General features: G+C 38.8%; 10 protein-coding genes across 24 annotated transcripts in view; 6 read left to right on the forward strand and 4 right to left on the reverse strand.

Annotated features, from left to right (window-relative positions):
* Nucleotides 1-1,658: 1,658 nt before the first annotated feature.
* Nucleotides 1,659-9,432, forward strand: LOC121302035 (glucose-6-phosphatase catalytic subunit 1-like). Its single transcript, XM_041231832.1, has 5 exons — nt 1,659-1,970; nt 5,689-5,798; nt 6,086-6,197; nt 7,556-7,671; nt 8,103-9,432. Exons 1-5 carry the CDS (start codon nt 1,741-1,743, stop codon nt 8,612-8,614), a joined length of 1,080 nt encoding a protein of 359 aa, XP_041087766.1. The 5' UTR covers nt 1,659-1,740; the 3' UTR covers nt 8,615-9,432.
* A 6,432-nt stretch (nt 9,433-15,864) lies between these two features.
* LOC121301985 (glucose-6-phosphatase catalytic subunit 1-like) lies at nt 15,865-26,355 on the forward strand. 3 transcript variants are annotated; one of them, XM_041231747.1, is made up of 6 exons: nt 15,865-16,166; nt 17,109-17,218; nt 17,510-17,615; nt 18,193-18,308; nt 19,516-19,987; nt 25,833-26,355. In XM_041231747.1, the coding sequence occupies exons 1-6, from the start codon at nt 15,934-15,936 to the stop codon at nt 25,870-25,872; spliced, it is 1,077 nt and encodes a 358-aa protein (XP_041087681.1). In that variant the 5' UTR covers nt 15,865-15,933; the 3' UTR covers nt 25,873-26,355. The 3 variants fall into 3 exon arrangements, with proteins under 3 accessions (XP_041087681.1, XP_041087680.1, XP_041087682.1); XM_041231746.1 differs by lacking the exon at nt 25,833-26,355 and having other exon boundaries at nt 19,516-20,700; XM_041231748.1 differs by lacking the exons at nt 15,865-16,166; nt 17,109-17,218; nt 17,510-17,615; nt 18,193-18,308; nt 19,516-19,987 and adding exons at nt 22,784-23,087; nt 24,043-24,152; nt 24,401-24,503; nt 24,774-24,889 and having other exon boundaries at nt 25,361-26,355.
* A 3,920-nt stretch (nt 26,356-30,275) lies between these two features.
* Nucleotides 30,276-49,518, reverse strand: aarsd1 (alanyl-tRNA synthetase domain containing 1). Of its 4 annotated transcripts, XM_041231745.1 has the most exons (17): nt 49,288-49,518; nt 48,909-49,022; nt 48,391-48,457; nt 47,618-47,716; nt 46,652-46,741; nt 45,898-45,960; nt 40,397-40,525; nt 39,089-39,248; nt 38,050-38,107; nt 37,136-37,292; nt 36,131-36,247; nt 35,446-35,576; nt 35,171-35,237; nt 33,877-33,968; nt 32,774-32,828; nt 32,416-32,510; nt 30,276-30,589 (listed from the first exon to the last, which is right to left on the reverse strand). In XM_041231745.1, the coding sequence occupies exons 1-17, from the start codon at nt 49,314-49,316 to the stop codon at nt 30,454-30,456; spliced, it is 1,659 nt and encodes a 552-aa protein (XP_041087679.1). In that variant the 5' UTR covers nt 49,317-49,518; the 3' UTR covers nt 30,276-30,453. The 4 variants fall into 4 exon arrangements, 3 of the variants coding, with proteins under 3 accessions (XP_041087679.1, XP_041087677.1, XP_041087678.1); XM_041231743.1 differs by lacking the exons at nt 45,898-45,960; nt 46,652-46,741; nt 47,618-47,716; ... (1 more) ...; nt 48,909-49,022; nt 49,288-49,518 and adding an exon at nt 42,735-42,891; XR_005947669.1 differs by lacking the exons at nt 30,276-30,589; nt 32,416-32,510; nt 32,774-32,828; ... (6 more) ...; nt 39,089-39,248; nt 40,397-40,525 and adding exons at nt 43,898-44,109; nt 44,643-44,705.
* A 2,717-nt stretch (nt 49,519-52,235) lies between these two features.
* Nucleotides 52,236-67,708, reverse strand: LOC121301802 (ceramide synthase 6-like). 2 transcript variants are annotated; one of them, XM_041231410.1, is made up of 9 exons: nt 67,343-67,708; nt 65,842-65,944; nt 62,646-62,776; nt 61,772-61,829; nt 59,714-59,764; nt 58,055-58,147; nt 55,174-55,280; nt 53,215-53,371; nt 52,236-52,385 (listed from the first exon to the last, which is right to left on the reverse strand). In XM_041231410.1, the coding sequence occupies exons 1-9, from the start codon at nt 67,546-67,548 to the stop codon at nt 52,314-52,316; spliced, it is 978 nt and encodes a 325-aa protein (XP_041087344.1). In that variant the 5' UTR covers nt 67,549-67,708; the 3' UTR covers nt 52,236-52,313. The 2 variants fall into 2 exon arrangements, with proteins under 2 accessions (XP_041087344.1, XP_041087345.1); XM_041231411.1 differs by lacking the exon at nt 58,055-58,147.
* A 994-nt stretch (nt 67,709-68,702) lies between these two features.
* Nucleotides 68,703-88,947, forward strand: rundc1 (RUN domain containing 1). 2 transcript variants are annotated; one of them, XM_041231550.1, is made up of 6 exons: nt 68,703-69,473; nt 71,995-72,003; nt 79,274-79,432; nt 81,402-81,600; nt 81,990-82,064; nt 84,965-88,947. In XM_041231550.1, the coding sequence occupies exons 1-6, from the start codon at nt 69,072-69,074 to the stop codon at nt 85,831-85,833; spliced, it is 1,713 nt and encodes a 570-aa protein (XP_041087484.1). In that variant the 5' UTR covers nt 68,703-69,071; the 3' UTR covers nt 85,834-88,947. The 2 variants fall into 2 exon arrangements, with proteins under 2 accessions (XP_041087484.1, XP_041087485.1); XM_041231551.1 differs by lacking the exon at nt 71,995-72,003 and having other exon boundaries at nt 68,868-69,473.
* A 2,767-nt stretch (nt 88,948-91,714) lies between these two features.
* LOC121302000 (60S ribosomal protein L27-like) lies at nt 91,715-95,687 on the forward strand. The gene is made up of 5 exons (XM_041231774.1): nt 91,715-91,820; nt 92,851-92,933; nt 93,199-93,368; nt 94,154-94,264; nt 95,603-95,687. The coding sequence occupies exons 2-5, from the start codon at nt 92,853-92,855 to the stop codon at nt 95,649-95,651; spliced, it is 411 nt and encodes a 136-aa protein (XP_041087708.1). The 5' UTR covers nt 91,715-91,820; nt 92,851-92,852; the 3' UTR covers nt 95,652-95,687.
* Nucleotides 95,688-97,850: 2,163 nt separating this feature from the next.
* Nucleotides 97,851-109,601, forward strand: ifi35 (interferon-induced protein 35). 2 transcript variants are annotated; one of them, XM_041231802.1, is made up of 10 exons: nt 97,851-98,072; nt 98,829-98,882; nt 101,051-101,137; nt 101,781-101,939; nt 102,960-103,076; nt 103,800-103,944; nt 105,795-105,901; nt 107,124-107,310; nt 108,001-108,107; nt 109,092-109,601. In XM_041231802.1, exons 2-10 carry the CDS (start codon nt 98,871-98,873, stop codon nt 109,287-109,289), a joined length of 1,119 nt encoding a protein of 372 aa, XP_041087736.1. In that variant the 5' UTR covers nt 97,851-98,072; nt 98,829-98,870; the 3' UTR covers nt 109,290-109,601. The 2 variants fall into 2 exon arrangements, with proteins under 2 accessions (XP_041087736.1, XP_041087737.1); XM_041231803.1 differs by having other exon boundaries at nt 98,832-98,882.
* Nucleotides 109,602-110,377: 776 nt separating this feature from the next.
* On the reverse strand, nt 110,378-143,116 carry map3k14a (mitogen-activated protein kinase kinase kinase 14a). 3 transcript variants are annotated; one of them, XM_041231599.1, is made up of 16 exons: nt 133,491-133,591; nt 122,590-122,833; nt 121,984-122,044; nt 121,328-121,529; nt 119,477-119,953; nt 118,835-118,969; nt 117,307-117,436; nt 116,489-116,620; nt 116,044-116,148; nt 115,451-115,614; nt 114,378-114,528; nt 113,798-114,130; nt 113,500-113,606; nt 112,102-112,240; nt 111,862-111,962; nt 110,378-111,304 (listed from the first exon to the last, which is right to left on the reverse strand). In XM_041231599.1, the coding sequence occupies exons 2-16, from the start codon at nt 122,813-122,815 to the stop codon at nt 111,140-111,142; spliced, it is 2,628 nt and encodes an 875-aa protein (XP_041087533.1). In that variant the 5' UTR covers nt 122,816-122,833; nt 133,491-133,591; the 3' UTR covers nt 110,378-111,139. The 3 variants fall into 3 exon arrangements, with proteins under 3 accessions (XP_041087533.1, XP_041087534.1, XP_041087532.1); XM_041231600.1 differs by lacking the exon at nt 133,491-133,591 and adding an exon at nt 125,152-125,430; XM_041231598.1 differs by lacking the exon at nt 133,491-133,591 and adding an exon at nt 143,010-143,116 and having other exon boundaries at nt 110,379-111,304.
* A 13,291-nt stretch (nt 143,117-156,407) lies between these two features.
* On the forward strand, nt 156,408-243,583 carry gpatch8 (G patch domain containing 8). 5 transcript variants are annotated; one of them, XM_041231323.1, is made up of 9 exons: nt 178,647-178,724; nt 186,913-186,930; nt 189,338-189,410; nt 201,459-201,500; nt 206,176-206,243; nt 208,370-208,456; nt 225,968-226,111; nt 238,388-238,518; nt 238,954-243,583. In XM_041231323.1, exons 5-9 carry the CDS (start codon nt 206,217-206,219, stop codon nt 242,684-242,686), a joined length of 4,122 nt encoding a protein of 1,373 aa, XP_041087257.1. In that variant the 5' UTR covers nt 178,647-178,724; nt 186,913-186,930; nt 189,338-189,410; nt 201,459-201,500; nt 206,176-206,216; the 3' UTR covers nt 242,687-243,583. The 5 variants fall into 5 exon arrangements, with proteins under 5 accessions (XP_041087253.1, XP_041087257.1, XP_041087254.1 ...); XM_041231321.1 differs by lacking the exon at nt 201,459-201,500 and adding an exon at nt 181,717-181,752 and having other exon boundaries at nt 178,673-178,724; XM_041231319.1 differs by lacking the exons at nt 186,913-186,930; nt 201,459-201,500 and adding an exon at nt 156,408-156,509 and having other exon boundaries at nt 178,650-178,724.
* Nucleotides 243,584-251,530: 7,947 nt separating this feature from the next.
* gosr2 (golgi SNAP receptor complex member 2) overlaps nt 251,531-266,234 on the reverse strand; it is a 16,368-nt gene continuing 1,664 nt past the window's right edge. Inside the window, exons 2-6 of the mRNA XM_041231628.1 lie at nt 264,166-264,230; nt 259,952-260,060; nt 256,970-257,102; nt 256,516-256,656; nt 251,531-254,019 (exon numbers count right to left, since the gene is read on the reverse strand). Coding sequence (XP_041087562.1) covers nt 253,858-254,019; nt 256,516-256,656; nt 256,970-257,102; nt 259,952-260,060; nt 264,166-264,230 — 610 coding nt within the window. The 3' untranslated portion in view covers nt 251,531-253,857. The remainder of the gene's footprint in view (nt 254,020-256,515; nt 256,657-256,969; nt 257,103-259,951; nt 260,061-264,165; nt 264,231-266,234) is intronic.

Here is a 266,234-nt window from a genome sequence, read left to right on the forward strand (position 1 = left end):
ATTATAGAGCGTTATTATTGAGAATGTCGAAGTATATATAATTATCGTTGCATTGTGCAGATTGGATAGCCCCCTACAGTACAGAAAAGTACAAAGGAGCACTCTATTTTTACCCTTCACAGCCACCAGCAGACAACCTCTTCCAGGCTCCTCCAATGGTTACCATACTTATTCTCTGATAACATGGTATGTATTCAACAGAATGCTCAAGAACACTTTGCTATGCAAGTAGAAAAACACAACCCAAGCATCTCCTGGTCCCGAGCAAACAAAACCAATTTCAGCTGTCAGTGGAATTTTACCCAATATATCAATACATGTTCACAATCACATTCCCCCTTTCTGCTGTTCCACAGAACCTACAAGCTGCATAAGTTAATACACCCACCACATTAACTGCCCCAGGACTATACAGATCCCTCCTCACATGCTTTGTCTTATTGCAAGCCTTTTCTTATCAAGACCGTCCTTATCTATATTAACACGCTGTGCCTGCATGTCTGTATCAGGGTCAACACCAGAACACTTAGATACACCAACTAACCATAATTTGTGTCAGCATTTTTCCACTTGTGTACATAGAATTAATACAGTAAGTATTGCTTCCAATAGAACATATTGTTGTAACTGTGTTTTACTGGCTCCAAATTAGTTTGGTTAGTAAAATCCTTTCATGCACATCCCAGATATGATTTTAATCTATCATCCTGCCACATAATTACAGTTAAACCTCCCCAATGCCTCGCCCTGAAGTCTGTCTGCAAATTGACACTGACCACATTTGGCCAATCAATAGTTTTTTTTTTTTTTGTCAAAGTTGGATATAATCGCCTTATTTAAACTCCATGGAAAGATGTATTCTTTCTAAAGGTATTACCTTTAGTACAGAGTTCTTCCATAAAGCAGAACGTGGTGGATCCAAACATCTTCATGAACACATTATAGCAACCATGTTAAAATCATTTTTTGTTTTTTTGTTTTTGTAGTTTTGTCCAATCAGTAATATTTGAAGAACACATCTGCCCAAAATTGTTCTATTTTTTTACAGTTCCACATCATGTATTCAAATAACTCGGATTCAGAAAGAGATCTCCAGCATTTATAATTGTTTGTTAATTTATCAATTAAATAACTTTGTAATTTGACCTTAATTCCCTTTGTGGGTCATACTATCCCAAATATTTATCCTCATTAGCATATAAACCATATGCTAAAAGCAGTTTATAAGTGTAAAAAATGGGCAAGATTATTCAAAGCTTCAAATAACATTTTCTTCTGACTGGTAAAAAAAAACATCAAATGCAATTTAAACGAGGAACAACTTAAGCCAAGCTCCTAAATCATACACCTGGTTTGTTTATTTCATGTTTGATACTCTTTATTCTTTCTCACAAATTGTATTAATAACGTAGCCCATATTGTATTTCCACAAGAGAGTTTGGTACCCCAGTGCCAGCAATTGGTTAATTCGATAAGGGCTGGATCTGCTGTTCATGGAGTTTTTCACTCTGTTCTCTTCTAAACATGTTTGCGTCAGTCCCACTGATGTAACTTTTCATACAATCGCACTGGCTCAAGTCCTCAAGTCCAAAGATCAATATATGTTCATGCGCCAAACCTGTGGGCCAGAGAGTATATAACTGCACAGAGAGAGCAGAGCATGCACAGTGCAGTTCTGGAACTCAGGCAAGCTTTACATACATACAGTTCATTTCTCACTGGAACAGGCTCCTGAAAAGAATGGACGCCGACATGGACTTGCTCCACAGCTCTGGAGTGAGCATGGTGCAGTACCTCCAGACCCACTACAAAGACTCCCAGAGATGGTTCCTGTTCATCTCCTTTGCTGCAGACCTCAGGAACACCTTTTTCATCTTCTTCCCCATCTGGTTCCACTTGAAGGAGTCAGTGGGAGTCAAACTCATCTGGGTTACTGTCATCGGGGACTGGCTCAACCTCGTTTTCAAGTGGTGAGTAGTCGTGATGCCACCACTGAAAGCCTGAAACTTGGGCACATAGATGTTTTTGCCTCTGAATGATGAATTGCTTTTAAATTAAATCTTTCTGTTAAAGTAGCTCATAAATACAGTATGGTGCACAATAGAAAACAATAAACTGGATATATTTAATACTCTCATTTCATACTCTCATTTAATGCTCTCATTTAATACTCTAATTTCATATTCTCATTTCATAGGAGTTTGAGGCATTCAAGCTTTTTAACAAGCCTAATTAGACACGTTTGAGGTTGATTAGTCAGACTACATATCTTTTCTACAGGTTACTTAATATCAAAGACCACAGGTAAACTTGGAATAGCTCAAACTGCTACACAAAGGGAGTCTTAAATTATATCCTGTACATACTATTAACTTAAAAAAAGACAATCTATTTAATCAAAGGAGGGTCTGGAGACTGGAGTCCCTCAATAATCCAGCTATGTGAGCTTCCTTGCATACATTTCTGCTCTAGAAGTACCACCCTTTCTCTTAGATGGCGAGGAAGTAATTCAGCCTCTGTGCAAAGTCTTTCCTTTGTCTACTCTACTGCTATATTATCAGTTCCATCTATGCAGTAATTACATAGGGCTGTTTGAATGATTAATATATGAAGTAAACATTACTTACTGATGCCTTTCACACTTTAAAATAAACTCCAGAAATAACATTATTCTATCATGAACACATACCCCAATAGTTACAAAATATGAAGTGCTGAAGTACAATTATTTTATGCTTAGTTCATGTTAAACATGGTTGAAACAAATTCAGTAGAACATTGTGTGGTATGTAATGTATGTATGCATTATTAGGAATTAACATATATTAACAAAAATCATTCATATGGTTTCAATATTGATGTATAGACTGTATTACAACTTAATACTAATAATTAATACAACTAATACTTAAAAAAAAAAAAAAAAAGATAATTTCCACTCAACTGTATTTAGAAGGGGATCATACAAATTGGTCATACAAAACGGAAGATCGCGATGACTGGGATGATTGCCTGCAATTACTCTAACAGACACTAGAGGCCACTACCGTAACGTCTACGCTTTATTTACCATGTTACTGTCTTTTGACAGAAACCCCTTTTAATCGATCTGTATTGTGAAATACGCAGCTGCATATACATTTTCAGGAGAAATACTGTTTTATTAATACAGGGAAAATGGCAAAGAACAGAAAAGACTATTATATGCCACTTCTTATTGGCATGATAGGTACTAGTTACACAAATCACTTTATAGTGAGAGGTCTTTAAGGATGAGAAGTCTACATCTTCCTTCCTCGATACAATCTGCATCGTCTGGATTTTTGAAGTCATCAGTATAGATTGATATCAAGAGGAAGCCAAAAGGCAACGAAAGTTGTTCTGTGAAATGCATCTACTTAAGCGGTAAAATAACATTCTTGATCTGTATATACCTAAATGTATTATTACCCTATTGAACTTGGTACTTATATGGTTAATACATTTTTCAATGTTTTAGTCATAAAAGCAATGTTTAATTTACATATAAGATGGTTAAATTACAAATGTGACATTAGTTTTTATAATATGGTTTGTTCTTTAACTTTTTATGATTGCTGAGATTTAAATGGCACTGTGAGGTTATTTTTTGCACTGCCATCAGCTATGAAATATTGTTTTTTAATACCATTGCAAACATTGTCTCTGCTTTTGTTATACTTTTGGTCAAAAAAGTGCTTGAAAAATGCCTGCACTCAGTTTCTACTAGCACTGTGAAGGGCAGGTTTATGGTCCTTGAAAGGAGTTTGGAAATGTGCATATGCATGATGTCCAATTGTGTTGTGAACCTAGCAATGCAAGGTCAGTTTTGAGTTGGTATTCCTAGTGTGCATTATGTTTTATGGATTGAAAAAGCATACTCTGGTCCTGGTATTTTCCTCAAAGTTATAATTCTTTTATTATTCTGATAAGGCTTGGGCTGAATTGGCTGAAATTATTTAAAGACTTGTGAAGGGATTCTCAAAGAGTTACCCAGCCTGTAACACTAGAAAGAAAGAAAACTCAAGACATTTTTTTTTTAACTTTACAGAGACGGGATTTATTGAAATCATTGAATATAAATCAGGAAAAATACTAATATAGTTAATAAGTATGTGAGCTGGAAAAACGGACAAGAAATGATGTACCCCCATTTATTTTTTCTAGGTCTTAAAATGTCTAATTTTGGATTGCTCCTACACATGGTGAATGGCTTGATCATTATATCTCACTTCTCCTTTATAATGGAAGCAGTTATCCATAACAATAGATCAAGATATTTACAGCAAGACTTTCAAAAGAGGCCAAAAAAGAACTAGGCCTGATAAACATTAAATGTTTTGGTAGGAATATAAAGAAGAGGTGGATAGAGAAATATTTAGTGAGCAAGGTGCCTTGAGTTTAATAAATGGGACAAAAATGAATACTTAAAGGAGCATTTGAATAATGTAAAAGTAAATTTTGTCTGAGTGCTTTGTGAGGCACGTGGAAAGCTATTAGATGTTTTCTACTGTTCAGCATTAATCATGCAATAAAAGTGGACATTATCTAGATTTCAACATACACATAAGGTTTAAACCAACACAATCAGACAAATAACAAAGCTTATTTTAGTGTGTGAAAGTTGTAATGCTCCACAATTTGGTCATTAATTGGGATTTTTTAAATATATTTTGCTTCCAGGTATTATGCATTAAATCATCCACATGGTGACCGAAGTGGCAGATCACCAGATGGTTCTGGTTCTTCTATAAAGACAATTCAGCTATGTTACATCTAACTATGGTCAGCTACTGGAATTGAAGAACAGCTCCTAAACACAGCACATGAACACAAGACTAGAATTATTCCATGAATATCAAGATTTATCTTATTCATGAAAACACGAACTGTATCCAATAAGTGAAAGCAAAACTATGACCCCATACACACTTGCAATTTAAGCTAACGTTTAGATAGCCAACTTCCAACTGACCCTGGAATGAACTGTCAAACCATCCAGTCCAGGGCACACTGTTCTAATTACAGTGCCCTCACAGGTCGGGAGAGAGCTTGTTAACTCAGACTCACTCGCTCTCTGTCACACTAAGGGATAAATATAAAAACTGCAGGATTGTGGATTTCAATAATGATCAATAATGCAGCGACTCGGCATATTCAGCCACCACTGTTTATTTTGCATTCAACAATATACATATCTATAGAAGTGCACGTCTTTACATTAAAATGCCAATCATTTCTTTTAGCTGCTTGCTTTTTTAATATATACCTTAAAATTGGTACTGTGCAGCATTGAAAAAATATATACTAATAGAAACATCTGCTACAAATCAAGGATTACTGTATATCCCGGTAACTATTCCATTCTGAGTGCAGGCTATCGTTCCATAAAAAAAAAAAAAAGAAACAAGCACTTTTAGGCCTGCTTTTCAGTCACATATGTGAACATGCAAAGATGCCTTAAACCGCAAATGTGAACTGGGTTGCAGTCTTAAATTTGCAGGGGCTCTGAGGCGGCACTGGGTCAGCACAGTAGTGTGAACAGGGTCTAAGCTGTAGCCCTCAGGTATTTTTTACTTTTCAGAACAAAATGATGCTGTTGACACTTGACACTTTCCCACTTCTGTCTATTTTGTAATGTTTCCGTTCTCACTGTTTGTTTCTTGACAGGATTCTCTTTGGGCAGAGACCCTACTGGTGGGTTCATGAGACCCCCTACTACAGCAACTCTTCAGTGCCTCACATTGAGCAGTTCCCAGTCACCTGTGAAACCGGACCAGGTGAGCATTAAATAAAAAAGAAAAAACATAAATGCAATGTCCCCTTGAGTATACAAATTGCCATTCTATTACCTAATCCCTTATTACTAACAGTACATTATTACTAATCTGTGGATCAGTACAGCGATCATAGGTAACTTCTCAAAATGCCCAGGAAAGCATTCTTACTTATGCCTGTGTATTATAATGATCCCTTATACTGAAGTGATAATGCTTCTGTTAGGAAAGATTTGCTGCCATTCATTAGTTACTGTGGCAGTATGAATTTTGTGCTTGTTGTGTTGCAGGCAGTCCCTCTGGCCACTCCATGGGTGCATCTGGAGTTTACTACGTCATGGTCACCTCCATTCTGGCCATGGTGCTTCACAAAAACAAGCCTTCAAACAGAATCAAAAACTGGTAAGGTCTTTTCAGATTAAGGGTCTCATTTACGAAAGGGTACTAAATTTGGAGTTAGCAAGCATGTAAAGTAGTGAGCCTAACATGCGCGATAAATCTAAATTTAGTGGATTGTGAATGTGCATGATAATATCAGAGACTTACCCATGGCCACCGTGATATCAAAAGCCTCAGCAGTCTTGGAGTATCTATTGGTCAGGAGGCCCAGAAACCCTCCTCCATGAACTGTCCTAGGACCCCCTGCTAGACATCCCCGGCGCACAGGCCTCCCTTAGCCGCTCCCCATCTCGACAGGCACCAGCCCCAGCTCCAACCCTGCCCCAAGTACCATACCTTCCCTCCCCCAGTCTGTATTTCGGACGTAGGCTATGGACCTTCGCTCTCAAAAGTTCACGCTCCTCCTTAGATCATCCGGCCTCAGCTCCAAGCATGCTGAAGCAGGCCATACAGCTTGCAGGGATCGCAAGTCACCTTCCATTTGTGCCATAAACCATTGGGTCTTACCGGCCATTCAGCCTGGTCTGCTGAGCCCGTTACAAGCTACATGAGTTCTATCTAAATCCCAAATGCAAAAAAAGAGAAATGGCTTCCTCAGGATGACAGTTTTAATCCCTTGGTGGGCGAGACCATATTCATTCTGATTACCATAGTGTGGCACAATAAAATTAGCGTGCACCATAATATGCCCACTATTTCACACAATAATGAATACAATTGCAATAGTAAATATGGACATCATTAATGTGCTCCACACTATTGCAATTATAGTGCACCATGAAGTTTAGCGCCCTTTCGTAAATGAGACCCTAAGATTGGTTATTGATTATTGAAATCTTGAAACATAAATTACAATGTAAAACTAAATTGACAAATGTTTTTGGCTTATAGCCAGGTTACTAAGGTTTGAGATGTTGCAGTACTATGTACTATTAATTGTATATAATTTAACTAACTCCTAAAACCACTCAATATTCTCCTTGTTAATTTTTTCTATGGGACAAATGTCATACATCGTTATAGTAGTACTCATTTACATTATTTGCTGATAATCTTTTAAAGAAGTGGATTTCAAAAACTGTACGTATATTTTCAGAAAAAAAATCAAGACATTCGGATGTAGGAGAAAAACCTGGTACTCAAATAACCAATTTTGTAACACTTTACAAAGTTGTGTAGTTACAGTGCAACAACATGCTGCATTACAAAATTATGGCAGCTGCAAGCATATTTTGTAATTACGCTGTATTTACACCTGTGATTTTTAAATGTAATTACTGTGTACCCACAGATTTGGTAGTACGTGTAGGTGTGATTATGCTGCTCTGTCTCTGAATGCTATCTGTGCCATGTTGTCTCAGGTGTGTCCGTGCTGTTCTGTGGTCAGTGTTCTGGGGTGTCCAGCTCTGTGTCTGTATGTCCAGGATCTTCCTGGCTGCCCACTTCCCACACCAGGTCATTGCAGGAGTCATCGCAGGTCAGTTTGCCTTTCTATTTTTGGCATTTTATATTAAAAGTACAGAAGAATTAATAGCTGACAATGCATCCTTCATAGAAAATACTTGTTTGAAGGTTGTCTACAGCAGCATTGCACTTGAATTTAGCAATCTTTAAAATAATGGCATGAGATGGCCTGAGAATTGAAAGTCTAAGGGCTTCATGCGCTAAAAGGCAGCAAATGACCAGAATTACTGCGTGGCAGGAGGAAGCCACACTGTGCACAAAAATGAAGCAGTGGTCACTCTATTCACTAAGCTAATGACATGCACAAATAAAGCGAGCTATGTGATTCATTTGCAAGTTGTCACATCACGCAAAATTATGCACAAGGTTTACACACTTTCCAACACATTTTACAAACACAAAAATAAAGAATGTTTGACTTTAACACTATACTCTTAATAACAGGTATGATCGTAGCCGAAGCTTTCAGCCACATCCAGTGGATCTATGGTGCCAGTCTGAAGAAGTACCTGCACACCACCCTGTTCCTGTTCTGCTTCACTGTGGGTTTCTACCTGCTCCTCAAAGTCCTGGGAGTGGACCTACTCTGGACGCTGGAAAAAGCCAAGAGGTGGTGCGTCCGAGCCGAGTGGGTCCACATGGACACCACCCCCTTCGCCAGCCTGCTCCGCAACCTGGGGACCCTCTTCGGACTGGGGCTCGCCCTCAACTCACCGCTCTACATGGAGAGCTGCCGAGGAAAACAGGGTCACAGCGCCCCCTTTAGGCTGGGCTGTATCGCTGCCTCGCTGGTGGTGCTCCATCTCTTTGACTCCTTCAAACCCCCGACCAATATAGAAGCCTTGTTTTACCTGCTGTCTTTCTGTAAGAGTGCAGCTGTGCCGCTGGCCACTGTGGGCATCATTCCTTACTCCATCTCCAGCATGCTGAGCCGGCACGACAGGAAGCTTTTATAAAGCACAGAATCTCTACTAATGTGGACTGGGCTCTATAAAGAATAGGCTTTATTCACCTTGTAAAATAATGTGGTTATAAAATTGCGAGCTTTTTCCATTGTCACAGAATACTCTACACAGCTCAATGACTCTTATCTCATCTTCTGGAGTGAGTGCTCTTTAGGGTGCTGTCCATAGCTCAGCGAACATGATTGATACAGACTGAAGGCTGCCAACTTTACCCCATATCATACATATCTAAGCTGATACTGTGACACAGCAAGGCATCCTAGATGCTTTTTCTACACTGAGTGACTGAGTTTTTCCCCAAGATGTCACATCTGCCAACCAGAGGACTGCAGATCAGAAGTGACAGCAATAATGGAGGGAATAATGGACTAAAACGTGGTATGGTCCCTTCATTGACAGAGGCAGCAAGCAACAAGTGAGAGACAGACAGTCCATGGGTGATGGTGAATAAAGCATTGTAGAGGCTCTGTTCTGTATAATGACATTTTCTTTAATGTTTAATTAATCCAGAAGCATTAGTGAAACATATTCGGCCAAAGAGAATGGGGTTGGCTGGCATAAGGCATGGAGCAGGCACACTTGTATATTGTTTTAAAACAAGAGTGACTTTTTTATATTTTCGGTGGAGCTCACATGCATTTGTGAGAATTTTATGCCTGTATTGTGAACTTTGAAATAGACACACTTCAGTTCTGACATCTACTTACTCTTTAAGAGTGGGCATTGAAAAAAGTAAAATGCAGAGAGATTCCACATGTCTTATAACACATTGTAAATACTTATTTAACAAATTATACAACTACACAACACTTTGACTTGCTGTTTTCCAATGAGCATGTGCTGCACAATATGGAACAGGTAGAAAACCACAAGATGAGCGCTCTGCTTTTCCAATAGACATCCATGACACTACTGTGGTTTGCTTTTTAACCCAGAAAACCACTCTAGTACTTTAGTGTGAGGCTGTTAGGAGGTATTTATTTGGGGTTTCTTGGGAGCTGTGTAAAGATTGTAAAGCTAACAGCAGTTGTTTGAATGCTCTTGTGTTTTTTCGGGTTGTTTAAATGGTTTTGCTTTTATTTTTTTGTGAACAATTATTTTTATGTTTATGTTTTACACAGAAAACAGATATACATTCAAATAAAAATACAATACAGTACTAGAAATGAAAAATGAAAATAAAGCATATAAAAAAATCAATAATAATTTATGAAATTACAGTAATATAAAGTAACAATAAGAAATAAAAATACAATGCTTTGCTTTTATAATAAAAATTGTAAAACCCACAGTTGCATTTTGTTTTTCTGTGTGTTTTCAAGTTTAGGCTCATGTGTGGGGCTGTGCTGTGTGTTTTCAGGTTTGGTACCAGAATGCATAGCTGCTCTATAATGTCTTTTTCCTATGATGGCTTTTTTTTTTAAATGTAGTACTAGAGGCGCAAAACAATTACATCCCAAAAGTAGACAAATCTAAATCTAAAACAAAATGGCCAAAATGGTTTAATAGATCAATTAAAAAAAAAAAAAAATCATATTCAAATATGCAGTTTTAAATAACTTTAGCATAACCAAGGCAGAAGTGTTAAAGGGACTAGGAGCTCTTAAAATAAACAAATCCCCTGGGCCGGATGAGATCCTCCCAATAGTTCTCAAAGAAATGAAAGAAGTTATTTACAAACCACTAACCAAGATCATGCAACAGTCTCTTGACACAGGGGTGTTACCCACAGACTGGAGAATTGCAAACGTAATACCGATCCACAAAAAGGGAAACAAAACAGAACCAGGTAACTACAGACCAATAAGCCTGACTTCTATTATATGTAAACTTATGGAAACTATAATAAGATCCAAAATGGAAATTACCTATATGGTAACAGTATCCTGGGAGACAGTCAGTATGGTTTTAGAAAAGGGAGATCATGTCTAACTAACCTGCTTGGTTTTTTTGAGGATGCAACATCGACAATGGATAATTGCAAAGCATATGACATGGTTTATTTAGATTTCCAGAAATCTTCTGACAAAGTCCTGCATAAAAGATTAATTCTCAAACTGAATGCAGTAAGGATTCAAGGAAATGCATGCACATGGAATAGGGAGTGGTTGACATGTAGAAAACAGAAAGTACTGATTAGAGGAGAAACCTCAAAATGGAGTGAGGTAACCAGTGGAGTACCACAGGGATCAGTATTAGGTCCTCTGCTATTTCTAATCTACATTAATTGCTTAGATTCTGGAATTGTAAGCAAAGTTGTTAAATTTGCAGATGACACAAAAATAGGAGTGGCAAACACTGTTGCAGCAGCAAAGGTCATTCAAAATGATCTAGACAAGATTCAGAACTGGGCAGGCACATGGCAAATGGAATTTAACAGAGAAAAGTATAAGGCACTGCACACAGGCAATAAAAATGTGCATTACAAATATCATATGGGAGATACTGAAATTGAAGAAGGAATCTATGAAAAAGACCTAGGAGTTTATGTTGACTCAGAAATGTCTTTATCTAGACAATGTGGGGAAGCTATAAAAAAGGCCAACAATATGCTCGGATATATTGTGTTGAATTTAAATCAAGGGAAGTAATGTTAAAACTGTACAATGCATTAGTAAGACCTCATCTTGAATATTGTGTTCAGTTCTGGTCACCTTGCTACAAAAAGGATAAGAGTGCAAAGAAGAGCAACCAGAATTATTCCAGGTTTAAAAGGCATGTCATATGCAGACAGGCTAAAAGAATTTAATCCATTCAGTCTTGAACAAAAAAGACTATGCTGAGATCTGATTCAAGCATTCTAAATTCTAAAAGGTATTGACAATGTCGACCCAGGGGACTTTTTTGACCTGAAAAAAGAAACAAGGACCAGGGGTCACAAATGGAGATTAGATAAAGGGGCATTCAGAACAGAAAATAGGAGGCACTTTTTTACACAGAGAATTGTGAGGGTCTGGAACCAAGTTCCCGGTAATGTTGTTGAAGCTGACACCCTGGGATCTTTCAAGAAGCTGCTTGATGAGATTCTGGCAAGGATGCTACTAACAACCAAACTAGCAAGATGGGTTGAATGGCTTCCTCTCGTTTGTAAACATTCTTATGTTCTTATGATGTTTACAATAGTTTGGTATGTTTTATTCAATCTTTTCAAATGTGGCTTGTCATCGCCAGAGTGTCTTGAGGCACACTGATTGGTTTATTAAATCTTTCCAGGACTGCCGTCATATCACTGCCTCATTGTGTATTCTGACTTCCACCAGTAAGCCTCATCGCTGCAAAATGGCATGTAAACAAACTGCGAAAGGTGCCGCTGCTTCTCTTGCTATAAAAAGTTGGAAATTGTTCAAGCTCTGAAAAAAAAAACAGAATTAGACACTGTGTTAATTTAGTTTGACAGTTTAGTAACGTTAATTTGTCTGTTATTTTATTATTATAGTTTATTTACATATGTCGATGCACAAGCATCATGACAAGTAATAAATATGTATTTATTGATTGATTCATATTGTGTCTGTTGGTAATTCCGTTTTAAAGAACACCTTGCTTGCCTCCCACAAGGGGTGGGTGGTGTTCTCTTAGCCAGAGACTACTGTAGATTAATCACCATATCTGTTTGACATAATAATGTAAACTCCCGATGAAATCGGTCTGCAATCATTAGTTTGTATCACTATCGTCAATTCAATCCAAAACAGTAGTTTATAATACCGTACATTCCACACTGATGAGAGTGCCAGATTTCTATGTTTCTATATTACAGTTTATAACAGTAGTGTGAACTACTGTTATAAACTGTAAAAAATGTTCGCCTTGCTTCACTCAGTCTTGGCTACTTTGCTCTGCTCAAACCCCGGGGAGATATTTGATGCATTCAGAGTTTTAATTGATTTAAATCGTGTTTGTAATGCCTTAGGTACTTGTCTGTCCACCCAAAGTTGGGGCACACCCAAATTTCTATTCCTAGCTACGCCCCTGATAAGATATTAAAAACAAAAAATGTTTCTGAAGTCCACTCAGTCCAAGACAATATCAGTCAAAAGGGCACATTGTTCCTTAATCAATCCACTGGTGTACATGAAAACACTCACTACTCACTTTGTTCTGAAAAACAATGATGTCTTAAGCTCCTAACCACAAAGCAATGTTCAAAGATCCCACTGGGCCCTGCTTATCACACTGATTGTTGAGGTTTTCTGACAATCATTAATCTGTTTTTTAAGCCTCATTGTTGACCTGACTATGCTGTCGTTACATCAGCGGCAGCTATCAGTATAGCAGTCCTGGCAGGCCTGTTGCTTAATGGGCTGGTTTGATAAAGATACAAATGGCCAGAATCCACGTGGATGGGGTTATAAATTGACCAATTGAACTATTTGGTGTGTTGCACCAAATCTAATATTTCAGTAAAAAAAAAAAAAAAACTCTCATGACCTACTTCATATTCTCTGAGATGTAGAATCATGAAACTCTACAGGCTAAACAGACAAATAAGAAACAGAATAAACATAGACTTTCATACCAAACCTTCCTTCACAATAGTCTTTTATTGGCATTCTTTGATACTTCAGAGCAGAGATCCTCAAACTCTAGAGTGTGCACTGTATCCTGGGGTATCCTGGCTATACCGTATAATGGGTGGATACTTTATTTAAGCTTTATTGGCTATTTTGATTGGATCGCCAATAATACTTCCACCAATCAGAGGGTTGCATACAGTACTCTTAGCGATCCCGCCCTCTGTCAGACTGGTATACAGAACAGCTTAAAGAAACGGCGGACAAGAGAAATAACGTGTTAGATATGAAAGTGGAGAGGAGAATGGCAGCTATGAAGCCAGTTTGCTTGAAAACATTAAAAGAGGACCTGGATTTAAAAAATGTGGAATTGACGATGCGATCAGAATACCAGAAGCATTGTAAAATGCCTGGTCGTAGGGCTGTTCTTTTATGTGTTAAGTATTTTTGTGTTCTTTTTTTTAGGAGGGTTTAATTAAGTAACAGCCAAAATTGTTTATGTCAGACTTATTGAAAGTCTGTAACGAAACTACTGATTATTATTGTCGCTACGTTACAGACACTACTGTTATTATAGGTGTCGCGCAGGTAACGCAACGTCCAGAAACAAAACGAAAAGTTTTTCACAGTATAAAACCGATCTGAATTTTTCAGCGCTTACTACTAGTATATTAACCAGTTTTAAATTATTTCGTCGTAAATAAAAGCATTTTCGTTTCGACTTTATTGCTGAAGATTTCACACATGGCAATACTGAGCTACAGTTACTGCATGGTAGTGTGATCGTTCCGCTGTGTCATCTTGTGAACCATACAGACCCCACAAGTCTGAGAACTTCTGGTTTAGGTAGTGCATACGTGTTATGTACTGTTTCAATCACAGAAACACATTTGACATTGCGGTCAATGGCACTGGAACTATTTTTAAAGTGGGGGTGCTGAAAGCCATTGAACAAAACTGTAACCTCTGTATATGATGGAAGCCATGCAAAGCCAAGGGGGTGCTGCCACACCCCCAGCACCCCTAGTTCCAGCGCCCTTGATTGTGGTGTAATACAGTACCAGAAGTACCCAATGAGTTGTATAAAGTTATTTCTCTATTTAACCTACAGTGCAATATAAGAATGCAAACTGCACAAACACATTCCTCTGACAGTTTAAGTGTTAAGACATTGATGCACTGCTTATAGCCAGTGGCATGCCGAATGTTTGCCAAACTCTAAAATTAGTGTTTGAACTTCTAAACACTTGAACATGGACAACACCCTGCACCTGCAAGCTAGCTTTTATCTAACTTGTTTTTATTTTACTATCCTGGTGGTATAAACCAGTACATGCTGGTAATCATTGCAGTACTGTTATCTTAATGTTGTTTATCAAACTCATTTCACTTGTGAGCTCAGACAGATTTGAACCCAAGCTTTTAGAAGCAAATGGCTAGTGTATTAACCCCCTGTGCCCATCTAGTCTTACCTTTTCCTAGAACTATATTTCGATACCATATATTCGTGTAAATATGCGCATATGCTTATGTAACAGGGGTGTTATGTTACTCTGTGGGTATCTGGTTTGACATTGAATTGCCACTCAACGGTCGAGGTTTTATTAATGATCACATAGACAGTTACAGTGAAACGTGGCCGTCACTACCAGCAATTGTATCCCTAGTGTGGAAAGATATATACAGACGTGTAGGCTACATCAAAATCCAAATACAAGGCAAAACAAAACACAGTGGAAAAAAAACAGCTCCAAAATAAAAGTTGGCCAAGCTTGGGCCGTGCGCTGCTCCCTCTTCAGGAACCTTCTCCCTGCACAAACGATTCTGTGGTGGGATTGAAATCCCTAAATGAATCCCTATCATAAACACACACACACATGATTCAAGTCAGCAGGAAGAGAAGTCTAATCTCCCAGCCCTGCCATATCTAGCACACACTTTATTTCTAATTAAACAAATCCATATTTTCTTGATAAACCCCACCCAAAATATATTATTTACAGGGGCAGGCCTCAGCCCTGCTACCGTTTATATGTGGGTATATTAACTCCGGCCCTTGAGATTCATGCCAGTCCTGGTCTTTATTCCAACCAGGTCCTAAATTAGTTAATTGCTTGGAGTAAAAACTTGGACTGTAGATCTCGAGGGCAAGATTTGAGTACCAGCGGGGTATATTCTGTTTTCTGTAAATCTTCATTATTATAATCCAGCACATGGGCAGTTACCCTAATAAAATACCACATTAAAGCCTTGCATTGAATTTCTAACAGCTTTTTTATTGGCTCTTACTATACGTTACACATAAAAATAAAAATAAACATAAACTCCAGGTAGCAATAGTGTGTCAATTTTCTAATATCCACTATAAAGACATATCTATTAGACTGATTACATTATTAAGTCATCGTTGAATTTGTGTAATAAGTACAAGCTACAAATAATGTAACAAGCATACAATATAACGATAATAGATGACTTGGTTCACCCCACAAACACCTGATTAGAATTTGATTTACCTAGAAATGTTGTCAATACTGTGCAAATAAGAATGAGTCCAGTTAATCAGTACCTGGCCAGCTGAGTTGTTTTCTACCCAAAAAGCTCTAAACATGTTTGTGTCTGGGGCCTGTGATGACGTAATTGCTCTTCAAAGCCAGTTGACGAGTCCAAAGATCAGACTTTGTATGTGCCAGGCCGATTCGCAGGATAGTATATAATGAGGCTGGAACAGATAAGTGACAAACATTTCTACACAGCAAAGGCAACAGTGGCTCCAGTAATCTCTTAGTTTTACCAATGATGGACGCTGGCATGGACTTGCTCCACAGCTCTGGAGTGAACATGGTGCAGTACCTCCAGACCCACTACAGAGACTCCCAGAGCTGGTTCCTGTTCATCTCTTTTGCTGCAGACCTCAGGAACACCTTTTTCATCTTCTTCCCCATCTGGTTCCACTTGAGGGAGTCGGTGGGAGTCAAACTCATCTGGGTGGCCGTCATCGGGGACTGGCTCAACCTCGTCTTCAAGTGGTGAGTAGTGATCTCACAAGTGGGAGTAACTGGATTAACTATCACAGCTGTTTATTCCAGAGCACAGTGTCATGGTTCTACAATGGTTTTGTACCCAGAGGCAATACTAGTATAACAGACACTGGTTCAAATTTGTTCATAATAACATTTAAGATTGTTTTTACTTCAATGTAGTCAATTTTCTTAAAATGAAAAGCAATTATCAAAATACATTTGCTGGGCAACTTATATAACAATTAAGAAGATCCAAGGTCTAACAGTTACTATAATCTTATAATCGTATGTCTTTCTGCACATCTTTTCAAATTAACCATTACACACAATCCTTTTTAGAACCATAACACTATATTAGGAGTATCATCTGCAAATGCTTAGTGGGTTATGTTAATGTTCAGGTAATGTATTCGTATATCAGTGATATTTCATGTTATATGTCATGTTATGTTTTAATTTCCCTTCATAGACACAACGCAAACTAATTTCAAACTGGAGGATATGGCTAAACTAATATGTTTCTGAACTTATATTTACCTATAATAAAAATACAGTAAACTTATATTGACCTAAAATAAAAATAGTTTTAGGGAAACATGTTGTATTATAGAAAACGACTGTAAAATCATACTAAAATACCACAAAAATGTTTTACGGTAAACATTTATATCAACTGGTTTCAAAAATAACAATTAATACTAAACTTGGACTGCCTACTTTTCTTAGCTTGATCTAAGAAAAGTAATTCTCTGAATTCAGCTATTAAATTTGAACACACTCTTTTCCATACATTGCACTTGTATAAACAAAACACTTAGGGCCTGGTGTTCAAAAGGGGCACAATAAGAATTAGTTCTCAAAATTATTTTTAATACCTGATTTATGTAACTAAATCAAGTTATTTATATTTTAAGGGTTCACTACACGACACTGTTTGTTTCTTGACAGGATTCTCTTTGGGCAGAGGCCCTACTGGTGGGTTCATGAGACCCCCTACTACAGCAACTCTTCAGTGCCTCACATTGAGCAGTTCCCAGTCACCTGTGAAACCGGACCAGGTGAGCATTCACCAACTCCCAAACTGCTACTCAAGAACAAATGTCATGTATTCTACTTGATTCCGATCTGTTAAGCTAGGCTGTAAATGTATTGGAAACGAGATGCTATTTGTATTTTACCTGTTTTATTTGCAATAGAAACCCTTGCGTGAAGTGGGATTTGCAGAAACAGTCATCTGCTATTTCATCCCCAATATCCCGCCTCTCTGAGTATACTAATGAAAGGGTTGTCCACTTTATATAGATAAAACTATGACATGCAATAATATCAGTTTCTTTTCTCCAAAATAGGCAGCCCCTCAGGCCATGCCATGGGTTCAGCTGGGGTATATTATGTAATGGTCACATCTATTCTCACCATACTGCTACAGAAACATCAACCCTCTGTGAAAAACTGGTAAGGATATTTCTGTATAGGTATCAGATTACCCAGTTTGTTTTGTGTTAATGCTCTTTGATGTACAACATGTACAACAACGTGTAAGGAGTTCATCTCTGTGGTTATCTAGCAGGAATGGCAGCTGCATCAGATACAGATGCCCGTTAGACTATCTGCAATTATACTTTTACATTTTACTGCTGCAAAGCAAAAAACGTTAAAAAACGTCCTCTTTAAGGATACAATGTTAGTCTTCGAGAGAAAGTTAAAATGAAGTTTTCTGCATGCCTTCGTTCACCACTACAATATGTGAGTTAAATGAAGATTTGAGAATGTCACTTTCATCAACAGTACATGCCAATAATTTCTTTGCCTGCTGCTTCCCAATCATTACAATCATTCTGAGCAGTCCTCATAGCTTTAAAGAGAAGCCAGGTTTAAATTATCATTTGTAACTTAAAACAATCACACAATCTTGATTGAAGTAAAAAATAAACCAGCTAAGTTGTGTACTTCAGTTTCTTATGTATTCACCCTCCAAACTGTGACTGTACTGCCCACGTCTCTGAATGCTATCTGTGCTGTGTTGTCTCAGGTGTGTGCGTGCTGTGCTGTGGTCAGGGTTCTGGGGTGTCCAGCTCTGTGTCTGTCTGTCCAGGATCTTTCTGGCTGCCCACTTCCCACACCAGGTCATCACAGGGGTCATCAAAGGTCAGTGTCACTCTTCCATTCAGATTACATTTTAAAACTATCACAATTGGGTCCAATTTGTATTCTGGCCCACAAATTCCATATATCTGTATATATATATAGGGTTGCCGAGGTCCACTTCCAGATCGTTCAGTACAGTCGTCCACACCAGGGTCATCACGAGGGGTCATCAAAGGTCTCCCCCACCAGTCTATCAGATTACTAATATATATATGATAGGCAATTGCTGGCACCTTCAGATTACATTTTATAAACTATCACATAATTTTGGTAATCCTATAATAGGCTACCTCCGATTCAATAGTTTAGAGTCTATGTGTCAAATTGTTTTGTAAAATCTCAGTATCTAATGTCGAATATTAGAATTTATATCCAACTAGTAGTTGAGGTATATGATATATATATATATCTGACCAATTTTCAATTCTGTTTAAAATCCTCAGTATCTTAACTGTAATACAGCTTTAATTCCTATGAACAGGCCTCCATTCCTAATTGTAGTCTTGTAGTCTTGTTTTAAATCTCGCAAGCAGACTCTCCAATAGAAATGTAAGAATTTGCAGCCACTTAGTAGTTGGGTGGGTTTAAAGTATTCAGAATGAATCAATGATAGTTACAAGGCAGGAAAGCGGGACATTGCCCAGCTGCACTGAGAAAGGTGTTTTTTTTTGTTGTTTTAATAGTAGACTTTTTTTTATTAGTTGAAAAGGGGTAATGTCAACGTTTAATTCATTAATCAATTCATTCATTAGCAAACGCTTTTATCCAACGTGAATTGAGTAACCATTTCCAGTGTTTTTCCAGTGTTTATTGGCTATACACTGATTTCATTTTTTTGTATCAGGGGTTTTATCTGTTTTTATCGGTTAAAACTAAAAATCAGAAGTCATAAATATATATTACTCCTTCAGCACTCAAAGACAATTAGCATATTTAATAAATTCCTCACGTATTTTATCTTTGATCAAGCATGAGCAAAGTGGAATTTTTGTAAACAACAAGTTTGTCAGTGAACAATCTTTAACAAACTGTTTCAGTGGGGAAGCAATTCAAGAAATATCACTTGTGCTCAAGCTTCTAGCGTAGCAACTTAAACCATATTTTTTTCTCTGAATGCCATATCTCTTCATACACTTGGTTGTGCCACGTAGTTATCATTCATGTATATCGTTGTTTACTTACATGCAGAAAATGTTACCTCTTACAGGTATGATCGTAGCCGAAGCTTTCAGCCACATCCAGTGGATCTATGGTGCCAGTCTGAAGAAGTACCTGCACACCACCCTGTTCCTGTTCTGCTTCACTGTGGGTTTCTACCTGCTCCTCAAAGTCCTGGGAGTGGACCTGCTCTGGACGCTGGAAAAAGCCAAGAGGTGGTGCGTCCGAGCCGAGTGGGTCCACATGGACACCACCCCCTTCGCCAGCCTGCTCCGCAACCTGGGGACCCTCTTCGGACTGGGGCTCGCCCTCAACTCACCGCTCTACATGGAGAGCTGCCGAGGGAAACAGGGTCACAACACCCCCTTCAGGCTGGGCTGTATTGCTGCATCGCTGGTGGTGCTCCATCTCATCGACTCCTTCAAACCCCCGACCAATATAGAAGCCTTGTTTTACCTGCTGTCTTTCTGTAAGAGTGCAGCTGTGCCGCTGGCCACTGTGGGCATCATTCCTTACTGCATCTCCAGCATGCTGAGCCGGCATGACAGGAAGCTTTTATAAACTGCAAGAATATTAAGAACCTCTTTTTGGCCACATATAAAAGGCCTTCAAACTACAGTCTTATATTTATCTTAGTTTTATGGTTTTTTTTTTATATATTTATCTTAGTTTTATGTGTTATTTGTGGATTACCAAAATGGAAGGCAGAAAAACAATAGCAGAGTGGAGAAAAAGACTTCTATTTTATTGTAAACTTTTATAGGAAATTAAATACACTTCTGGCACAGGCTAAATGAAGACAGTTTACAAGATAACTTGGTTATCTATAAATTTGGAGACAATAGGTCTCCTGAGCAAGTCATAACCTCCTTGTCCTCTGTCCTTCGGAGACTAAAAACCTGAGTTCCTATTGTAAGTAACTCTGCAGCAACAGTTGTGATGCACAGTTCACCCATATAGTCACTGTAAGATGCTTTGGATAAAAGTGTGTGCTAAATGACTAATTAATAATGATATAATTCAGTTATATGCTGAATGAATGAGCTGGTTTTTAACCAATTTGATTACATTTATTGTGAAACAGATGTTGTTTTATGTTGTCACTATTAAGTTGTTGGATTGAAAGTTTGTTTTTTATAATAAAAAATATTTTTGACAAGAATACTCTGGGCTTATTTGCTTGCAGGTACTATTCTGAATTAGAACATCCAATAAACGATTTATTTTAATTGTACTGAGTACGTTTTTACTAAAAAAAAATAAAAAAAAAATACATTAAGTTGCCTTTGAAATGATCCCTACAGTTTTTTTTTTTTAATATGCTTTTACTACAAAAGGCTTTTATTACAAAATGTTTAAAGCATATTAATGGTGCATTTTGCAGTTTTCCCATAGTTATACATTATACAGTAGTTATACAGTACAAAAAGAAGTATGTTTCCCAAAAACAACATTTGTCAATATAAAACAGATACAGTGAAAAACAACACTCCACATTCAAGGTTGATTGCTGTGTTTTTTTGACTCTGCAGTGTGACACACGCAGTGACACAATTCGCTGAGCCACTGCCGTCAGCGCACACTCTTCAAACTAACAGGTCAAGGGTATCTATCGGCTGATAAAGTTACCCCCATCAGTCTGCTTTTATCTGTTTTTTTATGCAACCCTCTTGTGTTTACAGAGAGGGTCAAATGTGCTACAATGAGAACAGTACAATAGTTGTGAAAGCCTTGTTTTTTACAAGATGATTTGTAAATGCTATAGAAGACAAGTATGCCAGTAACATACACCCTCACATTGTAAATTAGAGCTATCAGTATGATACAGAAGTTGATGTCTATGACATCTATCAACAATATGTACAGAATAGAATCGAATAAAAATGTAATGTTTGAATTGTTTTATCAAAATTAATTAAGATTAATTAGGGGGCCTATGGTTCCCAGAAAGAGACCACAGCAAATGACTGGTAGGCTACCAGGATGCCATTAGTCATGCAGCAAACACACTGGCTGAATAAGCCCCACCTGATGATCACCTCAAAGAACTGCTTGCTAGGGCAGGCGGCGTCCTTAGAAAAGAGTTGCCTGGACCAATTGAAGCCTCAATCGGTGAAAAATGAGCCACGACCAGATTCTCCGCATTATGCAGACCTTTATAGGGTGTCCACTGACCTGGAAACAGCAGAAGCTGTTTCCTGACTGTCCCAGGAAGACTGGGGGGGATATGGGAGAGGCAGTAGGCTTGTCGTCAAAAATCGACTGCCTTGTTTCCCCTATTGTAGACTAGGGAACTTGCAATATTGCAGTGGCCCTCTCAGTTAACAGTATAATGGCACAATTAACTGCAGGAGACATGCTGTCAGACTCCAAGTCTTCAGATGGGAATGCCAGCTCCTGTTCGCCAACCTCATCAGCGATGGACAGTATGTCCTCCTGTGGCCAACTGGCGCTTGCAGCCCTCTGGGACCACAAGGGGACAGGCAGGGCAGGAGGCTCCGAACATTCACACAGTAACTCAACGAGAAAGGTTCCTTGGTGGGAAATAGCTGCCCAGAGCTTCTCCATGTGCTCCGAGTCCGCCGATCGCCTGGACAAGTGACTCCTCTTTCTCTTCCACAGCGGAGGGGGAAGGAAAGGCAGAGCTCGAGAAGGATGAGAAAGACCGTGAGGATGGTTTTCTGCGTGGACTACTTTCCGGGTGTGTTGTCCCTTGAAACAGAGCCATGGGGGGAGGACACAAAGGGTGATGTGGAAAAGCGCTGAGCAGGAATAAAAGACACAGAGCGCTCATTAGAGCTGCAAGATAGCTGCTTCTCAAGCGTGCGCTTCGAAAAAGGGGCATAAAACTTGCAGAAGCTAAGCCAGTGTCTCCTTGGAGTGCTCTGTCCAGCCCCAGGCAGAAAAAGCACCTGCCATACTTGTCCTCAATAGGCAGACACAATGAATAACACAATAAATGTGAAATATATATTGATAGAAGCAACAATGTACTGATCTGAACAAGGCTCTCCAGTCAAGTCAATCTTGAAAGGAAAAATGGCCATGAGATCTGTGAGCACAGTCCTTTGGTGCCCTCAGGGGCAGGCCACTACTGTGTCACTGGCTCAGAGAGCAGCTTTGGCATATTACATTTCATACTTGAAAGGGAACTAACTACAGATAGACTGGACTTGTTATTTGACCTATCAGATCAATAGCTGGCAGACTGAGGTGTTTTTCACTACTTTTTTGTTTTGGGAGTGTTGTTCAAAGATCAATAGTTGTGCACATGCTGACGTCTACAGGAACGTTTAAAACAGCCCAGCGTTATCTTTAGCAGTGCTGGGACAGAGGGAGACAAGAATAGCTCCTTTATCACAAGTGCCTTGGAAGTAGAAGTGACTGCAGAATGGACGCTGGCATGGACTTGCTCCACAGCTCTGGAGTGAGCATGGTGCAGTACCTCCAGACCTACTACAGAGACTCCCAGAGCTGGTTCCTGTTCATCTCCTTTGCTGCAGACCTCAGAAACACCTTCTTCATCTTCTTCCCCATCTGGTTCCACTTGAGGGAGTCGGTGGGAGTCAAACTCATCTGGGTGGCCGTCATCGGGGACTGGCTCAACCTCGTCTTCAAGTGGTGAGTAGTGATCTTGCAAGCGGGAGTAACTGGATTAACTATCACAGTTGTTTATTCCAGAGTGGGTCAATGATGAAGTGGTTCATATCAATGCAAAAGCATAGCAAACTTCTCATTTAGTATGCTGTTTTGCTACAATGACTCTATATTTTGTCAATGTTGCACTTTCACTTGAATTCAATTACTGTACTGATAGAAAACAGAAACTAAATAATCACACAACCAAAATCCATTTCAGGTTTCAATACATCTATTACCTTGCTCAATAAAAATAGACTGACAGAAGCAAGTAACTTGAAGCAGCTTCCATACATTTGCACAAAGACTGCAGGTGTGCAATTTCTTTTTGAATCAGATGCTTTATTACTCATTTTGGAACTGGGTAGCAAACACCGTCAACAGACTCAACAATTATTATTATTTATTGTTTTAACTCAAAAACGTCCAGCTTCAGCTTTCCACTTGATGTCATAATAATTATTTTTTTTTATGGAAGTTTACAGTACACAGGCTGCATGTTTGCGTATGCCTGCTAAAACCACATTAAGTATGAACTATGGACACTAGAGAATTATATTTTAGGGTAAAATTGAACATTAACTTGTTAACCAAAAAACAGGTTGTCCAAAACCAAACAACAACATCCAAATAATAAGTAACTTGCAAAGCACTTGCCTCTCCAAGTTTCCAAACAAATACTGTACAATTTGAAATGTGGTTATGGTCTGATATTTGGACCACTGATTTGAAACCCAAATGCTTTGGGAGCATGCATGCAGAAAACAAGACATTATCAGTTTTACAGTGAGCTTCTTTAGACACACCATGCCTCTATTATGCTATGATATATCACATAAACAAAGTATTACAATTCATCGCTACACAATGAATCATTACACCCCTACTAAATGTATCAAACTCTAACATAAATGTATTAAACTGTCTATTTCTCTAGGATTCTCTTTGGGCAGAGGCCCTACTGGTGGGTTCATGAGACCCCCTACTACAGCAACTCTTCAGTGCCTCACATTGAGCAGTTCCCAGTCACCTGTGAAACTGGACCAGGTGAGACTACAACTGAGTTAAACATTTAAGAAACAAAGTCAAGTTGAAAAGCATTGTGCATTCAGTTGAAGGCATTAGCTGATAAAACTGAAAACCACCATGTAGCTGATTCTGCCTGGTTCTTAGAATATCATTACAATTGTAAACGCTATAATGAAATACTGTACTAAGAGCTTTGTGAGGAATTGATATTGTTATTATTATTATTATTATTATTATTATTATTATTATTATTATTAAAACTGCAGGCAGTCCTTCAGGCCATGCTATGGGTTCGGCTGGCATTTACTATGCGATGGTAGCTGCAATTCTAAGGATCACGCTTCAGAAAAACCAACCCTGTAAAAATTGGTAAGAACCTTTTAATTTAAGTCATGGGAAGTAAAGGGAAATGTAGAAATCACAGGGTTACAAGGTTTATAATTATTGCGACACCATGACACCTTTGTGACAACCTCTCCTGGTGCTACGATGTACTCTAATTACTTTTATTCAGATAGCAATCCAACACATTACAAAGCATTTTTGTGCTTTAGCTGTCTCCCACACTGGAGCTATACCATTGCCCACTACTTGATATTGTTTTATATTCATCACCATTGTTGTGCTTTGTTGTCTCAGGTGTGTCCGTGCTGTTCTGTGGTCCGTGTTCTGGGGTGTCCAGCTCTGTGTCTGTCTGTCCAGGATCTTTCTGGCTGCCCACTTCCCACACCAGGTCATTGCAGGAGTCATCGCAGGTCAGTGATAACATGCTTATTAAAAATCATTTTCTTGTCTTTTTATAGCAATGGGGATGATTTGCATTTATGAACTGATTAAATATATTTATGTATTTTGATCTTACATTATGGATGTAAGATTAAAGTTCTCATGATTATGCAAATGATTAAAAATGATGATGTTTTGACTACCTGAATCTATTCTTCTCAATGCTATCAGTGAGATAAGTTGTAATTCAATAGTGCACTTACAAACAACACTGATTAAGGCATTTGCTGAAATTTTATATGCTTGAAGTATATTATAGTTTATGAGTACTGAAAGATGGATGATAAATACTGTATGCTAAAATGAGGGGACAAGAACAGGGATAATGTTCAAATTTGTGTACTACTGTATATAGGAACAAGTTGAGGCTTTAGGAGGATCTGCTACAGGGTTATTCTTTCAAACTTACTGAGAATTTTCTGTGCACTTCTCTTGTGCAGGTATGATCGTAGCCGAAGCTTTCAGCCACATCCAGTGGATCTATGGTGCCAGTCTGAAGAAGTACCTGCACACCACCCTGTTCCTGTTCTGCTTCACTGTGGGTTTCTACCTGCTCCTCAAAGTCCTGGGAGTGGACCTACTCTGGACGCTGGAAAAAGCCAAGAGGTGGTGCGTCCGAGCCGAGTGGGTCCACATGGACACCACCCCCTTCGCCAGCCTGCTCCGCAACCTGGGGACCCTCTTCGGACTGGGGCTCGCCCTCAACTCACCGCTCTACATGGAGAGCTGCCAAGGAAAACAGGGTCACAGCGCCCCCTTTAGGCTGGGCTGTATCGCTGCCTCGCTGGTGGTGCTCCATCTCTTCGACTCCTTCAAACCCCCGATCAATATAGAAGCCTTGTTTTACCTGCTGTCTTTCTGTAAGAGCGCAGCTGTGCCGCTGGCCACTGTGGGCATCATTCCTTACTGCATCTCCAGCCTGCTGAGCCGGCACGACAGGAAGCTTTTATAAAGCAGACTCAAGCGTAGTACTTTTTTTTAATGTTTAGGTATATGACTTTTATAACAAATACGCTCATAAAGGGGACCAGTCCTCCTCAGATTACCGAGTAACAGCCCTAAAGCCAGCTCTTTCCTAAATCTACAGAAAATGCAGTAATTTACAGGACTCAAAGGACTTTTTATAATCTCTATTTATATTTATTCTATGTTTTAAATGGATTATTAAGAGTGGAAATTAGTACTAATAAAAGAAAATATCTTAGTATCATTTTTACACTGGAAATGTAATGCAAAACATTATTAGACAGGACAAGACATAAGACTGCCCAGGGCCAAATTAACCCTATACACAAATTACACTATAGCATATGGCCCCCAGCAGAACTGGGTCCCCTGTTTGTCTGGTAAACTAACCAAACCACTGACCCATTAACCTCAGTGGATGTTATATTATGCACTTGCTAATGCTTTTGTATTTTTTGTGCTTTTGGGACTGAAGCTTTTTTATGTCTGTGATCCATATTGCATCATTTTGTGTTCTATGTTCCCACAGATGTTTGAATGTTAATTAAAATGATCATTAACAATAGTGAGATTTAATTATTATCACATGTGTGTGATTTCTGTCGTATGGTACAAAGCAATAAAGGCATAGCCTACATGGTTTAACAAGCCTCATGCCCAGCTATGATCAAAGAAAAAAAAAACTACATAAAATGCTCAGATACATTATCTAATTCAATTTGAAGACGCTTTCTCATTATTGATAGGTACTGAAAAAATTAGTAAATTGAAAATAAAGTTAGGAAATCTCATCTTGCAATGAACAGGTTTTTAACAGGTTCCTACAATGTCGTGCACGGTGCTTTGCACATGATTTGTATCAAATTAGCTTTATACTGGGCTTGTTTGTACCCAAATATCAAGAGAAAAGCTGTTGGACACATTTTGTCAGAACAATTTCTTGATAAATTTTGAACTTGGTTCAAAACAGAGCCTGCACCAGGGGGCTAGGAAACACAGCAGGCTGCTTCACTAGCTTGTAGTGCCTTTGTGAGGAAAAGGACTATTGTAGCTTTGTAGGGTTATGTGAAAGAAATATGAATTCACTGTGTGTAAATACTCTATATCAGCCTCAAAAAAAAATCCAAATTGTGATTAGTTGTTAGATACAAACAGATTTCAAGACCTCATGCATTTCTTTTCAAGGTGTATGTGGAAACAAATAGCACTTTTTCATGGAGGTCCATATAATAAAGGCTGCCTTACATACAGATACTATAATCCAGAGTTTTGATTTTTTTTGGTTGAAATTTTTACCTACCCAGGATAATTAGCTACTGATTTACTTTCCATGCCCACTTTATTAAGACCTGTCTAGATGTGGTATTGCCCTGGTGTGGAGCCTGTTCTCCTGGCATACCCTTGTTTCCTCTGGAAGGCCTAACATGCCATAGCTTACTTCACATCGTTGCAGATGAAGTCCATCTAACAGTGGTGATGGCTACTTGCAAGACAGTAATGCAACCAGCCACCATGCCAGGACTGTATGTGAATGGTCTGGAAAGCATGACAGAAACTTCAAGCATCTTCTATGGCCAGCAAAATGTGAAATATTAATGCCTGAAAGGATTACCACTCCTTCCAGCACCATGTGGCATCTATGTCACATTGTGCCAAGGCTGTGATCAAGTAATAAATGGTGTCTGAATCTAATATTAGTCACAGGTTCAAATAGTTCATCACATTTTCAATGATTCCTGGTGGACTGCTGAGCAGAACATATTCATACCAATTGTATAATCCATGGCAGCTGTGACTCATGACATATTCTGTAGTATGAATCGTGCAGTTATAATCAGAACATGGTGTACCCTTTGACCCCACCTCACCTGAACAAATGTATAACATACTTTAAGAAAATGTGTCTTTCAGTGCCGCTTGGAACACATTTGCTGGTACATTTTAAGTAACATAGTAAGAGCACAACTATATTAAGCAATACTTGAGAGTTATTCAACTATAAAAATAGCTTCTGCCTGTTTTTATTTTTCACTCTTTTTTAATAAGCTGAATTCAACTTCTGGTGTACGGGTGTTTCAGTTTGTTGCATCACTGACACACATTCATTGCCAACAATCACTGCTGCGTTGTGGAATTCAGATTTTCTTGACGATCTTTCTTACCCCACATTTATAACGAACGTGTGTTTTTCTACCAAAATGCAAGCAATATTTACAGTAGGCTCCATCAAATACAGCAGACATAAAATATGTTTTTTTCTTTTGTTTATTTCTAGGATATATTTATTTTACTTAAAATTACCATATTTATAATTATAAAACTGATGAGAATGCTGCATGCTGATTGATCCATCAGTGTTCCAAGCCGTTACAATATCCAGCACAATGTCACGACTAGTTAGGAACAGAGGCAAATCACTGCACCTGTGCCAACCACGTATCACTGCGCCACCAAAATCAAAGAAAACGCTTGTCAAAATACCTGCTGCCGTGGAAGATACACCAAGATGTTTGTCATATCTTCCAGTTTATATTAATTTGCACTACAAACCGGTTTGCTGTTTTAATCATGTTGTTTTGGTATTTTATTTGTAGTAGGCCTACATACCAGTCATTTTCTGTAACTTCGGTCGGATCCAGTTGTCAGATATTCAGTTTTATTTTAATCCTTTTAGTTGGTATCAGCCATATTTTTGTGAAACTGACTATATTCATTTTTCACTGTGGCTATTTTAATATTTTTCGACAGTATTTACATTGCTACAAGCGACGACTTAACCACCCAATTCTCGCCTCTCAGTTACAAAAACCTCGAAATTAAATTAATACCACACTTAAATGACTGGCTTTTTTTTTTTTTTTTTTGTAAATACAATTTGACTTTAAATTAATTATTTAATTAATAATCTTCATTCCAACAAAGCATCTTAAACTAGTGTGCTGTTAGCCAATGGGACTGAATCACCTAGCAACAGTGTTAGGCAGAATATGCAGGAAGGCAGGCACCACACAGATACACAACTAAGCAAGGCTTTTTTGATAGCTATTTAAAGTCAGAAAAATGAACTGAAACACATATAGTTATATTATAATTGTTTTTACTTGACAACAACGCACCCAGGTCAGCCAGGGTGTCCTCAGCTCACCGCACACCAGCGACCCCTGTAGTCTGGTCGTGCACCTGCGGGCTTGCCTGTTAGCTGCCCGGGAGCTGCGTTGTCCTCCTATGCTGTAGCTCCTGGGTGGCTGCTTGGTGAGTCTGCAGTGTGTAAAGAAGCGGTCGGCTGACGGCACACGCTTCGGAGGACAGCGTGTGTTTGCCTTCGCCGCTCCCGAGTCAGCGAGTATTTTTTTTTTTTTTTTAAATGTATGTGTATGATTGGGGTGGGACACAAACACTATGTACATGTGCTAGACTTCCGAAACTTCTATGCCTCTCTACAAATATACCCAGAGTGCCTTTCTAGCAGCAGAGCGAACACAGGAAAAATAAATAAAAACTACTTGTCTGACGGGCAAAGTGTAACGGCAAATCTTCTTGTCCCAGGCGTCGGGCGATACGACTGGGCCACCCCTGCTTATTATTGCCATTTTGTTTTTCCTAACCTGTGTGGTCCATTGTGCAAATTCAAATACAGGTTGCACATGAAAGAGTTCAAACACCCTGGCGTATCAAACTGAAAAACATGCATCACGGGGCTGGCAATTATTAACCTGTTTATCAGCTTTTTCTCGACACGTTGTCACAGGCGGCCAGGGGTTCACTGTGTGCCTCCTTGCATATTTTAAAAAACACAGCAATATAAAATGTTTGTAATCGAAATTGTGGCTCTAGTTCCCAATAACAGCATACAGCAATGACTATGATTATTATCTGAGCCCTAACTATCCAAACACCTATGTAATCCAAACAGCATCTTTTAATCTTTCTTGTGGTGTGCCGTGGCCGTCTGCCTGGTTGTTTGATAAAATGCGCTAGTCAGCACTCAATCTCTGTTATTTACAATTCAGTACTGCATATTATATATTTAGAAGGTATATCTTGAAGGATCATATACAACAATTTCAAAATTGTAATTTGATTATCCAGACAATTAAATAACCCTAACACACCCTGGCCATAATTAGTTTAAATAATAGAGGTATCATATTTAAGTAAAGGGTTAACCTAAGCTTTCTAATACCATTTATAACTTTTGCCTATTTGATTCACAGTACCATACATTTGCAAACAGGTTCCAAAAGAGGACTTGTCTCCCAACAACTGAAACAGCCGTTCTGGATCAAGCTTCTTTTAGATAAGTACACAAAAGGTTAAACTATGATTGCGTAAATAGACACAATAATAAGTTCTATTCTATAATGAGCATAAAAAAAGGTACTTCTGGTACACTGTGGACAAGAGAACTTATTGTGCAGGGACAAATTACATAATGAAAAAGTATAGTATGCATCACAATTTTTATATATCATTACTGGTTATGGTATGGTAGAATATGTAAAGGGGTCATAGAGCCCAGCTTAGCTTCCTACCCACAGTTTCAGGACTGTTTTACTTTCGTGATTCTTTATTCCTCTGAGCTGCGATGCTGTATGTTCTCATGCAGTAACACCTCCACCTCTGGCCGCTTGCCCATCTTGTTAGCTTTACCCTGGTATCGCCCCCTCTTCCCAGCTCCCTTCCCTTCCAGCAGCTCAGCCACTCTGTGAGAAGAGAGGAATCCTGTCAATATCCTTTTAGTGGCCCCAAGAAAAAAATAACAGGGGCTGTATTTATAGAACTTTACATTTATAGGAGACTTTACCATATGTATCAACTGTGAGTGCCCCTACACACCAGACACGATGCGACAAAATGAATAGAACCTATACTTTTAATTAGTATCTTTCACACCATATATGACACCACAGGAGGCATGGAGGCAACGCAAAATAAGTAGGATTGAATTCTATTTTTTGCGATTTCTTTGTGTAACATCTAGGGAACTGAGCAACCAGAGAACAGCTTGAATGCACACCATGGTGAAGCAGTACCCAAAATGACAAAGAAAAAAAATAATACTTGCCATGGAAAAATCCCAGAGCTTTGACAAAGATTGTTACAATTATAAAGATATACAGATGAAAGATAATATATGGGAGTTCATTTCGAAGGAACTGCATGATTTATTACCATATATGTTGAAAGATAGTCAGAGAATTTCCACATTATGACGAATATGTACCAGTCTCGATCATAGTTTTGTCAATAGCTATTTTTTATAATTTGATAGATCTGCCAGCTTTCAAATCTGTCGCATCGTATCAATGTTGATTCAGGTGTGTATGGCCACGTCACTGCAAAAGTATCTTGTCACCCGATGAAAAAAATCACATTGGTGTCTTTAAAAAGGTTAGCTTTAAAAACAAAATATTCTACAATTTAGCATTTACTGTTTTTCAGGTAAGCATTTAAATATTTAGAAACATTTGTTGTTAATAAATGCGACAACTTTTTTCTCCTTTGATAAATATTATGTTAAATTGTGAAATTTACAAAAAAATAGTCAAACTAAATACTGTACAGCTGTACCATACACAAAACTACAGCTCTCGTGCTCAAGCAGGTTTTTTTTTTTTTTTAAGCCCTCAAACAAAAAACAACAAACTATCCTTAAAACAGAATATCTTTGGCAAATCATATTTTTAAGACATTCCTAAAAATATATTTACAAAATATAGCGATACAAGATACAGCGGTACCTTCGGCCTATTAACTTTGTTCGTGCATCTTTTGGCAAACTGGTTCATTAATAACTATAATTAATAACTGTCTTTCGTTGAGTGTGATGTCAGTAGCACGGCTCGGCTCTGCAGTGGAAAAACAACACCTTAACCGCACTGTGAGGGCTCAGTACAGACCCAGCGTGGCTCGGCTGTACAGTGGAAAAGAGGCATCGAGTATTGCTGTTGTGACTTTTGTACTGTTTGTAGTGAAGTCTAATTCCCAGCCTTCAAGTATTTTGTTCTTTTGTTTGAACCTCTTATTTTGGCCTCACGTCTTGATTACTTTGTTCTGGTTTGTTTTGTGAATTAAAGTCTGCTCTACGCATAAGACTGCAGCTTTCTGACTTGGGCTCTCTTTCCTGTTGGTAACCAGACTGGGTCATGACACTATCCTGTCACAACAACTATTGTATCATGCAGTCAAAGTAAAAAGAGTTTAATTTTTGACTGCTCATTTTTTTACAGTGTGAAATGCTGTGAGAAGTAGCGGCACAATCACAGTCCTGACATTTTCATTTAGTTTTGTTTAGAGCTTTTTGTGTTATGGTTCGGTATTTTGTTCTTTTCATTTCTGAAACGTTTCATTTTCTTTGACGGGTGTTCAGGTTTGTGAAACATTCCTTTCTTTCGGGTTTGGACATGGCTTTATGCGTTGACAACAGTGCAGTTTATGATGCTATGCTTGGGTAAAATGGATCAAAACACAATACAATCAAAAGACTGCAGCATTATATAATACAAGCCAGAATGGTCTGAACTGTTACCTGGGTCCCAAAGTGTCCACCATCTCTATAGGTCCAGCCAGTAAGAACAACCCAGCTTCCTTTTCGTCCCCAACAGTAAGAAATATCAAAGTGCCCTGTAAATGAAATGTGATTATGGAAAATAACCCTAGTAACCCACCAAAACTCAAAGAAATGAGAGAAACACAAGAATTCTACACAGAAGAATTCTTGGTATTTATGTTAAATGTCTTATGACAGTTATTTAAACATTCCGTTACATGAACAAATACGAACAGTCATTTCTGCCACTGAATACATTTCAAGCAGTGTTTGAATATTAAATACTTTTCCCAGCACCATACTTAGCTGACAAATAAAGACACAAAGAAGGACTGACCTCTGTGCCTATTTCATTAGCAATGATGTTCATAAACTCACTGTCTCCATCTTTCCTGCAATTACAAAAAAAGACAGCGATGTTGTGATGCAGGCAGTACAAATACACCTTTCAAGCAGGGCTATCCCAGCTAGAATGGGGAAACAATATGAACATTGTATATCGACATCACGGACATATTTTCGACCGATAATATCCAAGTCTTCCAAAACACAGATATCAAAACACAATTGCAATATCAAACATTACTGATATTTACATATCAAAAGCAAACATTTACTTTAACTTAGTGGTGCTTTGTTTCACAATATCCATGGAGAAAAACAAGGCCTTGTTATTTTGTTTTACATTCCATCATCAGCCACCTCAAAACCGAAATATTTCTATACTTCACTGTGCAGACTCTAGCCAATCCAAACGTAATTGAATCTTCAGCTGCTCTGTGTATAAATGCTGACTCACAACACCTCTAAAAGTATTAAGTACCATGTCATGCTCAGTGTTGCATTATTTTGAGATGTGTTTTGATGTTTTAAAAGTACATCTTACTTCTAATATCGAAGGTTCACACTTAAAAAATCCATTAGTAGCGTATAATGAACCACGATGCATGCATATCTCAAAATAATGCAAAACAGATGGCGAATGGTGCTTATGCAGCACGCAAATAAAAAAAAAAACCTGTAATTAGTTTCACTATTGCTCTATTAAACTGTTTCAGTTTGCATATACTGTTCATGTGTCATTATAATTACATTAGTGCATAGTCAGTTTATGCAAGTACTCTCCAAACGAATCCAATTATTTTTTCTGCTACGTGCTTGTATTGTCAAATAAAGACAAGGTGACAGCAGAAATCAGCAGAAGGGCCCGCTGTTTAGATCCTTGAAGAAAGAGAAGCTGCATCATTTAAGAGTAGGGTGTAAAGTTCAGAGTTCCAGGTCTGTTTTTGTTATCGTTTGTTGCATTACCATAGATATTATGTCTAACGCTTCTACTAATACACAATAAACCATTTTCTTTTACTTTTCATAAAACTGTTATACGCAGTTGAATTATTTATGTTTGTCAATTGCATCAGATTAGACAAGTAAACTTCTTACCTGTGTAAGCAGAACAGCTTTCCACGGTTCGGGTTACTCTTGAAATTTTGTGCGATAAGAACAGCCAAGTCTCGAAGCAGATTAAGATTGTTCTGCATATAAAAAATACGAAATGTTAGGGACTAGAAGAGGCTTATCCCAGGACATCCTCCAGTTCAACCCAGCTACTGTGAAGCTACTGCGCTTCTATTTTGAACAACCTCAGCATTTTAGTTGCTATTTTACACATTAATCATCATCTTCTGTTCTGAACTGTTCTACAGTACACCTTCTGTTTATCCCCAATGCAGTGTTTAACAAATTTTGGGAGCCCTTATGCTAGTAATCCTTGCTCTGTTACAGTACTGTATTTATTCTGACTACTACATGTTATAACTTGTAAGGTGTGTGTGTGTGTGGGAATGTGGCTGGTGCCATCATTGAATGATTAATGGTTAATGAGACTCCAGTCACAGGTGTATAAGGGGAATGACGGGTGTTGGTGAGTTAATGTCTGTGTTGGAAGGTGCACGTTACTGTACAATGCTCGGTACCTGCCCGGGAGCTTTTTGTACAGACTTTTGTTTTGGCCTTTGTGCCTGTTTATTTTGTTAATGTGTTTTCGTTTACTGTTCTGTGTTAATTAAACGTGTGCAACAGCAATTAAACTGCAGCCATCTTGGAGGAGCGGCCTGCTTGAGTGCCAGAGAGGGAGGAGCAACCTGCCCGAGTGCCAGAGGATGAGGTCAGCTGGTACACATACCTCGGCACTTGCGAGGCCTCAAGTTGGTGCGTTGTCTGTGTGGAGTGGGGGGCACTTCGTGATTAACTGCCCCCCACTCCCAGAGGAGGAGGAACAGCTGCCGGCCCAAGGGCCCAAGAAGGGGGAGTCGTTGCCAGCTGCACGTGTGGAGGGGCCAGTGTTGCTGCCAGCATTGCCGCTGCCATCACTGCTGGAGTGCCCTGGGCCACTGCCAGCTACACATCAGGAGGGCAGCCTCCCTCAGCGCTCTCCAGGCCTTGAGTTGGTGCCACATCTGCAGGGAGTGGGGAAACTTCACAGTCAACTGCCCATTCTAGGAGGAGAAGGAACAGCTGCCGGAGCACCCCGCACTGCTGCCGGAGTGGCCCCCCAGTAACATCCCCACGTCCCCCACCGGGCCGATGTCCAGGGTGCTGAACTAGCCAACTGATGCATACAGGACACTGCTTTGATCTCCTGGTACGCAAGCCCAGGTACAGAGAATGTATTTCTGCAAGTTGTTTAGCTCTCCTTTAAACCACATGCAAGTTAAAACGCAGCAACACAACCTACCTTTTGTAACACTTTAGCTGATTTCTGCAGTTTGTCTACAGCTTCAACATGGTCTTCAGGCCCAGTTCTATATAAAAATATATATTTAACAGTTACAACAAGCAAACCCAAAATATGACACAGTATTTAGCGACTAAGCCAGTGTCATTGCTAGTACTGCATCTATCTTACATACAGTATAGTAGTTAATTCAATCCATGTTCTGAGTATCTTGCAGTAAATGACCAATGTATTTATGTTGTAAAGACACTGGCTAGCATGCAATTCATACTTACTTGAGCAGGGAGGTCAATGCCTTTTCCACACTGTAACTTCTCTCAGCGTATTTTAACACCCTGCTCCCAGCCAAGAAAATAAGGTTGGTTTTGTTCTTCTTCCCTTTTTCTGTTCCAAGAATTTTTATAGCCTATGAAAATACAAGAACACTAACACAACATTTCAACCACGCTCAACGTGAGCAAAGTAATAGGCGTGCTAAACAAGGTCTTAAAATTACTACAGTACCAGCATTGTAACTCCCCACACTTCTTTTGGCTATGCTTATTTTTTTAAACTTTAAACTCTGGTCTGCAGATATTTCAAAACAGGGGAGTTTTGTTCCCCTGTTCTTTACACACAGAGTGGCGAGGGTATGGAATGGGTAGCCAAGAAATTCTGTTGCTGCCGAGTCATTGGAATCCTTGAATACCTGATGTTTTTGGATTAAACAGCTACTAGGAGCCAGACTAGCACTGATGGGTCAAAAGACTGTCCTATGTTCTCTTTCACCCAATTCCTAAACAAGTTCACACAAGGTATTTGGGCAAAATAAAATTGAGTTGTTGAAGAGAGAAGTGGCATGGCTTTATTTTAAAAACACAAAGACAAAAAAAAGAGAAGGGTTGGGTAAGAGAGAAAGAATTGCTAAATAGACAGCAATGTCACTATTGATGATTTAGGTTAATTGCGATATTCTCTTACCTGCAAGTGGCTGAGGTTTGAAACATGTGTCCCACAGCACATGTTGGCATCAATTCCTTCAATATCAATTATCCGAATGGGGCCTGTATGGTCCTCTGGTAGTCCGCGGCTTCGTACCTGGGAAGAATGAACAGGCGGAAAAGGATCTAGAGCTCACAGACGATTGCTTACAAGCTACAAGTTAATTTGCTGTTATTATCCATCCACCATGAGTTAACACAGATCTGTTCAAAAGCAAACATACTTTATGGTCAAGATTATCAAAGCCCTTGCTCCAAATTGTCATTAGCACAATTAAGAAAGGAACAATGCATCCAATAGATTTACCAAACCAAAACCTTCAGGAGCTTGTAAGTAGCCTCATGTTGTTTTGTGTTAGTGTTAGTCTTGTTTTGTTGTATTAGTTTTAGAATTTCTGTCAGATCTAAAAAGACAGTTTTTGTTTTAAATGTAGTCACCTTAAAGATATTGGCCTAAGGCTAAGCACTACATTAGCCTCTCATGGTGTTCAAGCTTGGTCCCCCCCCCCCCAAATAGAAGACATGTGTTCTGTGCCCCAATGTGTTGCATAGGATCCTAATCCACTAGGACTAAACTAAAACTAGTTTCCCTTGACCAAGGATGTTTTCAGAACCCAGGTCTCCAAAGGTAAAAAGATTTAAACACACACACACACACACACACTCTCTATGCCACCTACTTTGTTAATATGGCCTCTAGATGTGTTCACTCCACTTATTTGCTACCCAGCCTTTTGAAATCAAAGTATCCAATATGTATGTTTATTGTTTAGTAAACCCAAATAACAAGTGCACATGCAAACAGAGGGCCATCATTATCCTATAATTAGGTTAAAATGTGTATCAAATCAAGAGCTTATCAGATTACAGCCAAATGCAATCTGAAACGTCTGTAGGAAGCTAGGGGTGTATGACACACTGGCAAAACCAAGGCATATAGAGTAGACACAATCAGTAACATCAATCCATAACACCAGATATCTACCTGTTCAACAGATGGGTCATCCACCGCTACCACTTTGACACTGACAGGGACTTGTTCCCTGATCTTCTCGTTCACCGCTTTCTCTAGAGCTTCTACCTGCCCAGGCTCCATTGACGGGGTGTCAAGCTCAATAACACTGCGTTGTCGACCCAATTCCCTTTTCAAACAGCACAGAAATACTATCAATAACTACCGCATTAACTTCAGTAGTGCTCAACTAAGAAATACTAAAACAAAACATTAATAACAAACGTTTCTACAAGAAGTACTTCGAAGACAATGAAAAAGATTTAATTGAAACTGTGTCACAGAGGAAGAAACGAGAAAGAAATACTGAAAAAATGTGATTTGGAACGCTGAATTCTGATTGGAAAAATCTGTAGGAAATAATCAGTTGAAAATTCATGTGATCATACTTTCTGATGTATCATATAATATTAGAGGTGTGTATCATGACACATGACCAAAAGCAATTGTAGTCCAAATAGATCTAGAATGAGGAATACATAGGATGTATAAATTGTTTTGAATAGATATGGTCACATTAAAATCCATTTTAACAAAACAGACCATCATTAATAATCATTTTATGTTCTTACACATCAGTCGCCAATTAGGACCATCACATGTAGTATAGTGAACTGCATATAGACATCACTGTAGTATGTAATGCTATCAGACTGTATGCTAAATCAGTAGCGAATAATCCAATGAAGCCATTGGAATGCAGAGACTAAAACACTAGTGTTAATATCCCGTTTTTGCTCACAAACAGCACTGAACCTTGTTGGATTGTAATGTGAAGAAATGCTTGCACATGGCATGAACCTGTATTCAAATGGGCATCTTCTTTAATGGGACAGCAGGGCATTGTTGAGCATGATTTTCAACTTCAGGAGGAAAAACATGCTTACCACGACGTAGTTTTGAAGCCAAACATAGAGTCTGCAATGGCTGTTATTAAGTGTTGCCCTGAAAGAAAAATGAAAAAAACCCAAAGGCAAATTATTTAAGCCAAAATCAAGGACAGTAAAATGTAAAATCTTTGTAAGATCAACCAAACAAAAACAACAAATACTACCAATGCTGCAAAGAAAATTGTTTATTTTATTATTATATGACCTAGCTGTACATTATAACTTTCACAGTAAGCTAATGAAAAGCTGCTGTATGACGAGTCTGCCTTTCCACTGCGCAGCACTGCTGTGCTCAGTCACGCATTTCTTGTTGTAGATCATGCATTTTGAGCGAAATACTTTTAAAGCTTTAAAAACCTGTGTACCAAAAGGGTAAATTAAACATAATGTTGATGGACCAATAGTTTATTACCTTAATCTCCTGCTTCCTCGCTCAACATGTACTGAGAATGCTTTACTAACTGGAAAGAATGGAAAACAGCAGTACAGAGGTAACTATTACACAAGACAGGGTTTTTTTTTTTTTTTAAAACTGTACCCCTTCTGTCTGGAGGTTTCAGCTCATGTACCCCTTTACAATTTTTCGCTCTACTGAATGGTCTTCTAGAAGAATTCACCTGGGGATTTTCAGCCCCGCTGAGTTCTGAAATGCCAATCACCCTCCTTCATATTTCTTTTGCAAGTAGGAAATGTATCATTTTTTGACTCTATAGATAGGATAACCTGGATGCACTATCAAACATTATAAACAAATTCAACCAGACACTATTACTGTTAGTAAAATGTAGCCACGCCTAATAATAAATAAAAATTGGCAAAGTATGATTATTATTTATGTTTACCGGTTTATTTTAACTTCTAAAAAATGCAGAAAGAAAGTGCTTCGCTAATTAGTATTCAATTATACGACAAGTTGAAAATGGGTAAAGTTCATGAGCAGCACAGATCTTGTCAAAAGAAGTGAACTAGTACGATTATGCAATTTCTCCCAACGGTTCTTGACTAGAGCACTTCAGTAAGTATATCTGTCCTGTACCCGAGTGCTGCTGCATGTGGTTGAATCTTCTTTCCCAGTCTACCTTCATCTGCACTTCCACTCCCACCTCCAGAGGAGAGGTGACAAAATGAACCGCATCGGCACCCTGGCGAGTGACTCGCAACACAGGGACATCATTGAGGACACCCTGGTCATCTGGCTAAAAGGACACAGAAAAACACTTTTTAAAATAAAAAAAAAAAAAAAAAAAAAGAGATTAAAATTGATAAAAAATAAATGGATGAAATAGTGCTCTAATGGAATTAGTGGACAGGACAGGACAGGAAAGTACGACCACAGTCGCAATCACTACTTATTCAAAAAGCACTGTTTACATTATCTAAAGCCTCAGACAACTCTTGACTATACTGGACTACAATGACACACAACTGTACCAGTACTTGCACCAGCTTGTACTTGTACTGAACTGCTCTATAATTTGCTGTATTCTACTGCTACTCTTCATTATAACTACTTCCTGTATCTTGTACTTGATTTACTCTTATAGGTATCCACATTCATGGTTTTTGTAATTGCTCTTATTTGAAATCTTTCTTATCCACTTATCATACTTGCTACATGCTCTTAATGGAATGTACTCTTAAGCAAATATTTTTTACTATAATGCTTACTGAATTTTTACTGTATTCTTTATTTTGCTCTTACTGACTTTACCATACTTTATAACTGCTCTTATCTGTAATGTGATACTCTGTATTGTGACATATGTTGTAACGACTAAGTCGATCTGGAAAAGGGCATCTACTATGAAATAAACGACAACAACAACAAAGGTAGTTTAGCTGCAGGGACCCCAAGTGACTAATCCTCATCCAACTGCAGGGATAAAAATAAGACTTCCAGTGCATAGCAGTTTGATCCACTCCTGGTTTGGAGTTTACTAATATACCCCTGGGCTTATTACATATACACTGTGGCTATTAAAGCTCATAGTAAAATATGGAATGGCTGAAACTGCTATGAGATAGGAGACTTATTTCCATCCCTAAACAACTTGCTGCAATAGGTTTTACAGGACATCCTCAAGTTTACTCAAGTTTACATCAAAGGTTCACATTTATGTAAAAGCACAAATGCCCTTATAAAAGTTTACCCCAGTATTTGTGCTGTTTTCCTATGCATTTACCAAAGTTAAAGCTGTTTTTTTTTTTTTTTTTTTTTTAAATATGCTTTACCATACTTCGCTGGTCTTTACAATGCTTAACAATGGTTTAACATGCTTCCACTTTGTTGTATTAGAATTTGCTATGCTTTTTCCATGGTAAATATTTAAAGGTGTAGCTGTACCTGACCCCCTCCCTCTGGAAACAGTATGGTGTCCTTCAGGATGATGTTGAACCCCTTCACTTTCTCCTTCTTCCCGCTGTTGTCTATTTTGAGCTCAGCAGGTCGGCATGACACCACGGAAGTTGTAAACTGAAACCAAAACGCAGCAGCCCTGGTGTTAAAACCACACACAAAAACAGCGTACAGTAAGGTAGCACCATCATTACTGCTGTTTTATAACTTGTTATCCAGAAAGACAACACTCTGCAGGAAAACAATGTGGCATTCAAAGCGTTAAGGCTGGTTTATATTCCATCGCTCGACTGTCGTTGAAGAGCAAGAAGACCTGCGATCATCGCTGTTGTGTCGCCCGAGACAGCCCAATCCACCTTTTCCAGTGCTAGGCAAATTTGTGGATTGTGAAATTTCCTAAGGATTGTGGCATAACTGACATTGGCTGAGCCTTTTCCAATCAACTCCGTTCCATGCTGCGGGACCTCAACTGTAAGGAATCTCAGCTCCTTCTCAGAAAACTTCTCTTTTTTCCGTGCCCTTCCTCCAACATATATATTTTTTTTGGTTAGTATTTTCATGATCCACAAATGTTGCACAGTGCCTACTCCTAACTGTCACCTCTGGGCTGCAAGTGTGGCAGCTAAATAGACCAATGTGTTCATTAAGACCCTCTATCATAACTGCAGATCATTATTTGTGCGTGTTGACTAATTTGCATGGCTCTTAATCTTACAAAAGGTGCAGTGTCAAATAATTGCCTGGCAAATAATTACTTACAGATTATTGAGAAAGAAGTAATTTTTCTGATTTTCTGACTGCTTTTTGGGATTTGGGGACTGTTTTTTAGGGTTCAATTTGGGGGCATTAATCAGGGTGTTTGTTCCCAGAAATAGCCCCAGTGACATCAAAAAAAGGGTAATTTACTCCAAACAACCTCACCACTTCACCAGAATTGCTCCTGAGTACATGAGTTTTGGGTTCCGTTTGGCCCTAACCTTTTCAGGTTTTTTAGGGGGGCTGTCCCATTGAAATCCCATTGGGTTTTGGGGACCAGGTTAGGGGTATTAAAAACTGACTCTCAGGGCTGGTTTTGGGCCCGTTTATTTGTAATTTGGGGGCTGTCGCGGGCCACGCGTGCCCTCTTGGCCCTAACCCCTGTGAGTGTTTACTGATGGGTTTGCATGTGTGCAGGAGTCTTCAAAGTAACAGAGCAAGTTATGAGTTTTTTCTCTTGATTGGTTCTTACTCTGACTGTATGGTTTTAAAAAATTATTTTTTTATTTATTTTAGGTTTTTTTGGGATTTTGCTTTAACCCCCAAGTGGTATAAATCAACACACATCAGGTAAAAATAATATATTTTTTAAAGACTATATACATAGCAATGGTACACAGTAATCCACAGCTCCACGTGTATTACTGTTATTTTGTGTGTATGTGTTATTATTATTATTATTATTTCACAACGTCAATACATTTATGCATCTGCTTTTTTTTTTGGGAGAACGACATATCGATAGTGAAAAATTAGGCGTCGGCCTAGCCTTAAATTTTTACCTGTTAACTTGAATTTATAGTAAATTATTTAAAGCCATTTACAGAAATAGAAAGAAAAAAAAAATGCAATTTTCAATACTAAACATAATGTAAACTAGCCTAATTTAAATATCAAAATGTCAACAATCGTAGCATAACAATGGTTCAATAATCGAAAACGGTCATTTTAACATCGTGGCAACCCTAATACATACAAACAACTTTAACATAACGTATACACGTTATTCTGACAGTTGAAACATTTAAATATATATAGCTTACCTTTTTGGAGGGACGGGATTTTGAAAACAAAACCAAATTTCTAACTCTCAAATTACACAACTGGTTATACCTCTCTGAATTATTATCAAGTGCCGCACGAAGGTGGGGGGTGGGGGCAAGTCAAAAGGCAAGTGAATATCTTAATCTAAAATGGCCACAGGTCAGGAAATGTAGTCGAACTTGGTCCGTAAAAAAAGCATTTTACTCGTTTAAAACTTTTTATTTAAATTTCAGATGTGGTTAAGTAAAAAAAAAAAAAAACTACTGACAGCAACCTATTTGGGGTTTTGTTTGTTGAAATGTAAAATTATTTGACCACAACAGTAGTTACAATGAAATAACCAACACACAATCCGCATTAAAAAAAACAATTATTCAGATTAGTGTCTATGTATCAAAAGCAATAGTGTAGTGTATTGGTGTATTGTGTGTAAATGCACAGAATTGTATAGTGTCAGTGAGGTCGTCAGACCGGATTAGCCTGGACAGCTCGCATGCTGAATCAACGGGCAGGATTTACTGCTTACCTCTCTCATGTAGCAGTCCCTCTGACACTGAAACGCCATTGTTATTGTGAGCAGTTTTTATAGTAATAATGGTGGTGGTATTGCGTCTGTCTGCCGGTGTCTCACTGTTGCTAGAGTCACACAACCGGGAATCAGTAGCCCCTGGCGCAATGCGCATGCGTAAAATGAGATCGGCGCAAGCGCACGGTTAATTCTTCTATTGCTCGTGTAAAATGCGAGTGGCGTGCATGCGCAGCAGTCATTACTGTACTGACGTTTTTGACAGGACGACGTCATTTCTTTGTGATGTGGATGATCAGCTATGGGCTGTTTTCATTAAAAACGTGTTTGACGTGATCGCAATGGTCTTACTGCAACCTGTTGAGTTTTGCCTTGGTTAAAAATAAGTCTTTTTTTTTTTTTTTTCTTTTTTTGGTAATACAAGCCGACATAATATTATGCGCAGCTAATACAATATACTTGTCATTAGTCTAAGGAATTAATGCTTAGTGTGTTAACTGTGCAAACGACTTGTTAAATTAACGATTGTGTTGATTTGAAAGTATATATATATATATATATATATATATATATATATATATATATACATACACACACACACACACACACACACACACACACACACACACACACAAACACACAACACACACACATTGAATTTAAAAACTTTAAAGTAAATGATCACGAATGCTTTCTAATGAGAAATGTGAGAATGAATGTAACGTGGCATTGTGCCTCCTGCTGCTATGTCTAGAATAAACACAAGTCTGTAAATTATATTACAATGCATAATGTATTAGATATAACGTTATTGTTTACACATACCTGTTTATATATAGTATACACACACCACATACACACACACACACAGAAGATTGATATTGGGTTTATATACAGTAAGAAACACGGGATACCAAATTAGACAGCCCACAATATCATAACCTATGGCTGTATTATTTGGTACCCCCTATGTACTGCCTCACTTCCAGAAAGAAGTCCCTATCCCTGTTATCTGACTCAGGCTTCTAAACCCTCTCTCTGACTGTTACTTTATGGGAGCCAATGCATATTGTTTTTGACTGCGCCACCCTTAATTATACCAGGAGTAAGGAAAGCTAATTTAAATATCTTCCAAGAATAAGAGAAACAAAAAAACAGGTGGGCAGGTTTTAGCTTGTTTTAATAAATAGCAACTAGTCTACAAAACAATTTACACAACACAGTTTACTACTTGGTAGTTTTAAGAAGGGTATAACACACTTTATCCAACAAATATGTCGTAACAAAACAGTTTTGAAAAGCATATAAAACACAGGGCTGATGACTGAGCAGTTCTGAACTGGTGGGTTCTTCTCTGGTTTGTCAGCTTTATTTCCTGGAAGTTTTAAAAGAAAAAAGTAAGACACGGAAATTAAAACTCTTATTTCAGTAATCTGGCGAATCTTTCTGTCACAATATGTATAGTAACTCAACCCCACTTGCTCCTTACTTTCCTTTGCTGTCTTCCACAATTAAATCCTTATGGCTATGGAACATATTCTTCTGGGGTTTTTGTGTGTTTTTGTTGCAATTCCGTTTTAAATTCCAGAAGTGTGTAAATCCTCCCTATTGAACTGTAACATTGCTTTAAATCTTGCAAGCAAGAACAATCCTCCCTTTCTAATTGCAATCTCATTTTAAATCTTGCAAGCTTGTAAGTCCTCCAATAGAAACGTAGGAATGTGCTGCCACTCAGTAGTTGGGGTGGGTTTAAAGTATTCAGAGCGAATCAATGATAGATACAAGGCAGGACATTTAAAATCGAAAATTAGAAGCCCTATGCTCCTACCATGCTTTCACTGTGCTTTATTACACTTTGCCATGGGAGCATTTTTTAAGAGCAGGTGAGGCAGACTTGCAAACTCTTACAAGCTCCCCTCACAGAAGGAAGATGGTGGAGCTATCTTTATTCACCTTGTTGTCTCAGTCATCCTGTTGGGAAAGAAAATCAAAATATTAAAAACATGTTATTAGTACTCAAGTGCCAGAACTGAAGCAGAATTGTTGCAAATATATAGCAGTACTATGTTTCGATTACATAACACAATTCAATTAGGTGGGGGAAATGTGCTAGCAAGGGATGAGATTCCGTAGAACAGACAGTATGTTCAAACTACAACAGGATACATGGTGGTGCTTCATGCAATCAACAATACCATCACAAAAAGAGTTTGACCTTATTTCAAGAGACGGGTTAAACAGACCACCTGTATTCAAACCAAAGCTTCTGTTAATACAGTAGGTGCTGGTAAAGACAGTAAGTTACCCTGTCTGACACTGAGTTTTGTTGACATGGGTGACGTTTATTTGAGACAACTGGTGAACTGATACAGGATAGTAGGCCCATGTGCTGTAAACTGTGAAAGGTGTGCAGGATAAACACCGACGTATCAGAACTGGGGTTTGTCAGATTCACTAACCTCAAATCGACACGTGTGCTAAACCAAATTCATTTTTTGTTAAACATATTTGACTCCTTTCTCAATTTTATTTTAATTTAGGCAGTCCAAGATTAGTGCTAATTGGAGTCTGTGAAACCAGACGCATAAGAGTTACCCGACATGCGTTATGTTAAAACTTTGCTATAAGGGGTCTTAAAGTGTTGCAGAACCCCCTGCTGTGTTTGCAAGAAACACATTACTTTGTCTTTGCCATATCACATGTCCTTAGAAGAGATTGTTTTTTTCTCATGGCGAACGGTCACAGGAAATGTTGAGAAATGTATTGCCCAGTTGTTTTATGATCCATGATGTTTTCTAAATGTCAGCAATATGTTTCAAATTATAACACCGGGATACGGACATCACGGGACTCAGCAAAAGTAATGTGAAGCTTTGCAGGTTGTTCTAAACTTGCGTAAAACCTTACTCTAATTGTATGTACTGCACATTATACCTTATTTTCTAACTGTTCACTCTTTAAAAGCTTGCTGGAGTTCAGTTCCATTAATAACATCAGAACTGAAAGACAGACTTTAAGAAACTTGCCTTGTGCTAACGCTATGCAATGTTTGTCTACTTGACTGAGTTTAACCTAAGAATGCAGTTTCAAGATAAAATATCTAATCGTGAATGAATGCACTTCCACTGGAGGGTTGACTCTATCAGTAGTCTGGGACACTTACATCAAGGTCATCAAGGTCATCCATTTTGGGAGCAGACCCACCTTTACTCATGCTCTGTAACATCTGCGTGAAAAAGAGAATTCAGTGTGAGCTGAGCAAGAGGAGAAGGCAGGGACTGTATTTGAAACTGTGAGGTTAATCAAAAATGAGCAATGTGTAATTATTACATATATAACTAAACACCATCACCTTAAAAGCTGTGCCTTACTTTTTATCCACTATCTCTAGTACCCAGTTGACTAGAACAGGTGCTCCCAAACTTTCCTATCTTGCAGCCCCAAGTTTGGAAACCACTGAACTATAACACAGAGCTGCTATTTTCTAACACAGGCATTTAATATAACAACACTTTTAGTAATTGCAGCTAACAAATTCCAGATATCTTACCCATTTTGCACTTCCATTAGCTACAAAGGTCTCAAATGTGCAATGTTTAAAGAAACTTTTGCTTTAGCAAACATTTTCATTTTAAAACAGTCATCTGATTCTATCAGTCATACAAAAACAGCTTGTTATTGCCGCAAAAGAAGTGGTAGAGACAGAAATGACCCAGGAAGTGCAAGTCTAAAAGCAGGGATTTGCAAACAGAACTTTCTTTAGCCTAGTGTAGAATCAGATATAATATTTTCAAATACTAAACTGTATGTTTCAGACCTGTATATTTCTTTTAGCTACAATTACTTTAATTATATGTCAGTATCAATTTTTTTTTAAAACCGTACAGCTTTCATTAAAGTAACAGTAACAGACTCACATCAGCATATCTCTCGTACTCTGCCATACCATCATCCTCCTCTTGTTCCCAGTCTCTCCAGTTATCAAAGTCCACAGACAACCACACAGGCTGCAAAATAGAACATATTAGGATACCCCTAGACTGCAGTTTCAGCAGACATTGTGTTAAGACATGACTAACTCCAGAATATTTCCTATTAGTCGATCCACCATTTGGTGCTGCTGTAAGGAACTTTTTTGTCAAATTAAAATATATATTTGTTACAGGAATGGCTGAGTGGTGACGTGAAGCCAGGTGCAGGAACAAACACAGAAGCAAGTGTTGCAGGGCAAAAGGCGTTGTGGCGCAGTTTATTATCAAACAACAAAATAAAAGGTTTGAACAAAAATAAATGCACAGAGTAAAAATAAATAATCAAACAAAACAAAATCATGAGCACTAAGAAATACAAGTCAGGCTGGGCAGCAGCCTTCACTGATCCTTGATTTTTAGTTTCTTTCGTTCCAGATGCCTTCTCTCGCTTTCGTTCGCTCCACTACTCTCCACCCAGAGCGCAGAAAATGGCTGGCTTTTTACACAGGTGACCATCTCCCGATTAGCAACAATTAATCAATGAATGAACTCGGGAGATGGTCACCTTCTGCACAAGGGTTTTATGATGGGGCTTTTAACCTCATCCATGTTGCCAAACATTAACCAAACACACACGTCTATTCACCATCATTTACAATAAATAATTAAAATTGATTTAGCAATCACATCAAGTGTTGCAGGTGACTCAAGCAATTTTGTTAAAATTTATGCAGGGTGGAAAATTGCTTGAAATTATCACCTACCACTAGCTTGGAAATTGCCTAAAATTTGTATTGTGTTACCTTAAAATGAGAGGTTCAGACTGAACTTGGATTCAAACCTAGGTGAAATGGTACATACATTTATTAACCCATTGAATGACCCAGCCCCCTACTGTGTGGTGCTCTTTACCTTGCCTGCATCCTTCGTCAGACGAGGCCACGCCACGTTCTCTTTCTGTTTCCTCAGCATTACGTTGATTGTACGGTCATAGCGCCTCTCTCTGGAATCCTGTCAGAACACATGAGAAGATTTTCAGTTCCTTGTCATTTCAGGACAGCTCAGGTCTGTGAGAAGGATAGGGTCTTATTACCAGAGGTGCTCCCGGTATATTAATAACAACAACAACATATTTCAGCATGCAATGCACAAATTGTAACAGGCAATGTTGTGTGATGTACTGCCATTACAGAAATATATCTTTACCCTGTGTAACGGGCAGGGTTGTGTGATGCCTACAAAAATGACTACAATAGATTTAGAAGTGAGTAGTTTTTTGAGATTTACGATTATACTGTAAATTTAAATATAATATATAAATATAAATTGATAATAGCCATTTTCTATACTTTTGAGGCATAATCAATTAGGAAATAATGCTTACTACACAGGAACAAAAAAAAAAAAAAATTGTTACATAGTGTTATTATACCAGTACCTAAGGGTGCCACACTGGCAGCTTAATGAGCCTTCTGCACCATCTCTGTGGAACTCCCTCTGTCTCTGTCACTTTGTAAGTCTGAACTAAAGACGCACTTATTCTATTGAGTTTTAAAAAGATGACATATATCTCTGCAGTCTGGATAATGGTAAGGTACTCTATAAATTGAACTTTCCACATGTTTTATTTTGACACTGTGGTAGATAACAATTACAAAGTCAGCTGAAAGATGCTGTATACGTACCAGTGCCTGTACTTTATCATAAAAGTGAATCTCGTTGTAGATATTAGTATCATCTGCTGATTTACAACTGCAAAAATAAAAACGAATGTCATTTGAATGAACACTGTTAACTTCCCCTGTTTAATACAATAAACCCCAATGATGTACTTTGAATCTTCATAAGTAATCATTTATTATCTGTTTAATATCTTGTTATCGTTCTTTATCGGCTTGTTATTCACCAGGTTTAATTTCTGCTCTTAAAAGACCTTAGAGGGGTGCGCAGCTGTAATTCCTGCCCCCCGCCCCCCCCCAAGTATTTAATCTAAGCAGAACCCACTAAGGGTTTTCTATTTAATTCAAAGGCCAACATTGATTTATTTGCCTTTGGATAAAGTTTAAAATGTTAAACTATAAACTATTAACACCCCTGGAAGTAACTATAGGGTATCTTACAGAATACACATAACAGGAGATTAAACATGTAATCATTTATTCTGAGAATGTAGATGAAATCACGTCCACAAAGAATCACTCACCTGAATACGAGTTTGGTTTCTTGAATATCAACTTGGACGTCTTTACTGTCTTCAACAATGAAATTGACGTACACAAACTTTGGACGGTCAAACCACAGTGCATGTGCTGGTTGACTTAAAACACAAAAGATGGAAAGAAAAGTTTCTACATTGATTGCAGTAAAGTTTTAATAATGTATTAAATACCATCTAGTAACAATTTTGACACTCAATAGTGCTGAATTTACAAATACTAAAAGAAAATAAATTTTGACGAGGAGACCTTTTCAGTGTCTTCGTCGTGTTTGTTTAAAATGTTTTTAAATTTAAATGTTCATCTTATTTCCCTTCTCCTTTTTATTACTATCCAGTCTGCAGGTTCAAGTTTTGCTCTACATACCTGTCTTCCAGTCTGGTGATTTGGGGCATTGTGTTAATATCCAACAGCAGCAAGTTTGGATGAGAAGAATGAAATTCCGTTGAAATCTAAGCCTCTCTTTTCCTTTCTAAATCCTGCACAGAATATAGCAGCCTGCTTCCCCACGCTTTCTATCTCCTCTCTTATCGGTTTGCTATGTTTAGATGACCCACACTCAGCTGTTGCTTTCTTTTATAGCCATGTCAGGGAGCACCATGGTTATTTCCAGAGGCTTCTTTCCCTATACCCATCCTCTGTGTGAAATGGGACACCTCTCCTTCCTGGCTAGCTCTCTCTGAGTTTGCTATCACTTACTCCCTGGAGTGTCTTGGGGGTGCGCTGGTGGTAACAGCTGCCAAGTTTCTGAACAGCGCCTAAATTAAAAAAAAAAAGTGTTTGACTGTATTTGCAAGAGAAATGGTGCTTTGGGAAATTATGGCCATATTGGGCAATTCGTATTTAGGACCACTAATCCAAATTAAACTGTCCACATAGATGACTGTTGCATACATCTGAATCAAGAAGATGCGAAATTCTGTATCAAACCTCACAATTTAACCCCAAAATGACCTTTTTTCATAAAAATCCCCCTTTGCCTTCCCAGCGCAGTGAAACTGGTTGAAAATATAATGGAAGAATGTGGCAGGGCTGAGGCCCAGCACATGGAAAGTGTGGTTTTGATTTGTTTATTTTTCTTCCAGGGTTTGCTGTGTTTGGTTGCAGGGAAAATAATCTGGTGATTGGCCAGCTGCAGATCCCTAACAACAGAGGTGTCCACTCCCAAGTCCTAGAGTGCCATTCCACTCCAGGATTGACATGGAAAATGATATAATGAACTGCATGAGGGTCTGGATGGGGGTTTAACAATATAGAACAGGGTTGGAACAAAGACCAGGAGTGGAAGAGCCAAATTTAGACATCCTGCCTATGAAGCAGGCATTTGTGTCTCGAGATAATAGGGTTAGCTGACACACATTGTGCACAGAATATAGCGCCCTGCTTCCCCACGCTTTCTATCTCCTCTCTTTGTTATGTTTAGATGGCCCACACTCAGCTGTTGCTTTCCTTTATATCCATGTCAGGGAGCACCATGGTTACTTCCAGAGGCTTCTTTCCCTATACCCATCCTCCTTGTGAAACAGGACACCACTCCTTCCTGGCTCGCTCTCTGTGAGTTTGCTATCAATTACTCCCTGGAGTGTCTTGGGGGGTGCGCTGGTGGTAACAGCTGTCAAGTTTCTGAACAGCACCAGCTGTTTAAAGCCATATCTGGAGATAACACTTTATTGTAGTAAAGGATGGGGGGCAAATAGCTCTGGATTTTGACACTGAAATTTTTTAATAAAACCTGAGCTATAGGGTTTGCTGAGAGGTTAACTTGATAAATGCATGACCACGTGATGTGCAGGATGAGTCACAGTCAAGGGAGCGTAGTTTTGCTTCCTGGCTGTGCAAAGTTAAAAAGCTTTGCTGAGGATTCTACTGGGAGGATTCCATTGGCTCTGGTGCTCCCATGGGTTAGGGAGGTAGGGGACTACCACATTTACTCAAGTAAAAGTCGACCTTTTGTAAAAGTCGCCCCCCTCCACCCCATTGTGAGGGTGAGATTTGGGAATACATTTTTTCCCTCTAAATATAGGTATCCTGATGCCGTTTGAGTGGCAGATTTGCAAAAACAACAATTTTGTAATCACTTCTACCTAGAACCGTCGGACATGTCATTTTGACACAAATTACAATACAGTACATGTTTTTTTGCCTTGCCGTGTATGATTTGTTTTATTTTGTATTGTTATTATTTAAAATGCAGGGTGGACAAAAAGCTGTCCGCCATTACTGTTGTGATTTGTATTTCTGTACTTTACTCGTGAGACTGCGTGACTGTCGGCTCGCAATTATTTAATTAGCTGACAGTCACACAGATTTATTAAACTTGTGTAAACTATGGCTGAGGGGTTAACAAGATAATTAAGAGTCAGTTTATCCATCAGGCCATAATATAAAAGACCTGCAGCTTCAGCTGCACGGAGGAGTGTGTACAGGCGAAACGAAGAGTGAGCTGTGGAAACTATTACTGCAGGATATAACAATTGCTAAATTTTTTATTTGTAAATGAAACTGGCGTATCAGCGCTTTTATTACCCCAGTCTGTTGTTTGTGTCCACTGTCTTCCAGGTCTGATATCATCACCCAAGCCATCCTGCCACAAGCATGCAATAGTATTATTTGAATATACAAGCCCCACCCCCACGTCCTTCCTAGCCCACATGGAAGTATGTATTTCAATGGAAACGGGGGGTGGTGTGGTCTGATTTAATTCAATGAAACTGTTTCTGTGGTTTACTGACAGCTCCTGGATGTAAACAAACCTGGGATTCATTTATTTTATATATAGACAATGTCACAGAATCGTTTTTGCCAAATCTTGAGATGTTTGCATTTTAATTTGACAGAAATTAGAAGCATTTGCTCTGGCAACGTGGGCAACAAGGACTTGTCCACAGCAATGGAGGTGCTGCTGTTTCCCACAGAAGCACTATGCTGCAGGGTCACGCCATAGAAAAGGAAATGTTATTATTATTATTATTATTATTATTATTATGCCCCTCCATAGCGTTCATGCTGCCGCTGGTCATCGCAATCAGTAAATATAGGCTTTTACTATAAATTATAGATCGGTTCATGTTTGCTTGTATAGTCTGGCAGAGACGAGAAGGAAACATCATCTCTGCCAAACTGCATTAAACTATAACAATAAAACAAACATAAAACTGTACATTTAAATAACAATAATAACACAAAGCAACACAAATAAACAGAACATCTGGAGTATCCCATCACAGCATCCCCTGCATGCATTTCTCTGTTGCAAGTCCGTTTCAATCACTTTTTTTAGTAAATACAACACTGATGAAATTATTACATGCAATATGGTTTTTATTTTAAAAATATATATTTTATGGAATGACTTGGAATTTAGAATGATACAGGAGTCATGTGAAAGGCTCTCAGTGGCTCTTCTTGGCTTGTTCAGTCTCTCCTTCGGAGCTTTCCACATCACTGCGATCATCTTTGGAGACCTAAAACATAGAAAGCTGATTACTCTAAGGACATATTTTTGAAGTGTGGGCTATTTAATTCACTTTTGAAAAAACCTGCTGCTTGTGTTTCATTTAAATCACGTATTAATCTCTGTTGAGGATTTGTCTGAATATATTTAGTGTACATCCCTTGCATATGACACATGGCTCAATTTGAAAGTTAAAATTCAATAATATTTCCTAGTATTTCCTAGTATTGCAACAACTCTTGCCACAGCTGTCAATTCTAAAAATATGATTAAAAAGATGAAAAAACATGACATGTATGGTATATAGAGAATAGTACAAAATAAGCATATGAAGGTGAATGTTTAATTACAATGAGTTAAGTCTTTCTCCAGGGTGAATGTTTAATCGCAATGTGTTAAGTCTTTCTCCAGGGTGAATGTTTAATCGCAATGTGTTATAAGTCTTTCACGAGGGTGAATGTTTAATCACAATGTGTTATAAGTCTTTCTCCAGATAAAGGCTACCGTGTAAGTGTGGCATAAAGACGGGTAGATGAGTGTACAGAAAGCCTCAGCAACCCTCAGAAGCTGATATTCTCAGTAAGTTCAGATAAATGGTATTAATACCAAGTTTCATGACACCTGGATAAGCGGTTTTCCAGATAGATGGAAACATGCGTAACCCACAGATGGACGTATGCACCCAGACAGACACACCCTATATCCCCAGCATGTGATATGCTGAGTAACCTAAATGGATTGAAGACATTGAAAAAGACTTCTAGTTGGAACATTTGTCATTAATTGAAGTGCATTTCTAAACAGCAGTCAATGTGACCTCCCTGGATGTAGTACTGTACCTTGCCCTTGTGCCAAGCTTTAATCATCATAGCAATGATGAGGCAGGACCAGTAGATATGCAGAATCAATAGCAAGATGACAACGGTATTGATGAAATACCAGCTGGGGAACGGTCCTATCACTTCCCAGCTCTCATAGTAGATAGACCTGCCAAACCTAACAGGGAGAGAAGAGCGATTACAAGCAGTCAAATAAACCCAAAAGAAATCTGTCATGATGTGAGATTGAGATTGAGGTGCAAAACTTTATCAAATGAGTCAAGTTATGATTCCCAGCTAAGCAGGAAAATGTATTATGTCACGTCTCCAATGGAACTGCTAGCTGCAACTACACAGTGTAGATCTCACACTCAGAATGTCAAATACTTCTAAACGTTTAAACCATGGCAGTTTCTATAGATTATATATAATATATAATTTTTCATATTTTATACACCTTGTGTTTCAGTTAGCAACTATTAATTATTGAATGTTCCGTTTGCGCTGTAACTTGAAGACAAAGTGCAACCCCACCACAGCCTGCATGGACTGTGTAACGCAGGAATTAGTCAGGTCGTTTGATTTTATTTGCGGATTTCAGATTTGTTTGCACATTTACTTTGCGCATCTGTTTATTTTGTGTAGTGATCACATTCCCTGGGTCTGTCCTTTTCCGTGCTCTCTGTGGTGTGGTTTTTCTTTGTATCGTTTTGAACTTTTCTACAGACCCTAAATATGTGGTGTGTTAAGCCATAGAAACCTGATATTTACTTATTTTTAATTAAATAAAAGTGCTCTGTAAAGGCAATTTTAAATTACATTTGTGGGCTTGTGTGAGGGAACCCATACCTTGGTCACGACTTAGAGGTCCCCTACCTCTAGATAAACAAGGGGGGTGGGGGGTGGGGGGTGGTGTTTGGGGTGTATTTGACTACATCTGCAATCAGGTTATTCAGCTTTAAATTCCCCCTGCCCTAACCACGGCAGACGCAACATTTGGGACATTTTCTTTCAATCAGAGCATGCACATCAAACAATTTGACGTCAATGGAATGGCAAAGAAGGGCGCTAGGACCAGAAATACGCCCGTTACAGTTTTCCATGCAAGTGTCGAAGAAAATGTGACTGCGAGTAGAAAATAAAACCACCTCTAGCGAGCGAGCTTGTCTTGCGAGGAAAAACTTCTTAAAAGCGGACTTAAACCATTTTCCATTGCGTTTGTCGGATGTATTTTCTTATTCACCAAAGTTTTACTGAACTTAAAAATTGGATGGAAAAAGGTTTATAGTAAGAAATAGAATTGGAGCAGGTGTCAGGGAGATAGATTAATAGTTACACTACAGTGTACCAGCGGTATTCCAGGGTCGGAGTTTGTTATGAACAGGAATCTGAAATTCACAGACAGCCGTGTGTGTGAACCAGGGCTGGATAACGAAGAGCAAGCAAGTTGCAGTCACTGTGCGTAACCCCTAAAGCATAGCAAGGAGGGGGTGTATAAGCTGGCAGCGCTAGCCGTGTTCACAGCAACTTTTGTTTATAGTTTTTTGAACAGTATTTTATTTTTGCTTTTGTGCATTCCCATGTATGTCCTCAGTGCGCTGCCATCGCTGGTAGTGTCAGGTCAGTTTGTTTATAAATAAAATCTGTGTGCCTGCAGGCGTGTCAACTAAAACCCCAGTCTCGGTCTCCTGCCTGCATAGCAGCAAAGACACATACATGTCTGTACCCTGTTAGAAGAACCATTTACAGATCCTTCACACTTTACCACTGGGGGTGGTATCCACAGTATCCAGTGAAAGAACTATGTGAACCAAAACTCATTTCAACAGTGAAGGCACAGGCGAAATGTCTGTGATTGAATATATTGAGGTTCTTTTAGTAATGAAACAGAGACAAAGAAATAAAGAAAAATACACACGATAAATGTGACACTTTATAACCATACCAAGTTCTTCATTACATATTTAAAAGGCTACTTACACAAGAGGTAGAAAACCCAAGCGAGTAACCATGAAAACTACAGCAAACACTCCAAACAGAGCATCGCAGAGTCTCTGCTGTTTGCAGTAGTTGGCCATCTTCGCAGCCTGTGGATCCAAAACAAATGAATTTGCTCTAAAATCTCGAAATATTATTTAATTCATTAAAATATGAACCTTCCTGGGTTTTCACATGTCTACAAGCACATATAATCTAAAGAGACTAACGTGCACTATTTGATTTTTATAAGCTCTTTAATCAGTTAAGCAGTGATGGAATTCAGATCCGCTGCCTTTAACATCAATTCAACAGACAGCCGTGTCTGAGGCCTGGATTACAACATGTTATAAGATCTTGAAAGAATCAAGAGTCTGCCAACTTTCAATAGTAGTTTCTTTTACTCCAAAGAGTACTGAGTTTTTCAAAAAGAGACGAGCATTTGTTAAAGTTAGAGAACTGGAAATAAATACAGGCGGGATTTCATTTAACCCAGTGTAAGTAAATGGCGCTACACATCAGATGTGATGTGACAAAATCAATAGAACCTATACTATATAATAGTATCTTTCACAGCACAGGCAACGCGGGGGCAGCGTGAAATAAACAGGATTGAATCCTATGTATTACAATTTCTTTGCGCGACAACTATGATTGACCAATCAGAGAACAGCTTCAATACACATGTCCACCAAGGTGAAGCAGTATCCAAAATGACGGTGGGGAAAAAAACGATACTTGCCTTTGAAAAACAATAAAGATACAGAGATGAAAGATCATATATGGGAGACCATTTCGAAGGAACTGCATGACTTATTACCATATATGTTGAAATACCGTCAGAGAAAACTCATAATCTACACATCATGTTGTCGAATATGTACCAGTGTTGATCACAGTTTTGGCAATAGCAGCACTCATGCACTGTTTTTTTTTCTCTGTTAACATAAACCGTTTGAATACTAAAAATCACACATTAAATGACACTGACATTAAAAATTTTGATTTGTATAATAAATATTACTAAAACATGCATATTACTCAAATCCACATAGATTTTTCGGAACCCAGCTAGTTACTCTAAGTTAGGTTGTTTATTACTCCTTTTGTAACTTGAATGTTTTTTAGTTTGAGTATTTTACACTTTAGTGTAAGTTTATAATGATTTGTAGGAGCTTCTAAGTTATAAAGCAATTCTTATATGACATTCTTCCTCTAACTATTTTAGAAGACATTTCTAGTTTATCAACCTCTATATTTCTACTTTATCAACCTGTGTATTTCTAGTCCCCAGGATGATCTAGATCTACTTCTCTTACCTCCAAAAACACGTCTGCTATATCATGAAGGTACACGCAAATACTTGCAATTCGTGTCATATTGGTAATATAGCAAGATACAAATACTGAAATGGAGATCAGATGATGAACAAACATAACTAGGAAGTCCTGTGAAAGAGAATGAAGCAAGAATTCACACAGGGGCAAAGTCTTAAAGCAATAATGTTATCATACTTTGCACAGTCCTTAAACTATTAAACTGGACAGCTAAGTTTGCCAGTTACAAAACATTTATTTTAACATTGCAACACAAACAAAAAGGTTTACACACTACCTTTTCTATTAAACACACAGGTCTCCACACTGCTAGCCTATCCTTCTCACAGACTGCCCTGAACAAACTTTTTGCCCTGTTTTTTATACCTGCCTTTATACTTGATAGTCATAATTATAGGCAACCAGTCCTGTCCAGCATTTTTATACATGACCCTATGCATGCTGAGATGTTATTTACTTAATTAACGCATGAGCCACACCTGTGTGGAAGCCTTTGCTTTCAATATACTTGGTGTCCCTCATTTATCCAGGTGTTTCCATTTTTTTCCACTACCTGTAAATATATATAGTAACAAAGTGCCCCTTTTATTATTATTTGATGTATTAAGGCGTCAGCCCTCACAAACACTGACTTCTTGTAGTGTCTTTGTTTTCAAACACTTTAGCATGTCTTTATTCTTTTCAAATGCTGTAGCGTGTCTGTTTTCAAACGTTGTAGCGTATCTTTGTGTTCAAACGCTGTAGCGTCTGTTTTCAAATGCTGTAGCAAGTCTTTCTTCTTTTCAAACAAACCGTTTAAAACAGAAACAAACAAATCAAAACCAAACTTATGTTCGTGACATAACTAAACTGATATTGACCCAGTCCTGTCAATCAACACTAACTACTCCTGTGTTACCATTTCCCAGCACACATCCTGCTCTCTCCATACTCTCCATTTTCTCCATACTTTCGCCTTATTAATCAGCACACCTGCAGAGTTTTAAAGGCACAGCTCCAACATTCCCTATTCCTGACTGGTCGTGTCAGACTTGCTCCCACCCCCCTCAGTGACACACTCAGACACAGAGAGACACATTGAGAACGCTAACAGATCTGAAGAAGAATGAGTTTACACAGTTTACAAACACACATTATCTACAGAGTACTCCCATCCCCTTCCCCAGTCCATAATCAGATCTTTTCATTTTTACATTGTCTTTTGTATAACCTTCCATGAGACAAACATGTTCAAATTTTCAACAATGTATGATTTTTTCATAAAAGAAAAGACAAGCATAGGAACCACAAGCTTGCAATAATGCAAATAAAATTAGAAAAATGTATTGAATGCATTTTTTGTGAATCTCCTCTTGCACTCATTCAAATCCAATGACAGAATTCTTAAAAATGACGCCACACTCCCATAGAACTGTACCATGTTGTGTTATCTCTGGGCAACAGTATTTGAAATCCCAATGAAAGTGGCTGGCACAGTTTCTACTTGTCAAAACGAGTTAAAACTCTTATAACATGTAACTCATCCTATAGTTTTGGGTAAAACATACCTTTCGTTTTGTGTCAAAAAACTGCATGAAGATGAGGCACAAGTAAAATGATAATTCGACAATCACGTGATAACGAATATCCGGCAATAGATTCTGCAAGAGGGAAGAGCAGGAGGTGAGCAGGAGGTGCAAGTGAAATGCAAGATACTACAGATTGGGTTCAGTGCAGGATTAAATACAGTAAAATAGGGAGCAGATAAGTGCAAGTTAAACTGCATTCAAGGCAGAGCGCTACACAGTCCAGAAGGGAAGAGTTAAGTGTTGTCTGAAGAGGTGTGCCTTGCGGAGGTGCCAGAAGGTGGTCAGGGACTGGGCAGTCCTGACATCCATGGGCAAGTCATTCCACCACTGCGGGGCAAGGGTGGAGAAGGAGTGGGCTCTGGAGGAAGGGGAGCATAGAGGAGGTACAGCCAGTCTTCTAGTGCAAGCGGAGCAGAGAGGCCGGTTGGGGGTGTGCAGTCTGGGTGCTGGGTGCAGTCTGGTTAAGGCATCGGTAGGTAAGTACAATGGCCCACAACAGCTCAGAAGAACTGAAGATCAGAGGATGTCCTCAAAACCCATGAGCCAGCCATTGCCTCTTTACACCCAGGAACTCGAGAGCTGATGTCAGTGAGCTACCGACCTCTGGAGGACAAAGGCCAGACCTGCAGGTGTCAGCTTTAACTCACAGGGCTCCTGGCCAGTAGGGTCCTCTGCAGTGCGGTAAGGTGAAATACACTCTGACGATTTTGCCTCCCCAGCACCACAGCACCAATGCCATGCTTCCTGGGAAATCCACAGTGAAGATTGGCAATTTTACTCAGCCAGGATGTAACCATGCACTACCCCGACTACTTGACTCACCCTGCACACCAGATGAACCTCTCTGGGACCTGTAAATTCAGTTTAACTGCACTCCCATCTAAGAAAGTTAAATCAACCAAGAAAAATAAACCCTGCTGTTAGCTGACTCCATTTAAATACTTTTCAGTTTTGCAAAAGAGCTTTTTTCTTGCAGTGGCATTTGTAAAACTTGTATATAAAAGAATATATTTTTGTGATCTACTTTTTCATCACCTCAGTTTGTACATTTTCTTAATTAAAATGAATTATTTTTTTTAATCCACCTGTGACAAGGATGAGGTGTGTGGTGACATTAAGACCAGTTAAGAAACATAAAATAAAAGGTTGAACAAAACAGAACACACTTAACAAAACAAACGGCGCGTTGGCCAAATTAAATCGACAAACAAAACACTAATACAAACAAGTATCGTGCTAGTTTAAACCAGCACGCATAGCAATGGTTTGCTTTTAGCTTTTTAAAGTTTACTCCCTACTTTCTCTCTCGTTCTCCACTTTCAAACACACCACCCTGTGTGCTTGAAAACTGATTCTTTTTATGCAGCTGTATTGAGACTTGATAGCTAATTAACCATTCAATTGTTATCTCAGTACATCTGCATGTGAACTAATTGTGCTCCCTGTGCTTTCATACCCATTTTAATCTGCACATGGAGTGATTATGCAATCCCCGTGCCTAAATACAATTATACATTTTACATCACCTGTGCTACATAAACCACACTCCATTTACCAATACCTACACCAAAAATAACACACCACATACAACATATAAACATAAAATACACACAGGGGCCACCCCGCCACACCATTTACCTGAAAAGGCCAGTTTTCCCAGTACTGCCTGGTATCAAACACCCAAGGGTTCTGAAATTAAACACAACATCATATACTACATTTTCAAAATGCTGCTGACATTTTTACTGGAATTACTTTTTAATTAATTTTTAATTTGTTCTCCCAGTTCAAAATGTGGATATTCTTACATGCTGTACAGTAAAGTATTGACAACTTTTATTAATTTCAATATTAATATAATGCTATGATGGGTATCAATAAATGCTACTTCACATCCTGGGTAATCACTGCTTTGTGCTATCATCTTATAGCCCTATAAACAGCAATAGTTCACTGGTTCCCTTATGAAAGTTTACCACAGTAGTTTTTCACAGTAATTTAACAGTTTCCCCATGCTTTCTCCATGGTTATAGTGTGTAAATGTATCACACTTTGCTAGGGTTTGCCATGTTTTTCGGTATGCTTTACCATATATCTCTGAGGGTCACAATACTGACTTATGCTTTACATAACAATACACAAAGATAATTTACAAATGAAAGGAGGCCATTTGACCCATCTAAACTGATCTGGTTTAGTAGCTGATTGATCTCAAAGCTTCAAGCTGAATCTGAAAGGATCTAAGTGATTCTGTCTCAACATAAATAGGTGGCCCATTCCATACCCACACCACTCTCTGTGTGAAGAAGCATCTCACTCTCTCTGCCCTAAATCTATTGCCACTTAATTTCCAACTGTCCTCTGGCCCTGGTTTCTGTGCTGTGCTTAAAGTATTGATTTGGGGTAACTATGTCAATTGCTTTTAAGATTTTACATACTTCAATCAAGTCCCCCCTATTTTTTTCTTTATTCTAGTCTCCCTTTTTCATGGCTCATTCCTTTAAACCCTGGGATTATTCCTTTAAACCCTGGGATTATTCCTTTAAACCCTGGGATTGTTCATTTAAACCTGGGATTATTCCTTTAAACCCTGGGATTATTCTGTTTGCTCTTTGTTGGACAATTTGGTACTGCTTTACTGTGGTCTCACAATGCTTTGCTATGCTTTTGTAAGGGATTAACAATGAGAAGTGTTGACTGTAAAAAAAATTCACAGTTAGGCATGAGAAACTGAAGATTATTTTCTTACCGATTCATCACCTTCTATGTTACTTAAATATTTTCAAATTGATGGAGGTTCGATATGAGATTCAATTGATTGTTAATTTGGTAATTGGATTAGGTTTTTGTTCTTTTGTTATGCTTAGTTCAGTTAAAATGTTTGTCTCACATATTGTGGGAATGTTGTCATGACTTCCTTGGAGTTTTGAATGAAATCCCGCTTACACAGACAAAAGTATCTGTTGTAAGTGAAGACAGTAGCGAGGACTATGTTTTAGATGTTGAACATGAAAGTAGTAGAAAAATAAAAATGCAAAAAACTGAAGGATGTGAACTAGGAACGGAGTGTAAAGCCACTGATTGTTTTGCTGAACCTAAACAGATGAAGACCTAAATATCATTGGTAGCGATCGGTTTTCAAGCAGTACTCGGGCTAAATGTAAATGTGCTGTAAGCTTGTTTGAACAATGGTTAAAAATGAAAGAAATGCAAAAGCTGAGTTTACATGTAATGTCTGTGTAACTGATGGAGATAATGAACCTGTCCAGAAAAAAATGTGAAATAAAAATTAGAAGGGGAAGTAACTTTGTAATTATGAATTATTTGTTATTTTTTACATTATGTTAATGTATAATTGTATTACTTTTCATAATATGAAATGCTAAACTGAAATCGCTAGCCCTTTTCTAAGTGTTATGCTGGAAATGTGCAATACTATATTTAACTATTTTGTTGAAATGAATGTTGCGTAATAAAATGGTATTCGCTTTTCTGTTTAATTGTTCTGACAAATCAGCAGTTTTCTGTGGATTCGTAGCACAAACTGTGGATTCGTTAATCAACAATATATCTGCCCCGCAGGCCCCTTCTCTTCAAAACCACTTTTAGTTAGAAGATTTGTAGAACGAATCAAAAGATCAAAACATGACATCACAAACATGTTTTAACTATGGTAAACTGTAGGGTTAAACTTACCCAAATTATTACACATGTGCCAAGGAAAGCCATGTAAACATAGAAGACAAACTTCCACCTGCAATGAGAATGAACTGTGAGGAAAGATCACTTGAAAGAAAAAAAATAAATAATTGGACAAATCTCATAACACTGGATATCTCAGAAACTGGATTTGAACATTTCCTTGAACATTTCTGAGACAAATGTATTTATTGATAACTTTTTGGTATTCCGTGCTACTGAGTGAATATATACTTTCTCATGTTTGCATTGAAATCCAATGACAGAATGCCAACGACTGTTCCAAAGCTCCAAATGAGCTCGATTATTCTCTGAATTCAGCTGTTTAATATAAAGTTAAACATATTTTAGTTTTCTCCATAGATTGTACTTGTTTTTTAAGCAGAATACTCATGAACACTCATAGTGGTGTGGCTATGTCACTCACAAGGTCACAATGAAGGCAGTAAAGTGTGATGTTTCTTAAATCCGCTGTGGGCAGAGTTCTCCAGGGTACGTTACAGGTTATAATTCCAATCTGATTCCCCACTTACATTTTGAGAGCTCTTTGTGGGGCCAGAGGGGTGCTTTAAACTTTTTCTGTAAGTCACTAGGATAGAATGACTATAACAGAATATGTTCAAAGCGATTCTTAACAAAAACAATGCTTTAAAAACCTGTAATTGGGAACAACAGGTAAATGCCAGATGGCTTTATAGGACAAATGACAGCAATGACCATACCACTTTATAACCAGTTCTGTGGTATAAAGGACCACCTTATGAAGAGGAAGCGCTGTACATTATGCAGATGAGTGGGATATTTCAGATAAATCACAACCACTTTACTCTTTAATGACAGTCTGGTTTCTCAAGCACAAGCCTATACTTACATGCTCTCAGAAAACTTCTTTGCCGTGCTGGGTTTATCCTGTTGCTTTCTTAGGGCGAACCATTTATCTATTCTCCTTTTGCTCCATTGCAGCTGCCTTGTCAAAGACATTAGGTGCTTATTTGAGGGATTCTGTCACAGAGAGGGGAGAACAGAGGATTCAAGTCAGGGGCTCTGAAAGCATGGGTTCCAGTCCAGTTTAAGTCCAAAGTGAATTTTGTTTGATTATCCTTTAATAGGCAATATCACACAATTTACAGTTTTGGAGAATTATCACTGGGTCTCAAACAGAAAGACCAGTAACAGTATGGATATGGAGCCTAAACTGCTCAATCACTTCCTAAGAGGGATTCAAGTTGTTTATACAAGAATCAATCAATCGCTGCTGATTTGTAGCATTTTTGGAAAATACAATACAATTTGTTTAGAGTTTTAAAGTTTGCATGTGATAGTTTGTAATAGAAATAAATACAGTTTATGTTTTCTGGTCCCATGCTTGCAGTGGTCAGTGGAGAAATCCGTAAAGTATCTGGAGCTCACAAAATAGTTCCATAAATGTTTTCCGCTATGCACATCTATGCTCTATAACGCTCTCAAATGTGCATTTTTAAAAGAAACCCAAGTTTAAACAAGCAGGTGCTTTCATTCTACAACATACTGAGCTAGGAACCCCTTAGGAATGGAGGTTGTTGGTAAGTCTGAAATATCTGTAACTCCGAAAGTTTGTTTTCAATGGTTTTAATAAATGTGCACACCTGTTATCTACATGCCCAATGTGGCAAATAATACAAGGATAAAGCACAGTAATACAATACTCACATTGTTATGTTTCTAAAGTCTTTAAAACAGTTGTATAAATGGAAAAAGGCTACATTTAAATTACCATTGAAATCATAACTGAAGCAAAAACACAGATTCACTAGGTTAAAGAAATCTCTGTTTGCAAGCCATGCTTTTAGACCGTCTTGCATTTCCTGGGTCACTTCTCCTGGTGAGTGGAATTGACGCCACCCCTTCGGGGCTTTCTTTCCTGTCAGTAGCCAATCAGCTACTTCACCAAATGACTCGTATGCTTTCAGCCAGTAACATGCTTTGATTCAGAATACACTGCTGGGGTGAAATGACCAAGGAAGTAAAGCAGCAACAGGACTTCCTATAAATCCAGGCAAGCAAACTGAGAACTGTGAGTACTTGTGAGTTGCTGGAGTCTCAGGCTGCTGTGTCAATGAAAGTTGGTGTATCAACATCGCAGGTGCCTCGTCTTGTGATAAGATGGGATTTAATTTTTTTTCATTTCATGTAGAATTAAAAAAATTGATTAAAAATTGATTAATTTTGTTCATAAATGATGTATTTAATATTTAATCATAATGTGATGTAATTCCATTATTTTTCTTTTCATTTATAAACAAAAAAGTGTGACTAAGGTCGTCTCAACTGCCTCTCGTTTAATTGGGACAACAGTTTATTCAGGATATTTTAACTTCTCCCGAGGAGTCCCAGTTATTCTGGCACAATTTTGAGAAGGTCTAAACATTTCTGGCCCTACAGTAAATGTGCAGAGGAATCATAGCGAAACCTGGAGATAAAGGACTGGCAGCCAAATGCATCGGTTCCTTGCTACAACAGTCAAGCATTCAGAACCGGATTGTCAATCAACCAGACAACCAACTGCTCCAATTAAACATCTATTTTTTTGCCAATTATTTTTTCTCATTTTCACCCCAATTTGACTTGGAAGAGACGAAGACTGATACACGTCCTCCGGACACAGCTTCCTCCGAAATGTGTACCATCAACCGTCCACTTCTTTTCACTCTGCAGGCCCGCCATGCAGCCACCTCAGAGCTACAGTGTTGGAGGAACACACAGCTATGGGCTACTTACAGGCAGGCCCACAGGCACCTGGCCAGTCTACAGGGGTTGCTGGTGCACGGTGAGCCGAGGATACCCTGGCTGACCTAAGCCCTCCTCACCCAGGTGGCACATGGTCAATTGTGCGCCTCCACCTGGGAACTCCCGTCCACGGTCTGCAGTGGAATAGCCTGGACTTGATCCACTGATCTCCAGGCTATAGGGCGCATCCTGCACTCCATGCGGAGTGCCTTTACAAGAGGCCCCACTCGGGAGCTCCTGCGTGGTGTTAATTTGTGTTTTGCTGGTTACAAAGCTGACTAACTGGCAGCATTATGTTTTTAAAGCAGGCAGAGTTAAGCGATTGCAGTAATTTTAAGTCCTGAAATGCGTCCTTGTTAATTTCAGGGTGCTGGTTAATTATCCAGAATATCAGCTAACCATTATTGCAATATCCAGTAATCAAGTTATTGGACATTGGACTGTAAGTTGTTTCTGGCTAACTTTAGACAATTACAACTTTTCATTCATCTCAATAAATCTGCCTTTGCTTTTGCACTCAAAATATGTCCCTGTGACAGGCATCAAGATTCTTGGTGATAAATCTCCCTCACAAGCTGTGAGGGCACTGTGTAAAGGGAACAGAGTGTCCTGGACTGGATGGCCAGACAATTCATTCCCAGGATTACACAAAAGTCTGACAGCTAGAAAGGTGGCGGAGTTACGATACACTAAATCATCGAACCGGAAGGGAAACGATGTGGCAGCCACGGATTGGAGGAGCAGTTGCACTCCTTAACCAATGGGTCATGATTGACATCACAAAACAGGATGTAGCAAAATGATCTGTTACTTTGTATGGTTAATGCTGAATCGAAAGGAAAACCTGTACTGTTAGCGTGAGAGTTTTTATAATTATACTTGTTTGCTGTTATTAGACGGCTAAACACGATCTGGAGCTGTCGTCAAAGGCTAGCACTTACCTGGACACCGCTGCACCATTGTTCACAATTAACTGTATTTGCACCACGAGCACTATAGCACTCACTGTGTACTTGTGTTTGTGTTTTGTGTTACATGTGGGTGTGTAAGATCTGGACTATTATTACGGGACTAACCTGTGGATTAAACAGAGCAATACACAGGATTGTACAAATAAAACACCACTGCAACTGGATTATCATTGTCTGTTTACTGACACCGCAGCACTCCTGCACCTACAAACTGTTAACCACTTTGCCACAGTCCCCCTCCATAGTTTTTTTGAATCAGCTCATGTATCTATACACAAACAAAAATGACATTTCTTTTCATGTACAGACTATTTAAAAAAAAGGATCTACCTTTGTGAAGTCCATGTAAACTTTTTCTAGGATCACATTTGAGGGAGCCCTGTTTTTGCAGTCATCTAGTTCAAACCAAGCTGCACAGGGTTTGCAAACATACCTGTGAGGAAAAAAAAAAACACATTGTATTACTATTAAAAACGGTTATATAGCTAATTAAATAATTGCATACATGTTACTTCCATTTGCTTTAAATGTCTGGCATGTGTTGTCACATGTATGGAAACTACTATAAGATCCAAAATGGAAAATTGCCTATATGGTAGCAGTATCCTAGGAGACATACAGCATGGTTTTAGGAAAGTGAGATCGTGTCTAACTAACCTGCTTGATTTTTTTGAGGATGCAACAATGGATAATTGCAAAGCATTTGACATGGTTTATTTATTTTTCCAGAAAGCTTTTGACAAAGTCCCACACAAAAGATTAATTCTCAAACTGAACGCAGTGGGGATTCAAGGAAATGCATGCATATGGATTAGGGAGTGGTTAACATGTAGAAAACAGTACTGATTAGAGGAGAAACCTCAAAATGAAGCGAGGTAACCAGTGGAGTACCACAGGGATCAGTATTAGGTCCTCTGCTCTTCCTCTCTACATTAATAACTTAGATTCTGGTATAGTAAGAAAACTTGTTAAATTTGTCGACCACACAAAAATAGGAGGAGTAGCAATTAATTATTTTTTTTTAAACCAATATTAATTAATACTTACGTTTTATTTCTTGAGACTTTTTTCATACAATGTAATGTAACCAGGTAGTCTGTTGAAAATAAATACTCACTTTCTCTAAAATTAAACAATGCTAAACAAAACACTTTAGACGTTGAGCAACTTTTTTTTTATTATTTCCTGCAAACTGTAGATAAAACGAGAGGTTGATCTGTTTCTGGTCTTTTTTTCTGATCTTTCTGATGCTGTTTCGTTGACAAGGTGCTGTGCTCTGTAGGCTACATAGAAACAATCATAGACGTCGCGTTGTTGTTATTGAAGAAATAATATATACAGTTTCACTTTGAACGCGGTAATAAAAACAATTATTTGACATGCTGATTTTTTATATACATGTACATTTACGCCGGACGCGCACATAGAAATAGGAACACAGTTTATTTCAGACCTCGTTTCGCAACGCATGCTAATGTGAAAGCCTGCATCGTACAGTAATTCAGTATTCAAAATTAAAAAAAAAAAAAAAAACGTTGGTGTGAAAGAGCCTTTAAATAAGTTGCGTACAGTTTTGATGTAGTGTGGACAAGACCTTAATTTATAAGTTATAGCAAAGATTATGGTGTTTTATTTATTATGAATAATAATAATAATAATAATAATAATAATAATAATAATAATAATAATAATAATAATAATAATAATAATAATAATGTTTTAATTGGTAAAGGTTATCACTATTATGAATACAAAACACCTGACAATCAAGCATTGAACAACAACGATGTAAAACAACACCTAATCATGCTTTTCACATTGTGATCCTTACGTTTCGAATAAAAACCTAGAGATGAACATCGCGATCGCTGCGGGTATTATGAGGCCGAGTTCTTCAGCTTGTGGGTAAACATGATCCTCAGTGCTTTGTAAATCTGACCAGGTGATGTTAGCGGGCAGCCAGTACTCTTCATTCCAAACTGAGCACCAAACACCCCGCAACCACGGCTGCGAGCTCCCATTTAAGAACTCGGTCATATTGCACACCAGGTTCAGAAATGCGCTGTTCAATACGTCGTTGTACTAGTACGACTGTCTCACCCACCCGGTTCAAACTGCCGTCCAAGTTTTGAACAATAACACGACGTAATTAATCTGAAGATTTCCACATTTCTACGTAATAATTGTATTTTTTTTTAATCGCAGTCTTCTAATTGTTAGTATAGTTTAATATATATATATATATGATATATATATATATAGTATATATATATATATATATATATATATTATATCAACTGATTAATCTATTAGACGACTGCGATTAAAAAAAATGTACAATATATATAACTGCAGTGTACAAAATTGAAGGCATACGAAAGAAAACGATTTTAGAAAATGTACACAAAAAGTTTAAAAGATTAAAAATGTTTTGTTTTCAGGACGTTTCGGCAAAAGCCCTTCTTCAGCTGTTTAAAAAGAACTTGTTGTTCAAGAATTGTAATGATACAAATATTATGTGGATGGCGTCATGAGGTTCCCAGTTTGAAGATAAACTCTCGTTCCTTTTGTCTCCGAGCAACATTTGTTCCAAAGCATTGACTGATCACACAGACTGTGATGTCTTCAGCAGTGTGATCCCCAACACCAAATAATAAAGGGTTGAGTGTGCAATAAAACACTTTCTTCTGGATTGGATAGTGAAAGAACCTCTGTCAGATATCCTTCTGAGACTGGCTGAACTTGTGCTCACATTGAATTGGTTTTCCCTGCGTGTGTGTGTGTGTGTGTGTGTGTATATATATATATATATATATATATATATATATATATATATATATATATATATATATATATATATATATATATATATATATATATATGTACACATACTGGTACAGTGCTGGGTGAGCAACTCGTAATGTACGTCGTTCTTCATTCACCTTCAACACACCTAGCAACGTGACCATAAACAGGGAGTGGGAGGGGAGAGCGCTGAACATAGAGGTTACCCTGTGAGAATGAATTGGTGATTCACGGCCAATATCCCACGAACCTTTGGTTTAGGGTTAGGTTGTTGTTATGAAATGTTAGTTTCAGTGCCTAAATTCATCGCAGCCTGTGTGAGTCTGCGTTCTGCAGCAATGCTTAGCAATCGCCACAATAGTCAGACTTTGATTGGCCGATAATCAGGTGATAATGTGTTTTTATTTGATCCTCCGACGCCTAAACGTCTGCTGTGTCCTAGGATAAATATTGTGCATTTCCTACAAATAGTACCATAATATTGAATAGACAAAAATCGGGTATAAATCAATAAAAACCGCCGCCCAGTTTAAAAAAAAATACTTAAATATCAGCATTTTGAATAAAATAGCTCTCACTGTCATTTTATTGGTTTGTGGGCAGTGTTTCGGTTTAGCTGACGTCACCTACTGCGAAGCTTTTTCCAAAATGGCGATGCACCTGCTGGCACAGTCGTAATGACAGCAACTAGAATTTAGGTTTAGGTTTTTAATTTTCTTACGTAATAATAAATCTAACCAAACAAACAAACAAACATGTCAACAGAGGAACTGTCAACGTCGGACAGCGAGCCGGGGTTTGCCGGGGGAATACGATGGGCGCCTGTGGGAGCGGTGGCAAACTCAGAGGAAGAAAATGAGGTGAACGTGAAGAGGTGTCCCCCGGAGCCGCGGCCGGCTGGCTTTGTGCCGGCAGGAGGGACGACAGAGATGGCAGAGAAGCTCATGAAGCTGGAGGAAGAGCAGGATCTCCTGAACTCGTCCCTGCTGGCCCTCACGTCCCATTTCGCCCAAGTGCAGTTCCGGCTGAAGCAGATCGTGCACGCCCAGAGCGAGGAGAAGGAGAGGCTGTTGCTGGAGCTGGAAGAGTTCGCTTTCAAGGGCTGCCCGCACGTTTTAGGAAGCTGGTCTCAGGGTGCACGGCGGCTGGAAAACTCGGTAAGATCACAACTCTCAACCCGTAGGTTTGCTCAGCTGTCGTTGCTGTTGTTGTTATTAATCTCTGGTACATTCTCCACCTGAAAAATACAATTACTTGGTTTCTGTTTCCATACAACCCAAGACGGATTGTTTCTGAATGTAAGGGCCGCTATATATATATATATATATATATATATATATAGATATATATATATATATAAATATATATATATATAGTATATATATATATATTGCTTGAGGGATCATATATCGGGGTACTCGCTTGAGCTGTGTTATATAGCAACTCCAGTACATATATAAAGATATGTGAAACCTATGTGTAATGAGGCACAAAAGCGTTAAAATATGAATTGTATTTTTGACTTGAATTTACTGCGTAGACACGTTACAAGAAGAAAAGAAACCCGCTAGTGTGCTTTTCAGCACAAGCTGACTGGAGCATTTTCACAAGGAAGAAAAGGGGCCTTTTTGAATCGGTATGGCAGACTCAAGATTCAGCATTATCTATTCCGCCAGCTGACAGCCAGCCTGCAGAATTGTTACATAGCTTTTTAACCAACACAGACCAGATGCATTTAGTGGTTTTATAGACCTGCACATAAGAGTGGGGAATAGTTCATACTGTAGCCAAGGAAGATTCATACATGTCTGACCTGCCCTCCAAAGACCACAAAATATCAGATTTTAAAAGCAGTTTTACATATTTAAAAGTTGCAATTATAATATTATTGGTTAACATAATCTTATTACCGCGTGGTCATAACCCCTATGTTTGATTTACAGTGTTGTATGTCACAGTAACATTGTACTGTCATATACAGTTCGTTTCAGCCTTACGGAATGTCTATTTTATGGAATTATATAACCCGGTCAATGGATTTTTTAAAACAATGGATTTTTTAAAACATGGTCTTCCTGAATTGCAAGATTGAAATATAGGAACACCAGCTCTTTCAGTTTGTCTTCCAAAAGAGAACGCCTCCGATCGGACGGGACAAGATCGTACAGAGAGTTGCTGTGCTCAGCATCAGCTTTATTTGTTACTGCATTTATGTATCTGAAAGCTAATGTTTTCAAATTAGGAAGACAGTCAGCTGTCGTTGACCAAAACAAGTCGATGTCAGTTACCCCTGGCTATAGAGCGCTCTGGATCGCATTGTGTGCCACCTCCACAATGTGCAAAGCAAATCAAATAATCTTTTACTCTGTCTTTTGCTGATATTTGAACGTGGGACCTTTGTCGTGGCATTTCCTGGCAAAATCGACCAATGGTCCCTTTATCCTAAGTGTGATGCAACATTTTTTTTCTATCCTTCTCTGTTAACTGCGATATTGTTTAATATTACGCGCCTATGCGTGGTGATAAGTTTTGTGCGTAAGATTACGCGGGCGCGTAATCGCGTAATTCCTTGGGTGTAACATTATGTTTACTGCAGCGTTTCATGAAAAATAGCTTGTTTAATTATAAGAACATAAGAAAGTTTACAAACGAGAGGAGGCCATTCGGCCCATCTTGCTCGTTTGGTTGTTAGTAGCTTATTGATCCCAAAATCTCATCAAGCAGCTTCTTGAAGGATCCCAGGGTGTCAGCTTCAACAACATTACTGGGGAGTTGATTCCAGACCCTCACAATTCTCTGTGTAAAAAAGTGTCTCCTATTTTCTGTTCTGAATGCCCCTTTTTCTAAACTCCATTTGTGACCCCTGGTCCTTGTTTCTTTTTTCAGGCTGAAAAAGTCCCTTGGGTCGACACTGTCAATACCTTTTAGAATTTTGAATGCTTGAATTAGGTCGCCACGTAGTCTTCTTTGTTCAAGACTGAACAGATTCAATTCTTTTAGCCTGTCTGCATATGACATGCCTTTTAAGCCCGGAATAATTCTGGTCGCTCTTCTTTGCACTCTTTCTAGAGCAGCAATATCTTTTTTATAGCGGGGTGACCAGAACTGAACACAATATTCAAGATGAGGTCTTACTAGTGCATTGTACAGTTTTAACATTACTTCCCTTGATTTAAATTCAACACTTTTCACAATGTATCCGAGCATCTTGTTAGCCTTTTTTATAGCTTCCCCACATTGTCTAGATGAAGACATTTCTGAGTCAACAAGCAGTATAAAATAAATAAATAAAATAAAAACATGTCGGGATTGGTAATGATTTGTCGCAATTAACATTTTATTGCAGCCAGTTTTCTTATCTGTCTTCAGGTAAAAGTGTCCTTTTCAAATGAAATGATAGCCAGTAAAATCTTAGTGAAGCTAGACTTCTTAGACTCCATTTACATTTTGGTAAAGTTTGAGACATTTTTTTCTGAGACGCTGGTCAAGACTAAGGTATCTGTTTAGTTTTACTGAAGGGAAATATCAAGTTAACAGTAGTTGTGGGAGGCAATGACAATGTTGCAGTACAAACTAATAAAGGGCAAGGCGGTGGGTTTTGACACGTTGCCAAGTATACTGAACTGTAACCTGATTTTAAATGTTGTTTTTCTTTTTATTCACATGCTTTACTTTTAGGAGGATTTGGTAAGTACTTTTCAGAACATTGTTCTGATTATTTGTATTTATTCTACTGGAGCTTGTGCACAGTTAGTGATGTGAAGATTACATTTTCATGCATACATCTGCTAAATGTTAAATAATTGCTTTTTGATATTTTCAATATTAAAATGCTTGGGGCTGAGTGCCCAAGCAGTTAGTAACCTGCCATAGGCATTTGAAGTCCAGGCTAGATGTTTATAAATGTAAGAGCCAGCATCATCTAGCCCACAGGAGTGTATTGCCAACAATACAAAATAAAATTGAATCTTAATTCCGTTCATTAGATGGAGCAGGCTCTTACTTTATAAAGACACTGGTTAGCCAGGGTATATACCGCTACTGAACTTGGCTCAAAGCACACAGAAAATATAAAATAGCTAGAGCTTGGGTAGATGTACTGAAAAGCTGCGCAGGTCGCAATAGTCTCAAACCAGTTGCAAACAAGTCACAAGTCTAGGTTGAAATGTACTAAACAAGCTCAGTGCTGTTAGTGACTTTTTAGGGAATGCTTTGCGGCAGCAGTTTTTCTTTGCGGTTCAACCTTAGATGAGTGTGTATTTATGGGCTTTCCTGGAGGGTTCTCAAATATTATAATGAGATGTACTAAAGCTGCCGGGAGTTGTGACATTGCAGTAATACTTAAAACATCATAACGTGTCAGTGTGGCACCATGATCTATTTTGTATTAAATGTCTAGGCTACTAAGTACGCCAAGTTAAAAATAATAATTAAAAATATATTTTAGGTTACCGGTAGCCATAAAAAGAAAGTATGCTAGGTATTCATTTTGATTTTGCTGTTGTAATGTACTATATAGGCTTACCTTAAAGATTTATATTTTTAGATACTGTAATGTGTAGCCCCAGAACACATTGTTATTTCAGTGCAGTGATTTATACATTTAAAATACACTGAGCACTATAAATGTATGTGTATGAGATTTATTGTATTTTTTTTAAACCCGACACCTCCTAATGTCGGACAGACACGTCTCATTTAGATCATTTGGTAAGCAACCAATGGTTGTTTAAAATGGGCGTCTAATGCCCCCATTAGATCATCGTTCATATATAAACAATTTCTAGCAGTGCCATAGGGGGTTAAAAAGAAAAGACCCTTGCAACGACGAGGCAGTCGATTGTTTTGCAGAAGGCAAAAAAAAGTTTGCTGGAGCAACCATTAAATGAAAAATGTGATAAAACACAAGCAAGCGATGCCATGGCTGGAGTTTAATAACGATAGTGGTCACATGACTGGTCTCCAGCCTCTGCAACGGTAACGTTTGCTAGCCGCTGTTACAAAACCGGTACATTACGTTAATGAGACATTCAAACAAACAAAATGCCAAGTAGAAGCTTCACGACAGGCAATGGAGAGTGTAGATAAGTAGAATAATAGATACGTCAGAGGTTTTGTTGAGCAGGTTCGCAATACAAATTATTTGCCTGAAGCAACACTAGTGTGAATGACGATGCAGTTAAATGCAAAAGTGCCTTTTTTGCCCTTAAAAAAATTATAATAATATTTATTTTTATATAGCGCCTTTAATAGTGGACCACCATCACAAAGCGCTTTACAAGATATGAGACGAGGGTGTGTGAACTATGCATCAGCTGCAGAGTCTCTTACAACAACGTCTCACCTGAAAGACCGAGCACAAGGAGGTTAAGTGACTTGCTCAGGGTCACACAATGAGTCAGTGGCTGAGCTGGGATTTGAACTAGGGACTTGCTGGTTGCAAGCCCATTTTAAAATTGACTGGAGCATAGGGGGAAAATCCCCTTGAATCCCTGAAATTCAAGCCCTGAATAGTATAAAATGCTGTATGAGTAATTTAAAGTAGAACCCTTCATAATGATCCCAGTGTGAATATGTTGATGGGACCAAATGGAAGTATTGGAAATCAAAGAGTGTTTGTCCACAGGATGACAAATTGCCATTTGCAGAATTAGCCTCCTTGATTTAGATGAGGCTTATTTAAATTGAACAGCATAAATCATGGTCATGAAAAAGCGTATTTAAGGATTCCAGGGGAGATGGAAACTCTTACCATCTGCACAATGAAATCAGGCTGTAAATATAATGTTGCTAAGCAATCCAATCAAGAAGAGGGTGTGAAGCACAGGTCAGAGAATTTCTGTGTGGAACTAAAGATGGATGTGCGTGTTTTTCTGGTAAAGGTTTGCTTTCTTTTTCAAATCAACTGACATCCTTTCGTTCTTTGTATTTTTATTGTTTGTTTTGTGTCTTCATTCAAAATGTGAAGCCATATGCGCGCGTGTCAATATACAATAAGATCTAAGCTTGATATACTGCCACTGTTTAAATATTAAATATTTAGGAACAAACCTGGCATTGTACTTGTTAAATTAATTGGACCCTGTCACACTTTGTGCTGACGTCAGACCAGGAAGAAAATGGACACGCAGGCAAGTACAGTGGGGTGAGACGCTAATGCGCTAGTTTCTTTATTAATTAAATCACCGAAACAACAGATTAACAAAATAAAAGGACTATATAAAACACTACAAACATTCAAACAACCAAAGCAAATGCTGTGCGGTACAGTGATCAGCTTGGCAGCAGTTGCTTATAATTCATAGATCTCTTGTGCTTACGTTCCACGTCTGAAAACTCAACTTTGAGCGGCTGATCTGCTCTTTTATACAGCTGTGCCTGGGCTCGATTGCTTGCTGATCATTCAGCTGAGCTCAGGCACATTCTACACGTGAAGTGATTTGGCAGGGAAAGTCTCTGCCAACCTAAAACACCTATGAACACCAAACATTCACTTTAAATAATAACAGCACACAAGACAAAATACGCACAGGCACATGGTCTACCCCACCACAGACCCGTATAACTTTATTTCTCAAATTTTTTTTCATACACTAGCAGACCTTTTAGATTGTGTTTGGGTATATCTGATTAAACCCCCCTTTTTTTAATGCAAAGTTTACAAATAATTACAAGCCGTGATTATGAGGACCCTCTGTGTGCGCATGTGTAATGGGCAATGTTGTGTGCCATTGCGGATTCTGTTCCGTTGATGAGATGAGGTTAAAAGCTAATTCAGTGCATCATTTTTGCATGGTGGTTAAGATGCTTGCACCAAGCCTCTGCCCTGTCTTTTGATTTGAACCCCTTTCCTATTCATACTGCAATATAAGTCACATATCAGAAATATATAGCTGCCATCCTGCGCATAAAACACCACACCTTGTACCTTTTGTGAAAATGCATCAGCCTGTTAACTTAAGTCCTTTAAACTTTGAAATTGACGCTAGTATTTCCACAACACAGCACCTAAAGGCCTACACGCATTATTTAGATTCTGGACTGAACCATGTTGTGGGGGTGGGTTAAAGTTATGTTTTACAAAAAGTATTTTACATTTGAAAGCTATTTCTGAGTACAAACTTTAATTTGTGTGAATTGTAACAAGTTGCAAATTGCACATTAAGGGATACCCTGCAGAAGACATATTAATGTATATCTAAATACCCATTGGGAGATTTCATACATAAAAATGACTAGTGCCTTTTAGCCTCAAACCTTCATAGCATTTTGAAGCAAATAAACAAGTAAAACGACAGTGCTGTCTGGTCCTTTACAGAGAAAAAAGAAAGTAATAGCAGTGAGGCACAGGAATAGAGGGTGTAACCCGGTGTCCACAGAGTAGCTCTCAGTGCATCTGCTGTAATAAACCAGAGTGTAACCCTAACCAGTCCCCTTACAGCACCCTGCCTGTTGTGGCTGTACAGCCAGAGGCTGCGCTTAATTTCCTGTTCATGCGTTCCTGAAACACACAAAGCGTCCCTTCCATCAAATACTAAACGATCAGTTGTTAACACAAAGGCTAATAAACTCCAAGGATGTGCATTTTAGTAGATTTACTCCGAGCTGTATCGTAGTTTAAACAGTCTGTCTGTGTCTAGATATACATATGAACACCAGACTAGTCAAGTCCTCAAACCTCGAGCCTGTGTCGTAAAGGGTCCGACTCCTTGACTTCAAGTTCCGAGGTCCGAGTCCATGAAACAAACTCAAATAAAGTCATTCAGCTAGTGGTAGATGTTTAGAGAACAGTTTCCCTAACGGTTATTGTTTGATATCCCTCAGGGAAAATGCACAAGTACAAAATAAAAATGCAAAAATGATTTTTCAAGCTAGATTATTCTATTCACATGTCTTTTTCAACTTGTCTGTCTCTGTCGTCTTTTCTTTTGGAATTGGAATGCTGTTTGAATGTACCTGAAGTTTATAGAAAAGCTTTAAGTTCAATTTTGTGGATGTTGTTTTTCACTTTGATAAAAGCCGTGATCTGGGCTATAGAGCCAGCGTAGAGTTGAAATGTTACATATTCAGAATGTGGCGTGTGTACCAAAACTTGACTTGTGTAATGTCAGAAAATGGTACGCTGTCAGATTTTTGGTACAGGTGCAATCAATTGCGATCTCTTGCCAAAAAGTGATACATTTACCATTAGTTATACATTAGGTTTTTTTGCAAACTTAAACTGGAATCAGACAATTAATTAATCTAAAAAGAAAAGCAATTCACCACAAAGTTGCACAAATAAAAACAAAAATGTAGACGAGCCAACGTATTGTGCAGTACATGTTTAACGCGTACCTGAAAATAATACTAATATTTAAGCGCTGCTGCGCAGGTTTGTTCAACAAAAATATGAAAACAAAACACAAAATAAAGGTTATAACAAAACGATCATGTACCACAAAAATGAACACATAAAAGAACCCTCACCCAAGCAGTGCTATCGCTGTGAGGTACTCGGACATTTCAGAAGCACGTGTCTTTCGCCCGACGCTCTCTCTAAATAGAGTTCTTTAGCTCCCTTAAATACTATGTGGCCAGGGATCATAATTCAGTCAACACCTGGCTGCATTCTTTATGTGTATTTGCCAACCACCACCACAAACACACCCAAAACCACCAGGGTTGATCTTAATTTCCAGCCCTGCCATATCTAACACACACTTTTTCATATTTACACTTTATATTTAAACACGAAAATGTCTTGCTTGTAAAATTGATTGATTTTTGTTTTAACCCCACAGTTCCATTTTTGTAGTAACATTAATATCATGCTTTTGCTTTTATTAATAATACTGAAATTAACTCTAAATAAGCAAATCAAGTTGTTACATCACAAAGACTACAAAATGTTAAAAACACAGTGAAGTTGTCTTGGGCATCATGATTGTGGTATGTTAGTCACTACATCCTGCTCCTCCTATTTCTATTACAAATGTTCTGCTCTTTAGCCAAAGAGAACAATCCTATCTTCTGATAACTTTCATAACTGGTGCCAGCAATGTCTAAAAGTAAATATCCTTCTTAATGCTGCGTAAGTCAAATATGAGGCTTATTGCTGCCACCTACAGGTCTGGAGTGTTTAATCAATTCTGTTATAGTCTAGAACAGTTTTTATTTATTTATTTATTTTAAACAAGCAAGTATTTTTCGGTCATTGCTGCAGTGTAATAGATTACCACGAATATGTACGTCTGCATCCCTTTCCCATTCTGTGCTTCCCGTGAATGTGCTTCTCTCTGAATCAACGCAGGGTCAATGAACTCTTAAAACCAAGCTGTACATAGCTGGTGTACATCAGCAGTCTACGGTCACCAGCCTGGTAATGGCGCTTTGCAGTCTGTGAGAATTGCACAAAACACATTTCACATCTGGGTTTCTGCTGACCTTGGTGAAATGAAGAAGAAACGCAGATTTTAACTATTAATGCGCTTTGTCTCGCACCATGTATCATGCTCAGACATACCATTCCTGGGCCATGAGGGTGCAGAAATGGCATCTCTGTTGCCATGGCAACTCTGACAGCATCTCAAGCCAGGGCGGGGCTTGAATACCACCTGCAGAGGCCTGTGGGTTTGCTTGCAGTGCTGTTGCGATTGTGTCCTGAACTATCTTAGGGTTTTCTTTGTTCATGAATAAAGTTCTTTTGATTAAAACTTGCCTGAAAAAGACTGCCTGGTTATTTCTAAGAAGAAAACAAACCTTACAGGGATCCTGGAAAACAATAAAAGGGGAATTGCAAAGTACAAACAACACAATAAAAACATGTGTGGTTCAGACATAACCAGTGGCATAAAGAGATCAAAGAATAGCAGAAATAAGACCTGTATCTACAAAGGTTTGCAGAAGTATTCACTCCCTACCAATAATGTCACATTTTGTTGAATTACAAATTGCAGCAATTACTGCTATGAGTCTTTTTGGATAGGCCTCTACTAGCTTTGCACAGTAGGATGGTAACATTTTTGTGCATTCTTCACATGAAATTCCTCCAGTTCTGATAAATTTATTGGTGACTGTCAATGGACTGCAATTTTCAAGTCCTGCCATAAATTTAAAAAAGTCAGCACTTGACTGGGCCACTCAAGAACATTAATTCTCTTCTTGTTCAACCACTCCAGTGTGGCTTCGGACTTTTGCTTCGGATCATTGTCCAGCTGAAATGTGAATTTTATGTGAAGCTGCAGTAGCAAAGGGGTTGAATACTTCTGCAACTGAGATTAATCTTTTTCTCTATAAATCTTATTTATTTATATTCTATATGCATATGCAAAGTAGTTTGTGTAGATTCTACTTGTAAAGTCTAATTTGAAAATGTCGTGGCATACGCTCAGGTGCCAACAAAATGTGAAAACTTTGCAGGGGGTGAATACTTCTGCAAACCACTATTTTATTAATGTGGACTGAAGGAGAAGCAATGGCAGGAGGTCCTAAGGTTTTTCAGGAAGATTCCCCAAATCTTTAAAACTAGAGAATAGAAAAATTATCAAATTCCATATTTATACTATCAGAGAAACAGTTCCACATCAGGAATTAACATGCAAAAGACAATTCTCCCAAGCATGTTTAAACCCTTGCAACAACCAAATTAGCAGAATCCAGAGGGGTAAACTATTAACAGTGCTCGTCCTTTCTCCAGAGCACTGAAATAGGGAGTTATCAAGCCTTTAAAAACCTTAACGACAAAACAATAGCAGTGAAAAAGCCTCCGGTTCACAGATGAGAGCTGGCCTAGTTTTGTGTACAATGATGTGTGAAAGGGGAATGCTCCTGAACTGATCTGCCCCATGAATTATACAGTACAACAAACTGGTAAATATATCCCCATAATAAATTCCAATTCCAATTCAAAGGTGCTTTAAGAAGATGACTTGTAGATTTCTGTTAATAAGTGCTGCTGCCCTCTGTGCCCCTGCAGAGCGAGCGAGAGAAGCGGGAGCACCTGGAAGCCCAGCGAGGGAAGCAGCGAGAGTTGATCATCCAGCTCAAGACCCAGCTCGATGACCTGGAGAGGTTTGCCTATCAGGAGGGGAATTACGACTCGCTCCCCCAGTCCATGGTCATGGAGAAACAGCGGGTAAGAGACCTCCAGCTCTGAGGAATGCTTTTAGGTTGTGCCTTGACAAAACTGCAACAAAAAAAGAAACTCTAGAAAAGGATTTTGATAACTGCAAAATGGTTTACTGTAAAACATTTTAAAAAGCAATAAAAAAATGTACTATATAAATGGAAATGGGCTTTTAAAAAGATTCATCCATAATTATAAACCGTCCTGGTGGTATATGTAGCAATACTAAAAAAAATTACAGAATTCTACGATCAATGTTTCAACTGGAAGTCTTGTTTCTGAATTAGAAACACAGGGTCATGTTTGTGAAGCATTTACTCCTTTATTAACGCCTGTTAATTTTCCAAAACTAGAACCAAGCAACTAAGTTATTTAATTCAAGTTCACTTTGGCGCTCTCAAGGTGTTTTGCTTTTCATTAACATTATTTTTTCTCCTTTTCAATTTTTTTTTTTTTTTATAATTAGACTGGAGGAAACAAGTTTGATGATAAATACATATTTTAGATGAAAAAACTTTCATTACTGAATAAGGAAACAGACTTGCAATGGAAAGTGTTGACTGCATAGTGCGAGTGCTTTTTGCTGCAGTACCACTGCACACCCTGCTGACTGAAAGTGAACATGCTGCTATATGTCAAATTCATAATGGACTGTAGAATCAACATTTATTTTTATGTAGCACAGAATTTAATTTTTATTGCAACAATAAAAAGCAAACTAGTTTATGCCTATTGAGCTTCATCAGGGGTGTAAAGCAAGGCACATTTAAATATAACTTAAAGCCACTTCTTAAATAATTAATTTCATTAGGTAGCTACACATCTGCTGTGGTGCAGGAAAAAAAACATATGCTATGTGAAATATATTGTAATCCATTTTGAAATAATGAAATACCAATGCCAATGTGTTTTTGTCATATTATTTAAACTTTTCCAAAGATCATTTCTTTCTTGCTGAAACATTCTTGTATTTCATTTTTAAAACAAATTGAGCAAACTTTGCACCTTGAAGCATTGTACATGTCAGACCTTGATATTGGTGAGTGAGAACTGTTTGCTTAAAAGTTCACAGTTGGGATGTATTATCAACCTTTTTGAGGGAGGGAATCCTGATTGATTTAATAGTTCTTTACACATAGACACTAGACACACGTTTGTCTAATGCATTCCTACGTTTTTAATGTTTGTCAGGCTCCATGAAGGTATGTTCTGGTATAAAGCCATATGTTCTTTTTTCAGCCTCTTAAGTAATTACATTTTTAGCTTGTGATAGACCGTACACCGTATGCTTTGCTCAGCCATTGATCCAATGATTTAAAGCCAATGGCTTTATAAGTTTAATGTTCAATGTTAAACACAGTGCTGTACTGTAGGAATGGCTATTTCAGATGTTTATGCTGCATTGGGCAACTTTGAATCCGAAATAATATAAGGGGATATGATCACAATTTAAATAACATTTAACTGGGGAAGTTTTTTGAAAATGAAAATCCATGTAATAAAGATGCATCTGGACTGCAGTCATATTCTTTTGCTTTGATTTAATGAAGAACAATTGATGTCTGAGTTCAACATTAATATTGCTGAGCTTTTTGCTCTGTTTTGTTGAATGCATTAATCCAGAATTGGGCAAACAGTGATTACACTGTAAAATAAATGCTGTTAGACGGCTGTGGGATGTTTTAATATTTAGGTCCCCCGCTGTTTATATAATAGACCCCATATACTCATGTACAAGGAGGTCCCTGGGGGGAAAAAACATAGTAATCAATTACAATTCACGCCTTTATTAGTATTTGAGAAATATATAAAAAGACATGCATTCAAAGGCATTTTAGAAGTGATTGGGAAGAGGCCATCATTTAAAGAAGTGACAAGCCTGATGTGGCCCATGTTTTAAATCAGGTTCACAGTGTTGTATGCCGACTCCAGAAGTTTGCACTGTGCTGATGACCTCCCTGCTTGCTGCTGTGTGCAGGTAATCATTGACGAGCTCATTAAGAAGCTGGATGTGAATCTGAATGAGGATATCGGCAGCCTGTCCCCTGAAGAGCTGCGCCAGAGAGTGGACTCTGCCATCGCACAGGTTGTCAACCCAGCACGAGTCAAAGAGCAGCTGGTGGAGCAGCTGAAAACACAGATCCGGGACCTTGAGATGTTCATCGGCTTCATCCAAGGTGCTCGCAGAAGCCATAAAGGAATACTTTTAGAACACCTACATTTCCACAATGTTACATTTCCTACCAGTTTTATTATCCTGTCATTTGTGTTTTATTAGAATTCTGATATATATTGCATTGCTGTTTCTGATTAGATGTTTTTCTCCTACTGTTCTTGCTACTGTTCCTTCATGCTATGCTATACATTTATCTGAAGGGTAAGCACAAGGTTAAGCTCAGAAATCTTTTTAAATTGCAAAAGGTAGTACCGAAAGGGTACACCTCATCCATTGTATTCAATGGCAATGCTGTTTCATCAGTATGCTTACTTAAATGATTCAATAGTGTGATACTTTTGTGTACAGTTATCTACTTCAATTTCTAACTCTATTAATTTTATTTTAAAGATGAAGTTGGAAGCCCCATGCAATCTGAGCACTCTACAACCCCTGGTATGAGAGTGCCTCCTGGCAGAAAGAAAGGTCAATACTGCTGTACCTTAATAATGTTTGCTTAGTAGTTTGCTGAAGCTAGAATAACAGAACTATATATAGTAATTGTTTTGGGTGGGTGTTTGGGGAGGGGTTAGAATGGAAGGGAAAAAGCCTTTCCTGCTTAAAGTGCAATCTCGTCTTCTGTTTACTGACATGCTGTATCAGTCCATTCCAAACCAGGCCCTTGTTCCAACCAGGTAATCGTTCAGATGAACACCCAGGTTTTATAAATAACAAGTAGCATCAAATTAGTTTGATAGCTTTATTGTCCCCTTCTTAGGATATTTGATGTCCAATCTTTCTGACAGGTTCTTTCTGCAGATTTAAATGCATTCTTGCAGGGTGCAAAATAACCAGTGGCAATTGCTGCAGTACCCAAACCACTTGCTGCAATGCCTCCCAAAAAAAAAAAAAAAAAAAAACTTACGGCAAAAGTTTTCTATATGCCTGCCAGTCAACACCTCAACACCAGCACATCTGATCTACAACTCATTCACAAACTTGCTCAACATCCCGTTCTGTCACAATTCAATGAATTCTGCCTAATCTCCTTCTCCTCCGAGAAAATGACTGATAAACAATAATGTCTTATTGTTTCCAACATATACCACATTACACATAATTACATATTCTGTGATCATGTATTGTATAAGGAGACCTGATTCTATGCTTAAAATTGCAATACTTTAAAATGCAACGATGCAGTAAACATTCTGACTCCTTCCATGTCTTCAGTGTATATACATTGTTGCTAATTTATATAGATATTTCAATGACCCTTTTTTTTGTAATTCAGTGTTATCCGCCCCCCAAAAAACATCAACGCTAAAAATGAACACACAAATAGATAGATTTGCTTAAATCCTTACACCACAGAAAAGAGCAAGTAGCTGTCTGTCATGGTTCAAGTAGCAGCTCCCTGCGTTCTGAAACGAGTAGGAGAGATAACATAATAGAGAATGAAACGATATAGAGAAGTGGGTCAATTTCTGTTTTTATTTATTTTTGCATAATACTTTCCGACTACCTTGCTTTGTAGCTAGTAACGCGTGCTTTCATGAAAGGGGTTTGAATGTGTGTGCTTACAGCAGACGTTTTTATTCCTGTATCAAGTGTCCAGCAATACACCACAACAAAACTTCAATCCTTTGCAACTGTAAATTTCAAGAAGTGTATAAAACGTTTCTCAAATGTAAACATCTAATATTATATACAACCATCTGTTCATCACTGTGATGCAGAGCACTCTTCATTGCCTGATGAAGTTTCTATTTCAAGTTTTTTTTTAACAGATTTTCGCTGTGTGCAAATGTTGGTATTAGTTTATTAGTCTAGTGTCCCGAGCTGCTACTGTAAAATGATTTTAAAAAATGAAAAAAAATATATATATAATGTTGTACCGCTATTTGTTTCATGTAGCACTAGTATGTAAGTGTGAAATGTTTACTTAACTGGGATATCGAAAGCTGACAACAGAGCAATTCGGTTAGCGTTAAAACCTTTACCCACTATAAACACACAAAAGCTTCAGTGAAAACGACGACCGTAGCGTTACACACTTTATTACTAGAAAATGAGACTTTGTGGAACGACATTTTCAAGTTTGTATAAATCAGTGGCGTGCTTTAAAAATACTTGCATTGCACATTTGGTATAATTAACTTTAAGAATAAGAGCGATGTTGACAAAGCATAGCATGCTATCTCGTTGTAAACTGGCCCAATTACTGCCTGTTTGTTCTCGTTCATGATGCTGTTTGAGACAGAATGTTCAATGTTGACACAACTTTACAACCCACAACTAATTCCAACCCACAAGCCATTCTGGAGGATGTCCTGTATCAACTCCAGGACTCATTTTTTCCTTATCCTCCTAGTCTGTCAAAGCGCAAACACCATCTAATAAACACCTACTTTTCCCTTTTGTCTGGTTGAATATACAAAGTGTTCGCTAGATGACGCTGGCTCTGGAAAGACTCTGTGACCCAACAAACTTGACCCTGCTGTTCAGAAAAGGTTTGTTCAATCAAAACCCAAACTGACTCAACATCCCTGGTGTCCCGTAAAAAGGCATTCCTTATCTTGCAGCTTAGCAACGTAAAGTACAGGCAGGAACATGTGGTGACAGTAACTCGGTCCATTTATAGCCTAGAAAACTGAAAGCAAGTTCTTAAAATCAACTTTTCTTAATTTTCTTGAGAATTCTAGGTGCTGCGTTTTGTACAATCTGTATTCAAGACAGGGCCTTATCAAAATACGACCAGCAAATAGGAAATTACAGAAGCCATTCCTAGATTAGACACACTCACAAGCCAGCCTTTCGGCATCGGACAAAGAGAGACCAAGCCTAATTTTAGCAATGTTTTTTAGATGGTAGAAGGAGACCTTAGTGGTATTTCGAATATGGGCTTCAAATGTTAACTCAAGATAAGAAATAACTCCCAAACAACATTTGAGTAATTCCGATCAGAACAGCTCAGAATGGTCATTAAAGAAATGTTTTAAAAGGTTATGTAATTTTTAGATCCTCTTAAAAAAAAAAAAAAAAAAAAAAACTGGTTGGAACAAGGCTTCTCAATTCAATAAAGACGGATTTGGAACAAGGTCCCTGACTTGAAAGGATAGAAAGTAGATGGGCACTACAAGTTCCATATATGCCATGTTTCCATTTGCCACTGGAACTAGACTATAGCTGGGATTGAGGGCTGGCAGAACTCGATCTCTCCAACTTGCATTGATGGTGGAAGTTACCTAATGAGAGTCCAATATTAGAACTTAGAGTTTTATGGGCTGGTTTTATTGTGGAGATGGAAATGTGACAATAGAGGCTGCGGTGATTAAGAAGCCCCTTGCCAGGGGTTCCTGATGGAAATTTTCTTGTTCTCCTAGTGGATCCCGAGCAGGTGAAGAAGATCAGAGAGACAGGGCTGCAGCTGATGAGGCGGGCTCTGGCCGTGCTGCAGATCTTCGCTGTCAGTCAGTTTGGCTGTGCCACCGGGCAGATCCCCCGCGGGCTGTGGCAGCAGGACGAGTGGAGCCAGGACTTCACGCCCCTGCTGCAGAAGCTGGAGTCAGCAGTCGAGAAGGTGAGGCAGCAGGCTCTGAGGAGGCAGCAGCACGAGGAACACGTCATCAGCTACACCAGCTCTCGCAGTGCTGCTGCAGGGGGCCGGGACGAGCTGACCACCGCCGTGCGCAAAGAGCTGGCCATGGCTCTGCGGGACCTCATGGCCCATGGTCTCTACGCTCCCTCCCAGGGAATGAGTCTGGTCTTGGCCCCCATCTCCTGCCTGCTTCCCACTTTCAGCTCCTCCCCACAAACGCTGCACCCCTGGGAGCTCTTTGTCAAGTTCTATAACGCCAAAAACGGCCGTGCGTTTGTGGATTCCCCTGCCCGCAAGCTCTCGCAGTCTTTCAGCTTGCCTGTGATGGGGAGCGCCGTGGTGACGCCCAAGCAGTCTCTGCTTTCCGCTGTCCACTCCGTCCTCCAGGAACACGACCCCTACAAGCGTGGCGCAGACTCTGAGTTCAAGGCGCTGGTGTGCATGGCTCTGAACGAGCAGCGCCTGGTCTCCTGGGTGAATCTGATCTGCAAGTCTGGTGTCCTGGTTCAGTGTCACTACCAGCCCTGGAGCTACATGGCCCGGACTGGCTTCGAAAGCGGCCTTCAAATACTGAGCCGGCTGAGCACCTTGCAGTTCAACCTGCCCGTTGACTTGGCCGTACGCCAGCTGAAGAACATCAGAGATGCGTTTTGACAAACTACTACGTTTTTTAAAAATATTATTATGTTAAGAATATTCTGGACCGGTTCATTGATATCTGTAGTTGACGGAAAGCATCTAATTGTCTACGCCGTGATCATCATTTGTCACCCATATTTACATTTTTTCACTATTAAAAGTAAAAGTAAACTTTCCTAATAATCCCTTTATGAACTCTAAACCTGTTACATGTTTTGTCTGCCAAGAAGTAGGAAATTAATTGGACCATTTGAGACAATCTTCCAGTTATAAATTAGTTAACTGTAAACTAAAGAAACGTGTCCATTCTGGCCAATGAAAAAGCATTATGAAGTGCTTTCCTCCTAAATTGAAATCTGCATCATCAGGAACTGGTTGAGTCTCAAGGGCTTTACCACTAATCCTAGTAAATCAGGTTTGTGCTGGAGGCTCCTGTCAGCAGTGCCATGGCGTCAACCGGTGCTTCTGTTTTGATAAGGCTTGCAAGCAGGTAAACATGATTCAGCGTTTACCATGGCCAGCTTTCACGTGTCTATTTTGCTATGCTTTCTTCATCTCTCCATTGCACAGAATCATAACTTCTGTATTCTATTGAGATGGACTGCTAAACAATGCTATTTTTGTAGTTTCCAACATCAACCATTCCAAAGACAACTGCCATGTTGAAAGTTAACATTAGGGTACGTGCTACTCGCAGTCAAAGGGGCCATCTACAAGTGCTCTTTCTGTGCTCTTATTAGGCAGGGATTCACTAGACAGGTTTGTTTTTGTTTTTTCTCCAATCTATCGTGTGACTGTACAAGATGTATAATTTTGTTTCATTTGCCACTTCATATTTAGTTTTTCAACCTCAGGAACTTGTCTTTGCTATTAGACTACATATAAAAAAAATCCAGTAAATATATATAATATTATGAGGCTTTGTGAGAACAGCTGATGCTTTAGAAGAGTGCGAATGTCTTAGTTTGAGCTGGTGATCAGGTCAAATCTATTTTTTTTTTTTTTGTCATTGTTATTATTGTATGTATGTATGTATGATTTCACCTCTCTTCTGTGATCATGTGCCCTTTTAATTTTTTTTACATTTTAACATCAGCACAAGATCCACTCCTAAGCAATGTCCTTGCATGGTCCTAAAGTGTGTGAACAGCGTCCAGTGATTCTTCCGGATTGCATTTTTTAAAACTCTTTTCACTGACTGCTTGATTCCTTCAAGCAACCTTACAAAGTTGACCGGAAGTGAAGCGTTGAAGTATCTGCAAGGAGCATTCGATAAGTGTTCATCTCCAACAGCTTCAAATAAATTACCATTAAAAAAAAAAATCAAATTCACATTTACCACATTTTTTCATATAGGAACCTGTCAAATTATGGCAACGTATATTAGGTAAGATTTATTGGAATTATTTTGTTAACTCCACATACTTTTTAAGAATTGTTTTTGGAGGAGAAAATCCCTAATAATCCAATACAGCGCTCCCCCTTTTTACCACGGAATTGGTTATAAGGTGGTCATGGCTCCCGTTTGTCTAGAATGGCGTTACGCTATAAAATTTGTTCCTTGATATAAGGTGGAACACAAACAGCACGGTTTTGTAACTATGGGACCACTATAGCGCTTGAAGATTTGTCAGGGTAATTTCCCAATTTTCTTTGTTTAAACATTTTTCATGTACAAGATATATAATATTTGTCATTTTAGTTGTAAAAATTGAAGCCTCTAGTGCATTTTAAAGTTCTGTGATATCAAAACCATTGAAGGAACTTCATACAGCATTTATTACAGTGATAGCAATCATAAATGTTTTTTCTGAGTTTTAAAAAAAAAAAAAAAAAAAAACTGTGACTTGCCACCCTTATAAAAGTTTACCATAGTACAGTGAAAGCATAGGTAAGGATGGTAAAACCTGATTATTAAAAACCTGGCAAACCATGGTAGACTATGGTAAATGCATAGCATAACTACAAATCTACCAGGATAAACTTTTATAAGGGCAAGACTTATTAGACATCTTTACAGTGCCTGTAAGCTTTCTTGCTACTTAAATGAATGTATAAAATGAATCTTTAAAAGCTTAACAGCAGTGGAGACAAGGTTTACACTGATAAGCAAATAGCACTATTCTACTGTATATTGTGTTTAGGATTTCATAGTATGATATATTAAAGGAAAATACTGTTTGATTGCATGGTCATATTTTAGATGTTTGCGTTGTGACAGATCATGGGGCATGACTTATTTTCACTGTATTTCTTCCTTCCAAAAAAAAAAAAAAAAAGATTATTTTTGTAAAAGAATAGTAAAGCTGTAGTAGAAAAGTGACTTTTTATTTTAAACTGGAAATTTTTGTAATTCTGTTATTTTGAAATCATGTCTGATATAATGCATATCAAAGAAAAAAAACATTTAATACGTAAATTCTGAAGAAAATTATGAATTTATAATATTAAGGTCCCCTTTATTTATCCAATGCTAACCTGAGGGTTTATTTGGTGCTTGGGTATGTTTGTTTTAGAATTGTATTGAACTTATAGGAGAATTATCAAGTCATTATTGCTAGTAGTGGCAATCTTCTTCTTTTTTTTTCACTTGAAAAATATAACCTTTTTGGAAAACTGTAAATTGGTATAGACTGGTTCTACGTGGAAAGAAATCTTAAATTGAGGTTTGAAGACATCAAACATGAATAACATTTGTAATACTAAATGAAACCTTCTTTGGCCATTAGTGGATGATCCAGCTGTAATTAATTTGACAATAAGTGTTGTAGTTGCTTAGAAAATAATGATAGTAATGTTTATGATAAGGATCTGCACTTTTGGGTTCTGACATATTATTTTGTAACACTGTTTTGAATATTATGCAATAGAGGTACATAGTCGCTAACTGGTGCACATTTCCAAGCCTAGCCATTCATTGAGAAACATTACAGATTCAGGCACCTCTGAAATGAGAGTTTCCTGTTGATTTTCTCCCTGTATGTATGTTTTGCTTTATATTGTGTCCTATAGCTGTATTGTTTACATGTACCGTCCATAAGGAAGGTGTTTCTGTTTCGTGAGGTTATTTAAGGTGTTCTCTATGTACTTAATTTATCTTTGAAATGGTGTGTGTGTATATATGTGTGTGTGTATGTGTATATATATATATATATATATATATATATATATATATATATATATATATATATATATATATATATATATATATATATATTAATACAGTTCTGTGTAAATGTTAGTTTATTGTTAAATAAATGCAAATAATACATATTTTTGTTGGTTGTGTTGACCTGTTTTGTAACCTGTACAATACTAAACATTCCTTGTCTAGTCTACCTGATGCTATTCATAGTCATATTTTTATTTAATCAAAAACCAAAAATGACCCTTTTGAAAGCTGCACATGTTTTGCATATGTATTATATTGTGAACAAAGATTCTACAGCAGCTATCAGTAAACATTTCAATGTGATCGCATTGTTGGATTACGAGGGTCAAGTCCTGAAAGGAGCGTACTAACTGGGGACGATCCCGTGGTTAATACGGAGGACTGTACTAACTGGGGACGATCCCGTGGTTAATACGGAGGACTGTACTAACTGGGGACGATCCCGTGGTTAATACGGAGGACTGTACTAACTGGGGACGATCCCGTGGTTAATACGGAGGACTGTACTAACTGGGGACGATCCCGTGGTTAATACGGAGGACTGTACTAACTCGGGATCATCCCGTGGTTAATACGGAGGACTGTACTAACTCGGGATGATCCCGTGGTTAATATGGAGGACTGTACTAACTCGGGATCATCCCGTGGTTAATATGGAGGACTGTACTAACTGGGGATGATCCCGTGGTTAATATGGAGGACTGTACTAACTCGGGATGATCCCGTGGTTAATATGGAGGACTGTACTAACTGGGGATCATCCCGTGGTTAATACGGAGGACTGTACTAGCTGGAGATGATCTCTGGGTTAATATGGAGGACTGTACTAACTGGAGATGATCCCGTGGTTAATACGGCCAATGGGAACACACACGGAACACATGCAAACACAGTGGCTTACAGACTGGACCAATCACAGGAGACACAGAACATGCCCACGCAGGCTGACACAGACGAGGTAAACAAAACAGCGGGGAACACAATTACAGTACAGCACGCATCCATAGATCTTTACATTGCCTCCACCTTAGTCTCTTTGGGTCAATTGCAGCATACCAAATGTAGTCCACTTGATGTGTCTAACTATTAAATTAAGCAGGTTTAGACCACTTGATTTGTCTAAAGTTAGTACACCTTCTAATCTTGATTGCAGCGTACCTGAAGTTAATCTTCACAGGTGAATTATCTGCTAAATCAGACTAAACAGGATCCTGATTGCAGCGTACCAAATCAGATTTGCGATGATCCTCCAGTGGATTAATTTAGTACTGTGAAGGATAAGTACATCTGAAAACTTTATTATGTATATTTCTTATGTCCTTCACGTTCGGGCAGTCAGATCCGTGAGAATAAAGTCTTGCACAATATATATAGGCCCTACATTTTAAGTAGACTTTTTCATCATGTACCTTTGATACAGTTTTCAGTTAACGCAATACAATTTCAGTTAATATGCTTTAGCTATAAACAACTAATGGTCCATTATCATGCAATTGTAGGTACGCTGCAATTGGCACTGTTGGTGACTACGCGTCAACAGCAATGCTGATAGTGGAAGGGCCAACTCTTCCAGACGTGCAGCCAGCAGTGGCAACGCTGACACCTGTGTAGGGCACACCAGCCGTCACCACCCTGACAGTGGTGCAGGGCACTCCTATAGTGGCCACGCTGGTAGTGGTGGTGGTGGTAATGGGCACTCCAGATGGGACACTCCACGCTGTCCTGCTTCTGACACCAATGTAACATGTCATGCAAGAGACAGAAAACAGAGACACTGGTTCCTTTTTCAAATCCCTTCTTTATTTCCCTGCACACTATCTCAGCACCCACACGGAGACCACAGCTCCGCCAGCTTCACAGGAATCAATACAGGGACAGAGGAACTATGACAACCAGAAATTGGTCAGATTCTGCACAGATTGATCCATAATATATAATACATCATATAATACATTTGGGTCATTTTAGGGTTACCAGATTTCCAGAGTGATAAAAATTATTTATAAACAAATAACAACAACAGCTCTGAAACAGCATTAAAAATATGTTGTTAATTGCAGAACATGTATTGTCGTAATTTATTATGTGCTGTTGTAACATTGTAATGTATAGGCTATAAATGAATACTGGAAAGCATTCTTAATAAAAGTTTCACTGGTTATCAAATATCCGCGATTTCATTTAGAAACCGATACGGATTAACAATGTTTATTTCATTTAAAATCCTGTCCCGTCTCGAAATGTCCGGTTTAACTACATACATTTCATTTAAGTGTATACAAATATATTATTCCAGTAAGCATTCATTTCTGTTGTCTATGGTTCAGAAATGTGCAGCAAAAAAAAAAAAAAAAAAAACAAAGCATGTTTTTATAAACAAAAGGAGATTTATTACAGCACTGAAGGAAGCACACTGTCTGTAGACAGAAAGACATTGAAGTGTTAACAGTTACAGGTCTGCCGCTGAGAGCGCTGTAACCAATGGAAACAGGCAGGTACGCGCAGCGGTTGTCGGAGTTTTTATTTATTTAGCTTCAAGCTTTTAAACTTGGACATTAAACTATTAAATTATTATCTATTTAGCTGCAAAAGCAAACCAAGATATACACAGACTATATAAATACGGTTGATAAGCCTCCAACTTGGCGGACGGAAATCTCACTCAAACTATATATCTACGGTTCTATCCTGTAGCCGGAAGAGGCGCTGACGTCACCGAACTGGCGATGTGAAAGGTCAGCCGAAGCCGTTTCTTCTTCCTTTACTGTCAGAGGCTGCCAGTGAGTGCGGGAGTGAGTAGTTTTGCCGTGGCTGTAATCCCTCTCCATCGGTCAGAATTCAGAGAAATAATCTCAAAAATACACTGCTTATGGTTAATATGAATACTTAATAACAGACTGAAAGACACATTTGGATGTTTATTGGTTGGTCCTGGTGAAAAGATAATGAAGACGCAATGCATACACCTAGTGTGGGCCTGTAGTGGAATATGGTAGTGCGGGTGATTTGGTACAGTTAGCATCATTGCCCTGAACGTAGACAAACTGAACGAAGTGTGGCGTTCACATCTTCAGTTTGTTACACAAAGCGAGTAAACACATTAAAAGTACTCGATAGTTGAAGGTGCTAGCTTTGAAACTACTGTGTGCTTTAGATTCGTAAGTATCGTGTGAGGCAGGTTCCTGTGCCCTGCTAGTGCAACACATGTCAAGGCGTGGGATATGTGAAGTTGTCACGGAACTAATTGCGTTTCTGTAAATATTACTGTGTTGAGCGACTACACATTCATTTTTACGAGTTGGGATTGGGTTTCGTTTTTTTAGAATTAGGAATATATATTGTTTGTGTCGCCTTATTTAAGGCCTGTTCTGTGGCCTTCGGGGATATTTCACTGTAAACGAAAGAATAGTGGGTTGCACTACTTGCAGAATTGTCGAAACTATGAAGGCACTGAACTGAACAAAGTTTTATTACTTTGGAAGATGCTGGTTTTTCTGGCCTACCCGGTGTCATACTGTTTTTTAGATCGCGTATATTTTGTGTGTTAGTCGAGAAGCATGCAATTACACTGTACAGATTTTTAACATTTACGTTTTGGAACAATGTTGGCTTTCCTTGGGGAGTTGTGAGCAGCAGTTGTGTATTAATTTCAGTGTGGTGCAACATGTGTAAGCTTACAGCTATCTTTCAGAAGTGCCTATGAACAGGCAAATGCACTGACGCTTCAAATTGCATCCAGTTAATTGAGCCAAATTAGTTTGGGACATGGCACTGAAAAAAAGGCTCTTTTCTAATTTATATGACCCGTTTTTAAGCAACAATCTGCAAATCTATTTATATTAACACACTTTTTCTTGCAGAGATGGGCAAATTTATGAAACCCGGGAAAGTAGTAATGGTCCTGGCTGGACGCTATGCTGGACGCAAGGCAGTTATTGTAAAGGTAAGGTCCAATTTACTACCTGACTGTAATATGAACTGTAGGCAATGAGAAATTACTAACATGGTGGTTTATTGAGATTGAGACGTCTCAAGTGGTAGCACATTTTAAATTAGTATATCTTTTGAGTAGCTTTACCTTAACCATTGATTACTGGTGATAAAGTAATGAGTCTGAAACCAAAAGCGGTCTAAGTGGTATGCATGTCCATATTACATAGGTGGGTGTACACAGTGATTAATGAATGTACCCTGTCTTTGCCTTTCAGAACATTGATGATGGCACCTCTGACAGGCAGTACAGCCACGCCCTGGTTGCTGGTATTGACCGTTACCCACGCAAAGTGACCACCACAATGGGCAAGAAGAAGGTTGCCAAGAGGTCTAAGATCAAGGCCTTCGTGAAAGTCTACAATTATAACCATCTGCTGCCAACCAGGTTAGTAACAATTTATAGTGAAAATGCATTTCATTGCTAAGACATGCAGTTATCCTTTTGATATATAAAATAAATAAAAAGTGTGTGTTTATTCTCACGTGCTTTATTGCACACACACACGGGCTCCGGTGGGGGGGTTGGTGGCAGAACAAGGATGTCTAGATGACATGGTCTGCACCCAACAGCGACTCACACACACACTACCGAAACTAGTGGTATGGTCGCACCCCGGGACACTACAGATAATGTGAATGCGCAGGACCAGATGAAACAAGTCTGTCAACCTGAGCGGACCCGGTTACTATATATGTTTAACTTGCATTAATTACTTGCACTTGCAAAAATTAGAGTAATTATTGAGTACTCGAGTAGGTAACCCACCCCTAATATGTATTGGCATTCCTAGACTAGCTTGAAGTTCTTTAGCTGGACTCATTAGTCTTGTGTTTCTACCTGTCTCATTGTGTTTAGAAATACTAAAACTATAAAGTTAATTGTTTCAACTAAGTCTGCTTGCCCGCAAAGGTATTTTAGTATTTTGAAATTCAGCACTGTTGAATGCTATGGAATAAATTGTGTTGGAATGCAAGGCTTTACAAAAACCTGAGTGAGAATTTAGTATCCCCATATCGAAAACCTGAATGCATATGTACTTAAGTTACCGCTTGGCTATCTGGGCAACTTGTGCAACTCTCAAACTGGACAATTCATCCCATGTGAACAGCAGCCCACATGCATCTGGACTGTTGATATTCCTGCTAAACAGTGTATCTGTACATTTCCAGATACTCTGTTGATATCCCCATGGACAAGACCGTAGTCAACAAGGATGTGTTTAGGGACCCAGCCCTGAAACGCAAAGCTAGACGTGAAGCCAAGGTCAAGTTCGAAGAGAGGTGGGTGTGAAGGGATTGTGCTTTGTAGAGCTTCAGTAGTTTTGTGGGTCGATTTGTGAATGGTTGGTGTTCGTGCACCTTTAACTGGCAGCAAGTTTACAGCAGGTGTTCTTTATCCTTGGGTTATGAGTGTGAATAAAATACTATTATTAAAATCCTAACTAGCATTATGGTGGTAACTCTAAATTGTTCATAACACAGTGATTTATTTTAATTAGGTAAAACACTTTCTATAGTACATAGTCTTTTTGTCTGCATGGAACTCGTGAACTTATTTTTACCAGTATGCAATCTGCTAGGCATTAACTGTTTGTATATCAAACAGTACTAAAGAAACAGTAGACATGTACTCATGAATCTGCTCAACTTTACTGCTGTTTACATGTTGATGCTTGGTTGTCAAATTCACAGAAGCATGTATATAGGGACCAACTTTGACTATGTAAAAATGGAACTGACGTTCAAACGCAGTACCCACCATTTCAAATAAATGATGAATGAAATTGGTGTGTAGTCTAACCCTTTGACGCCTAAGCAGAATGACTCTCTATATGGGCATGGATAATGACCACTTAGTGTTTTAGCGCATGTAGTTTGGCAACCATAAATCAGAAATTTTAAAACCCACTATATCTACTATAATTAAATACATAGCTTAATGACTACAGCTAAGTAATGACTTTCCATTCTTTTACACACACACAAACATAAAATAATGCTAATAACAATAAGAATGACTGCTAGTTAGGCATCAGCTGCAGGTATTTAGGGTTGCAGCTGTCATCTCTTGAGAATAATTTTCAAAAAAGTAAAAATGTCATCATAAACCAGTAAGAAAGAAATGAGATGCAGGTATAGTAGTTAGTCCTGTGTCTATCAAGTTATCTCCTATGTATAAGAAGATGGCTAGTTGGTCCAAGTATTACCCTTTCAAATGAGTTGTAGATCTACACTCCTGGATGTGTAGAACTGGCGAAGCAGACCCTTGACATAGACGGGTGTCTATATGAATCTGTAGTGAACAGCAGCGTTTGTGTCCTCATAATTATACGTCCCAAACATCATAGCCTGAAACCAGTTAAATGGAGACATGTCCCGTAGTCATGGCTATTACCCACAAAAAAAAATTGTCGATTCGATGGCTGAGATATGCCATGAAAGGTTATTGATTTTAAAGGGGTTAAGCTTGATCTGAACATTTATTTTTCTCAACTTTTTCAATGTTTCTGGAGTTTGAATAAGATGTTCTGTACTTCATGGTATATTATATATGATTGTTTTAAATTGATAAATATGATTTAACCTTGAGCAAGCTTTTTTTTTTTCCTTCCTCTACAGATACAAGACCGGCAAGAACAAATGGTTCTTCCAGAAGCTTCGATTCTAAACTTGCTCCAATGTTCCAATAAATTTCTAAAATCCATCCAGTAGTCTCTGTCTTCAATGATAAAGGGTTGCAGATTGTTCAGTTTGCAGCAGGGTTGGCTGATTTTAAATCATTTGATATAAAATAATCTATCTCTCTCTCTCTCTCTCTCTCTCTCTCTCTCTCTCTCTCTCTCTCTCTCTCTCTCTCTCTCTCTCTCTCTCTCTCTCTCTCTCTCTATCTCTCTCTCTCTCTCTCTCTCTCTCTAGATCTCTCTCTCTCTCTCTCTATATATATATATATATATATTTTTATTTTTTTTTACAAATAATTGATTCAAACCCATTTTACTACTGATTTCATATTTTTTTTTTTACAAATAATTGATTCAAACCCATTTTACTACTGATTTGAATTATATAATATATTTAATATATAGTATAATTAGGATATATATAACGTTTTTTTTTTTTTTTACAATATCTCAAGGAAATTACATGAATTTTTTTTTTTTTTAAAAAAACTAAAAAATGCACACGTTTAAGGTAGGACTAAGGGGAAAAAAAAAATAATCAAAGTCGTCAAGCACAGGTCTCTAGTTTGTTTTTTCTCCGGAAGAAGTGGAGAACCTTTCAATGGCATAGTGAGACCAATAGGAGCTGAATGAAGCTGAAGAAAAGGGGGCGTATCAAAGCAGTACATATAGCCCTGGCACCACAGAGATAACACGGACACAAACAAAGACAGCTGCTTCCGCAATCAGCGCTCAAAGAATATCATGGACATTTGCAGAGTTTGTTTGAGAAGTTATAGTAATAAAATAATTTTGTTTGACAAGTGATTAATAAATGAACTATAAGTTCAACTACTGAGGACCAATACATATTACAATACATGTTCTTAACCAGTATGTGTGTGAAGGGTGTCCAAAGCACTGCCTGCAGGCCACATGCAGATCCACATCCCTTTTTAATGAGGCATGCAGCGTCTCCAATTGAACCTTATATGTGATTTTGATTGTGAAGCATCTCTTTTTAACATAAATTAGAAGGAGCAGCATATCACAGTGGACTTGTTGTATGCCTTTGTCTTATGTAGGTGTTCACTTCAATTCAGGCAACTAAGATTTCAGTTTTCAAAACACAATGTTGACAGGTATGCAGATAAATGCATTTGAAAAAGTACTTGAGATTTGCAATCCATGCAGTTTGGTCACGTTGCAGCCCACTGTCCACACACTACCCTTGCTATGCGGACCCCTGCTTTGTGGTCTTTCTACAAAAACATGAGGTAGCCTATGTCTTTCCAAAAGTCAACAAAACTATTAAAATGTACACATTGTCAAAAAATAATAAACGCGTCCACTTTTTTTTTTTTGTCTTGTATGGCATACAGACAAACGAATATGGAGAGCTTTCAGTTTTCTAGCTTTTAAGACATTTCTATGTTTTTTGAAACACAAAAATATCATTTTGATCATCAATTTAAATCTGTTCAAAATTTGTCGTTCTGATCGCTCCACCCCTTCTCCTTCAACTCAGATTCTCGGAAGTTGAGATTCTGTAAATTATATATATATATATATATATATATTATTAATCAAATAAACAAATAGATGTTTAAATTATTTTAGAGAAGATTTGGGTGCCTCTTAAAAGACTCTTCGGTGGTTTTCCCCTCATGATGTTTTCTATGGCTCTATTGTACAAAATTGATGTTTCAATAAGCGAAAAACCATAGGATAATATTAACCATAGGAAAAATGTTAATAACCAAAAGTTGTCTTTAAAGTTGCTAATGAGTGGCATCTATTGTATAAATGATGTAAATTTACGTCTCTAATGATCAAATTGCATTTGTATTCTCAGTTCTCTTATGGTTCAAATTCATGACTGAACACTTTTGAATACTTCATAATAATTGCATACTGTCATAATTTGCTATTGCTTGCCGTTTTCTTCAGAAGACCTGGGGCAAATGTGAAATCTGCTTCAAAAGTTTGATGCATTTTTTTCACGGTTTCATTGACGTCATGGAAAATAATTCTCCAGAGCGCTCTCTATATATCAGAGTCCTTTAAGCACTGTGGCGGCAGTAAAGGTGGATTCAAGTATCTTCCTGATATCTTGACAGTACCACAATAGCAACACCTCCATGTGACCTTTTTTGACCAATCAGAATATATTTAAAATACCCATTTCATAAAAAAAAAATTCATTGATATGTTTAGAGGAGTTTTATAAACATTTAAACTTTTGTCTTCATTCATAATGTGCACAGAGTTTATTATGGGTATAAAGAAGTCCTCGAAGTGCGTGTAGTTTATCTTTTTCAGGGATGTGAGTTGGCACTTTGAATCCAGATTGTTTGCAAGCCACTTATTTTCAATAGAAACGAAACTGAAAGAGACTTTCGACAGGGCAGCAAAGAAGCACCCACAAGGTGAGAGTCAGAAAACAAACAAATAAATAAATACAGAAAACAGGCAATAGTCAAGTTAGAAGTATTCGCAACAAAACCGTGTTCTACGTAGCCTACTTTTAAGTTCTGGTGGCGTATGTTTTAAATTAAATACAGCAGTTCAGTTCCTCGTTAAAATGAAAACAACGCATATCTTTAGTTTCAGTTTAGTTGCAATTCGTGTTATATAATAACGATGTTCATTATTCTAGAGAGGGCTTGTTTATATAGGTTTTAAAATTTACATTTATAATTTACTTTAAAAGGGTGTTTATAAACGGCTTTTTACAATATAAACTAAATATGACACCAGACAACATTAGACGTTTCCTGTACGGTAGTACTAAAATGCCAAATAAAATGTACATATTTGTTTAAATATAAATAAGAGTTAAATATAAACACAGCAAATTGGTGAATCTCATTAATCACTCACTTAAAAACAAACAAACAAAAAAAAAAGTTGTGAATTGGTGGTAGTTGTAAGCCTGGTAATTTTCACTTGACACTTCAACACTGTCAGCACATTTTTGTAGTTGAACAATTAACTGTTGGGTTTGCTTCATCTTCTTCAGTCACGATAAATGTAATTTTCATTTATGAAATCAGCCACGGTGGAGTTTTAGTGCTGGGACCCAGATGTGCCAAAACCAATTTAAATGTGTCGTGGAACTGAAGACCAGCAGGGTAAACATAATGTGTCAAACTATTATAAATGATGTCTCCCCATTTTATTAGCAGATTAAAACTTTGAAGACGATAAAGGAGGCGAGCACAGTGATGTCTGACCAGGTAAATTTACCATTCGGTGACCAGATTGTTACTTCCTTAAACTGTGGCAGTATGGGAAAATAACTTCCAAGCTATTTATTTTCACTTTCATATTTAAAGTAAATGCAGAGACTCATGGTGGTATTTAGAGTGAAATATTATACTTTCAGAACCTTTTTTTGTGAAAAAAATGATCTTATTGTCTTTGTAGTTCCATTTCTACACAACAAGTAGTTATTACATTATGCAGTAGCAATTAAATACTATCAAATTCCGAGCTTCAGTTTTATTTCTGATTACTGCTGCAGAGTCCCTTTTCTGCCTAAGAAAATGCATCTTCTCTCTGATTTCCACTTTTCATCTCGCTCTCTCTCTCTCTCTGGTATCTTCCAGTGCCCAGTCTGCAAAACAGGCTCTTCCTGTATGAAAACATTACATATCTATTTCTATTTATTAAATGGTTATTTCATAAAAGCCATTTTTCTCAGAATATTGAATTTCTGACCATTTAATAATTATTTGTTCTGTATATTTTTTGTTTGGTTGCAGTTTCTGCTTGGATCATTAGTTTGCTGTAATTAATTGATGCTAGGAATTTTTTCAGGCACTTTCTACTACAACTGTTAGTATTAAAGGTGATGCAGTGTGTTAATATTCTATCTTTTGACTGTGTGCAATATAAGTGATGCCCACTAATCAGAGTCTGAATTTTGTTGAGAAGCTGCCCTGATTGCAGGAATGGGAATTTCCTTTTGAAGTAATTAAGTATGGTAAATAGTTATTCACGCAGGCAAACCCTTGAAGTTTCTCTGAATAGTTGTATTTCCAAATCCCCCCCTGTAACATGCTGTAAGCGGACGGGCATTGCTTAGAAAGAAACATGTTACACGTGTTAAATGCATGATGACCTGTCCAGCCTCAGAACCATCATCTGGAAGTCTAAATTAGATAACACATTTTATCAAGGCTAATTTCTCAGCTGATCTTGGCTGGAGTTTCTTTTTTTTTTTTTTGAGTCAACAGTATGTTGTGTAATTTGATTCAATCGTATTCCCATTTCTGATCAAACGAAATGTTGTCACTTCTTTACTTACGAAAGGAATACTGTTTAGTCTTCCTTAATACAAGCATTAGCCAGTGTAAAATGGAGCCATGGAGCCAAATGGTAACAAGCCTTAAGTATAATGTAATTATCAAAAACATTAACTATATAAATAGAAGCAATAATATATATATATATATATATATATCTTGTCCAGATATATATATATACTGGATTGACCAGAACTAAGGTATATAACTAATTCAGATGATTAAGGAAAAAAAAAAACCCAAAAAGAAAATGGTTGATTTTCATACAGCAGCAAAATCTCCCTGGTTTGGAAATGTTCGTCTAGCAAACGATTTCCCAATGGAAAGGTAGCTCGGATGAATAATCCTTTTAAGTCCCAGGGTTAAATGGGAACAGTTTGGTCAGACAATCAACAGTAATCCAAGGAAATAGAAAGTTATAATAGTTTAGTCTCAAGTGCCTCTAGGCGGACATGGGTTAGCAGTGATATTATAAAAAAAAAATACAAGGATAGTGAACAAAACTAGAAACCAAAATGCAAATAGTGCAAACAAAACAAATGAAAAAGTTGCAATAATACATCAATCCAAATGAAACAATATGCTGGTGGTGTCTTTTTTGTTTGCCTGTCAACAAACGGGTTGAGAAATGTGAAAAGCTGTTGAATATCTTCTCTTTTCAAGCGGTACCTCGCTATAATGTCTTGTTCCGAAACCTCATCAAATATGATGCGCACAGTCTGAAGACAACTTCAAATATAACTGAAGACTTCGAGACAGAGCTTGACAGAGACGAACTATATATATATATATATAGATATATTATTATATATATTTTTTTTGATATATATATATACGGTATATATATATATATATATATATATTAAACATTAACTCGGAGATATACTTGGTCGCACCCTCAGTTTCTGATTAAAATATATTTTATTGAACAAACATTTTTCAAAACAAACAAAAACCCAGACGCGTTTCGACACAATGTGTCTTTGTCAGACAGTTCAGAACTATTACAAATATCACAAAAAATATGAAGGAACGCTTAAAAAAACTACTTACTAATGTTAAATGCATGTAGCTGATAATGTATGCTTTTGTTGCAGGATTTTTCACTTCTCACTTCTGTTGGGCCAGACGCTTCTCCCAGGAAATATCTGGAGATGATCCAACAAGAAATAAAGAAATACAAGGTGCGTGTCCCTGTGCACCCTGTTCCATATGCGCTTAGCAGTTTAGTGCACTGCACCCCTGCCATTGCGCAATGGCTGTTGCTAGTTAACATTGTGCAATCCAAGATTTCAAAAATGCAGGACTATTGCATCTTGCTTTTGGCAATAAGGTGTTTGGGTTTAACAGCACATTTTTAATTGTTTAGTTTATTTTAAAAGCTTTGACATAGTTTCTTAAACATAGATTGTTAATCTAGTTTTATAGAAAAAGAAAAGCAAATTTATTTAATTAGTGGACAAGTTCCCTAACCTTCTAACAAGGAACTAATCCAGAACTTGCAGTGCAGTAAAATCTAATCTAATTTGATATTACATTGTATAATGCATTGGATGGAGTACAATTACATTTGATTTGCCGAACAGTAAATATACTAGAAAAAGCACAGTAAATCTTTGGGATCAAAACTGCCTCTGGGGTAGGATAGTTAATTCTGATGTTTGGTGAACTCGCGCCACGATTCGCCTAACCCTAACCCCCCCACCCAGACTGGAGTGAGTCCCACCCAAGTGCAATATCTGGAGTAAATTGTTACAAGTCCTGGTCTGCTGTCAGTGCACAGCGGTATGGTCCAGTCTTCCCTATATGTGGCCTTCTTCCTTGTAGGCCATTTGTGACCAGCTGGAGAACGACCAGACAGAACTGAAGGTTGCCAGGGACAACCTGCTGGCGATAACGAAGGAGTTCAAAGTGCGTTCAGCAGCTGTGCAACAGAGACGCCAAGAGGACGAGCAGCGCAAAGCCATGCAATTAAATCTTCACAAGGTACAAGTTTTTATAAAGCATGTTGGCGGATGTGTGCAGATATCATTGCATAGGTTCGGAAACTTGTATCATGTGTTTTACCACAGATTCATTATGGTAATTAGAACAACAGGACTTGGACTTTGAATTAAATAAAAAAATCAGCACAGTTCCATGTCAGCAGCTTGTAAAGTCCTCGTTGCTTGGTTATTCAGGAATTCCATCAGGATGATAGTGTAGATAGAGGCCCTGGAAGTACACGGTATTCTGCAATATATGAAAAAGTGTAATCTCTTTTACTCAGGGATGTGCAAAATAGTCAAGGTAACTATATAGTGGTCCATGAATCTATTTAAAATACAAATAGAAAATAGGTTGCCAGGTATGTGTTTTCAATAGAAAGTAGAAAATAGTATTTTTCTTAAAATAGTTTACACCAACTACCGGTTGTAGTATAACTTTTTTTTTTCATAACAATGAATTGAAAATGTCAGTACAGCCTCAATCAAAAAGTGTCTAGCATAGACGCCCCCGTCACGCTGTAACTTCCAAATTAGAGCGATCGTTATCATGAAAAGTTGAGGACCTTGTCGTATATCAACGGTATGTACAGAATATTGTAGAATAAGAAAGTAATTTGAGGTTAAAGAAACCTCTGTTTGATATCAATGCTTTCAAATAGTGTTGCACTTCCTGGGTCATTTGACCTGGAAAGTGAAATTGTGACCACCCTTTCAATTATTTCTTTCCTGTCGATTACCAATCAGCTGCTTCCCCTTTTGAATGACAAGCTTTCAAACAATAACATGCCCAGGAAGTGCAAACAGATAACCCAATAATAAGGCATACATACTCAGAGCTTCATTCACCCTAAGGTTAAAACATATATGTTTAAAATGAAAATACATTTGCTTTGTGTGTTTCTTTCAAAACTACACCTTTAGCCAGATGGAAGTGCAAAACAGAGTTAGATTTGTGGAATTATTTTGTTAGCTACAATCACTTTAGTGCTGCTTATTACAGAGAGCCTTGTTTTTTCAGGAGAGACTGGTGAAGGTGCAGACAGAGCATGCTGAACTGTGCAGGGAGTCTGAGGCACTCCAGAATGAGCTGGACAGAATGGAGGAGGAGAACCAGGAGCTGAGAGTCCAAACCCAGGTACACGCGCCTCAGTATTCCAGACCTAGGTACTAGTGTTCCTGGTATATAGCTGGCCGAAATAACGAAATTCTCTTTTTATATGTAAGAAATAAAGAAAATGGTGTCTTTAATAATGCTTGTTTCTGTTGAAGCCTGTGTTTATATATCCACTCGATTTGATGTTCCTCTATTGTAATATTTATTTTTTATAATAAAAGCCGTATCTGTTTATGTTGTGCTTCTAATTTTGTCTTTGCAAACCCAAATCACCTATCAGTGATTGATGAGTCACTTTGTCAAAACACTTTCAATAATATTGATGAGGAAGTGTGGGGAGTTTTAGTAGTAAACTAATTTCACCACAGCAGTGTCTTCAGAGTCAAAGCATGTTACTGGCTGAAAGTATGTCAGCCAGTAGGGGAAGCAGCTGACCTGTTATTGACAGGAAAGAAGCCAGTGAAGGGAGTGGGGACAGTTTTACTAGCCAAGCGAACGTAGTGTTCTTTAATCGAGTGTAGTACCAGATATGAAGTGTTTTAAAGTGTCTTTCAAAACCGCATATTTGAGACCTGTAAAATGAATAGATGTGCATGGTAGAGAAATGTTACAGAACTACATGATTTGAAAAAGAGCAAGTGTTCTAAAGTGTTCCTTCTGGGACGGTATAAACAAGTTGTTTGTTTGGGTTGCTTGAGTTGCTGTACCCTAATCCTTCATGGCACCATGTTGTCTTTTCTGTAGGTGTCCACTGCAGTGCCTGAGAAGAAAATGGTTTTCACTGGAGTCACTGCTGTGGAGGGGTCCTCGTCTGGCTTCGATGTGAAGCCCCGAATTCTGTACCCCATTGAGGGTGGGACAGCACTGATCACCTTCGAGGAAGAGGATGGTATGTAAACAGTTTATAGACCCCCTCCCATAGCTGCACTCCTGCATTTGAGAATGGAACATATAACCTGCGCTGTAGTAAAGAGTTCAGAGCAGTGGGACCAACAGAGTTTAAAGATCACTACCACTTCAATTTAAATAAATGAGGAAGTAAAAGCAGTGTACAGGGCACTAAGCAATAAGAAAGATTATCGAAGCAAGCTACAAATCAGGAAAAGGCAGATACAGAGAGCACCAATGCCATTTACCTATTAAGATGTACTCTGTTAGTCAGATTGGAGCTGTACACTGCACACTGTTCATAATGCTTTTCACAGTATACAATGATTCACAGGAATGAAAATTGAGTTCTGTCCCATCCTGTCCCATCAAACATTTTCCTGACCCGTCCCATCCCATCTCTGTCCCAAATGTATTTAATCAAATTATTTGCTGAGGTTGACATATGTAAAATGAGGATAGGCCTTTTACAGTTATGTTAATGGTCTTGAAGCAAGCAAGGTTGAATTGAATGGATGAGCCAGCGACATCACAAAATGGGGTGTGTCAATTAAAATGAGTGTCGTTGATACAAGGGTTATAGTATCTGTCTTGGTAAATATATGGATACCCAGAAGTCTGAGTATGCCTGTGATTGGTTTCATTTTACAACATCTCATATTGATTTTGTTAATATTGCAACATCTAATATAGAAAAGTGACTGTGGCCATGGTTAACGATTCAGGTGTCTGAGAAACTAAAGTTTGATACTGCTCTTCCTGGAGCCTTCATACTTGCTCCCTCCCATTCCCACGGCCTTCCGTTCCGCTCCCGTCTGTTCCCGTGAGATTTAAGACTCTTTATTCCCTGCCCCACCTGTTCCTGCCAGTTTAAATTCTGTTTCCATCCATTCCCGCAAACGTAAAGAGAAATGTATTCCTGTACTGTGGGAATCCCACTGCAACACCGTCTGTGACCCGACCCGACCCACTTTATCTGCAACATGACCCGAACCTGCATGTGTTTGTCCTTTACCTACTGCCTGTGTCAGCTGACTCTCACACTGTCACATTCACGCACAGATACCGCTACGGTTCTCCACAGAGTTTATACAATTGGCTGTACAGCGTGGTAGCTTTCTCTAGTGGTCTGGATATATTTTAACATTGTAACATATTAACTGTCTCTACTATAAAATACCTTTCTATTCCTTTCATGCCACCAGTTGCAAGGGATCTCCTGTGCTTTCGCAGAGATGTACTAGTTTTGTGGTTGTCGTTCACAAAAAAACATGATTCCAAAAATATTCCACGCTATGATTGACCTCTCGAACTATTGTCCATTACATGATATAAACCCAGCGCTATCTTTTCTTTCACCTCGTTTACACACGTGTTTAATATCACCAAGCAGACGTGATAAAGGGATCTTGTGACGTATCAAACAAGCGAGAACAACACTGCTTAGTCCGATGACTCCTCCCTAAACGCCTCCTGCTTTATAAATACTGGCACATTTACCTTCTAATGCTTTCGTTGGGAAAGGGTTACAGACGAGTACGCTGAAAGGACAGAAGACCCGAAACTTAATTTTTTTTTACCCACACCCGAACTGCAAACAGCGAAAAAGTTCACATTTTGACCCGATCCCATCCTAATGTCACTCTTGAAATGGGAGTCTAATTCAGCACCTACTGGTCACTTCTCCCATCACAGTTCCTTTCTGCAAGCATGCTGGGTGACCCTCAACTGGTTGTTATTAATAATACACATGCTTTGACATTCGATCTGATATGACCCACTGGGGTTGTTTGTATTCCCAAAAATTCCCATTTCTAGTTTATGATAATTAGTTTTTGTCTTTGCTTGCAGTTGCTCAGAAGGTGCTGGAAATAAAGTTCCACAAGATAAAACTTGGTGATTGTTATATCACAGTTGAGGCCCGTCCTGTGCAGTTGCTTGTGCCCAGCGATATTGAGGTAAAGACTCACCTGGCGGCATTTTTATTTCATACAAAATATACCATTTTAAATGATAAATAGTTGTTTTATTTCTATCATGTTTATAAAATAAGTTCTGATAAATCAGTTTTCTCTAATACTTTCTGGTTCTAATGAAATAGTATGCTGTGATCTTTCAACTCTGCTGGTCCAGCCAACAGTTGAAAGGTCACCAAATACTTAAAGGTCTGGCACCAGATTATGTAAAAGAGCTTCTAGTCGTATACTTACCATCTCGCAATTTAAGATCAGCTGATGCAGGCCTTCACTGCCACCTCATCTCAGAAGTGCTACATCAGTTGAAAATTGAAAAATGACTTTTTTAGATTAGCTTGTGATTCTTTTTAATCCCTATACAAATGTATTATATTTAGATTAGCTTGTGTTTCTCTTTAATCCCAATACAAATGTATTATATTTAGATTTTCTTCTGTTTTTTATCTTGGCCTTTTTAAACTGAATTCTGAACTCTGTTTTTCTTTAATTTCTATACACATGTATTTAGATTTTCTTCTGTTTTGTCCTGTACAGCGATTTGATAATCTTTTTGTATGAAAGACGCTATATTTAAAGGATTGATTTGATTGGGGGGGGTTTTTGGATTAAGGAAGTGCTCAATAGGAGCCGGCAACTAGGATTCTAGAGGCTCAGATAACCATGAAGAGGCTTGAGAAAACATATTTATTTAAATTGTGTAAGACATAAAATCTGCACCTTTTGGGTCCATATCCAACACTAGGTGTTGTCTCAGTGAGGTGAGAGAGAAAATGGCGATATGCTACTTTGAGGATGTCCCTCTTCAGCAGGAGGTGAGAGGGACTTCCCCCTCACAGCAGGGCCCTGATAGGGCAGCTTTTATATATGCTCAGTGATTGACGGGTCAGAGAGGCTCTTCTTCTCCAGGGTTTCCAAAAAACATACTGTAGATGAGTTACAGGAGTTAACCTTTATAAAAGCAAAGTGTAACAAAGCACAGTGAAAGCATGGTAAAGCACAAGCAAGCATTGTATAATACAGATAGGTATGCTAAAGCATATTAAAAAACATGGCAAGCCATAGTAATCTACAATAAATGCATAGACTAGTATAGCCTTGGGAAAACTTGCCATGTAGATTTACTGTGGTAAACTTTAAGGGAGGTCACACATACCTCCAATGGGACACATGCTTTTTTTTAATTTTTTTTTTATATATTTCTTAGGTGGAAACTCATGTGTGTGACAAGCGCATTTTAGTATCAGACCTTCCCAACATCGGCACGGAGGACCAACTCTTAGACAAGCTCGAGATTTATTTCCAGAAAAAGAGGAATGGAGGCGGGGATGTGGACATGACGGAAATGCTGCCAGATTCAGGAAACGTGGTTGTGAACTTCATGGAGGATACCAGTAAGCTGTGAAGGCACACAGAACATTGCATAGATGTGCTGCTGGTGCTTGTTTCAGCTGGGTTCAGAAATGTTTAGACATGGTTCTTATATCATTTCCATTTTCTTCTATATAGTATAGTCAATTTCATTTTATATAGTATAGTTACTCATTCATAACTTCAAAACACTCAATAAAAAATATGTGGTTAAACTACTTTAGTTTCTTATAGGTTTTCGTTCTATCTAGAGAACAGCTTTAGCAGTGATGGAACTTTAGTACAAGATGTGTCGTCAGAGTCACGTGTCAGCATGTGTGAAAGAAACTGTTTGAGAAGGGCAGACTTCTCTCTGTTTGTTTTAAAGGGGAAAATACTCTGTTCAATATGAAATGAAACTTATCAAGTTCAAGGGAAAAGATATAATGATATAAAACTAGAAAAAAAAGCAACTTGGTTGCAATTAAGGAGCAGGTAAATGATTGTTCTTAGCAAAGCTTGCTATGTTTTTAAAGCTTTTTCAAGGTTCCTTAGTCCACACACGTTGCAAAATTGAGCCCAGAATATTAAAGTTATCTTGCTTGTACATTAGTTATTTCTATCTTCGTAACATGACAAGGTTTTAAAACTTTGCTCTGAAACAAAAGTTATAAATCTGACCTCATGAATCTGTTCTGGCTGTAAAATTAACATTTTTTTTGTCATAAATTCAGTTGCGAAAGGTTTGACAAGCAAGGAATATCACGACATAAAGATGTTTGATAAGACTTATCGTGTGAAGGTGACCCCATTCCTAAATGGAGAAATCAAACATTTAAAGGTATGTGGTTAAATGGTTGGCTTTTTTAGTTTTTTGCAGATCGTACTGGAACAAACAGATCTCTTTCTCGCTGTTTGGTTTTGGTTTCTTTCTCATACTTCTGCCTCCACAATGCACGCTTCCACTTCCTTACTCCTCTATACCCCCATCACAACGCTATCGGCTAAGCCCTTTTATCAAGGTGCCATTAACTCTAACAAGGAGTTAACCAATTGACCATTATCCTTAATTTGTTAAGGATACAACTATGGATTTTCCATACATGTGGGAACTCGTGAGACCTAGTGGTCAACCCATTACACTGCAAGGAACAAAGCTGTTATTCTCAAACTAACATACTGATGATTATGCAGCAGTTCACCACAGCAATCATATTGATCCACTTTTAAGAATCAACTGCTTATAAGAATCAAATCATCTGGGATGGATGTGATTCTTATCAATGGAGTGGACTCTATATCAAATATGTCATGCCAATTTGGTTTCTCTTCCTGCAGGATATTTTTGAAGGTCTTTTAAACCAAAATCAAGTTTGCACCATGTTTTCTGAAAAGTAAAAACTTAATTTTACAAAGCAATGAACAAACAGTTTAAGGACTCACATGAATTATACCTAAATTGTTGCATTGTTACTAGTAATGTTAACAGTTTTAATTGAACCCCACAAGTTTCACATTTATTTAAGCCGATCATTGGAGTTGTGCTATTCTTGCAAGCCTTCAGTCTGGAGCTGGGCCTCTCCACAGCAGCGCCTTGGTGTGGAGCTTCAGTGGAGATTGCTACAAATTAAGTTCCTATATAATGTTTAAGGTAAAGGTGCACTGTTCTCATGCCATCCAGTGGATTTTACCATGCTTTGTCATTCTGCATTGTGGAAGAAAGGTAGTGGATTTGGGTCCTCAGTCCTCTCTTTCTGTACCGGTGCAGGGTTCTTCCCTTGCAGTGTTCAGTGTGATTTTCCTGTTGCACGCTGTGTTTTCACAGACACGCACCTCGATTTCCAAGAAGACCGTTCAGCTGGTGGGAATCCCAGACATCATGGATGAAGAAAACCTGCAGGATAACCTGGAGATCCACTTCCAGAAGCCCAGCAGTGGAGGGGGAGAGGTGGACCACTTCATCTACATCCCCCTGGGCAAGAAGGCTGTGGGGATCTTCGAGGAGGACACCAGCTCTGAGTGACCCATCCCAGACCCAGCAGGAGAGACACTGCTCTTAGTGTTCTCTACAGCCTCATTCTTTATATTGCACTTCAATGCTTTGGATTTAGATTTTGAAAACTGTAAACATTACCCTTTACTCTTTAAAGGTGAAATTGATCCTGAAGTGGAGGTTGTTTTCCAGCACTTTGTGAAGAGCACCTTAAATGTATCTGCAGGAAAGGGGATAGAATCAGGGGATATCTCTGGCTTAAGAGAGTTGTTTGAATTTATTTCAGCTACAGATTATAACTGCTGTTAAACTGTTGTAAAGTTAATAAATCAATTTGCTGTTTCTATGTTGTTTTTGGTAAAGGACCCCATTTCATGGGAAACTTGTATGTCATTATTTCTTTTCTAAGCTTGTGAATGTTAGATGTTTGTGATGTCACGAATGTTGCAGGGCGTTCACGCAGCAGTGCAGTGACAGTTGCAGGCCTCTAACATAAAAAAGGCATTAAAAATGACATTAAAGAACATTAATAAAAATGTCAAGCAGTTTTAAAATATATAGAGCACAAATAGCAAAGTCTACAAAGCTCCATGTTCATAAAAAGCCCTTGACATTGACAGATATATTTGACTTCAACTGTTCAACTCAAATCAGTCATCGTTCTGCTCCAAATACTAGTGAAATAAAATGGCACTGGTGTGAAAACAGGTTGTTTACCATGACCACGTACAAGGTCGTATTTATAACATACTTGGGCCTTCTGAATTACAGTAAGTGAAAAACAGTTTTGGGACAGTTAATGCTATCAATGTACATTTAAAGAGCAAGTAGTGGGGTTCCGAAAAAAATATAGCATTACACGTCCCCACGTGTAGATACAACTGTTTAAATAACTAATTTTTCTTTTCATTGTTAACATCTTGACAACTTTAAAGTGTTTCAAAGCTCTTTACGAAATGGCCGCTCTAGTGCACACTGATAGTGTAAGGATTATTGCCCACATTGTTAAAACAGGTAACACAGCAATAACGATCCATGATGTGGTACAGAACAGAAAAGCACTTGTTATGGTTTAAAAAAAAAAAAAAAAAAGAAAAAGAAACCAGATGGTTTAAAACTAAAACACATGCTTGCTAAAATTTCAAAACTACATATTTGTAATAAATGGGGATGCACGGTGGGGCAAATGTATGGAATCATTTTGCTTGCTTCAAACGATGTACCAGCATTACATTGGAAATTCTCATTAAAAACATGCTTCACATTAAAGACCTACACGTAATAACTTCACATCAAAGCAAGAAATGTTTGCAGAACTGCTTTTATTTTTTATTTAGCTCAACATGCATGTTGCTCACCAGCACATCTTTATAAAAGAGATGGGGATTTATGAATGGGTCCTGTATCTTTGAAGTCTTTGTATTTCCTTTGTTACCAGTGAGTTCTAGTGAAGGTTGCTAGATTGCCAGCAATGCAGTCTGTAGTCCTCAAGTAATCCATACAGCGAGTATGGCGTGGACTGCAGCATGTCTTTTTTTCCCTTTTGGCACAGTGCCGCACCAAAACCCTGCCCTGGAGGAATTGTAAGTATGAAAAACATAACACCAAAGACTAGACCAGGCATCATTTCGGATGGTACAGATTGCGACCAGTGTTGCATCAGCTAGAGTTTAGCATTTCTCTCTGTTGTAGGGTAAAATCAGAAGAACACCGTGGCAGTAAGTTTAAGATACAGAATTATGTTCTGAACAGTTAAGATGAAAAAGCAATAGGGCAAGTAGAAAGTTTACAATACAAACATACTTTGGCAAATACAGTACTTTTAGATACAGATTTTGCTTTCTTAATCCTGGTGAAGACTTGCAGGACTGCGGCCCTGCTCACTCCCGGATCTCCAGCTGGCCTTTCTTGACGCGCCAGGTCCAGACAAGGCTGCAGTCTGGAGCAGGGGTGCAGCGCAGATCGATTCCTGAATCTGGGATCTCCTCATCGCAGGATACTGGGTACCCCTCCACCGTCACCAGGCTGAATGCAGCCTCCGAGATCTGGGGGGGGGCAGAAGAGCACGAACCGCGGTCAGCACACAGCCTCTCTGTTGAATCAGTTACTTCTGATAACTTCAGTGTGTCCCTCTTGTATCAAATATACTTTGTTTACAGCACTGCACTGCCCCTTTTAAAACCCCAGTTTTGTGAAACATTAAAACATGAAGTCTGAATTTGTAAGAGACAACTATGTTTTGCAGTTAAAGGAGTGCGAACCAATATTTAAAACATTTCCAGCACCAGCTATATTGTCTTTTCTTCTTTTGGACACTTTTGTATTTTATTCTTCCACCTGGAATAGTTGAGATATTTTAAAGGCAACACTCTAGATGGTTGGTACTACTTCACCCAAGGCAGCAGTACAAACACTCAAGATATGTTCAGAACTGGGCCAGTAGATAATCAAACTTACTGACACAGACGTAACTTATGTGTAAGAGCTTGACAAAGGCATTTCAAATATGTAGATATGTAAAATCTTAGTTCTAAACTGAAATCAACATGGCTTAGGTTTACTGCACATCTTCATGTGGGGGGTCCTTTCCCTTCCTACCCACCTGTTCACTGATCCCAGTAGCGATGCGCCCCAACAGCACTTTGGGGGCCTCCCTGATCCGCAGCCACTCCCCGTCGAACCCCTGGATATGCACGTCCACACCTGGGAGAAAAAACACATGGCTATGCTTTCACAGGATATAACTGGCATCACAGCCTCTCACTGCCCCCAAAACCCTTTACAGGGTATAACTGGCATCACAGCCTCTCACTCCCCCCAAAACTGCTGAAAAGTGGCTGACCGTTGAAGCAGCTGGGCGGGCCGGAGCAGGGTCCGAGCCAGCTCTCGATGCTGAAGCTGTGTCCGTCTGGCTGGCTGTTGAAGGAGAAGATCCCCGAACTCAGATCATCCCTCAGACTGAGCGATCCCTTCCCAGAGTCCTGGAGAAACAAGAACACCATCAACAACCTGGAGTAAACTGACACAGCATGCCCACACTGCTGTTTCACACCACAATTAAATAAGACTTTATGACCTTTATAAATGACTTATTCTCAAATAACTGCTCAAATGTTATATGCTGTGAATTAATTTGGATTAAAAGAAAAAAAAGGTAATTATTATAAAACAAACAATCTTTGGATGGTAGTATGATACAAGCAGTGTATTCCTCTTTAAAAAGAAAAAATTTAGAAGGGTGCAGTGTAATATCTTTTTTTTTTTAAATGTATTTTTTAAAAAGTGATACAGTTTGTAGTCTCAACATTTTGATGATGGCACTGCTTTCCTTAACTTCAAAAAGTACCAAACATACACAGTGCAACTGTTATAAAAGGTAACTAAAGATATTGTCCTTTGTATCAATGTTAGTGGGCAATAATTGTACTCAGTTATCATTTTTCTTTTTAAGAAGCATTAAGGATAGCCGGTCAGACTGTGTGGTATACAGTTTATTACAATAGTCCCATACATTTTCCATGCACATCCATTCATTACATACATGATATCTGGTTCTACATTGGGTTAAAGAAATCTGTTTGTAAGCTATGCTTTAAAACTGTCTTGCACTTCCTGGGAAACCTGTGGCGAAATTGTCCCTACCCTTTAAGTGGCTACTATTCCCTTCTGACTGACATGCTTTCAGCCAGTAACATGCTTTGACCCAGAAGACAATGCTGGGTGAAATGACTAAGGAAGCAAAGCAGTAACTTCCTAGAAGGCAAGACAAGCAAACACATACATTATTTCACCTAGTGCAGTACCAGATATGTGTCCCACAATAATAAAAAAAATCCTGTTATAACATGTGCTCCTTTGCAATGGGCTATATTTTGATAGCACCTACTTTAGTCTAATTGACTCCCATTTTTGAAAGAGGAAAAAACCTAATCAAATTAGACAAAACTAGAACCAAACAACTATGTTATATATGTCAAGGACATATTAGGTGTTTCACTTTGAGCATTAACACGCTTTTATCACCTTTCAAAAAACAGGAGTTAATTAAAGAAACACTTTGGACATATGGCACAATTACTTAAAGGTGGATGTATATCAAACTCAATTGACCCTGGTAATCTGGATCCTGTGCTGATTTGTAGGCACTGCACCCTCGGTAGGGGATAATAAAGCAGCAGGGCAGTGGCGTGCCCTGTCCACATCGTGCTGCTGTGCTTGGTTGAGTGGTGTAGAGACTGACCTTGTCACCAGGGTCCCAGTGGGAGTAGCACTCACTGCTCAGGCAGGACAACAGCTGCTCCTGGAGTTCAGGGGAGTGTGGCTGAGACAGACTGCTCAGGAAGAAGTCTGAACAAACACAAAAACACAAAACCCTTGTCATTCATTCTGTTTACACTGGATCACATGCTGAAACACACAAATATGTCCATATGGTGCAGCTGCGTAGCGAAGAGCACTATTTGAACCTCTGATTTAAAGTCTACTTTGCTCATTCTCTCATGTTTAATTCATTTGCAGGGGCAGCGAAGCCCGCTCACCTCTCTCGAGTTGCTGTAGCTCCTGCTCGGAGACACTTGCGCTGCGCTCTTGGTGGCTCAGTTTTTGCAATAGTAGAGGTGTGGGGGTGAGGGAAGAAAGGGGGCGGGGCGATTCAGAAACACACTCCTCCTCTTCCGCCACCTTCCTCCAACGGCTCACCCACTCCAGTTCTGTCTTCTCCTCCAATGCCAGGGCTTCATCCTGCAGAGGGGCAGGAACAAGCTCGTCCGAGGGCGAGGCCTGTGATTCACTGCTCCCAGATTTCTCTGTGATTGGTTCAAAGTTTGCTGGCTCCTGATAGGTTCCTTTCAAGGGACTTGTTAGGCCACCCACTGCCGGCACAAGGAGAGATGAGTATTACATTAGAGGATAATACTATTATTTACATTGAGAACAAGCTATATTCTTTTCTTAGATCTCTAGCTCCTTAATAATGAGCACTAGTCTACAGACTCCATTCCCAGCTCTCCAGCACTGCCATTACCCTGTGATTTAATAATAAGCATTACACTAAACACTTTCATTCCCAGCTCTCCAGTACTGTCAAACTGAACCATACTGTTCAAGAGAATTAATGACCTTGTTTTAGTGCTTCTTTGACCTTTGTCCTCAGCTCTGCAGCCATAGGCCTTTTGATTGGATCCTTCTCTAAACCCATCAAGATTACATCAGCAGTGCAAGGGTGACAAGTGGCTGGGATTTCCTTAATGGGTGGGGGTCCGTTGGCAATCTGTGGGGAAAGAGCTTGTCAGACGATTCCAAATAATATAAGGAATAAAGGAAACCAAACTACACAATAAGGCTATAATTTGAGGGGTTTTAGTGACAGAAATCACAAGAGTACTAGCCTAAAACGCAAGACATGATGAAGTGTCTGTTTATTATTCACAGGGCAGCATGAGAAGTTGTATTATCTTACAGCAGTTGCGCAACAATTATAAATAAGACTGCAGACTCCATGTAGTATATACAGATGTAAAAGTTTATTACTAATTACAATATGCTAATGCAAAATAGTAATGCTAATTCCGGTTGCTTTTCCCTTTTCCTCTCTCTACAAGATTTGCGCACATGGTCCATGCTAAAACCACCAGGACTGGGTCTTCAGGGGTCTTTATTACTAAATCACTTGCACTGGCAGTGAAGCCCGCTCACCTCTCTCAAGTTGTGATAAAATATCAGAGGCTGTGAGAGCTACTCATTCAGGAGCTGCATAAGAGGGATTCCCACGGCTGCGCAGCCCAGTGTTTACTGAACATCCACATTTATTTGGGTTTCATCCATTGTGAGATCAAGACGGTTTTATTTGTTTTTAGTGTTTTTTTCTGCCAAACTGTTAATTTTGTCCTCTCTACAAGGCCTAAACATAACTAAAAATAACAGTCTTTATGAAAGTGTAAATGAAGATTACATTTTCTTCTTTCTGTTTACTCATATTAATAAACGGTAGTGTAAATAAATTACAGCCCTTGTGACCCATATAAAAGTTTACTGCGATATTTTTTCACTGTATTTTTATACTTTTCCCATGGTTCTACTGCATTTACCATCATTTACCTTGGGTTGCCATGCTTTTAAATATGGGTTGCCATACCTCTCTGTGCTTTCCACGCTTCATCATCTCTCATTGCCTTCACTATGGGGAGACTCACCTTGAGGCAGAGTGGGTGGGTGTAGTAGCGGGTCCAAGGATGGCAGCCATTCAGCATGTGCAACATCATGCAGCAGCTGCTCCACACGTCAGCCTGGGAGCCGCACCCCTCGCCAAGCACCACCTCGGGGGCCATGTGCGTCTCGGTGCCCTGCAGCCCGGCCCCTAAACAGACACACAGCACAACACACTGAAACCCTAGTGCTGAGGCTTCGGATAAGCACGACATTTTATTGTTTCGTAGTTCTTTGCTAACAAATCTCTACAGGCTGTGGACTATTGACGGCTTCTTATATAAGTTAATGCATCATGTCTTTCTTATTGTATAATCTTTTGTGGTTTGGTGAGTTCTGTGAGCATAAACTCTGCGAAATGATGTCTGTTATAATAGACACTCTACACAGAACGTATTAACTTAAAAATCAGAAAAACTCTTATTGTAGCCATGGATACTATTAAGCATAAAAACATGTGTTGTTGTTTTTTTACCTTCTGATCGATGACTCTTGGTTGACATGGGTTGGTTGAATTCTCATCCAAGATTTCTAATAATTATCCAATGTCTTAAATTAGGGACGCAGTATGGTAACTGACCTGTAGAGGGCACCTGGCTCTTTCCGTTGAGACCCAGTTTCTCAGAGTGCCCGAAGTCACAGAGGAACGCCTTCTCCCCATCCTGGGACAGTAGCACATTGTCAGCTAGATGGGGAGAGGGGGGACAGTGAGTGCCAAAAACATATGAGGGACAGGAGTCTGTCAATTTCATCTGATGGCTAATACAGAATGTTTGTCTAGGAACATGACTGATATAAACATAGATGCATATACTGTAAGGGAACCACAGAATGTATCATGTAACACATTGAAAAAAATGCAAGAATAAATCAGGTATTCATCAGTAAAAGCCCAGCAAAGTGGAATAGTAAAACCCAGAGAGGTATGTCAGATGAAGCATATCAAAACCATGGCAAACTTGTACAACATCAGGGTTTGACTACTCATGCTGATCTCCCCCTGCGAAAGGACTGAACAAACTCACCCTTGACGTCTCTGTGCAGCACCCTGCGGGAGTGCAGGTACTCCAGGGCTTCAAGGACCTGTTCCTGGTAGAAGAGAGCTCTGTCCTGGGGCAGCCGGCCATTCTCTCTGATCAGCTGAGCCAGAGAGCCGCCTATGGGAGGGACCGAGACGGAGAGGAGGGGGTCAAAGGAGCCTCCCCACTTACTCGACACCACATTGCAAACAGCTATACTGCTCCAGCTCGGCTGACTTCTGGAAATCAGCTGGCATGGATTTCATGTGTTTTGTGTTGTTCAACTATATTATTTTACTAAAACTGTTATTATTGTAAGATAAGGAGTCTATTCACAAAACTGTTTAAAAACCTTTTTTTAGGAATGTTTGTGTTTATATACATTTTCTTAGATTAAATAGTGCTTTAAAAGATATGAATAACTGAATCTACCCTCTTAAAAAAAAGTTTCATGAACAGCAAACCTGGATTTAAAAAGTGTGACAGACAGTCCTGTCACTGGTTGTTGTGCAAATGTGTGCAGCTGGAACACTTAACAGGAGACGTGTTGCTAGGCAACCAATTGAGCACTTAGGCTAGCCTGGCACTGAGATGAACCGGGGGTCCAGATTGGCTTGGGGGCATGGCCGGGGACGCTGTGCGGAGCTCAAAACAACTCGAGGCGACTCACTATGTTAACACAGAGTCTAACACCTATATTTATCATGCAAATTAGTGCCAACAGTTAAACGCTTAGGTAAAATTTGAAACCTTTAATTAAAGTGTACACTGTTACACCCCAGGTAGTTCATCCCAAAGGGCCTGGGTCTGGTTCCAGGGCTCACCTTTCTTGAGCTCCATGAAGAGCGTGATGAAGGCGTCCTCCCTGACTGCCCCGTAGAGCTGGACAATCCGAGAGGAGCTCAGAGCACTCCACGAGCCCACCTCCTCACTGCGAAACCTGTCCAGAGGGATCTAAACACACACACACACACACACACACAATGACAACAGTTTAGAATTGTTCAATGTCTTTACATGTTGGAAGTTATTGGGAGTATAATAATGGGGGGGATATATGAAGATGCCTCTCCATCTGTATGTCACTCTTAAAGTTTTACATTAATCTTATACCAAATAATTAATTAACAGATAAACCCGATAAAACGGTGTATAGCCAATAAACACTGGAAAAACAACGGAAATGGTTACTCAGTTCCCGCTGACTGATCCCTTTCTCCGTGAAAAAAATAAAACTTGCCCAGTGCAGTTGGACGATGTCCCTCCTTCCTGACTTGTCTCACACACTGATTCGTTCTGAATACTTTAAACCCACCCCAACTACTGAGTGAGTGGCAGCAAATTCCTAAACTTCTATTGGAGACTCTGCAGACAGGGAGGATTGTACACACTTGCGAGATTTAAAACAAGATTGCAATTAAAAACAGAGGGCTGTTCTTGCTCGCAGGATTTAAAGTGATATCACATTTCGATAGGAGGATTTACACACTTGTGGAATTTAATTGTGGCGAAATGTAAAAAAAAGTCTAGACACACAAAAACCCCAGAAGAATATGCCCGTGACCATAGGGATTTCATTGTGGAAGACGGCAAAGGAAAGGAGGTGTGTCCAGTTACTATACACATTGTGACAGAAAAAAGGGCCAAGAAATTTGGAAAGTAACCCAAAATAATAATTTCATACAGTATATAAAAAGCGAAAGCCCCGGAAAAAAAAAGATTTTGCAGTATCTACTCGAAAATAAACATGAAATGAAATTAGTAAACACGAATAGCTGAAGCCCTAACTACATTTTAAATCAATTGAACATTCTTTACCATGATACTAGCACATCATTTGCTTATCTAATGTCATCTAAGTCTTAAATAACACCCATTTTCATTAAACTATGACTGAGTGCTGATGCAGTGTATTACCCTGTCTGAGTGCTGATGCAGTGTATTACCCTGACTGAGTGCTGATGCAGTGTATTACCCTGTCTGAGTGTTGATGTAGTGTATTACCCTGACTGAGTGCTGATGCAGTGTATTACCCTGACTGAGTGCTGATGCAGTGTATTACTCTGACTGAGTGCTGATGCAGTGTATTACCCTGACTGAGTGCTGATGCAGTGTATTACCCTGTCTGAGTGCTGATGCAGTGTATTACCCTGTCTGAGTGCTGATGCAGTGTATTACCCTGACTGAGTGCTGATGCAGTGTATTACCCTGACTGAGTGCTGATGCAGTGTATTACCCTGTCTGAGTGCTGATGCAGTGTATTACCCTGACTGAGTGCTGATGCAGTGTATTACCCTGACTGAGTGCTGATGCAGTGTATTACCCTGACTGAGTGCTGATGCAGTGTATTACCCTCTTAGCTGCGCACTGGAATCCCGTGCTGTTGTCCATCACACAGTACACCTCGCCGAAGGCACCGTTCTGTATGTGGCTGTAGACTGTGTACTCCTGGCCCTTCTTGTACTCATAGTTCACTGGCTTCAGGTTCTGAGGGGAGCAGAAAGCGCACGAGTTCACCTTCCATTCACTTCCAAACACATCCTTCCATACAGTACTTGTCAGCCAGGCTGAGGCCAAGTCATTGGCTGTTACTACAGTTAATTTGGATGGATTAAATTAGCATTAAACTGTTCACAACTGTTGCTAAAGTAACCAACAAAAGTCTAGAACAGTAATTGTAAAGAATCTATCAAAACAGACTTACTTTAAAAGATATGCTTAAAAAAAACCTCCTAAAAGTTTCCTATCTGTGGCACACAATTATACAGTCCACACATAAGGTTCCTTTCTAAATGTTTTCTATGGTAAATTTGCATAGCAGTTCATGTTACTTTTCCCTTGCTGATACCTTGTATTATGAGTGCCCTCATATACTTTACAATGCCTGTTTGGGCTTTACCTTGATTTCACTATGCTTATACCCTACTACACTTTGCTATGCTTTCACCACTATGCAATACCACTGGACGAAGTAAGTACACAGTGCTGGCCCACCTCATTGAGCAGCACACCCTCGTTGCAGCCTCCACTCTCCCACTCCTCCTCCTCACTGCAGGCCTCGCTCTTCACCTTCTGGAAGAAGGGGCCCAAGTGCTTGGCCTCCCCCTGACTCACACTGCCTCGCAGGGCCTGTATAGCCAGGTCCTGGCCCTGGAGGCTCTCCTTGGGGGAGGCAGAGAGTGGGAAGCAATCCCCCTCACTGGAGAGCTTGAGGCTGTAGAGGAGAGGGTTGGTGAAGGGCACCCCCGACAGGAGCAGCCAGGGATCCAGTAAAGGGAACTCTTTGTCCCTGTATGATTCATCTATGTCCTTGTCTGATTCATCTGTGTCCCTGACTGGCACCCCTGGCTCGATGGTGGGCAGCCCTGGCACCTCTGTCTCCTGCACTCCTGAACTCTGGGGGGCACAGTTGTTGTTGCTGTTGTTGCTCCTGCTGCTGCAGAAGCAGCTGTACTCGCTATCATCCTCCTGCTGAGAGAGAGAGACAGAGAGAGGGGCAGAGTGAGGGATAGGGCACACACTGAGGGGGGGACAGACAGGGAGGCAAACTGAAGGACATGAACTTGTGAACTGCTGTTTGGGCCTCTATTTAAAGTCTTTCCAAGCATTTTTACAACAACAAGCAAGGAGAAAGGCACTTAAAGAAATCTATAGATGGAGAGTTCAATGAAGTTCACAGGACCGAAACGCCACTAGTTAGTTTTAAGTAAGTTTACATTTCATCTTATCTATCGAGGTATAAAGTAAATTGTTTAATGTTTAATTTATTTTTATCTTCAGGGGAAAGCGATCGCACCATTCAATGGTTTTTTTTTTCATTCTTTAACAATGAAATATTTAATATTTAATTAAATGTGTGACTAGCAAAAAAAAAAAGAAATATATATAATTTAAAAAAACCCTTTTTTTTGGTTATAATTTATATTTGTGTGTGTCTGAAATCACTCCTTGGCAAACACTTTTTGCTTAAAATGTTTTCCTATCATACTAAAGTAAGTTACCACTGGAAATTTGCAGAATGATCTTGCAGTTTTCCAATAGCTGTACTGTGCATTTACCATGTTTTTAATATGCTCTACCATGCCTCACTGCTTCAATATACAGCACTATGCTTGCAATGCATGTTTCTATGGTAAAGATGTAGCTGTACTCACCGCTTGCAGTTTAATAAATAATTCAGCAGGGGTGAGAAGCACTGCCGATGAAACGTGATTGTATTTCTTTTGCATGCATGTTTGTTTTAAATCCACGATAACAATAAGCTAATTTGACTGTCATGCAATCTGTGTAACACATATATTAACAGAAATAATTAATATAGTTTCAGTACTGATATACAGACTATATTACAACTTAAAAAAATGATAATTTCCAGTCAACTTCATACAAATCCTGCTAAATTTTTACGTGTAACAATTGCACGTAAAAATAAATCACACGATAAATGTGTGACTAGTCACATATACAATAATGCATTTATTAATTTTATTTTAATATTTGTACCACTAAAAATATTCATATTTGTATATAATCACCACCTATTGCACTTCATCCAGTTGAAGAAGGACATGGTGCCTGAAACATCCTGAACTTTATGTACATTTTAAACTTGACTTCCCTTTTGTATATAGATAGATAGATAGATAGATAGATAGATAGATAGATAGATAGATAGATAGATAGATAGATAGATAGACTGACTGACTGAGTAGGGAATAAACAGATGATCTGCCAGATCTCGTGCAGGAAACTGATCTACTTTAAACAATGTAAAGAGAATTTCTTGTTCGATTTTTCTGGATTTCCTGCACATATCGACTGATCAGCTGACGGAGTGCTTGTTACCTGTGCCTGGATGGGAGCTGGGGGGCAGCTCTCTTGCTCTGGGAGGCTGGAGCACTCCCTTTCCCTCTCTCCTCTCCTCCGCTCCCACTTCCTGCGCTTTCTGTGTCTCCTGCGGGTGTGGCGCCGGCCAGGCCCCTCCCCCCGACAGGCTGAAGCGCCCCTGGCAGAAATGTGCGCCACATTGTTGTCATCTGACTGAGGCCTAGAAGAGAGAACACAGCACCGTCACACAGGGCTTTGGAACTCCCGGTGAGATCAGACGGGTAGTGGTTGAACCCCCTGGGTATGTTAGTGAAACCTGCCTCTGGTACTATGAACCCTGGGTATGTTAGTGAAACCTGCCTCTGTTACTATAAACCCTGGGTATGTTAGTGAAACCTGCCTCTGGTACTGTGAAACCTAGGCATTGTTAGTGAAACCTGCCTCAGGTACTGTGAACACTGGGTATGTTAGTGAAACCTGCCTCTGGTTCTGTGAACCCTGGGTATGTTAAACCTGCCTCTGGTTACTAATCGTATATTGTATTTGCATAACAAATACTCCTGTTGTTAAGTCTAAAACATTTCCACAATGTATAAAGATGGATAAAACAGACAGACAGACAAGCATGTACTAAAATAGTCATCTATAAATAAGGATAGAGAGGACATCTGTACCTTAAGAATCTAATGAAGCGACCTTCAGAACAGGTAGGGCTGAACTCCTGTTTTCCCTCACCTGGAGAAAGAGAGGCAATGAGTTTAATGAGGGGTGAGACAGAACCTACTTACACAGTAGTGGCTGGTTTCACAGACATTAGGTCCAGAATGTTAGATTTAACGAATTTAAGGCCTTTAGTCTTGTTGTTTTCTACTGCATTTCTAGTTCAGTGTTCAAAAATGTTTACTGTGCTTCACTATAGCTGTGTGGATTTCTCTTAGTCAGTGTAGCAGGGCTGGAGACCTGCACATAAGGAGGGAGCTTCTGTGATTACTTATTATAAATAAGAGTGTTGTGATTGTAGAAATAATAATAGGACTGGTTTTAATGGGGAACCTGGCGCTCTGTGTGTAGCAGCCTGCCCGCTGTCTTTATTTGCAGGAGCGAGCAGCATGTGTGTGTGTGTTTACCAGCTACTGGCTCCTAATTAGGAGGTGGGCATGGTGCAGCACAGCACCAGGAAAAAAAGGGCTCCAATTATAGTGTATGGAATTTAAAAAATATAGATATACTATAATCTAGCTGACCCCTGAACGCCCCCCTCCCATCTCTTGGTCACTCACACTCTGCCTGGGCGATGACGGACACACAGTACTTCTCCTCAGTCTTGTCCACTTGCTTGGCAGTGCCCTCTGTCAGCACCTTGTTCAGCTGGGTGATGTGACAGACCCCCTTCTTCTCCACCACCTCCTCCTCCCCTTCAACACCGGGGCCTGGGACCCCCACATTCTTCTGGGGCCACATGAAGGGCATGGTCGACTGCATGGGGCAGTGTCTCAGCACCGCCATTGGGGATCAAGAACAAACCTGGCAACACAATACAATACTTGAATCAGATCTGCTGCATGCATCCTCAGCACACTACATACAGAGTTTGTCTAAGAGTACAGTCAAAATGGGGACAAGTTCCTGATAACATCACTTTGGATAGCATCACATTCTGCTTAATATCACTCAACAGTAACACATTTCAACTCACTTAATATCTCTTTGGGAAATAAAAAACATCCAATCAGAAGGTTTACATTTCAGTAAGAATATCAAGTAGAACAACATGCCCTACAGAACATTGCTAATGCTTACTGCTTTCACGTGTGTGTAATAGACTGAATACGAGTTCCACAGCAAAACAGCTTCAAGCAGGTGTTACAAATTTAGAATTGTATGTTTAGAATGTATCTGGAAAGCCACTTATCCAGTTGTGATGACACCTGGTATTATCCCAAATAAACCATTTTCCAGGATACGCCTCAATAATTAACCCTAACACTAACACTCATTTATCAGGAATATCCCATAATTTAATATATATCTGTAACTTTTTTAAAATTTTTTATCCAGAATTGATTTTTCTTCAAATGGATTTAACAGGAAATATGTTGGTTTATAGATAATCCTAAATGTAACTAAATCTGTCATCCCAATATAGATTAGAACATGCATCTAACACAAGTCTACCACTAGGAGGCAGCCTGTTTTTTAAAGTAAAATTGTGGAAACAAAAAGATTTATGTTTTAAAACATTTTTTTCAAAATATGCAAGTCTCCTGTGCAAAATATACAACACTCAAAACCATTGGCAAGATGTAAATATACTGTAGCTGTTAACATCAATATATGAATTATACAGCAGCATGAGAAAGCTACTGCAATTGTCTTTTATATTGAATATTTATCACTTTAATCTTTTCCATGCATTCATAAATGCAGTGTCCATTAATTAGGCTGCATATAAATATATAAATATATAAACAACTGTGTACTATAAACTAAAATAATTAAACATATACTTTGCCTGAGTTTTCCCCATTGATGACAAATGTTGCAACACTTAAACATTTCAGAAATTAAAAAAAGTGATTAAGTCCGTCAACACTAAGTCAGCATATTAAAAACCCCCAAAACTGTCAATATGTATGGCTTGTGATGGGCAGGATCATCTAGAAAAAGATTTATCACAGTCTGAAAGAAAATCTGTCCATACTAGAGAAAACTACTAGCAAACAGAACAGGAGTTTCGTTTATAAACTTCACAGCTGTTTCACATAGTTATGAAAACCGCACTTTTCCATTAAGACCCTGGCAGGGCTCGAGTCCCAGTTTTCAGAACTACTCTCACTGAAGTGTATTTCTGAAATGATCAGGAGAGGGGAGTTTGATGTGCAATAAATGGTTAATTCCTTATAATTGTACCTACAGACTTAAGAGTGACTTCTTCATCCAGTTACAGTTTAAAACACTCAACAGTGCTCAATTAACAGGTACTGAATCAAGAAACAAATTCAATTCAATGACAAACAATTTGACAAAGTATTTTTCAGTAATCTTCAAGTCCATACATTTATCTGTGACTGATTCGTTCTGTGATATGTGCGATCAGTTCAGAGCAGATTTACCAAGGAGCTGATTGTTCAAACTCCAGAACTGCGTGCAGGTACAGTGTGAGTTTTAAGTCTTGGAAAACCTGGCACAACTCTAAAGAACTAACCAAAAACAAGTTTAATTTTATTCAGATATCCTGCAGTAACTTGAACTAGAAACTAAAAATACTCTACATTAAGAGTTTACTAAAGAAGTCAACTTCTAAAGGATCTCACTGATTCAGCACTTGGCTTGGTAAACCATTCCATAGTCACAACTCTCTGTGTAAAGAACTGTCTCTTACCCTCTGTCCTACTCTATGTCTCCCCTTCATTTCTAACTGTGTCCTCTGGTCCTGGTGTTTTGAGCTGTGCTTAAAGTAATTGTTAGGGTTAACTTTGTTGACCCCTTTTAGGATTATACAATCCTTTCAAGTCATTCGTTCAAGTCTCATACCCTTCTTTAGTCTAGGCTAAACAGATCTAGATCCTTAACCTGTGTCTGGAACGCATTCCTTAGCCCTAGGATTTGTCTGGTTGCTGTTCGTTCCACTCTCTCCAAAGCTGGAGTGTTCTTTATTTTTACTACAGGATCCAAAAGTGAAACTTCACCATCACTATAACCAAGCAAGGTTTGCCTTTTAAATTGCCGGACCTGTTCTGGTTCAGTCACCCCCATTTAGTATTTCATCCTACATTTGTGACACACAACACATTGTTCACATTCAGTTTATTTTGCCAACTAACTTTATCTAAATAACCTACCTCGGACTAAACACCTTCATTGTGCAGTCTCCTGAGTAGAATGGAGAGTCACCACTTCCCAGCTAAGCTGCTGCTTCTCCTGCGCTGGTGAACCGTGTGTGAGCATGTGTTTGCGCTGCAGTATAAATCCAATCAGAACAGCAGCATCACAGAGAATTTAATGACTAACAAAACCAAGGGGGTACACAGTGAAGTCACAAGATGCTGGCATTTAAAGTGTCCTCTTGTTTGGATTCTGTGGTTAAGCACCGATTAGAGTGCTTGGGTTAGTTCCTCTTATCCACCTATACAGTAAACACACACTTTTATTCCATTGTTCTTGTTCTCACATTGTCAGCTTTATATATTTCACTCTCAAGTGTTAACGCAGAACGAGAACCCCTCGACAGAAATACAGTCGTATACCGTGTATATCAGTTATAGTTGTCCTGCGTTATACTGCCCCCCTCGCATACCGCCAGCAATACCCTCTGAACAAACGGCAGCAATATAAAAAAAAGGGTTATTTGTACCCGTTATATCGCCACCCCGCATCCGCCACCTTCCCAAGCCAAGCGAACGTAAATATAAGCGTTGCAGTTTCCCTCACTGTAGTGCCAGCAGAACAATCACAGCCAATTAAAACAACAAAGTATAGCAGCTAACCTTTGCTTTCCTAATTCATTGTTAACTGAACGGTCATACCAATGTCATCAACACTCCCACTCCCAACGCAAAACAGAAAGTACAAAGTGTGCGAGTCGACCCTACATTCAACACCAGAGCAAAAGAAAAAAACCTGCATGTATGCATCTGAAAATAAGAAAGCAAGACATCGCAAAGCATCAGTTTTGTAAACAGCAGAATATTTTCTTTTTACTTCTCGTTTAAAAAAAAGTGTTTGCCTGTACATAGTCAAGTTTTTTTTTTGTTTTCTTTTTTGTTTAACTGCTTAAAAAAGAATGCTGTTGAGCTTCAATTGCTTTGTGAAATAAACAGATGGAATTGTTCAATGGGGGATAGTATTCACCAAGCTTACAGCTGTGCCACAAACGCTAAAGTTTAAATGACCAGTACAGTAAAAAAAGAAAAAAAAAAAAAACATTGTACGCTTTGTTTTCATGGAACTGTTCTTTAGGTGATTTGACACTAAATTATGTTTATTTATTATTATTATTATTATTATTATTATTATTATTATTATTATTATTATTATTTTTTTTATTTTTTTTTAAGTATAAACTGTTTCTCAAAAGTAACCATGTATGTTTCATACAGATGGGAAAAGACGATAAAACGTCACTAGTAGACCTACTGTTGTGTTAAGAACTAGTACTGTAGTTTAAAAAAATGTTTTATTAAAATGGCCTGGAGACACTGTAATTGTATAACTAAAAAAAGAAAACGTTTATTTATTTATTGTGTGTGTTTTTTTTTTTTATTTTTCGACCCTCACTAGAACGCCACCCTCGCCTATGGCCCTTACCTGGCGGTATAAATAGGGTTTACTGTACATTATATTACTAACATGGATTAAAGGTACTTGTGCTGTAGGCGGCTGTGGTCTGTTGAAGAAGTTTATAACTATTATCTTATCAGTGACTGTCTCCCTGTGTGAGTCAACACCTGTTTGGAACTCATACAATGACTTATATTGTGCTGCAAACAAAAGACAATAACCACCCTCAGACTATCAAAGTTCATCAGATATGTTTAATTCTGAGAAGAATGTTCTGCTCACGATACATAAACCACATAGCTGCTGCAGGATTAAAAGCTTTGTTTTTCAGAAATGGCACTGGGCAACATAAACATACAACTTGTACTACAATAACACAATTATATGTGTAATAATTATTTTGTGAGTAACATACTATTATAGCCATGACCCTTCCTCTTGCAGCTTATTTCCACAATGTGCTTGCTTTATCTTCTTCAAACTGCTGGCTTGGATCTCATGTGTTATAATATTGGCAGCACCAGAGAGCTGGAATGGATTAGGGTGGGATTTGATATTGACCAGTTTGTTTTTAGTTTCTGTTAACGTTTCTGGTCATAAACTGGATGGGCTACACACTGGTACCTGTAATTGCTAATCTGTATTGCACTGTTCATTTTACTTTTGGTCATTGTAATTCATTGCAGGTATTGTATTAAGTTGTTACATCAATAATGGTCATTTGTTTCTGATAGTTGCTAATTATATGTTGCCTTTGCTATCATTTGGTCTTTCTTAGCCAGGTCAGCACTCTAATGAGAACTTGATCTCCACTGATTTCTTATGTGGTAAATAAAGGAATTGATTGATCCTGATATTTTAAAAATCTATATAGGTCCACTTACACTACACAACTATTCAATGGCTTGTTTTACATGCAGTTTAGAAACTCCATTGTCATGAGAATGTGAAGTAGCATGTAGGGACGTGCATTTTGGTAAATTTTTATGAATGTTTAAATGCTATGCAGTGTCAACGTTCAAACCATATCTACACACACACACACACACACACACACACACACACACACACACACACTTTATAATACATTCTGATACATTATTCTAATCCATTTAACAAAACGTTCTTCAGATGTATTCTCCCATAACTAAAATATTTCATCAAATATAAATAGGAAACTAGTGTTTCTGCTAGTTCTCTATCAAGGAAATTGGCCAGTTTTGTTACATTACATTGTAGGATTTTTCTTCTTTGCAACACTTTTGTATAATTGCAACATGCAGCAATACAATGTAGCAATCATGCAAAAATACCATACTGAAAATTGCAAATTTGTATATAACTGTACCAAACCAGACTTAAACAAACTGCATTCATGCATCCATTTTACAATCTGCTTGCTCTGTTTTAAATTCTGAATGTTTAAAAACCCAATTCGAAATAATAATAAAAAATGTCAAAGGAAGGACTGGGATTGCTAGTATCATCAAACATATTATCAAATGACTCCGTAGAATAGATCTGATTTCCAGAGCTAGCTGAAACTTTTAAAAAGTGTTTAAACAAGTACGTGTCTTAGTTTGCCTCTACCTTTCTCCGAGCCTCCCTGTAGCCAGGGCACCTGAACTAGAGAACAGAGGCACAGACTGCAATCTAAAGATTATGGGCCTCGAGATCAAAGAGATATTCACTAACCTACTGGATTTGTTTACTGTGGTATGAAAATGTTTGCCTTGTTAATGTCAGTATTAACAGCTGTCCCTGTGGGTAAAAATAGGAAGGTAGGGGAAGACCGGCCAGGACTGTGGAGTCTGCGCAGCTGTGCTGGTCTCATCACACTCCTCTAGATTAAGGGATGTGCCTGTCTCAGACACTCCTCTAGATTAAAGGGATACTATATGTCCTCTAAATATCCATTTCCTACCTGCTTCATAGCCTTCTTGTTTTCTATCATTGTCCAATGCTGTTTCTGCGCTACACCGCTATGTTGGCTATTGCTGAACTTCTAAAAGGCTGTCCCCTAATTCTAAAAACTTCAGGTGTCAACCAGCTAGAAGTTTTTAAAACCACAGCCACAAAATGACAGATAATAATAATAATAATAATAATAATAATAATAATAATAATAATAATAATAATAATAATAATGTATTAGAATATAGGTTAACAATCGAAGCAGCACTTAGTCCTGAAGCAGATGTTAAAATATGTTGACTGTAACGCCAAGGAAAAATTGTGACCACTGGGCCAAAAGATGTACCTTTCAAATTCTTAACTGCTTTCAGTATATGTGGAATAAGAAGGTTGTGTCTATGAAACAAGTATGTTTTTATTATTATTATTATTATTATTATTATTATTATTATTGAATTATTATTTACTATAAGAGCATCATGTAGTGGGAAATGTAGTTGACCATCATGTAGTACCATTGTAATTTTACTACCAGTATTTTGAAAAGTATGCATACTAATTTGAAAATAAAGGCTGGATTTTTTAAATATTATTTAAGGCTGTACTTGGTCCAATACTGAATTTTCAAAAATGTTAACACCGACTATACCCACATGAAACCATTTGGAAAACATTCTGACGATTCACGTCTCCGAACTGGTCCCAAAGAAAATTGCTTAAACATTTAAAATGAAAAAAAAAAAAAAAAAAAAAAAAGTTATAGTGAGAGCTGTCTAATCAGGATACTGATAATCGGGATTTCTGCTTAAATGGGACAGAACTCCAGGAGACGGGTCTTCCCAATGCTATCTGTGTTGTTTAATTGAGACGTCACTTCATTTAATTGAGATACATGATTATGCTGTGACTTGTGTAAATTGCTTAAACCACGTTGAACTCTTGAAGGAGCCGGAGCCTCCTGTGGTTTCTCAGGTGGCTGTGACAGAGACAGTTGGCGTAGCAACATCACAGATGCCTCGTCTTGTGATAAGATGGGATTTCATTCTTTCTCATTTCATGTAGAAATAAAAAACAGCAATTCATTTTGTTCAGGAATAAAGAAAAATACAACTGACTCGTATTTTAAATTCTGTATTTAACATTTAATCATAATGTGATGTCATTTAATTATTTTTCTTTTCATTTATAAACAAGAAAGTGTAACTGGCAGTCTCAACTGCCTCTCGTTTAATTGGGACAGTTGTTTATACAGGATATATTTACTTCTCCCGGGGCGTCACGATAAAGCGACGGCGACTGTACTACATACACTAAGGGCTTGAGTTTCAGAAGGGGCAGTTTAATAGAGAAAATAGAGGTCCCAATCTATTTTAATAGAGAAAATTTCACTGTGAGGTTTTTTTTGCCACCTAATTATACATCTTTATTTTCAACACAGGGAGGTTAATTTCTCCTACTCGCAAAGCCTTTTTTCGACTTTCTGCTTATGACTGATTCAATTAAAATGGCAATTGATTTTCCAGTTCCTTAACAAGCCAACTAGTTACTCTTCTATAGGCTGGACTTCCCTTTAACTGGAAAACAATGAGACAGCGCACATGTCATCGCAACAACGAGAAAAAAAGAAAAGGAAAAATACGCTGTTAGCACATAAAACTGTTCTTTTCAGTAAAATATCTGGAGCCACTGCTAAATTTAAAATACGGAAGGATATAACCAAATAAATAAATGCCACCTCTTCCATAAAAAGTCCAGAAAAAGATTCTAGTCCCTAGTCTCTGTTCCTTTGGATAAAAGCGTTTGCTCAAGCGTAGATAATACTGATAATAATGGTGTGCAATTTTTCCATCCAATGGATTTATTTTGCGTCTAGGACACAAAATTTGGCCAAAATGATAGTCATATGTTAATTATGTATTTAATAAAATTAACCAGCCTCCACTTTTAAGCCACTGTTCAAATTTTCTGAACAAGACACTGTTCTCCACGATAAATGAGTCATGGCTGTTTTTCACTTTGTCCTTTCTGAAAATCAGGCTGTAAATGTCTGGTATAACGTTTAAAACATTTTTAGGGTTAGTTGAAATCGGCTTATAATAGATTATTTAAAACCGGAAAAACAAAGATATATCGTCCAGAAACAAAGGCAACCTAACAAGGCCGTCGGTTATTATTCACTACAATGAACATCTTTCCTTTCGATCATTGGTGTAATTATTTACGTAAATTATTATTATTATTATTATTATTATTATTATTATTATTATTATTATTATTAATAATAATAATAATAATAATAATAATAATAATAATAATAATAATAAATAAATCAGTCATCATAATCTTTATGTTAGACAGTATCCCAGAGCTCTTTTACAATAACAACTATAAAGACCGTATAGACATCAACACAGATCACAGGAATAAGAAACAAGCAAACAAAATGTATAACATTTAAAAAAAAAAGAACAAAAACACATAATCAATCGGACAAAATAGTAGGTCACAAATTAAAAATAACACACCAAAATGTATGCACTAAAATGAAGAACGCAAGGCTTCACATTATAGCCTAGTAAAAACGAGTGTGCAGGGTCTTTATAAACACTGATATGATTTTAGATAACGTTTGTTTTGTATTATACGCTTTCACAATTATTTTGCCGCAAATCGAGAGATGCTGCTAGGAACGCAGAATCGACGAGGGAGGCAGTGTCTGTTCTGGAGCAAAAGCTGTTTTTCATTGTGTCTGTCAGATTTTTAGTTTGTCAGTTTTGCAAGAAAAAAACCAAAGTATGCTTTTTCACTTAGTTTACTTTAGAAATAGCTTAACTGAATCAACAGCGCTGTTACATTAACAGCGGCTGGTACTAGAGAGTGAAAAATACAGCACACCCCACTTAATACAACTCCCCTGTAAAACACCTAATATTCTGTATTATTGTAATGTATAGCATACCCTGATACTGATACGTTCCTCTGAAAATTATTTGTATAAGATGTGTTAACAGATGGAAATGGCATCACATTAAAGATAAGCTACAGTACACTCCTGAAATGTAATTGTTGGTTGGATTCTCAAAGCTACTCCCAACTGTTGTTGGCATTTTCTTTTGTCTGAATCTAGCCCTATATATCATAAAACTAAGATACAAGCTGGTTTTCAACCACTGGAGGGTCGAACCTCTGACCTCTGACCTCTGTGGGTCGGACATCAGCTTATTTCGTTCAGAACCCTATACCACATTCTACATGCGTTGCTCAGAAAAACAGCATTTGGTGAAGGAAAACGCTGACATACCCAAACACATCTACAATTCAAGCTCACAGTGGTTAGAAATTCTGGCTAACCAGTTCAAAATACCTTCAAGCAACAACACTGAAGGTGCAGGAAACAGAAGTTGAAGTTCAGCGGGGCCTGCTACTTTCCACCTTACAGGCTAATTTCATTCGAGAAAATAAATGTGGTTATGCTTTATTTTATTGGTCATTTTTCAACTACCATATTAACATGTTTACAAATGTCTGTTAATAGTTAAGTAATATATTTATATACTTGCTGAACTAAATATTCATTAACACATTTATTTTTAAATCAGTTTTTGACTGTTTTGAATAGAAAGGGACTTCTAAAACAAGGTGTTACTTTACATTTCTCTCTTCTCTAAATGTAAATAAACATATAGTACATCATGCCACAATGCCATCGTTCTCTGCTTTTCAAACCTGTAATTCTTAACGTAACAAAGCTAGGAAGAAACAGCTTGAGTAGGTAAGAATATGTTTGTATATGACCTTTGCTAGATACACATGGAGCTATTCATTTCTCAGCTCACACATTCTGGTCTAAATCTTATTCAAAGTGAAAATGAGTTAATCATGCCGGATAAAGGACAACATCTCAATTCAGCATTTGTTTAGTTATCCAACTGCATATATGTTTATTTCTGCGATATGTAAAGTACAGGTACATGTACACTTGCAAGCAGACATGCAGGAAGACAGATAGCTAACAGACAGAAAGGTGTGTTGAGTACTAACTGCAAGGCTGACCTGATGGACGGACAGACTGACAGAAAATAGTTTGATTGTTGGACAGACAGATTGACAACTAGGCTGTGCAAGCTGGGCAGGTAAACTAACCCAAGTATCTTCCTGAAGTAAACACAGTGGAAGGATAGACAGATTGACAACTAGGCTGTGCAAGCTGGGCAGGTAAACTAACCCAAGTATCTTCCTGAAGTAAACACAGTCCAAACTGCATCCTTTACAACTTTTCAACCCCGTTTTGGAAGGTTCTACAAAGACAACCATCAATGCAGCGACAGAAGCTCAGAATCGTATTTCTCTGACCACACCCCTGCACAGTGTACACCAGGGTCTGTGACTGACCTTCGTATTTCTCTGACCACACCCCCGCACAGTGTACACCAGGGTCTGTGACTGACCTTCGTATTTCTCTGACCACACCCCCGCACAGTGTACACCAGGGTCTGTGACTGACCTTCGTATTTCTCTGACCACACCCCCGCACAGTGTACACCAGGGTCTGTGACTGACCTTCGTATTTCTCTGACCACACCCCCGCACAGTGTACACCAGGGTCTGTGACTGACCTTCGTATTTCTCTGACCACACCCCCGCACAGTGTACACCAGGGTCTGTGACTGACCTTCGTATTTCTCTGACCACACCCCTGCACAGTGTACACCAGGGTCTGTGACTGACCTTCGTATTTCTCTGACCACACCCCCGCACAGTGTACACCAGGGTCTGTGACTGACCTTCGTATTTCTCTATTTATACCTGCTCCCCCAGCCAATACCTCACAAAAGGAGAATTTTGTTCAGCCTTCGCGATGGCGCACTATTATTTTTTCTTGCTTGTACTTCCTGCTGCACTGCTTGACAACAACAAAAAAACACCAACAGGAACAGAACCGAACACATTGTCGAGAACGAATTTGAATTAAACAAAACACACATACCAAGAAACACTTAAAAGAGATCCCCACGCTGGTTTTTAACAAGTTTTAAAAAACGAAAAACAAAAAAATCTTCGCTGCAGGATAATCCTCTCTTCCCTCTCTTCACTCTCTCTCTCTCTCTCTCTCTCTCTCTCTCTCTCTCTCTCTCTCTCTCTCTCTCTCTCACTCCCACGCAATGGGTTCTGGGCAATGAGCCAAAACCAACAAACACACTGAAAACGCAGCTCTCTGATTGGACAACGGTGTTTGTGATTTGCGGGAAAGCTTAATCGTTTCCCCGACTCTAGCAGGTCGCTGCAGGCTTTCTGACAAACTGCTCTGTCCACAAGCAATTACAGATGATCTGAGCAATGAAATATCAAATTAGGAACTCCTTTACTAAAAGGATTAGTTCCAAGACAGCCAATGAACAAACAGATTCCACTGACTGCTTACTTTATCTGGAAGAATACTTATTTTACGTAATATCGTCCCATCAAGTCACACCAGTTGCCCCCACTAAAGAGATCTAATTCAATAGAGTTTTTTTTTCACATAGCTGGTGTTTTAGATGCTACTCTGCTGGTATGCTATTCCATGCAGTTAAAATTCTTCCACTCAGCTTCTCAGCATGCCCTACTCTCTGTGCTAAGTTTGTAGTGCAGGTTATCTATATCATTTAGGATTCAATAAACTTCAATTAAAGAGATTTAGTTCTTGTCCCTCTGCATACCACAGGGACATGTAGCCCTGGACAGACTCCAAAGAGGAGCAACCAGGCTAATCCCAATGCTTAGAGCTACAATGAATGGCTGAATGAACTGAATCTATTTAGCCAGGAACAAAGAAGAATATGGGAGGACATGACTGAAGTTTTTAAAATCTAAAAAGGAGTTGGCATAGTTAACCCAAACCGATACTTCAAGCACAGTACAGAAACCAGACCACAGGGCAGTTACAAATGAAGTAGAGAGACAGCTTGGTGAGGGGATGGAATGGGTTACCTAGTCATGCTGTTGAAACAGAATGCTAAATTAAATAACTCCCTAACTAAAAATTTATTTGGTTATAAAATGAATGCTGAATAAGATGTCTGTGTTATAAAGTGCCAGCGCAGCTATTCTTCAGTTCAGATACTGTATCAAAAGGGACAGACAGAAATGGAAGTTACACTGAGAAGTTGTTTATAGTTTGAACAACACTGGAACTGTATTGTAGAAATAATACATGAATCAGTAGCATAGGGAGGTACACTACAGGCAGGTACTTGGGTGCAACACGCACTGCAGCACCGTTTTTATTAATAACCAAGTACAAATAAAATATTTAAACACAAAAACACTGCTCACAGAGCAAAAGAAAAGGTGTACACAAAAACAAATCTCGCACACCAAAAATAAAACAATACCTGTCAGGCTGGGCAATCGCTTTCACTGACCCTATAGTTTCAAACTCATTCTCTCTCGCTCTCTACTCCTAAAGACTACACCTTGAACACGGAAACATACAACTTTATATACTGGTGCATTTAACAAAATAATTACAAACACTTAAACAATAATTCAATAAACGGCACCAGCCACATGTTTAAATAACCAAAACCATACATTTGAAATCCTAACAATATATCCACCCGCGCTAAACAACCACAAAACATTTATTTACATGCAGGGCTTTGCCCTGCCCCCTCTCTTTAAGTGCTGGGCTTTTTGTCCACCCTGCCAGCTAGCCACTACAAAAATGTGTATGAACTCCACAAACAGCTACCTTTAACACAATATCAAAGTACAGCAGGGTTAGTGCTGCAACTTTCAAATAGTAAAATAATCAAATAATCTATCAATTAACACTTAGAGCATTCAATATACCTGCTACCATCAGCAATATGATTTTGTTTTTAAATGTATTTTCTGCTGGAATACAAACAATTTTTCTTTTAAAAATGAGCAACTTATACCATAGCTAAAGGCTCATGTCTTTGATCATCATGTTAAGTACTTTCGGTCAGAGCTTTTGCTACCTTCACTGTGCAAGGGGAAAAAATATTATAGGGGCACGTTAACACCCTATAGTTTGGGTTTGACCATGGATTCAATGTTAAACTCAAATTTTTTTTTTAGTAACTTCTGAGTCGTTTGTGGGATTATCCTGAGAAATGGTATGCACTGTCCTCTGGGGTGTGGAAAGTAGCGTTCCGGTCGCTTGTGTGGTTTTTTGAGATAAACATGGACGGTTTGCAATTTTGAACTGAATGTTTTTGTGGTAGAACAGCTAGGGTGAGTATACTTGTGTTTGTTTCATGGAAAAATATTAAATCACATTTTCATCCCCCATTGTTTTTTATAGGATTTCCACTTTTTTTGGACAGATGTCTGATGCAAAAATAGAATGTGGCCATCACAACCCTATTCTTTTGTCGTCAGAAAAATTCCTTTTTGGACACCTGATGGACGTGTGTTAGAAATGTAACAGGATTAATCAATGAAACTGTGTGTCTTGAGAAACAGGGCGAATTGCTCTGTCTTGAGAAGAGGGCATCTTTCTTGTAGACATACGGAATTATGTGACCTACTGAACGAGGTGACCAGGGCTAGGTGGTGCCTGGACTGAATTAGACTGAAAGGACATATGAATTATATACAGATAATTCACAAGAGCAACAACTATCGTTTTGACGCAAGGAAGACATAAACTCAGTTTATGTAGAAAAGAACATTGAAACATCAAAGGACTGGGAGTTTTAAAGAGGCAAGATACACAAATGATCTCAGGAAAGTGGCTATTTAGCAGAGTGAAAAGACTATAAATATCCAAGCAAAACTAAACATTTTTACTATAAATATCCAAGCAAAACTAAACGCTCCACATCAAATGGTGTTGTCACTCTGCTATGCGAAGCTGCATCTCCGGGACTCGACGGACCCAAGACGCCTAAAAACGGACCCAAGAAGAGTAAGCAAGCTGCAAGCGAGTCAACGACCACAAGCGACGAGACTGAGGCCCGTCTGGAGGCCTGCCATAAAACTTACAGCGACTGTTATTAGACAAACCAGTCTGGGTCTGCTGTACACCTAAAACCACAATATCCAAAAGAAACTGTGCCCTGCTACCGGCATAGATAAAAGATTCAGCAAAGAGGACAGAACGGACAGGTGCTGTTGTGGATCCTATACCGCGGACTGAAGACTTTGTTGCAGCTGTTTGTTGATTCTATCGAGAACTGAAAGCTTTGTTGCCGAGTTTGATCCAACGTGGGATTGAAGACTTTGTTGCTGAGAGGAGAGTTTTGTACTGGTTTCCAAACCAGCAGACCAAAAGCCTAAGCTTCCAGGAACCCTTGAGTATAACTCCAGTTGCAATTTCCTTCATGGAAGTAAATTAATTAACTGTAACACATTCACATAGAATTGAACTGTTCATTACTTAGCTTGCACACTTTGCATGTGAAATAACTTTTTGTGAAACTTGATGAAGTAACTATTAGTAATCTACCTCATATTGTTGTATGAAGAATTTCTTTAAAAGTAAACTTGCTATATCCTTAATCTATATACCACTAATAAGCTTAAAGTGATACATTCTAAGATTGTCCGCATCATTCAGTTTAGGCTGTGTGTGTGTGTGTGTGTGTGTGTGTGTGTGAGCAAGTTACTAGCTATGTCACAGCCTGCTTGGCTGTGAAGTTGCTCCTTGATGTGTGCGGAGATAGGTGGCTCATATTTCAATTTCCCTGCTAGCCGCCTGAGTGCAGGGAAATCTTTTGACTTGTTTTTTGTGCTTAGAGGCTAAGAGATTTACTTTCTGACTTTTCTGATTTCTGTTTATTATTTGTGTACTTAATAAAATACTACTATTGATTAACCATTACTTGTGTCTGCGTGTGAACGTGTGTTCATAGTAAATCCTTGATCTTTGTAACACGTCAATTAAATATTTTTAATAAGAGAACTAATGAACCCAGATAAACTCTAAATTATCGATTATTGAATAACCAAAACTATACATTTGAAATCCTAACAATACATCGACCCGTGCTAAACAACCACAACACATTTATTTACATAGTTAGGGGACAGTTCACAGAGAAATTGAAATTGGAACGGTAATAAGTATGCGAAACAGTAATATGCAGAAATGTTTCATGTATTTTTATGGAAATTAGAGGTCTAACCCATAATGAAGAAACCCAAAACGCAGGCAATTTCACCTGCGTCCTTTCAATTTTTGGAAAAGCAAGCCATTATAGAACTAGACCAGCACGGCTGAGCTGACTCGCTTAGTCCGATCTGAGGGTTAGTCAGGACCAAAACATCCAGTGTTAGACTGGGGGGTGCCAAAACAGGACAACTGCCTTTTTTATGGGGGGGGGGGTTATATATTTACATATTTTATACTGTATATTTAATAACAGTATTTCAAAATTAAATATCAACTTTGAATGCATCTAACAATGTTTTCACTCAGTGTCCAATAGGAGAAAGAAAGTCAGGTGAAAAATAGTTTCATTTGTAAATTATGTTGTTTCAGTGTAACTGATTCTGAGCCTGCGGAACAATGTTTTCTGACTGATTCCAGAGAATTAGACACAAATAACGTCAGTTTGTGAACGCTTGACCTAACTGAAAACAAACTGGATAAAACTGCAAACAAGCCAAAGGGAAGGGGAGTTAAACAAAAACATTACATTTATTTTTGTACCTATATTTCCTTTAATTAAAAGAGACTACACATAGCTGAAAAACTGTTTTTATATTACAAACCACAGACTGTACTCAAAATCCACTTGTTTTCAAAACCTGTTCTTACTGCAGCTAAACCTTATCTTATCTGATGGCGACGCAGACGTTTGTATGCAAAGACAGACAGTTGTCACACTATACCCCGATCAGCTACTTGCGATAAAGAATGCCTGAGCTGTTTCTTTAGATACAGCGGTTCTTCAAATATATCATAGGTATGTGCAGGAATATGGACATTATACCAATTTAGAATATTCTGTGACGCCAGTTCTTAACTGGTTAATAACATTTCAATTGTCTTGTTAAACGCCACTTCATCCTCCACCCCTCTCGAAACTACATAGATCCTCTTTTCAAAACAGTTCCACTTCCTCTTTGTACTTCTTCTATTTAGGCCGCTCCCCTGTCCTCAGGAAACCTTACTCTCGGTGTGGGGGTGGAGGTTGTATGTGCGTCAGCTTAGTCTACACCCATCAGCTACAGACCTAGCTAAATGCCATCTGGAAGGACCAGCACATACAGTGATGCTCAAAATACTGTACAGAAATGCATTAACACTCAGGGTTGAGAAACTGGCAGGCAGTGTGGTCTGAACTCAAAAAGTGGGAGGCTGTGTGTTTTCCAGATAAGAAACAAAGGCTGGGAGGCACCGTATTAAAGAAAGCTACAATAGCACAGAACTAATACTGCTGTATTTTGAAATGTGCACACAGTTACCTGGCTTTGTGGTTAGAGCCGAGTGGAATGGAGGCGGTGTGTCAGGGTGGTAAAGTCTCAAGAATGGGTGATAAGCAGCGTGGAATAGGTGATACGCAGCGTGGAATAGGAGATAAGCAGTGTGGAATAGGTGATACGCAGTGTGGAATAGGAGATAAGCAGTGTGGAATAGGTGATAAGCAGTGTGGAATAGGAGATAAGCAGTGTGGAATAGGAGATAAGCAGTGTGGAATAGGTGATAAGCAGTGTGGAATAGGTGATACGCAGTGTGGAATAGGAGATAAGCAGTGTGGAATAGGTGATAAGCAGTGTGGAATAGGAGATAAGCAGTGTGGAATAGGTGATAAGCAGTGTGGAATAGGTGATAAGCAGTGTGGAACAGGTGATAAGCAGTGTGGAATAGGTGATAAGCAGTGTGGAATAGGAGATAAGCAGTGTGGAATAGGTGATAAGCAGTGTGGAATAAGCAGGTGATAAGCAGTGTGGAACAGGTGATACGCAGGAGATAAGCAGTGTGGAATAGGAGGTGATAAGCAGTGTGGAATAGGAGATAAGCAGTGTGGAATAGGAGATAAGCAGTGTGGAATAGGTGAAGCAGTGTGGAATAGGTGATAAACAGTGTGGAATAGGTGATACGCAGTGTGGAATAGGAGATAAGCAGTGTGGAATAGGTGATACGCAGTGTGGAATAGGTGATAAGCAGTGTGGAATAGGTGATAAACAGTGTGGAATAGGAGATAAGCAGTGTGGAATAGGAGATAAGCAGTGTGGAATAGGTGATAAACAGTGTGGAATAGGTGATACGCAGTGTGGAACAGGAGATAAGCAGTGTGGAATAGGTGATAAGCAGTGTGGAATAGGAGATAAGCAGTGTGGAATAGGTGATAAACAGTGTGGAATAGGTGATACGCAGTGTGGAACAGGAGATAAGCAGTGTGGAATAGGTGATAAGCAGTGTGGAATAGGTGATAAGCAGTGTGGAACAGGTGATAAGCAGTGTGGAACAGGAGATAAGCAGTGTGGAACAGGAGATAAGCAGTGTGGAATAGGTGATAAACAGTGTGGAATAGGTGATACGCAGTGTGGAACAGGTGATAAGCAGTGTGGAATAGGTGATAAGCAGTGTGGAATAGGTGATAAGCAGTGTGGAATAGGTGATAAGCAGTGTGGAACAGGTGATAAGCAGTGTGGAACAGGAGATAAGCAGTGTGGAATAGGTGATACGCAGTGTGGAATAGGTGATACGCAGTGTGGAATAGGTGATACGCAGTGTGGATAAGCAGTGTGGAGATAAGCAGTGTGGAATAGGTGATACCCAGTGTGGCCCAGTGGTTAGAGTTCTGGGACTGGGAGGTAAGCAGTATAACCTAGTGGTTAAAGACAACAACTAGGAGGTCACTTCAGGAAGACACTGGATTCATGTCTAATACATTTTCTTTATCTGAAATTAATGTGCTGATATTATTCTCAAAATCACTTTGACATCATCGATAAAAATGCTATTTGTTCAAACCTGGGGTGCAATAAGAGTCTTAACAGTCTTCAATCTTGAAGTACTTAAAAAAATGATGGTGAGTAAGTAGATTCAAGAAAATGCACAGAGTTCTTTTCTTCAATCAGTTGCCAGGTTTATTGAAATATGCAGGGAGTCTGGTCCCAGGTACAGGACAAACAACAACCTCCCCTTTCTCTGACATTAACCAATGGTCAAGGTAATTTAATTTATTGTGTGAGTGTTACTGTGTGTGTGTCTGTGTGTGTAGTCTAGTGTGACAACCTCTGTCTGCTATCTGCAATATTAGTCTCTTTTCAGAAAAGAACACCAGTATAGCTCTGCTAGTCCACATGCGTAGCAAACCCCTAATCAATTCTCAATCCATGTTTTCCAACAAATCTTAATACAAAAATGCTTTTTTTTTTAAATACTTACTTACCAGTACTTCACTTGCACAACAGAAACTGACATCTCTATGAAAAATGGGTGTTTATCAAAAACAAAGCAATCAGCAGATGAGTCAGAGATGCACCAGGAAAGCTGCTTTAAAATGTCACAGAGTTCCCTCTTGAAGACAGCTGCCTTTTCAAGCAAACTTCTAAAGAAAGCAGAACTGCTGTGACTAAGAACTGCTTTTGTGCTATTTTGTGTTTTTCTGTTCATTTCTGCAGAAGAGGTGGAAAGTTTAGAACTGAATTTCTGTCTCTACATGGTGCTGGCGTTCACTTGCATAACCTTTTCTGACCTAACCTACCTTACATGTTCAACATGCAACTAGAACTGAAGAGCAGCTTCTGAACGCATGTATCAGCCCCTAACATAGACTATATATATATAAAACAAAAACACAAACACAGTATTTCAGTAATACAAACATAAAACAATGAAAGGGAACAGTATGGAACATGAAGAGATTTTATTTGAAGCTACTTACTTACTTTGAGTGGCTAAACATATGTGTTTAACCCTTTCAGTCCTGAATGAATTGTCGAGCTGAAGAATAAAGTCCTTTATTGAGTATAAATGAGATTTTATACATATAGATTTTTAACAGGTATTGGGTAAGATATCATTAAGCCTTGGTTTATCCAGTTATGCGATGCTGGGATTGGATTCTCAAGCTGCCTGAGCACACACTCCAACACTGCTATATTTTTAGAAAGCTGTGTGTTGCTCTGCTATCTCTGTAGCCTTGGTGAGATTAGAGAGCTGCTCCACACCTCACATGTCTGGAATATTGTGACAGCAATAGAATTACACTGGGCAGCTGCCAACCCCCTCGAATACCTCTCTTAAAAGATGCAAAACCTCCATGCGAATTGCTACTGTACAATAATGACCTGTCGTGTTAAAATCCTTGCCCTGAAATCAAACATAAAAAATGGCTAAAATTAAAAGGTCCCCTCTAGTGTATACATTTCCCAGTCCCTGCAGACTGCAGTGCGGCTGCTTCACAAACGAGTGGTGTAGCTGCTAAAAGCACAAATGCTTAAGTCAAGTCATTTACGCGAATGACTTCGCTGTGCAAAGATTCAAAGTTCATTGAGACATATTGTGGACAGAATTCAGTGTTCTTGATGTCATCCAATTTGTAAAAACTTCAGGAAATGAACACTTGCAGAACATAACCCGAGTACTGCAAATATGAAGCTGGCATCTGAAATAACTTATGAGGCACAGCTATGGAAAAAACCAAGGTGTCAAGCGATTTATAATAATAATAATAATAATAATAATAATAATAATAATAATAATAACAATACTATATAATAAATATTATATAATTAATATTAGGTGACCAGTAGTTTTAACAAAGAGAAAGTTACAAGTAATTTCTATTAACCGATACTATTTTATACTATGTGTCCAATTGCTGTCCATCACTTTCCTGTTTAGAATGTATTATTAAGAAGGTTTAGGATGATTGTGTTTGTTTATAATGTATTGTCAATCATCCAATTTGACCTCAATGAATACCCCAAAGACCCAAGACAGAGGACAGAACATTAAAGTCTTTTCGGAAACACGTGCATATCACGATGAGAACAAAAAAGTTTCTAAATGCACTTCCTAAAAAATAAATAAATAAAAAAAGATATAAACAACAATACAGACTTGGTTTTCAGTGTTATTTTTGAATGCACACTAGTATTTATGTGTGTATGTATGTATTTATTTATTTATGCATTGATATAGCGTTTTTTATACAAAAGTATCCCAAAGCTCTGTACAGTACATACCAAAAAAAAAGAACAAACCACAATACACTTGTACAGCACGCCATACACACAAATGCCACAATCGGACCGTTTAAATATGAGTATACGCATAGGCAGCAATTCTAAAGTTACATTAAAAACCCATTAAAGTTACATTAAAATCCATTATAAACTGCACGTTGTTACCGCTGCTGTTACTTCAGAACTTTTCAAAAACGGAAGCAGCACACCACGGCCCACTTCAACACTACACTCCGCCATTTCAACAATACAGCTACCGTCTTCCAGAACAAATATTTACTTTCCCGCAACCAAAGCCTAACTTTAGTACACTACCCTTTTAAAAATGTGAATGAGATATTTGACTCACCACAATTTATTTTGGATTCGCTGGTAATATCAAGCTGGTTCGAAGGGGAATTCTCCCGTTTCGCGGACCAAACACACAAACTGCACACAAAATGTCTGTGCATTCGAATCGAATTACCTCATTTTCCTTCATTTAAACCATGTGATAGATAAGAAACCGAAACTAAACCGGACTTCATTTTGTAAACGGTGTTGACAGACTCCGGCTTACTGTAGCCGCACGGTTTACTTAGTGCAAACAGCGTTTAATGTAAACAAGGAGGCGAAATTCTCACAGCACCATGTCTTACAGACAATACTTCATTTAAAACCAGTTTTACTATTGGTATGTTTTTACTTAGCAGACACATTTATCCAAGGCGACTTGCAGAGACGAGGGAAGCATGGCCGCCTATTTAGGAGAACCCATTTACAATGATGTGCTTAAAGATATATTTGCAGTTTTGCATTTATTATTTGTGTGTGCAGTAGTGTTAAGGAACTGTCCATACACAGACGTGTTATATTCTATAAAACTAAAGGGGTCCTTTGGCTAACCCCCCAACCCTGGAAACTGTAGCGCTGTGCTTTTAGTTGCCACAATGAAGAGAAAATATGATAGAAATATCTAAATTCCATTTCTACTGTATAAACATGAACATGAACAGTAGAGCAAACACACTTGCTGTGATATTCAAAATCTTACAGTGCTTAAATGCAATGTTTAGTTTCTATCAAATAACTGTTGCATTGCTGTGTTGTCTTTATGGATAATATGTCTGCTTGTGGCCCCTGAATTCTTTTTATGACCTCCAGTTTGAGAATCACTGATTCGTAAAATGTAGTGCAGCGATAGATGGCTTTTTAGATTTCAATGTCTCCCATTGAAGGCTCTTGATGGGTTATAGGCAAGCGCAGTTTAAATGCAAAGAAACTGATGTTAAACATGACACATGTAATTATCACAAACATGCTGAAGCTGTCTTGTCTCAGTCTGATTATTATTATTTTAAATTATAGCTAGGAATTCTCTGGCCATCAGCTCTTGTTGCCAAAAAGTTTGGAAACATTTCTTATTCTAAGCTATACGCTGTACACACTGCAGATATCTGTCATGAATGCATCATGATGGGGATAGCTATTTTGAATGAACATCCGTAGGGGGTGTATGTTACTGACATGCTTGTTTTGGCAGAATGGATAAAGTGGAAATGAACGTGGTGACAATAGGAAGGCTTCATCTCAATCAGCTCTTTCAACACTACTGTTTTATCAACCTGTACCCCACTAGGATAAGCCACAGCTGGATTGCATCAACTACCTGCTACTTGAGTGGTTATCCTGGGATTACCTGTAAAATATATGGATGATGCAATCCAAGAGGATTCTGCAATGTTATGAAATCCAGGTGTGCCTTGGCGAGATGACTTTACAACAGGACTGATAACAAATGAAATAGTTTCAATGTCTGAAACCGAAATACAAATTGGAATTGTATACAGAGGGATTTGCTTATTGCCGCACTGTTGGGGGGGGGAGGGGTTTGGGCAGGTCTGCAGTGTTTAAAAGGTTAGTGAAAATATAGTGTGACCACCCCAGCCCTCTCAATGACCCTAATTGAAGTATAAATGCTTAATTAGACCCTTTGAATTGTTCTCAGCTCTTAAACAGTCCAAGATTTCAAGTTAGCTATAACATTTCACTTTAACTCTGAATATACCAAGTTGCCAGCATTGCTGACCATTATTCACAATCCTGTAGTTTTTATATTTATTGCTTACCGTAGTTACTAAATAACAGGAAGAAAAGGTCATTGTGACAGATTAAACTTGATTATGAATGCACTGCAGCTCATAGAAATTACTACAAATCGCTTTCTCATTTTATAATTTATGTTCCAATGAACTGATTAAATTGGCACAGTCTAGGGTTGCTACACATTTCGGTTCGCTGCAGCCAGAGACTGGAAGGCATTGCAACTTAGGTTAAAGTTGCATAGTTTTCTTTCCGTGGAAGCCTATAGCCGTAGGTTCAAATCTTTGCGAACCTCTTGGACTGGTCGTTATTGTAAATGAGAATTTGTTCTAAACGGACTCATCTGGCTAAATAAAGGTTAACTAAATAAAAACAATAAAATATATTATGTGAAAGAAACAACCTGAACGTTAACCCGCTGGATTTTTTTATTTTTTATTTAATATTTTTATAATTCAGCTTTCTTTTTATCTTTCGCGCGCGTGGGAGTATGGGAGTGGCGACTGAACTACGTAACCAAATTGGTCATGTGCTATGACAAGGCGGCCCTAAGTCTGCTTTGCATTCATATATATGTAAAGGCCAGCCCTGGTCCTCCAATTGCAGGCCCAGGGCCAAATCAAAATGGTGGCCTAAATCTAAGCCGGCCCTGGGCTGCCTTTTCTTTCTTGGAGAGTTCACATATGACAAAAGGCGACCCTAAATCACAAGTGTGAATGGGGTCTATGTCACTCATATGTTTGGGTCAGCACGTGCCATTTGGGGAAACCAGGAACTGCTGCTGTTTGCAATGTTTTACACATATTGATTACGAATAGTTGGTGCAGTACATTCGGAACAGTGCCGCTGTGGTGTTTTGAACCCCTCTAGTGGAGTAATCATAGTATTGCGTTTTATTGCAATGCATATTAATAAAAAAGACCAACTGTGAAAAGTATTGGTAATGCTTTATATTGCGTGGCATAAATAAGTAATGAATTAATAACTGCCAGTACTACCTTGTGATTTCCACTACATGAAAGTAGATGTTAAAACTTCATATGGATTTGAACTCGGCTCTCGCCAAGATAAGCACCAACTAAGACGTAGCTTTACAGTAAGCTATTGTGATCCATCCATCCATTTGTGTTTCCTTCCATCTGATGATGTAAATATCCTTCTGGCTGGTGTTGATGGCTGAAGTGTAGTGCTGGCTCCAGGGATCAGCTTATTTTGCCTCCCCAGCGCATCAGCACACACAACGGCTGTGATGCTGGCTCCGGGGATCAACCACAGTGTGGTCGCCCAAGCGCATCAGCATGACAACCATCTGGATTGAGCTAAGTAGGGTACATCTCTGGAGTCTTCAAGTGGGCACCTTCCATCCTCTGTGTTTCGTCGACTAGCCCATCACACCTCAAAAGGGCTCGACGGCCATTCTGGCGTTCCAGCATCATCAGCCTCATCCACAGCATCCTCCCATGGCACTGTTAACTCTACCAGGTGAACAAGGCATGCTGATCCAGAGCACAAGACAATATCTGGTCAAAGGTTAGTGGTGGCAATCTCAGGTGGAAAAATAAGTCATTGACCAACATCTGCCAGCATTTTGCAGCCTCTAGCAGCTTCCAGTAGTCCTGGGCAAGGTTTGGTTTTAACATCTTTTCTTGATGGTTGCTCTCCTGGATGGAGTAATATTGTCTTTTGTGTGTAATGCTTTGATGGAACTGGTGTCAACTTATTGGTCATGTTATGCTTGTCTTCCAATGTTAAGGCCAAACATCACAGCACCTGGTCATGGCGCCAAGTAAACCGTCCTTGGCTAAGACCCACCTTACGTCCTGTCAAAATGTGCCTTAATGTTGCAGTTGATGAACATAAAGAACACGAAGGATCCTTTTCTACATAGAGGTTTAGGTTCTGTACTGATAAGAGAACATCATATGTTGACCTGATGAGGAAACTGATCCTGCTCTGTTCCACTGTCCATAGGTCTTGCCAGCCAATCTTACATTGTTCCACACTTTCCCATCTCATCCATTCTCCCTGCTTGGTCTGGAAAACGGCCTTTACGCACCTCATCCTCTCCTGCTTTTGTACTTCGTTTACTACCAGCTTCCTCCGTTGAGCTGGGGTTGCCTTGTGCCGTGTACCCCCTCTTCCATGCTGAACTTGCCCCATAATATCTCCGATTCAAAGGGCAGCCTTAGCATCTTCCACAGCTTTCTTTGCCGTCCATTTTCTTCCAGTTTTCAACACAGGTGCTGCAACCTTTATGCATTTGTCACGTGAATCTGCTAATGTCATTTCCAGTCAGACTTTGGCGCACTTAAACTCCTCGGTTAGAGCAGAGATTGGTAGCTGCAGTATTCCTTTACCATAAAGTCCCATTCTGCTGAGGCAGCGTGGAACTCCCAACCATTTCCTGACATATGAACTGATTAAAGCTTTCAGCTTCTCTACTGTTGCGAAAGAAACCTCGTACACAGTCAGTGGCCACAGAAGCCTCGGCAGTAGACCAGATTGAAAGCACCAGAGTTTCAGTTTGCCTGGTAAAGCGCTGCTGTCTATGCTCTTCAACCCTTCCACTGCTTGTTGTATAACTTCTCCCACATGAACTGTGTCCTTTAGATCCCCGTCATACCATCACCCAAGATTTTTCACTGACTTCTCAGACACTGTTGGTATTGCCTCACCATTAATGTAGAACCTTTTATCTACTACTTTACCTTTAATTATAGAGATGCTCCTTAATTTAGTGGGCTTGAATTACATTTATGTCCATTCAATGTTATTGGTTAATTTGCCCAATAGCAGATTAGTGCAGGCTACGGTTGTAGTCACTACCAATTTGGATGCCTTAATAATTACTTCCATTGCCATGGTAAAAGCCAGTGGAGAATGATGCATCCTGGTGCATACTGGTGCATACTGAACTATATTGCTGACAATTTTGCTAGCAATGATGTAATTATCATGCTCATTCCAAGATGGACACCCCCCACCCCCCCTGCCCCCGCTCTCAATATTAAAGGAGACCAAATGCTCCAGAACTTGTCAGGTTTTTAAATTCATAAATAATAATATTTTTCTGGTCTCTGTGAAAGGGTGTGGGTGATTCACAGAACAAGCAGGAAACAATAAGTTTCTCTGAGATGCCATTTTGGCGCAATGATTTATTAAATACACAAGGGGGTGCTTCTATGCCATGGCTTGAATGACAACAATGGTAACTTTGATGCAGTCCCAGTGTTTACCAGCAATGGTACAGTTCTTTCAGCATGCACAGGGGCTGGAAAATAAGTACAAAACAAAAAGCAAAAGTAAAAGAGAAAATAAACATTATTAATAAAACTACAAAATAAATGTGGAGAAATAAACCGAGTCTTGGTAATTTCTTCTATAACCATATTCCCACTCTCGGGGAAGACGTTTGTTAGATTATATTGGATATGTGTTGATGCCAAATTAGTTTTATTAAGCCATTGTTGCATTATCATAGTACAAAGGATTTGTATAATAGAAAATATGACATGTTATTGTTACAGCTTTCTACCTGTACTTGTTTACCCAGCTCATTTCGAGGGACCCGCCAGACAGTGGGTTCCCGTGATCCTGGTTCTTTGTTGCTGCTGTGTTGCCATGTCTTGAGTCTGTTGTGGATTTTGGGTGTTATTTCTAGCTTCACATATTGTCCTTTCCTGCTTTTTCCAATGCATGATCCCATTACTTCAATCACTGTATATGGGCCCATCCATCGTGGTCCAAAAGTTGAGCTTTTTGTGACGTTTTTAATCATAACTTCATCATCTATTTCAAACTTAGCTTCAGTGTTATGCTTTTCCCATTGTTTATCATTATTTAAGTCTGACTGTCACTGTTGCAGTATTGCATCTTGTTTTAAAACCTGTAACTGCTCACTCATGGCCTTCATGAACGGTTGTTGTGACTCCCTGCTGGGTCCTTCTACAAACTACATAACTTTTCAGTCGCAATGTATTCTCTGAGTTATGTCTGGCCAACGCTACTGTTTTCAGTCGGAAACCTTCTGACAAGTTGAAGATAATGTTGCAAGACTATTGGAAATCAACAAGCTGATCTCCATTTGAAAAGAATTATTTGTTTATTGCAAGTCAACACAATACAATGCGTACTTCAAGCAAAGTACCATCTTCTTTCATTGGAACTTCAGATCCAGAGAGAGAAGCTGCAGTGTTCATTGCCAAAGAAGATTGACTTCTTTGTTGAAAACTGATAGGTATTCAACATATCAAAAATTAAACATTTTATGACTCGAGAAATTAACTGTAGCTAATACTATCAAGTAAGTGGATAAATTGTTCAGCAGCGGAGGTCTGGAGATAAAGGGAGCAGAAAGGTCAAGACAGCGATAGGCAAGTATAAGAGTTTTGAATTGGATATGAGTGGACCCAGTGGAGGGAGCATGGAAAAAACGAGGAAGAGAAAAGACGAGGCTGGCAGCAGAGATTTGGAGGAGCTGGAGCGGACGGATAGCAGAGACAGGGAGGCCGGCCAGGAAGGAGTTGCAGTAGTCAAGGTGAGACAGTACCATGGCCTGAACTAGGAGCTGCATGGAATAGTTAGTGAGAAAGGGGTGAATTCTACAAATGTTGCTGAAGAAGAAGCAACAGGCGCATGCTAGAGTAGAGATGTGCTGAGAGTAGAAGAGGGCGGTGTCGAGACTGACACCAAGGTTCTTGATAGAGGAGGAAGGAGAGAGGCGGGAGGTCTGATTTGGAGAGGTTGAGTTTAAGAAGATGCAAGTGCATCCAGGAGAAGATGGCTGAGAGACAGGTAGAGATATGGGACCACATGTCGGGGTCATTGGGGGGAAAGAAGAGGAAGATCTAGGCATCGTTAGCATAGAAATGATACAAGCCATGGGAGGAGATGAGGAGACCCAGTGAGCGGGTGTAGTGAGAAAACAGGAGGGGTCCCAGAACTGAGCCAGATGGTGAGCCAAACCAGGACACCCGGTACGTGTGATCGGAGAGGTAGGAGGAGAACCACGCAAGAGCAGTCATCTGACACAGCCAGGTTGTGACAAAATGTAAGACTGTGAGCAACAGCTGAAAATGATTACAATGCATGACATTTATCACTGGAGCATATCGGTTGTCTGTCTCCCAATAGAGATGGTTGCCTGGCATTTGAATAATGCCCATCTTCAAGTATATGCTGACAAGTTGCTCGATCTCTTTGAGAGTTATGCTGACAGTTGTACCACATTTCTGGATGCTATATTCATTTGTATTTTGTACCAGAACCTCCAACATCTGTGTTGACACAAATCGACGAAAATACTACAGAGGTGTGTCCAGCTGACCACTTGGAGGGGCAACAATGTCAACGCCAGTAAAGGTAACATCTGGTGGCGTGTAACAACGAGGAGCCCTGCACATTTCTATATTTATTTTTAGAACGGGGTCTCCCCCTCCGCACCAGTGTCGTATTTGTTTGTATTATGATTTATTGTATTTATGTGTATATATGACGGTGCAGCCATGTGTTTGTTTTGTTATTGTTTTGTTTTTGTTTGTGTGTGTTCTGGCAGAGGCAAGGTTGGAAGCTCATCCTCTGCCAGGAATGATTAAAAACGTTGTGCAGAAGGTGGCCATCTCCCGAATTAATTAAGTGATTAATTTGTTGCTAATCGGGAGATGGTCACCTGCATAAAACCCTGCACTCCGGGTGGGGAGTATAGAGAAGAAGAACGGGAGAGCGAGAAAGGAAACTGAAAAAACAAAAACAAAAGAAAAAAAGGATTCTAGGAACAGTGACTGCCCAGCCATAGAAATAATAAATACATGTCTGATAATGCACTGATAACGATAATCACTCACAACAGATCTAGTTAGTTCCAAGTCTAATCTGAAATGTTGAGAAATTCAAATTCAAAGGGAGACAGAACTTTTCACAATGGTGCCGCCATGTTGTTTTGATTCAGAAGATAGTACTACTTCTATCTAGCTGTCAACACTCAGATGTTGCACACCTACAGCAATGTGTCTCAGGAGATGGAATATGTTGTGTTTAGCTACTCATTGTAAAGGTCATGTTTTCCCAAAATGTTGTCTCATTTTTGCAACACAGAGTCTCCCAGGGGTGTAATTCAAGTTGCAGGGTTTTGTTTATTAAAAGAAAATAGAGATGTTATGGATGTTAGACTGCAAGTTTTAGGAACCTTGTGGCTCATTGTTATACCACACTGTTACGTCCTGGGTTTGAACCTGTTTTTGATTGTTTGTTGAACATAGCTTCCATACACTAACAGCTTGTAGAAGTCTTTATTTCTACATCTGAAACAGTAGCTGTCACTCTTGAACGCGAAGGGGGGTCAGCATACCTGTCAAACCTGTCAATTTTCAAAATAAGGTACTAAAATCTTAGTGGCCTGATCTGGCATTAATACCTTTTAAGACAGAAGCGTACAACTATTCCTCTTTATTACTTAATAGAATGAGGTGCTCCTAATTGTTTTTAAAAAGGAAAAATATCAAACGGAAAAACAACCATACAATGCTTCACTATCAAAACGAACTATAGGTAGCTATAACTAAGGTAACACTACTCGGAAGCAAACATAGTTTGGTTTATATTCTTAGGAGCAAAAAAAAAGCACAAGTAGAGCAAAAACAACCGTAAAAAAACAGTAAAATTATTTTGCAATTGTATCACCTTTTTTTTTGTAAGTACAAAACTGCATCATGTGCTCAGCAAGATCATAGAGTAGGCCTAATATATTAGGTTGTGTTAGCGCCATTCCAAAATAAAATAAACAATCTCATGAATTATTTGTTTAATCATTCTGATTATGTGTTTATCAACTGGTAATACTAACTGCTGATCCCTTTTTTAAATCTGGCTTTTTGTACATTTAACATTTTTGAGATGACAATATAAAGTTGTTATCATCTGCAATAAATTCACCCTAGGTTTAATTTTTAAACTATTATCGTGTTATCATATTCTGTTATTTTAACGACTTCAGAGTTGGTACGGTGTCAGTGACTTGAGGAAAAAAAAAAAAAGAAGTCACAGTTTTTCACTTTGCAAATCTGGTAACCCTAATCACATGGAGAGTGTGAGAAACCAAAGCTCTGATATAAACTTGATCAGACACCAAAATCTAAATCGAACAACTGGACAAAACTCACAAAAATAGTAAAATATAAATCAAATTGTTTTTTTTCTATTCATTTTTTGTCAAAATTTTGTTTTTTGAAACCATTATTTAAAATAAAATGCCCGTCCCTATCTATTTAGCTTTGGTCCCCATAAATTAGCAGTGCCTTGTCGCTTAATAAAATATTTGCCGTGGGGTAGGACTGAACTGGGGAGCCCTGAAAGACCATCTTTCTTTAAACCTTGAAACCTTGACTTTTAAAGATGACATTTTGCATTTTCATATTTCTTCTCGCGCGGTTCTAGTGCTCCTCCATAGAACACTAATACAATATCATTAGACATTTTGGACTATTTTGTTTAAAGGCAAACATTTAATGAGATTGAATATGTATTCATACCAAATATAAAGACGTATTCTTCTTTAAAGAGCCATTGGAACTAAAAAGCTATGCCGGGCTTTTGGTCTTGTATCACAATAGAACAGTAATTATTTTACATTACCTGCTGTCTTTTGGACGGACTCATACAGAATGAAGAAGGGTGTTTTATATGATCAATATTGCAAACAATTCAACAGGTTGGCATTTAAAAAGTGTAATTGTTTCACACCACTTTCCTCAATACGGTGGACATGAATTATAAAAGCAGCTGCAATTGAAGATGACACCATATTGAATGCTGGCAACTTTGCCATTACAAGTTGTAGAATAGATTAATTGCATGGAAGTATTGGCTGGTACACTTGTTTTCTGTACAGTCTATTCCACAATCAGCCACCAGGGGTAGCCATTCACAATCTAAAACTTTAGTTTCTGCAATTTCTACTGGCACCTAGTACTCACTTTATGTTGTATTTCATTCCAAAACGGGGACCCTTAAGCACTGATTGTGTTTGCCATCTCTCTCCACATGGTGAACACGATGAATGCCATCATTTCGCACCAGTCTTCACCAAATGTTTATCATTAACTCCTAGCCTGCAATAGACATTTTGGATTGCATTTGGCTCTAATGGTATAAACTCTTGATTGTGTACAAATACTTTTTCTGTGTTATTGCGCAACTAGCAGGACTCTTTGTGTGTGTGTGTGTGCACTGCTTGCGAGTTTAGAGCCAGTGTTATTTTCAGATGCAATAAAATGATCATATTCACAATGCTTTTTTTCAGTGTATTATTTAAAATCTCACTCATTTGTTTATTACCATGGCAACTAGGTATTTCTTCATGTTTCAGTGAGCTAACTGCCCTGGTCCAGCTAATCACGGAATCTATTACGAGTAAACTAAAAAATGAAAACTGCAAACTGGAACTGCATCAGATTAAGTGTGTTGGGGTTCACAAATATCCAGGTATATTAATCGTATTGTCTTTTTTGTGGTTATTTTTAGGTAGATTTTGAGGAAGTGTCTAAGCTTTATTCCTGACTGTCTGAAAACACATTCTGCTTCCCTAACTGCAGGTTACCATTGCGATTCTAGAATAAGGAAACCTATAAAATAGAACACATCTATATACAGTGTAGATAGATAGATAGATAGAGAGATAGATAGATAGACAAATAGATAGATAGATAGATAGAGAGCTGTCTATCATGGGGTTTTCTTGAACGTTTGGGAGAATTACTCTTATAATCAGGTTTGTGGCCGAAAAAAATAGAGGTATAGGTTAAATCTCTTTACTCGTGTAAATGACGAAACACACAGGAAAAGCTACGCATCCATTTTGCATGGAATCCCGCATTTCGTGTGTAAGTGTTAATGAGCGTGTTTATTCTTATGTGACATCACTTATAAATATTGCAAGGGAGCAGGTCAGTTGTTGCCGTGGATTCCAAGATGGCAGAAAGTAGTGGCTGATGGGCGATTTTATGGTTAGCAGTGGTGCAGTTCATCTCAATGATAATGCGGGCAGCTTTTTTTTATTATTGTTTGCTGTGTCTGGTCTGTCGTGTCGAGGGAGAAGGTGGCGGGTTCAAGAGAGATAGAGAGATCAGCGGTGGGGGAAGAAGTGTGGGGAAGAAAAGGAGATTTGACTCAGAGAAGATGAGTTTGAGATGATGCGAGTGCATCCAGGAGGAGATGGTCGAGAGGTAGGTCGAGATATGGGAGGAAACATCTGGGTCAGAGGGGGGAAAGGAGAGGAAGATCAGGGAATCATCAGCATAGAGATGATACGAGAAGCGATGGGAGGAGACAAGGGGACCCAGGAAGTGGGTGTAGCAAGAAAACAGGAGGGGTCCCAGGACTGAGCCTTGGGGGACATCTGTCAAAATAGAACAAGAGGCAGAGGGTGATCCACGGCAGGACACGCAGTATGTGCGATCAGCGAGGTAGGAGGATAACCAGACAAGAGGAGTGCCGGAGAGTCCCAGGTCAGCGAGGGAGGACAGGAGAACAAAGTGGTTGACCGTGTCAAAGGCTGCTGAGAGGTTGAGGAGAATTAGAACAGAGGAAAAGGAGGCGGCACAGGCAGAGAGTAAAGTTAGTGGAGTGTGCCAGGGGGTCAAAGAATGTATTGACAGAAAAGCCGATGAGGGATCAAGGGAGGGTTGTTTTTAAGATGGGGGTGATGCAGGCCTGTTCGAAGGCAGATCGGAAAACCAGAGAGCAGAGAGGTGTTATAAAGACAGAAAATGAAAGGGAGTAGAGCAGGGGCAGTAGCCTGGAAGAGGTGAGTCGGGAGAGGGTCCAGAGCACACATGATGGGTTTATTGCTCTGGAACAGGGTGCAAAGATCGGGTTCTGAGAGGGGGCGAGAAGGAGGAGAAAGGTAGAATAGTAAGGGTTGCAGAGGGTGATGGGGAGTGGGTGAATAGAGGACAGGGGGGTGGGGAAGGAGGCGAGGTAGTGAAGAGTTTGCGGATGTCTGTGATTTTGGAGGAGAAGGAGGCAAAGTCATCAGCCGAGATAGAGGAAGGTGGAAGAAAGGGAGGGCTAAGGAGGAAAGGGGATAGAGAAAAGTTTACAGGGATTCTTATTTTAAGACTGAATGAGAGAGTGGAAGAGGAGCGAACGATAGAGATCCAAGGCAGCAGGGAGATTGGCTTTCTTCCATTTCTTTTTCAGCATTTCAAGATATCTCAAACTGAATTACAGATATCTTTAATTGTGCAGTTTTTAAGATATCTAAAATTAATTTTAAGATATCTGTAAATCAATTAGAGATATCTACAAATGAAATAAATATATCTCAGATTGATTTACAGATATCTTTAAATAATATGGAAACCATGTGGATTTTGCTAGGATGGTATGCCAGACTGTCATTTCGAGATATGTTAAAATGAGGGTTTTAAAGATATCTCTAAATCATTTGAAGATACAGTATCTCTAAATTACTTCCCGTTCATTTAAATATTTCTCTAAATCATTTGAAGATGTCTCGAAATAATTTCCTGTTCATTTGGAGATATCTCTAAACCAGTGGTGCACAGCTCGGTCCTGGAGGGCTGGTGTCCCTGCAGGTTTTTATTCTAACTGCACCCAAAAGTACTTTATTGGACCTAATTAGAAGCTTAATTGGTCCAATTAACTAATTTAGGGTATGGTTAGAACAAAAACCAGGAGGGACACCAGCCCTCCATGACCGAGCTGTGCACCACTGCTCTAAACCATTTAGAGATAGCTCTAAATAACTTCCTGTTCATTTGAAGATATCTCTAAGTAGACAGGAAGTCTTTTGAAAACATTGACTACTTTAACAGGAGGTTATTTCAAGAGATCTTAAAATGATTTAAAGATATCTCTAAATGAAAAAGAAGTTATTTTGAGATATCTATAAATGATTTTGAGATATCTTTAAATGAACAGGGAGTTATTTTGAGATATCTCTATATGATTTAGAGATATCTTAAAATGATTTAAAAATACCTGAAAATGCATTTTAGGTTAATTGAAGATATCTGGAAATCATTGAGACATCTCTAAATGTGTTTTAGATATCTTCAAATTGTTTAGAGATACCATAGTTTACAATAGCTTACCATATGTTTAATATGCATTTCTGTACCTCTCTGGGCTTTACAGTGTTTGCCTACGCTTTACCATGCTTTCACTTTGCATGTGCATTACTGTGAACGTCGTAAATCGGTGATCTCTGGATTAATTATAATTTATAATAAATACACGTATGAAAATGTTACATTTAAATGTTACAGATTAAAAGTAACGTTGTCTTGATATCTGCCGCTGTTCAGTTTTATTGTGTGCTACTCTCTTCATCAGAATTGGTCTGTAAATGAGACGTCAAGTCACTATAGCCCCACTACTGTATATAAATACTGTACACACTCACACCACACACACACTCAATTGATATTAAAATGTGTGCGTTGTTGTTAACTGCGCTTCTGCTGGTAATACATTGTGTCAATCACACAACATTTCTTTTCTATTGGTTGCATCTCGGACAGTGTTTTGGTTTTTCACTGGGCTCTGTGTTTGGAAAGAAAAGGTTAATGGACAACATTTCAATCAATCACTAGAATACTCGTTCTCTGATTGGTCTTGACGGGCGGTCTCTGCGTCGAGTGGGCGTTTCCTCGGCGGCAGGGACTGGCCGAGCAGAGAGACAAGAAGGAGCTGCGGCAGGAAAATGGCTGACAGGTTCTCTCGATTCAACGAAGACCGTGATTTCCAGGTAAAACCTTGCTAAATAACAGAAAAGAATGTTATACACGCCCCCGAGAAGGGGCAGACCATCAGTACGAACGCAAAGCAAAATATCATTTAACTCTACACTTAAATATGCAGTCGGTTGTTCGAGAGTATTTTATATGAAGGAGGCTCATTCAGTATGTACGGCGTCCATAAAGTGTGTCTGACGCGATTTCGAGCTATACATACGTATTTTGGCATACTTGTCGTTGCTTTGTGATTTAAAGCAGTGTTCAAGCGGTGCCAACATCAGTAGCTTCCTTGAAATTTTGCGGTGAAGTACATTGAACAGTGCGATATACCACTGTCCTGTGTGCTGCAGACATCGAAACAATGAGAATTATACTACACACTTTCTTCATGGTATAGTGTTTGTGTGTTTACCATATGACTTTGTCTTAGCGTTACGCAATTTCAACAGCACAACTCTTAACTGCTGGCTGCTGTGTGAGATACAGAGTAAGCCGTTTTTTACTTTGTTACGCACTACAAAACAAGGAGACGTGAATGTACTATCTAGGTAGAGAATTGTTGCACGGCAAGCTGTTTATCTGCATCCTTTTCTTTTACTGTAATACACGTCTTACGTTTTTACAAATACAATAAGGTAACTTTCGACTCCCCGTCTCTGTTTACTAACTTACTGGAGCCCCCCCGCCCAATAATGTGTTTTGATGTGTACGCAATTATTTGAAGCAGACATTCCGGTTTCCACGCACACCCATTCTCGCCGGGTCGGTTGGTGGCAGGAGCCCTTGGTTGGACGTGTTGTTATTGACAAATGGAGGGACATCGGCTGTTTTAAGCAAATGGCATTGAGTTCGCCCTTTGCAGTGCGGATGCATATGTAATCAGGGCCGTAGCCAGCCAGGAAAAATCACCGACGCAGTTGCCCTTGCACATGCCACCCCCTCTCCCCCTAAAGTTTTTATAACGAAAGAACATGCATATGAGGACATTATTGTGTGTTGCTTATTAAAATACAAAAGTTTAGTTAAGTTTTTTTTTCCTGAATAATATACTATTCTAGAATTGAGTACCTGAGGGTCTAAATTTGCAGGACGTGTGTTTTGCACAGTGCAGATGAGTAGCTTTTTCTTTGCAACATTCAAATTCAATATAAAAGACAATAACAAACTTAGCAATGCCAGAATATTTGTTGTAGACCCTACGTATTAGTTTTAAATCCTTGTCTATCAAACGTGAATTTTAACAGTGATGTCGTTATCCAAATAACGAGATGCTTATCAGTGTTGTGTGATATTAATTATAAAATCATATTAAACAATACATTGAGTTTAAACGGGTTGACATGACTGGTAGAGTTTAGCTGCCTAATAGTAGTTTAGAGGATTGCAGCCTTTCAGCTGACCAGTCGCTGTTTGGCTGGGGTTTGACTTGCTCATGAATATGCATTTGACTTATAATGTGATTGGCCAGCTGCGAGACTCTTTGCAAACCACAGCCCCATGAACTGGACACAACCCTCAACTCAACCACCAATGTCAATCATGCACTGTCTGAAATAGTGTTCTGTGATGCCAATACCTCATTTAGGGAGTATCAATACGGAATATTCTGTATTCAAAGTATTCAAGATACTTTGGCCATTACATGTTAAATGGCTGTCAAATTCCTTTTTTTGCAAGTACAAAATGCATAAGAGGCTAACACACAGTTAATAATGCTACAGCATGGTGGAGTGCTTGCATATATATTACACACAGCAACCTGTCATGTATCTCTGCCTGTCGTAACCGTTTATCCACATTGATCAGTCTCTTCAGCAAGTTTATTATTGAACAGAGAAGATTAGTTCAGAGATTGTAGATCCTACCAAAGTTTTCATACACCGTGTTGTATGTGCACCATTGCTGGTTGTGTCATGTGAGCTGTTCAGTGTATTGATATGTAAATAAATCCTGTTTGCCTGCGGGGAGTGGGGGTGGGGATTATCCACATCATCCTCCATCTGGATATATAATGCATGGTGTCTTTTCCACTAAGCGTTGCGCTTTCAAACCAGTTTTATTTGGATTGTATTGTCGATGGCAGTGACCTTTGAATACACTGGAACTTGTTTGACTATAACATTCAAATAAAACTGGTAAGAAAGAGCAACACTTTGTATAAAAGACACTATTTTCTTTATTTTTACATATAAAAACTCCTGGTGTTTCGGCCAGCTTTAAATACTCCAATTATAAGGAATTTCTTAATTCTTATATATAACAAAATAACACAGAAATACTTTCCTTGAAGCAGACTTTTTCTAACAAGGCCAGGTGTTTTACGTACAGGGGTATCTTAGAAGTGCCCTAAGAATGTGAGCAAGGAATGAAAAAATGAAACACTGTTGCGGAAGCTGATTTACACAGTTCAAGAAATGGTTTGATGAGATTCTTGCTTGGGTCAATAAACAACCAAATGAGCAAGATGGGCCAAATGGACCTCCTCTTGTTTGTAACATTTCTTATGTTCTTAAAGTCAACTAGAACATAGAATCTCAGTGAATCTGTACTGTTCAACCAGCACTAGAAGGTAACTTTTTTTAGGCAGCAAAATGGTCTTCTTCGGTAGTGTTTTATTCGGCTAATAATTATATATAAAATTAAAAAAATAAACACCTACCTATTGTTTTAAATAGACTGAATATCCCAAACTGTCACATAGTAGACATATTTAAATCAGTATTTATTGAAACCACCTTGTGCTTAACTAAGTAATGAAACTAAGGCAATTCCTTGTCAAACTGTATTTTGTTTTATCTTTAAGTTGTACAAGAATGCAACCATATCTGTCATCTAAGCATTTGATATGCCATTAGTACGGTTAACCAAATAGTTTCATCGGTGCAAATTAAGTGTACAAATTAACCCTCTTGACTGAGATTTTGGTAACTAACAAATCATACACACCTATAAAGCGATTTAAAAAAGTAACGTGTGCCACATTATTGTTGAATCCTGCATTGTATGACCATATAAATTACAAGGTTACAATCACAACCAAGCTGTTTTGAAAATGAAAGCTAATTCCAGCACGGTACTGCTACATTTAAAACGTGTTGTACTGATATGTATGCTCGCACCCTGCCTTTCCACTGCATTTTTAAATGCTGTACAATTTTGAAGACAGTAATAACACAGTAAGGGATATCAACCAAGAAAAAAAACAAAAACACGGTGGGTTAGTTTTTAGACCGTGACATTAGTTAGCTATGTGTGTAAGTCATAGCTTGTTTGTTAAAGCACACTTTTCACTAGTTAAACAGAAATACGCAAGGTAATGGTAATCTGTTATAAAAAGAAAACATAGGTAAATGAATGCACCTCAAGCTTATATTTAATCTGTTATTCGTACTGGTGAAACAAGGAAGACGTTACTTGGATCGTGGTAATGTTACAGCTAGCTGTTTGCTCCTTTTTTTTTGTAATAACAATTTTGTTAACATAATAATTATCTACCTATTATGTGTTCATTTTTAGCGTAGGTGAAACCAGGGTTAACATTATAACAAAACCGGGGCCAAAACTCTCCATGACAGATTAAATTAACATTGTATAGACACGGAATAAACATAATATCCTGTAAGGTTGTTGTCTATTATAAAGTTGTAATGTTTTTAATAGTTATGTAATTTTACTTTTAGTCTATAAAATAAACTTCATACCTTTAAATTGTGTCTGTGTTCTGTACTGTAGACATGTGTACGACACTGTCCAGACAGTAATATTTGCAGTGTGTGCCTACATGGGGTGCTTCAAACCTCAGTCATCTACAGTTGAGAAGCCCTATTAGGAATGGTTTCCTGCATTATGAAAGATATTAACAATGTGTGTGTTAAAAAAACAAAACACTAATACCGGTAATTGTGTACATGTTCACTCAGGGTTGGTCATATAAACTGCAGCATAAGGTATCAGAAAAATGCTACCAAATATACGTTGACTTTGAGCCTTGATTCAGATCTTTTAGAAAGTAAACAAGTAAGAACAGTATAATGCTAAAGTAGACTAGCCTGATTGATTCATGCACACTTTAAAACATTTATTTTTAAACACAGTAATGTGTTACATTAGGTAATACACACAAACGTTGTATTCCTTAAATGTAAACTATGTGTTAATTTTACAATTTTATTATGTTAGGTATTTGGAAAAATCACCATTTCCAAAATAATTCAATAGAATTAGTTCAGCTGATTTAAAAAAAAAAAAAAAAAACTTATTTCTGGCAAAGAATTCAGTAGTGAAAAATGCTACATTTAATGCTACATTTCTAAAACAAATGGACTACAAATGCAGGATGCCTTCCTCTTACGTGCTAGTAGAACATAATTCTGTTTCGGCGTTTAAGCCAAATGTCTCCGTTAAAAGAACATCCAAGTGCACCTTAAATAAGAACAGAAGACGTTTTACTAGCAAGAGGAGGCCATTTGGCCCTTCATGGTCTTTTGATTGTTAAAAGTCAAAAGACAACGACGGGCTACTATAATAAACTGTAAATACTTTGTATTGCTTTCATGCAGAACCCGTATCTGTCTGCATTGGCGCTTTTTTGCAGTGTGACTCTGAAACTTTATACGTCATGTGCTTTCCTCTGCATGTGAAGCGTCACATTGATCCTGTTAGGGAAACTGATATGCTGGCAATGAAGTCTGTATTCATCCAGGTCTTTCCACCGCTCATGCATGCAATTCAAAACACAGGATTTTCACAGCTGTCATGTTACATGCACATAAAATATGGATTAACACAGAATCCAAAGAAGATAAAAACATAGCTAACATTTTTGACATGCGGTAGAGTTTTATGACACATGTTAGCAAATTATATTTTGCAGCTTCTAGCAAATGCACTGTAATGATGAAATGAACAAACATCAATAAACTCCCTTTTGATCAGCTTCTGGCGCATTCCTGTTTTGAGTTATGTTTGCTGTGACTTTAAAAATGATAATGCCAAAATAAGCTAAGCTATTTTTCTACCTATACATTACTAAAATGACAGTGATGATCACTTTACCGTTTCCACTGTTTCATAAAACAAAGACTTCACCCTCACTAAACTTGTCAAATAAAATTAATTATAATTGCAGTGATTAAATTTGTGTTTGCATTATAAGAGCACTACTTAAAATTTAAAATGCAGAGCAATTCATTTTATTCTGCCGCCTCCATTCTGCATGCTATTTGCAGGAGTAGAAAGTCTTAGTTAATCAGCTTGTTTCACTTCACAAACGACCATTTATACACCCAATTTCAGCTGTGTATTGGCCTATTCACAAAGCACAGTGTTTGGGTCTTGGGAGCCAGCTGTGGCGACAGCGCAGAAGACCCTATATGTTTAAGGCGTATTTATGTATAGTAAGTTAGTCTATCTATATTCCTTATTAGGCTGATATCTACTTCTTTCTAATCAACAGTATTACTTTGCCTCACCTTGTAAAAAAAAAAAAAAAAAAAAGTCAGTAACAAGCCTTGATTGTTTCGAAGCCATTTGAATGCGTTCTGACTGTCCAAAGCCAGGTTTATTTATCACTTCCTGTTTGGAATTTGTGGCTTTGCATAACAATGCTGCAAGTCATAGTTCCAGTTCACAGAGCATATTCTGTACCTACCTAATGGTAGCATTTAAGGACATGCAGTAAATCTAATAAAACAATCTTGCCAAGAATGATTTGACAGAGTCTTGCATCTGTATCAAATCTCTCTCTCTCTCTCTCTCTCTCTCTATATATATATATATATATATATATATATATATATATATATATATATATATATATATATATATATATATGTATGTATGTATGTACGTATGTACGTACGTACGTACGTACGTACATACATATATACATACATATATATATATATATATATATATATATATATATATATATATATATATATATATATATATATATAAATTATACACACACACACACGTCACAGTTACATTTACTCATACCTAGAGAAGCTCTCATCCAGTCATGAGGAATCTTGTCTTGAACATTCCTTGGCAGAAGTGTTTGAGGGGGTCTGAATCTGAGGGTGACCTACTTAAGTTATGGCCTCTGATTTAAAGTCTAAATGAAGACTATAGAGACATTTTTATGGTACTGATTTCTCTAATTTTGTGTTTACAGCTTTCACTGGGGATTTATATGTTATGGACATACTAGTTTCAATATATTTTAACATTACGTACACAGGAGGATAACTGTCTCCTCTAACTGAAGGGCAGGCACATTTATTGCACAGTGTTATAGTCAATAAGGAATACGAGCGTGGGGTGCCCAGGGCACATGTGAGCTGTTGCTGGGCACATTTCTTCGCCTGTCTCCGAACCAGAGCTTCCAACTACTTTTACAAAAACCCGCCCTCTTGATGGCGACTGACATTTGTTTATGCCTGTGAATACGTATAACAGGATTATAATCAAACCATACTTTGCAGTACAGAACTGAAACATATCAATGGATAGGGGAGGGACTGATGTTCACTCTCTGATTAGGTTTTTTTTTTTTTTTTTTTTTTTTTTCTTTCTCCGTCACTAACGGGCATTTGTCTAAAATGCGGAGACTTTTTACTGCATCCTGGCAGAGACAAAACATCACTGGAACTTGTTTAGAGCGAATAAAAAGGGGAAACACTGCAAATCTGATGTATTTGACTTATAATTATATTGGAACATTTATTCTGTCATGTTATAAATACCAAGAAATGAGTAGATATAAGCATATACTATTACATGACCTAAATGTATTAGATATGTTTTTTTCCTTATTAATGATAGTGGAATCAATAACTATTTAATTTATTTTGAGAAAATAAATCGAGATTAGTGTTCATTATTGCTTATAAAGACCCTGAGAATAAACTTGTATTATGATATCAGTGAATGTCAATGTTTTTTAACAAAACTTTCAGGAAGTATTGTAAGGTCCTTCACGTCATAAAATAACACGCTATTATACATGTATCTCTAAGTAGAATACATAATAAAAATTACTTAACTAAAAAAAAAAAAGAAAAAGAAATATTGTGTGGGAAAAAAAGTGAAAAGTTTGTATGGTTTCTGAAGTACTTTATAATGTTCCCTAGAGTGTTCTGAAAAAAAATAATGAGAAAAAAAAAACAGGCAGTAATTGGGCCAGTTTACAACGAGATAGCATGCTATGCTTTGTCAACATCGCTCTTGTTCTTAAAATAAATTATACAAAATGTACAATGCAGGTATTTTTAAAGCACGCCGCTGGTTTCTAACAAACTCGAAGAAAAGGATGTATTGCATTAATTTTCATATATAACATTGCCTACCAGCATCTATCTAATACTGTTGAGTACCACCTTAAATATTTTCTGCCGATCCTCTGTGAAAGACAACAGTGAGTTTATAGAGCAGCTGTGCAAACCCGAAAACACAACACAGCCTTACACGAGTCTAAAACTATAAATCTATAAACACAGCTCAGCCCTACACAAGTCTAAACCTGAACACACAGCACAGCCTGACACGAGCCTAAATGTAAGCTGCGTATTATTAATTTTTTATTATTATTATTATTATTGGTTTTGTTTTGTTCTTTGAATATAATGCTGCCAAGTGAACTGTTAACACTCTCAGCTCAGATCACCAGCTGGTTTCTGCCGATTTCCATTTTCTTCAATAACTGCGTCGCTGACTTTCGAAAGGTTGCCGATGTGCAAAGATCTTTCTGTTCTGAAAAGCGCTTGTTTTCCTGTGTAGTATTGTAGCTAGGTGCCAGATTTAATTGTCTGGCGCGATAAGCCTCAATCTGTGTTTATTTAATACTTACTTTCTTTAGTTAGTGTATCTTGGTACATGATTTCAAAATGGATGCAATGTCAAGAGGCAGCAATTTGCTAGGAATCAGGCTTTTCACACAAAACTAACGCCTGTGTAAATCATGATTTCACGGACTGCGTGGAAATCATGAAATTAGCCGAATACTGCCTTTTTTTCTTCAATATTCTTAAATAAAAAAATAGTTCATAATTATTTTTATTCATACAAACAAATCACATTAGCTAACTGTGCAGCTCTACTGTTATGTGCCTGTGTGTACTATTCGCCTTGCACATAGTTATTTGCAGTGATTGTCATGTGACTGTAAAAAGGCAAAAAATGAGTCTGCAGCAGGTCACGTAAAGCAGTATCCAGCAGGAGTTTTACCCAGCGATGGAGGTAAGCTCTTCTGTATGTCCTGCAACGTTAATGTAGATCACTACTGAAAATCATGACAGGCATTTAAAGTAATCACCGGAAGAGAAAGGTGGAAATCCAAAGCATTACAGAGACTGCTTTACTTGCAAAGAAACAAAAAACGGTGACTTCCGTGTTTCAAAAATCTACTGAAAACCGTGAAGCACGAAACATATTCAATTTTGACCTGACCTCGAGGCATTTGTTTGCGCAAATATGCCTCTTGATGAAAAATTGGGACAAGACCATGTAGCCAGTGGTGGAGCGATTCCTTCATCAGCCCAGCTGAGATGTGAATACCTACCTAAAGTTGCAGAGTATCACAAGCTGAAGATTATAGAATTGGTAAAACAGTCTTCTTTCTTGTCGGTGGTCAAGGACGAGTTGACTGATGCCCAAGATCAGTGTGTGTTACATGTTGTATTTGTTTTGCAAGGCCTAAATGGTGAACTTGCACCTGACGTGGAACTGAAGCTGTCCTTGCAGATCCAATTTACCTACAGGCTGTTAATTACAACACTGTTTCACAAGCTATTGTAAAATCCTTGAATAACTCTGACGTTGATTTTGATGATGTCAGTGCATTTATCTCTGACAATGCATACTTATCAAGTGTTTAAGGGATTACTGCTTAACTCGTTTTATGTGCAATGCTCACATATTATTAGCCCCTGTTGGTGATATCTGGAGGACCAGTTTTGCAGAAGTTGACAAGCGAATAGCAACAGTCCAAACACTGAGCAAAAAACTGCATTTAAAGAGCATCTACAAAGTGCAGTCCAGGCTGCGGGTTCAAATCTTTATGTAAAATTGCCCCCTGAACCAGTTAAGATGAGATTGGGAAGCTGGCATGCTGCCACTGAATACCATTCACAGCATCTAACATTTTACTCATGTAAAATGTTATAAATTCTGTTACTTCACCAGGCTTTGTAAATTATAAATTAGTAAACACAAAAAAAGATGATGCTGGACTGGTACAAAAACACTTCATATGAAATCAGAGCACAACTGCTGCAAAATGATATGAAGGCCATCTTTTAATTTGGTTAAAGTTCACTACTACATATATTTTGACCATATCTGTATATCAAATGTTCTTGGTCAAAAAACCTCAAAACAAACATGTAACACTGGTTTCTATTAAATATTACTAGTGGTGCATTTTCATGCACTGTTTTAGTGTCAAACAACTATTGAAGCAGTGCTACATTTCTGTACATGTTAGCTAGTGTGATGTCATCAGTAGGTGGCAGCTTTCTCGGCTGCCTTTATTATGAGCTGTGGCCGTGTCAAAAAACAAATCACAAGCACATTTGTGAGTATTGCTGTTCTGTTTATCTAGCGCACTGGTGGCCAATACACCAAACGCTAGCTCCGTCAACGGGCTCTGTGATCCACCAACAATTATAGCAGGATTTAATATAATAGTGTCCAATACGTAAGATATCAAAAATAAAACAAGCACAACAACAAAAATGTAACAAACGCACAGTCAAAATCAAAATTTAATATTAAGCATAGGTATTTATAAAACTTTACCAGTCTTGAAACCTGGTGTAGGCAGGCCTCTACGCCAAGTTAAAAAATGTGGGCGCATACTGAAATATTTAGGGGTGCTCAAAAAAATAGTAATTTGCTCAAATCTTCCTCAGAATGTGTGCTACTTGCCTGAAACTTTATGGTAGGTCTAGATGGTCTGGCTGACGTTTTTGGATCTATGCCTGTCCATACATTGCGTGTCGTTTTAAGCACTGTGTTTTTATATATTTTCACGTTTGAATTCCTGGCTCCCTGTTAAAAATGCAGTCTCGTCTGCCATCAGTTCCCCTGCATCCTGACAAAATGTGCAAAACATTAATTTATTTTAACATTGTCAAACTTGAGCCAGGGGAAATATTTTAGCCACTGTTGGTAGAAGTTGTGTGTTCTTTTGCTACTTTACTTTAACGCGTTGTAACTAACATAGCCCTTCTAGAAGTTCCCTGTGCTTTCATCTTCTGACATACCATTGCTCATTTCTTGTAAAGCCTGTCCAATCACATGAAAATAATGTGTTATTTTGCTCATCTTGGTTTGACAAGAATCAGTGAAATTGGCGGGTATGGGATTTGTAGTTTTTAATGTGTGATTAAAGGTGGGCAGTGGACACCAATAAACTACATTCCCAGAGTACATTACGATTGAGCTTTGAGAGTTTAGATCACACTGAATTTTTAAAAATGTTTTAAAATATATTTTCAGATTAAAAAAAAAAAAAAAAAAAATCAAGTTTTTGTCCAGTCAACCTTTAGAAATTTCTGTTTGCACACGTGCAGTTATATGGGTGCCTATTTCTGTTTTTCAGATTGGTTGGTTAAACACACACACACCATCTACTGCCACCACCGAGAGTCCTGCTTGTGAAGTCAAGTTCATTCAAATAGCCAGAACAGCATTTTCTCCAGTGCAAAGTTTGCACCACTTGAAATAGAAACAAAAAAGAAAGTTTTTCAGCTTGTGTTTGCACTGGTGCAATAGCATAGAATGTAAGAACATTCACTTGTTTTAACCCAGGTTCATGCAACAAGATAACATGTTTGGTGATCTCTGTCTATAGCTGAAACCAGTCTAAACCCCTTATTTCATGCTGTTTAGAAAGGCAAGCCACTGCTGCATTATTTATTCATGTCCCAGATGGACTCAGTGACCCAGATGAATTTTCTCTAATTCAGATTAGAACCTGATCTTCTGTCTCTGGGTTCAAGTTGCAGTGGTGGTAGGAAGACTGACACCATCTTGAATGCGAATTGATAGACTGAAATAGTAGTCTTATCTGTTCGTAAGGAGGATATGATGAGGCTGTATAAATCGCTCTTGAGACCGCATTTAGAGTACAGTGTTCTCTCTAAGCTTTTTAGATGCTGAGAAGCTTGCCATTTTGCCTGAGAAAGCTAAATTATCAGTGAGAAACCTTCGTTCACGCATTAACCCTTTTATTGTGTTTTTTGTTGCATTATACGATTTTGAAACAGTAGTCCAAGTATGTCAACAATTTTACAATTTACTTTAAATTTAAACAAGACATTTAATGTGGCTCTGCCTCTGATTTTGAATCGTCCTCTGGTCCTGTGCAGCCCTGTCAGTTGTTGTCATAGATAGACTGCATGCTTAACTGGTGGCCTGAATAAAAGTGCTTTGTACTACTGCTTAAAACACTGGTATCTGCATTGCCTTCAATTGTAACCCTCTTTAGGGCTACTAATTGTTCCATTCTTGGGAATACCAAATTCCGTTTTTCAAAAATGGCCAATTCCATTTGTTCCCACTTTATATCAGTGTATTAATAATTAAATGTGGCATTTGAACATAAATATAACGTTGGTAGTTAAAATAAGTAAACTTAATAAATATTATCACAAATTGTTATTGTTTCTTTTTCAATCAGACTCTTGTTGCTGTAATAGTAAGTAAAGCACCTGAAGTCACTTGAAACCTGTCATAATGTTTATAGACATCACATATTTTAATGTTATTGACTCATACATGATCATGCGAATTACAGCAGAACGTGTACTATCACACTATCCTTGTATACATAATCTGATTTCTTTTAGGTCTGTCACTGAAATATTGCTTTTTTTCTTCGTTAGTTCAGTCACCATGTTGAGTTTCAGTAGAGACATGGGGTGAAGTCACATAATGAATAAACGCGCAAAAAAATAAATTGGACTCTTAAATGTGTATTTAATGTGCTGATTACATTTTTGCCAGTTTCAAAACGCTTGAGATGAGTTCTGAAACGGTTGTTTTTTAAAAGGGAAATAAACAGTCAAACTGTGAGTGGTGTGATTTTTATTTATGTTTACCAGAGTATTTATACTTCTAAATAATGCAGGAAGATTGTGGGTGTGCTTCAGTGATTTTAGTATCCAATTATAGGACAACTTAGTTGCTTCACTGATTTTAGTATTCAGTTATACGACGGGTTTTAAACTAAAGTTCATGAGCAGCACGCTAAGGCAGAATCGCCAGACGTCTGCTTCGCCCACCCTGTACCAGTAGATTCGCTGGTGCCCGAGTGAGCTCTGCACTAATGTGACGTGCGTTTTTACAGGAAAATCAGAAAATCAGCTGCAAGACAGACACAAATGTGCTTATGTTAGTGCTTTGTAAGAATGATCTCAAAATAATAGGTTTCTCTCGAAAGGCTGGAGTCTTGATTGAGGTTGTTATTTATGATAATAGCTTGGAAAGGTTATTGCCAGTTACTGCTAAAAATGCGTGCATTTTAGCCTTAGAGGGAACGCTGGTGTCCAGGAACATTGTGGCCCTGGAGAGGACTAATCCCAGGGCTTAAAGGACTGAGCTGAAAATAGGCTGAAATAGTTCAATCTGTTTAGCTTGGAACAAAGAAGAATTAGGGAGAACACGATTTAAGTATTTTAAATCTTAAAAAGGAGTCACTATAGCTAACACTACTCAATACTTTAAGCGCAGCACAGAAACCAGGACCAGAGGACTCAGTGGTAAACTCAGTTGAGATAGATTTAGGACCAGGGTTGGGATCAATTTCTGTTTTTAAATTCCAATTCCATTTCCTTTTAAAACTTCTCATTCCCATCACAACAATTATGTCTCTAAAATATAAATTCCAGTTCCTTTGAAGGAATTGGAATTTGGAATTGATTTTAAAAAGGAATTGGAATTGGAAATGAAAAACAGGAATTGACACAACTCTGCTTCAGGCAGAGGCAAGTAGACACAGACAGTCGGGAGGGTATGGAATGGGTTAACTAGTCATGTTGTTGAGGCAGGATCACTTGAACCTTAAGTCCCAACTTGACAAAGTTCTGAGATCAGTCGGTTATAGCTGGAGACTAATATCCTCTGTCGGGGGTAATCAGTTATTTTTGTGACAGTCCAAAAGTCTTGGTCACAGCACGGTTAAGGTCCGGAGCACAAGTTCCCTCCCATCCCCATACTGACAGACACAGAGCTACACAGTTTTACACATTGTTGGTTTGAGAGTTCTTCACTAGGTTTAAAAGTGTCGGGCGGAGTGTTTTGTGTACTCAATTAATCAAGTGCTATTTTGAGGCTTAACTGATAGCTCTATATTGTATGTTTTACCAGTAATGTTTTTTTTAATCGGCTTGGAAAAGGTACTTAACAAAAATGGGCTCTGTAGCACTGGTCTTGTCATTGTTTTCTTGGTCTTTGTGAAGTGCGATTTTCTGAACTCCGTGAGATATAAAAATTGTATCTTAATTGTGTATTTTCAAAAAAATTACTGATGACCGTTGTTTGCCAATACTTTGAACTGAACTTTGAATACTGTTGACGATGTACGTTTTACTTCGTTCGTTTGAGTCTATTGCTCCATCATTGCAGCAACTAGACTGAAATGGGCAGTATCGTTAGAAAGCTTAGAAGCCTCATATATATATATATATATATATATATATATATATATATATATATATATATATATATATATATATATAGTAACCAAACATGATTTTTATTTTTTTTGGAAAAGCATTTTTTTTTTTTTTTTAACATATTTGTCTACCACATATAGTATGCTTGATCCTTTTGCAACTTACATAATATGAAAGGAAATGTGGCCTTGTTGTGATTAAAAAGAAAAGCACCTTTTTCTTCTGCTGCATGCAATACTTCATGTCAGGCAATGACAAAAGCAATGGAGAGTGCTCCGTCTCAAGGTGATGAACAGCTGTTTGGTCTCCTGAAAGCAGCTTCTTTTAAAGCACCCCCAGTGCAAATGATGAGGCAGTAAAATATATATCATTTTTTTTACATGCAAAAGAGCCTTTTTTTGTGGGCGGGTGGTGGTGCTGAAGCATAGGGTGGAAATCTCCCCAGCGTGCAAAAATGAAATTCAAGTCCTGGAGTCAACATAACAGATGTGATTTTAATTTTGTTTAATTATTTTAAATGGTGTATGTAACATTTAATCATAATGTGGTTTCATTCTTTTCCTTTTCATTAAGAATAAAAAAAAAATGTGACTAAGGTTGTCTCAACTGCCTCTCGTTTAATTGGGACAGCAGCTTATTCGGGATATTTCCGTCTCCCGAGGTGTACCTTTGAAGCGTCGCAGACTACCACGAATCTTGCTCGTGGAGACCTACTGTTTAATTAATGACACACAGTTGGCTAAACAATTCCTGAATATCTGATAAACGCCTTGGTTTGTTTACTGTACATCCAGCTCCAACCTCTTGAGAGGGGCGGGGGGGATCAAGAGATTGTTTGATCACTCCGTATTCAGATGCTGCTAAATCAGTAGTCCTGACATGATATCTGACTACAGCAATAAAGATGGAGACTATAAAAAGCCATTGCAGTCTTATTATTTCTGCTCTCGATCTCGTGATTTTGTCAGATAAAAATCTAAAATCTTTATTCTCACACAATCTCCAAATTCACATTAATATTTATGCGTGTTTGATCTTGTATTTCGAGCTGTAGCCTGGAGGGTATTTTTTATTCTCGTCTCATGTGAAGAAATTAGTTAACTGCAAAATTGCTGGCTGTGTGACTTGCAACACAAGAGCATGTGAAAATGAGTCATCTTTTTTGTGTACGAGTTTGTAGGAAGGTCTGAAAAAGCTTCCTGTACTTTCCTGTAATTTAACGACCTCTATATATCAAGAAAGAGAAATGATCATGAGTTCTGCTACGTGTAAATAAGGGGTTTGGAATGGTGCAGTGTGGGGAAAAAAGTGACAGAGGAGTGCTCATTAATTGTATTGTATCCTCCTGCTAAAGCTCATCAAATTTGCAAATGAGGTATACTGTACTGTCTTGGCATCAGGCAGAAAATGTGGTCAAGACACACTTCATCCACCTGGAGCAAGGCTGAACTCAGCCCTGATACAATCCAGAATGGGGTTTAGCCTCCTTACCTTACCTGTGTGCTGTACTTTCCCATAACTGTCTGCTGTTGAAATTGTTAAAGCTGTGGTTATGGACTGTTGTAATCACTTCGGATGAGCAGGGTGCAAAAATTAATCTCTGTAGAACACAAGCTGGACGTGATCCTGGAACTGGCTGTAGAGACAAAGCTTGGCTGATTTGCAGAAGTTATCTTATGAATAGTGATCATCATACATTATGGTTTAATTGCCAAGCAAGAACATACATGTACCCAGTATGGTACAGTTTCTGTGTTGGTTATCGTTGGTTGGACTGCTTTTGAAACGCAACATTTTAAAGACCTGTTCCAAGCCCTGATGTAAGATTGAAATTATTTAGTTGTTTTTTGTTTTTCAGAAAGAGAAGTTTGGTTTTTTAGCTGTTGGACTTCTTGAGCAGAGTGATATAACTGCTGTCACTTACCAGTCCAAATTACTAAAATCTTGAGCTTTATTTTTCTTTCCAGACTGCGTCCTTAGTGTTTGGCTTCCTTTTACTTCATGCCTCTCCCACAGCTGTCATACAGCTTCCTGTGAGCGAGTCTCAATGTCCCTGGCCCACTTTAGCTTTTAAAACTCCTGCTGTGTGGTGTCGTGACTCTGACTAGCACCTAGTCTATACCATTACACACTTTGATTGTCACTCACCAATGTACAGTAGCTTCAACATGTTTTTAAAAGGGCATTTCCATACTTTACATGAACCATATAAGTGGAAGACCCAAATACTGTGCTGGAAATACTAGCTTTAAAGGGGTTTCTTCTAAAATGTTATCAATATACAAAACACCATCGGTGTAAACAGTGGGGAAAGGAGGTACTATTTTTCCTTTGTTTATGTTTTAGTTTTGCTTCCCTGCACTCAAACAGGGCCTTTTATGTGGTAGGAGGATTGCTGTTTAGTGCACAGTGATCGGACAACTTTCCATGGAGGAAAGGTCTAACTTCAGCAAAAACTACCTTAGATAACGTAAACAAACTAAGACAAAACTGCCTGGCTTCTCTGTGAGTCAGAGTTGTTGGTACAGTTTAGTGCTGCAGGAGGTGATGGTAATTCAAATCAAGGTCATCTCTGCTCTGGACATTACAAATCCATCGGCTTCTTTCATATAAATTACAAGAGAAAGGGTGAAATTTGGTCTACTGCCAGCCAGAATAGATGATGGAATTTGTCCAGCAGACACACAGCCTGTAATGTGGAAACCAGATTAGTTGCGCCTTCTCAGAAAAAAAAAGATGGACAAAGATTAGGGCTGAAGAAAACATTATGTGCTCTGCTGTTTTGGAACTTGCTGACAAAGGGTGCAGGCACAGAGTTGTGAGAACAACCTCACCAGCCTGATTGATTGTCCCGAGGCTTTTTTGTTTTTAAATAAAAAATGTTTTACTGTGTAATATGCTACCAGCATCTGACTGTGATGCAAAATAATATGCTCCCACTCACCCAACCTATAACCAGTACAGTCATTGGTTACAGCTGAGTTGAAGGCACTGTACCACTGGTGCAGCAGTTTTTGAGGTTTGAGAAGTGTTGGTGTGTTTCTTGTCCCCTGCTCCTGCATTGCTTGTGGAGTGGCAGCAGCTGTGCCACAGTGCCTGGAGCAAACAAGTCTCTGGTAATAGCCATCTGTCTTTGTTTTGAGGTCAGAGTGTGGGAAATTTCTTTTCTTTATTTCATCTCTGCCCTTTATAAGTAATCTCGGGTAGGGGTTCGTTAAGTACCTACTGTATTGTCTATGAAGAGTATTTTGTATTAAGAACCCACCTAAGTTCTTGTTTGTATGTTTACAGCTCCTTTTTGATTTGTCTCTCATTGTGCTCAGCAGACACTTTGGATTTCTGATGATAAAAGCCAAAATATCTGAGATTCATATGCAGAAACTGTGTTACAGTTGTCATTGTAATATGATTGTGGTTTTGTACAAGAAAAAAATAACCCTTAATTTAAATATTTTGTTTACAAAGCAGCCTCTGCTACTATCAGTCCTCGTTTCTCAGAGACTATTTGAGATACTCGGGTTAAAGACTGCATGCTACATGTGTCAGTGACTTGACATTGCCAACTGACTGCCTGTGACGGGGTGCATGTTGCCAAGGAGACTCGGAGACCATAAAGCTGCAGTTTACGTGCTCGTACGCTCATGTTTCTTTTTTTAAATTTCACACACAAAATAGTAAAACGAGCCACCCCATACCATTCCTTCACCAACACAATTCTGAGCTAACACCAGTGATCACTCTATATACACTTGACGGCTCCAGCCCCATTCCCACATGTGATTGCAGGGAGGGTTTTAACTCCCTCCCTGCCACATATACATACCCAAGCACTGATAAGGTATGTCTCCATCAAACTTTTTTTATGCTCTAAATCTCGTGCGTAAGAAAAAAAAACTTTGACAACTATGATGGAAACAGGCGAAATTTGGTTAATTTATGCGAGCGAACAAAATAAATCAGTTTGATAGAGTGGATAAAACTGATGCGCACAAATGCAATGGAAATACTTTCTGAGCTAATTGTATTAGCTACCACATACTTTTTTCAGTCATATGGTGGAATTTACCTATGTTTGTAATATCAAAAAAGCTTGCTTGGGGAGCACCGGACAGAACAGTTACAGTACTTTTAACTTAAATAACACATCATATGCAGGGGACATAAATTGCCCAAACCTTGTGTTAGTCTGTTATTTGATCAATGCATCTTAATGAAAAAGGAGGCTATGTAAACCCAACCAAGTATTCCTGTGTCCACCTGTGATGCTGTGTTTCATTGAAATTCCCTTTTAAAATTTCTTGCTTGTTTTATTTTGATGTTACAGACCTGCATGGGTAAGTTTTCATTGTGTTGCACTTGCTTAAGGTTTTAAAGTTTGAGGTGATACCACTTAAAGCTACAGTACTGTTATATTTTCCTAGTAAATATTCATTATAACAAGGAGAGCAACCACTATAAGTTCATGATCAGTCTCACCCAGAGATCAGTGAAGGCTGAATGTTTGGTAGTTCCTACAGTCATCTAAAATCAGGAGTGCAAGGAGGGCCTTCAGCTGTTCCTCTCCCTGCCTCTGGAACTCTGTCTCAAGTTGTGGAATCTTTTTAACACCAAAATTAAAGACATGTATTTTAGTTAGCTTTTTGTTTAGCTAGATTGAGTCTTCTTTTGAGTTTTTATGGTTCGACATTAACCATAGCCCGTCGGCCCGGGCTGGTAGAGATTGCAGTTTTACCGGTAGTTATGAAGCACCACAGGGCCAGTGACATTTTTTTGAACCCTGTATATAGCATATAGTATAGAGCACATGGCTTCTGTTTCATGAGTGCATAAAAATGGGTCAGTGAACCAAAAAGCAGAATTTACAAACCCATTTTTTACATATGTGTGTGTGTGTGTGTGTGTGTATATATATATATATATATATATATATATATATATATATATAATATATATATATATATATATTTTTTTTTTTTTTTTTTACAACTAAGCAACCAACTGCACCAATAAGCCAAAAGTGTCGATAAAAAAAAGAAATTCTGAAAAAAAATAAGACGAAAATAAGAGTGGAGTGGCTTCATGATGATGTCAGTTACCCAGACTTCCAGATGAAACAGCAGCTTTTTTGTTGGGTATTAAACATTTAGTTGCCCTCATATCCAGTCTCGCAGTAATAGTTAGCAAGATAGCAGGTGTTTCTCTGCTGCTTTGATTGCAAGGAAAAAAGATGAACCGTTGGATACCCTTATGGAAGCTGGACAACAGGATCAAATTGTCTGACGTTTTGATTTGGGATACAATGTGTTCAGGTCAGAAATGCCATTCACAATCTTTACAGGAACTCGTTCATATCAGCAGTAATGTTGGTGCTGACGTGGGAGATGCTACAAGCGACAATGGCCTGAGAATGATTATTTTTTTTATTATGATTATTGCTTGAATTGTGTTTATTAGGATTAGTATAAATTGGGTAATCTTTTGGCGCTGCTGTTACCATGGTAACAGCTCGGCTCGGTTGCGGGTTTGCTTGTAAAAAAGAGTCATTTGTACACATACACTTTTTTCAATTCTTGAATACAGTATTTTCATTTTCTGACAAGTAAGCCAATGTGTGCATGTTAAATGGCTGTAATAATGCAGCACATATTGAAAGACTTTACCGTATACATTGCTAAACATACAGAAATGAAAAACAATCAGGACCGAGTCTGTTTGTGTTTACAATGCAGTTTGCAAGTGCGCTCGGCTTTATGTAGTGTGTGAACCGGATGTTTACAGTATCCTGAAAGGCATATTGAAAGATGGTAGCTATTGATGTATTGCTCCAGTTTTTACTAGAGCATGTTTGATTCTTACATATTGCTGTGAAGAAAGCACTGGGGGAGCACTTATTTAATTTAATGGATGCATTTCCTGAATGCCTACAGTAGAACACAGTTTACACAATGCTGCACAGTTCTCCTAATGTCGCCATTAAACAGTCATTTGAGAAGACTGTTTGTGAATATATTTCACTAGTTTGTGAATTTTGTTGAGTTTGTCAAGGCAAAGTAATGCAGTAGTTTAAAAATGCAACATAAGGTGAATGTATTGCAGATGATAACTCGTGACTTTATTTCTATAGTGTCATTTAGTCAAAACATGTTAAATGTACAAAAAGCCAGATTAAAAAATAGATCGGATTTTACCATTTAAACATATGGTATACACATCATCAGAATGGTTAAACAAATAAGCCATAAGATTGTTTAATTTATATTTGAATGGCGCTAACACACAACCTAATACATTACTCTGTTATTAACTTGCCAAGCAGGGTGATAGAGTTTTGTACTTTATTGTTGGTCCAGTTAAAATTATAACCGGGCCAGTAAAAGTAGATTTTTCTAGCGTATTGTCCCTTGGCAACTACAGGGGACATAAAAGGGTTAGGGACAGTAGCAACTAAAGGGGACATGAAAGGGTTAGCGACAGTTTTGGTCATTTAATATTCATGACAACAGTTTGGGGGGGGAAGGGGGGGTTTATGGGGGGTGACTTAAACAGTCCTGCATAGAGACATTGCTATGCTAGCATGCCAGGGAAGTGTCTGCTCTTTTATTCAGATTCCCAAATATGTGGTGATCTCTGCTGTACAATAGCATTAGGCAATGCACAGTTTTGTGCTGTTTTGAAAGCAGTTCACACAGCACTGAAGCCTTGATGTATGAAACGTCTTGTTTTTAACTTGGTATTCGATCATTGAGTCTTAAATACAGTACCATTGCAGTTTTGCGCATGCAGTCTTTGTGCTATGGAAACCTGTTTAGTTCACTTTGGAGGGCAGTAAGATCTGGTTCAGTTCTGTCCTGGATAGATTCCCAGCTGGGCCTTCTGTTTGTATTCAAACAAGTGTTGTTGGGGTTTTATAGGTGTAACTGTACACTCCAGGCTGCTGTTTAAGCAACACTGTTTGATGGCAAACAAACAAGCACATACAATGCTGGTGAATGACAGCTGTAATTTTGGATGATAATAATAAAAAAGGTCTTCAGTAGACGGTCACTTTGTACCATTTAGTTTTAGAGTTTGGCAGCATTGGTGTAATGATTCATGAACAGGACATGGGGTATACAGTACCTATGTGAACCAGTCAGGGGCCAGTTGGGTACAATGCATGGAAAACATTCGCTCAGTAAACGTGTTCTGCAAATGCCATTGTTTATTGTTTATATTTGATGGTTGCAGGAATAGCTAAGTTTGTAAAAGCTCTGTCCAGAACGCCTCTTCAGTTGCCAGATCATTTAGATTAATAGACAGAAAAGCCTTCTGATAATCATGATTTTACCAACTGAAAATAATACAGGACTGCAGTCCGCATGACAGTTAGTGCTAGCGGAAATTCTTCAGAACACTATGGCAGACCTGGTGAAGCTCTGTGGACACTCTGGGGCAGAGATGGCTAATTTGCAGTCATGGCCTTTCAAGATTTTGATCACTTTATTAATAAAAATGTTTTCTGAAAACCTACTGTATTATGAAGATAGCCTGTTGATTTTTATATCGTCATGTACAGAATTAAAAAAAAAAAAAAAAAAAAAAAAAACCTGAACTAATACACAACAAGAATGTGAAATGCTTTTATGTAACATCAATCATATCAGCTACTACCCTGCAGATAGTCCGTTAGTGTTGTGTAAAACATCAGGCATCTTTTTCTGGGGTATTTTGTTCCTTAATTTTAGGAGGGCATCTTTACACTGGTGGGCTGAATGTTTCCATAAAGGCTGACTTCTATCAAGTACCAAAACTGTTCAGTCAGATTTGTATCCAGCGATAGATTTGGCCACACGGAGATTCCTCGACCTCTCTTTCCACATGGAAACCGGAACATTCCTTATAAAAGTTTCCCATAGTAAAAAAAGTAGTGGAGGCGTGTTTTAATCATTGGTAAGTTTTGTAAAGTACATCAAGGTATGGTAAAGCATATTTAAAAAAAGAAAGATCATGGGAAATGTATGGGATAACTATATGCAGTGCTTTTGGTCTTGTTCCCCATGGTAAACTTTTATAAGGGGTGCTCTGTGATGGTGAACAGTCATCCATAAAAAGTGTTCTCCAGTGGCAGGGGCTGGTACTGAAACACAACAAGGATCCCTATAGTCAACACCTGGAGGGCTTGGACTGCTGACCACACGCCATGTAGGTTAATATAGGAGATTGTAATACAGCTCTTTTTTTTTTTTATTTATTAATTTTTTTTTAGATAGAACATCTGTGAATAAAAAGGTTAAAGTAAAATGTAAAGGTTGACCTGTAACGAGACTATGGTAAAACAAATAGTGCTGAAATGCAGCTGTCGAGAGTTTGTGTATGTAAGAAAGAAAGAGGGCGACGTTCTCATTGTGTTAACATCTCCCCCACTTTAAACCACACAGGAGGAGGCGATGTCTTCACTTTGCACTCATGTCTTTCCCCTTTAAATCGCAGGGAAATCACTTCGATCAGTATGAGGAGGGGCAGCTGGAACTCGAGCAGGCCTCGCTGGATAAACCCATAGAATCGGTAAGGCACTGAATTTCACACACACCCACACACTGGGAGCAGGCTGGCTGCGACTGTGTGGGAATGCATGTGAGCACAGTGGGGAATAGGAGACACATGCTGTGCAGTTATACAATTCACTTCGTTCTAAACATTTGATATAATTTTTGTTTATTTATTAGGGTTGATTTAACAAAAAAAAAAGTTTTAAATCTGTTTATTAATAATGTTAGTTCTTTTTTTGTGTGTTTTAGTTTTTGTGTTTTTTTTTTTCTTTTCTTGAAATGAATTTAAGACTTTACACTGTCTGTGTGATTGTGAGGAGTGGATAATGTACTGAGACCTGTCACAATTCATTGGATGGATTACAGATGTACATCATTGCATGTCTACACATTCACAGCAGACCTGCCACAAACACCCTGTAATCCGGACAGGACACTTGAGGCAGGCTGATGCAGTCCTGGATATTCAATTCAATCAATTAGGGTTCAGTGGACCCAGTAAATAATGGAATATGAATAGATTTATATCTACAAACAAGCTTTTCAAAGTATTTCTGAACATAGATGTGTGGGGTTTTTTTTTTTTGGGGGGGGGGGGGGGGGGGATTACCTTTTTAATAGTTAAAAATATGTATACAAAACATATATACACTTTAGACCACAAAAGTCTCTTCATGTGACTGGAGAGGCAAAGAAAACTCATCTCATAGACAGGAAAGTAGCTATTGTATATTTTTATACACATTTGATTTGATCCCACTAAAAAGACATCACCCAAATAACAACACAGCTATTCATATGTTACCGAATGCCAAGAATGTCAGCGTAATCCTTTTTAAATTATGCAGCTGTGTTATGCTTTCATCAGAAAAACAATGACGGACAATGCATTTCTGTTTTCCGTGCTCTTCTATACAAACAGTGTAGCTTTGCTGAAATGGAGACTTCCTGATTTAGTTTGGTTTAACTTTGCATGCAACTGTTCACCAGCTTTGTCTTTTGCAGCATGAAAAACAGTTTAATCTGGCAAAATGATACAGTGCAGACTGAACAAACTGCTATACTTGTCTAAAGCAAACATATCTGGTTTCCTATTGCTCTGAGTATTGTTAAATGTCATTATTCAAGACAAAAGTGTAATTGTTGCATATGTGCTATATAACTAGTTAAGACTAGTTATAACTAGTTTAAAATCTTAAAGGACTTCACAAAGTTAACCCTAACCAATACTTTAAGTGCAGCACAGAAACCAGGACCAGAAGACACAGTGGGAAACTAAGTAGAGATAGACTTAGGGAAGCAGAAACATAATGAGATGCCTTTGCTGTTGCAGACACCCTTTAACCATTGTTAAATACACTTCCCTGGAGATCGGAGAGATTCATAAGTAAAACATGTCTGGTCAAACTTTATTATGTAAAGTCTGTATTAAAACTGCACTGGTCAGTTTCACAGACACTAATTAGCACTGATTTTGGAATAGCTGTCAGCAGGTGATCAAGGAATAATGCTGACGGGCGTCAGTGAAACCAGCCATCAATATAACAGTTGATTTGGAAGCATGTTCAAAACAGAACTGAGACTAATACACAGGTGAAACACTGAGCACAGTTAGTGTGATTGAAGCATACTACAGATACACATTGATTCCTGTTTTGAATTGAGAAATTCTTCGGGTGTTTTGTTACACAGAACCAGAAAGAACCAGTTGATTTACTGGATGAAGTGTAAAACATTGACATTTATAATACTGCAGCAAAGGTCTATTTTTTTTTTGTATGGTGACTCATAATTTTAAACAGCAGGAATGCAGCTCAGAAAAATATAGTCCCCCTTTTAAAATGTATCTGCACTACAATATACTAGTATTTGGGTATTCAGCCCCTGAATCGTGCTGAGAATTTTAAAGGATTTTCTTGTTTCGAAGTGTCTTAGGTTAGACACACCTTTGATAGAGACGCACTTTCTCTATGTAGGTTAAACAACCGCTTAACAACCCCCCCCCCCCCCCCCCCCCCCCCCCGTGGTAACATAGATCTTCAGAGTGAAGGGTACACATATATATCCTTGTTTAAGGCATTTTAGTAAATACTTGCAAAGCCAAGGAGGGGAAGAAGCATAGATTAAATTAGCATTACCATCGGCTGCAGCAGTATTTGTTAGGGGTGTAACGATGCACTAATATACAGGTCGTGATACATGTGATGGTCCTGAAGGATTGCTTGTATGATGCCTAATAAGTCGTTTCATGATTTACCATTTTGTTAAGACAAAAATGTAATGGTATAGTATAGAGAGTATGTATTATTTATACCAACTATAAAATACTTGCCTATGAGCTATGTTGTGCTTTTGGTTTTGTATCATGACACAAACAAACAAATACATACCTCTAGTACGATACGTCATGTAAAGAATGCTTAATGATTCGATACACGTTATTGGTACATGAATCCTTACACCCCTAGTACTGCTATACTTAAAGCCCAAACATTTTATCTCTTACCTCAGTTGCGCTGTGTATACTGCTTCATCTCCTAAAATACATGGCGTCTAATTTGAGTTTTTAAAAATCACAAATTAAAATGAGCAAGTAATGAAAATATATGTTTACAATTATGGGTGTAATTTTGATTATCAATACATTTTAGTTATTAATTTTATGTAACTGATCACAGATATTGCTAATAATAACCATATAGGCAAAGACTGATAGATGACTAAATCCTGTTAATCAAATGAATTCAGTCTTTGCGACATGTACTTCAAACATCATTGGTACCTGCAACTTTATTATTTTTATTGATAAAATATTTTGCACACTTTTTTCAGGAACACATTTATGGCACCTTCCGCTACCAGTTGATATTGTAAAGGTCCCAGTACAAGTTTCACTCTAGCATGAGAGACGAGAGTATGTGTGTGTTTTTATATGTTTGTTTCTGAGTGCTTTGAGAAATTACCTGTATTGTACACAACTTGGGGTGTTCGACATTTCTCTCCTGCAGCAAATTGGCCCCAATTAGCTAAGCAGCCATGACCTGGTTTGTATTGCACGCTCTGCTTTATATTCCCGTCTCTTAGGGTTTCCTGTAAAGCTTCTCTCTGTCCTTCCTTCCGACACAGTGATACGGTGTACAGTACCCTCTGTCATTTTGTGCTGGCATCGTGCTTGTGCAACTGGAATTGCATTTACTGACGAGGCATGTAGATAATATTGCAGGAGGATTCTCTTTTGACACCAGCCTTCCAAAAAAAAAAAAAAAAAACTAAAATTAAATCTGTAGAAATAAAAATACATAATGAAGTTTTCAGAATGTAGATCTTTCTGAAATGTGTAGCAAGTTTAGTCTGCTTCAATTTTAACATTTAAATGTTAGACAAGTGGAAATTAAATGGAAATGCTGTTAATTTTTAGGTGGTCAAAGTTTGCAGCATTTACACCTCATGGTTGCTGATAACCACTGTTTCCTGCAAGGTCAAAGCAGTAGCATGGGTTGAGTGCTATTTGCACTACATCGTCACAAATAACAGAACAGGTCAACTTTGATTTAAACTGAAAACAAAAAGTTTGTCAAGGCAACTAATTGAATATAGAAAACCTTTGACTGAATTTTATCCAGAAAATGTTGAGCACACAGCCCCGTCCTGGGAACTAAGAGGTAGAAAATGTGATCCAGAGTATGTAGCACAGAGATGACAAAGGCCAGTGAATTTCATATAGAGGCCTTGGATCCCAGTGCCTGTAAATGTAATCTACAGAGCAGATTTATTTTCCACCAGTAAGTTGTCTGTTACTGTATCGCCTGTGAAATGTTTCCAAAACATCCACATAACGTCATGGCAAATATCTGCATCGCCTCTGCTAATGACAGAATAATATTTGTAATAGCTTTGTTTGCCAAGAAGAGATTCTTAAATAGGATAGAGATGCAGGCTATGGAGAGTGTCCAGGCTTCTGGGTCTCTCCTGTCACTCGCTCACCTCGGTAGAAACCCATCAGCCACGGGTTAGATATTTATTAATGTTCTCATGACATCTGGGCCTCCACTAATTTAGTTCATCCATACATTCAACAAGGTACTGCCCTTAATGTTAATATTATTTAAGAAATTTTAGTGTTCAGGGCTTGGATGTTATGAGGGGCTAATTTGGCTTTAGAACTTCTCCTCTAAAGCCCAGCTATGTAAGTGTGGGTTCAGAAAAACTGAATTATTACTGGCTGCAGGTGAATTTTGAGGTTTAGCAGTCCGGTACAGCTACTTACCCATAAATACAGCCAGCCATTACACTGTAAAACGCACATACCTATAATAAAAAAAATAAAAGACCAGGTACTTAAAACCTATTGCGAATAAGAAGGAATAGAGTTGGCCTGATTGCCACATGGATGAGGTGTCTCCTGCAGTATTATCTATTGAGATGCGCTGAAGGGTTCGCTCCAGCATACAGCTCAAGACTTTGAAAACAGTGTGCAGTTCAGTGTAAGTTGACCTTTTGACAGCTGGTGGGAGAAAAAACATTCTGCAAGCTCATGGCTCCTCTGACTGCTACCCCCTGCCCACTTAGTGAAGTTCTTTATTTCATTCATTTACATGAACAGCACAAACATCCTGTAAACTGTGTAGGCCAGTATAGCTTAAAGGCCATTTGGTAACATTGAGTGTGAAGAGCTCAGTCTTACTTCTGATGCACAGACACACAGTATCGCCTTTCAGCCTTTGTCTGACAGCGAATTATTTCTCTGGTCCCGGGAGGCTGTGCTGAGGGGAAACAATAGGCTCCAACTGAGCCTGTCACTGGAGCCACAGACTGCTGTAGTATGCAGGGGCTTCATAGCTGCCACCTGCACCAGGGGGGGTCATCTGGTGTCACTGCCAGGGAAGGGTTTAATGTCATCCTTCAGCTGGACTGTGGAAAACAGAACCGTCTCCCTAATTAGCATTTTAAAGTCCTTGCAGAAAACCACAATAACCTTGACAAAGAGTGAACATGAAAACCTGGATACAAGAAAAAGACAGATAATATATTGTTGGTAGGTGGAATACAGGTTGATTTTGAGTGGAAATTTTCACTATCAAGCAATGGTAGGTGCAGGCGACAATGGGACATAGGCAGCTGACATATACTGGATATTGCAATTCCTTTCTAATCTACAGGCACCATTCCCCTAGAAAGGTTCCATTGGAGAGATAGTGGTCAACATTGTTAAAATGACAATGAGGCCTGCATTTATAGTGTTCCGGGAAAATCGGCCCAAAACTAGGTCGACCTAAACTAAATCAGTCGGGCCACAGTGAAACTTAAAATCTTGTACAAGCTAATTTTAGGTAGGTTTTATTTTATTTCATCCACAGAAAAAAAACATGTATTTTTTTCCTCCTGCTGTTTGTTCTCGTTGGGGAGATGCAGTTTGAATCAGAGCCATGTGTTACTGAAAGGCAGGTGTTTGCAGAGATAAGTCCGGTCTCCCTGGGGTCTGCAGAGTAACAGGATAGGGCCGCTGAAGTGACATTTCACAGCAACTGGCCGGCTTGGACACTATAAATACTTCATTTTCAAGGAGCTGTATGCAGTAGCGATGCAGTTTGGCGTCTCTCCCAGCCACTCATTGTGTGTAATCTGTAGCCAGCTAGTGGTTCGTGTTTTTGGGGACCTATTTCTAACGTTCTGCCTTGCATGCATAACTGGGTAGCATTCAGTTCCTGTCACCCTGTATCAGGTATACTGTGGACAGCCTCAGATACAATCCACTCAGGAACCTCTACAATCAGTGGTATGGGAGCAGAGCAGCACAGACGGGAGAGCACTCCTACAACTTTAGTCACAGTGAAAAGTAGCAGAATAACAGAACTGAACACCATAGAGCTCCAAATCGGTCCAGAGCAGGAACTGAAAAGAATGGGCTCAGTTTCACAAACCACTTCTAGGAAGCAGTCTGGAACTACCTTTGTTGAAAGAAAATGTTATCTTTTAGTCATAAGTCCAGCTGATCTAACTTCTGCAAAAAAAAATACTGTTCTGTCTTAAACATTTTTTTCTAGCTAGCTGTCTTTAAGTGCTTTGTGAAATGGCTCCCAGATTGACTAAAGCAGAGGGCTGCCACCAACGACCTGGGAATTGCTCAGATGCAGAGATCGACTTTAGCTATGTGGTAGATTTTTTAGTTTGATTGCTAAAATGCATTATTTTATAGTACAGCCTAGTGTATACAAGTAAGGTATAACCCATGCACATCTGAATGGAAATGGCTGATCTAGATGCACACAAATAGATCAGGAATTCATAAGAAAACTGGGCTTTCTTCTCACGTCAAATTACATACCCTACCTATCAAAAGATTAGAAGTAACCAACGATTTTGAGAATGACTGGCCATGTATTGACAATTTTATCTATCTCATACCCCTTGCCCACTGTACTATACTCTTGGCTTTGGTACCCTAAATATTCTCCATTTAATAGAAACACAGATTCACCATTGCAGAAACCCATTTATTGTGGGTGAAATGAAGAACAAATATCCTGTCCAGACATTTTGCATGGGGTACAGTCAGGTTTACAAGAAATGTCTACATGTTTTAAAAATAAATAAATAAATAAAAAAGTGGGGTATTACAGCACCTCTGACAGCTTGCTCAATACAATATGTTGCATATTGTTCAAGAAAGGACGATTGAACTATTCAGTAAAATAGCTGTACAAGTTTCCAGTTTTTTTATTTCATTATTAATTCATAATGATTCAGTTAAATTAGTGTTTAGTGTGTGTGCTGAGCAAGCTGTGCTTTTCAGCAGGCACACGTGTGTAGCTCCAGGTTTAGAATATTAAAAGTCAAGGTCATCTGCTTTGTCTTCAGTTCTGCAATACAGGAAAAAAAAAAAGAAAAGCATGCTAGAACAGCTTGGGCCTCAAGAGCACCAGAAATACTAAGAACATACTATAAAAAATAACTGACAGCATAACATCAAGTAATAATTAATAAAAAAAGGACATTTAAAAGTACTACAAAATTACATTCCTGGGTGCACATACCAGCGCATAAGACTATCTACCTGGTCGTCGTCTTTATCGAGAGGGGGGAAAAAAAACTGACATTTTTAATCAACACCACAATCAGCCACTTAGAATTACAGAAGAATGTATCCCTGCATCTGTCCTGTCTCCAGTGCCAGTATCTTGATAGACTTGTGCTCTGCAAGAAATCTCTAGAGCTGTGGAGCGAGAACATCCAGCACAGACTTACAATTAGAACTAGTTGAGGAGGTCCAGAGAAGAATGGGGAAGTTCTGTGTGTAAGTCAATACTGTGTACCTCCCTGGCTCTGTCACCAAGCCTGTCTGCTCTGCCTGCTTCCTGGATAGACAGCAGCCTTCTGTCTCCATTGATCTCGCTAACCTTGCACGGAATTCCTGTTCAGATACTGATTCTGTGTATTTCATGCATACTGATCTCTTCCTGAGTGGTATTGTTGAAGCCGGGCTGTCCTGGTGCATCTTTCTTTCCTAATATTTGTTATTTCTTTTACTTTTTGGTTTATAACTAGGGCTTGTGATTTTCAGTGTTTTACCCCGACTTGCCATTCGTATATCTCAATCACAACTGAGAAATGTGTTATTTGTAAAATGTATTTAATTTACTTCATTTTTCATTTACAAGCAGAATGTACAAACAAGATTGTGACATGTTAATAAGTGACTAATCTTTATTAAAGCTATAATGAAAAATAAAGTATGTTATGCTGGACGTGCCGTTAGAGTTGTTTTGCATAACTCTATTTGCATGAACTAAAATAAGTCTCCTGCTTTGAAAAAAAAAAAGAAAGAAAAACCCTGTAAATTAAATCAATTTGACTATTGGCGTGTTTCTCAGTTGTGATTGAGATACACGAATGGCTTAACAGGCATGAATTAATTTTAAAGGAGAGTAGAAAAGTTGTGGTAAAGCACTGAAAAATAGAAGCCTCTGTAATGTTGTAATTTTCCTTCCACTGTGTCAGTAGCAGCACACTGCACTTGACTTCAGCTGATCTTGACTTGTGGATTTTTATATTTTTATTTTATACATTGTTTTTCACACTCTCTTTTTCTATTTGTAGGCTTTTTTTTGCAAGCAGTAAAAAAAAAAAAAAAAAAAAATCTGAAATAAATTTTAGTGATTGGACAGTTTCTTACTTTGTGTTACATTTAACTGTTCTTTTGACAGCCCAGTTTTTAAAGCCAGGTTCGTATGGAAATGCTTTCACTCCACTTGCACTGCTATTGAAAACAGCGTACTGCTTCATCTGTCTGTTTTATTTTAGTGCATTCTTTTATACAGCAAAGCCGGCGCAATGTCTCATCCTCCTGTCTGTTACATTTCTTTGAGAATAAATGTACTGTACAATATATTTGTATCGGTTTATTATGTGCAAAGCACATTTGTTTGCTGCTTGCTGGTATTCATCTACTAAAGTGAAATTTGGCACCAATGATACAATTCCTCCTTACAACTTTGATGCAAAACAAATTAACAAAAAACATGGATCTAATTTAAAGAAGACATTTTTTGGAGAAAGCTGAAGAGCTAAACTGTGCAGCCGGCCTCAGGAGCCAAAATGGAGCCTGTTAATCGGCAAAAAGGAGGGATTGAAAATTGTAACCACGTTTTCCACTCTTAAGCTTTTGAAGTTGGGGGGCCTGTAAACTGACTCCAGCAGAACCTTAATTATCCAACACCTCTGTTATCCAAACAGCCCCCTGGTAGCCTGTTCTATTGTGTTGTGTGCTGTGCTCATCTGCTCTGTTGTAATAGAACACAAGCTGTCCAGCCCTCTGGTATTTTCAGTACAGTTCACTACAGTAGGGTAGCACTGGATCGTCGAATAGGAAAGTGACAGTCGACCTCAGAAATTGATTGTGAGCTAGTTGTGATGTGTGTGTGCTTCCAGATGGGCGGAGGTGCAGTTGTGGTTGCAATCCATTAACATTTATGTTTAGGACATTTTAATAAATACATTAGTTTTAAGGAAATCCAAACAAATTTAAAACATAGTGCACAAACAACAAAGTGTTTAACACATATTGTCAAATAGAGGATTTAAAAAATAAATAAATAATAATAATGTTTATACCTCAAAAGGCATCATAGACAACACACATACACACACAGCTATGCTTGTTTTATAGGCTTTTCAAACAAAGATTTGACTAGAAGTTTTTTCTGTTCAGGACATCCGAAGACATTGAGAAAGTTTAAATGTTTGGCATTGAATGTATTAAGTTTCTTTCCATATTTCGAGATGTACACAATCAGTTTGGATTAGTATTGGGTTTTTATTCTCTCCTATAACCTGAAAAACCCCAGTCGCTGGCCAGAACTGTCCCCTGTCCATCGTATTGGAAAGCAGGCCCCCAGATCTCAAAAGCTGTTTAATCGCTTGGATGCTGAAAAGTCCTAATCGTATCTTAAAACCATTTTTTGCAGTAGATTGCTTGTTTTTCTTAATTTTATTTCTCAATTATTTTTTTTCTATTGAAATCTGTTACATTTTAAGAGGCAGTATGCAGAACAGTGACCTGCCCTGTGTATCAGGGAAGAGCCCCCTATCTGAAACGGTCTCATTTAAATCCAATGCTAATTCATAAAGATCTCATATTATGTAAGTGTAGGTGGGGCAGGGTAAGTATGAGGAGGAAGGCAGGTCGCAGTTCTGTGTAATCAGTAGCCTTCTTTAAATTGGAACGCATTCAAACGCCAAGGAGACATGAGACATTCTGCTTGCTGGTTTCCCCCGATGTGCACTAATAGTTCTTGCTGTCTAATCCATGGCATGCCTGTTCCATCCTAACCTTCGCTTTTCTGTTAGACAACACGTGAACTACATCACCTCTATGTGCTTGTGTTCATTGTTATTGATATTTATTTAGTCGTTTTATTGTTGTCTTTCATTTTACTTTTTAAAAATGTTTTTATTTCATTTTTTACTAACTTCACCCCCCTTTTTTTCTTTTTTTTTTTTTTTTTTTTTTTTTTTTTTTTTTTAAAACAAAACGGCTGCATGCTAGATTTCAGAACCGAGTTGAGTCTAGCCTGGTATAATCTTGCTATGATTGTGTTTGTTTTTTTCATAGTGGTGAGGCCGCCTTGCATTTTACTTGGTTAATTTCGAGGGTAACAAAAGCCACTCACACTCAAGCACACACCCAATGACTAAAGATAACTTAATGCCTCTTTTGTTGTCTGCTGCAATGTAATACTCTTTCTGGTTATGGGTATCGCCATGCTTATGTATGATATCTATCTAGTGTTATAGATTTAAAACATCTACTAGCTAGATGTGGTGTTAAATATTCTACACGTTTCTGTGCCCACCACCTTGCTTTACTAAGTTTTCTCTTATATACACTGAATCTGCCAGAATCACACCATGAACGAGATCAGGAGGGGAGCCAGTCCCTTCTGTCTCGGAGGGGTTAGGGGTTCATTCATCCCCAGCCCTTTCCTCTAGCACTTTCTTGCATGCATTTGTATATTCTCCATAGTAACTATGTACCTGCTCCTCATCTTGTGATAATTTTGACATCTGTAGGAGAAGGGTATTCTTATTATTGGAATATTTTTGGTTTTTCTTCTCTGTTCTGTCCGTTAGGATAATATCGGACACCGATTGCTCCAGAAACATGGCTGGAAGCTGGGACAGGGACTGGGGAAAACGATGCAGGGTAAGTTTGTGGTCTGTACTGTCTGTTTCTATCTACGTTTCTATCTTTCCTCTTCAATATCTGTCCATCTATCACATCTATCTTTTTTTTTTTTTAATATAAAATCTGTAGCTGTTTCTACATAACACCAGGTTGTAAAGAATAAAGGTGCCTATTGCTCAGGGATTGGGTGGGGTAGGATAGACAATGCATCTGGAGTCCAGGATTCGAGTCATTGCACTGTGTAAGTAGTTTTTCGAGATTTACAGTTATACTGTATTTACAGTATAATTGTAAATCTCGAAAAATTACTCGCTTCTAAATCTTTTGTAGTCATCTTTGTATTACTTTAGTATAAATACATGTTAATTTGGATTCATATGTTGTTTTTTTTCTGACTATGCGAACGGAGAGACACACATTTGCCCATTTTCCCATTGGAAATAGTGATATTTTGAAATGTCACTGTCCTGGTCACAAAAGCAAAGTTTGTGGGGAATAATAGCCATTTTCTATACTTTTGAGGCATAAGCAATTAGGAAATAACACTTACTACCCAGGAACAAATTTTTTTTTTTTTTTTTGTTACACAGTGTTATCACCGATTATGTGAGTGAACCATGTTTTGGGCAGTCTGGGTTTGAATTTGTCATAAATGTAGTGTGTTTTCCTGGCCCAGCCCTGCCCATGTTGACTAAGTCAGAACCTGCCCAGACAGGACCTGGGTGTCATGTGGGTCAGCGCACCTTTTCACACTGCTTTTGATAAAGCAGGGTTGACCTGTGTGACAGACGTAAGTAAACAATACGTGTATCAATGCCCATCCAAGCTTCTCTGGCTTGAACCGTCGACCTAAATGTTGATTAGAGCAAATGTTTCTTCATCCCTGCTGCAATCTGACTCATGGTGCGTCTCGAGCAACAAAAATGCATAAACAGAAATATGCCTTGTGGAAGTGGAACCTTCACGCAGACGTGGCTGTTTGTTTTTGTGTCGGCTCACGAACGGCTGTCAAGCATTTTGTCTCGCTCAACCCGGGTCAAAGCATGTCAATCCGCATCCTGGGTCTCTAGGTACGTGGTTAAACAATACGTGGGATTGTGACCTGGTTAACCAGGACCCGGGTAAGAGTGCCAGTGTGAAAAGGGCAATAGATAACAAATTCATTCCATAAGCACTTCCATTATCTAGATAGGGCTCAAATGTGCAGTTTTGAAGACACACACATTATAGCAAACATGTATGTTAATTTTAAAACCGACATCTGACACTACACTAGGTTAAAGAAAGGTCTCAGTTTGCTTGCCTGGACTTCCATACAGGAAGTCCTGTTATTGCTTTACTTGTTCATTTTAACTCAGCAGTGTGTTCTAGATCAAAGCATTTTACTGGCTGAAAGTATGTAGGTCAATAGGGGAAGCTGATAATTGCTTATTGACAAGCATAAAGACAGTAAAGGGGTGGGGACAATCTCACCCGCCATGTAAAATGAACCAAAAAATAAATACAAGACAGTGTAAAGGCATAGCTTATAGAGATTTATTTAACCGAGGTATAGTACCAGATATTGTAGAATGAAAATACATGCAGAACAGCATTTTTGTTCACTCCAATTAGTGTAACACAAAAAAGAACCACCAAAATTGGCACATCAAAAATCCATGCCCTTTTTTCTCTCCCCTTTCCTCCCCTTTCATCAATTTTACTGGACAGCCTGATCAGTTGAAGTGCTTTTTTCTGTTGACGATAGTAAATCCTGCAGCACAATTGCCCTGAAGGTACTGTAGCTTCAGGGGGACATGGGAACAGCTCAACTGCTTTCAATACTGGCCGCCTATTCTGCTAACAAAGATTTTAGTCTAGCAAATTAATCTCCTTATTAAAGCCCTTTGGTGTCAACTCAATCCATCTAGCCGTTAGAACTTTTGCTAGTGGAATACTCTTTCCTGTAGCAGTAGATAAAAGTGTCTTGTTTTAACAGTTGATTCCCACCCACCTCATCTTTGTATTTCAGTGTTTTTTATATATACGTCGAGCGAAGTTTGTGACTCTGAGTGCAATAAGTTGATTTACAAATGGATAGATTAATTTTCTACACGAGGTAGTGATTGCGGGGACCAGCACGTATTTACATTTACAGGATCCAAGGACAACCCAAGCCCTAGGGCATTGTCAAACAAAACTCTTAAAACTGCAAAAAATTGAAACACCATTTATCTACAAGCATTCAGAATGTGAAAAATAAATTAAACAAAAGAAACAGGAACTTTGCCATCAGCAACGTTCCTTGCTGACCTGGTAGCAAAGAGCCAAGCCTAGGAATCTTGTTAAGTCAGGTACGTTATATAAATATTTTACTTTCTACATGTACTTACACATATACAAAAGTAGTTTCGAAATGCTGTTGTGAAAAAATACGTGGCTGTGGGGAAAAATCCAAACACCAAAGTGGTCCCTACATTGAAAACGGTTGGGAACCACTGTTCTAGTATTTCTAAGTTTAGTACAATTATGTCCTAAATACATGATTTGCATATTTAGTGGATTAATTGAGTGACTTAAAATGTTCAGACTTGTGCGAAGAAACATGCTTGTTTTTCTCTTTTCTCTGCTTGCTTTAAAATAATACGTTTGTTGACTGTGTACATATACTTCCATGAATTTCTCGCCATGGTTGTGTCTGTGTGGGAGGAGAGCAGTAATACAGTGCATTCTTGTTTGTCTCTTTGGCTGGGGAATATTACAATTTGAACAAATCAAGGTCAATGTGCAGGAATGTGTTGCGGGGCCACCCGGCCACCTGCAGATCCGATTTAAGCATGTTCTTCAGTTTATTTTACGTTCTTCAGTGGCGGGGAAGTTGGGGTGATACAGAGAGCAGCCTTCCTATCAGTGTAATTACTGCAGTAATCTAAGGAAGTGCCTCTCCTAGATAGCGTGCTCCCAAGAGCCAGGCTTCCACAGGAAACAATTTACTGAACTCTGACTGGAGAGGATTACAGACGAGGCAACTAATAACCTCTGTTAAAGGGGACCTTTGCATATAGAAAAGGAAAGATCAGTTGAGTTATCCTGCAAGATTGTGAGCTAGGGTTGCCAGTACATTTTTCCAGGCTCAGTATGACGTAGTAAAACACCAAAATGTATTCCAAAAGTCCCTATACTGTACATGTCGCTGTGTGTCACCATTGTAAATGATTTCACGATGTCTGTCGCCGTGCTACCTTTGTGCTTTGAAACGAAGAGGGGAATAAGAAAGAATGGTGTTTAGATTTGTCCCAAAGATACAGCCATGCCCCACCTGTATCGACAGATGTTTCTGCTCACTAGTGCTACTTAAGGGTCACAAAAACAGTAACGTTGAATCAAATGAAAGAAAAGAAAAACTAAACAAAAAACTAATACATAACTCAAATTCAGCAATTCATTATAACATTGTGTTCTTCTCTTCCCCCATCCCTAACACAATTAGTTAGTTTACAGTATGTTATGAGCTACCACAGGTGCTTGAAAAGCCCTGAATCATCAAGCAGCAGGCCTGCATCCTGCTAAGGGCTTTAGTGGTGTGGGTTGCTGAGCTGGCTGCCTCTCTCCTGAGCTGGATCGATGTGATGGGACTGCCTGTTGGTTAACGCTTGTTCTTGTCAAACTGCTTCAGTGTACACCTTTTGCATTGCTGCTATTGAAATACCATAAGACTCCTAGGGCTTAGCAAAGCTTGCTGTCAACTCTTTCACTGGTAGGTTTGTGTGTGTGCGCAGTACCAGTCAAAACTTTGAGTACACCTGCTTGAAACCAGGTTTTTCATGATTATCTATGCTTTTAACTGTATAAACTTGTATATAAACACTTAATATTTCATTATATGATACATGTACTTATATAAGCTGATAATCATAAGTGAATTGCATTCAAAAATTACAATTTTAAATGAAAATGTAAATCTTGTCAATTTCAATGAAATGGTCACCCAAAGCAAGGGGATTTCAGTCTGAAACCCAAGTCAGTTAAAAGTCTGAAATGTGTATAACACTGTGTTAGAATACTGATATAAGTGTCTTTGTTAGATGTTCTCTGAGTTAACTAGCATGTTACCTAATTAACCTTGTGTCACCAGTTATTGTTAAGAGGTGAGGGTCCACGATTACTATAAATATAGGTAGCATAGGCACAAGTTTGTCATTCCTGAATGTAAGGGAGCAAAAAATGGCAAAATACGCTCAGTTAAGCAAAGAAAAAAGTCTGTATTACTTTACTATTACTTTAAGAAATGAAGGTCAATCTTTAAGACAAATCACAAGAACTTTGCAAGTGTCTGTAACTGCTGTGGCCAAGACCATCAAACGATTTGAAGAAACTGGCACTCATGAGGACCAAACAAGGTCAGGCAGGCCAAGGGTGACCTCAGAATCAGAGAACAAGTTCATTTGAGTCACAAGTCTGCGAAACCGGTGATTAACTGCCCCTGAAATACAAGCTCAGCTAAATGGTAATAGAAGTACAGATGTTTCAACATCAACTGTTCAGAGGAGATTGCGTGAAGCAGGCCTAACTGGAAGAATTGCTGCAAAGAAACCATTGTTAAGAGTGCAGAATAAGAGGAAGAGACTTGCCTGGGCCAAAAAACACAGAAACTGGACGTTTGAGGAGTGGAAGTCGGTCTTATGGACCGATGAGTCAAAATTTGAAATATTTGGGTCCAACTGCAGAGTATTTGTAAGATGCAGAGAGGGTGAGCGCATGAGTTCTGCGTGTGTGTTTCCCACTGTCAAGCGTGGAGGAGGCAGAGTCATGGTCTGTGGTTGCTTTGCTGGTGACAGAGTTGGTGATCTTTACCAAGTCCATGGCAAGCTCAGCCAGCATGGCTATCATAGCATACTTCAGAGGCATGCCAATCCATCAGGATTACAGCTAGTTTGGCAGTCCTTCATTCTTCAGCAAGATAATGACCCGAAACACACCTCAAAGTTGTGCAAGAACTATGTCGCTTCAGACTGGTCAGAGTCTCCTGGACCTCAATCCCGTGTGTGTGTGTGTGTGTGTGTGTGTGTGTGTTTTATATATATATATATATATATATATTATATATATATTATAGAAATATAATATATATATATATATATATAAATAAATATTATTGTAACCCTCCACGGTTAATTGATTAATCAGTCCGATTAATCAATTAGACTTGAAATTCTGAACGGAAATAAAATTTTATACCTACTAATTGGATGGCTAATTAGTCGATTACGGGATTAAATATTTGGCTACTTTATGGCAATTAGCATACCGTCGGTATATATAATATATATATATATATATATATATATATATATATATATATATATATATATATATATATATATATATAACAAAGAAATAAATACATGGATGAATTGTATGTTTGTATCCTGAGCCATTCGACGACTCGAGAGAAACTAAACGGATAATGACATAGAAGGTCTGTACAGCATTGAAAAACACTTAAAAAAAATAAAACCCTAGCTGTACTGCTGAACCTTGTCGTCTTTAATATTAGCATAACAAGGGTTTTTTCATGTATTATAAAAAATAGATGGACCTCTTCAGTGAGTTGCAGGAAAACAATTGCATCTCGGGGTTTCTGTGACAGTTTAAAAATGACTTGACCTTATGTTTTGCTTTTGTCTCTAAAAGAGTAAAGTAAAATGTGACCCATTGTGTTTCTGTTCTGTGTCATTCTGTTTTCAAGATCCCTGTATACCATCATGCCAAATGAACTTTCTTCTTTAAATCTATTCTTTTGATTTAAAAAAAAAAAAAGGGTACAATATAGGATAACAGTGTTGTGGTAAGTGATCAACTGTCGTATTTTAAAATTCCTTTTGAAATTAAATGTCTTGTTTTAGTGCTTGATGGAAGGTCTGCTGTTGAAATCAGAGTGCTTTTCTGTAACTCACTGACCTGTGCATTCCCTTCATGTTTCAAGGTCGATTCATTCACTTGATTTATGGGTTAGTCATTCTGCCTGTGGTGAAATAGGAGACGACTTCTACTATAAGCTGCACAAAAACATGAATGCTGTTTGCAATAATCTCCGGTGATTGTCCTAAAATAAACAAGCAAATGTTTATTTGAAAAATTCCACGGTTGACATATTTATGGCAAACCCGCAAGACTTAATGTGGAAGATCATACAGCATAGTGGTAGCCATTGGCTAAGATAGCAGAAACTAATACAAAAAAGTAGTTTTGCTGATTTCTATTGTTGCAGTGTAACATTTACTCCTTATTTTGTCTGTTTGGTACAGTTTCAAGACGGTTGAAGATTCAGCTCCCAGTGCTGTTTTTATTAATGCTTTTCTCAAAGAGCTTTCCTCTTAATTATTTACAGGTACACCGGTCTCTGAAGTAAGCTACGTTGCAGTGAATCATCTTAGCTTTCTAAAGGACTGAAAGTTAAGACCCATTTTGTAGTGCCAAGAGTATATTAGATGTAGATGTACTCAGAAACCACTTCTGCTTGCCCTTTTCACAGTTTCTCTTGATCAAAAAGCAGTTAAAATGTTATTTTAAAAACACAGTATGACATCAGTACTTTTTGCAGAGCAATATTGAGAAGGTATATTAAAATACAATACAATTCAGCATGTTTTTTTATCGTATTCCACAGTATGGCATATAAACCGCATTACATCACAGTAAATTGTGACGGTTTTTGGATATAATTTAATTTGATGCATGTGTTTTACAAATGGTAGACGATTTCTCACATTTTATAAGCTACATGCTCTGTGTTGTTTGGACAGATTGTAAGAATGCTTCCATTAGATCCCATTTTACCGTTTTACAGAGTTACACAGCCACAGCAGTTTGACTGAGATTGATAATACTGTTTAGTGCAGCTAGGGCTGTCTGGCAAGGTATTGTATCTAGTATAATCACAAAATTACAGCCATTAGATTCTGCCCTTCCAAATTGAAAACATCTTTCTCAACATGAAAGTACAATAATATAGCATATTTTAAATGTTAATCAGACTTTTTTGAAAAAGAAAAAAAGTTGAATGCATAGAAGTCTGCAAGTGACCAGTGCCGCAGCCCACACAGACATTCCCACTCAGTAGAAGAAACTGACAACTACAGGGAGAAGGGGGGCCTATCGATTTACACATTTGCTCTGCAGAAACCATGCTTTCTTCTTATTACTAGGGTTGTACAGGCAGTTTGTAATCCATCGCTTTTACCCTTCGCAGTCCATAGAATTCTGTGCCTAATAATGCTTCTCAATAAAACAAAGCCATTCCATGCATTTCACGGCTGATGGATGTGATTGTATTATCAAGGAGTTTTGCATTTTTGTACTGTAGTGTTGCTTCCTTTTGTGTGTGCAGCACACATACTGTTTTTGTAAGGTTTTCTTCACGGGGTGTTTGTGTCTATGAAAGCTTGTGAGGCTTATAACTCCTAAAGACTTTGTTAGGGGAACGAAACAGATACAATTACAGAGAACCGTGCCCCCCCAAAGCATCCCAAAATCCACCTGCTTGCAAATCAGTTGTCAATCAATTTTAAGGCACTTCTAGTTCTTGCTGTAGTTTTGTTTTGGTGGATGTATAGGAAGTGGGTTTACAGGTAGATATTCACAAGCGAGCACCGAGAATGGTGCTGGGACTTGTTCTTGTGATGGTGTATTTTGTCCACCAATCTAGTAATTAAACAGGTACAAACCTCACAAGGAAGTAGAAAGAAGCGTCAGGCTTTGACCAGGAATACCCTGCCTGCTAGCTTCATGCTGGTCTTTTGTGAGACTGCTATTGGCTTTATAAATATCTGTAACAGATTTTAAAGAAACTCGCAATGGAACTTCATATAATTTTTACAAGCAGCTCCACACTGCAAGGTTGTATTTCATATCTGGATGCAGACAATCGTACTTGCGCCTCTGAAACTTCCTTTTTTTAATCTCCTACTGTATTCTAAAAAACATTTTTTCCTTAAACATGCAGAATCTTCTAATTTGTATTTATTGTACTTAGTGCTGGGACGAACACAGAGTTTTCATGTTCGGATATTCACATGTTTAAATATTCTTTTGGATATTCGTTCGTTTTTGAAAAAGTAATAAATGCCATTATATTGCGTTGAACGCAGGCAGAGACCATACCAGCAGGGGGTGTGGCCGTGGCCCCTGTGTGTGCCTGTATTTTACAGCATGACCTTACAATATGTAACACGTTAAAAGAGAAAAATATACCAGGAATAGAGAATAAGTTAGCTCTTGTGCAACACGTCCTTTAGTTTCACCCAGTGAGTGTTTCATACGCTTATCGAAAAAATATATATATATATATATATATATATATATATATATGTATGTGTGTGTGTAAGTAATAAGGCATGACAGGGTGTGTGATATACTCTAATAGCACCACGCCCTGGGTGCGATGCAATTCATCACACACCCTGAAGTGCCTTATTGTGCTTATAAACTAAATTGCAAAAAAAAAAAAAAAAAAAAAAAAACATTTTTTAATTGAACAAGTCATTTTTATTAAATATCCTTCCGCTAAAATTGAACTAAGAAAAAATTGTTCCATATACAGTAACTTAAAATTTTTTTAAATAAAAAATAAACTTTTATAAATGTTGAATTGAACATTGCCTGAAGTGCAGTTTTTCTTTATTTGATTTGTTATACTTCTTGTAATTCCTGGTTTCTTCATTACCTTTTGAAGTAAAAATATTACTGCCAATTTTCATCATGACACAGCACAAATGAGTCTGGCTTTAATCACACAGACAGTTCTTCACAAGACCTGCAACAGCGTCATGTGACAGTGCTGTTTTAATTGACCTTTGTTATCCGGGAAAGTGACAGGAGGTGTCCTTACCAGATTAGCACTGCTGCTTCACAGTGGCTAGAAAGACGTTTGCGTTATGGAATACCTGGTCAATTCCCAAACTGACTTTGTGGTTTATAGCTGGACAACGTGAAGAACAACTGGGCCTGTGTTGAGAAGCAATTTGAAACAATTCATGACACAGCAAAATAGATGATACCATTGTACCTGGACACATTTATGTGGAGAAAAAGGTATGGCAGGAATTGTAGAGATGCTTTTTATAAATACTGTGCATCACAGATTACGGAGATGTGCAGGCGGGGCAGGAGATGCAGCTGATTGAAGGAGGCGTACAGGCATTCAGTAGACCTGGGGCAGTGGTAACAAAACATCAATTTAACCACAAAAGGCTCTTTTAAGAGCCACCCAAGTTGTGTTTTTTTTTTTTTTGAAAAGCTGAAAGTGTAAGATTGAACTATGCATTTTCAGAATGGAATAGGGAAACACTGCAGTACTAGCAGAGATCAGCGAGAAGGGGCAGATTTTTCCTGCTTGATTAAGTCAATAGTGTCCGATTCAGACCCATTCAAAATCTCACGTACACTTCTGTTTTCCAAAAGGCCAACATTTATATAAGTGTATAAATAAGTCTTATTTATAAGTATTTAAAATACCCATTTGTAGGATATGCTATACACAGAAATACACGTTTGCATATTCTATATATTATCTCGACACCCCGCGGGGATGCCATTTAGTGTTGAGTTGTCCAAGGTGTCAAGTTAACCACAGGGACACATGACATGCCATGACATTAGCATGCATATAACAGAACTTGCATGATTACAGCGTTACAGTATTTACAAGTTCAATTTTTGTATCCCGAATAACTTGAGCTTTTAAAGCCAGTTGAACGAGAACTAATTTTTCGTTTCTCACTTATTATGAACTGACACTGTAACCAGCTGCACTGGGTAATTGCAAATTAATGAATGAACGATGTGTTTCCAGTCTGAGGTCAGTCATGTGAAACGACTGTCGAGTTATCCACTAGTCTTTTAAACAGTTTTTATCCTTACAGTACTGGTGATAAATGTTGAGTTATGAATAAAGCTTGGCATCAAATTAAAAAATTAAGGCAGGATGGATATATTTTATATGGGGAACATTTTGTACCAAGACTGTTTGTCGAATTAAGTGAAGGAGTCGAGTTAACAGAGTTAAAGAATACGATATACCTCAGGCACATTGTAGTCTGTTTTTCATGGTCGATGGATTTCCGGAGCAAAGTATCTTTCTTGGAGATGGCTGGTCCAGAAATGTACATCAGTTTTGCAAACCTGAAATTTGGACATTCCGAAGTATTTCGGAGCAATAACCATGCAGCAGCTTGCTGCACCTGATCCATATTGTCTTCACATTATATCCAAGTTTAGCAGGACAAGGTGACGATCGCAGCGATTACACTCAAGTATGAAATGTAGTATTCCATAGGTTTGATTTTTAACCCTTTTAGCACAAGTTATCAGGAATAAGTGGATCTGCCAGCGCAGTCTGTATTTTTGTATGTGTGTCTCGTATGCGTTTTAAGTCCATACTGTGAATGTAGGTCATGGTATTTTTTCATACTGCTAATTTAGTATTTTCAGTAATTTTAGGGGAGTGTATTGCTGACACACTTAGATCCATTGGTGAAATGTGAAACGCAGTGTTTTTTATTTTTCTATTTGGCCAACCTTATTTGGTGCTGCTATCCCCATAGGCACACTAACTTGCAGTAGAGAGTAAATAAGCAATCAATCATTTTTTCGTGCTGCACACTATCTACAGGGGCTGCATTTTTTAACCACTTTCTTATGAAGAATCCCAAATAACTTTTACCATTGACAGGTATATAATGCATGTAACAGGACATTTAAACAACTGGGAATGCAGACTATATATATATATAATGTGTGTGTTAAAGCTTAGTAATACATATTGTAGTAGTACAACATGTGATTGTGTAGAAATGGGTTTATGCAAGAACTGCTTAAGTGAATTTTGGGAGTTGTTTTTTCAGATCATCTGGAGTTTTACTGACAGACCATAAATGGTCCACAGACCACTGGCTGGGAACCACTGCTGTAGTGCATTCATATTGGTTGCCAGTTGGACTCCTTGCGTAGTACATTTAATCGGTGGAATCAGCTTACTGCCACTCTTTCAGTGCTTAACTCAAACGCCATGGCTAGCGAAAATGATAAGTTGCTATAGAAGTAATACAATGTAAACTCTATTGCATAAATTACAAAGATGTTCTTTATTTATTCCTATTCCATTCATAGCTTCCCGATAACCCCATGCAGTAAATAGTTAACCTGAGCTCTAGCCCGACATCAGCATTTTGGGATGGGAATGGCCACACTGTGCCTTTTAAACTGGCTTAAAAGTGCTAAATACGGTTAGCGTCTACATTATACAGCGTTTAACCGTACTCGAGAATCATACTCAAGACCACCTCTGGGTAGTCTTGAGTCCGGTTCTAATTCGATCGCATCAGGTAGTGCGGTTTGTCAGAAGTGTGGACGCTGTAATACTGAAATACATTTTTTGTGTATCCTCCAGAATCCCAGACTGCTTTCTGATATGTTTTGGTGCATGGACATCACAAATACAGCACTCAGAACAGTTGCTTGAAGGAGATGAGAACGACTGTCAATACTGCTGTACTGTATACAGTTTGTGGGGCTTGTAGTAAAGTGGTGGATCATGGAGCGACGTGATCGGATACCGAAATCAAGGCGCATTGATATCGGAAACGATGAAATCGGTCAAGGAGAACTTCAGTTAAAAACGAAACGCACACATTATGATAAAATGTACTTTGTTTTTAAGAAACAAAGCCTAACGTTCATGCTAAGAAACATGGTCTTCCGTGGGCACAGGCTCCACATATGCTGGGTTGTAAACATAAAATACGGTACATGGTGGGAGAATGTACAGTTAGGTCAGTCAAAATCAGAAGCTGTTTATACACTTCTCCCATAGCCCCATTGATGGCAGGTTGACTAACCGCTGAAGCTGGTAACTAGTCACGGTGGGGGAATATCAGCCATGGCTTCTTTCTTGGACTCCAGTGCATTTTCTTAGTTCCTGTTTTTTTTATCTGTCAGTGCAGAAAGGAGAGCCTACTGCCTGCCACTCACAGCCCGCCTTTGTTCCTCATTGTTCCTGCTTAACCAATTGGTATTTCTTTTTTGCAGCGTTATGATCCTGACCATGTTGTGGTGATGGTAAACTTAGTGGTAATTTTTATTTTTCCCAGATTGAATTATTCTTTTTTTTTTGTCATCAGTGCACCAATATAATAGGCTTACATTCTATCTTGTTGTAGCCCTCATTCTGCTTGGTCTTATTTGTTTATTTTTCTTGTTAATTTATTTAATGCACACTTGTCTGATCCTTTTCCATTTGAACGGGTAATGCTATGAGGGATATTGCTGTTTGTGTTTTAAAACTGCAAATCAGTTCAACCGTAAAAATCTAATACTGTCCAAACCTGATTTCCCCTTCCCCTTCCCCTTCCCCTTCCCTCTCCACCTCCGCCTCTCCCCATTACAAGGGACACCTGCACTTGCTACTGCACAAAATATAGAAACAGGCAGTAATTAATTGAGGTAAACCTGTGCTGGATACTGACCTTCACAGCAGTGGTTGTGAACAATGAGGTGGAAAAAAAAAAATATATATATTATTTATTTCTTAGACATCGTTATCCAGTAAATTGTTTTGAGCGATTATAACTAAGCAGTTAAAATATTCCATTAAGAGCAAGTGGTAAGTATAATAAATGGATATTTATGGATATACCAATAAGAATACTATAAGAGGGCTCTGTTACACAGTGAGGATGGGTACAAATTGTGGAAATAGGTGTGTTTTCAGACAAAATTCGGTATGTTTAGTTGGTTGGATAATGTTTAAATGTCATTACAATTACAACTTTTGGAGCTCATGCAGTAGTAAACTACATAAGGCTGTATTTTTTTTTTTTCACTGATTTCACGGTTTTTATGAAATGTTCTATTTCTGTGTAATACCTAGTCCCCTGTGAAAATTCTCTGTGAAAAAATAGTATAAATAACATATTTATCACTTAAATACAGCAAACATCTGCCTTATTTAACTGTTACACTGCAATAGAAACCTGGCAGCAGGTTTAGTCTGCTTCCAGTAAATGATTGAGCACACAACCTAGACTAGTGCTGCATGATTTCTAGGGGTGTGCTTTTGGTACGTTTTTACGAACGTTTAAATGCTCTGCAGGTGTTGGCATTTAAACCGTAGCTACATACACACTCTCTGTCTTTATATTACATTCTGATGTATACTGACAGCCAAGGTTAGTTTTTTCCATGCAAAGAAACCCTAATTAAGCAAATAACATTTTAACATTGCAAAGACTTAACTACAGTTATAAAGAAGAAAAAAAAAACACAGTGGGGGAGGGGGACACCAAATTATATATTGAAGTTAGTGCTGTCACTCGATTCAGATTTTTGATCAGTTCATTTAAGGGCATTAGTTGATTAACCTGTAGAGTAAATCGCTAGATTCATCCATACACATTTTTAATAAAGGAAATGATCTTATAGTGGCTGTTCTGCATGCAAGACTAAAAAAAATCAAGAGTAATTTTTGTTTTTTGTTTTTTAAATGGGAATTTGCTCTTTTTAAAAGCATTTGTTTTATTATTTTCCCTCCAGTAAATGTCTCTCTTTGTATTAGTGCTGCACTATTGATGTGCTGGCCCTGTGGGCACAAAGTGAAAAAACTAAAACTAAGCTAAACAACCTATATATATATATATATATATATATATATATATATATATATATATATATATATATATATATATATATATATATATATAAAAAAAACAAACAATAATTAAATTTTTTTTTTTTGTGAATGTATACAGTGTCTTAGATCAAAATGCACAGGTTTTTTTTTTTTTTTTAACAAATGATTTGTGTAAAAGTGTACTGATAAATTAAAGCCTACACACAATTAATTTACACTTCTGCGTTAATATATTAGAAAAACAACAGCTTCCTTTTAAAATCGTATTGTACGTATTCACAGTCACGATCCAGAGCGATCTTCATTTACTCCATCCACAGTGATTCTGAATGTTTTCATTTCAAATAATGAAGCGTTGGCAATTTTGTTTGGGATAATTATTTACATACCACGGTTTTCTCATCTGGTTCCTCAGAATAATTCCAAACGTGACTTTGCCTCGTTCCTTTGTTTAGAGATACAGTTTTATTACAAATATGTAACACATCGGAAAAAAAGTCTGCCTCAGCCCATGTGGACTGAACCATACCAAGCCCACTACAGCATGAACACAGTGTACCCATAAAGCGCCAGATCAACCCAGAATAAACCCCGCCCCGGTGTCAATCTTTCTGTTGCACCAATTAGAAAAACTACTTGGAGGCAATTACCAAACCCCTTCCTTTATATGATCTCCACCCTTTTGTATCGCAGAAGTTGTAAACACGACGTGCTGCTGTACATGATAAGTTGCTAAAATGAATGATTAAAAAATATTTGATTTGGTGAAATTTGTCACGTGAACGGTTATACGTCTAGCATATTATTCAACGTTTAACCACTTCTTTAGAGTTTATACGTTCAAAACGTTTAAAATTCCCATACCCAACGATTTCTTTCTTCAGTGAAAAAGACCAGCTGCATCAAAAATGGGAGATATTACTGCTAAACATCGCTCTATCTGGGACAAGAAACATTTCACGTGGCTGCTGTTCTTACATTTATGTTTTTATTTTGTTTAATTCCGTGTGGGGAAGATAGAATGCCTTTAAAAAGGTGGACATAAATTAAACATTCTACAATTTATCATTTACTGAAATACCTATTTTTAGACTGTGGATGCTGTGAAATAAGCCATTTTTACCTTGAAAAAAAATGCAGCCCTAAGTATACAGTATAAGGTTATTTATTGGATATTCAGTATTTATTCTTAGTGTGCTCCACATACTCATTAGTGCTGTCCCCATATAGTCCTATGCACACTGATGTTGTAATTGATTCTTGTAGTGATTCTTGTATTGGTTATCTGAATAGTTACCAACATTGCAAATATGTTACTGGTTTAATGATAATTTTAAAGTTTACACATGTAGGCAAGTCTGAAACCTCTAGTTTCAAGGAATTTTCGTAATCATGGGTTCTTGGGTCACACAGAATTTAGGAAAGCAGTTTTTGAATGATTATTGGAGAGATGGTGTTTCTTTTGGGAAACAGACCCCAGATCTCCAAGGCGCACACTCCCCGCAACAGGTCAGTTCAGACAGTGCCACAGAGGTATGCAATTCCACCCCCTTCCTGAGGAAGGTCATTCGGCTCGGAGACACTGCTGTGGAGGTCATCATTTTTAAACAATGATGCAATTCAGTACAACAGCCTGGAATTGAGACATTACTTTAATCATATCATTGTAGCCACCCACTAACCCCTCCACCTGCCAAAGAAAAAAAAAAAGCTGACTCTCTGTTTCTGGGCTAGAAATTAATTGCAATTCTGACAGATCTAATTTAGTTTTAACTCAGTATTGTTACGTAAGCCTTAGAGAATCTAACCCCTTACAAAAAAAAAAAAAAAAAAAAAAAAAAAAAGTTGCTTTAAAATGTAGGAATTGGGGCCTGTGTTTAGTTTAATTAGAAGACCATTAGGTGCAGTTGCCACTGGGTGAAACTGTAAAAAACTAAAATGTCCTCACTAATTATTCATCTGTAAATGTGTTAACCTTTATCTTAGTTCTGTGTATTAATTTCTAGCCCTTTTTGTGATTTAAGCAATAATTGAGTCCGATGGCTTAAAAAGGCTTTTGCCCAAGGGTATAAAAAAACGAAGGGAATCAAAGCACTGACAAATTTGATCCATTTTGATTAAACATACCTGGCAGCAGCATCATTAAAATTGTGTGTTGTGCGAACACAACAAAACAAAATTCCTAAGGAGGGGGAGGGAAGGGGGGGTGGGGAGGGGGGGAGGGAACGTTGCCTTCCTCCTCCCCTCTTCACTCAAACCCAGGTAAGTATAACCTGTGCTCTCCCATCACGGTGAGTCCACAGGCCGTGATGTGAAACCGCTACTGTAGTAAAGTGCTTGTCTCCCCCCTTTTTGCTTTGTTTGGCTGGTTATGAGTGGATTAAATGATATGTATCAATCTCCAACATAGTCTGATTCGTTTTTTAAAGTTAATTTCTTCTCAACTCGTCCTTTTCACAGCTTGCTTACAACAATTAAGCGTTGAAACTTGTAGCTTTCTTCTGAAGTGCTGGTACAGGAACATCGCCACCTTGTGTAGTGGAGCCATAAATTGTAAAGGAAAAAGAAAGCAAAGAATCATTATCATCATCATCCTCATCATTGTGTGCTCACCTAGTGTTAGTGTTTTTGCAACTGCTGTCAACACCAGCATACCATAATTAGTGCATGTTGCATCAGACTTTAGTCTGGTTATTTTCAGATTGCTATCTCCCTGTTAAATTGCTCTTATAATTCTTAGATTGCAGATTTCTGAGGGTTGGGCTAACAGATATATATAATCCTGTGCTGTACTATACATTTGGGGAAATTCTATTATTTGATTGAGCACAGTCTGCAGTAGATTTTAAACCTCTTGATTTTGAGCTTGCTTTCCTGCTACCGCCTTCATACAAAGATATTGATAGCAGAATTTAAAAGAAAAGAAATACATCTCAATTTGATTGAATAAAACAAACAGTTGTAAGCTGTGAGAATGGCTTGTGTGTTGGTTCACTGTAGCTTTCTGGTCTCTGCACTCCAAGGCAAGATCTCTAACACAACCCACTGTGCAAACAGTGTGCCCTGAGTTTGCTCTTCCCAGCCCTCACTCCCCTCTCTCTGTTTCCCTTCCTACAGGCAGGACAGATCCCGTCCCGATTATCCTCAAGTATGATGTCATGGGAATGGGGAGAATGGAAATGGAGGTAAGGGCTGCCCTGCTTCAGCAGAGGGCAGTGTTTGGTAGCTCAGTGGGTGTGAGTGTAGTACTGTAGGATTTTGGTTAATTTAATATGACTTGGAAACCATAGTACCAAGGGTTTGGAGTGAGCAAAGAGGTTTATATGTTTCAGTATCATCGGATCACAGTTGTTAGTGCTGGAGATTCACCAAATTAGTCAGATTCATTTACAATGAAGTTACACCTAATTGGCCAAATTGCGAACAGTAGAGATGCAATGGCAAATGCCACTTAGAAAGCAAACAGTATTTGTTTAATTTTTATAGCTTTGAAATTAAATGTTGAGTATGAAAATTGGCTCTTGTCTTCTAATAATGTTTCCAATACTTTACTACCTGTAAATATTACAAAATGACTAGTGCTGGGATAATTAATAAAGTTACTTGAGTACTGCCGATTATTTTAATGTATCAGCAGTCTTTTTGGTACTCGAGTAATCTACACATTAATACATGCATTTCAGTATGGCAGATGCATGAGCGGAGTCAAGCGAGGAAGAGTCTTGAAGTAATATTTGTAAGAGAAGTCGATGTAATATAATATAGTACGATGCTGTTTTGGTGGGTGAAGATAGTTTTCTAATTTAGAAACCTGAAAACAGACTATACAGGTCACTCTTACAATGTTATTGAATAAAGCACAGTAGGCTATGCTCCAGTCAAAAAGATTATTATAAGTATTAGTCCAATATTAAACTTACTAGCGTTGTGTGTTATCAAAACTTGTTTTAATTGCAAAAAGTGCACAGAATGCTTTAAAAAAAAAAAAAAAAAATTAAAGTTATAGTAAATCAGAAGAATTACATTTAAAGTTTTAATTAGTCTGAAAGTAACAACTAATACCTGATTATCGGTGCCACTCTGCTGTCCCTTATGAAAATTAAGTCCAGTTGTATACTTGTCAAGTATATAGTTTTTGGTTTTATTCTAGTTCTGATTTAAGGTTTTCTTGTGCAGTTTCTTTTATTTAAAAAAATAAATAAATAAAAATCCATAAATAGCAGTACTATATTTTTTGATAAGTATAGTTGTAGTTTAAACGAAATAAATAAGAGAAACAGTTAGCAGACATAGGGTTGGGGAGATAGTTAGCTTCTATTGCAGTGCTGGCATAATGTGTGCTTATTATTTTAACTAATTTGTGTTACAGCTTATGTTGAAATGTGTTCATGTGACAACAGCAATGCACATATCACAATTAAACTGCCTCTGTGAATAGTGAGTACTTGCTATTTAGATAGAGACCATCAACAAAGTAAGACAACCAAACCAATACTGGAGAGATAAGATTACAGAATATCATCTAGTATATAGTGGGGGTGCCTAGATTAATTGAAATCATGAAACCAATAATCATATTCATGCACGATTTATTTAAATATTTGTTCAGCACACCTCTAAAAATGACCTTGTAGAAGAAAACAGCAGGAATTTCTATTTCAGTAATACTAATTCAGTAAATCCTTCTGATAGTACCACCACAACAGGGGTCTGCTGTACTTGATAAAGAGAGATGATATCCCTGTTTTCACCAAGATTGAGAAAATGGTTCACTAAAATCAGAGTGGGAATGATTTCTATTAAATATTTGATTTTTTAAATATCTGTTTCTATAGTGGCAGTTGTTAACTTGTAAATTTAGCATTGCATCAAGAATAAGGGCTTTTAAATGTGTCGATTAACTGAGTCTGTTGTATTCGTACAGAGAGCATTTGGAATTCAAAACCCATTGTATACAATTTAGAAGTATAAGTGCGTCCAAGGCCATTTTATATTCAGTGGCCAGCAGTGAAAAGAAAGCATTTGACAAAGGCAATTTCTAGAAAGGAACCCACGCTGTACAGTTTGCATTCTCTTGGTGTCCTGTTTCTTATTCCCTTTTAACCAAACTTTTGCAGAAGATAAAGAATAGTTGGCATCTAATCTTGACAGCTTGACAGTAGTGCTGTCCCGATTAATGAAGGCTTAGGTGCCCACGGCACTAAATCTCCCTGTGTAATAACCCGAACGCTTCAGAAGGTCTGGGCAGTACAGTTGTGCAGTGAATGCTCTCGGTGAGCAATGCCCTGAGTGTGTGTTCTCACTGTTCTAGTTGGACTATGCAGAGGATGTGACGGAGAAGAGGCGAGCTCTGGAGGTGGAGAAGGAGGATACAGAGGAGCTGAGACAGAAATACAAGGTAGGATTTCCTTTGAACTTTTCAGGTACCGCCTGTATCTCTATGTACAAATTGGAACCACTGGCCCATGTTTCACTTACATTTTTTCTCAGTATATTTATTGGGACAAATACAAAATGGTAACAAGCATATACATTAAATCAATACAGCAGAAAAGCACAGCAAAGGGAATTAATAATAACAGTCCAGCTTAGTCCAAACGTCCTTGACACTTATAGCTCCTACCAGTACAGTTGATCAGAATGATCACATTAACAAATTGTCAGATTTTGGTTCATGGAAAACTACAAAGAGGTATGTAGTTCAACATGTTAACATAACATTATTTAGCAGGTTTGATTAGACCATGAAGCAAAATTTGTTAATTTATATAGGGTGATGCAAAACTTTTGACCATAGCTGTATATGTAACAAGCTCAGGTATGTATTATTAAACTCATAGTAAAACCAGGAACGGATCAAACTGCTAAGCACTGGGAGACTTATTTCCATCCCTAGAATGCTGTAGTTATTCCATGAATGAGGATCAGTGTCATTGGATGAATCCAGCAGTAGTTCACAGTATCAACTAGTTTCACAGACCCTGAATGTCTCTAATCAGTGTACTTACCTGTTATTAAAATTCAATAGTCTATATACCCGTATGTCTTTTTAAATGGGTATGTTAAAACATGTCCCATAGTTTAATCAAGATATATATTTTTTATAATGTTGTGCCTTTTGGGGATAGAAATTTCAGTTTTGGCTGGTTGTGCTAATGATTTTGTACAAGCTTGCCCTTAGTCTAAGGGCATCCTTAATTTTTCCTCTCCAGTTATATATTTATATATATATTTTTTTTAATGGGAGCACTGCCCAAAGGTTTTCTAAATAAAGAACAAATCAAAATTTAGCTCAGTCAATGTTAAGGCTCCTGTGCCACATGAGTGCTAGGTAGGAGATGCCTGGAGGAAGATTATTTAAGGAAAACATCCTTTGATAATTAAACAGTCGTTTGATGCAAGTTATTTATTGTTTTAATTAGAGTACAAAGGCACTTGTTCACCCAGAAGTCTACCATCTCCAACTGAAATGGTGATTAATTACAGTACATTTCTTTTTTTGTAAACTGCACAGTATACACTATAGTGCAAGTGCCCCGGGTGCCTCCTTATTTGACATGCAATATTAAAATGTATCGGTGCATCTAACCTGCATCACCACTGTTTTTGTTCTGTACGCAGTCCCAGGGCCCGAAATAACCGTTGGCAATGGCTGCAGTGCCCAAGCTGCTTGCCGCAATGCCTCCCAAATTTAAAAAAGCTTACAGCAAAAGTTGCCTGTGTCAGTCAGTACCAGCACATCTCATCTACAACCCATTCACAAACTTGCTCAGCATCAGGTGGCCCGTTCTGTCATAGTTCAGTTTAATTCTGTCTAATCTCATCCTGCGAGAGAATGACTCATTATCGTAAGGTATCATTGTTGCCATTCTTGTTTACTGTGCACCTCCCAGCACTAAGCCCAGAGAAAGACATACTGTCTCATTGGTCAATGAAGGGCAAACAGGGAGGGACGCTGTTAGACTGAGCTCAGTATGACCGCGCTTTGAGGAATTTTAAATCACATGTGTTCACTGGCAGTGTCAGTGTGTGATTTCTGTCTGAGCACCATGCCAACTCGACAACTTTTAAAAAGGAATTAGAGCTGTCTAAAGCGGCAGTGAAGTGTTCTAGGATTTACCTAATGTTCAGGTAAACAATTCGTCCTCTATAATAATATAAATGTGAACTTAAATTTGTCTAGTACTGCAGAAAGGACGAGATTAGACAGAATTGAATTGTGACAAAACTGACTTAAAATTGCAATACTTTTAAAATGCAAAGGTGCAAACCACATTCTAACTCCTTTCCTGTCTTCAGTGTATGTAAAATGCAAATGTGTATATCCATTTCGATGACCATTTTGTAATTGTTATTCCCCCTCAAAACACCAATGCTAAAAGTTAACACACAATAAGTAGATTTAGTTTTGCTCAGATTGTTACATAAATGAAATAAAAAAATTAAAAATCCAAGCAAGTAGCTATGACATGATTCAAGCAGCAGCTTCTCTGCGTTATGAAACGAGTAGGAGAGATAACATAATAGAGAATGAAACAGAATCTTGAAGTGCATCGATTTCTATTTTTGTTTATTTTTGTGTAATCCATTGTCACTACTTAGTTCTGCTTTTTAACTGGTAAAGTGTGTGCTTTCATGAAAGGGGTTAGAATGTGTATGTTTAAAAACAGCAGACCTTTTTTTTTTTTCTTTCCCCCCCTGAATCGAGTGTCCAGCAGTGCACCACAACAAAACTTCAATCCTTTGCAACTATAAATTTCAAGAACTGTGGTACTTTGTAAAGTCTCTCAAATGTAAATATCCAGCTGTTCATCATTGCCTGACGAAGTTTCTATTTTGAGGTGGTTGGTTTTTTTTGTTTTTTTTTCCTTCCAAAGCCACTTGTTTGTACAGGTTTTGTAACAATGGTTAGCAAACTACAGTTGCGCGACACTGTAGACTTCACTTATTTGACCACTATCGTTAAACCATGGGTACATCTCAGCCAGGTTGCATGAAAATCTTAATGTTAAATGTTTTTAATTAATTTTTTAATTTAAACTTTTCTTTCACTGACATTGCTTATTTGTACTGTAGTATCACTAAGGCTGTATCTAAGCCTCTAGTCTAATCTATGTATTAGTAGGGGGTGTGTAACTGAGTTTAGTAAAAATTCCCTGAATATTTATTTTTTGCCAAATTACCCTTTGTATTTTTTTAGAGAGTTTGTTGTTTTTAAATTGATTTTTTATATCATTTTATTTTTACAATGGAAAAGTGACCTATGTTTTTGTAACAATTAGTGTGTGAATCACTCAGAAATCATTGAATTGTGTTTGTTTGAATTACAATTTTATCAGCCTAATATGCTCTCTGTATTTCCTTTTTTGTTGTTGATTTATGAATGAGTATGAAATCGCCTTGGTGCCCTTGGGTTGGATTTATGTGTTACCTTTTTACCCCCTAGAACTGCCTTGGAGCCCCTGAATCTTCACGCCCCACAAAGGCAATATTGCCTTGCCCTTCATGCCCTGCAGTCCCCCTGCTTTGCTCAATAATGACTTCATGTTGCCGGTGCTCTAGTTAATCCTGAAATACTGGAGCATGCCTGTTGTAACTTACTGTCTTTGCTGCGTTATTCAAATGAAAAAAAGACTTGATAATCAGAAAGACGGATATAGATATCTGTATATAAAAAAGGCATGTTTTTTTTTTTTTTTTTTGTGACTGACATATTGTAATGTTGTACAACGGAACTGGTCAAGAATCATGATGCATAAGAGAAGTTGCAAATATATAAAGCACATGGTACGGGTGCTACCAGCAGCTGCTATAACACCTTGATGTCAGTGGATTTTACAATTTTGAAGGCTTTACAACTGGTTTTGACAAGTTTAAATACGTAAATCACATATCCCATAAACTGGGCTCTGCAACAGTTTGGTTGTTGAATCCAGTTTGATTAAATGTTTGAAGTATAAAGATTGGCTCAGTGGTGAGGTTGGGTTGGCTAGGTAATAGTCAAACGAGACAGTGCTGACCTTTATTTGATCCGTTGCAGTTGTGTCCTGTCGGCACTAATCTGCTAGGTAGACTGGGATGTAATTAAAATGACAGCTGTTCCACAAACCCATCACTAACTCCTAACAGACCTTGTACTCTGAACTAACAGGTCCAAGGCTGTTAGTTCACAGTCCAATGTGTGATTTTTTTTTTTTTTTTTGTTGTTGGAAATGTCACAGAGGGAATACCTTTTGAACTGCAGGAATTGAGGTGAACAACAGCAGGAACCTTGTAAAGACATTGCCACCTGAAGTGTGGGATGAGTCCTGCTGAGTTGCCACTGTCTAGGGAGGGACTATCCTCCTGCAGTTCACAGTTCATTAACTTTTGGACAAAAATGTGGTTGTATGTAACCCACTCAACCCAATACGTTGAGAGTAGACTTCTAAATAAATAAATAAATAAATGTTTATATAAGATATATAATATATATATATATAATTTAATAATATATATTAATATATATATATATATATATATATATATATATATATATATAACATTTTGTATGCAGTTTAAGGCATTGGGTTCAGAAGGCATTGGGTGCAGCAGAATATGTGTGTAAATTATTAATTTTAGAGAAGTAGGATAAAGAATGTCATCTTCCATTAAGCAGCCTGGCTTCGGTATGAGGATAGGTTTTGTATCTTATTGATTTCTGCTATGTGCTGTTCTTAGTGAGCTTAAGTTTAGGTAAGCTTGCTTGACGAGGCGTGGAATGCCGTGAACTAATCCCTAATATAAATACAAAAGTGTATGCTGCTGCTTTGTGTTTACAGTGTTCCTATATGCACCAATGGCCCTTCCTGGCTTATACTGAAGACTGTTGAGCTCCATGGAAGAAAAAGGGGTTAAAATATTTATGAAACCAAACACATCAGCTGCATTAATTAAAGGCTGGATGCATAGCAACTGGAGAGCCTTTGGGAATCCAGGCTGGCAATAGGAGAGATGGAATCAATACCAGCTTTGTGAGTGAAAACCCAGGCTTCAGAAAGCTCAGAATTAATAGCAAGATTCAGAGGAACCTGACTCTGTGCTGTTGTCAGGGATCGTTACTTCAGTTGTAGTGCTGCTCTTGGAAATGGATCAGGAAGTGTTGTCAAGGTTGACAAAGAGTTTGCTCAGTAAGAAAACATTTCTGACATAACACACTTTTAGTTAGTTCCTTTTTGTATACAAGAATATTTCCCAAAGCAGGCATATCATCAGTAATATACTGAAATAGTACAGGTGGCAAAAACATCCCTTTTCCATTCCTGTCTATTAGTGTTGTCTACGCTGCTCATTAACTCCTTAAAGACTGGGATTGTGTTAACACGATCATACTGAAGTGGGCTTCTAGGACCGCGATCGTGTAAACGCGATAAAAATTTAGATATTTATAGCTGATTTTTATAGGAAGAGAGTCAAATACAGCCAAAAGAATGCCTGAAATGCTAGGTTCTGAAAGGGTTATGACCGTGAAAAATAAATGTTGAGATCAATTTTGACCAAACCATTTGGACGATTGAGATCCTTAGATATTTTTGTTTTTATTGTACAAAAAAGTCCGTCATACTTTTCTCTTAGTGGTGCTGGGCATTTTAAAAAGCTGGTTAAGTCATAGAAGACATTGGATGTAGCTTTTTGGTGTTTACACTTAATTTAGCAAATCTGTGTTTCATTCCCCACCATTATACTATACAAATTTCAACACAAGAATAGTTTACAGTTTAGTCAAAGTCTTTCATGGAAATAAACATCCATGCAGGAAAACGTATAAAAACAGAATGGGTACTACAGTGGTTTGACACATTATACTTTGGGGTACAGGTGTAGTAATTTGCAACTTGCATAGAAAGGGAGAGAAGAAACTTGACCTGTCCTCTTCACACTATTTGGGTGCAGGGTGAGTCATGAGTTGCTGATCTTGGCTGGGGACCTACAGGAAGGGCTACACTGGCCTGTGTACTCCATTGTGAGGATAGTTTGCTTCATTACGCCCTTGTGCTAATGCACATTCCATTGCAAATACATATATAAACAAGATCTGTTCTTGCAAGCATCATATAGAAGAAGAAAAATGTACAGGAAACAATGACTGGAATCCTGCAGAGTACACGGTTTGGACCCGTAGGATCCCTGCATTGACAGCTCCTGATTGACAAGGTGTTGCAGCGACACTCCGAGGCTGGTCTGAAGTAGATTTTGGTGTCAGTGATCATAAAGTTACTGAGGCTTTCTGTGTAGTGCCATGCTGTAATTGACAAGCGCTCCCCTGCTGTCTGTAATCTGCAGTACAAGCCTTTCGTGCAGGTAATCCCAAGAACCGTAATCCCCTGTGCCTCTCGTATCCCTGCAGAGATATGCAGGTGAACCATCAATCTCCTTACCTGCTGGGCTTCAGCATTAAGGGTAGTGTATCTGCATTTAATATCTGGTATCATTTAAAATCTGCATCTGGTAAAGGCACTCCAAGTGGAGTGCAGGATGCACCCTATAGTCTGAAGGTCATCGGTTCTAGTCCAGGCTATTCTATTGCAGACCGTAGACGGGAGCTCCCAGGGGGCAGCTCACAATTGGCCATGCACCGCCCAGGGGTGGGGGTGGGAGTTTGCTTAGGTTGGCCAGGGTGACCTCGGCTCACATTGCACCAGCGACCCCTGTAGTCTGGGCAGGTGCCTGCGGGCTTGCCTGTAAGCTGCCCAGAGCTGCAATGTCCTCTGACATTGAGGTAGCTGCACGGTGAGTGCAGTGTGAAATAAAGCGGTTGGCTGACGGCAGTGCGTGTGGTAGTGGTGAGCCTAGCCTAAGAATAATTGGATATGCCAGATTGGAAGAAAATAATAAAACTGGCAGTCTACTAAAGAAAAAAAAAATAATAAGAATTTGAAAATATTTAACATTTTTAATACAAACCCCTTCATGTGAACAGCTCACTAATCAGACCAGAGGTGAAGGCTGTATCTTCAGCACTGTCTGTATACAAGTGTTCCATAGGTAAAAGCATAGCAAAGTCTAATAAATAATAATGAAACTTGGTATAGGTAAGCACTGTAAAGCCTAGGTAATGTAAATCCTATTTTAAAACATGGAAAACCTTGGTAAACTATGTTAAATGCATGGAATACAAATGGGAAAAGCACCATGCAAATGTACCATGGTAAACTTATAAGAGCTGCATCTCTTGAAACTTTGAATGGACATTTGTTACTAATGCATTCTAAATATATACAAAAGATTGCGTAGGTGTTGGTAATTATGAATGATCAAGACTTTTTAAAATGTGCTGTCTTTTTTCAGTAATTAGTAACACATTCAGACCAACTAGCAATTATCTAAAAACACGGCATAAATGCTTCCAGTGCTGCACCCTTGTACATATAAATGCTTAACTTTCTGTGGCAGTTGCTGTACATTTACAGTTTCCTTACTCACTTCAACAGTGTAATTGCTTAAGTAATATTGTATGTACTTTTTCTTGACACATTCATGGCCCTCAACATTATTTTTTATGTGAAATTATACAGTGGAATATGGAAGGAATATGTATATTCTGGCAACACCCAGCACACCTTGTAGCACTAGGTAGATGGAGCTGTATTTGAAGTACCTGCGGTCCGCAGTGACCCCAAAGCAGTCAGCAGTGATCTGGAGCTCGGAGTAGCATTGGGGAGGTTGTCTTCAGATACAGTGCACCTCACAACGATGTCAGAAAGGTCTCTACTCTGAAGGGTGTTAGCCACTCGCTGCAAGATGCATTGTATCTGAAAAGACAATCTCCCCAATGCTACTCCCTGAGCTCCAGATCACTGCTGACTGCTTAGGGGTCACCGTGGACCACAGGTACTGAGCAGATGCTGTTAGAGGTCTCTGAAAGGAAAGTACCTCCGGACTCCCCACAAGAAACGAGATAGACAGCACGTTTCTTAATCCAGCGCGATTTGTCTTTCCTTGCCATAGTCTGGGGGGGAGAGCATTTTAATCAAGTTCTGGAGAGCTAGCAGAGTAGACTGACTGTGCTTCATTTTGTGGAATTTATGCCTGCTATTTTTATTTATTTCTTCGTTATTAAACATTTGGAAGGAAAAGACAGAAGGCGGGTGGGGGGTGTCCTTGGCTGCCTTCAAATCGGAAAGGATTTGTCCTGTCAGCATGCTGTGTAGTTGCTCTGCTTTTCTGTCTGTCGTTTAGACTGCAAGAGCCTCTATGTGTGTGTGTGTGCACAGCGCAGTGCCTGTTCCATATGGCATGCTATTATGTAGTTATCAGTTCCACACGACTTGCAAATGGGCACTTCAGGAATATCAAAGGAGTTTTTAGGGGACCTATACGGAAGAATGGGAAGCAGAAACTGGTAAGTCTTTAAGTAGCACCTTCTACTGCTTTGTGTTGTTGTCGTAGAGACTGCTTTCCTGGCAGTCTGAAACCGGTTCCAGTACACCATATTATTTTGTGTTTTAACTGTTCTTGTCCTGTGGGTACCTATACTGTAACTTATGCATCTGCCCATTTGCTGGAAACCACCAGGAATTCAGATGGACATGCCAGGTAAACAGGGATGAAAAGAGAATTGATTTACTTTCATGCAAAACAATAGCTGCCCTAGGTATTTCAATAACTTGGTTTTCTGGAATTTAAAGTATTACAAAAAATACAAGTATTAGCTCAATTGACTTCCCTGAAAACTGGACACCCAGTTGCAATAGAAGTGAGATTAAAAGGCTGTACTGTTTCGGGTGGTGGGTTATGGAGGTTTATTCATTTTCATGCAGTAGAAAAAATGCCGAATGTTTATATGTAAGTCTTCAAAATACTTTTTTTTTTTTTTTTTTTTTTTTTTTTTTTTTACTAAATAACTAATTCAAGAAAATAGTTCTTTAAAATCACAGACACTGTCATAAAAAAGCTACATTGTTTCTTTCTCGGTTATAAAAGTTAACAGTTTGGTGTCACTGCAAGAGAAAAGTGGGTTCTTTCAAATTCCAATATGTCGATACAGTGTTAGGCTACTAGTGCTGGTTCTGAGGTAGAGACCATAAAAAGTATTTATTTGTAGAAAGGGATTCCTAGGAAAAGCCTGCTGAGATGTAAAATGAGCATTTTAATGACATGCCTGTCTAGAGGATGAAAAGCCAGGGCACACAGAGTGGAGAACTGGGAGCAATGCAAGAGGGACTTGTACAGATTGGAGAAGACTATAGTGTGACTTCAACTTATATTTGACACACATATATAGGAATTAGCCTACCAGTATTTTGCATTTGGCTCCATTGCAAGTATTATGTGAATCGGATTGACTAGTGCACATGGTATGTGCAGGTTATTCAACCACAACACTCATAAAAAACAATATACACAGCAGTAAGACACATGTTTGAACTAACAATGCCTTAATACCTCATTTCACTTCTGAGATTAACCCTTTGCAGTTGGTCCATTTATTCAGCGCCTGTCAGGCACGTCAAGTCTAATTTATTTTTACACTTGCGGTTTTAAAAGTAATTTCATTCATAGTAAAACATGTTTAAAAGGCACTGCATATCAACAGGACACTCAGTACTGCATCTCCAGCCCCATGCCTTGTTTGCTGTATTTATCACATATCATGCATACTGATAAATCATCTCCTGATCACTCGATTTATCACCAAACTCCTCAATAATGCTATCCAAGTCATTATTTTATTACTGTAACAATGTCTGCGATTCTCTTTGAGTGCTGGATACGGAAGCAGCAATCTTGTTCGTTTATGTCCATGTTATATCTGTAGTGAAGGGGCTATGCGTATTGCTCAGATTCGCCTCCTTTTTTTTCTGGCATCTCTCGACCTCTCTCAGCCATTGAAAGCTTTTCTTGGCTTTTTCCGGAGAAAAAACGACTAAGGACCTGTGATTGATGCCTTTTTGATGGACCAGAAAGGAAAAATTCCTGGTCCGACATAGGACTGCAAATGGTTAAGGTTTTAACATGTTTTCAGCTGCTAAATGCTGTCAAAAAATGAAAACGGATCCATTCAGTAATGTGTTGCTGCCAACATAAATCAGGCATATTGTGTTTGGAACATTTGAAGTTAATTATTGTGTTATGTATGCATTATGCATATGGTGTATGGGAGCAGCTGGTGTATTATGTATATGGTATATCTGAAAAGCTGGTATAATAGGAAGCAGTAAAACAAAATCAAAATATTAAACTGAAGCACATGATGTGGATTTTAGATTAAACTCCAGTCTGTGTTGTTTCACCTCCCAGGTACAGTGCTCACCCGTTATAACGTGCCTCGTTATAGTGCGGAATCGGGTATAACACAGTAGGGTCGTGGCTCCCATTTGCTCCATAATGCCATTGCAATTATATGTGATATTGCTCCTTATATCGAGTTGCTCCTTCCCTGGGACCCACCAACATAAATTGGCTGACTTTGTGCTCTCCCCACAGGCTGCTCCAGCTGGAGCTTATTTAATTTCTTGTTTTTCTTTTTGCACTATACTTGATGTTTTATATTTCTGTTTTACAGATACAACGCGTAGGCCTGTCTGCAACATGGTGCTCAACACATGTGCAGGAAGAGCAGCAGCTGCTGCTGGGTTCAGCAGCACTGCGCAGGACTGAGATACTCTCAGTGGTTGTTGTTGCTTGCAACTTCAACCCCAGTGTCTTGATGCCGTTTTGGCGATAGCTTTTTAGCATCACCATTGCAAAGACTGTTAGTCCATTCTAACAAGCAGGCTTCCCTCAGTCTAGTGTTGGTACTGGTTTGGTTTTGCCAGTGGCTTTTACAGGTGGGCATCCCTATACGTTGCTACCTGCGGTGACTGGGAACCAGTACGAAAGTATCTGACCTGCTTTTGTTCCCGATCCTGTACCATTACCGAACCGGGACCGCAGTTATTGCACCAGTACCAATACCATCTCGGTGCTAAAGTCATCAAACTGGTATCGACCTTGTGCTGACCAAGTGCTAAAGTCAGGAACCGGTACCGAGCCGACCTGGTTTCTGACCCCGTACCTGTACTGACCTGGTGCAAAATGGCAGGGTCTTCACATCAATGTTTTATTGCTGCAGGCAGTTTACCTGGCCTTTCAGATTTTTGCAGGAGGTTCGTGGGAGACGTGCTTGTACGTACAGACAACACAACAGTGGTGCCTTACATCAACCACCAGGGCGGCCTCAGGATGCCCAGTCTTCATTGTGTGGCCCGCGAGCATTTGCTGTGGGCACACAAGAACCAGATCTCACAGTGGGCAGTGCATCTGTTAGACTCCTTCCCACCGCTCTCCCTGCTCCTGCGGTGTCTGGAGAAAATCAGGCAGGACCGGGCCAAGGTGCTTCTCGTAACCCCATATCGTCCCAGGAGACTATGGTTTTTAACCCTGATGCAGCTCTTGAGGGGTCAGCCATGGAGACAGCTGATGTGTCGTATAGTGACCTGCTCAGTCAGGCACGGGGGACCTACAGCTCTGCGTCTGGCCTCTGAACGGCTGCATTTAAGCCATCTGGGTCTGTCCAATAGGGTTATTGACACACTACAATTGGTGGGGTGTCTTTCTTTCAGATGTGGCGTCTGCCGTGGTGACTTTTCCCATAGCAATAATATTGCAGTTTCTCTACAATAAAGGTCTATCTGACAGCTATTTCAGCTTGCCATTTTAAGATTGGCTCGGACTCCCCAGGAGCTCACTTCCTGGCTGAGCAATTTTTGAAAGAGGCTTGGTTACTTCGGCCGCCGCTGAAGGACATTGTTCCTTGTTGGAGGCTAAACGTGGTGCTTTATGCTGTAGATCCTCAAAACCCTGGTTTTGGAACTAGTGTTAAAGGCAGCTTCTCAGTCGATCCTTACAACACAGGCAAAGAGGTGAACATTTCCTGCAATTTTTTCATCTTAGCTTCTTGTTTCTGAATGGTAATACACAGGGCAGCCTTTGGCTTAGCCTTAACCTTGTACATTGCAGTCGTCTGCAATCTTTCCCTTGCGACGGCTTTGGTACACTCATCCATTCGGTAATGGTTACATTTCGTACTTGAAAAGAAACGTTAGTTATTATCATAACCTGGTTCCCTGAAAAAGAAATGTAACCATTAACCTTCAAGGTAGCTGCATCCATGATTGCAGCAGGCTTGAAGAAAAATGATACAGTGATCTGTGAGCGCAGTCCTTTTTATCCCTCTGGAGCCGGGTCATGACTGTCACAGGCTGAAAGAGCAGCTTTGGTATACAGTATTCAGGATGCAGGTCTTTAGGAGGTAAGTAACCATTCGGTAATGGGTACATTTCTATTTCAGGGAACCAGGGTTATAATAATAACTTGATGTTCTATAATATCAATCATCTATCTGGAAAAAAAAACACTGTTTAGATGGTAAACCAGGGTGTTTAATGCTCAAGTGGTAACAGTTTGTTAAGAATTATATCTGTACAAAAGTGTGCTGAATGGAAAAAATAGCACTGCTGAATGTAATTCTCGTTGCTTTGTATTTACAACAGCTGTAAATGTCATCAGGCTCGGCACTGTTGCCAAGTTTTGCCTGGATAGGACTGTACTTGGACTATGTTTTTGGGTCTGAGTGGATTAACGTGTGTTTTGAATTCACATTATGTTTGTGTATATGTTTTTGTTTTTTGCTGCAAATTTTTTGTTAATGTTTTTTTTTTTTTTTTGTTATTACTGCTTTGGCTATATAACTTAATGAAAACCAAATACGGCCCGGCAGAACTGATCTGGAAAAAAATAACTGTCCCCCTGTGGGTGTCTATCAGTCTTTTAAAGGACATTTTTGTTTTTGTGTTGTTTTTTTTCCCCAGCAACATCTGGGTTTGTTGGTGAGTGCATGTCTGTTATTGGCCATGCTGCTTACCGTAATCTACTTCTGATTTCCTGTGTTGTAACAAGTCCTTTTCATTTGCTAGAAAAGTTTAGTCCATTGACAATATCAGCTGTCAGTTTGCGAGGCTGAACTGCACTGATGTTTCCATATTGTCCATGTCACCTTCTTCTGAAAATGTCTAGTGTAGTGTGCCTCTGGGCCATATTCTGAAGTACAGAGATGGCAGCTTGTGATTCTAGCTTTATATTGCTACCGTAATAACTTTATACACCTCAAACAACAACAAAAAAAACTGACAGTTTTGCAGACTAAGCCATTTTGTTCCTTAGAACCATATAATTCATGCCTGATATGTCACGCTGTAAAATGACCACTTTGAGGTATACATGTTTTTTGGTGAATGCAATTTACATTCAGGTATTTAGGAATAGAACCAAGGATCAGACTTTGACACCCCCCCTCCCCTCGGAGAAGAGTGAAGGTAGACATAATGCGGCAATGTCAGACTCCCGACACTGCTGCTGTCATAATAAAGCTTGATAATTGATGGTGTTTGTACACTCAGTTTTGTATGTAGACCTAGATGTCGGAATTAAAAGAAAATTCCCTGCTTAACTGTCCCCTGGGGTGAGAGCCAAGGATTTTAAACTTGATTTTAAAATCAAGTGATTGAACTTGTCTCTTCCTTCCCTTGGAGAGGAGCTCATTCCTGGAGCCCATTTTCATTGAGGTGGCTGCCGCTTCATACCGAGGTGGGTTTGAGTGGTGGGAGTGCTCGGGGGATTTAATCAGATATAGCCATTCGCTCGATATCCACATCAAAGGGCCATGCGAGTAACTGTGTAGGGAGGATGCATGAAGGTCACGCACACCTCCTTTTTTTTTCCTATTTAGTGTTCACTAAATAGGAAAAACCGTTTTCTCCTGGATTTGGAATGCCCAATTGTTATTTGTATCCCAGGTCACCGCTGCAACCACCTGGCGACTCGGGAAATGGAGGCTGGAACACACGTCCCCGAAACGTGCTCCTGCCAATCCATCATTTTTGACACTGCGGATCCACAGCGAGGCCACCAGACCTATAGTGCTGGAGGACAACACAGATCTGAATGGCTCCACAGGGGTCGCTTGTGCGCGGTGAACTGTGGATTTCATTGTCGACCTAAGCCCTCCCTACCCAGGTGGCACTCGGTCAATTCAGCGCCACTAGTCACGGGTCACGGTCAGCAGTGACATAGCCTGTATTCGAACCTGCGATCTCCAGGCTATATGGCACATCCTGCACTCCACACGGTGTGCCTTTCCTGGGTGCGCCACTTGGGAGCTCCACACTCTCTACCATAGCATCTTTATGCCGTTTTGGTGAAAGTTTTTGCATCACCATTACAAGGGCTTTTAGTTTGGTCTAAAGAGCAGGCTTCCCTCAGTCTTGTGAGAGTACTGACTGGTTTTAGTGCTAAACTCGATGCTGTATCGACGCAGTGCTAAAGTCACCATCCCGGTTCTGACCCAGTACCGTACCGACCCGGTGCTACAGTCAACGAACCGCTTCTGAGTAGGTGGGCGAACAGGAGCTGGCGTTCCTGTTTGAGGACATGGAGTCAAACGGTACATCCCCTGAGGTTAAGCTCTCCCTGTCAGCAGAGCTTCTACCACTGCTCAAGAGGGCCACTGCAGTTATTAACACCTTACAAAATGCCAGAGCGGCATCTACGCGTTCCAAGTATGGGTACAAGTGGGGAGTCTTTCTGACATGGTGCTTGCCTCAGGTGTTCGACCTATTTATGTAGAAGCCAGAACAAAGGTTATGCTCCGTACCAATCCTACTTTTTAGCCGAAGACTATGTCGGCATTTCACGTCAAGCAGTCTGCGGAATTGGAGGCTGTCCAGCCACCTCCTTTCCAGTCTAAGAGGGAGCGGCTGCTCCAAATGTTCTGCCCAGTGCGTGCTCTAGCGTATTATGTTGACGGGATGAAAATTTGGAGGCAGTCTAAACAATTTTTTGTCTACTAAAAATTCAAAAAAGGTCAAACCTTTTTGAATTCCTGTGGTCAAACCCTGTCTAAGCAGAGGCTGTCCAAATGGATAGCAGACACAGTCAGGGCTGCTTATGAGTGAGCCAACTTGAGATATATGTGTGTGTACACACACACACACACACTGGAGTGCAGTACTTGTTTCACTGGAGGGCTCAATGCCTTGCTTGTAGTTTCATATCAAGGACTGGATTAAGAATAGATTTTAAGTCAAAAGCTTGTTATCTTTTGGAATAGTCTATTTTCTTTAGTTGTAGCCTGATTTTTTTTAAGAAAGCCTTTATTGTCATGGATTTACATCAGAAAACATTGGGGACAATAACAGGAGCTAAATTCTTCTTTCTAAATATGACACATCTGAGGATTGCAAGCCAAAACACATGAAAGCAATGGAGAACAAAGAGAACAGGATCAGCATGCACCAGAGTTGCTTCTCAAGTCATGCACCTCATTGATATTCTGCAGTGATCATTACATTGCTGAGCAGGGATTTAGGGTACACTGTAGTAGAGTCGTAGTGTCTTCTTTAAAAGGGTCTTATATTTAATTTGGGGGGGGGGGGGGGGGGGGGGGGGGGGGGGGGTGCTTTTTATCATTGCTTTAAAGGGTCTAGTCACGATGGTATGAAAATCCTTGCAGAATTTCAAGACCTTGAACAGGACCTCTGTAAACAAACCCTTTTTTACTGCTTATAAAGGCCTATTAAACACCTGACACAACGCTGTCAGTAGGGTGTAGGGCTGACTTGGGCAGCCAGGATTTCACTGCAGGGTGTTTTAAATAGTTTTTGGTATGTGATCATTCCTCTGTAATAGTGTGAAGACAGCCCGAAACATGCTGATTTCTCCAGGGAGCCCCAGCAAAACCAGGCAGGTTACATTTTGTAATTTTTAATTCATGAGGAAAAAGTTACACAGCAGGCAACATTTACACAACACTTAATCCCCACAGACTGTGCTTCATTTATTACAGTACCCTTAGAAGTTGTCTTCCTTAGGATTTATATATATATAGAGAGAGAGAGAGAGATTTTTTTTTTTCTGCTTGAGGTTCATGATCGCAATGGAGTTTTCTGGTCTGTAAAGGATTGTTCCTATGTAACCAAAAACAATCTTGCTGCAGCATTCCTCTGCTTATGATGTCTTTGTAATGTTAATATTTTAAATACAAAATAAATAAATAATTACAGTAGCACAATATCTCTTTGAAAACATGGCAATACAACTAAACAATCCTTTGTTGCAAAGTGTTACTGTTTCAAACACATGCTAATGCCAGAAAGGCAAAAGCACCCATTAGCCTCTTCATCATATCTCCCTGATTATCAGGTTCACCATGTTATGCATTTCCCTTTGGGTATTCATTGTTTCACTTAATCTGAAAATAGCACAAAATGCAGTTCCACCCTATTTGCAGGAAAACTACGACTTAGTCATTTGCTTTCTCTTAACTTAAAAACAAAGTAATCCTGAGAGGAGTTACAGCACAGGCAACTGTTATACCAGTCTGCCCTGGAGCCAGTATGAATCACCCCTCTTTGGTAGTAGGCTTTTTTTTTTAAACTATTTTGTTTGTTCAGTTTCTGATTCTCATCCTAAAGATAGGTTAATACGAAGGTTAATAAACAGAGTTGGCCTTTTCTCTTTGCAGCCCATAGTTCACATAGCAACAGACTATCTGATGTTTTAACCCAATTATTTACAGTATGAGGTGTTGGTACAAATATTAACCCTTAGCAGTGCATTTATACAGTCCTTGTCGGGTCAAATTTATTTTCACACACTTATTTTACGCGCACTGTTTAAAATTATTATTTTTTTCCCCCAAGAGTTAAACCGGTTTGGAAGGCACTGCATAGCAAAAGGACACTCAGTACTGCATCTCCAGCCAATCCCCACCCCTTGTTTGCTGTATTTTTCACATACCTCTTCATAGTCGCGCAGTAATGCAATCCAAGTCATTATTTTATTACTATAACATCTCAGAAAGCTGTGCAGATGTCTGTGATGTTCTTTGAGCGCCGGATACAGAAGCAGCTATCTTCTTTGTTTGTGTCCGTGTTATCTCTGTGGTGCAGGGGCTATGTGTATTGCTCAGATCCACCCCCTTTTTTTTCAGCTTCTCTCCGTCATTGAAAAGTTTTCTCAGCTTTTTCCAGAGAAAAAACAACTAGAGACCTATGCTTGACGTCTTTTTGATGATGTCAGACAGGAAAGGGAAAATTGTAATGTCGGACCTGGTCCGACATAGGACCGCAAAGGGTTGAATATTGTGATACAAGCCATGCAGTTCCATATACGAAGTATAAGAAAGCTGAATATGTATGTCAAAGCTTTCAAAAGCTCTTCAGCTGGTCTCAAGCATAGTGCATTTTCTATACATATCCTATAATGTAGCATTTAGCATTTTTGCATTTTTAATACCCAGTTCCCTGTTGTCATTTTTATTACAGCATTTTATCCTAAATGATAATGTTGTTAATTAAGCTAAACTTTGCTAGCCTACCTAATATTCAGATTTATGAGACAGTGCCCTTTCAAGTATGAAATGTAACCATTACCAAATGGGATCTGTGTCTCTTACAGCCCAAATTACCTGAGCACTTGTATCAAAGCTGCTCCATTTAAGAGCCTGTCTGGGTCAGGTGTTGTCTCCGCCCCTAGGAGATATCCTTGACTGTCGGAGAAGGATCCGCGACATTTTTCTTTCAGCTTGCCTGAGAGAGGAGTGATCTCTGACTTTTCAGTCAAAACTTTTCAGAAATAATTTTGTTTTAACATTAACATATTAATATGTTATTACTGATTTGTTGATGAAATGTACACATTGAAAACACACAAGGACTAGACAGGGTGTTTTTAGCATGGGAGATTGCAATTAGAATACAAACAAATCTCTAATCTTAACAGGGTTGGGTCTCAACTGGTTTGGATTTTCTTCCAAAACATGCTTAAAAATGAACGCAAAGAAGCATTAACTGTCAGTTAACATGTACGCTATCTGTCTTTGTTTCCAAAGGACTATGCAGAGAAGGAAAAGGCAATCGCCAAAGCTCTGGAAGATCTGAGAGCGAATTTCTACTGCGAGCTGTGTGACAAGCAATACCAAAAGCACCAGGAGTTCGACAACCACATTAACTCGTACGACCATGCACACAAGCAGGTAGGGAGCTCGGAGCACAGGGCTGTATCAAACTTTGTGTGACAGGGCCACAGGAACGCTAACCCCTCTCCCTGTACTGGGGCACTGCTTCCCTGCTAACTATAGGGTTCATAGGGCCATTTTAAATCCTTTTCGTCTGTTTATAATAAATCAATCTGGCTGATGAAAGCCCCTTTTATTGGATGGATTTATTTGTTATTGCAAAAAAAAAAGTGAACTTTCCATCACCAGAACCTGCTCTTCTTTTTTTAAATGTATTTATTTATTTTTATTTTAAAGGTTTACGACTCTGCTGCGGGCTGACAAGGCAGCAGAGAAATGTTTCAGCTATTCCTTTGTTACCACTGAATAAATTGTGTGTGTGTGTAACCTTATGGATGGACTACTTATCACTTTTGACCATTAAGACGCTGAGAACTAACATAGTACATGAAGCTTGATGTGCAGCAAAATTGCTATGCATTAAATGTAAATGTAATACAGAATTCATATTTTTTCAAAGAGTGAAACGCCCAGTACGCAGTTTATCTGGACCACTGAATGACAGTGTTAGAAATGAAGGTGAGATAGACTAAGCAAAGAGGCAAGGAGACGCTTCTTCACACAGTGGCGATGGTCATGTTGTTGAGGCAGAATCACTTGGATTCTTTAAGACCTGTGGGAGTAATTGTTCTTTAAACAATAACCACATTTATTATAATATATTAACCTGTTTTCAATATGGCTCTCTGAAAACCACAACAGATTTACACGTTACAACAAATTAAGGGTACATAAGGACCTTTTTTATTTTATTGTGTTACTTGTTCCCATGTGTTGCTACACAACTGTTTATGTACAGTACCAGTCAAAAGTTTGAGTACACCTGCTTGAAACACCAGTACACCAGGTTTTTCATGATTTTCTATGCTTTTAACTGTATAAACTTGTCTATAAACACTTAATATTTCATTATATGATACGTGTACTTATATAAGCTGATAATCATAAGTGAGTTGCATTCAAAAATGTAATTTTTAAATGAAAGTGTAAATCTTGTCAATTTCATTGAAATGGTCACCCAAAGCAAGGGGATTTCAGTCTGAAGCCCAAGTCAGTTGTCTGAAATGTGTATAGCACGGTGTTAGAACACTGGCCTAAGTATAAAAGTGTCTTTTTTAGATGTTCTCTGAGTTAACTAGCATGTTACCTAATTAACCTTTTGTCACCAATTATTGTTAACAGGTGAGTGTCCATGATTACTATAAATATAGGTAGCATAGGCACAAGTTTGTCATTCCTGAATGTAAGGGAGCAGAAAATGGCAAAATACGCTCAATTAAGCAAAGAAAAAAGACAGTCTGTAATTACTTTAAGAAAGGAAGGTAAATCTTTAAGACAAATCGCAAGAACTTTGCAAGTGTCTGTAACCGCTGTGGCCAAGACCATCAAACGATTTGAAGAAACTGGCACCGAACAAGGTCAGGCAGGCCAAGGGTGACCTCAGAATCGGAGAACAAGTTCATTAGAGTCACAAGTCTGCGAAACCGGTGATTAACTGCCCCTGAAATACAAGCTCAGCTAAATGCTACTAGAAGTACAGATGTTTCAACATCAACTATTCAGAGGAGATTGCGTGAAGCAGGCCTAACTGGAAGAATTGCTGCAAAGAAACCATTGTTAAAAGTGCAGAATAAGAGTTGGAGACTTGCCTCGGCCAAAAAACACAGAAAATTGATGTTTTTTTTAGGCGTCGAAGTCGGTCTTATGGACCGATGAGTCAAAATTTGAAACATTTGGGTCCAACCGCAGAGTATTTGTAAGATGCAGAGAGGGTGAGCGCATGAGTTCTGCATGTGTGGTTCTCACTGTCAAGCATGGAGGAGGCAGTGTCATGGTCTGGGGTTGTTTTTCTGGTGACAGAGTTGGTGATCTTTACCAAGTCCATGGCAAGCTCAACTAGCATGGCTATCATATCATACTTCAGAGGCATGCCAGTCCATCAGGATTACGGCTAGTTTGGCAGTCCTTCATTCTTCAGCAAGATAATGACCCGAAACACACCTCAAAGTTGTGCAAGAACTATCTGGCGAAGAAGGAAAGTGAAGGACAACTCAATCTAATGACCTGGCCTGCCCAGTCTCCAGACCTCAATCCCATAGAACTTGTATGGGATGAACTGGACAGAATTAGTCAAGGCAAAGCTACCCACAAGTGCCCTACATCTCCGGGAATTACTGCAGAAGAGCTAGGAAGACATGTCGGGTGATTTCCTGCTGAAACTTGTTATTCGAATGCCTCATGTTTGTGAGGCTGTTAAGGCAAAGGGTGGCTATTTTGAGGAATCCAAGATTGAGACAATTTTCAATTTTCTTGAACATTGCTTTGATACTCTATGTTTTGTATATTGTAACGTGTTTTCATTTTCCAATATTTACAGAAACGTATACGACGTAAAACATTGTCAATTATGAAAAAAACCTAGTTTCCAGCAAGTGTACTCAAACTTTTGACTGGTACTGTACATGTGAAGCCATGTGTTCCTCCTCCAAGACATTTGAAGAACTTGGTACCACCTTAATAGCTTGGAAGACATTTTTAAAGACCTGGAGCAGTGGTACACCAACAATACAACTTTGCAGTCATTTTGAAGGAACAGGATCAGTTGTACATCTTAATAACTTGGCAGTAATTTTGAAGTAACAAATTTTAGTTGCTCGAACCTTTTAAGGGATTTGGAACAAGAAAGTTCCTGATTTGGCTGGTCACATCAGAGCCCACTCTTCCTATGAAATGAAGGCTCAGCTGGCAGCTTTGATATATCTTATTTAGGTTTTGGGTCTTTTTAAGAGGTAAATACCCATACAGTAATAGTTATATTTCTATTTCAGGGAACCAGGTTTATGATAATAAGCTAACATTTTCTTTCCTGCCAAGTTACAGAGGGTTAACAGTTCAACCATGGCCGCTGGAAACAGCATGCTGTTAGTCTAATTAACTTGCTTAAATGTAACAGTTAACATTAAACAAGGGTAAAGATCATTTGCGAGTAATACAGACTGACCCTCTGAATTTTAATTGCTTGAGCTAATGTCAGCACATCTCATTTGTATAGTGGTTTGAATTTTTTTTGTTTGTTTGTTTTAATATATTCCTGGAATAATTCTCCGTTATCCCAATTAAAAAAAAAAAAAAAAAAACATAGTACATTTTTAAAGGGCAATCCTATTAAATTAACAATATACTCGACTATGAGTAGTACTTGCATAAACAAGAAAGCATCATCTGGCGATACATGCGTAGGGCCCCTTTTTTGAACTCTTAAGATTTTGTAACCCTGTCAAACGGATGTGTCTGGTATATCCGTGCTTCCCATAACACAGGCTGTTAAATAACTTGAAAATATCCAGGAACTAGTTGTACTTGAAAACACATCGATATGACTTTTCAATTCAGTTTGGTAATTCTACTCCAACATAAGAAGATATTTGCAGTTGGGATACATCTGACTTGTGTTAAAGATATACACAAATATACAAAGTTTGGGTTGTCTGAAATTAAAAGGGTTTTAGGATAAGCTATTCAGATGAATTGTGTGGAAGTAGTAGGTGCACTAGCTGAAGACCCTGCTTGTTTTCTAGTTGAAATGAAAGCCCCATCATGCTTGTGGTCTTCCAGTGACCCATGTGCCTCTCCTGACTACCAGGTATCTGTTATCAGTTTCTATTGCAGTAAGGAGGAGATGAGTCATTGAGTTTAAAGTAGTTCACAACAGCACGCTGATTGGATGCTCCGTGCACATGCAAAGCCAGGGGGGCGTGGGTTGCTAGCTATCCGGTATCTCGGCACAGTGACAGATAAATTTCCTTTCAGTAAATATGTGGAAGGTAATCATTTCAGTACGCTTGTTACAACCGGTCAACTAAAACGTTCTTCAGGAACATTCCTCAATCACTGGAGAGGCCACTGTATAGCACCATGCTTAAGATGTAGGAGAAACGATACTGGTGATCTCATCTGAAGAGGGGGGAAGTTACTGCTGCAGGGTGAATTAGACATGTTCTACCACGTGGGGCATTTTCCCTGGTGCTACACACCACATTTAAGTAGTTTCATTTCAGTTTTGTATGGGTCTGATTCTAGTGTGACAATTAAAGGTTTATACTTTTTTATTTTTAAGTTTTGTACAACTTAGGCTTGTGTTAGGCATCCTTCAACACATCCCTACAAGTTCCTGTAATTTAAGTGGTCTCTCTTAGTATGTGAACTGGTACTCTGGTCTGTATTAAGGAGGACTATGCATTTCAGCATGCTCAAACCCATCATAACTCCTTTCACCTAGCCAGCCACTAAATTGCACGCCATGCAGTCACCAGCGCACAGCTCGCTTCCACCTGCTGGTTTTTACTGCAGCCCACTTTGCCTGTCTGCTGCAGCATGCCCAGCTCCCAGGTGTAATTGTGAGCTCCATCTTCTGGCTGTTGAGCCTCCTTGGCCTAAATACGATTTTATTTTAAAATTACAAATATAATGCAGAGCACAAATTAAACAATTGTATAGCATACAGTGCTCCCCCTTTATACTGCGGAACAGGTTGTAAGGCGGTACGGTCATGGCTCCCATTTGCCCTATAATGCCATTACACAAACTACTATTCTCGTTATAAGGCAGAGCACAAGTAGCATGGTCTTTTAACTATGGCTTCCAACTTCAGTGTTATAAAGGGGGAGCACTGTATTAACATTTTATTCTACTGAGGTAAGGCATTCAATTATGACTGTTTACAACCAGTCGGACATTTTAATTGCAGAAGTTAGCAAATTTGACTCCAGTCAACTGCCTTGCTCCAGTCTGTTTGTAATCTCAGTAGTCACTATGTTGTACATTCAATTGAAACTGCCCACTACCCATCTACCTGTAGTGTCAGTAGTTATTGAACAGTGCTTGCATGTATAGCAATCCAGAATATCACAAAATCCACTGACCCTATTGCATTCAAGAATGAGAAAGTCAAACCGTGCAAGTTTCCCCTTCATGTCACTCTGAACAATATCTTTGCATATTGCTTGCATCTTTACACTGTATGCTGTGGTTGCTTGCTTTCACAGTTGTGACTGTTCTATAAAGGTTCTGTGTATGCTGCATGGAGGTTAAAGCCAGTATGTTAACATTGCTATGGAATTGTTACCAAGGTCTGACTTTGATTTGCCTCTACTCATTTCCATTTTTTTTTAAATATACTGTACATAAGATGTTATAAGTAAACCCAAAGGCACCCATGATTACTGATTGATGAGGCAGCAATACAAAAGTATGTTCTGTATTTACCATGTGAATGGCCTCGATCGGGAGACAGCGGGTGTCCAGGGTCTTATCAAGAAGACATGCTCAGATATGTGAATGGAGTCACACTGTTAGCACTGATACAGATGGTATATATAAAATGTCTTGCATCTAAACAATATTCCCTTCAACGGGAGCATGAGTAAACCAATTGCAATAGTTTTTCATGCAGCTCAGTGTAATATCTGGCAGGAGCAATGGTACATAAAGGCTAATGCCCAAGTGGCTCCAGACAAAAAAAAAAAATGTTAGCGAAGGATCCTTGGAATTACCATCATTACATGTGAGCAATGGCTTCCTAAAGATTGAAAATTCCTCCAAACTGCAGATGCACAAGTAGAATTGTCAGCCTGGCCTGGATTATAATTGGAGCTTCTGGTTTTCAGTTTTTATTCATTTCGATTTTTCTCTGCTTATTTTTAGCTATTTTGAAAAGTGTATTTTTTAGGGGGGGGGGGGGGGGGGGGGGGGGGGGGGGCTTTCGCTTTTTATATATTGTATGAAATTATTGTTTTTGGTTACTTTCCAAAATGCTTGGCTGTTCAGTTGTACGTTCTTGTCTTCAACGAAATTCTTATGGCCGCAGGCACATCCTTCTGGGGTGTTTGTGTGCCTAGGCATTTCTTTACATTTTGCAGTTTTGTTTAAATCCTCCCTATTTAACTGTAATATAGCTTTAAATCCTGCAAACAAGTCTCTGTTGCTATAATCTCGCAAGCAGAGTATCCAATAGAAATGTAAGAAAATGCTGCCACTCAGTAGTTGGGGTGGGTTTAAAGTATACCGATTGAATCAATGGTAGATACAAGTCAGGAAGGAGGGGCATTGCCCAACTACACTGGGAGAGGTAGTTTGTTTTTTGTAGTATTTTTTATTCTTGTTTTATGGGAAAGGGGTAAAGTCATTGTGAACTGAGTAACCATTTCCGGTGTTTACTGGTTATGCACCAGTTTCATTTTTTGGGGGGGGGTTATCGGTTAAAACCAAAAAACCAGAAGCCCTAATTATAATTCCAAGGATCTTTGCTTGAGTGGTGAGCCAGTCATCCAGTGAGCATTGGTCAGAGTCCAGAGCCAACTTCTCCTCAATGCTGGTCATTCCTATGGAAAAGGCAACCTGTCCCCTTTTATACCTGTGCCTCCCCGTCCCGGTTCAGTCCCCCTCCCCCTGCCCTCTCCATTCTGGGTAACGGTCTGTGTAGACTGCTTGCGGGAAAACAGGAACAGCTTGCCATGTAATTTTAATTTTTCTCTTTTTCCACTCCGTTCTATTTTTTCCTTTTTATTTATTTTTAATTTTATTTGTCTTTTTTTCCTGTTTTTTTTAATTTTTTTATTTTTTGCAATGTTAACATTTATCAGCTGATGTATTGCCAGCAAACCCTTCTAAAATGTGGGCGTCCAGATCACCAGAGTGAGTTTCTATCTACTCCTTTCTGTAGCTGTATTGTGTGTGTCTGCCTCTTTCCTGCCCACTTCATGTAGTGAATGAGTGTTTTCATTTATTTGTGTTTGTATGATTTGAACCCCTTGTTCTTGTTTGCCATTGCACCCTTTCAAAGCAATGTCCACTTTGCAGAGGGCTGTAGTACATGGGCTGTCTCACAAGGGTGCACAAAACCATTCTGCACTTCACAAAGTGTCACATTTTCTTAAGGGTATCCAGTGGTGTTTACTCCAATCTTTAACTCCTAATTTAACAAAAATAGATCCAAATGGAAAGTTAATAATATCCACTCTCCGGGTGTTTGTTTCTCATTTTGAACATTACCATCTCCTTTCAAAGCAGTTAATTTAAGTGTAAGATATGGCCCTCATTCCTTATTTTATTGGATATAATTCAACGAGTTAGGGATCCAAACTATTGTTTATTATTACTTTTAGTTTGGGTTGGCACAATGCTGAGTTCATTTTAATTGTGTGTGTGTGTGTGTGTAAACATTGAAACTTGTGATATACAGCGTCACTTTCAGTCACAGATAGACGTTGCATCAGTTCAGACTTTCATATAGTCTGGCTGATGAGCCCGTTCCCCTGCTCTCCACCATTTGTTCCACTTAACCTGGAATTTGCTTTGCCGTATCTCCTCATACGAAATCGCCGCATCCCCTTTACTGGCAGCCTGTGACACAGCAGAGACTGATGATGTCGAGGGGATACAGTCCTCTTGTTGATCGCCGGTTTCCTTCGTTTTTGTGGAAGGGGTGAATCCAAATTGAAAAAGCCTCTTCTGACTCAATTTTTTTTTTACATACTCGGTTATACTGGGGCGAACTGTAGAGATTATATAGATAAAAAGTCAGTTTAAATTCTGTTTTTATATTTAGACAGGTTCTGATCTGATAATGAACAAAATTGTGGTTGCCCTGATGGGGCAACTAATTCTCTCTGGCTGTGTTTTCAGGTTGCCGAAGGCTGAATTTTGGTTACCATTAGTGTCGAGCCCTGTGTGTGTGTGTGTGTGTGTGTGTGTGTGTGTGTGTATATATATACACACAAACTACTCCACATTGATAAAGTTAAAAAAATGCATATAGAATATAAATAAGTAAGATTTACAGAGAAAAGCTGATTAATCTCAGTTGCATAAGTATTCAACCCCTTTGCTACTGCAGCCCTAAATCAGCTCAGGTGCAGATGATTTGTTTGAAAGGTCACAAAATTAGTGAAATAGTTTCAGCCTGTGTGTACTCAAAGTGGTTTAACTTGTAGATAATTTCCCTCATGTATGTAGATTTTCAAGCTGCAACTCACATAGTGACACAACAAAGCAACCATGAAGACCAAGGAGTTTTCGAAACAAGTCAGGGAAAGTGGTAGAAAGGTACAGAGCAGGAGAAGGGTACAAGAATTTCAAAGGCACTGATTATCCCTTTTAGCACAGTGAAGTCCATTATTAAGAAGTGGAAGATGCATCATACCACCCAGACACTACCCAGATCAGGTTGCCCTCCCAAACTGAGCAGCTGGGCAAGCAGGAAGCTGGTTTGGGATGTCACTCTGAAGCCAACAATGACCTTGGGAGATCTGCAAGGTTGTGTGTCTGAGATGGGAGTCAGTGTTCACACATCAACAATAAGCCGGTCTCTACACAAAGCTGGCATGTATGGATGAGTGGCAAGAAATAAGCCATTACTGAAAAAGCCTAATCTTAAAGCACGTAGATGATACTGCAGACATGTGGGAAAAGGTTTTGTGGTCAGACGAGATAAAAATTAAACTTTTCAGTCTAAATTCCAAGTGTTACATCTGGTGCAAGCCCAACACTGCACATCACCCAGTCAACACCATCCCAGCTGTCAAGTATAGTGGTGGCAGCATCATGTTATAGGGATGCTTCTCTTCAGCAGGGACTGGGAAGCTTGTCAGAGTAGAGGGGAGAATGGATGGTGCAAAGTACAGGTGAATCCTTGAGGTAAACCTGTTTGAGTCAGCCAAGACTGACACTGGGTTGGTAATTCACATTTGAGCAAGACAATGACCCATCATAGTCACCAAAATGTCACCATCCTACTGTGCAAAGCTAGTAGAGATCTATCCAAAGAGCAGTAATTGCTTGAAAAGGTGCTTCTGCTAAGTACTAAGGGGCTGAATTTCATTTTGACATTTAACCTCCTCCTCATATAAGTGTTCAGTTTAACCACTACAGCTTTGAATAAAAAAAGTTTGTTTGAAAAACTGTGCACAGATTATTTGTAATTCAACAAAATGTTACATTGTTGGTAGGGGGTGAATACTTCTGCAAATCTATCGATCGATCGTAATTTTAACTCTGCATTGTGCCAACCCAGACCATTTTGTTAAATAATAAGGAGGATGATTCTTTCACTAATACAACTTTTGTGTTTTACAGACCAATTTAATCCTACAAATGATTCCAACATAATTGCATAGTAACCCCCTTCCTAATGAGTGTGCTTTTGATCACCTGCTATCTGGACGTTGTTTTATGCCCCCTATAGTTTCCCTGGAGTTTTGCATTTGCATTGGCTACTTCTTTCTTCCTGTGTTCCTTCATCCAACCCCTGCCTTACAGCTCATTGCACTTAGTGACAGGTGCCGTAGAGTCCCGCTGTGGCTTTGTAACATTGTAACCTGCTGCTTGTCGCTGCAAAACACAATAACCCTGTTTTCTGAAACCACTTAAGCACAGCAAGCCTGACATGCAGAGGAGTACAGTCAGTGGGTTTGAGCAGGTAAGGAGCTCCCGGGCGCTGTGTAGTGGTGTACTGTAAGGGAGTTTCTTCTAAAGCATAGCTCCCTCTTGAAAGGCGTTAAGGTTACCAATTTACCAATGTCAGTAAAAACTAGCCAAAGACCACCTGTAATGCCCCTTTGTGAAGGCTCAAGAACAGCCTGCAAAGACCACCCTATTGCTGGCGCTTTAAACATATTTTTTCTGCGCTGGTAAGTAAGGCTGTATACGGAGGAAAAGTCCTATACTTCCTAGGATTTGTGCTGTATTACAAAGATCTCTCATTTATTTTTCATGTACAGTATCTTGTATAATGTACAGCACTGTACTTTAATATATTATGTAGAAATGAAGTATTAAAAAACAAAACAAAACATGGGTTTAATACACAAAAGGTTTAAACATTTACCATTAAATGTAAGATCAAACTAAATATGCAGCTTGCCTGTCTTACTGTGTGTAGATATCCATTTTGCCCAGCATGCGCAAGCAGTGACTTATTACAATTGAAGAGATTATGCTTGTTGAACTTGGAAAAGCACAAATGCAGTGATTTAAGATCCAGTACTAGGTGAGCACAGCTGTTGCTGTAGGGCAGTGGTTTTCAAACTTTGGGCAAAAACCTTTCCAAATCTAGTCTACTGCGTACCCCCATCTGAGATAGGACCGTAATATACCTGTGATATTAAGGTATTTTGTAATTACTATTTTAAGTACTGTAAATGGAGAACAGCTGTTAAAACGAACAGAATAAAATACAACTGGTTAACCATGGTGCAAATGCACCAACAAAAAATGCTACGTAAAATTATTTGAAAATCCTGACTCAAGTATGCCGAAAGGAGACCAAATTAAGAGTCCAAAACTAAGGTTACAATTTAAAACAAAATCAAAAAACAAATCTCAACAAAAGACATGCATTTCTCCCAACAAATACAGAATTTTTTTAAGTTACAAATATAGGCTTTTTTTTAAAAAATTGAACTCTAATTTTATCATTTTCAATTATCAGTTGAGCTGGGACAATATAAAATGCTATTTGTGCCTTGTGAGGCATCAAATCCAGACATTGGAAATATTGTTGAAAGGAGAAAGGCGTACTGTTATCGGGCAGTCAAAAATGGCTTTTAGCAAAATGCTTACATGTTAAAGTGTTTAGTGCAGTAGTCTGTTCATGTTAATCAGCTGTAAGACAATTATAGCTTGTTGATGGGCACTCACTATATGATATGAACACACTCAATAGGTCTGGAGTAGGGAATCCAATTCCAGACACTTTTTTTCCCAATCCCAGGATTCCATTTTTCTTATAATAATAATATTGTGCTTTTACTTTTATTAATAGTTACTGGTATGCAGGCTTAGGGTAATGCACTCACACTCCAAAGGAGTTCTTATGTCATGTTGCTCCAGAACAGAACAAGTGAGTGATTTCACTGTGTAAGATGGGCAGCCCAGCTCAGTAATGCTGTTATTTAAAACCATATTAAACTACCAACACTGAACATTTAAACTCCATAAAATAAAGATTTGTAGTATTTATTAGGTTTAAAGGATGTAACATTGTACAATGACACTCTTCTGAGGTTTTTTTTAGCCCGCAGTAACCACCACCCTGCTATTTAAATATGTTAATTAGCCATGTGTGCGCTCAAGGAGCTGTCAGCAGCCAGCTGGGTGTTTATAGAGTTACCCTCGCCCAACAAAGAAAATGTACAGCTGTGGTTTTATTTGAAAGGAGATTCAGCATTGTTGCTTCGAGTGCTAAGTGGTAAAGTACTACAACCTTGTCAAACTAAATGTTTTGTCTGCCATTGTGTACCCCAGTTTGAAAACCACTGCTGTAGAGTGTATTGCAGTGCTAGGATTGGAAATGAGAAATTGGAATTCAATGGGAACTTCATATTTATTATTTGGTATTGTTTCTCAGAAAGCAAGAGCTAAATTCGTCAGCCAGGTGCCACAGGTGGCTCCTGCAAGTGCACGGTGAGACTACAAACACTGTCATGCACGCTACTGAATTATTTACTATGAAATATATAATATTTGCCACTGTATAACTGTTAACAGTGCAGAAAATGGCAGATTGGGAGATAGAATAGGACAATGGCTTATTCATCAACTGTGTCAATTATTTTGCTTGATTGCAGTAGAGTAGAGGGGAGGGGGGGTGGACAGTCAGTGCATTTTCAGTGCCAGAGCATCTCCCTTCTTTGTGAGTCTAGTCCCAGATTATAGGGTCTTTTTATACCAAGTGTCCATTGATGTTGCTAAGTAGCAGTGATTGCATTTGATACTGTGTTTAGCTACCATTGTATTGTACTCAGATCTTTAGAAAATGTATGTGAGCATTAGCAAATGCCTGTTTAAATTCAAGGGGAGCAGCTTGTGGATTCACCTGTTTTAATTACATAGTTTAGTTTTTATTTAATTGGTAGGATGTTTGCTCAAGACGTAGGGCAGTACTGAATAAATATATTCACTTGGTATAGTTGACACTGTAAGCACTGTATGTTTAGTTAATTCTAATCAAGTGAAAATGAACAGTTGCATCCTGTGCAGTTTGCTGTACGGTGCCATAGTAGTAGCAGGTAGCCTTTTCAACCTGTTTAGAAAGGGGACTGTTTTATTCAAGGACCTTTACACACATTACTCTGCCCTGGAAATGCAGTGACTGAGGCACAGGGGAGTTTGTGTAGTGAGAGCAGTGATTGAGTTGGAACCCTGTCTCTCTTTCTCTCCCTCTCTCCCTTTGTATAGAGACTGAAGGAACTGAAGCAACGTGAATTTGCCCGAAATGTTTCCTCGAAGTCACGTCGAGATGAGAAGAAGCAGGAGAAAGCACTGCGGCGACTGCATGAGCTGGCAGAGCAGAGGAAGCAGCAGGATTGGTATGATGCTACTGAATCACCTCCTTTCATTTACTTCTTTCTGATGGACACTTTTAGGGTTTGTTTGTTTGTATATATATAAAAAATACATATACACACACACACATTGTAATCAAACGTTTACATACCCCAGTGGAAAGTTATCTTTTCCAAAAAATTCTTCACAAAGTTTCTGGTAAGATAATAGGATATGACTGGTAGCCAATCTGAAGAGTATCTAAAGAACCTTGCCAGTTCTATTAAAAAATAAATCAATAAATAAAAATACTTCAGAAATGGCATTAGGCTATAAAATACCTTGCCTACCTAGGATTATAAGCCCAGATTTTAAATAGGAGCTCCATATTGTGCAAAACAATGCCTGTTAGTATAAACCAACCCCCTGTGTCTGTGCTATAACCTAACCCACTCAATTCTGTCTGTCTTTTATTGCAGCGCCCCTGGGAGTGGTCCCATGTTCAAAGCCACCACAGTGGCAGTGGATGAGGAGAGCAGTGAAGATGGGAGCCTGTACCCTGATGGTACCCCAGTCCTGGCTGGAGTCAGTGAAGGGATACCTGCAGAGGAAAAGGGAACCCCCAGCTGTGGTCAGATTGTCAGCATTGCTTCACCCAAACAGGCAGCCACTGCTACCATGAGCATTCCGCCTGTGAAAAACAACTCTTCAACACTCCAGCCCAAAGTGGGATTCTCCTTCTCCTTTGCCAAGAAGGTCCCGGTAAAGCTGGAGACTACAGCATCGGTTTTCAAGGAGCTGGGCGAGGAAGTGTTGACAGATGAGTCTCAAAAGGAGGAAGAGGAGAAAACCGGGTGCGACCCCTTAGTACCCCCTAAACTGCCTGGCGGAGAGAGCCCTCTGAGCATCCAGGCTAAGGCAGTCAGTGGGGGGGAGGAGGAACAGCAAGACTCTGAGGGGGGAGCGCTGGCTTCCACACTCTCCAAACTAAAGATGATGATGAAAAGAGAGGAGGGCTCCTCTCATCAAGAGCCCCAGTATTACCATTACATCCCACCAGCACACTGCAGTGTCAAACCCAACTTTCAGTTCCTGCTGTTCATGAGGGCTTCTGATCAGAGCAGCTCCAGAGGGGAGAGTGAGGAAAGCACTCAGTGTCCCCAGGGCGCCAAGGAAGGGGACAACAGCAAACAGGGGGAAGGTAGACCAGGGGACAGCAAACTTAAGGAGACTAAGCAAGGAGATGGCAAGCGAACTGATTGCAAGCACAAAGAGGAGCAAAATTCTCAAAATCAGCAGAGAGCATCTGCTGCAGAGCCAGGATCCAGCATGGTCAAAGTAAAAGAGAAAGTGGGCTCCCCAAAAGTCTCCACTTGTGAAAAGCAACCAGTAGAATGTAACAAGGCTGTTGCAGAGCCAAATGATGGCCCCCGTCAGCCCACTGGCCCTTTCTTTCCAGTACTGAGTAAAGATGAGAGCACAACCCTGCAGTGGCCATCAGAGCTGCTGGAGTTTACTCGGTCTCAGCCTTCCCTCTCCTACAGCTGCAACCCTCTCTACTTTGATTTTAAGCTCTCACGAAACAAAGATGGCCGGGGAAAGCTAGCCACCGACAAGTCTGGCCCAGTTCGTACTGGAGAGCAGCAAGCTGCGAGCCAAAAAGCCAGGCTGGAGACTGAGAAGCCAACAGGAAATATTGGAGAGGGCACAGGGAACAAACCCGAGCAAACAGCTGCAGCAAGTGGAGAAGGACAGACAGAGCCAGCAGCAACAAGCCCAGCCCAAAAGAAAGACAAAACCCTGAAGGCACACAAGCAGAAAAAGAAAAAGAAGAAACACAAAAAGTCATCCAAACGATCAAAGCTGAAGGAGAGGGGCAGCGGGGCAGGGGAGATCGAAGGGGCTCCTGATGAGAAATACAAGAAGAGGAAGAAGCAGAAACGGAAGAAAAGCAAAAGCAGGGCCTCTGAGGAGAGGGAGGACCAAGCGTTGCAGGCTGCAGAGGAGTTTTCAGAAGGAGGCAAGAGAAAGCGACCCATCCAGGATAATCACCAAAGGACACCAGCTGAAGAGAGCAGTAGAGACAGCCAGGCCAAGAACTCAGAGCCGACTAGCTCTTCAGAAGAGCACAATGATGCCAAGAGACACAAATCGGAACCTGCCGTTGTGGCCTCTTCCTCCTCCTCTTTGCGGAAACAATCTTCCAGTCGGGGGAGGAGAAGCCAGAGTCGGCACGGGAGCAGCGAGGAAGACGAGAGCGAGGACGGTGACTCCTCCCGCAGGAAATCGTCGTCCTCGCGGACACAGCGGCACCGCCGGCACTACAGCGAGGACTCTGAACGCTCACTGAGCAGGTCCTCCCGGAGAGGGGGGCGACGCCACAGCCGACGAGCCTCGTCACACAGCCGCTCCGACTCCAGCAGCTCAGGCAACTCCTCAGAGCGCAGCAGTTGCTACAGTGGACGCAGAGGCCGCAGCTCCTCGGACAGTTACAGTGACTACAGCGAGTGCTCACGGCAGCGGCGCCGTTCCAAACACTCTCCCACCTCAGACTCTGACTATGGCTGCTCCCGGCGCAGCAGCCGTCGCTCTCACAGGCGCCAGTATTCTTCATCGGAGTCCAGCCGCTCACGCAGCAATAGCAGGGACCGAGGTAGCCGCCGGAGGCGCAGCCACCACCACAGCTCCTGCAGCAGCAGCTGCAGCCGCAGCCCCAGCTGGAAACGAAGCCGAAGCAGCTATAGCCGCAGTTCAGGCAGCCTGTCCCGGCGGTCGTCCAGCTCTCCCAAGGGGTCATCCAGGGGAGGGACCCGGCATCATGAGTCCTCTTCCGAGCGGCGCCGTCGCAGGGACTTCAACCGCTCCAAAATATACCGTTCCCAGTCCCCTCGCTCCTCCTCCCGCACCCCAGCAAGGAGGGACGAGACCAGGACTAGCAGCAGCAGTACATCTCTTCAGCGGACAGGGACAGCAAGAGGAGGAGCAGCTTCGATCCACCCTGAACCAAGCATTGTAGAAGAGAGGAACTCGCTGACCGCCAGGCAGCTGCTAGAGAAAGTGCAGGCCCGCAAGGGGTCAGAGGATGGTCCCACAGCTTCTGGGAAAGCAGGGATCAAACTCAAGGATCCTCCACAGGGATACTTTGGCCCAAAACTCCCTCCCTCACTCGGAAACAAGGCAGTTCTTCCTTTATTCGGGAAGCTGCCCGTGGTCAAAAAGCCTCTGATGCGCCGACCAGATGAACTGGGATCTGAAAGGGCAGAAGAGATGGAAGTAATTGAGGCAGATGTAACTGCTGGGGACATGGTAGTTGTGGAGCCCATTCGAGAGTTCCCCCCTCCTCCTCCTCCACCGACCCCTCCACAGCTTGGTGAGAACGGACAAACCCCCAATGAGGAGATGCCCGCTGAAGCCTCTGCCTGCCTGTTTGAACCAGAGCCTGGCTTCCTAGTCCAGCCCTATCCTTCTGAGCCCTGCCAGGAAGCTGCCAAGGGGCTGACACCTCTGGAGCCCTTTCCTCTCGAACTGCAACCTTTTCCAGGGTACACTCCCCAACTCCTGGAGGAAGAGGAGCCGGATGCAGAAGAGGACTCCTCTTTGGCACCTTTGGAGAGCCAGCCCATCACCTTCACCCCCGAGGAGATGGAAAAGTATAGTAAGCTTCAGCAGGCAGCCCAGCAGCACATCCAGCAGCAGCTCCTCGCCAAGCAAGTGAAGAACTTCCCAGCGGCTGCCAACTTGGCACCAGCCCCAGCACTGCAGCCCATCCACATCCAGCAATCTGCAGCGGCCACAGCTACCGCCACCTCCATTACCACAGTGCAACACGCCATCCTGCAGCACCATGCTGCCGCTGCTGCAGCAGCCATCGGCCTCCATCCACACCCCCACCACCATCACCCCCAGCAGCTGGCCCAGGTACACCACATCCCCCAGCATCACCTAACCCCCTTCTCCCTCTCCCCGCTGGGCCACTCTCTGATCCCAGCCCACCACGCTGCCTTTCTGTCCAGCCACCCCATTCACATTATCCCAGCCTCGGCTATCCACCACACCCAGCTGGCACTGCACCATGTCCCCCACGCTGCCCTCTACCCCACCCTTTTTGCCCCCCGACCCACAGCGGCCGCTGCTGCCCTGCACCTTCACCCCTTCTTGCACCCCATCTTTTCAGGGCAGGACCTGCAGCACCCCCCCAATCATGGCTCCTGAGAGACGGCATTTCTCTCCTGGCAATAGCCCTTGCTGCCCCCCCGGCCCACCTCAATCAAGTCCCATTCAGTCAGAGCTCGAGACCCTCAATCATCCACTGAATCACAACTCGAGGGACAAACTCCCGCCCTGTCCCTGCAGAGAACCCCCCAGCTCTAACCAGTAAGGAGAGCACAGCTCCTTAACCAAATCAGGGTTCTTTGTATTTAAATATATTTGTGGGAGTTCAAAGCATGAGAGTGCATGAAAGCTTGTGTTCATCGTAAGTGGCATCTTAGAAGCTGCGAGGAGTGCTTGGCTTGATTGCACTTATTAAACTTTTGAAACAGTCATGTAACCCAGGTGGGGAAGCCCAAGTACAATGGTGCAGCTGGGCCTGATTGTTTAGGGGGAAGGGGAGGGAGGGGTGGGGGGTCATATAAACTAAACCAACAGGGTCCCTGAGCTCCTGAACTATTGGGATTCTGGGCAGTGCCTAGAATAAGGTTCTGAAAGGTAAGGAAAAGCTGTGCTGGGGTGGAGTGACTGCACAGCTAGGAAACCTGTTAATTGCAGTTTTTTTCTTTTTTTTTTTTTCAACAACCATATGAAAGGATTTTCTGTGTGTGTCGGTAAGGAGAGGCAATCTTTTCTTTGTTAGACCCAGATCCTTTAGTCCTCTGTATTCGCATGTGTGTCCACCTGAAACTGCACCCACGATTGCCTCATTCATCCCTCTGCCTTGCAGTGGGGAATCCTCAGTTAATGGATTAAACCATTCTGAATAATTTTCATTTGCATTGTTTAGTGCGAAAAATGTGTAAAGAAAAAATAAGTAAGGATGTGGGTGTTTTTAGAGCAGCTTGTACATTTATTCAGGAATCTCTGAGAATAAATGAAAACTGTATAAATTGTAAACTAAATGTGTGTGTGGTGTTTTGTGGTGTTCTTCCTTTTTTCAAATTCAAATGAGTCACCTTTAAAATGTAAAATGTAAGTACCAGGTTTAATTGCATTTCAGTAGAGTAACAAAGGGGTGTTCAGAAGAATTACAAGAAAAAGCGTGGTTAATTGAGCTAATTAAATAAGTGTTGTTATTTTCCGACAATGGACTTATGCTTTCTGTGTTTTGAGTGGAGGCAGTTATTTATGTTAGTTATCTTTTAATATCTACAGGTTGATTCATAAACAATAGACAGGATTACAGAGCTGCATGTTCAAATTGAGCCCCTCCATTCTCCTGGCGTGGCGCACAAATTCCCAGCTACATCAGACGCTGATGTGTGACTTAGCTATGACATGCCTGGATACTTTTCATGGAAGGCCTTAGCTGTATTCACTTAGAACTTAGTGTGGAAGTGGCCTGTCTACTTGTAAACTTGAAATAAAACTAAAAAGACACGTTCTGTGATAATATTTTGGTGCAATGGTTATGAATCAGCCTGTGAGGTAAATACATAAATAATAAGTTGACATTAAAGGAATTAAAAGGTGAGCCGCATGTTCTTCATTGCTAGTGGGTGTATTTCACTGTTTATAGGTCCCATATTGGTGCTGTTAGTTAATCTGCCTGGTTCCTACACGTCTCCCTCACACTCCCTAACACTGAAATATTTCTTCTTGTAAGTTTCAATACTGGAGTGCATCTTATTGCCTGATAACTAAGCTTATTGTGTTGGATCTAAAATTGCAGAATAAAAAACTAAAACTGCATATCAGTGCTTTAACGGACACAGTTTTTAAATTGAACTCATCAGCGGTTGACTGTTGGAAGTTATTGAACGTTTGAGTGGGCAAATCTTTGTTCCTTTTTTTTTTCATTGTAAAGAATTGCACTGAACTATATACGTAAATGCTGCTTTTGTAGCACCTAACAATAACGTGATTGTAGAATACTGCAATGTTTTCTTTTTCAAACCAGCAGTCTGGTTTGGGTTACATTTGGTTCTTAACATTATCTGTCTCCATGTAAATATGTCTGCTGTAGTTTAAATTACTTGTAAAGGTTAGGGTTTGTAGTTCCAGTTTAAATGCAAACCAAAAGTTAATAAGCATGTATATTTTATCAGAACCCATGTATTTTTGAAGCTTTTATGTACTGTAAAAAAAAAAAATAATATATATATATAATTTCTTGAGGTTTAGAAGTTTTGCATTTGAGATGTATTCAGTAATCTACATGGTTTGAATTTTGTTTTTACATTTTTAGTGCATGGGTGAATGAGGCGGAACTAAAAAAAAGAACAGGTTTTTCATATTTTACTGCAGACTGATTTAGTATATTAAATTTTTAGCTTGTGAAAAGCAAGGTGCCTTCTGGCTTAGATAAATACTTAAGTTGACAGAAGCAGAAATACATTTTATAGTTTTGTCTTGCAATTATTGACTGACTGAAGCTGTTGTTGCAGCTTGTGACCACTAGAGGTCTCGTCTGAATTAATGTATTTGATCGGTAATCACTGAGAAAGTATCATTATGCAGTAGCTTACCGTTCTCATTTTTTCATTTAAAAATATATATTAAATCTTTGTTTTCCTCCATAACGGGTTCTCTCTTAATTCATACATTTAGACTTAATTAATGAACCTGAAATGCTGTTAATATCAAAAACTTCACTCATTTCAAATGAACAATAAAAGAATACATGACGTTTAGGGTTTTCTAAGGAGGAGCCATTTCTAGATACATCATTTAATTAAGTGAAATTCAGTGTTTTCAAACTCCTGCAGCTCAGTGTTTTCAGATACTACTTTTTTTCATTAAAAAATGAATACATCCTTATTTTTTATTGAGTACTAAAAAAAGTAAGATAGCTGTCAGTATGGGGATGCAGTGAGACTTCTTATAAATTCCAAAAATTGGTTTGGGTACCTAAACTGAACATTGTGCTTGTGGCCTGGTTTTTAGTAGTTCTGCTTCACACGCCCATGCACATGTGACTTGCAGATTTTAAACAGCTTCTTGTAACTTTAAAGCAATGCAGTGGAAGGAAATCCTAACAGACCTTAACTGGCCCATTGTATGTAACTGTGTCACATACACAGACAGTATATTGCTGTAAAATAATAAAAATAAAAAATCCTTTATAATAAAAAGATTTATGAAGATGCTGGAGTGTGTTCTGATTTTGTGATTAATGTATTGCTTGTGGTTGAAAGACTACTAGTTGGAACGTTTGTCCCTGTTTCTTAGTTCAGCATTATTGTGTGTTTAATACAGTACCGGTATTTCTAAATGATGGAACTACTTAATGTTACTTTGGGAAGACCAAGCTTCGGACCAATCAGAGTCTGTGAAACCAGCTGCTAACCTATTGTTTTGTAAAAGGGTCTTTTAAAATAGTTTTTAATAGTTTTTATAACCTACACATAATAATAGTGATCATTCCTCGTGGTACCTTTTCTTACAGACTTTTCAGAGGAATCAGATTCTGTAGGTTAGTCAAAGTAGTTAAATAACCTCACTGCTGGTGCTGCAGTATTTGGGGTAATACTAACATGTACAGTAGCTACATGGTTGAAGACTAAATAACAAAGCCTTGTGAGTTCCTCCATCATGTAAACCATAGTACATGAACATTGTTGCAGTATCTAATTCTAATCCTGCAGACGCTCTTACAGTAACTTTCTTATGGAGAATGCTGAAGCAGCACACTGAATCTCAGAACATATTTAAAACATGCCATGTAGGCTTAGGCAAATGTAGCTTCCATGAGTGAAATTGGTATCTATTTTGGTCAGCATCATTATGATTAAATGAATATTTGAATGAGGGGGGTCCCCAATTCCAAACTCTTTTTTTAAAAGGTCCCCTCAAACAAGTGTTTAAGAGCCTCTGCTCTAGTTCAAAATATACCACTAGTAAATATAAATTGTTAGTGTGCAGCATTATTTAAATAAGATGTGCGGAAATAATCTGCAATGTATCCCATTTGTAGCAGATAAGATGTTGGAAACAGGTTGTTTAGATTTCCAGGTTACAAATTTGAAATAAATAAAATCTCTCAAAATTGGAACTAAATTATAGCACTTCTGGAGCAGTTTGTAGGCGTTTCAAAGCAACCAGTAGAGGGTGCCATTTCACCATCAGTGATGCAATGCAAGCTTGGGCCTGCTGAATTTCAAAGTGCTGGTGTCTGTGATGTAGACCACACTCCCATTTTTAAAAAAAATGTCAGCAATGACCAACATTGGCCAGAGCTGCGCATTGTGGTTAAGAGAAGGTTTTGCAGGCTGAATAAAAAACACACATGTACATCCCTTTAATGCAAGTCGAAAGTTGTTGCCTGCTGTTTTCTGCATTCCTAAATACATAAAAGCGTTGTAAACTCATCTGTGTTGGGGTTTTATAATCCAATTCTTGCTGGTCAGCAGCTCACCTGCAGTTACTGGGTATTCCAGAAAAGACCTACTCAGCACACCGTGTGTATTATGAGCCTACTGGTTCTAGAACCATGCAAAGCCACTACACTTCTCAACAATATGTGCAGTAGTTTGAAACAGATGACACAAATGTCTCAAACGTTTGTTTTAGAACTAATTAAAATCTTAGTTGAGTGTTTTAAAGTTATGAACAATTTATGTGATCCGCTACAGTATAGGTTCCTGTGCCAAAGATTTCCTGAGATGTCAGATGAGGTAATCCCTCAATGTAATGTAATGTGCATTTAAATGTATTGTAATCTTTAGTAATTAAGATTCTCCTACTACTGCTCGGATAATGCAGTCTTTTTGCAAACTTTGGTTACCTAAAATCTAACTTTCGAGTTGTTTTGTGCTGACAATCTAAAAAATTGAAACACTTCCACAAGTACAGTATTTGCTTATGGCAAATTGAGCAATTAATACTTTTGATGCTAAACAATATAATTCGGCCTTTCTTAACTGTGTACCAATGCCCAAGAAGAGGGATTATACCTCACAGTGCTCTCTCAAAGGTCTATCAGGAGGGATTATACCTTGCAGTGCTCTCTCAAAGGTCTATCAGGAGGGATTATACCTTGCAGTGCTCTGAAAGATCTTTGTGAGGAGGGATTATACCTCGTAGTGCTCTCTCAAAGATCTTTGTGAGGAGGGATTATACCTCGTAGTGCTCTCTCAAAGGTCTATCAAGAGGGATTATACCTTTTAGTGCTCTCTCAAAGATCTTTGTGAGGAGGGATTATACCTCGTGCTCTCTCAAAGGTCTATCAGGAGGGATTATACCTTGCAGTGCTCTCTCAAGATCTTTGTGAGGAGGGATTATACCTCGTAGTGCTCTCTCAAAGATCTTTGTGAGGAGGGATTATACCTCGTAGTGCTCTCTCAAAGGTCTATCAAGAGGGATTATACCTTTTAGTGCTCTCTCAAAGATCTTTGTGAGGAGGGATTATACCTCGTGCTCTCTCAAAGGTCTATCAGGAGGGATTATACCTTTTAGTGCTCTCTAGAAGATCTTTGTGAGGAGGGATTATACCTCGTAGTGCTCTCTCAAAGGTCTATCAGGAGGTATTATACCTTGCAGTGCTCTCTCAAAGGTCTATCAGGAGGGATTATACCTTGCAGTGCTCTGAAAGATCTTTGTGAGGAGGGCTTGTACCTCCTCGTGCCCTCTCAAAGATCTTTCTGGAGTGGTTGTTCCTCGTAGTGCTCTCTCAAAGGTCTTTGTCAGGAGAGGTGGAGGGTTAAGGGAAGGCTGATCTCGGCAGCATGCCTTGTGGCTGTGGTAGCTATCCTGTCTAATTGATGGCTTCAGCTCCCCCAAATAGATGCACATTCCTCTCGTGTGAAGACTTGGTCCACTTCAGCTTTAATCTGTGGGGGTGGGATTGGCTGTTCTGACAGAAGGACCCTGGAGCAGGAAACCTGTTCGAGCAAATGTGAGCGTTTCAAATCCTGCAGAGACAGCAAGTAGTCAGCATGATGAATCTGCCCTGCAGCAGCACACAAGGCCTCTAAGAGACAGGTTCTTCAGATAGTCAGTCCTCACACTTTGGGTTTCAGGAACACAGGAAGCTATTTAAGCACCCACAAACCAAATATTTAAAACCCATACGAATGAACACAGTAAAATGAACATTTATTTGCATGTATTTATCACTGTGTGCCTAATTGTATCGTAAGATTTCATATCTATGGATTTATTATGTTTTTTATAGTTTTGGCAGGGCAAACTCGCATTCCATATAGTTCAAACTTAAAAACTTCTCATAATTAAACTCTTTCTCTATACACACACACATACACACTGATGCATAGTGAAAACGCAACAGTCTAACTTTGACAGCAATAGCTCATTGGGCACATACATAATGTTGTTTATTTTAAATAGTGAGCAGATAGGTTTGTTGATTGATAGAGTGGTATTGTTTTTTGGGATAACAAAATACTGAGCTCAAATCATGTGATTTCATTAAAAAAAAAAAACAGGTGCACAGTGTTTGCTTTTTGAGTTGAGTTAAAATTGCCTAAATTTGTTGATTTAGAATTTGTATAAATAGCCATTCGAAAAGATATGATTTTAATTAACACAAGAACAGTGCAAGATACAACCATGCCCCGCGTGAGTAATGAAGATCACCTGGTTGCTATCGGCATGAAGGCGGCCTGTCTGTGAAAGAAGTTGCCCAGAGATTGAGATGTTCTGCTTCAACAATCGGCAGACTAGTCCAGAGAAACCAGGAAGCCGTCCGTGTTGGACAGGCCACGTCCTGGAAGGCAGAGGGTCACCACACCGGCCCAGGACCGTCACATTCGACTGATCCATCTGCGTAATCATTTTCAGAGTGCAGTGGCTACAGCACGAGGAATTCCAGGAAATAAATAAACTGCACATCAAAAGAATGACTGCAGCTCGCCGTCTGCATGAAAATGATTTGCATGCTCGGAGGCCGTTCAGGGGTGACATGTCAGCTGAGAGACAAAATCGCTGTGGGCCAGAGAACATCTGAGGTGGCAGCAGAGAGAGTGGTGGAGTGTTTTATTCATTGTTGAATGCTGTTTTGCCCTTGACAGACCTGACGGAAGATAATGTGTGTGGAGACAGCGTGGTGAGCGTTATGCTGACTGTTGCGTTGGTCAAGCCAACTGGTGGGGCGGTGGAAGTATGATGATGTGGGGAGGAATCTCCTTTAACACAAGAACGCCTTTGGTGCAGATAGAGGGCAACCTTACTGCTCAGCAATACATTGACGAAGTGCTTGAGGCAACAGTTTTTCCATTTCTGCAAGTCAATCCTTAAGTGTCGATTTTCCAGCAGAACAATGCAAACATGACCAGCCAACCTTCACCAGCTGGCTCCAGCTGCATAGGAAGAGTGGCGGAACATCCCACAGCAGTCTAGCCAGAGACTGATCACGTCTGTGCGTCAGTGTTGCCAGGATTGTGTTAATGCTCAGGGAGGTCATACCCGATACTAATTTTGTAATGTTTTTATTTTGAGTGTGTGATATTTCATACTTAAATCATGATTCTTTGATCTGTATTTTTGTTCTTATTTTCTGTGATTTTTCTGTGTGTGTGTGTGTATAGATAGATATCTATATAGTGGTTTGCAGAAGTATTCACCCCCCATGCAAAGTTTTCACTTTTTGTTGGTACCTTAGCGTACTCCATTACATTTTCAAATTAAACTTTGTAACATCTACACAAACTACTCGACATTGGTAAAAAAATGCATGTAGAATATAAATAAAGCAGCCCTAAATCAGCTCAGGTGCAAATGATTTGTTTGAAATGTCACAAAATTAGTGAAATGGTTTCAGCCAGTGTGTACTCAAAGTGGTTTAAGTTGTAGATAATTTCCCTCAGATATATAAATACTTTCAAGCTGTAACTCACAGTGATCCAACAAAGCAATGAAGAAGACCAAGGAGCTTTTGCTGATTATCCCTCTTACCACAGTGAAGTCCATCATACCACCCAGACACTACCCAGATCAGGTTGCCCTCCCAAACAAAGCAGCCAGGCAAGCTGATAACTGGTTTGGGATGCCATGCAGAAGCCAACAATGATCTTGAGAGATCTGCAAAAAGTTGTGTGTCCAAGATGGGAGTCAGTGTTCACATATCAACAATAAGCCTGTCGCTACACAAAGCTGGCCTGTATTGACGGGTGGCAAGAAAGAAGCCATTACTCAAAAAGCCTAATCTTATAGCATGTATGGCGTTTGCGAAAAAGCATGTAGATGATACATACAGAACAGCAGTCCTTCTGAACATCTTATAGGTTGTTCTGTTTGTAATTCCCGTACAAATCAAAACAATGTGCTTACTATCTATGAGAAGATTTAGTTTCGGTTTCTCTTGCAGAGAAATTACAAACACGCAAGTTATAGTGAGACTGTTACCCATAAATGTACTGTAGCCAAAGTAGGTTAGCCAAGCACACTGCTACATACTGGTAGGCTACCGTATTACAGAAAATAAGCAACCTTGATACTTCTAAAATGTCATAAATCACGTAATAAAATATTGCAAAGTTTGAAAATCATAGTGTTATAAATAAAGGCTGTCCTCTTTTAAGCCAAATAAGTTTAACTTCATTATGTTCTATCTAATATATATATATAATATATATATATATGGGTATATATATATATATATGATAGATATAATATATATATATATATATATATATACTCTCTTCTATATGGCTTCTGACGTCTAGATCCTGAACTAAATGGCTTCTCAGATGCTGACTCAATTAAAATTGTTATCAGGTACAGTTTTTATTATTTTTTCAGACACGTTCAGGCTCCAGCAGTTCAGCGAGTGAGTTCATGGCTTTTCACAGGCACTAAATCCATCTCTAGCCTGACACTAGGTCTCAAGCGCTGTCACCCCACCATGTAGTATTTATTAGTGAAAAATGAATAACAAATCTGAAATAGCAGTTGTCATTTTATTTATTGCACAGCTCACCTCCCAACACAAAGGGCTTAACTCACAGGTATCACACACTGAATTGCTATACATCAATAATACAAATTAATTAAAAAAAAAAAAAAGCATTTTACCACATAACTTCCCCCTCATTGTCCAGCAGAAGGTAACAAGCCCCCTTTCCTATAGGAATTCACAATAGTCTCCCACCACCTTGTTCTTTGTATTCCCTAATTCGGCAGGACCCCCTCTACAATTACTGCAAGGCAGCAATCCAGCTCGTCTGTTTGTGTGGCATGTTTTATAATGAAATACTTACAATAAAACAAAATCATCATTTTTTGTATATGATACAAAAGATGTATTAAGTAGATTTAATAAAGTCCAAAGTGACTATATGAAATATGGAAGTCAGTGGTTATATGGATTCATTGTATATTGAATGGTGCATGCAGAAAATATCACCAAGATCCACTGAGCTATAAGCAATCTTTCACAGGCCTTACTATAATAGTCATTAAGATGTTTCAACACAAGTAAGCAAACCACCACAACACAGCTGAAATTCACATCTCAACAAGCAGCTTATTCATTTCATGAGTGATTATAAATGAAGTTGCACTGCAGAACCAATCACGTTCAGTAAAAGTGAAATTAAAGACAATTTGGTCCGATCAAGAAGTATGCAAGTATTTTAAAAGTTACTGCAATTGGTAGAAAACTGTACCTGGTTTTGGTCCATTCCAAGACTATTGAATCTCACTGGGTACTAGTCATAAAGCTTTATTGAAAGTCTGTTTTTATTAATTAAATAAGCTAAATATTCATGAAACTGTTCATCACCAATAATCTGCAAAAGCATCATCTTACAACACTTTGTTCCAACAAAACAGACAAAAGTATATAATAAATTATTTACTAAAGTCAGTTCAATTTTAAAGACCTCTGTTTCTGACAAAGCATGAAGCTACAGTAATGCAAGTACTTCAATTTACTGTGAAGAAAGTAGGGCCCCAGGTAAAAGGCTTTGCCGTACTGTTCTCTAAATTGTACATCCCCTCTGCAATGTTGTCCGAGGTTACTTGAACCTGGGAGGTGCTTGTTTCTCTGGAGAAACAGCCAAGCAGATCACACAGTGGGCAGCCAGGAGACTTTGGGGTGACTACAGCTCAGTGATGCATTTGTGCCCAAGTCCCACTGGCCTGTAACAAGAGCACCAGTGACATGGGGTTCACATTTCACAAAGCTGCCCTAGTAGTTAGAGAATGTGTGAATGTAACTTTATACCTCAGGTCTATCCACTGATGTACTAGGCTCTATCTTCATTTTTAATATATCAGCACAAGACCAATGTATCCAAACCAGTAACCCCCACTCTAATGTTCCTCCTGGTTTTTGTTCTAACCATACTCTAAATTGCTTAATTGGACAAATTAAGCTTCTAATAAAAGGTACAATAAAAGTAAATTTAGGGTGCAGTTAGAATAAAAACCGGCAGGGACAACGGCCCTCCATGACCTGAGTTGTGCACCACTGGTGTAAAAGAACCACTCTATCCAGTACATTTTGTTCACTCCACGTTTGTATTTAGAACAGGATGAGAAAGGCTACAATATACAAACATGTTCATATCACTTGGCACCCCTTTAGATCAGTTGGAAAGCACATTTTCTCAAGTAGACGTAAACCAGCCTAGTCACCAACTTGGCCTGGTCATTATTTGGCCACTTGTCATCAGAAACGCATGGTAAGCAAGGTACTAAGTGTAAACATTTTGCAAGGGACTACTTAACTTATTTTTACAAATGCAAATGTGTCTGTTTCCACCTATTTCTCTTGGAAATTCTTTCAGGATGTCCTTGGTTAATTGCTTGATATACATGTCCACACACCCACACCAGGAGAATCACTGTTTTTAGAGGAGCTCTCCCGGTGTGTAAAGCCACACTGTAACAGTTTTGCAGTTATAGATGGCAGGTTGTTTTTTTTGTTCATGTCCTTGTATAAAAGATAAATTATGCTCTAGTCCAGAGAGAAGTTGACAACATAGCTTGTGCGCTACTTACCGTTTATGGATCAGCTTGAAAAGCCCCTGTGAAATAACATCAAGGACCGTTACCAGATGATGGCTGTGCTGTGGCACCACTAAATTTTACTATATTGGGTAATCAAAACTCCTCATTGGGTGAAATGCAAATCCAGGGCAGAGGTAATGGTTTCCTTGAGTTGATTGGATGCTCATTGCTGTGACAGCTGTAATTGGCTGCCAGCGGTAGAGAGATAATATAGAACTGGTGGGGCGGGCTGCAGTGGGAGAGGGAGTGAGCCCAGTTCAGGAGAGGTACGTCACTACCAGGAACATGACCACACAGGTGACCACCATGCCCCCGATCATGATGAACTTGTCCTGGAAGGCCCGTTTCTCAATGAGCCGCATCACCGTGTTGGACAGTCCCAGCATGTTTGCCACGTCCAGCATCTTTTTGTGTGTGCCCTGGAGAAATAGACAATGGTGTCAAAATACAGATCCACAAAACCAAACTAATAGCACAGCCAGCAGGGAAACCTGATGGCGCAGAAGTGTAGGCAGGGTTTTAAATAAAAGTAATTGGGCAGTTCTCGTATGCAGACTTGTCAATGTATTTAGCCTGCATTGAGATTGAGATTAAAAAAAAAAAAACGAGATAGAATAACCACGTTAAACATTAAACACAGACCTACATGAGCAGAAGGCAGTAGGGTTCGGCAAACCTATTAGTCACCCCTGAATGCTTTCATTTGTTTTAGGGTTACATGAAAAGAAGAAAAAAAAGGGGTTGCCATATTGTAAATAAACCAAACACATTATAGTATGCTGATGAAAGGTAGCGGCAATAACACCAAGTAAACATTATTATCGTACTTCAAAATGAAAATAAATCACTTGAACGCTATTTGTATTACTCATTTGTTTTGAATCGATGTTGGCAAGGTATACCTTAAGCAGATTTTATTCACTCAAAATATCTGATTAGTGGTATTTCACAAGGGATGTGATAAGAGTGGTCATACGACTGAAAATGACAAAAACAGGTTACCTTTTTCCAGATGGTGATTTATTAAAGTTTCAAACTCTGCTCTTGCACATCTCTAAACCCCTGTCTGCCTTGTGCAAGTGTTATCGCCTAGCAAACAGAGCTCAGCAAATGTCTGACAGATACTTGCACATTAAAAAGATCTATTTTTATAGAAAAATCACCATTCAAATATACTTTTTTTCCCCCAACAATTTGTGGTCCACATTTGCACTTACGATCTGCTCTGAAGTCAGCATTTTTAAATTGTGGGCTGCATGTGAACTTGTAGACCCTTTATTTGAATCCCTGAGTACAAACCAATGCAGATGCAAGGCAACTAAATAACATATGTGTGAGAGAGATTAAAAAATAGCAAGAAACATTAGAAGCATTACTGGTTTATAACAAAGCATGTTACTTATCATTGCTGTCTGCACATATACGTCTTGCGACAAGACCTTTTCAACAGCTGGGTTATGGGAAATGAACCAGACACTAACAATACCTTAAGTGAGTATTCCATTCTCGAAGTCACACAGAAATATTTTGTTGTACACACATTATGATGACAGACTGGAGTATTCACATTGGAGGTTAATCCCCTGTATCTTGCATGCCCAAGCAGGGTCAGTGTAGTACCGTAAAAATCATTGCATATGTCTGTGACAAGCTGGCTTGTGGTGAGGTCAGACCCGGAAGAGAATGGACACTCAGGACAGCACTGGGGTAAATGAAAGCGCTGCGTGCACGTTTTAATAATATGTTTAAAAGAACAAAATCACCCACCTTTATTAATTGTAATAAATAATTATGCAACATAATTCAGACCAGTTCTGACATTACAATTGTCCTTTTCCAGTCTGAAAAAAGACGTAAAGCACAGGTCTCTAGTCGTTTTTTCTCCGGAAAAAGCCGAGAAAACCTTTCAATGGTCGAGTGAGACCGATAGGAGCCGGAAAAAAAGGGGCGTATCTGATAGCCCCATGCACCACAAAGATAACATGGACATAAACAAAGGAGATAGCTGCTTCTGCATCCAGCACTCAAAGAATATCAGAGACATTTACAGAGCTTTTTGAGATGTTATAGTAATAAAATAATGACTTGGATCATATTACTGAGGAGTCTGGTAATAAAACGAGTGATCAGGAGAGGATTTATCAGTATGCACGTCTATAAAGAGATATGTGAAAAATACAATGAACAAGAGGTGGGGCTTGGCTGGAGATGCAGTACTGAGGGTCCTTTTGCGATTCTGTGCCTTTTAAATCTGTTTTACTCTGAAAAGAAAAATCTAAACAGAGCGTGTAAAATAAACAGCGCATGTGAAAATAAATTGGACCCGACGCTCCTGACAAGCGCTGAATAAATGGACCGCCAAGGGTTAATCATATCATTTTGAGGTATATATTTGACCTATTTACTTAAACTTACAGACAACTGGTCAAAGCCATTTAACCCAATGTGTACAAACTTCCCAAATATCATATAGCTATCTAATGTCATTTAAGGTAAAGTGGGTATTAATTTCAAATACAAATCAGACCTCTGGTTTTGACTCTAATTAATACTTATCTCTACATCCCATTAGAAAGACAGAGGGCTGCAGGCATGGAAGGCAGTTTCTCACGGCTGGGAGGGTGTCTGGTGCTCCCCCCACCTCTTCCCAAAAGACCACACCCCAGATAACGAGGCTTTCGGCAGGATCGGGAAGCGGCCCAGCCTGGAAACAGAGCGTCAGCACTGCCCCATTCAATCAGCCCTCTTAACCCTTACAGGACTGGATGAGAACAGAGACTCAACTGCTTACTCATCCTGTTCCCTTCCAAGGAATGGCATGCTAGCTGTCAAAGCTGGAAGGCTGAATTTGTCACCTTGCAAACCCTGCTCTGTGGTAAAACAACTCATGCTGTTCAGCACCTCCATTGCCCCACCTTGAGTGTGCTCCTCTGTTCACGGAGGCCATGTAAAATGCTGCTCCCGCTGCCCAGGAGCTCGTCCATGCCCCGGTGAGCATTGTGCAGAGAGGAGTTATACTGCAGTGTTTCATCAATTGGGATAGAGGTGTCTGCATCCTGGAGGGGTAGCGAATAAGAGACACAATAATGTTAACCTCTTGACAGCCTACTGTTAGACAATTGTTTATAACTTGGCCCCTTTTGTAGCTATCACATCTTTACAGGGCTGATCGCTTTATTCTAAAGTTGGCCTTTTTGTTAAATGTTTTTGGTCACACTATCAATATTTTTCTTTAAAAGATGCTTTGTTGCAATCATCTAAGGCATGCTTGCTTATTTTATCCAAATTTGGCTTGAAAAATGTAAAAAATAAAACCTATAGATATCATTACAAATGCAATATAAGTCCACAGCTCAGGGTGTCGCTCACATTGGTGGTGAATGTCCTGGCCATCAGCTCGTCTCTGTCACGTTCCTGAGCCTCACGAGCACAGAGTTGGTGCTGGAAGCTGCGCAGTGCCATCTGCAAGTGCTGTACGTCATATTTCAACTGGTCCACTCGGCTGGGGGGCGAGAAGAGGGAAAGGTCAAGGTTAGAGTCAAACGAGAGACACTAAACTAATTAGTTATTCTGGGGACGTAACTTCTGGCTGTTCAGAATGGTTTGTGGATACCGTGTTTAGAAATATTCTATTCTATAAAACTCTAGCATAGCGTGTTGGTGTGTTGTTCAGGACCCAAATACAATGCTGGTATAAAAGGTAGATAATTGAGTCCAAGTTGTCCATAAACAGAACTGTAGCCCCACAAGGGTGTTCCATTTATGGGTATATATATTTGGGTTCACAACAATACAATACATACCTTGATGCACTGGTGTTGGTATCACAAAACAATTAATAAAACATAAAAAACGGTTTGTCTTTGTTATTTTGAATGTGCAAAATACATTCTTAACTTATTAACTTTTTTAAAGTAGTTATATAAACAAGTACAAGAAATTAATATAAAAAGTGATATCAACTGCTGATATTTCAACTAGCTTAAAAGAGTAAGTAGCAGGGTTCTGAAAATAGTGTTATACATCCCCACATGTTGCTACAACTGATTAAATAACACACCTGTAATTTTTCTTTTCATTGTTAACATCGGTCAACTTTTTACACTTATACATTTAAATCTGTTTCAAATGTCTTTTGAAAAGCCCATTTAGTTGTTTCACAGAAAAATGAAACGTAAATTAAATCAATTTTACTATTAACACATTTTGGTAACATTTTATGTTGCATGGCATAAATTTAAATTAAATAGATATGCAATTGTATATTAAATTAATGTTAAATTCATATTTAATAAATATGCAATAGCTGGTTTGGCCAAATGTTAATCAAATGTCGATTGAAAATGTAACTTCATATCACGTCAATTTATATTACGTTTTGTTACCCTTAAATATGTACCGTAAATATGTAATAATGTCCCATTGTTTCCCAAAAATCTGAAGCCCCATTTAAAAGGCATGCATTGTTCACTTAAGATTTTCTTCAAAAACACTAACTGCACACTAATATTTCTTATATTATAACTAGGCTTGCTACTATTTGATTTTTATTTTTTAGCCAAATCGATGACTAATATCGACATTTATTCTTTTTAAAGAATTTAAGTTGTTTTTCAATCTTTATTTTCCAATTCAATCAGAGAATGCGTGAAAAAACTGACCTTTATGCTTTTAAAAAAATGGACTGTATATGCCACTGTGAAACCCCTTTATTATTCAGCATGCAACAAAACATCCTACACAATTTTAAAAAATGTCTCAAACCGTAGCATATAAGAGACTTTTATATCATACTTTTACTAGTAAAAATATGCACAGAACAAAACACATTGAGTCTGAGCTTCCCCACCTCACACTCAGCTGGACTCAGACACAATGTTTCCAGGACACCCCCATCAACTAGTAGCATTAAGGAGAATCTCTTCAAAACACAGAGCACCCATTAAATCAGGAGGGAAACCAGCACCGGATTCTTGTTTTTTCCTGCATTTTTAATAAGCAAGCTTCCATTGTACTTTAAGACAGTTTCTGAGCGCTATCCTTCATATTCTTATGACCTTGTGATTGCATGTGTTCATCCATTCTGTTTGCCTTCGCGGTGGCTTCTGCTCTGCACAGTTACATACCAGGATCATTTCTTCATCACCTGTCCCATGTTTCTTTACAGTTTTCACTTCAGTCAGGGTATTCTGCACAATACTCATTCAGTGTTTAACTCTTGCCCCACATTTTTAAACCTAACAAGTAAATGTCACTTTATAGCAAAGGCTTACCTACACCTTACCCGCTAATTTCAAAGTCGGCGCATTGAATGACAGACCTATAGCTGGCAAATGAAAGTGCACAGTCTGTGCCAGTCTGATGATTGACAGGCATTTAAACGAATGTGAGCATTCTAGCACTGCTTCAGGCAATCAGATCTGTCAGAACAGGGTGAAATGACACTGACGGTGAAACCACAGCAGACCACTGAGTTGACTGACAGCGACGCCTAGCCATTCAGAGCGGAACGGAGACGGGACAGACAGCAAGTATAAAAACAACACAAACTAGAGATGATTTCTAAATGACTATTTTTGGTAAGAAAAAAATTGCGAGTAGTTTTACCGACTTTTATCCTATACAAATCTATTTCAGTCAAACTCATTTTTTTGGGAATTTGACGTTTAACGAGCTTTACTGATTAATATCGAAAAGTAGCAAGCCTAATTATAACGGCACGACAGATAACTTCTTATAAGCTGAAGAATAGTTTAAAAAAGTGATTAACCAAATTGTTAGTTTCAATGAGTGTTCACTTAAGGTAACAGAGCTCAGTTGGAACAAAACCCAGCAGACACAAGGGGTCACCATGACCACAGCTGTGAACCACTGCTTTAGAAGTTAAGAAAATTGTTTGTGACTAAAACCATTGACCTGTGAATTGTAAAAGATAAATCAGAACAATTAGAATATGAACACATGTGAAGTGAGACAGTGTATTTCTTCTGTACTTTTCTTGTTAAAGTATACAAACATTTCTAATAGTAACCTTTGCTTTCCACCTTTTCAGCTATTTTTATTTATTTATGATTAGGGTTAAGCCATACTCTTGATTAATATGCTGGAAAACAAAACATGTGTTTTAATTTGTTTGTATCAGTTATGTAACAGTTGCTGTAGTTGTTGTTGTCTATATTTGTTACAACAAGATAATCTTCCGTATGTATTGTTTATGCAGTTCCTGTTCTGTATTTTCAATTTGCGAGCTACCACACTGATAAAAGCCAAGTACTATCCCAGTTATAGGATGACACTCATTTCTTGGATAAAAAAAAGAGCTAAATTATAGTGAAGAAAAAAACAACTCACAGTTTGGCGTTCTGTCTTCTGTTTGGTGGCTCCTTGCTAGCCAGGATCTCTAACCGTTCCAGATTGCTGAAGATTTGGTCTATTCGTGCCTGGAGCTCATTCTCCACCACTGCAGAGAAAGAATGCAAGCTATTACCATGCAGCAGGACAATAAAATGATTGAATCTATTATTTTGAAATCACAAACCCAGCAGCGTATTTTAAATACATACCATGCTGCACAATGAACATGACTGTAATAACTGGGGAAAAAAGTACACATTCTTCGACTGACACCGTCAACAGCACTGATTACTAAGTCATTCCTTGGTTGTATAATATACAATTCCACAGCAGGGACTTTCTATGGAATAGTCATATGATACCCATCTGAAGATATTGCATCTTTTAAATAACTTATCTTTTTTAGCCAACTGCCTGTAAATTATTTGAACACAGCCAATTTCTGTGACAAACCTTTAAGACTTGAACTTTTAAAAACTAAGGTACATTTTACTTAAGGGCATTCTGTTAAAGTGATTTAAATCATATTTCCTCCTTACAATGATACCTCATATCTGATCAATTCAGAAGATCACAATTAAGAGATCAGAAAGAATTTAGCACTGTGACATGTCTGTGATGCTGCCTGTGTAACTCATGCAATAGGTTGCAATGCGTGTCCCCTTAATTCAGTGCCACATTACAAGAACTTTAAAATTAAGCAATAAGCATTCAGTTTTGGCTTTTTTTATAGTTTGGGTATTAAGTGCTTCATTGTTCATTATTCCTTGCTCAAATTTTGTCATATTACAAGCTTTCATGTTACAACAGACGCTTATTTTTACTTCTCATATACAAACTGGATGTAGCAATTAGGAGATCTGTTTTATTAGGTACATCTCTAATAAATGAGATTTACGAAATCAAGGGAAAAGGGGCTTTATCTCTGCCCCCATTCCCTCTTTCCTTCCAACGCTGGCATCAGCCTGGTTTTGTTTACAACTCACGCAGATTAATTACACCGGTCACAAAGGAAAGTATGTAGTTACATTATGAGGAGAAACGGGACAGAATCAGTAAACAGGGGGTATTATGAGGAGAAACAGGACAGAATCAGTAAACAGAGGGTGCCAAGACCCAAACTACAGATTATTGTTTCATGTGGTTCCAGATCATGACCCTCCGCTATCTCGCCACTAAGATCCTGCTGTGTACACTCTCAAATCAAAAGCTACTTTCTCAGGAGAACATTATTACTATTAGTAGGGTTAAGTAGTTTTGTGTGGCTGATTTGGAAGCCCTGAAAGCCCTGTTCCCATGCAGTCTTGTATCAGAGCCCTGTCCAGCTGCAGTCAAAACACTAAAACCTGTCTGGAGTCTGCATTCCCCAGCAACGCTGACTGCGTTAACTGCCTCTTTGTGGGTCTCCCTGAAAAAGATCTGCAGCAAATGCAAACCTAGAAGTTGCACTGGTCAGCTATTTAGTAAAAACTGACTAAGAGTTACTCAACCCTTTTGTACTAGCACAGACCTTACAATCAATAAACAACTATTGTATTGCTCTATTCCACAGTGGAACAGGCTGCTGGGTATGACCAGTAGACACTTGACAGAAATTATTTAGATAGGAAGCCACCACTTGACATCACCTTGCAATAGGTGAATGATCATGCAACTTGTTCTCGAGTTGTGTGACTTGTACTTTATAATGTAGCTTATACTGTATGCAGTGCCTTTTCATGCACTAACAACACTATTAAACAAGAGTTACTGTATTGTATGGCATAAGCCTTTAAATGGAGTCCAGTGCTTTCCTACTGTTGTGTAGTGGCAAGCATTCAATGCTGGTCAGAGGCAGAAATATCACCAGACAGTAAGACTGCAGTGTAAAAGTACCTTGGCACACTTTTAATCACAAATAAACAAAAATACAGAAAGAAGTTAACAGAGTCTAACAAAACAATATAACACCAAACAAACTTTTCAAAATAAACAAAACAACACAGGGCTTGAATTTCAGCACAGGATTGTGGGAATCGCGCATTTTCCAACTTGCTCCCGCATATCTGCAACTTTCAGTGCGGGAAAATCCCGCAGGGATATTTTAAGACACAAAGCTACTGTATTTGTCACCCAATTTAAAGTGCCTGAAACGCTACAACAATCTCTAAGGAAGTGGGTGTCAGTGACGAAAACACTATAAGCCGCAATCTGAGTAGCTCTGGTTATGATATTAAGTCTATTTACTGTGTTATTTTACAAGTGGTGACTTTCGGTTTAACTCTTAAAGCCCCTTTCATTTTGGGGTGCCAGGGCACCGAAGGTTACGCACATATTACTCAGGCACCGTAAAAGCCACCTACTTGGTTTGTTTAAAAGTACAGATGACTCGGGGCTTTCCAAAGACGTATTCAGTATGTGTATGCGGTACTCTTAGCCAGAACTATGACTGAAGCTAAGCCTCTCAAGATGTGACAGCTTAGGTTTCGTTCTCAATCTACTGTCATTGCAGCAGCTAGACTGAAAGGGGCGGTATTGCTGAAAAGCTTAGAAGCTCAGCTCCGCCCGTGTTCATTTCATATTGAGGTTCAATGGTGCAGTGTTTTTTTTTTGGGGGGGGTTGAGCTATATATAATAGTGACCAAACATTTGATATTTGCATGCATGCAGCACATACTATCCAGTAGTTAAACATACACAATTGAAAACAGTGAAAAACAGATGGAAATAAGGTTGAGTGTAGAGTTTAAAAAAAAAAAAAAAAAAAAGGGGGAAATAGAGCGCTAGTTAAAAAGAAAAGCACCTTTTTCTTCTTCGGAAGCAAAAACTTCACGTCAGGCAATGGCAAAAGCAATGGAGAGTGCTCTGTCTCACAGTGATGAACAGCTGTTAGGCCTCCTGAAAGCAGCTTATTTTAAAGCAAGACTAGTGTGAATGATGAAGTAAAATATTTATAGTTTTTTTATATGCAAAAGTGCCTTTTTTTGCCATTGCCCCCTAAAATTTTGGAACACTCCCTGCCCCCCAAATTGGCTGCACCATAGGGGGGAATCCCCCCAGCACACAAAATTAAATTCAAGCCCTGCAACACCAAAGCTAGAGCTATCACTGTGTTTCTTCTATTTCTCTTACTTTCTTATGCCGGTCACACTGGGCAACACACCGTCACTGAAATAGCTTCCACGTGCTGCCCCTCAAGCAAACATTTCCTTCTCTTTCAACAGGGTGTGGCCAGAAGTAATCGACAATTATTCATTCCACACTTTTCTAATTAACTAATAATCAAACCTTTTACCATGTGGCTGTGTAAAGGCAGCCCTCTTAGCCCAGGCTGTTCCTCTGCACCTGAGCCCAGATGACTGTCAGCTGCAAAACACACATTTCTCAATGTGCAGGACCTCTGCCCCGTCACACCCAAGTAATAAAATAATCAGTCCAAGCAACTTCTTTTTGACAGTCAAAAATATACTAAATGTTGGATTTGACTCTCAGACCCCCTGTGCAAAGAGATCATCATGCTCTTTTTTCAACAACAGCAGAGACCGGACACAGTAATAGAACTCAAACAGCAGTTAAAATCAAGATGTTACTTTGTCACATGCTCATTTCCAGGCAATAGAAAATAAGCATTAAAAATGTGTCTCGACATATTAAGTGTTTGTATATCAGACAACATTCTTTTTACTACATAAATGAGAAGTACACTGATGAAGCAGAAGTGAAAATGTGTGTGTACTTGACTAAGCAGTCGATCTATGCGTGTTTCCCTTTTAATTATCATTGAGTGTTCAAGCTTAGGATGCATTGCTTTTCGTGAAAAGAACTGAACAGCACAGATTAATGGATGGAAAGTGGGTATTCTTTGTACCAGAAGTCATATAATATACAAAGCTTTTTTAATCCCTCAAATATGTTAAATCAAGATAGATTCTTAACTGATGTCAATCATCTACAATGAGTTACCCTAGCCAGGCACTGGAACCCCTTATCGAATCAAACCACTGCCTGAGATTTTGCTTGGTTTAATTTTTTGTTTTGTTTTTATAAAGATCTTTGTTTCTACAGGCTGCGACGTGAAGTCAGATTGCAATTATGAATGAACTGGGAGAGAATCCCAACAGCTGAGTAATTGGGAGGACTGCACGGGTTCCGACGATGCTCTCCCAGATAAGAAACTTCCCTGCCCGGCGCTGCGCTGTGTTTGTGCTCCCCTCCCTTGTTGATTTACTCACAGTGCACAGACTGCCGGTCTGCTGTCTCCAGACGTCTCATGTTGGACTGCACCTCATGGATCTGTCTGTCAGGGATAGAGAGAAGAGAGGGAATGGATCAACAAAGATTCTGTCAGTCTCTACTGCACACACTTCTAGCCATTTCACTTTTTATATGACATGAGTTACACAGCAGTAACCTATATGGCCAATAACGATGCATTTATTAAAATAGATGACTCTTGCAAATTTGTTTCCAAGTACTGAAAAGGGAGACAGCTGTATTTTGGTAACTTTCAGGTGCTCTTAGCCATTTAAAAAAGGCTACTTTCCAACAATGCACTGGACATTACATGTGCAGCTAACTGTTGGCAATAATATTAAACTTCATCTTGAGGAAATGCTGTTTATAGCTACTGTCAGTACTGTATGTATTTCATTAAGATTGTGTGGTAATAATCCTTTCAAGTCAGGGTGTTCACAGTATTATTAGAAATATTGTCTGACCCTTAGCTAGACTGTCGCAATAATCTGTGTAAAGGTCTGATTACACGGGAGCGGCAGCAGAAAGCGGTAAACCATGCGGTTTTTCATATTACACTGGCGGCGGGGAACCTTGCGGTATATGTAAATGTATTATGTTAATGTTGAGAAAAAATTAACTTGATGAAGCAAGTCAAGAAATAAAGGTTAATATATTTGTGTATGTCTATTTAATAATAATAAAAATGCAGCGTTTCACCTGTGTAGCACTCTCCAGAGTGACCATTATATTTATATTAATAAACGTTATATATTATATATACATTGCATTATATTATAATGACTATATATATATATATTTTTTTTGCTGCACAGGTTACCTCTTTCCATTACCACGCCCAGTGTAATCACACTTAAGCAGCAGCCTACTTCTGGCAGAGCAATAACCATTAACTCCAATATTATTGATCTTTTTTTTTTTTTTTTTTGTCTTGGTTTTTATTGTACTGGAAATGTATTTGATATTCATTGATAATCTATATAAATTAATTCTGACTGTCATCTAAAGCTCTCCTATGGAGATATTACTAGCCTCCATACAACTTACTTTTATGGAATTTGTCTATAAAGAAATTCAAGGAGGGTGTTAAATAAATTGCATATAATTCAGTTTTCCCTGTATTACTTGTTTTAAATAATGTAGGGTTGTATTTTAAAAAGCCAGCAAGCAAAAAAAACAAACAAGGAAAAAAAAAAGATGTGTAAGAAATAACTAAAAACTAGGGATCAAGTCATAACACTGGAAGTTACGATAAGCAGGATTACCGTGATCCTTTTTATCAAATAATTAATGTCATTATTGTGAGTCATATTTGGGGCAGCTTGGATCAAGGAAATGAACTAATATATATATATATATATATATATATATATATATATATATATATATATATATATATATATATATATATAATATATGTCATCCTTAAGAATCTGTAAGTCCCCCATGCATTAGCTGGCACCCTAATGTTTTATGAATGTGGCTCCCACAGGGAAGTCATACTTAAAACAACAAGAAGCACAAACTCAGTCGATAGTACAAAGAGGGGAAAGGAGGGACGCACTGGATTTGGGAAGTTGAACAAAGTCATACAAATTTCCTGTAGGCAAATATCCATTATCACTACCCAGCTCATGAATTGTAACAAGATAAAGAAATACACTCCTATAACAACCATTTCATATAAAAATGAATAAAAATACAGAAACATATTAGGGGGAGTGTTACACATAAGATTAATAATAATGATGAATCACTATTAATCATGTGTGTATTTGTGTATGAAATTGGTTGCAAAATTATGTACAATATTTGTTTATATATTTATCTTCAATATAAATAGCTGTAAGTAGTTGCTTTACAATAATACCTCAACACCTGATTGTGTGAATTTGTAATCAACTGGTACACTTGTTAGCCCTTTCAAATACTTTAAATACTAGTGATAAACTGTGGTTCTGTTGAGGGTATGGGGAAACGGGGACTGCAGACGGAGTGGTAGTGCTGACAGAGGGGTGGGAGGTGTAGATAATAGTAACCCCTCACT

The sequence above is a fragment of the Polyodon spathula genome, chromosome 28, assembly GCF_017654505.1.
Source record: "Polyodon spathula isolate WHYD16114869_AA chromosome 28, ASM1765450v1, whole genome shotgun sequence".
NCBI classification, from domain to species: domain Eukaryota; kingdom Metazoa; phylum Chordata; class Actinopteri; order Acipenseriformes; family Polyodontidae; genus Polyodon; species Polyodon spathula.

Coding starts and splice junctions, on each gene's coding strand:
- aarsd1 (XM_041231745.1), bottom strand. CDS start 49,316: ATGCCCCAAATCACCAGACTGGAAGACAG. Junction 35,577..36,130: donor CAAACCTCAGCCACTTGCAG/GTAAGAGAATAT, acceptor GTATTTTCATAG/GCTATAAAAATTCTTGGAAC. Junction 32,511..32,773: donor CTAATGAAATAGGCACAGAG/GTCAGTCCTTCT, acceptor TTTCATTTACAG/GGCACTTTGATATTTCTTAC.
- rundc1 (XM_041231550.1), top strand. CDS start 69,072: ATGTCAACAGAGGAACTGTCAACGTCGGACAGCGAGCCGGGGTTTGCC. Junction 81,601..81,989: donor GTTCATCGGCTTCATCCAAG/GTGCTCGCAGAA, acceptor TTTATTTTAAAG/ATGAAGTTGGAAGCCCCATG. Junction 82,065..84,964: donor GCCTCCTGGCAGAAAGAAAG/GTCAATACTGCT, acceptor TTGTTCTCCTAG/TGGATCCCGAGCAGGTGAAG.
- LOC121302000 (XM_041231774.1), top strand. CDS start 92,853: ATGGGCAAATTTATGAAACCCGGGAAAGTAGTAATGGTCCTGGCTGGA. Junction 92,934..93,198: donor GCAAGGCAGTTATTGTAAAG/GTAAGGTCCAAT, acceptor TTTGCCTTTCAG/AACATTGATGATGGCACCTC. Junction 94,265..95,602: donor AAGGTCAAGTTCGAAGAGAG/GTGGGTGTGAAG, acceptor CTTCCTCTACAG/ATACAAGACCGGCAAGAACA.
- LOC121301985 (XM_041231747.1), top strand. CDS start 15,934: ATGATGGACGCTGGCATGGACTTGCTCCACAGCTCTGGAGTGAACATG. Junction 17,219..17,509: donor CACCTGTGAAACCGGACCAG/GTGAGCATTCAC, acceptor TCTCCAAAATAG/GCAGCCCCTCAGGCCATGCC. Junction 17,616..18,192: donor CAACCCTCTGTGAAAAACTG/GTAAGGATATTT, acceptor GTGTTGTCTCAG/GTGTGTGCGTGCTGTGCTGT.
- ifi35 (XM_041231802.1), top strand. Junction 101,940..102,959: donor TGCAATTAAATCTTCACAAG/GTACAAGTTTTT, acceptor TTGTTTTTTCAG/GAGAGACTGGTGAAGGTGCA. Junction 103,077..103,799: donor AGCTGAGAGTCCAAACCCAG/GTACACGCGCCT, acceptor TCTTTTCTGTAG/GTGTCCACTGCAGTGCCTGA.
- LOC121302035 (XM_041231832.1), top strand. CDS start 1,741: ATGGACGCCGACATGGACTTGCTCCACAGCTCTGGAGTGAGCATGGTG. Junction 1,971..5,688: donor CTCAACCTCGTTTTCAAGTG/GTGAGTAGTCGT, acceptor GTTTCTTGACAG/GATTCTCTTTGGGCAGAGAC. Junction 6,198..7,555: donor TCAAACAGAATCAAAAACTG/GTAAGGTCTTTT, acceptor ATGTTGTCTCAG/GTGTGTCCGTGCTGTTCTGT.
- gpatch8 (XM_041231319.1), top strand. CDS start 156,465: ATGGCTGACAGGTTCTCTCGATTCAACGAAGACCGTGATTTCCAG. Junction 178,725..189,337: donor TGGATAAACCCATAGAATCG/GTAAGGCACTGA, acceptor TCTGTCCGTTAG/GATAATATCGGACACCGATT. Junction 208,457..225,967: donor AGCTGAGACAGAAATACAAG/GTAGGATTTCCT, acceptor TTGTTTCCAAAG/GACTATGCAGAGAAGGAAAA.
- map3k14a (XM_041231599.1), bottom strand. CDS start 122,815: ATGGCGGTGCTGAGACACTGCCCCATGCAGTCGACCATGCCCTTCATG. Junction 119,954..121,327: donor CAGCTCCCATCCAGGCACAG/GTAACAAGCACT, acceptor TCTCTCTCTCAG/CAGGAGGATGATAGCGAGTA. Junction 116,621..117,306: donor CTTCATGGAGCTCAAGAAAG/GTGAGCCCTGGA, acceptor TCCCTCCCATAG/GCGGCTCTCTGGCTCAGCTG.
- LOC121301802 (XM_041231410.1), bottom strand. CDS start 67,548: ATGACCGAGTTCTTAAATGGGAGCTCGCAGCCGTGGTTGCGGGGTGTT. Junction 55,281..58,054: donor TTTTTGACACAAAACGAAAG/GTATGTTTTACC, acceptor TTGGATCCACAG/GCTGCGAAGATGGCCAACTA. Junction 52,386..53,214: donor AAGCTTGGCACAAGGGCAAG/GTACAGTACTAC, acceptor TCTATGTTTTAG/GTCTCCAAAGATGATCGCAG.